This window comes from Lissotriton vulgaris, chromosome 7, assembly GCF_964263255.1.
Source record: "Lissotriton vulgaris chromosome 7, aLisVul1.2, whole genome shotgun sequence".
Lineage (NCBI taxonomy): Eukaryota > Metazoa > Chordata > Amphibia > Caudata > Salamandridae > Lissotriton > Lissotriton vulgaris.
Window position 1 is genome coordinate 411,598,191 of NC_141695.1, and position 288,358 is coordinate 411,886,548.

At 45.7% G+C, this 288,358-nt stretch overlaps 1 long non-coding RNA gene across 1 annotated transcript; it reads left to right on the plus strand.

Moving 5' to 3' along the window:
- The first annotated feature begins 14,018 nt into the window (after positions 1-14,018).
- LOC147701760 (uncharacterized) lies at positions 14,019-149,778 on the plus strand. Its single transcript, XR_015297476.1, has 3 exons — positions 14,019-14,078; positions 109,559-109,585; positions 148,838-149,778. It is a non-coding gene; the product is annotated as an uncharacterized LOC147701760 (long non-coding RNA).
- Positions 149,779-288,358: the final 138,580 nt, after the last annotated feature.

The window sequence follows — 288,358 nt, forward strand, 5'->3', positions numbered from 1 at the left end:
AGCCCAGGTCGATCTGTAGGTCGGTCGATGCTTCCGAACTATTGGAGATGACATTTACCTTTGCAGTCTTTTTTATGGACTTTGATGGTATTTTCCTGTCCCGCCCCAATCTCAAATGAGAAACTCCTACTGTGGGGAGGGGAGGGAGTGCCGTTGACAACCAATTTCTAAAAAGTTTTTTTATTTAATTGGTTAGATTATACTCCGCACTAGATGTTCCGGGAGGTCTCACTGGTTCTCGCTGATGTGCCCACTGGGTCTGCCTAGATAAAGAACAACAACAAAACCTAGTGGCTTCTGTAGTGTGATACAGAGTGTTGTCTGAGGCCTTGTTTGGTGCAGATTGGTTGATGCAGCTCAGATACTGAAGTGACTGAGATTGTTTTAGGCTGAGTGTACTCAGCATTCACGAATATCCCTTGTTAGCCCCTTGTTAGCCGCTTGTCGTCTGATAAGGGTCGTGCTCCTGAGCTAGACTGGAGCTCAAAGGGTACGTCGGCGGGCGACAAATCTCGGTATAACGGTGAGATGAAGTGACTCAAGGTTGTGGGAAAATTCTAATAGTGTTCTTAGTTCTTGATTCTTAGTTCTTGTCAGTTTTTGAGAACCATTGCGAAAAACTGTAAACTGTAAGGCTGTAGGCTAAGTCTGAAGTGCAGGTGCTCGTATAGAATTTTGGCCAGCAGTTTTTTGGCAAGCAGGGCTCGTGGGGCTACTGGAGACTGTGGTGAGACCCAGTCTAACAGGCTGACTCTGCATGTAGCCAGGGGCTCTCACTTGGTGCGGCCGCCTGCTAAAAGGCAGCCGCTCTTGCCCTCCCGGAAGATCGTGGATGTCCCCGTGACCTCTGTGGTAGGTTGTGTGATTACTGGGAGCTGGGGACCAGGAGAGGGGAGAGCAGAGGGGGGGAGAGGCGAAGAGGAGGAGGCAGAGGAGGCTGGTAGGCTAGGGTGCTGGGGAGGCCTGGGGGATAGCCGGCTCCCCGAGGTGCTGGGGCCGTAAAGTTTGAAAACCGGCCCACCAAAGCCCAGGCTCAAGAACTAGCCTGCAACCAGCCTGCTACCACTGCCACCGCTGCCGCCGATAACCTCACTGATATCCTCACCGTGGTTCCTTTTCCTACTCCTCTCCTGCTCCGTCCCTGTTGCCCTGCTATACTACCCTACCCTGCTGCTGAACTTGTTGTTCGGTCAGTCGGTAGCTGATGGATCGCACAGCACTCCGCTTTTTTTCAGGCTCTGAGGCTTCTGAGGCTCAGTGGCTCAGTGGCTCAGTGACTCCACTGGTCCGTCTGACTGGGAAGTGATGTGGCTCCTGCTGGAAAGATGTTGAAAAGACACTGGCTGTGTAAAGGGAGCAACGTACACCCACGGAGTGACTCGCAGATAGAGTGATAATATGCTTGTGTTTGTGGGTCCTTGTGGTGCTCGCGGCAGCGGGGGTAAGCAGTGGTAGACCAGGTACTAGGGAAGCAAAAACGAGGGCCAGTAAGTCAGAAGTGGGGAAGAAGGAAAGGGGCGCCTTCGCGGTTAGCTGAATGCGGGCGGCAGACGGCGGTTTGCGGTTCGCAGGTTGCGGTAGACTTTCGCCTTCGTCTTTACCCCACGGGCTTCACCACGGGCTTCACCGCGGTCCACTACCACTAACGCTCACCTGCTGCAGGTACAGCCTCGCAGCACACGCAGCCACTCTTCTCTGCCTAGTGGGACCCGGTGGGGCCCACTTTTCCCAGCACCGCCACCGCCTCTCCGCTGTTCCGTTGGTTTGGTTGCCTGCCTTTTTACCTGATCTCTTAGCCGTAGCTCCTATAGGTCCTTGTAGCCCTACGGTACGACCCCCGCGTCCACCGCTCCGTTCTCAGCTCCGCTCTCTGCTCTACACGACTGCAAGAAGGAGTGATGCAGAAGTAACTGTTTCCCACTGTACCAACCAGGACTCAGTTCCGTTTCTCTTTTCTATGGACCATTGTTTTTCTGTTATCCAATGTTAAGCCATGCAATCTTCTCCTCTTAAAATTGACACTGCTATGTATGATCATCATGTGCCAGCGTAGTAATCTAGTATAGACAATGGTGATACTATATCAGTGGTTACCTATCTTTTGTCACTGTAATTGAATAGTACTTATCAACATGTCTTTAGAAATTTCAGGCATGTGGGTCAGGTTCGCAAACTGCCATAGAGTGTATTTATGCATGATTCTGTTTCTGTGATACATAACTAAGATGTTTTATTGTTGATGCAGTGTTTTTGACTGAAACAAACTTCCAACCATATTGAAAAGTGCTTTTTCAAGTGTATCTTCACATGCAATTGATTCTTAAGGTCTTATCCTCACAAATTCTATGTGGTTGCACTTTTTCATACATCTTTTTTTCACTCGTTATCTACCTAATTTCACTTACTAATTTTTAACTCTTTTTTGATTTATTGCATTTATGTGTCCTCCTTCCCTTCTTTCGTGAATTACAGATACTTAATATCTTCAAGATGGCCGCCAATCTTTATACCGGAGAATGGGGCTTTGCGGGGGGTGGCCGACCGGAGGGAGGCTCGCCCCCCGGGGATTTTGGGGCACCGGGAGGAAGGGTGTGGGGAAGACTTAGGACGGGGACAGGAAGGGACGCAGGCTGTTTGGGCTGGATAGTGGGATTTGGGCTCTTTTTGGGCTGGGGCCAATAAGACCGGCCATTTTGGGTCACTGTGCACCATTTCGTGGGACAGTGACCCAGCAGCCGGAGGGTAGCTTTGTTCGTTGTCCCGCCCGCCCTCCCTGGGATGGGGTGTTTGGAGAAGAGAGGGGAGTCTGTCCGGGGTTTCTGACTTTCGGGTTTTTTGTAGGCGGGTTTTGTTGGGAGCAGGTGCTTTCTAGGTTAGGTTTGGTTGGCTGTGTTGTCGCTGGGAGCAGGTGCGGGGGAAATTTTGTAGGATGGCGCTTTTCCCTAGTTAAACGGGGGGTAGGATAGGAGGAATGAGTTTTACTGCTGAAGGGGAGGGAGTGTACATATGGCAGATGGTTAAACAGTGGAGGCAGGCGTTTGGATAATTAATAATGATGTTTATGTTGATGGCGGGGAACTGTTTAGGGGTGGGGGTGGGGCGGGTTGTCAGGATATGTATAGTTAGTTAGGACTAGTTTTGTACGGCAAAGGCCAAGGATATGAAATGTGTTCAGGATGCACCTGTTTTCCCAATAAAGCGGCCTTTATCACACTTTACATCTGTCTCCGGTCGGTTCTTCCCCTCCCCGTCTCCCGATGGGCCCCAATGCAGGATTCAGGTCCTATTTCGACTTTCACTCACTCTCTCTCAGCAGAACGTGTATAATGGGAGGGTAGCAAGCGGGACGTAAACTTTAAAAGTGTAGGTGAGGAACCACAGAGTAAGTGATTTGGGTCTGAGTGAACAAGTTACTGAGGTGGTATCTGATCCTTTAAATAAACAAGTGAAGTAAGTACTAGACCGGAGGGTTTGGCGTAGGCAGGTCGAGAGAGTGAAACAGGTGTTTTTGGTATATTTTTCATAGACCGAAGCGTCGCGTTCAGCTACAGCAGACTAGGAGGATTTGTAAAGCTAGGATCTATTGAACTGGAGCAGATTTCCCTTATCTACTGGTATTGTTTATAATTTAGATAGTTCAGCTTCGGTTCATGGCATATTTTATTCAATTTCAGAATGCGCAATATAATTGGATGGTCATGTTGGGCTCAAACATGATCCTGTAGAGAAAGAGTAATTGGGGGAGATGATTTCTGAGAGGGCACCGACGCACTGTGTTTGAGGCCGTGTTGGTCCTCAATAGAAACGTGGAGGTACAACTGATAGTTTTGCATTTTCATTTTCATGGCACATTGGCGCGCACAGAGGGTTAATCAGCATTGAGAGAGCAAAGCCGCAGCCTTTGGCGTCTCACGTTTCTGGTGTTTTGTGAGCTATTAGGATGGTGGTTTGGCGCTTCTTCTGTTTCCCCAAACTAGTGCTACTTTTCACCTTGGTTTGTGGTTCCTAACCAATGCTGTAACACACCAATTGCTCAACATACTCCGTGGTTTATTCTATCTTCCACCGTCATTGTTTAAACCTTTTCCGGATTGTAAGGGCCAACTTTGTTATACTCAGATGTCTAATCATTCATAGTCACTTATTGTACATATGATTTGATTGTAGATTTTCCCTGATGAAGGGTGAATGACACACCGAAAATGCATTGGGAATGACATAACCCACGTCTACCAAGAATATTTGAATTGGCCTTGAAGATGCATACAACTTTTGAAACATTCTTCATGAATAATTAAGAAGCTCATTGAAAACGCTGTGTGAAGTTATTGATTTTTTTTTTAGAAGAATTGAAAACATTCTTGTTTATGTTGAGTGTAGTTGATAACATGTTCTTAAATTGTGTAAGAGCAGATTATAAATTTATTAAAACACTCAATCTGAGTGTTTCAGGTAGTGCACAGTCTGTCTAGGACTGCAAGCCCTAGTAGTTATAACTTTCTAGAAGTGGCATGTTTTAGGAATTGAGAATTAAAAGAGGACATAACCTTTAAATAGGGTTTTAGATTACAATTCTCTAGACACCAAACTTGATATTCCTACTTGAACCCAATTAAAAGTACTCACTTATTAAATGTAATGAGTTAACCTAATTTTATCCTATGAGAGGGACGAGCCTTGTAGTAGTGAAACATTAATTTAAGAGTTGTTCACTACCAGTACATATAAAAGTACATGACCAACGTTTTAAATACACTGCACCCTGCCCTATGGGTTGTTAAGGGCGTACCCTAGAGGTAACTTATGTATATTAAAAAAAAAGTTTAGCCCTGGTAAAAGTTTTATTTTACCTGGTCGAAATGGCAGTTTAAACCTGCACATACAGGCTGAAATGGCAGCCGGAGAGATGTTTAAAGGCTTCTTATAGAAGAGTCAGACTCAGTGCTGCAGGCCCGCTCGTAAATTCAAAAAACAGGGGTGGCTGGGCCCAGTGGGAAGGAGGGTAGGCAGGGCCACAATATTGTATAAACCAGTGTTACTACATGTACTCAAGGCCTCTAAATTAAATGCTACGAGCGGGCCTGCATAAACCAAGGGATTTTTGCCTATGCCTCCAATTTTCAATTAAACACTTAATGGTTACGAATAAACAAAACTTTATTAGTTTACCCTGACATTGATTTATGTCTTTTGATTATAACTCCGTTATCAAAATATTTTTTCTTTTTTCACAAACAAACAGAAGATCGCCTTCAACTTCATGTACGGCCATATACAGTTTGAAAAACAGTTTGTGCATATATACAGTGCGAAAACACAACAGTGAACATGTGAACAAATATGCATCAACAATGAGTACGTGGTTGTGACATGGACAAATTAATCATGGACATTGTGAACAAAATAAATTATGAACAATGAGAGAATCACAATCATCAATAAACAACTTGGGAAAAAGTAGGGAATTTTTCAAAATCAAATCCCAAGACCGGAGATAGAATGAATCATTACAGTTCAGGAAAAAATGCCCATTTCTGCACCAGTAACATTAGCATAAATGTCTGAGAGGGAAAAATGCCGACGCGTTTCGAATCCCGTTACGTGGTTTACAGGATTCTCATCAGGACGGTGTGATTCGGGTCCATGGGAACTATTTGTGAAAAGGAAAAGGATTGTTTTAGAAACCAGGGTCCTCTAGCCAAATTATTACTGAAAATGTATGCATCCCTGGATGCGGCATACCTTGTGTTGTTCTTGCCCAAGGTTGCTCTTGCTTATTAGGCTCGTCTATGCCGTGGAAAATGAACTGCAACAGAGTGAGATTTGGGTAAGTACACCGTTCTAGCGGGAGCCAAAAATTGCTCACTTCATCCGACTCTTCCCCCAAATCCAGGCAGACAAATTCTAAAAGACGAGGTGCAGCAGCAGCATCCTCTCCTTTTTTATCCAGGGGCGGCCAAACAAGAGCTCACTTCAAGCAGCCATGGGAGATGCGAACTCGCAACAAATACTACAACAATTAGAAATGTCTACCATAGTGAATCTTTCTGATAAACAATTATCGAGAGATGAAGAAATGCTTTTGAACTTGGGCCTCAAATTTGTCCCTAACAAAAGAACTGATTTTACGAAACTAAAATTGGAGGCACTAGATTTTTGCCGTAAGATCAGGTTAAAAACTTTCTTTGCTGGTGCCGAAATGACGTCAACGCAGGAAACTACTGGACTTAGAGTCAAATCTAGGTTCACCCCCACAACAAACATTCCGAAACAGATCATTGCTTTCGAGCAAGCGGTACTGTCCTCTCTCACGAAACTTGAGAAGAAAAAAAGTTTTGTAAAAAACAACATCAGTAAAGGACTGAGGAAAGCAATTTGTGATCTTAAATCAGACACATCGATTGTCATAAAACAGGTGGATAAAGGCGGGGCTGTAATTCTATGGCCCCGCGCCATATACCTTGCTGAAGGTCAATCACACGTTAACAATCGAGAGTGGTACAGACCATCAAAAGAAGATCCTGTCCACGCGATCCAGGACAAAATCGCAAGAATTACAAAGTCAGGACTGGATGAAGGCTTCTTAGGGCCCAAATAGTTTGAATTTCTAAATAAGAAATCACCGAGAACGCCAGTTCTCTATTTCTTACCGAAGATACATAAAAATGAAAGGGCACCACCAGGGAGACCAATAGTGTCCGGGTGTGATTCCGCGCTTGAGCCGGTATCCAAATATATCGATTTCTTATTAAAACCTTCCATCGTACAAGTGAAATCATATCTCAGGGACACAACGGACTTCATCACCCGAATAGAGGGGCGCACATTCAATGAACAAACTGAATTGATGGTGACATTAGATGTCACCTCCCTTTATACTCAAATACCGCAAGATGAGGCACTTGAAGTTATCGAGCTTTACCTGGAACAACGAGACAGGCCCAACCGGGTGCCCACGTCATTCATTGTATCACTGGCTGAAATCACCCTACGGAGCAACTATTTTAAGTTTGAAAATGAGTTTTTCATTCAAATCAAAGGGACAGCCATGGGCTGTCCCTATGGGCCGGAACTGGTAGTGCTGTACATGGCACAATATGAGGAAAGATTCATATATAATGGCAACCCCTTCTCAGGTCATATCAACCAATGGCTGAGATACATCGACGACGTCTGGCTCCTGTGGACACGGGAGCCAGACGGAACTCGAACAATTCCATGTATGGCTAAACTCACGGCACCCTGACATCAAATTCACGCTGAATTCCAGTCAACCAAAAATGACCTTCCTTGACGTCACTGTAGGTACCAGCGAATCTAAGTTGACAACCATTTTACACAAAAAGGAAACTGACAGAAATACAATTCTCCATTATACAAGCTCACATCCACAATGCTTAAAAGAAAACTTACCTTATGGGCAACTACTAAGGATAAGACGTAATTGCATGAACTTGTCTGACTTTGAGTCACATGCAACAACATTCTGCAACGAAATGGCTAAACGGGGGTACCCCAAAAAACTATTAAAACATTCAAGGAACAGGGCCAGATTCACTCCAAGAGAGACTTTACTTCAGACAAAAGAAAAAAGTGAATTAGACAAATTGGTGTGTGTCACCACTTTTGGTCAACACACAAATCAATTCAAAAGCATCATTCTAAAGAACTGGCACTTACTGGAAACGCTTGAGTACCCCCTACCAAAACCCATCTTCGCCATGCGCAAAAACACAAGTATAGGGCAACAACTCATAAAAGCAGACAGTCACATTCCGCCACCAAAAAGTGACCTCATAGCACAGTGGAATCTGAAACCTATATGTGGGCACCACAAATGTGGCAACTGCGTGTCGTGTTCTACAACATTGGAAGGCGATATTTTCATCAATAATGGCATCAAATGGAAACACGAAGCTTTTACAAACTGTAAGACCAGAAATGTCTTCTATGCGGTGGTTTGTCCGTGCAACAGAGTGTACATTGGCAAGACAAGCCAACCCATCAATGCTAGAATAACCCAACATCGCTCACGAATAAAGAAAAAAGTCATGTCCGCGCCAATGTTTGAACATTTTGTAAATAACAACCACAGCGAAAATGACTTCAAATGGACAACATTGGTTTGGATAGATTCCAAACATCAGTCTGATGTTGATACCATGTTATTGCGCAAGGAGGCATACCTGATTCTCAAATTTGACAGTGTCAACAAGGGCTTAAACAGTCTCAGTGAAATCAATAGGGCTTAAGACCGATCAATCCCCGTTTAAACACCAAATCCCAGAAGGCATCAGAAGTATCCACAGGCTCCGATTGGTCATGAGCAAATCTCATGGGATATGTATGTCAGAACCGGCACTGCTGCGGACACCTACAACCAGAGTGTGCCGTACTGGAGTGAGACTGACGAGTGGTGCTAACTGCACAGTTCTACGGTAAGCCCCAGACTCAGGACACTGTGACTTCTTTTCACGCTAAAAGTCAACAACTAGCTGAGTGATTCCTTTTCTCTCCCTTGCCCCCCAGAATCAAAACAGAAATCATTCAAACACCGGAGCCACAATTTTCCCGCCCCGGCAGAATCGTACACAAGTAAGTCTCCACACCCCGTGTTTATACCGCTCTCACGGGTTAGCGGACTGAGACCAGAATCCATTTTTTGTAAATTTTCTTACAGAGATGTAACCAGGTCAACACACAGATAAATTCCCGGGCAACGGCACACTGGCGGCTGGACCAAGAAAAGCAAAGGTAATACTCAATTCATCCCCGGCACACCGCCTCAGGTGAGCAATTTTCGGCTCCCGCTAGAACGGTGTACTTACCCAAATCTCACTCTGTTGCAGTTCAATTTCCACGGCATAGACAAACCTAATAAGCAAGAGCAACCTTGGGCAAGAACAACACAAGGTATGCCGCATCCAGGGATGCGTACATTTTCAGTAATAATTTGGCTAGAGGACCCTGGTTTCTAAAACAATCCTTTTCCTTTTCACAAATAGTTCTCATGGACCCAAATCACATCGCCCTGATGAGAATCCTGTAAACCACGTAACGGGATTCGAAACGCGTCGGCATTTTTCCCTCTCAGACATTATGGTGCAGAAATTGGCATTTTTTCCTGAACTGTAATGATTCATTCTATCTCAGGTCTTGGGATTTGATTTTGAAAAATTCCCTACTTTTTCCCAAGTTGTTTATTGATGATTGTGATTCTCTCATTGTTCATAATTTATTTTGTTCACAATGTCCATGATTAATTTGTCCATGTCACAACCACGTACCCATTGTTGATGCATATTTGTTCACATGTTCACTGTTGTGTTTTCGCACTGTATATATGCACAAACTGTTTTTCAAACTGTATATGGCCAGACATGAAGTTGAAGGCGATCTTCTGTTTGTTTGTGAAAAAAGAAAAAATATTTTGATAACGGAGTTATAATCAAAAGACATAAATCAATGTCAGGGTAAACTAATAAAGTTTTGTTTATCCGTAACCATTCAGTGTTTAATTCAAAATTGGAGGCATAGGCAAAAATCCCTTGGTTTATGCAGGCCCGCTCGTAGCATTTAATTTAGAGGCCTTGAGTACATGTAGTATCACTTTACTAGGGTTGTACAAGTAAATTAAATATCCCAATAGGATGTAAGCTAATTTAACCATGTTTAAAGGACAGAGCATATTCATGTTAGCAGTCTTAAAGTGCAGAGTCCGAAGGCCAACAAAAAACGAGATCAGCAAAAATGGATGAGTGAAGAAAAAAAAGTTTTGGGGAAGACCAACTGAAGACTGCGAGATTTAACATGAAACTTCTAGTCCCTCCATATCTGGCTCTGGAATGTTTCTTTCTTGCCTTGCCAGGCTCACAGAGGTCAAATATGACGTACGGCTGGCATCAAGTTCCTTTGTAAGTGTGCTAGAGGCAGCCCTTTGAAATCTAACTGGGACATGGAACAGTGTTTTCCCTCCTAGCCTGGAAGGATGCTCTCTTCTAATTACATCCAGGTCCTATTGTTCACTGTCCGGACCCAATACACATCCCTGATGTGTATTGGGTCCGGACAGTGAACAAAAGTTGAGGGCAGGAAAAAGCCAATTTTCTCAAAGTGTCATTCTCAAAACTGTACTTTAAAATCCAACGTAACCATTAAAAGTAATTTTTAATTAAAACTTTTGAGATACCGAACATGAAATGCTTATCTGTCTCCAATCTAAAGTTAGCACTTAATATATGTAATAAGTCAACCTAACATTATCCTATGGGAAAGGGGCAATCTGACTTTACCATTAAAGAGGATGTTGAATTACAATTCATTTGAGTGCAAACATGACATTTCTACCTGTTCCCAATCAAAAGTTCGTACCTATGTGATGTAATAAGGTAGTCCAATCTTACTCTATGGGAGTAGTAGATCTCACAGTAGTTAAAAAAGAATTTGGGAGTTTCCACTACCAAGACATATAAAACCACATGCTCTATTTTTTAAATACAATGTGCCCTGCCTAATTGGATAGTTAGGGTTAAATACAATGGTGGTTCTGTTGGGTAAAGACAATTACTTTGGAAAAGGCTTCAAATGCTCAATAAAAAACGTTCAAACAACCTCTCTGAAACAGAAACACAATGAGAAATTTCTATTGGACAAAGGAATGATTTCAAGTGATACTTTATACTATAGAAATCATTAAGTGGATAGATGTGGCTTAATGGTTAGAGCTGCAGACCCTGATGCAGAGGTCTAGCCCAGGACCAGGGTTCAATTCCCTGCCTCGGCGGGTCTTAAGTTTAAAAATTCCACGGACCTGATAATTCTCGCCTCGGTGCCTATTCCAATCATGGAGTCCCACTCTTCAACTCTGGGCAATAGCTTGCTTAATCTCCACAACGGCCCCACAACGCTAAGGATGCCTGGCCTCCACCTTGGGGGTGCCCAGGAGTGGACACCTCACAGGGAAAGCCAGGATGGGTTCCACAGCGGTATTCATACAATCGCCTTGAGACCCTTGTGGGTGAGTAGTAAGCTATACAAGTATCAATTTACATTTACATTCACATTAAAGTTACATCTGAATTAATTCATTCAGTGATGGCATTAGATTTCAGAAAAAGATAATATGACCGTCAAGTACAAGTGTGGAGAGTGTGACAGTTAGTGAATAAAGTGCTCAGTGCATCAAATCATGTACAGTGCAATACAATAACATTGATATACAAATTATATACAGGGATTAGGTTGGCCAGAGTCTGGTTTCATCTCCAAGGAGACATAAAGTTTGTATATAGGCTCCTGGAGTATCTGGACCACAGGTGAGCATCGACGTTTCGACCCTGGTGCCCCAATTGGTGGTCGCGGCTGGTCTTTATCAAGACAGGAGGGGGGGACAGTATGTGGAATAGGAAGAAAGAATCTTAGCCTGATGGGTAGCCAATGGGTCAAACCCCCAAAGAATCGAAGCGAACCTCTAAGCGGTGATCGGGTGCAGCGAACCGCTCGTGAATGGATATCGTCCCTATTGGATAGTTAGGGCAAACCCTAAAGGTGACATACGTTTTAAAAAAGGTGGAATTGCCAGTTTCAATCTGCAAACAGACTGCAATGGCACAGCTGAGACACGTTTTAAAGGGCTACCTAACTGGGTGACACAATAAGGGCTGCAGGCCCAATAGTAGCATTGAATTGCCGTGCCCTGAGTACATGTAGTACCACTTTACTAGGAACTTATAAGGATCTTATAAGTAAACTAAATATGTCAATTGGGTGTAAGCCGATTTTTCTATGTTTGAAAGGAGACATCAGAAGAAATTTAGTTCTAGTTAGAGGTGATAAAGTGCACAGAGTTCTAATGCCAACACAAATGAATTTCAGAAAACAGGAGGGCAGAAGGCAAAAGGTTTGGGGTAAAGTTGCAGAGAGGGTCAAGTCCAACACAGTTGTTCATGCAAATAGTATGTCCTCCCATCACTGGATGACATTAGCAGAGAGTGGTACGAATCAATTTTTATGAAGTGGGATAGTGCTTCGGTGCTAAGTTGATATCATGTTTATTGAAGTTGGGCTCAGATGAGAATATAACCCTTAGCCTCAAATTATGATATGTTTACAATTTTAATGATTTAATTTGCGGGAAAAGAATATGTAAACTCATAATTTTGTGGTTGAAAGATTACTTTCTTGGGCGCGTTCTGATGCTGCTAGGGATGTTGTACTGTTCAGCTTGGACTTAGAATTTTTTTGATTCTGCTCACTATTCTGTAATACTCTGTTTGCTGAAAGTCTTCGTGACATTGGCTTTTGCATTTCTGATATCTGTACTGCACCTTTTACATTTTTGTAATTAATCTTTTAAATCGCATTCCTGATCTAGAACTCAAACATTGAGCATACCCTTTAATTAATTGACTGCATTTTTGATGTGCTAGGGGGTGGCTTTCCTCAGGACACATTGCCTCATAAATTGATGTTTAACACCATCTCGGATTCATCAACCTGTGGGCTTGCAGTTCAGATAATATTATGGGGTGTAAAATGTTAGGGGTTCCTGGACCTGCACAGGCTTTAAAGCCGATAGTGGAGCAAAAGATGACATACTAACTTTGAAGATGGAGACAGAGACCTCTTATGGAAAAAAAGACATGAAATGGAATATCCACTACTCCTGCATGCAATTTAAACATTTTATGAGAAGTCATAGGTGCAGATGGAGTTAAACGATAATTAAAACGGCTTCCACAGAAAGTTACACCAATATGGTTCTAAAACAGAGGCGCGTTTTAGCATCCCAGTTATTTAATCCCTAGGTGGCCGACAAGGGAGCAGTAATCGTAAATCGGTGATCGTATCTTCAAAGCTGGTGCCCCAACGAGTGAGCATTTGCAGTTCATTTATGACACAATATCCTGTTGGGCTCTCCCAGTGTGTCTACAGCACTCACGAACCTGCCTACAGCGATATGGCACAAACAATACATTGAGGGTTAAAACAAGCAATCTAAGAAGGATATTTTTGGTCGAATATCATAAAATAGGGACATTGTGGAGGCCTGGACAAGAGATAGAAATTGTTAACAAGGCCTTGTTTTATGAGTAAGTAAGATTTCTATTAGATTTCGTTGACTGGAGATGGCTGTCTTCTTCAAAAATAGAAAGATGTAATATACATAAAGTAAATATGTTATCTTTGAGCATAGTCCGGTGAGGAATGTTATTTTAGTTTACAGGTGGGAGACCAGGAGAAAAACGGCTGTTTAGTTTTAATTCGTTAGATAACATATTTTATATGCAGATATTTTTAATTTCGGTGTGACATGATATACTTGTGTATGATGTGACGTGTGAATGCAGGAATCATTCAAAATTTGGCTACTAAACTTGACCACCTGGGAGCAAAATGTACATATTGATCAGCCTTATAAAACTGTAATTGCTTTAAATAACTTAACAATAATGTAACACTACATGCAAAGTACATGCAAACATCAGATTTCAAAGCTATACTTCGGTAACCTGGCTTGTATAGCAGAAGTCAATCCAAACTCCTGACTCTTTGTTACAGGCACCGACCTTACCCCATGAGGCTCAGTAAGGAATCCTGACCTTAGTGACTTGTATCACTTCACTTGTACACATGACCAACAACACACAGTGCAAAATCACAAGCATTTCCCTGCTCATGGAGGGGTGGCGTGGCTAGCTACAAGGGACTGTGTAGATCCTCCAAACACACACACAGCACTGACTGACATGTGTTGCGCTCCCTTCTACCATATACGCTATGTCCTCAGTATCTGCAGTGCACAATACAAACATAATGCACATTTCTATGTTCCCTTCTGTCTTTTGGAACTCTTTTGTCGATGGTGTAAATGACGCTGTCACATGATGTGTCAGTTCTGTCCCCAGCCTCCCTGTGCACAGTGGGCCAGGGTTGAAAACTTTGCTCCAAGATTATCTGAGGAAGTGGAAGAGTTCCTCTTGTGCGGAGATTACTTTTTAGACTCGCCCACGAAACTCACAGTACGCCGGTGCAGCAGACAGACAACATGCAAAAGGCTGTGAGAAGGCGTTTCCTCGGTAAGTAGTCCCTATATTCAACCTTTTAATTGAAAACATTCAGCACGCGAGTAACTAGACTTTCGTATGCATTTGGCAGTAAAGAGAGAAAAACAGTCTTAAGTGGAAAGGCCTTAGGTACAAAGGACAACAATCTCGCGATTTAGTGAACATAGTGGAGAAGTGTGGCTCAATGGTTAGAGCGGCAGACCTTGATGCAGAGCGCTGGCCAGGGACCAGGGTTTGATTCCCGCCTCGGCGGGATCGGGCTTAAATTCCTCCGACCGGATATTCTCGCCTCAGTGCCGAATCTAAGCATGGGCCCCACGCTGCAACTCTGGGCAATAGCTTGCTTAGTCTCCACAACGGCCCCCGATACACAAGGGATGCCTGGTTTCACCATGGGATGCCCAGGAGTGGACACCTCACAAGGAAAAGCCAGGAGGGGTTCCCTTGTGGTAGGAGTACAAGCGCCGGGATGCCTCCGGGTTACTGTTCGCGCTATACAAATACAACACATTTACATTTACATAGTACAAATGTGGGAAGATCTCTTTTACTCCAACTACCTTGGTTGGTTTGACTATTAAGTGGGTTTGGGGGCATGTTATATTGAAAAATGGTGTTAATTGTGGCTCTTATAAAGAATTTAGTAGAAGGTCAAAACATTACATAGATGAAAGTTGGAATGTATCTGTAGCAAGGAGTTAGGACTTACGACCAATATTTGATGTTATAATGGAGAGAAGGTGAATAAAAAACGTATTTCTTTAGAGGAGAACCCCCAGAAGGAGCAAAAAGAGTGGAACATAAATGAAAAACAAAGCATACTCTGAAGAGCCATGTTCCACACTCCTGTCAGCATGTACGCAGCAGAACTTGTTGCAGCTTAGTTAGGTGTTCAAAAAGATCCTTGCAGACAGAGCCCTATGCACAGGTCTCTATAATGCTGGACTGGGTCTAACATGGAAAATTGTCTTCTGTGCTCATAGCACCACTGAAGAAGATGCTGCATGTCCCTCGCCCTGCAGGAAAAAAATGAAAAGAGGGATAAAAGGGAGAAAGATTCAGTCATGCACTCGTTGATGAGACAGAGTGTGAAATGAAAGTTATCATTCGGAACCAAGTCCACGGTACCTACTGCGCAGGCAGTCAGCAGCATAGCAGCCAGTGGTACGGTCACAAGGTGACTGCATGTTATCAGTATGTAGAGAGATTTATTGAGTAGGCAACATTAAATATAATAAAACATTGCAACATACAGAGCTGAGAACTTTGAGAATTGACCGCATGTGAAAGATATAATATAAATATTGCAGACATAATAAGGGTTTAAGCAAAGAGCAAAGTGAGAACAAGCAGTAAGCAATCTGAAAAAAAGGGAGAGGAGAAAAACATAGGAAAGGGAGAGAGAGAAAGAATAGAAGAGATGAAAAGACAATATATACAAAATCGCTTGTACCTTTATAAGTATGCAAAGGAAAAATCATTGAATACAACAGAAAAAAATAGCAAATATGGCATTGTAAATAATAGGTGTATACTAATTATGAGAATACATTGTAAGGTACAAATTGCACATTTGGTGAGAGGAGAGAAATCTCTGATGATGGCAGATAAGATTCGGTCACGTTAAAAAGGTAATCATATTTGTAGATTTCTAGTTTGATGTAATAACAGAAATGGCGATGGAAAGCAAAAGATCAACACATTTCCCAAGTATTCTATTAAAAATCCAGACGTCATGCAAGCTGCCCAGGAGCAAAGTCATATGAAAGGGGAATGTGGATGTGGGTGATGGCTTTAATGTGGCTCCATACCAAAAGCCAGAAAGTGGAAAGAACTGGACAAGAAAAGAACATGTGGAAATCTGTACCTGGTTCACTGTTACAGTACCAGAAAGACTTTTGGCATGCACGTTTCAGCTTAAAAAGACGAAAAGGAGTATAAAGAAGTATGTTTAAAAAAAATATATGGTTTGAGAGAGGCTGGCAGTTTGAACAGTGGGATGTATTTTGCACCCTATTCCATCCCAAAAAGAGGTCGACCAAACAACACCTAGATCAGACTCCCACAATGATTCTGTAAGCATTTGGGCCCTATCTGAATGAGATGCTCTCATGATATTGTTTATGCATGCCGCTCTAGGGTGGATGAATCATGCAATCGGAGGAGGGGATGAGCCGGGTTGGCAGTTATCATGAGAGAAGTGGTGCGTGAGTGTATTATGTATTAGATCAGTGAGTTCATAAAACTGGGAACGCATGCGAGCTGGGAGATTGGTATGGAGGATAACTTGGAAAACAGAATCAGGTGGTTTGATCATATACATTTGTATTTGCTGGAAGCCAAAAGCCCTATGGTCATTATGAAAATCAGGGAAATTAAGGCCTTCTAGAGACTTTTAGTTTTGACAGAGAGATTTAAAAAGATTTACTAAATCAAAGAAATCTGGAGAGGATATTATTGATTAAGCCAAAGAACCTTTTCAAAATCATCTTTATAGGAAGCCTCATGAGAAAGTGTTGGAAAGTGGATGTTCAGTAGTAGTAAATATGCATCTTTCACTTGCAATAAAGCCACTAACACCTTCTAGGGCTCAGTACAGGTTCCAAATTATGTCCATGCTCGTCCCTTTGTACCTTGGTTGCAAGCAGGCAGGCTTAACTTAGAAGACAGGTATGTAAAGCATTTAAAACACCAATACAATAATTAAGACAAAACACACAATAAAAATCCCACACCACGTAATAAAAATTAGAAATATTTTTTATCTTTAAAATGACACCAAATCGACAAAGATCTATTGTAGGGAACTGGAGATATGCATTTTTAAAGATTTAGCACTATATCGCACTAAGAACCTATAGTGCCACTTTGGGACATCTGGTCATGCTTGACCGGGACAAAGTTAAAGTTTCAGGCTGACCGCTATGGAGCTCTGCTCGGATCCCCCTCGTGGTAGATGTAAATGTCCAGTATTTGTAACGCGTAAACAATTATCCGAAGGTGTCAAGGCGCTGGGGCCGTCGGGAAGATTAAGCAAGCTATTGCCCAGAGTCACATAGTGCTGAGCAGACCCCTGCCACCAGAGCCGGGGCTTTGAACCATGATCCTCAGTGTCCAGCAGCAGTCGCCCTGGCCGCTGCGCCACACCTCATCCAGGCTTCAACAAGATTTTTCCTTCTGACTTAGAAACCTTTCTGGAGATTTTTCTGCTGGGGTCCCTTGTTTCCCTTCACCAGTCTGGATTCCCCGAGGGTTTTCCAGCTTGCTTTCCAGGGAGCTCCTGGTCAAACCCGGAAAGTCGGACCTCCAGAGGTTTTCAGTAGGACGTACCAGGAGGTCAGGCCAGTTCGTGGTTGAAGGTGGCTGGCTTGGCTCTTGCGGTTGAGTCAGTCCCCTTATTGAACTTTTTCCCATAGTTGGTCCAAACTTCTGGAACTTCTACTTGAAGTTCCTCTTTGGGTCCAACGTGTCCATAGCACATTCCAAGAATCTGAAATCTCCAAGATGGTCCTTGAAAGTTTGGGCCACAATTTCCACAATGCACTTTCACAAAACCCTTACAAATCCACTGGACCCACTCCAGTCAGGAGATTCTTGGTGGTGAAGGTCCAGATTAGCTATGTTAATCTGTAGCTTGCAGAGGGGTCCACTCTTTACTTCTCTGGCATCAAGGTACAATCAAAGTGCTGTAGTTCCTGATCATGCAGCAGGGGCAGTCTGTCGGAATGCAGGGTCCAAATCAAGTTTCCAGATTGGCAATCCTTCTTCTTCCTCTTTAGTCTCAAGCAGCAGATTTGAGAGGTCAAGCAGGCGATTACTCCCGCCCACTGAGGTACAGTGCAACACCCCAGAGTTTGACTACTTCCTCCAAAGTGTGCAAGAGACGCACAAATGATGGACGGAGTGCAGAACAAATCAAAACATTCACCACCAGTCAAAAGATTTTGGTTAAATCCATCACTCACCATGCCACCTCAGTTTAGTCCTGGCCATATGTAAATCAGTCTTGACCCTGTGCCTCATGGGAACAGTACAGCCCAAACTGCCAAGCCAGGTCCTCCCTGGACCAGAAACAAGCATCCTAGGTCTGGTTTCGGGGTTTTACCCCTCATCAGCCAGGATAGCTTCAGGATAAATTCAATAATAGCCTATTGTTGGATTTATCAATAACATTCTCTTAAGTCCTTGAATGCTGTTGATAGTTATACATTTGGAAACTATTACCATGTTATCCTATGGGCTAGGCATCTACAATGGGGGAACTGCAATGTGCAATGTCTCCATCTTCAGGAATATATAACATCTTTTATAAGGCCCCTGCTTATAGTACAGGCTCCCCCCCCCCACCCCCCGGGGACACCTAGGGGAGACATTCGGGGTCCTAAATATGCAAAGGTAGTGTAGATCCTCACTCCAAAATGCTCCTAGCACCAAAGTCTACTTTACTACAATGGGGGAAGTGAAATGTGCAATTTCTCTATGCCTGTGGCATATACATATATTTTATAAAGGCCCTCCTTCTAATGACAAGACTCCCCATCCCGAGACACTTAGGGCAGACCCTGGGAGGACCTAAAATGCAAAAATAGTTCATTTTATCACTTCTTAAGTACCTCTACCACCAGAGTTTTGGCACAATGGACATCTAAAAGCAGTGCTACAACACAGGGATGCTTTTAAAATGACCTCAGGCTCTCGGCAGTGCACACATGCAAGTGCAGAAAAGGCTGCTGGCCTCTAAACTGCCATGCCCTATTGCAGACTAGGGACCTATAGATAGTTTTAATCCCCATGCCTGCATATGTACTAGGGACTTACAGGGTAAGTCATGCCAATTATAGGTGTACCCTAGCATATAGTATCCCCTCATGTGTGTGTTTTTCACTGGGTATTTTCAACATGGTACTGGTCCAGGGCTTGCCCAGAGCAGCCCCCAGGAAACTCTCAGAGTCAGGAAACCATCATCTAGGGATCTCAAATGGGACAAAAGGTGGGGCGGCTCTGAAAACAGGTCCTCATTTCCAACAGAAAAAATTTGATAATGGGGAGGAGCATCATTTTACTAGTGTCAAGACAAACCCACCAGGAAAGGTACAATGGACACTATTTCTGAGAAAAAGTTAGGAGTTCATCTGATGGGGTATCTGAGCAAATGTTTCATGTTTTCTTAAGAGCAATCAATTGCCAAATGCCTAAACATTTTATTTTGTAGGAGTTCCATGGTAGGAGTGCATTAGAAAAAAATCTGTTTGGTACAATATTTGTTCAATTGCAATACGTAAGTTTTGTCTACATTTAGTTTATATCCGGACACTGTGGAAAAGAGGTTGAGTTCATGGAGGAAAGCAAGGAGAGAACGGTGTGGACATAAATAAAAGAATGTCATCTGCATAAGCTGTGGACGTTATGTGGATGTCCTTAATTTTGAACCTAGAAAATTCATCTGAAGCCCTGAGTTGATGGAGAAAAGGTTTCAAGGCTAGAGCAAATAAAAAAAGAGAAAGGGGGCATCCCTGATGAGTTCTTCTGTTGAAAGGAAAATATGGAGAGAATATACCATTAGCTAATAGAAAAAAATGTAGAAACACGTATAACAATGAGATCAATCGCAAAACATTAGGACCACATCATGCCATTGCAGAGTCTTTTTTAAAAAGCACCAATCAAGCCTATTAAAGGCTGTTTCTGTATCTAAAGATAACACTGCCGCAGCTTTATTAATGATGTTTAAAAAAGTAATAGAATCATCTTCTACAGTCCTATGCAGAATAAAATCAGATTGGTGGACATCAATGAGGCCAGACATTAGAGGAAGTACGTGAAGAGCCACGGCCCTAGGGTATTTCTTGCAATCTGTATTGATTAAAGAAATAGGTTTGAAATGTTTGCAATGAGTGAGGTTTCGATCTTTTTTTAGGAATTATACAGGTCATAGCTTCTGTAAAAGATCCAGAAGAGGATTTTAGAGCATGGAAGTGATAAATAATTTGAAAACTTTGGGATTAAGGAGTTTAGCAAAATGAAGATAAAACTCAACAGTAACACAGTCTGGACCTGGTGCTTTACCTTATGGAAGAGACTCTACAACTGTGAAGAGTTCTCTCAGTATGAAGTGATTGTGCTAAAATAGAGAGATCTGGCAAAGGTGAAAGTCTAGGTTTAAGAAGGTTAAGATTGGAGTAGCAGTTATTTAGAGACTCTCCCAATAGCGAGGTTTCAGGAGTATATAGGTCTTTATAATACGAAGCAAAGCATGCTGCGATGTCGGCATCTCCAGATATTTTGTCTCCAGAGTTACTAACAATGGATTTAGTAGACATTTTTTCCTTCCTGCACTTTAAGAATCGAGCTAGAATGGAGCCAGCTTTATTGTTACTGCCATAATATGTGGTGTTTAGTTTGAGGAGTGTACTGCATGCCCGTTCAGTTGTATACTTGTTGCATTCAATCTTGGCAGTAACTACGGCATCAAGATGCAAATGACTCTTTTTGCTTGTGTAAAAGCTCTGTTTGAGTAGCTTTATGCATTCCATACAGAATGATATGGCGTTTGACCATTAGCCTTAAGTATGAAAAAGTAAAGGCAGTATAAGAACCGAGAAGGAGGCGTCTGAGAGTAATGAATTATTAAAAATCCAAGAGGATTCAATAGGTCTGCCAATTAGAATATCTAAGTCAGTCAGCACTGGGGCATGGCCCAGATTAGAATGGAGCCAAAATCTGAATTAACACAATGCTGTAATAAGTTTTTACTAAGAATATGTACTTATTCGAGATTCGGTATGATGGGTGGGAGAATAAAAGGAGTATTCTAACAGCTTGGATTTGTATAATCTCCAAGAGTCGGAGAGTGAGTATACGGAAACCAGTGTTTACAAGGCTCTATGAGAAGCATGGGAACAAAATGTGAGGTAGATTTCTTGTCAAAGGATCAAGAGCTTGATTAAAGTCACCTCCCACCAGTAAATTATCAGTAGTTTGATCAGAGGTAGTGCCATAAAGGGATTGCCAAACATTTGGTTCTGGGTGGTTTGGACCATAGATGTTTAATAATGTGAAGGAGGTTTTATCAATATTAGGTGTGACTAGTAGCCAGGGAGAATTTTGACATCATTCCTGGTGAAAGTGGAGAGAAAAGAATATTTCACCAACCCATTATTTTTTAAGTTTAACAATTTCCAATTCATAAAGGTGCGTCTCCTTTAGTAAGGCAATTTGGCATTTCAATTGAGCTAGATTAGACAACACACACTGTTGTTTAATGGAACTCTTTAGCCCCTTGACTTCCATGTAACAATCTAAGTTGCATAACATTGAGAGAAAATAAGCATCTGCTGATTCTTAAAAAATACAAGGTCTGACCATTGTTAAAACACAGAGGAGACAATGAGAAGAAAAAGGAGTGTGGGGAGTAATGTGGAGGAAAGCAGCATCCGAAAAAATAATTTAGAAGGATTTGGCATTGCAATTACAAAGGGTCAGTGAATGCTGGGAAAGGAAAGTAGATAAGATAACACCCCGAATAGCGAAAGGACAGTGCAACACCTAAGAGAGAAAGGTGATTTGCAGCTTCGGCAAAGAGGTGTGAGTGACAAACAGGGAAGTAATACATATAGGAGCAGAATCAAATACAGCAACCAGGCAGGATGAACCTGAAATAGAACTGCAAAAATAATAGCATATAATCATAAGTCTCTAACATTAACAAAGGACCCGACTAAGGAACATGGAGATGGACAATGGAAATAATGGAGACAGAACATTTAGATAAGGAATACATGTAAGATTCTATTCCAAGATAAAATAAGAGGGGGAAAGAAAAAAAGAACAATCATTGAGCAGGATAAACTATGCAAAGATGATTTAAACTAGAAGAAAAAATAAAACATAAGACACAATTTGAAAATGACGGAATCACCAATTGCAAAAAATAAAACATGTTGGATCCTTCTGAACATTCTGGAATACCAAAAATATGAAGGTTATTACCACTATTCCTACTATCCACGTTTTCTGTTCATGTCAGGGTTGAAATCCTCAAGGCTACTCGCTGTTCCAATGTGAAAATGGGTTAATCATGAGAGGACCATTTATATTCAATTCATTTTGACAAAATATTAGTATCAGGTATGAATCATTTTAGAGCTCTAAATTCCTCCATCGTCCTCCAAAGTTAAATGAATAGGTGATTTAGAGGGGGAATCAAGATCCTTTTTTGGATGTTTAACCAAGTTTTGATATGGTTCCAGTAGCATGAGAGGAGGGAGACCTTTCCCTTCCAAAGTCAGAAACACTTTCCATGATAATTCGGGAAGCCATATTAGTGCTTTGTGGTTGAGTTCACAGAGGGCAGAGGAAGTTTGAAGGTTTGAAGGAGTGTGAAGATTTGCTGCTACTTTGCATTCTGCAAGATCTCCCCATAAAAGGCCACAAATCAAGGAAGGTGAAATAAGGAAAGCCGGTCACACTGACATTTTCCAAGATGAAGTGGCAGCAGACTCAGCCAGTGAGGTTTATACAATAGAGCTATTGCCTCAGATGAAAGAGCAATAAAGTATTGCCTGGAGATTACATATATATAAAAATATGGCAGCCAATACGAAATGACAAGTCAAGGTCAGAAAAGTATAGTTTGTGCCCCCAAGATATATGGGCTAAGGGATCATTATTTGAAGTCATTGTAAAGCCTGAAGGTGCCGCAGAAATAGGAGGTTTCAGATTGCATTGTGAATAGAATTACCTTAGGAGCAGAAGAGATGTAGGAAATGGTGGCCTCCAGAGATGGAGTCGAGAAGTCACCAAGTTAGAAAATAAAGCTATGTCATCATCATGTTGGCCTTCCAATGCCTGAGATAAAGTTCAAGTTCAAGTTCAGGAATTTGTATAGCGCACTACTCACCCAGAGGGTCTCAAGGCGCTTGAGGGAGGGTGGGTGCATTACTTTTCGAATAACCAGGTTTTTAGTTGCTTTCTGAAGGAGAGGTGGTTCTGTGTAAGTCGGAGGTGAGTGGGTAGAGAATTCCAGGTTTTGGCCGCTAAGTAGGAGAAGGATCTTCCTCCCATGGTGGATCTGTGGATACGCGGAATTGCGGCAAAGGCTTGATTGGATGATCGTAGTTGGCGGGTGGGTGTGTAGAAGGATAGTCGTGTGTTGAGGCATTCGGGTCCTAGGTCGTAGAGGGCCTTGTGTGCGTGGGTGAGAGACGGAACGTTATTCTCTTGTTGACGGGGAGCCAGTGGAGATCCCTCAGGTGACTGGAGATGTGAGCATGACGGGGAATATCCAGTATGAGTCTGGCTGAGGCGTTTTGGATGCGTTGGAGATTTTTCTGTAGTTTGGCTGTGGTCCTGGCGTATAGGGTATTTCCATAGTCCAGTCGGCTGGTGACCAGTGCGTGGCTGACTGTCTTTCTTGTTTCGGTGGGGATCCAGCGGAAGATTTTTTTAAGCATGCGTAGTATGTTGAAGCATGAAGATGAGACGGCGTTGACTTGTCTGGTCATCGAGAGGGAGGAGTCTAGGATGAAGCCCAGGTTACGTGCGTGATCTGTAGGTATGGGTGCGGTACCCAGGCCCGGTGGCCACCATGAGTCGTCCCAGGCAGAGGGGGATGATCCTAAGATGAGGACTTCCGTTTTGTCCGAGTTAAGTTTTAAACAGCTGTTCTTCATACATTCGGCTACTTCTTTCATTCCTTCGTGTGGATTGGTTTTGGCGGTGTTTGGGTCTTTGGTGAGGGAGAGGATCATCTGGGTGTCGTCTGCGTAGGAGATGATGTTGAGGTTGTGTTGGCGTGCAATGGATGCGAGGGGACTCATGTATACGTTAAAGAGGGTGAGGCTGAGTGAGGATCCTTGTGGTACACCACAAATGACTTTGGTGGCCTCTGATTTGAATGGGGGAGGCGGACTCTCTGGGTTCTTCCGGCGAGGAACGAGATGATCCAATCCAAAGCTTTTCCTTGTATTCCGACATTGTTGAGGCGTTGTATGAGTGTGCTATGACATACTGTGTCGAAGGCGGCGGAGAGGTCGAGTAGGATGAGGGCAACTGTTTCTCCGTTGTCCAGTAGCGTTCGGATGTCGTCTGTGGCTGCGATGAGGGCGGTTTCGGTGCTGTGTTTGGCTCAGAAGCCAGATTGTGAAGGGTCGAGGGAATTGTTGGATTCAAGGAAGGTGGCGAGCTGAGTATTGACGGCTTTCACGATGACTTTGGCCGGGAAGGGGAGGAGTGAGTTGGGGCGGTAGTTCTTAAGTTCAGAGGGGTCCGCTGTAGGTTTCTTCAGAAGGGTGCTGAGTTCGGCATGTTTCCAGCTTTCTGGGAAGGTGGCGGAGTTGAGGGAGCAGTTGATGACATCGCGGAGATGGGGTGCGATGATGGAGTCTGCTTTGTTGAAGATGTGGTGGGTGCATGGGTCAGTTGGTGAGCCTGAGTGGATGGAGTTCATCAGACGGATGGTGTCTTCAGTAGTGATTGGGTTCCAGATGCAAAGGTTGTGGGAGTGCTTTTTTAGTTCGGAGGTGGGTGGTGTGGATTGTTCTTCAGACAGGTTTTCAAAGCTGTTATGAATGTCGGAGATTTTGTTGTGGAAGAAAGAGGATAGAGAGTCGCAGAGGTCTTGGGGGGGAGTGATGTCGTTGGTGCCGGCGGTGGGGTTGGTAAATTCTTTGACGATGTTGAATAGTTCTTTGCTGTTTTGGGCGTTGTTGTCGAGTCGATCCTTGAAAGCTGATTTCTTGGTGGATCAGATCAATTGGTGGTGTTTGCGGGTGGCGTCCTTGAAGGTGGTCAGGTTGCTAGTGGTTGGGTTTTTTCTCCAGGTTTTCTCGAGGGTGCTAATTCGTCGGCGCTGTGGGTGATCCATTGTGTGAGTTTGGTGGCAGCTTGGTTTGGGTCCGATGATATGGCGGGGGGGTTTTGGTTAAGCGATGTGAAGAGTTGGTCAGTGGTGATTTTGTTCCAGTTTCTTCGAGGAATAGGTTGTGGTGGGATGTGGGTCGTGGTCTTTTTGTAGCTGAAGTGAACGCAGCTGTGGTCCGTCCAATGGAGAGCTGTGGTGTGATCGAAGGAGATGTGTTTGCTGGAGGTGAAGATAGGGTCGAGCGTGTGTCCGGCTAAGCGTGTGTCCGGCTAAGTGGGTTGGGGTGTCAACAAGTTGTTTGAGTGCGAGATTGGCCAGGTTGTCTAGGAGGGTGGTGGTGTTGCTGTCGTTTTTTCTTTTCCAGGTGGAAGTTGAGGTCTCCCAGTAGAATGTAGTTCTCGGAGGTGAGGGCATGTGGGCTGATGAAGTCGGTGATGTCTTCGTTGAATTGTGTGCGGGTTCCTGGTGGTCTGTAGATGAGGGTGCCTCTAAGTGTGGTCCTGGGGTCGGTGTGGATCTGGAAGTGAAGGTGTTCGGCGGTCGCGAGGTTATCGTCGGAGCTGGTCGTTATTCGGATGGTGTTCTTATGGGCGATGGCGATGCCTCCTCCTGTTTGGTTGGTGCGGTCTTTTCGGATGATCTTGTAGGTGTCCGGGATGGCTATGGCGATGTCGGGCGCTGATGAGGCGTTCATCCAGGTTTCTGTAAGGAAGGCGACGTCCGGCGATGTAGTGTCGAGTAGGTCCCAGAGTTCAGTGGCGTGTTTGTGGACCGATCGGGTGTTCAGCAGGATGCATTTCAGGTGGTTAGAGTCGGAGCTGTGTTTGGAGGAAGAGGATTTGGCGTGGGTCCTGATGCAGGCAACTTGCAGGAGTGGCAGGCGAATGGTCCGTGGGTGTATCCTGGGGTAGCTACACGGCATTGTGGGGTGCGTCCGGGGTTAAGGGCAAGGAGAGTAGCAGCGTCATACGTTAAGCGAGTGGGGTGGGTATTGCGAGGACTGCGAGGACCAGGGGGTCTGGCGCTGGGCACGGTCCAGGCACGGGCGGGCGTAGACGGGCTTACCTTTGGCGCACCTTCGGCGCGCATGGGGCGCGACCGCTGCGCGTGAACGCTGCCCGCGTAGGCATCTGTCATATGTGGATAGTGGAAAGGGAGGGGCGAGGGAGGGTCAGCTGGGAGGCGGGAGCGGGGTGGAGATCCGGTGGGTGAGGCACAACAATAACAAGAAAATGGCAGCGAGCCAAAAGCGCTACAGTCTTGGGGCACAAACAGCGAGAACGCAAAGCAAATGGTAGTGGCACCGGCACAATCAGGCAGCAATCAGTATTACAGGCAGCGCAGCAATATTTAAAATACAAATAAAGCGTACTTCGGCAATCAAAGCGCTATGATTTTAAATGGTAAAACAAATGAGCAAACTAGCAAACTAGCAGGCTAGCGCTACAGTGTACTTGCGATATTCGAGCAGTCAGAGTTAAATGTGGGAGCGAGGCGAGGTATCAGACAGCAGTCCAGGTGGCAGGCAGAGCAGGGAGCAGCGTGAGGAGCAACCGCTTTGAAACAAATGTGAGTATGAGGTATCCAATGCATGTGAAATGCATGTGAACCCAGTTGTCTTGCCAAAAGCATGTCATGAGTGATGTAATATGTGACGTCATCAGCAGTGCATTGCAGGCGCGCAAGTTATAGTGAGTCCAACTAACTATAACGTGGGAATTTCAATGGTTCTATGTCAGTAAAATTTCCAGCAAACTATAACTGTTGTCAAACCTATGGTTTTTTCAGTGAATTTAATAAGTTTTTTAAATGCTAATTCCTAACAATATATAGGGCCTCAAACCTATGATTTTTTCAGTGAATTTTAAAGGTTTTTTAATAGCAAATTTCTATAGCTATGAAATGTAATATTTTTTATAATGAATCCTATATTGTATATTTATGTAATACAATTTTTTAAATGTATATTGTTCATGGTTTTTTATTTATTTTTAATTTTTTGGCCCTGGAGCGCTCCCGGTGCGCGTACCGGTGAGCGCACCGGTAAGCGCAGTCATGCGGCGCGGCGCGGTGCGCGTTCTGTTAGCGCTATTGCCGCGAACGAAAACATCATTGTGACGTATCGCGTAGCCGCGTCCGTGTGATACGCACGGCATAAGCGCGCCCGGAAGCACTCGAGCGCATACGATCGCGCTAGGTAAGCACGTCGGGTCATGTGACCTGAAAATAACACTTTTCATTGGTTTGGGACAGTTTTGGTTTCCAAATGATAAAGCCAGTGTCATGTGACCTGAAAATAACACTTTTCATTGGTTCAGGACAGTTTTGTTTTCCAAAAGATGAAAGCCCCCACCTTTTTTCCTCATTCTCACCTTTTACATTGACTGAGGAAGACCTGTTTGCAGACCTAGTTGTACCTATTTTTTACTGAGAAATGGCTACAGTAGCAGCAGCAGCAGGAGCATCTCAACCATCACCACCACCACAAGGACCACCACAACACCACAGTGGTGGAGAAGAAGAAGAGGAGGATGAGGAGGAGGAGGAGGAGAGGCGGTACCTGCCTGAAGATACTACCACCTATAAGCCAAAGGAGCACATTGTCTGGGAGATTTTTAAAATCCCAAGGGGCCTCAAGAAAGTTAATGCGCCAAAGGTTACTTGTCTGATCTGTGGCACTGTACTTTCCGGGGGGAACCCTGCCAAAAAGTATTCTTTTGGCAACAACACCATGATTCGCCACATGCAACGCCAGCACACAAACAACTATGCTGCGGCAGAGGTCAGAAAAATGATCAGAAACCCTCCTCAATCTTCACCCAGCACCTCCCAAAGTAAGCAACCCACTCCATCGGGTCCAGAGACAAGTGAGATGGTCCAAAAAATCCAAACCCAGTTTGGAGATTTCAAAATTGTTTGCAAATTTTGTGGAAGGACAATTTGCTATGGAGAGCAAAGTATTAAACTGATTAACCACGCCCCTTTTTACACCTCTCTGCAACGCAGCCCCGTGCATGTTTGAAGAGGGGGAACTAATTCCCCTTGCATACTAGGGGCCCCTGGGGGCCAACTTGCCCACCAGGAGCCTCTAGTATGCGCCAGGGGGCTGCATTGCCGAGAGGTGTAATGAGGCCACACCCTTTTTTACACCTCTCTGCAACGCAGCCCCACATGCATGTTTGAAGAGGGGGAACTAATTCCCCTTGCATACTAGGGGTACCTGGGTCATATCTGCCCAAACACCGATATTCCGAACAATTGAAAATTACTTTTCTTGAGAAACATTCGGATTTGGATTATCAAGTCCTATACTTTGGAATTTTTGAAAGACTGACTTTGAGGATGCTATAAATTACTCAAGTCTGCCCGAATTGTGTGGGTAAAATTGATACCTAGTCACTTTGAATAAGAATGTACTTACGTCTTGTCTAACATTTGGAAGAAATATCTAGTTATATGACAACAAGATACCGACATAACTTGAAGGAAATAAGAACGCCAGAAGAAGTTCTGTTGTACAGAACGAAACGTTTTGGCTGGTGTAGTACATAAACCTAAGGAAAATAAAAGCATTTGAATATACACCAAGATTCAGCGCTTCAATAAGGACTCTAAGTGATATGATTTGATTGGACTTATTGTGCAAGTGGTGCTGTGCCAAACTTTGGAATATTCTCCACTACTCTCTACTACTTACTCTCTCCTACTCCACTACTCTCAAATACTCACTCTCTACTACTCATTCTCTACTACTCTACTACTCTCTACTACTCTCTCTCTACTACTCACTCCCTACTACTTGCTATCTACTACTCTCTACTACTCACTCTCTACTACTCCCTCTCTACTACTCACTCTTTACTACTCACTCTCCACTACTCTCTACTACTCAATCTCTACTTCTCACTCTCTACTACTCACTCTCTACTACTCTCTCTCTACTACTCACTCTCTACTACTCACTCTACTACTCACTCTCTACTACTATCTACTACTAACTCTCTACTACTCTCTCTCTACTAGTCTCTACTACTCACTCTCTACTACTCTCTACTATTCTCTCTCTCTGCTACTCACTTTCTACTACTCTCTACTACTCACTCTCTACTACTCTCTATTACTCACTCTACTACTTACTCTCTACTACTCTCTACTACTCACTCTACTATTCACTCTACTACTCACTCTTGCTACTCTCTCTACTGCTCTCTACTACTCTGTACTACTCACTCTCTAATACTCTCTACTCTCTACCTCTCTAACTCTCTCTACTTCTCTCTCTACTAGTCTCTACCTCTCTACCGCTACCTCTCTACCTCTACCTCTCTACCTCTACCTCTCTACCTCTCTCTACAGGCACACATATACACATATATATATACACATATATATGCATATGCATTTATATATATGTATGTGTATGTGTATATATATATATATATATATATATATATATATATATATATATATATATATATATATATATATATATATATATATATATATATATATATATATATATATATATATCTATATTCACTGAAAAAAACATAGGTTTCACACCAGTTATAGTTAGGAATTAGCATTTAAAAAACCAATGAAATTCACTTAAAAAACCATAAGTTTCAGACCAGTTATAGTTAGGAATTAGCATTTAAAAAACTTATTAAATTTACTAAAAAAACATAGGTTTCACATCAGTTATAGTTAGCTGGAAATTTTACTGACATAAAACCAATGAAATTCCATCTGTTATAGTTAGTTGGACTCACTATAACTTGCGCGCCTGCAATGCACTGCTGATGACGTCACATATTACATCACTCATGACATGGTCAGTGACATCACTCATGACATCACTGATGACACCATCCAGTGAATGTGTGTCTTTATAAAAAATAAATATGTTTTATATATGTATTTGTAAAGGACGATGGAAGAATAAATGGTTAAATAAGTGTGTAAATGGATGTTTTTTTTTAAAAGAATTGATTGGTTAACTGCCTTATTAAGTGTATCTTAGTGAATACATATATTAACGAGTAATTTTTTAATATTTAAATATATGTATCAGTGTTTCACTTTGTGTATAAGTGGCTGTATGGGTTGGTGACTGACTCACTGTTTGTATGTGTTTTGAAGACAGCATATGTGCAGGACTGTATGGGTGGATGAGTGTGTATATGTGTGTGTTAGTGAGTGAATGCCTGTCTCACTAGTGTCTTTATGAGTAATTACATATGTTTTAATCTTGTATATATGAGCATTGATGTATATAAGTAAGTATATGTTAGAGGGAGAGATTGAAAGAGTTCCTGTTTAAATAAGTATGTGTTTCTATAAGTGATTGTTTAAGAGAGTAAGTATGTGTAAGTTTCCTTAGAAGTAATGTGCTAATGTATGTATAGCTGTATATGCAAATAAATGGAAGTTCAATAGTTTATTTGCATGTGTGAGTATGTGTGTGAGTAACCTTTTGATGACTGTCGGTGTGTAACAGGATGTATATGTGTATCACTACATATGATGAGTGAGAATATGTATGAGTGACTATATAGAACTGTTGGTGTATGAGTGGATGTGTATATAGATGGTGGAATTACTGAATTGGTTATTGTAACTGGTATGGGTATCTCCATTTTTTTGAAAATGTTAGTTTCTATTGTTTGAATATGTGTTTCAAGGGTTACATTACACTGAAAGGAGGTCTATCAGTCTGTCACAAGGATGGTGTCATCAGTGATGTCATGAGTGATGTCACTGACCATGTCATGAGTGATGTAATATGTGACGTCATCAGCAGTGCATTGCAGGCGCGCAAGTTATAGTGAGTCCAACTAACTATAACGTGGAATTTTATTGGTTTTATGTCAGTAAAATTTCCAGCTAACTGTAACTGATGTGAAACCTATGTTTTTTTTAGTGAATTTAATAGTTTTTTTAAATGCTAACTCCTAACTATAACTGGTGTGAAACCTATAGTTTTTTAAGTGAATGTCATTGTTTTTTTAAATGCTAATTCCTAACTATAACTGGTGTGAAACCTATGGTTTTTTCAGTGAATTTCAAACGTTTTTTAAATGCTAATTCCTAACTATAAGTCTCACTTTATAAATAAGACTGTTAGCACTCTAGTTGTTCTTTAGAACACTCTGGTACATTCTGTCATTGGGCTACAGTTGGGCTACATCTAGCTGATATTTGGGCTACATTTGTATTTTTTGGTCTCTGGTGGCCATCTTTGGGCTACATTGGGCTACATTGGGCTACATTTGGGCTACATTTTGGCTCTAACATATATAAAGCCCAATGTAGCACAATACATATTTTTCAAAAGTTAATTTTTGTAAAAACCACTTCAGAATAGGGCTGCCTGTCCCTACAATTATCCCATTTTTTTTGGTGTTTTTTTGTTTTTGGAGCGCTCCCGGTGCGCGCCCCGGGGAGCGCCTGGGAAAGCGTACTTCTATAAAGCGCCCCGGGGCGCGCTCCGGGGAGCGTCCCGTGAGCGCCAATATCGGGAACGAAAACATGATCGTGACGTATCGCGTAGCCGCGTCCGCGTGATACGCACGGCGTAAGCGCACCCGGAAGTACTCGTGCGAATACGATCGCGCAACGTAAACATCCGACGCGCTTACGCTACGCGACCCGGAGCGGGCCCCCGGGCGCGCCCCGGGGCGCGTAGCGTAAGCGCGTCAGGTCATGTGACCTGAAAATAACACTTTTCATTGGTTCATAACAGTTTTGGTTTCATAATGATGAAGCCCCTGGTCTTGTGACCTGAAAATAACACTTCTCATTGGTTCAGGACAGTTTTTTTTCCAAATGATGAAAGACCCCACCTTTTTTCCTTATTCTGACTTTGTCCTTTGACTGAGGAAGACCTGTTTGTACATCTCTGTACTTTTTTGATCTTTATAATGGCTTCAGTAGCAGCAGCAGCTGGTGCATCTGCCCCACCACCACCAACAGGACCAGCTCAAGATTATATTGGTGGTCAAGAAGAGGAGGAGGAGGAAGAGGAAGAGGAGGAGGGGAGGAGAAGATGGCTGCCTGAAGAAAATACCCCATACAAGCCCAAGCCACACATTGTATTGGAGTTTTTTTCACTCCCAGAGGGCAAGAAAAAAGTGAATGCGGCCAAGGTAACTTGCCTAATCTGCAATGAAGAACTCTCAAGGGGCAACCCAAACAACAAATATTCATTTGGTAACTATACCATGATTCGTCATATGACCCGAAAGCACCCTAACAACTATTCTCGTGCAGAGCTCAGGGAACTGGCCAGTAACCTCCCCCAGTCTTCAAGGACCACCTCCCAAAGAAACGAACCCACTTCATCGGGACGAGAAACATCAGAGATGATGCCTTGTATTCAGCCAAGATTTGCTGATTTTAAAATCACTTGTTCTGCATGTGGCAAGCTTATCGCCTATGGTGAAAAAAGCATAAAGCTCATCGTCCTTGCAGGTGATAATCACAAGTGCCCCAAAAATAAGTTATTTATTTGGGTTTTTTGTTTTTTTGCTCCAGTTGAGCCAGTTTCGATTCCCTTTTTTTGTTTCTCCCCCTAAAAAAATACAAAAAAAATACAAAATAGTTCATAAAAGCCAAAAAAAGTACAAAATGTTCAAAAAACACAAAAAAATATAAAACAACAAAAAGAAGAAAAAAAAAGTTCTTTTTAGAACTACCTCCAATTTCTAAAAAAAGGCTTCATTTTTTAAAAACTCTGTCATTCTTTTTTCCTCATAGTACGCTCCCCGGTACGCGCACCGGGGAGCGCACGGAGCGCTCCCCCCGCGCAAAACGAAAAAAAATATATATTTTAAATGCCCCGCGGGGCCCTTTTATAGCCCCCACATCAAACCTAGGGGGTCAAAGGGGGTCTATCCCTGACGCCTTATGGTCATTTCCCCCTTTGTTTTAGCCACCTCTTGTGTCTTGATTTGACCGAGACACAAGATGGCGGCCGCTCCGGACTGTTTCGAATGTTTACTGACACCCGAGAGCCAATCAGCTTTCCGTGCGCACCTCGCGTGGCGCGCCCGGAGCGCTCCCCGGGGCGCGTACCGGGGCGCTGCTATAGATATATATATTTTTTTTAACCTAAATATCTCAAATTCCACTGGAGCACATATCTTGAGACATAGCAAAGGCACATCTGGCTACCAGTCCCTACAATTTTGCCAAATTTGGTTGAAATCCATTCAGCCGTTCGGGCTAAAAGTGAAATCGACCGCCCTATGGAAATTAACATGGGGAAAATGCGTTTTGGGACCCCCCTTTTATCTCTGCCCCCGCTTGACGAATCCCCCCCAAACTTTCAGGGAAGGACCGGAACGCCGCGAGGCCATTTTGAGGAAATTTTCAGTCAGATTCGTCAACCGGCGCCAAAGTTATTCCAAATAGAATTTTGAGATTTAACATTGAAAAAAATCCTAACTATAACTACCTACTGGCGACCGCCAGTAGGTAATATATATAAATATATATATATATATATATATATATATATATATATATATATATATATATATATATATATATATATATATATGAAAAAGAATTCCTCCTCAGCTCGCTCTGCGCTCGCAGACACCGCCTCCACGCCAGCAGAAATGAGGACCGGACCATCAAAGTCAGCAAAATTATATTTTTATTCAACAGAACCAGCGACGCGTTTCAAGCGAAAAGCCCTTGTTCACGCTACAACATGTTTAGAATAATAATGCTTTTTATATATATATATACATTATTATTATTATTATTATTATTGGAAATTTATTAAGCGCCTGGTTACGCCACTGGCGTGTCCCCGCGCTATGACAAGTGGAGTGACTGTCCCCCCTCCTCCCAACCAAGCTACCTACTGAAACAGATAAGTTTTGAGTTTTTTCCTAAACTGGATTTCGGAAGGTTCAAGCCGAAGTTCCAGTGGCAGATTATTCCAGCATTTGGGGGCAAGGTATCTGAAGGATCTGCCTCCCATGCGAGCTTTAGAAATTCTAGGTACTTTTAACAGCCCGGTCTGAGAGGACCGAAGGCTGCGTGCAGGCTCATAGTAGGCTATTAGACTCTGAAGCGGGAGAGGTGCCTTGCCATTCAAAATACGGTGGCAGGTGGCAAGGGCCTTAAACTGCACTCTCCTCTCAATAGGGAGCCAATGGAGCGCTCGCAGGGCTGGCTTGGCAGATGCCCTCCTAGGGAGTCTGAGAACCAGCCGCGCAGCCGCGTTTTGGAGAACCTGCAGACGACCGGTGACCCTGCCTGTGGCCCCCAGATAGAGTAGATTCCCGTAATCATAAACATATAATCTGTATATCTATATAAATACAAATATAAATGCATGCATACATATACATATATGCATACAGATGCATGGTATTTACATGAATGTTTAAAAAACACAAATAAAAGCAAAGCTAAAAAGCCACCTCATTACAAACAGAATGGCTTTACCTTAAACGAGGGCGAGATCTATTGCATTTTCAATGCTTGTTTACTTTGGTTCCATCAAGAAGGCATTCAGATGTGTCACACATTTGCCATAAATTCTGAATGTTAGCACTCTAGTTGCTCATTAGATCACTGTAGTAAAGCTACTGCTCACCAGGGAAGTCTGCTGCTGGTGCTGGTATTCAAAGTGCATGTTTCAGTCTGCATGTCAGAATTGTTTTAATGAAATTGAAGGGGATTTGAGAAGTCACCCAAAATGTGCCCTAATTTTTCTTTTCTTTCTGCAGCACTAATCACACTTTCTATGGCAAAATATACCCCCTCATTTTGTTCCTTTTTAAATTAAATGTTTTCAGACTTACCACTTCATTCCAATCAAGATGGCTTCTGGTGTGCCATACTTTTGTCATAAGTAGGACTGTTAGCGCTCTAGTTGTTCTTTAGAACACTCTGGGACATTCTGTCATTGGGCTATACTTCGGCTACATCTGGGTGATATTTGGGCTACATTTAGGCTCTTTTGTCTCTGGTGGCCATCTTGGGAGACTGCATGTCAGAATTTTTTAATGAAATAGAAAAGGATTTGAGAAATCACTCAAAATGTGCCCTAATTTTTCTTTCTGCAGCACTAAAATTACTTTCTATGGCATAATATACCCCCTCATTTTGTTCCTTTTTATATTAAATGTATTAAGAGTTACCACTTTATTCCCATCACGATGGCTTCAGGTGTGCTATACCTTTGTAATAAGTAGGACGGTTAGCGCTCTAGTTGTTCTTTAGAACACTCTAGGAGGCTGCAGTAGAACACAAAGGAATCAACTGACAGTCTCTGTCCTTGTTGGATGTACATGTTTTACTGAGAATGTCAGACTTTATTTTCACATGACTGAGAAAGATAATGTGAATTTACAGAAAATATGCTTTCAGTTTAGCTTATAGATCCCCTTCCAAACCACTGTGGGAAAATCATGAGATATTAGTTTTCTTTCAAACATGATTCATGATATCACAGCAGAAGGCTTTTTCACATGGTAAAATCACCTTAGAACACACACACCACAATTCCTAAAATGAGTATGGTACCATCAACAAATGATTTATAATGTAACTAAAGTCCTAACACCCTCTATTAACTACCATGCTTTTTAATGAGGTGCTATCATGTATATTGGTCACAAGATGGCCGCCAACACTTCTTGGATGAAGTGCTGACAGCCAATCAGATCAGATGTGTGGTTAGGCTTCGCCCAGATATATATATATTTAAACCTAAATTACTCAAAATCCACTGGAGCACATATCTTGAGACATAGCAAAGGCACATCGGGCTACCAGTCCCTACAATTTTGTCAAGTTTTGTGGAAATCCATCCAGCCGTTCGGGCTAAAAGTGAGTCCAACTGCCCTATGGAAATTAACATGGGGAAAACACGTTTTGGGACCCGCTTTTATCTCGGCCCCTGCTTGACGAATCCCTCCCAAACTTTCAGGTAAGGAGCGGAGCGCAGTGAGGCAAATGTAAAGAAAATTACAGGCAGATTCCTCAACCGGCCTCAAAGTTATTCCCAATAGAATGTTGCGGATTTCCTATAGAAAACAATCCTAACTATAACTACCTACAGGTAATATATATATGTATATATATATATATATATATATATGTATGTATATATATATACATATATATATATTCACTGAAAAAACCATAGGTTTTAGGCCATATATAGTTAGGGATTAGCATTTACAAAACCTTAATTTACTCGCACAAAACCATAGAAATTCGCATATATAGTTAGATGCAATAACTATATATCGCGCACCCGCAACCCACTGCTGATGATGTCACATATTACATCATTCATGACATGGTCAGTGACATCACTGATGACATCACTGATGACATCTCAAATGACATCACTGATGACATCTCAAATGGCAACACCCAGTGACTGTATGTTTCTGTAAAGTTAAAATATGTCTTACATATTGAAGAATGAGTGGATGTATAAGTGTTTGGATGAAGGATTTAGTAGGTGCATGACTGACTGTATGAGAGAATGATTAAATGTGTCTCACTGAGTGCATGGGTTAGTGACTAAACTGTCTTAATTTGTGCATCATTATTACTGTAGTTCTGTAAACTGCTGCATGTGTTGATCAGTAGCTATATGAGTAACTATATGGGTTATTGATTGGTTGCCCAAATATTTGTATGGGAGACTGAGTGTGTGTGTGGGGGTGGCTGGGAGGTGTGCAACTCTGTGCATAGATGTGTGAGCAGTTGATTCAGTAGATGTATGGGTTTAAAAGTGCATGTGAAAACAGCTGTAGGGGCGGTTGACTGTGTGCATGAGTGTATTGGTGAGTGAATTGATATCTCAGTGCTACATGTCAAAGTAACTACATATGTAAAACACAGTACATGTAAGAATTGACATATATAAATAACTGTGCATAAGAGCCAGTGAATGTGTGAGTGGCTGTATGGATCATTGTGAACTTGTATCAGGGATTGTATAAGAGAGTAAATATGTGTTAGTATATGTTTGATTAAGTAAGGTGTGTATAACTGTATAATAGAGGAAATGGAGGTGTGATTGATTCTTTGCATAACTGACTAGATGTGTGAGTAACTCCATGGATGAGTGACAGTCAGTGAGAGTCTGTTTACAGTGATTGTATCTAAGAATATATTAGAGTCTGAAGAGGTTGATCGTATTATCACATGAATGATATCATCAGTGATGTGATCAGTAATGACAAATGAGATGTTATCAGTGATTTTACAAGTGATGTCATTTGAAATGTCATCAGTGATGTCACTGACCATGTCATGAATGATGTCATTTGAGATGTCATCAGTGATGTCATCAGTTATGTCACTGACCATGTCATGAATGATGTAATATGTGACATCATCAGCAGTGGGTTGCGGGTGCGCGATATATAGTTATTGCATCTAACTATATATGCGAATTCCTATGGTTTTGTGCGAGTAAATTAAGGTTTTGTAAATGCTAATCCCTAACTATATATGGCCTAAAACCAATGGTTTTTTCAGTGAATTTCAATAGTTTTTTAATAGCAAATATCAAAAGCTGTCAAATGTCAAGTACGTGATAGGTCAAAAATTTTTCGTGTTTATGCACGCTGATGTGATTTGAACGCTGCCCCCCCCTCTTTTCTCTTAGTAGTACTCTCTCTTTGCAGATAGTGAAGGGTAGTTAACGCAGGCCTTTGCCCCCGTTGTAATCCGTCGTGCCTGCTTGTCTCTCCATTTGATTGATTGTTATCCAAGCATTTACTGTTTTAGAATTGATTCTCTTTGGTTCATTCTCTATTTACAAACAAGCACAAAGTCGCAATACTCTGTTTAGTCTTTGCAGATAGTGAAAAATCGTGTAAAAAAACAAAAGTAATCGAGCAAAATCAGTAGGCCACTATTGGGTTCTCTTTTTGACCTCGCTAAAATAGAAACATTAGGAACAACCCTTCATGAGAAATACAAAAATAGTGAGATGAACTGAGCTCCACACCATGAGGGCTGCAAGACAGCTCGGCTCCGCCACCCACCCCGCCCAAAATAACGATAAACTCTATGCAAATATTATAAATATATACAACACACCAGCAAAGTAACAGGGTAAAACATTTTATTAAATAACTATTTACATAACTATTTTATACTTTTTGAGGCCTGATCCGGCTAGCTCAATCGATCGAGAATGAAACTCATGCACTCTGATAGCAAGCGTTGCTGCTGATGCTATGCAGACAAAAACTGGTTTCCAGTTTGTACATTCATCAAGATTTTTCCATCCAAGGCTGGTTGAGAGTTTGTAGAACGATGGCTTCAGATTTTCAACATATGGTGTGGTGGCGCGGACTGGGAGGGGGCGCTTGGCTCCTGCCCCCTCCCCAAGTCGTGTTGCCCTGGTGTGGCCTAAGATCGCCCCCGACATAGGCGGCCGGCTCCCGGGGTCCGGCGGAACTTTTTGCCTTTTGATGACTCTTCCATTCTGGACCTTGTCCCACAATCCATTTGACCTGAAGACACGCTGTAGTGGGGCGCCCCTTTACCGTTTCAGTTGCCATTCCGCCCGCTTTTGCTACACTGTGCCTCTTCCGCCATTCAGCTGTTTACCGCCCGCTCTTGCGACTACAGCGTCTAGCTCACCATGTAGTTGAGTTGCTCCCGCTCTTGCGATGCAGCGATAGGCGGCTGCCACAGGACTCTCAAAATGGCGGCCGGCTCTTCAGATTTGGGCGTGATCCACTAAAATGGCCCTGGGACACCTTGGAACTCGGACGCTTGTCTACTAGGGCTTGGGCCCCACTCTCGAAAGCGTCCCCTGAGCCTTGAAGATTCTACAAAATTCTTGGGGGCCCCCGACTCCCACAGGCTTCTGGTGGGGAGCGGCTGCCATGATTGCTCGTGGAATGGCCACGACTGAGGTACGAGATGGTGGTGCTCTCATGCTGACGCCAGCTTCAGTCTGAAACATCCAGAAACACTGTAGACTACCAATTCGATCAGTTCCGGTAGCGCCCCAACGTGACCCGGTAGGGAAGAGCTTGCCCTCCCCTCTTTGACTGATGGTTCTTGTTGCCTGTCCCTTCTCTTGTCATTTAACAGAACTTTTTAGACTGCTGAAAGGAGTTGTGTTCCGACCGCTGGTTGGTGGAGACATTTTGACTATATTCTGGACCTACGTTGTCGCGTAATGCGTTATATGACACGCCGCGTTAGCGCACCCGGAAGTGCTCCGGTGCGCGAAGCGCAGCTTCCCGGAAGCGATCCGGGGCGCTGCGCGTAACGTAAGCATAACAGGTCATGTGACTTGTTTATAAAACTTTTCATTGGTTCATTTTACTTTTGTTATTCTAATGATGAAAGGCTTGGTCATATGACCTAAAAATTACGCTTTTTATTGCTTTTGAACATTGTTTTTTCTTAAACATATATGTTATAATGTTCCAGGCTAATGTACTTTCCCGGAAAATTTACAACTGTCCTGCAAGTAAAATATATTCCTTTTTCTAGAAAAAGGGCGTTTCTTCGTCCCATGACGGAGCCGTTGAGCAAAAGATGCTCGGCCTGCTGTCTTAGTCGCCGATACGCCTGAATATCAGATTCTTATCAATCACTTTATGTTGCAGGAGTAGAAAACACAACAGCCCTTGAACATTTATCTTAACTGCGTTCCTGCGTATTATACCTTTTATCCGTCATGTAATTGGACTGCTTTATTTCACTTGCCTTTTACTGATTCGAAAACAGTGACTAAAACTAAAAACTTTACCAATGTAAATACTACTACCATGTTTTGTTTTAAAAACCTTTATTGTGAAAATGTCAGTATACAAATACGGGCCTATAACCACGTGGGCCGGCCACAGAGCAAACTGGAATCGTATATGATGAGGAGATATTTACACTGTAGAGGAACGTAACGAGCGGGCCATTAGGTTGCAAGAACTAAGGTGTCTAACAGTTGCGGAATCGGTGGACGTACATTTTGTAATTAAAATACAACAGGGCCACTTACAATAAAATTTTCTGGATATACATTTGCGGGCAAGTACCATGGGTGACGTTAATTCCAACTTACAATAGTACAGTAATCAATAACACATCAGAACTTAATATCAATAAGGATGTCGAAATAGTCAATCAATTCTCGTCCCCGCCCGCCATGTGCTTCAAAACTGCATACGTATCTCGTGATATCAATGTTGTGCAACCAGTACACAACAAGGAGTTATGAGTCCCATTTATACCAGCGCCATTTTGGGCGAGGCCGGGCAGGTCCAGGATATAGTCAAAATGTCTCCACCAACCAGCGGTCGGACCAGAACCCCTTTCGGCAGTCAAAAAAGGTTCAGTTAAATGACAACAGAAGAGATAGGCAACAAGAACCAACAGTCAAAAGAGGGGAGGACAAGATCTAAAGCCATTGTTCTACAAACTCTCAACCAGCCTTGGATGGAAAAATCCTGAAGAATGTACAAACTGAAAACCAGTTTTTGTCTGTATAGCATCACCAGCAAGGCTTGAGTTAGCTTTGTGTGAAGCCGCCATTTTGATTCAATCAATAGCGTCCCCCTGCACACATTCAGGGACCTGGTCGTGTCTTCAGGTCAAACGGATTGTGGGACAAGATGCAGAAAGGAAAAGGAAAAAAGTTCCGCCGGACCTCGGGAGCCGGCCGCCTATGTCATGGGCGATCTTTGGCCACAACAGGGCAATAGTGAAGCTGCAGCAGGTGCAAATAAGCTTCAGACAGTGTTACAAACACTGCTCAGAACTCTCAACTATGGCACTCAACATCCAGGACTTGCCATCCGGATCTTGGCGCCTTGTGCTGGTTCTGACCTATTGACGCATCGGTCCACTACTGACACCACCTCATAAGCCAACGGGGCACCCCACGCCGACTTTCGGCGCAGCATTGTAGGATGGCCACACCAGTGCGGCAACTTGCTAGACACCACCTCGGTGCCATCCAGATCTCGGCGCGTTGTGCTGCCTTCGGCCTACTGTAGCCGCAAGTGCGGACGCAACTCAGCTGGATAGCGAGTGAAACACCAAGGGGCGCCCCACTGCAGCCGAGGAGTCTCCATCTTGGGGGCGACGCACAGCATCACATTGCTTTCCAATGCAGTCAGATCCTCAAACAGCCCCCACTGACTGACGCGACCTCACAGGCAAACGGGGCGCCCCACGCCGACTTTCGGCGCAGCATTGTAGGATGGCCACACCAGTGCGGCAACTTGCTGAACACCACCTCGGTGCCATCCGGATCTTGGCGCGTTGTGCTGCCTTCGGCCTATTCGCACATCGGTCCGCTGCTGACGCCGCCTCACATGCCAACGGATTTTCTTCGCTTTTTATAGCAGCGCGTAACGTAAGCATAACAGGTCATGTGACTTGTTTATAAAACTTTTCATTGGTTCATTTTACTTTTGGTTTCTTAATGATAGAAGGCTTGATCATATGACCTGAAAATAACACTTTTCATTGGATTAAAACATTTTTTTTTCTTCCCAAACGATGAAAGCCCCACGTTGTTTCTGGATGTTTCAGACTGAAGCTGGCGTCAGCATGAGACCACCACCATCTCGTGGCTCCGTCGTGGTCATTCCGCGAGCAATCATGGCAGCCGCTGCCCACCGGAAGCCTGCAGGAGTCGGGGGCCCCCAAGACTTTTGTAAAATCTTCAAGGCTCAGGGGACATCCGAGTTCCAAGGTGTCCCAGGGCCATTTTAGCAGACCAGGCCCAAATCCGAAGAGCCGTCCGCCATTTTAAGAGTCCTGTGGCAGCCGCCTATAGCTGCACCGCAAGAGTGGGCGCAACTCAACTACATGGTGAGCGAGACGCTGTAGCCGCAAGAGCGGGCGATAAACAGCTGAATGGAGGATGAGGCACAGTGTAGCAAAAGCGGGCGGAATGGCAACTGAAACGGTAAAGAGGCGCCCCAGTACAGCAAACGAGCCTCCACCTGGGAGGCCCGTTCACGCCGCCTTCCCCCCCCCCCCCCCCCGGCGCGCCCCACGCCGTTTTTCGGAGCAGCATTGTAGGATGCCAAAACCAGTGCGGCAACTTACTGGACATCACCTGGTTGCCATCCACATCTCAGCACATTCTGCTGCCTTGGGACTATTTGCACAACAGACCGCTACTGACGAGGCCTCCCCCCGCACCAACCGGGACGCCCCACGCCGTTTTTCGGAGCTGCATTGTAGGATACCAAAAACCAGTGCGGCACCCAGGTAACATCACCTGGGTGCCGTCCAGAACTCAGCACGTTGTGCTGCCTTGGGACTATTCGCACAAAACACAGCTACTGACCATTGTTGCTTCATTTTAAAAAAAAGTTTAAATGTATTTACTGTTTTTGTTGCGTTGTATATATTTATAAGTTATTAAAATGTTATAATCCTACTACTTTGTTGGAGTGCTATATATTTTTAATGTGACACATAATTGTAAAAACTTTGATGTACAAAGAGGCATCCCTGGAATCTTCCGCTTCAGGCTCGGACCCACACACCCTCACAGTGAGAATCCCCTCCCCAAGCACAATACAGGATGGTTATCAGATAGTAGGAACGCGTGTGGTGTGACGGATCTCATCGGGTGGGGGCCTTGATCTACTGTAACTCCTTTGAAGAGGGGTGATTCTCTACAGCTGGGGCCATAAACTACACCTGCAGGGCTACGTGATAGCCTGGGACCGGCCTGGACAATCGGACACAGAGGAAGAGCAGTGTCAGAGGGTGCGGTAGTGAATAGGGTGAAAGGGAGGTGTCGGGCGGGCACAGGGTGTGATTCTCAGAGAAGAACAGCGCAGATGGGAGGAGGTTTCTGGCCCATGCATGAGAGAGAGAGAGCGGGGGTGACCAGTGCGTGGGAGAGATGCTTGCGAGGGTGGGGAGCCATGCTGAGGATCGGCGGCGTGCCGAGAGTGGGTCTGGTCAAGGCATCTAAAATGGCTGCCGTGCTCAACAAAAGTGTGGCATTGCAAAAAAGGCAAGATGGCGCAGACAATGTTTATCAATAAGGATTAATTTATAACAATTATTTTTAACAAAATATTTAATCGCAGTGACAAAATGGCGGTCAACAGTTCCTGATTTCCATCTAATCGAACGTTAACAGACGTCACGCAGCAAAAAAAAAAAAACGCTCACGAACAGCGCAGATGGGAGGAGGTTTCTGGCCCATGCATGAGAGAGAGAGCGGGGGTGACCAGTGCGTGGGGGAGATGCTTGCGAGGGTGGGGAGCCATGCTGAGGATCGGCGGCGTGCAGAGAGTGGGTCTGGTCAAGGCATCTAAAATGGCTGCCGTGCTCAACAAAAGTGTGGCATTGCAAAAAAGGCAAGATGGCGCAGACAATGTTTATCAATAAGGATTAATTTATAACAATTATTTTTAACAAAATATTTACTCGCAGTGACAAAATGGCGGTCAATAGTTCCTGATTTCCATCGAATCGAACGTTAACAGACGTCACGCAGCAAAAAAAAACAAAAAACGCTCACGCACAGCCGCTGGAAGACATGTATCAACATATATGAGCCTCCTCAGCCACCCTCAGAAAACATAAGGGGTCAGGATACGTCTCCCGTACCCCCTTATACCTAGTAATTTAATTAAATCGAAACACAAAATGGCGAATTCACGTTTCGCTACCAGTTTGCGACCCGGTTCGCGAACCGAGAAGCGCTTCTACCGCGAAAAATCAAATTTTTATTATTTGCCCCACGGGACCCTTTAATAACCCCAACATCATACCTAGGGGGTCAAGAAGGATCTACTTGCCCCCTTTCATTAAATTCCCCCTTCGTTTTTCTCCTCCTCTTGTCTCTCGATCCTACCAAGAGACAAGATGGCGGCCGCACCAGACTGTTTAGAATGTTGACAGACACCGGAGAGCCAATGAGCTTCGCTACGCAAAGCTCCGTTACCCGAAAAGTACGCGATCTGGTGCGCTATCTGGGACGCTGTCACAGATATATCTGTTTTTTTAAACTTCCACTGGAGCACATATATTGAGACCCAGCAAAGGCACATCGGGCTAACAGTCCCTATAATTTTGCCAAGTTTCGTGTAAATCCATTCAGCCGTTCGAGCTAAAAGTGAGGCCAAAGGTCCTATGGAAAAATGAATGGGAAAAACGCGTTTTGGGACCCCCCCTTTTTTCTCGGCTCCCCCTTGACGGAACCCCATATTTTCAGGGGCTGCTCAGAAACAAAATGTGCCATTTTCCTGAAAATTTCAGCCGATTCCGTCCACAAACGCCAAAGTTATTAGACATAGAATTTTCAAAAGTTCCATAGAGAAAAAATCCTAACTATATATACCTACTGGCTATCGCCATTAGGTAATATATATATATATATATATGTGTATATATATATATATATATACAGCTGAGGTTTCCCAAAACGTTAATTACCATGACAGAGAACACCACGCAAGTCCAACGTTACCCTTGGGCACAAAGTTTATTTAGGCAAGAGTTTCCAAAATCTGGCGCGTTTCGGGCATCCGCCCTTGTTCACAGTATGCACATACGCACACATGTACACACACACACACAAACACACACACACACACACACACACACATATATATATATATATATATATTCACTGAAAAAAACATAGGTTTCAGTCACGTTATAGTTTGGAATTAGCAATTAGCATTTAAAAAACCTTAGAAATTCACTGAAAAAACATAGGTTTCACACATGTTATAGTTAGCTGGACATTTCACTCATACAAAACCATTGAAAATCCCCCGTTATAGTTAGTTCAGCTAACTATAACTCGCGCGCCTGCAATGCACTGCTGATGACGTCACATATTACATTACTCATGACATCACTGATGACATCTCAAATGACATCACTGATGACATCATCCAGTGAATGTGTGTCTTTCTGAAAAATAAATATTTTTTTATGTGTATATCTAAAGGTCAATGGAAGAATAAATGGGTAAATACCTGTCTAAATAGATGTTTTTTTTTTGTAAAATTAATTGTATAACTGACTCATTAATTGTACCTTAGTGAATACATGTATTAGCGACTAATGTTTAAATATGTAAATATCTGTACCAGTATCAGTGTCTCACTTTGTGTATAAGTGGCTGCATGGGTTGGTGAGTAGCTACATGAGTGTGTATATGGGTTATTAGTTGTTTTTTTGAGTATCAGTATGAGTGTCTGTATGGTTTGGTGACGGTATTACTTAGCGCATAGATGCATGAATGAGTGACTCGCTGTATGTGTTTTGAAGACAGCATGTGTGTTGGACTGTATGGGTGGGTAAGTGTGTGTATGGGTGTGTTAGTGAGTGACTGACTGTCTCAATAGTATCTGTATGAGTAACTACATATGTTTTAATCTAGTATATGTGAGCATTGATGTATATAAGTGATTATATGTTAGAGTGAGAGACTGGAAGAGTTCCTGTATAAATAAGTAAGTGTTTCTATAAGTGATTGTTTAAGAGAATAAGTATGTGTAGGTTTCTGTAAAAGTAAGTGTAGTGGTGTGTATAGCTGTATATGCAAATAAATGGATGTTTGATAGTTTATTTGCATGTGTGAGTATGTGTGTCAGTAACTCTATGGATGAGTGTCAGTGTGTAACTGGATGTATAGCTGTATGAGTATATATGATGAGTGAGGATATAGAACTGTTGGCGAATGAGATGTGTATGTAGACGGTGGAATTACTGACTAGGTTTTTGTAACTGGTATTGGTATCTCCATTTTTTTGAAAATGTTAGTTTCTATTTTTGAATGTGTGTATCAAAGGTTATATGGCTGAGATACCCGCCACCCCCTCTCAACACAATCCCCAAGGATGGGAAACCGGAAACAGTTCTGAACTTTTGGAAGGCGGGAGGGAGTTACCCTCCCGGCCGTATTTATTAAAATATGAAACAAAATCAAAAACATTAAAATAACGGTTTCATATCATGTACAATTTCATTTCCACATTACGATGTTTTGGCTAACCTTAACATATTTCTAATACAAAGGTTCTCCTAGCCGAAACTAACATCCTACCAATACATTTTTAACTTGAAATTGTACATCCTAACGTTAAGGGCCAACGGCAAGGTCGTAACCGGTGTCAGATCCCTAAACCAGAAATACCCCCTCACTTGCGAGGGGCGACCGCACAGAGGGCTGTACCTCATGTGCACATACCAATTTCCCTTGTCTTGACGGGGGCCCCAATTAACTCGACGCCATTTTATGGTCGTCCGAGGACTCGTGTGAGGTGTCTAGAAGGTAGCGTAGACCCCCCTCCCCACCCCACACAACTTACCACATCTGCCGTCGCAGATGTCCTGGCCCCGGGAAATTCCCAGGAGGGGCCCGTAGCCCCTCCTATCCAGGGAGGGGCCTTGACCGCCTTCCCTTTCCTTTCGGCGTCCCATCCTTAGAAGGGACCGCCTCCCCGTTGAGGGGCCAATGGCCACCTCCCCCCGGGCGCTCCCATCCGTAATGGGTGACGCCCCCCCCATAGGGATCTTCCAATTACTGCTCACTGATCATGACCTTACCGCCCGACCGAAATAAATACGACATTAAACTAGAAATACTAAAACTAAAAGACAACAGATGCTCAAAGTATGACTATTGAAACATCACTGATCAATACTGGTGCAAATACTTTATTCAATAAAATATACTGTAAGGAATTATCCACTTTATTGCATACTGAATCACTACTTTAATCACAACAACCTGTAAGAAAATAGAGTTAGCACATCAAAACTTTATTTCAAAACCGCTTGCTGTCTCCAGGGGCTGGTGGGTGGGTCAAAAATGGCTCTTCGTTCCGTCTCGAGCTCACGTGCAGCGGGGAGGTGCAGCTTCAGAGCACAGGAACAAGAGGATGCTTCTTTGGCTTGTTGCTCCTTTTATCCTTCTTCGGGCGGGCGTAAACCCGCCTCCGCCCGCCTCCGGGGGCGTGGCTGGCGGCTTCAGTGTTTAGGACAACCCACTCTAGGGCGGGAAAAAGCGCGCCCCGGCTACGCCGCTTCGGGCATACCAGCCGAGACTCGCCTCCCGCCCAAGATGGCTTCCCGGGGGGATCGGGGTACTCCACCATACGTTCGGGGGGACCGAGTGGTCGCCCCCTTCCATATGCCTGAGATACCCGCCACCCCCTCTCAACACAATCCCCAAGGATGGGAAACCGGAAACAGTTCTGAACTTTTGGAAGGCGGGAGGGAGTTACCCTCCCGGCCGTATTTATTAAAATATGAAACAAAATCAAAAACATTAAAATAACGGTTTCATATCATGTACAATTTAATTTCCACATTACGATGTTTTGGCTAACCTTAACATATTTCTAATACAAAGGTTCTCCTAGCCGAAACTAACATCCTACCAATACATTTTTAACTTGAAATTGTACATCCTAACGTTAAGGGCCAACGGCAAGGTCGTAACCGGTGTCAGATCCCTAAACCAGAAATACCCCCTCACTTGCGAGGGGCGACCGCACAGAGGGCTGTACCTCATGTGCACATACCAATTTCCCTTGTCTTGACGGGGGCCCCAATTAACTCGACGCCATTTTATGGTCGTCCGAGGACTCGTGTGAGGTGTCTAGAAGGTAGCGTAGACCCCCCTCCCCACCCCACACAACTTACCACATCTGCCGTCGCAGATGTCCTGGCCCCGGGAAATTCCCAGGAGGGGCCCGTAGCCCCTCCTATCCAGGGAGGGGCCATGACCGCCTTCCCTTTCCTTTCGGCGTCCCATCCTTAGAAGGGACCGCCTCCCCGTTGAGGGGCCAATGGCCACCTCCCCCCGGGCGCTCCCATCCGTAATGGGTGACGCCCCCCCATAGGGATCTTCCAATTACTGCTCACTGATCATGACCTTACCGCCCGACCGAAATAAATACGACATTAAACTAGAAATACTAAAACTAAAAGACAACAGATGCTCAAAGTATGACTATTGAAACATCACTGATCAATACTGGTGCAAATACTTTATTCAATAAAATATACTGTAAGGAATTATCCACTTTATTGCATACTGAATCACTACTTTAATCACAACAACCTGTAAGAAAATAGAGTTAGCACATCAAAACTTTATTTCAAAACCGTTTGCTGTCTCCAGGGGCTGGTGGGTGGGTCAAAAATGACTCTTCGTTCCGTCTCGAGCTCACGTGCAGCGGGGAGGTGCAGCTTCAGAGCACAGGAACAAGAGGATGCTTCTTTGGCTTGTTGCTCCTTTTATCCTTCTTCGGGCGGGCGTAAACCCGCCTCCGCCCGCCTCCGGGGGCGTGGCTGGCGGCTTCAGTGTTTAGGACAACCCACTCTAGGGCGGGAAAAAGCGCGCCCCGGCTACGCCGCTTCGGGCATACCAGCCGAGACTCGCCTCCCGCCCAAGATGGCTTCCCGGGGGGATCGGGGTACTCCACCATACGTTCGGGGGGACCGAGTGGTCGCCCCTTTCCATATGGCTGAGATACCCGCCACCCCCTCTCAACACAATCCCCAAGGATGGGAAACCGGAAACAGTTCTGAACTTTTGGAAGGCGGGAGGGAGTTACCCTCCCGGCCGTATTTATTAAAATATGAAACAAAATCAAAAACATTAAAATAACGGTTTCATATCATGTACAATTTCATTTCCACATTACGATGTTTTGGCTAACCTTAACATATTTCTAATACAAAGGTTCTCCTAGCCGAAACTAACATCCTACCAATACATTTTTAACTTGAAATTGTACATCCTAACGTTAAGGGCCAACGGCAAGGTCGTAACCGGTGTCAGATCCCTAAACCAGAAATACCCCCTCACTTGCGAGGGGCGACCGCACAGAGGGCTGTACCTCATGTGCACATACCAATTTCCCTTGTCTTGACGGGGGCCCCAATTAACTCGATGCCATTTTATGGTCGTCTGAGGACTCGTGTGAGGTGTCTAGAAGGTAGCGTAGACCCCCCTCCCAACCCCACACAACTTACCACATCTGCCGTCGCAGATGTCCTGGCCCCGGGAAATTCCCAGGAGGGGCCCGTAGCCCCTCCTATCCAGGGAGGGGCCTTGACCGCCTTCCCTTTCCTTTCGGCGTCCCATCCTTAGAAGGGACCGCCTCCCCGTTGAGGGGCCAATGGCCACCTCCCCCCGGGCGCTCCCATCTGTAATGGGTGACGCCCCCCCCCATAGGGATCTTCCAATTACTGCTCACCGATCATGACCTTACCGCCACAGGCCGGATAGTTGACCGGCTATCCGGACCCCCCACAAAAACTCCTACCTAAAGGTCATGCTGTAAACACTTTAGCCAGGCTACGAGGTCTCCTATTAGTAACGCATTCCCCACCCGGGACAAATGGACCCCATCCTCTAGATACATACTGTCTCCCTTGATACAACCATGAGGAATAGAATGCAATGCACTTGAACGGAACAGTCTACCCAATTTGTTATTCACTTTCTTCACCGAATGATTTATAGCAGACACCGAATTCGCCCCCCGCCACACCTTACGTGGAATCATATGGGACCATGCAATTGTGCACCCTGGAACCCTTCTCGCTAACCAACTTACTGTGGATAGTATCGCCTCGAGAAGAAGTCGTCTACCAGTGGTCACTAAATCATTGCCCCCAAGATGCACTATGATTATAGATGGCGGTGACCTTGTCCGCCCTAACAAACCCTCGAAAAAGGATTGAAACTGGTCAATACAGAGCCCGCCCCTTCCGTAGAAGGTCACCCTGTACCCGTATTCCCCAGCTATGTGAATCATGTCACCTGCTTTGAATACGTCCGCGGCACGCCTCACGTATGAGTGGCCCACGACCCACACCACTTTTTCCGCAGCCGGTGATCTTTGACCGCTGGTTCCCAGGTGTCAGGTCGACTGCACAGTCCGCCCCGCCTCGTAAGCTTGCGAAACTGTAAACCAAACAAAAACAAGAAGCGTGAGTACATGATATCGGCTTCACAACATGTGCAACCGCACATACCTTTTATAACAATTCGAGGACCAACGCCCCAATTGTTTCACTTTTTCCACACTCAGACCCCTGGCTGTAGCCTCTGTAGCAGCCCCTATCCAAAAGGAATGGGTCCCAAACTCGCCGGGGTTCAAGCCCGCGGCCGAAATTGCCATTGCAAGCACCCGCTGGAACTGAAACCTCGTCAGTGGGGTGGCATCAGCGTGTCTCAACAAGGTCCCCCCCAATGATGCCGCCCTCTGCGCTAAATAATCCTCTACGCAAACAACGGGGCACATGGGAGATCCGGGAATCCGATGTATGACTACGCAGTCCCCGATCGCACCCTGATCAGTCTTGGACCTGAGAAACGAGACACTCATCGTCTCCTCCTTTACCTGAATGTGCTCTCGGCACAGTCCCCCCACCGTATCCTGCTTGTTCTTTGCCACCAGTTCGCTTACTCGCATCGCCCCATGGAATGCTAATGCAAAAGCGGCCCGGAATAACACTGTTTCATACTGGGATGAACATGTCGCAGGGAGTACGGAAAATAACAGGGCCAACCTTTCCAGACCTATCGGGTGCCTTTCATCTACTCTGCGACCCTCAAGGCGTTGCCACCCACGTAGCGCTTTCTGCACAACGAAAGACGCTGTCGGGTCCTGGATCCCATGAGCCCTTGCCATAAAGGAAATGGCGGCCCGATGCCTCTGGGCCGTAGCTACCGATTTGCCTGTCTGATGTAAAGACAGCAAAAATTTTACGACATACTCCTCTTGACCCCAAAGCTCCCCCCTAGCAGAACCCAAAAAGGACCAATAGGAACGGAACGCCCCTTCATATGCCTTCCTTGTCCTGGGTGCTAAACTCTCTCCCACGAGGTTTTGTAGTTCGGGGCACCGAGAGACCAGAGAGCTTCGGGAAAGGGTGCCGCCACCGGGTCCGCTGTGGGCAGAAAACCCCAGAAGGCCTGCATACGGAAACGAGAAAGCGCATCAGCCGCCTGGTTCAGTACCCCCGGTACATGTCTTGCCCTAAAGAGCACGTTCAATTGCATACACAATAACACAATTTCCTTGAGCAATCTCAGAATCCATTTGCAACGTGCTGCCTGACTATTGATACACTCAACCACGGTCATGTTATCGGACCAGAACACCACAGAGTGATCCCGAAACCCCTCAGGCCATGTTTTCAGGGCCACCAGAATAGGGAAAAGTTCGAGAAAAGCAATGTTACTCGTCAGCCCGCACTCGTGCCACCATGACGGCCACTTTTGAGCCGACCATTGATTACCGAATATGGCGCCAAAACCTATACTCCCCGCCGAATCTGTCCACAGCCCCAGCTCCTCGGAGGACACCGCCGGCTTGTTCCAGACAATCCGACCATTGAAATCCGCCAGGAATGCCAACCAAATGCGCATGTCCTGGCGAATCTCTGCCGAGAGCCTCGTGCGGTGATGTCCCTCTTTAAGACCGACCATGGCTTGTGCAATAAAGCGGGAAAAGGGGCGGGCCATTGGCATTACTCTAAGGGCAAAATTCAACTGACCCACAGTTTGCTGCAATTGATGCAAGTTCACCTTAGTCTCCCGAATACATGTTTCAAGGGAGGCCCTGAATTTCACCACCTTTTCTTTGGGTAACCGGAAGCAACCTTCTTCTGAATCGAGCTCTATTCCAAGAAACTCGAGCGAAGTTGATGGCCCCACAGTCTTACCTGGCGCCAATGGCACACCAAAATGACTCATCAGACCACAAAATTCCTTTAAAGCCTGTGCACATTCTGGGTCCCCGGCTGCCCCCAGGAACAGAAAATCATCGAGATAATGCATAACATGCTGAAACCCCGTCTTTCTCGTGAATACTCATTGCAGAAAACAACTGAATTTTTCAAAATAAGCACAAGATATGGAGCATCCCATTGGCATACATTTGTCCATGTAATAGCGACCCTGAAACATAAAACCAAGGAGACGCTGATCGTCTGGGTGTACCGGGAGCAACCGGAACGCTCACTCGATGTCTGATTTGGCCATCAGCGCTCCGGGCCCCAGGCGATTCAACATGGCGACGGCCTCATCGAAAGATGCGTACCGCACCGAACACACCCCCGGGTCTATCGCATCATTCACAGAAAGACCTCGCGGGGCTGACAAGTTATGTATTAATCTAAACTCACCCGGGTCCTTCTTGGGGACCACTCCCAATGGGGAACAAACAAAGTTAGCAACTGGTGGTATGTCGAATGGTCCGGCAACCCGCCCCCGAGTCACCTCTTTCCCAATCTTTACCTGTACCACCGCCGTATTTTGCAGGACCGACAATTGGTTTCTACAATGCGTCTTACCCTGAAAATTCCCCACTGGGATGCGGAAACCATACGAAAACCCGTCTCGCAACACCCCAGCGGAGACATGATCCGGGTATTCATTGAGCCTAGGAATCATTGCCATGGTATCAACCGGGGTAGGTAAAGGCGCCCCTCGGACTATTTCAGACCTGTTTGGCGCTTCCCCTACCTCCGTTATCACCCGTTTTGGCTCTGCACATGGTCTCAGGATGCGAGGACTGTCCACACCCCCCACAGTCGTGCCGAAACTTGCATGACCCCTGGGGCCTTGTACATTTTCCCCTATTAAAATTCCAACAGATTCCCTTTTTACCTGCGTTGTCACTCGACTTCGAGTGATGCTCGTTACCTGCACCCATCCGAAAGGGCGTCCCAGATGAATGGCGGGAAAACTCACCCCCGTTACCCCCCGACAATGGTGCCTTTAACATGCCTGAATTCTCCATCTTTTGCCAAGAAATGGAGTCGTAACAATCCCAGGTCAAAGCCGGGTCGTGCTCCTTGGCCTTCCGAAAAACATTATCGTAGCAAAACCACTGATTGCCCTCATATGATTGAGAATACTCCATAATACGTGTCTGATATATAGGCAACTCGGTCAACATCTCAGGCCTTCGTTCCCCCATAATTGAAGTGAATATGGCAAACGCTCTGCCCCAGTTACCTATGTTCTCATCAACCTTAAAGGCGGCCATTTTGGCGCGCCAAACACTCGGATGCAGAAACTCTTTTTGACCCTTCACATGCTCAATCTCGTAGTGATCAGTTAGCAAAGAAAACATGTTTACATACTTATCAGCCCAAATCTTTTCCTTGACTTCAATTGGAATATGCTGAGCCACTTTCTCCCTTCGTGAGGGTACAGACCCCTCCCCCGCAATCGGCAGTAGCCGCTTACCTAAATTAGAAGCTGTAGTCGCTGCCGAACTCGTGCCCGCTGCGGTTTCACCCACCGGAGCCTGTGGGGGAACAGAAGAACATGGTGCCTTTGCAGCCTCTCTAGATTCTCGCAATTGCCTCATTACTGCCCTGGCATCATCTGCCGTGGTGCCCTCACTATCTTTCCCCAACCACGCTGCCAGTTGTGCAGCCAACTCGGGAGGCATATCCCCCCCGTTTACAGGGGTGACTACGACGGGGATTGGTTGCCCCTCCTTCGGAACCGGGATTGGCTCCTCAGTCGGTGTATCGGGAACCGGGGACTCTCCCCCAGATGCCCCCCTTTTGGACCTCTTGCCTCTCCCGCTGGGGACTACTCCCGGCAATGCTGGTCCGACGACTCGCTTAGGGCCTCCTACACCGTTTATTGCAGCCATCTGCTTCTTCATCTCGGCCATGTCTTTTACGAGCATGCGGAGCATCTGATCGGTACCGACCCGTATTCCGACCTTCTTGCCCGGCATTCTCCAACGATGATATCTGAAAGAACAAAGACAAAATTACAACGCTCAAAAATGGCTCTTCGTTCCGTCTCGAGCTCACGTGCAGCGGGGAGGTGCAGCTTCAGAGCACAGGAACAAGAGGATGCTTCTTTGGCTTGTTGCTCCTTTTATCCTTCTTCGGGCGGGCGTAAACCCGCCTCCGCCCGCCTCCGGGGGCGTGGCTGGCAGCTTCAGTGTCTAGGACAACCCACTCTAGGGCGGGAAAAAGCGCGCCCCGGCTACGCCGCTTCGGGCATACCAGCCGAGACTCGCCTCCCGCCCAAGATGGCTTCCCGGGGGGATCGGGGTACTCCACCATACGTTCGGGGGGACCGAGTGGTCGCCCCTTTCCATATTACGGTGAGAGGAGGTCTGCCACTCTTTCACAAGGATGATGTCATCAGTGATCTCATTTGAGATGCCATCAGTGATGACTATACTATAACGTGGCTGAAACCTATGTTTTTTTCAGTGAATTTCTAAGGTTTTTTAAATGCTAATTCCTAACTATAACATGGCTGAAACCTATGTTTTTTTGAGTGAATATATATATATATATATATATATATATATATATATATATATATATATATATATATATATATATATATATATATATATATGTGGGTTTGTGTTACTATCATTGTGGGGACTTGAGTATAATAACACACTCATGCTGTGGAGACTTGGTTGCACTGTGGGGACCTGAACCCAAGTCCCAACAAGGTAAAGTCTGATGATTGGAATGACTTCGGAAACATCTGTGCCAAATTTTACAACTTTTTAAAAAACTGCCTTGTGGGGTCCTGTGTTTCACCATGTGTGTTTATCTTTTTGCTCGCTCTGCCCCCATAGACAGGCGGTGGTACTGCAGTCTTAAACAAACTTAGCATATTAAACACACTTCAGTGATTGAATCACATCTAGCAACAGAGAATAGTGATTTTGAAGGAGCATACCCATCAGAAAATATAATACCTGAATGCAATGGCCTTTTTAATTTTATGGAACCTTTTTTTAGAAGCAAAACATTGATCAAATAAAGCTACTGACTTTGCATTTTTATTTTTTAGTAGCTATTTTCTTTGAAAAGCTAAGAAATTCACATTTAATTGAATACTATTGCTTTACATTTCCAACACATGACAGAGTCCCTATTTAAGAAATGGTGCACTTCATCATCTTATCAGTACTCATAGATGTGACAATACCAATATTATTTTAAAAAAAGGCATATCAATGTCCAAAAAAGTGGTAAAGTATCAATCGATCAATCAATCAAGGAATTTGTAAAGCGCTCTACTCACCCGTTAGGGACTCAAGGCGCTGGGGGGGTGGTTGCTACTGCTCGAACAGCCAGGTCTTGAGTTGCTTCCTGAAGGCGAGGTGGTCCTGCGTCAGCCGGAGGTAGGTGGGGAGGGAGTTCCATGTCTTGGCCGATAGGTAGGTAAAGGATCTTCCTCCGGCGGGGGCTTTGCGAATGCGTGGGATGTTGGCCAGGGCGAGGCTGCCGGAGCGGAGCTCCCGGGTTTGTGTGTAGAATGTGAGGCGGTTGTTAAGGTACTTGGGGCCCGCGTCATGGAGGGCCTTGTGTGTGTGGGTGAGGAGTCGGAATGCGATTACCTTGCTGACGGGGAGCCAGTGCAGATTCTTCAGATGGGCGGGGATGTGGCTGTGGCGGGCGATGTCCAGGATGAGTCTTGCCGAGGCGTTCTGTATGCGCTGTAGTCTTTTCTGGATCTTTACTGTGGTTCCGGCGTAGTGGGTGTTTCTGTAGTCTAGGCGGCTGGTGACGAGGGCCTGGGTGACCGTCTTCCTGGTAGCGATGGGGAACCATTGGTATATTTTCCGGAGCATGCGCAGGGTGTTGAAGCAGGACGATGCCACGGCGTTGAATTCCTTGGTCATCGTGAGGGAGGAGTCCAGGATGAAGCCCAGGTTGCTTGCGTGGTCGGTGGGTTTGGGGGCGGTGCCCAGGGCAGGTGGCCACCAGGAGTCGTTCCAGGCCGAAGGGGACGGTCCCAGGATGAGGACTTCCGCCTTGTCTGAGTTCAGTTTCAGACGGCTGAGCTTTATCCATTCCGCAACACCCTTCATTCCTTCCTGGAGGCTGGCTCTGGTGGTGTCCGGGTCGTTGGTGAGGGAGAGGATCAGTTGTGTGTCGTCGGCGTAGGAGATGATGTTGAGGTTATGTTTGCGTGCGATGGCCGCGAGGAGGCTCATGTAGACGTTGAAGAGGGTGGGACTGAGCGAGGATCCTTGTGGGACGCCGCAGATGACTTCGGTGGCCTCGGACCGGAATGGGGGAGGCGGACTCTCTGGGTTCTACCGGCGAGAAATGAGGTGATCCATTCCAAGGCCGCGCCTCGGTTTCCGGTGTCGCTGAGACGTTGTATTAGGGTGCGGTGGCATATCGTGTCGAAGGCTGCTGAGAGGTCCAGAAGGATGAGTGCAGTGGTTTCCCCATTGTCGAGCATAGACCTGATGTCCTCGGTGGCTGCGATGAGGGCAGTCTCGGTGCTGTGGTTTGCTCGGAAGCCGGACTGTGATGGGTCGAGGGATCCGTTGGTCTTGAGGAAGGCGGAGAGCTTCTTGTTGACCGTCATCTCGATGACTTTGGCAGGAAACGGGAGGAGTGAGATGAGTCGGAAGTTCTTGAGGTCCGTGGGGTCCGCGGTGGGTTTTTTCGGTAGGACGCTGAGTTCGGCATGCTTCCAGCTCTCCGGGAAGGTGGCAGATGCGAAGGAGCTGTTGATGACGTCGCGGAGTTGAGGTGCGATGATTGAGTTGGCTTTGTTAAAGATGTGATGTGGGCATGGGTCGGTGGGGGAGCCAGAGTGGATGGTGCTCATCGTGTGGGTGGTGTCTTCGGTGTTGACCGGTTTCTAGGTGCAGAGTGTGGTGGCTGGGGGCGCTGGTTCGGGGGTTGGGTTGTTGGTCTGTGTGCTGAAGCTGTCATGTATGTCGGCGATCTTGCGGTGAAAGATCAAGGCGAGTGCGTTGCAGAGGTCTTGCGAGGGTGTGATGTCGTTGTTGCAGGTGCTGGGGTTGGAGAGCTCTTTAACGATGGTTAAGAGTTTCTTGCTGTTGTGTGTGTTGTTGTCCAGGTGCTGTTTGTAGGTAGTTCTCTTGGTGGTACGGATCAGTTGGTGGTGCTTGCGGGTGGCGTTCTTGAGGGCTGTCATGTTCTCTGTTGTCTGGTCCCGACGCCAGGTTTTCTCCAGGGAGCGGCAGGTTTTCTTTGAGGTTATGAGGTCGTCCGTGAACCACGTGGCTTTCTTGCTGTGGGGTCTGCTGGGTGGTTTCCACATTGGTGCGAGTTCGTCGGTGCAGTCGGTGAGCCATTGTGCGAGGTTGCGGGCTGCTTCGTTGGGGTCCGTCGTGATGGTGGGAGGGTTCTGGTTGAGGGAGGTGGTGAGCTGGTCAGCGGTGATCTTGCTCCAGCTCCTGCGGGGGGTCTGTTGCGGGTGGTGGTGGGTCGTGGTTTTCGTAAAGGAGAAGTGGACACAGCTGTGGTCTGTCCAGTGGAGTCCAGTGGAGTGGCTGAAGGAGATGTGCTTGCTGGAGGAGAAGACGGGGTCAAGCGTGTGGCCGGCGTAGTGGGTGGGGGTGTCCACTAGTTGCTTGAGTCCGAGGTTAGCGAGGTTGTCCAGCAGAGTGGTGGTGTAGCTGTCATCGTTGTTCTCCTGGTGGAAGTTGAGGTCTCCTAGGAGGATGTATTCTGGGGAGGTGAGGACGTGCGGGCTTACGAAGTCTGCGATGGCTTCGCTGAATTGAGTGCGTGGTCCCGGGGGTCTGTAGATCAGGGTGCCTCTGAGGGTAATCCTGGGGTCGGTGTGTATCTGGAAGTGCAGGTGTTCGGCGGCTGTGAGGGTGTCTTCCAAGTTGGTTGTGATGCGGATGGTGTTTCTGTGAACGATGACGATGCAGTGGAAGTATGGTCATTTTCTTTAATCCTCAACCAGAATTCCCCTTTAATATATACTTTGGCTGAAACCCATGGTTTTTTCAGTGAATTTCAAAGGTTTTGTAAATTTCTAATTTTTAAATGTATTAATTGTTTTTTTTATACTGATTTACTACATTTGTATTAAAGTACTGATTTTTAGATATTTTATTTTTTTAATTACATTACATATTTTTAAAATAAATTGATTTTTTTTCATAAATGTTGAAATTGTAATATTTTTATTTTTATTTTATTTGTTTTAATTTATATACATTTTATATAGCAGGCAATGGTATCCTATGGAAGGAAATTGAAGTTACTGGTAAGTACGGTTAAAATTACTTTTTAGGGTCAGTAGTGAGCTGAAAGATGCATCACTGAGGTCTCTCCTGATAACAGGTGAGTAAATCGGAATTCGTAGTTCGACTGATTTTAGAGAAATTTTTTTAAGTTCCAAAACTCCACACTTAGAAGAATTTCCAAGTGAAACCAGTCAATGTTAGCCTATGGAAGGAAATTCAAGTTACTGTAAGCATGGTTAGAATTACCTTTCAGGATCAGTAGTGAGCTGAAAGATTCAGCACTGAGGTCGCTACTGATAACAGGTGAATGACTCGGAATTCGTAGTTCGGCTGATTTTAGAGAAATTTTGTGCTCAATAGTGAAGGAAGGGGTGGGGCCTGAGGCGATGTGTGCAAACACACCCTGAGGCGTGTTTTAGGTTGGGGAATTAATTCCTCTTCAATCCTGAGGTCCCCTGTGAGCCAACTAGCCCACCAGTTACCTCCAGTATGCGCCTGGGAGCTGCGTTGCACAGAGGTGTTCAGAGAGCATGCCCCCTTTATACAACACTCTGCAACGCAGCTCCATGGCACTTACTGGAGGTACCTGTTGAACTAGTTGACCCCTAGGGGACCTCTAGATTGAAGAGGAATTATTTCCTCAACTTAAAACGCGCCATAGGGCATGTTTGCACACATATCACCTCATGCCTGCCCCCTACCTTCACCACTGTGCAAACGCGCCCCGTAGCACGGTCTAAGTTGGGGGATTAAGTCCCCTTGCACACTGGGGGTACCTGGGGGCCAACTAGCCCACCAGGAACCTCCACTATGCACCGGGGGGCTGCGTAGCAGAGAGGTGTAATGAAGCCACGTCCCTATTTAAACCTCTATGCAACGCAGCCCCCTGGTGCATTTGCAGAGGGGGAACTAATTCCCCTTGCATACTGGGGTACCTGGGGGCCAACTAGCCCACCAGGAACCTCCAATATGCGCCAGGTGGCTGCGGTGCAGAGAGGTGTAATGAGGCCAGGCCCCTTTTTACACCTCTCTGGAACGCAGCACCCTGGCACGTTTGCAGAGGGGGAACTAATTCCCCTTGCATACTGGGGGTACCTGGGGGCCAACTAGCCCACCAGGAACCGCCAGTATGCGCCAGAGGGCTGCCTAACAGAGAGGTGTAATGAGGCTATGCCCCTTTTTGCACCTCTCTGCAACGCAGCTCCCTGGCGCATTTGCAGAGGGGGAACTAATTCCCCTTGCATACGGGGGGTCTCTGGGGGCCAACTAACCCACCAAGAGCCTCCAGTATGCACCAGGGGACTGCGTTGCAGAGAGGCGTTCTGAGGCACGGCCCTTTTTACACCTCTCTGCAACCCAGCCCCCTGGCACCTTTGCAGAGTTGGGAACTAATTCCCCTTGCATACTGGGGGTCCCTGGGGGCCAACTAGCCCACCAGGAACCTCCAGTATGCGCCAGTGGGCTGCGTTGCAGAGAGGTGTAAAAAGGGGCATGGCCTCATTACACCTCTCTGCAATACAGCACCCTGGCACATACCGGAGGTTCTTTATGGGCTACCAGGGGGCGCGTTTGCAGAGTGGTGCAATCCATAATTTTTTTATTGGCATAGTTTTTTTGGCCTTGGGGTTCTTGTGGGACCCCCTAAGCAGACCTATGGGGTCAGGGTGTGTCTACCGTGCCCCCTTTTCGCGTTTTTTAGTTTCTTTCTCTGTTCTACTGAGGCACAAGATGGCTGCCAACACTTCTTGGTTTGGAGTGTTGACAGTTTACAACCAATTAGCATGCAGCTCGTGCTCATCAATGGTACGCAAAAAGGCCTCGAACAGTACGGGTATTGTACAACTTTGCATATATATCTATGATTTTACTTTTGCTCTTCTCAGGAACTACTGAATGGATTTACACCATTTAACAAAAAGCACAATCTACGGAACAAACTCTACCTTTTTGCCAAATTTGGTGTAGTTCCGTTCAGCAGTTCGGGCTGTAGCCGTGTCTAACGGTCCCTATGGAAAATTGCATGGGGTATACACGTTTTGGGACCCCACCTTTTTTCTCGGCCCCCACTTCACGAATCACCTCGGACCTTTCAGGCATGGGGCGGAGCGGAGCGGGCCATCTTCTTGGAGAATTTCGTGAAGATTCGTCGACCGGTGTGAAAGTTATTCCAAATAGAATAATGCAGATTTCCTATGGAAACTACCTACTGGCGACCGCCAGAAGTAATACATATATATATATATTATACTAGTCCTGATTTCAAGCATGCAAAGCAGGCGCTGACACCTTGGCACGTTCTGTCAAAGAGAAATATTTATTCCATAAAGATAACCTAGACACGTTTCGGTGGACGAACCCACCTTGCTCACTACACTATACACTACGCGTTTTTTAGTTTCTTTCTCTGTTCTACTGAGGCACAAGATGGCTGCCAACACTTCTTGGTTTGGAGTGTTGACAGTTTACAACCAATTAGCATGCAGCTCGTGCTCATCAATGGTACGCAAAAAGGCCTCGAACAGTACGGGTATTTTACAACTTTGCATATATATCTATGATTTTACTTTTGCTCTTCTCAGGAACTACTGAATGGATTTACACCATTTAACAAAAAGCACAATCTACGGAACAAACTCTACCTTTTTGCCAAATTTGGTGTAGTTCCGTTCAGCAGTTCGGGCTGTAGCCGTGTCTAACGGTCCCTATGGAAAATTGCATGGGGTATACACGTTTTGGGACCCCACCTTTTTTCTCGGCCCCCACTTCACGAATCACCTCGGGCCTTTCAGGCATGGGGCGGAGCGGAGCGGGCCATCTTCTTGGAGAATTTCGTGAAGATTCGTCGACCGGTGTGAAAGTTATTCCAAATAGAATAATGCAGATTTCCTATGGAAACTACCTACTGGCGACCGCCAGAAGTAATACATATATATATATATTATACTAGTCCTGATTTCAAGCATGCAAAGCAGGCGCTGACACCTTGGCACGTTCTGTCAAAGAGAAATATTTATTCTATAAAGATAACCTAGACACGTTTTGGTGGACGAACCCACCTTGCTCACTACACTATACACTACATATATTCATATATATATATATATATATATATATATATATATATATATATATATATATATATATATATATATATATATATATACCAATAACAAAAAATAAAATAAAAAAACATTCTATTATTAATTAAAACATTCAACTATTTGAAAATATTTTAACTTAATCTTCCCAGTACAGTCAATGTAACAGTAGGGAAAGTGTCGGATAGCGGAGGGGTAAAAAATGTTATTCCCACTCTAATGAGTACAACAGTAGAAAAAGTGTTGGGTAGCGAAATGGTAACATTTACTATTCAAACTCCAATGAGTGCAACAGTAGGGAAAGTGTTTGATGGTGGAGGGATTAAATTTACTATTCCAACTCCAGTCAGTGCAACTGTAGAGAAAGGAGGGGTAAAAATGACTATTTCCACTGCAATAAGTGCAACAATAAGGAAAGTATTGGATTGCGGAGAGGTAAATATTACTATTCCCACTCCAATGAGTGCAACAGTAGAGAAAGGGTTGGTTAGCGAAAGGGTAAAATTTACTTTTCCAACTCCAATGAGTGCAACAGTAGGAAAAGTGTTGGATAGCGGAGGGATTCAATTTACTATTCCAACTCCAGTCAGGGCAACATTAGGAAAAGTGTTGGATAGAGGAGGGATACAACTTACTATTCCCATTCCAGTGAGTGTAATTGTAGGGAAAGTGTCGGATAGTGGAGGGGTAAAAATTACTATTCCCACTCCAATGAGTACAACAGTTGGGAAAGTGTTAGATAGCAGGAGAAAAAAATTACTATTGCCACTCCAGTCAGTGCAACAGTAGGGAAGGTGTTGGATAGCGGATGGATAAAATGTACTAGTCCAACTCCAGTCAGTGTAACGGTAGGGAAAGTTTTGGATAGCGGAGGGGTACAAATTACTATTTCCACTCCAATGAGTGCAACAGTAGGTAAAGTGTTGGATAGCAAAAGGGTAACATTTACTTTTCCAACTCCAATGAGTGCAACAGTAGGGAAAGTGTTGGATAGTGGAGGGGTAAAAATTACTATTCCTGCTCTGTGAGTGCAACAGTAGGGAAAGTGTTGGATAGCGGAGGGGTAAAAATTACTATTCCCACTACCGTTAGTGCAGCAGTAAGGAAAATGTTGGATAGCAGGGGGATAAAATTTACTATTCACACTCCGATCATTTTAAAACTAAAATCTTTTTTTTTAAACTAGAAAATATTACAAAAAAAGTAAATAAACATATAAATATGTATAAAAATTAAAATACAAATATAGTTAATATTAAAAATAAAAACCGAAACATATTATAATGTTAATTACATATGACAAATACCGACAAATACTATATAAAATAAAATAAAAAATAAACTTCAAACAAATAAATATTTTTGAATATAAAATAATTACAAACAAAAACAATAATGATTACATAAATGTATTTATTTTATTTCCTACCCTATAACACCACAAAAATTCCAACTCCCATCTAAATAAAAAACATGTATTTCCATAATTAACATAATTAATTACCAATTGAAGGACTATTTTTAATTAAAAAAATTAAAGTAATAAAAATTAATTAAGTTGCCATATTTTAACTCTATAATTCCCACAACACACAGCTAAATTCAAACTATTAAAAAATTATTACACAATTAAAACTTAGGTGGTCATTACGATGGTCGGCAGATCTGAGTCTCCCCGCCATCGTTGCGGTGCTTGGGACTGCCCGCAGTTAAGGGGGCGGTCCGGCTAAGCTCATTACGATGCCACTATGGCGGGTGCATCCAGGTCCCTTAACATTGCAGACCGTGCTGCTGACTGCAGCACCGTTCGCAATGCAAAAATGACAGATATTGCATTTCCCTGCACTACTTGGCTGGCACCATGCGGTGCCTGCTACCTTGTGCATGGAAATTCAGGGGGTACAATGGGGACCCCCCCCCGCCCCTCCCAGTGCACCACCACCCTCCCCCCACACAAAGGGGGCCTGCAACGGTTGCCAGTTTCGGACGTCATCCATCAGGTACAGCAGTTGCAGAACGTGGACTATTGGCTCCATGGCGGCACAGGACATTGGAGGTGAGCACAGCTCAGATGTGGTGGTTGGGCCGCCATATTCACGCCGGCTGTAAATAATTGGGCCAGCAGTAACAATGGCAATCCGCCCTTCGACAGATGCCTTGGCCTATACCGCAGAGGTTGAGATTTCCTGGCTATGGTGGTGGGGCAGCAGCAGTCTTTCATTTGTGTAACCGCATGCTTCGGTGGTCGGCCCAACAGTGATGCGACAGTTAAACTGATGCCACTGCCACAGGGGTCTTAAGACCACAAAACTCCTAATCAGGGTCTAAGTCTACCTTGCCCAATGAAGTAGAAAGGGCAATGTTACTAAAGAGGTGTTCCCATGCTTCCACGCAAGACAAAATAAATAATTGTAAGTGAAGAATAATATTTTCAATAAGACATGAATGAGATATAGTTTATTTTAAGTAATCAATTTTTACAACACTGCAATTACTGAAGGGATTGTGTTAAAATGTCAAAATACCTAAACAATAATACCAAAGAATGCAATGCATTATTCCCCTTCAGTTGTACAGAATGCCATACAATTCACCTTTCTTGTTGCTTAAAATAAACACTTGGATGCTCCAATACCTGGCAATTAGCCTAGGTAAAGACAAGAGGGCTGTAGGAGGGACATACTTTTGATTGGATTTTGGAATGATCTGCAAAATCCACCATGAATAGTAGTCATGTGACCAAAGCCACAATAAAAAAAGAAGACTACATCCATGGTAGGCATATTGGAAAAATGGTTTTATGTGATTTTCAAGAGAAATGTACCTAAGAGTATGGCTTTAACAAGATGTGGAATCCATCCTGTTGAGCGTTGGTCATTTCTGAAACATCCTGCAGGCCTTTGATCTCAATATTACACAGAGTCCTAGTTTCCTAACTGCTCATACAACTGCTTCCTCCTCTCTGCCCTTGTTTCGCCCTTTTTGTGGGAAGCACCCCTCTGTGTCCCTTCTCCTATGCCCAAATAATTCCTTGCTTGTTCCAAATCAAATGTGTTCGTTTCCATTGTCCCCTACTCCAGTGTATCCAAATGACCTCTATACTGTGCAGTAGTGTGGCTCACTGGTTAGAGCCGGCAGACCCGAGAGCAGAGGACGGCCCGGGACCAGGGTTCGATTCCCGACGCGGCAGGTTTCTGGACCAGGGTCAGCGGACTCGATAATTCTCTCGCCTCGGTGCCCACTCTGATCAGCGATCACACTCGGCAACTCTGGGCATAAGCTTGCCTCATCTGCACTAACGGCCCCACCAGACCGCCGGGGATGCCTGGTCTCACCCTGGAGATACCCATTAAGGGACCATCTCTCAGGGAAGCCAGGAAGGGTTTCGCAGCGGTCGAAGCGCGGAGATACTCCTCCGGGAGTCGATCCTAGCGCTATATAAACTTGCAATTAATTAATTAATTAATTAATTAATTAATTAATTATACTCAGCTGTACCGCTGTGATTTTAAAACTGTCTATATCCTAGCAACACCACCACACCAACACTACTTCAAATCTACCACAATTACCTCTGTCTATAACATAGTACCTTCACTCCTGTGAATACCCTCTTACCACTAACACTCCATTTACCTTTATACGTCATCCCTTCCTTTGTACGTGTAGTTCTACTGCCGATCTATACCATAGTAGCTATACCCCTGCCTCTACCCAAACACCCTTCTCTGTACATTTAACCCCAACTATACCTTAAGACCTCTACGCCTACAAACATTGTAATAGTTCTACCCCAAGCTACACCCTAATACCTGGTAAGTACTTCCACTGTGACCCAGCAGCCATGTGGTGAACCAACTGAAATGACTCGAGTTTCCGACAACAGAGCCAGTTCAGAAATGAAGACCACAAGCGAAGTTTGGCAGTATTAGAGCACCGCAAATTTATTGAGGTGCTGCATACATAAATGATGCCCCATGTCTTCATTTCAGTTAGTTCAGTCTTAGCTTAATGTAAAACCTCAATACTGACTATTGATTCATTATGTCCAACCTTGCAACAGCCTAACCATAAGCATCTCAATTGCTACATTTTTTGCACTTTTTCCTAATAAGTGGTGCTTCCTCAATTTCGGTTTACTGAATAGAAAGTTACAACCATAAGAAGGAAGTTAAACTCGAGAGGAAATAGATAGAAACTTTTAAAATAAACTAAGTCACCACTTCTTCAAAATGGTTAACACTGTAACACCAGATGGCAAGATCTGTTAAGTACAAAAAAAGTGTAATTTACATGTTTTACGAGAAAGAGCTCAAAGGGTCAAATACTTACAAGCGGAAGACCAAAAAATGAAAAATAGGAGCTCAATAGAAAAGGTTCATTGCGTACCAGAGAATGTCCATAAGATCAACACTTTCGTGCATATCTATGTTCAGCTCAAGCGTTGGTTCAGCTCCCACCACTTTGAATGATGCTCTGTGAAGTTTTAACAAAGTTGTTTGGCTCAATAATAGGCCAATACAATAATACAATGTGATATCTTTCTGCCTATTATAGAGACAAACGGGGACTTTGTCATCAGAAACTATGCCAATTGAGAGGTTCAAAAATACATCACCAAATCATTTTCATTCCATTACAAAGCCAAGTGTTGCCTCTTGTGCATGGGCTGCTTCTCTTCATTAGACTTTCTGCTTTCATGGGCTTGCCGCCCTATCAGCAACATGCCGTCTTTGTGGCTTACTTCTGTAGTCACTATCTCACCTGCTCTGTTTATGCCCTGTGTTAACTCATGAACGCAGAAGGTTTCTCCATCATTGCTTGATCACACAAGAGACACACACAATACAGGGTGCGTCTTTTCTTTTTGAGTGATGCCCACCCACAGGTAATGTCCAACTTGACAACATTCTTGTACAGAGTGGACAAAACATTAAGGAATTTAGCCACACGCTTAACCCCTCTTAGGGACCCAACCACCGTGTGCTTCTAAAGCCATGGCAATAGGTAGCACATGGCACTTTACGATTCAGCACTTTAGAATAATTCCTTGGGTCATGACTAAATTCTTCCTCTATTAACATCAATGAAATGTTTTTATGTTTAGAACCTAAAGCCTTAATTTAATATCTGCACCTCAACCACTAGTAGTAACCTGTCTCTCTCATCATCTTTTGTTCACTCTTTGTTGAATCGCATCTATCTTGCCTTTCCAGAAATATATTGTGCAGATTCTGATGTCGGAAAAATCTTTTTAGGACAGCTGCTTGTAAATTCTACATTTTTATCTTTATCACTCTGCAGTTTAGTATAAATTATGGTCCTTGCCCAATTTATCGTTTTTAGAATGCATTAACAGTAATAAAACACCACGATGCTCACTGCAGACGCTTCAAACAATCAACAGTTGCCCCATAAGCACTGTTACTAGACCAGTTTACCCCGAGGTCTTCACGTCCTTTCGTTACAGTTATTGGAATCTGTTAGGTGCTTGTTCAGTGGGGGACTCAATCAGATTTTAGTACTTGATGTAAATTCACTGCAAAACGTCTTGAGGCTCGATAGATGTTTTCTTATAATGGCAGGTTATGTATCACAGATGTTCAAACCTTTCAAGAACTGGCTGTGAAGGACAAGTTGACCCTGCTTTGAATACATTGATTTTATTCTTTTATATTACCATTTTAGGTTGCTGAAACGGTAATGAACTTGATTGTCTGAACAAAGTACTCAACTCTGTAACAAATACAATTCATTTAACATTGTTGGGGGTAGGATATTAGCATTCACCCCATTGTTGGGTATTTCCCCAAATTTTAAGATTTTTCGGTTAATGATAAAGACTGTTCCACACGTCCACCGCATTATGACGGGCTAGATTTAACAACATTTTGCGCTGTGTTTGTATCAGAAAATTGATGCAAACCAGCACAAATTGTTATTTACTTTCCACCACAAAACTTGTTTTGTGCTGGAAATTGACTAAAAGTAATGCAAAAGAGAACGAAGCACTGCTTTGCATTACTTAGGGGCCCATTATGATGGCGGGCGGATTGCCCCAGCCAGGCTGGCGGGGGCAATCCGCCTGCCATCATCTCTTTTTTTCCCCCCGCCATATTAGTATGGTGGGGGGACCACGGCGGACGGAAAGATCGTCGGCCGCTTTTCCGCCCCGGTTGCCTTGCGGCCGGGGCGGAAAAGGAATAATATGGTGGCGGTGTCTATCAGACACCGCCAGTCATATTATCATGGGCATTTTTCAATGCCTTTCCGTGGCGGCAATGCTTTGTAAATGCAAATGATGTGAAGCATTTTTAGCATTGTGGCGGGCGGTGCAGAGAGCACCGCCCGCCACAATGCAAAAAATACAGGATGTGCCCGCCACTGTGGCGGGCATATCCTAATACCACCACCGGGACCCCGCCCTTATGTCGGGCGGTCCCAATCCCCGTCCGCCTGCCATCCTAATGACACCCTAAGTGTCAAGGTGACTATATTATTCAGTGGGACTCATTCTGACATTAGCATTTGATGTAAATTTACTGCAAAACGACTTGACACTCAATTGATGTTTTCTTATAATGGCACTTTATGTCTCACAGATATCCCAACCTTTCAAGAACTGGCTGTGATGTACATGGTGACACTGCTTTTTATCCATTGATCTCATTCTTTGATATATTATTAGCGTTATGGATGATTTCATCCTAGACATAGCTGTATGTCTGTTATTTTCAGTTTTTATAGAGTACATTGTATGCCCATGATTTAATAGGCTTTCGTGGTTCATACAAGGATTTATGTAGTAGTTTGTCATTGTGGTCCATGTTAAAGTCTACCACAGTGAGCCGGGCTTGTTTCTATTTGTGTTAATAATAGTATTATTTTTTTTAGATGGCCCTTATCCTTCTGTTCTGCCATTTAGCTTCACTGTAAATAACAGGTGCTGCTGGTACTAACTTTGAGGTCGATTACGATGTAGTTAGAAAAGCATTCCGAGCGATTCGGTTCCGGAATGCTTTCAGAACAACTAGGATTGAGGGAGTCTGACCAAGCGATTTTGATGCATTCGGATGCTTCCGAATACAATTTGGTCGGACTCCCATTGACTTCAATGGGAGCCTGCATTTTGAACGAGAACGCTGTCTCCCATTGCAAAAAGGGGTGGTTGGGTTGAAAAGGGAGGTCCCATTAATACCCCCCACGGGCCAGATTTGGAATGCCCAAGGTTAAGTGGGGCCTGCTATGGGCCGAAAAAGTCAGATTCCATCAGCCGATTCGTTTTGGAACTGCCAGTGCAATGGTCACCATCAAATCAGAACAATCTGCTGAGCGTGCGCCACATTGTTTTGGTTTGCTCAGGAACGTGGAGAAGTGTGGCTCACTGGTTAGAGGAGGCAGACCTGGAAGCAGAGGTCAGCCCGGGACCAGGGTTCAATTCCCGGCTCGGCGGGGTCTTGAGTCCTAAAATGTCCATGGACTCGACAATTCTCTCTCCGGTGCCTACTCGATTCACGGGTTCAAACTCTGCGACTCTGGGCAATAGCTTGCTTAATCTCCACAACGGCCCCTCACGGCGGGATGCCTGGCTTCCACCTTGTGGATACCCTGCCGGGGTTATCTCACAGGGGAATACCAGGACGGGTTCCCTAAGCAAGCGCTTAGAAACCGCTCGGTGATTTGCGCTATATAAATTCCTGTACATTTACATTTACAAACTCCAAATTGAGAGGGTTTTTTTTTAAAGAAAAAAACAATTGCCCTGAAGTGGGAGATTTGTTTTTTTTTGTGCACATAGTGTTATTTATGGTTTGCCATTCCACTGATTTCCATGGCATCACATGGCTATCTTAGGAAGGAAATCAAGTGATGGTTGCTCGTCTTACATAAAGTGGACTGTCTCTCAGTGTCACAAGGCAGCCCAAGGGTGGTTCGATTGTCAAGGGTCTGCAAAGGTGCAGACAGCAGGGTAGACACTCTGTTGTTCTCCTGCCTTTAAGGAGATGGAAATCACAATTTTCATGGGTAGATGATGAACTGGTGAGTTATGGGGGTTCACTTGCTTTGCGAATCTCTAAATCTGCCCCATCCAGATCTTTAAAAGTTTTTTTCAAATTCCACCTGAGGCATCTTGACATCAGTCACTATGAGCCTTTAAAATAGAGGGGCAGGGTTCTTCTGATGCCAGCAGGCCATTGTCCCCAGCAGGACACTAGCCCTCAATTAGCATAGATATAGAAGAAACATTTTCTAGAAATGTCTCGAAAAGCCCTCGCAGGAGAAAAGTCAAGAACAAAAGGTTAACAGCAATTTATCAACAAGAATGAAATCCTGTAAACCGCCCATGTGCGGCAGTTAATACAGACTTTAAGTGGGATGAAAAAACTGGGGGGTCTCTCAAAGGGGCATGGCCAATGTAATTAAAGGCACAGCTTAAAACATCTCAGCTAAAAATCTGTGCTTAGCAAAGTATGCCGCCCGATTTGTACATGGTCAGCGACGGCTACCGCCCCCTCCCTGTATGCCCACAACAACCCAGAACACAACGAAATGGAAATGACGTGTCTTTGGAAGGCGGGGGGTCGCAAAACCCCCCGGCCGTATTTATTAAGGTACAAAATAATAAAATTGTTAAACAAAATATACAATTTGTATGCAAAATTATTCAGGAACATTTAGATACATTTATATCGACAATTGTGATTGGCTAGCCTTAACAAGATTCTAATACAGCTTGTTTCCTAACCGAATCTAACATCCTCATCTGAAAATTTTGCATACTAACATTGATGGCGATATGGCAAGGTCGCTAACCGGTGTCAGGTCTTACAAGCTGCCCCCTTACGCAGGTGCGCATGCGCAGCCGGGCCCGTTAATTACCCGGTCCACCCCTGCAGCCGAGCCCGTTAATTACTCGGTCCACACTTGTAGCCGAGCCCGTTAATTACTCGGTCCACCCCTGCAGCCGAGCCCGTTACTTACTCGGTCCACCCCATGCAGCCGAGCCCGTTAATTTCTCGGTCCATCCCATGAACTTCATTTAACAGGTGAAGGGGCCCTAACTTGCGTTACAAGCTGCCCCTGAAGTTCTAGGAGGGGCCAGTGACCCCTTCTCCCCCTGGGCGGGCACCTCCAAAGGATGATGCCGCCCCCTAAGACCTTAAAATAGCTGCTCACCGGTCATGACCTTACCGCCACAGGCCAGCATTGTTACACGACGATCTGGCCTCCCCCCTACCTACTCCTCAGAAAGGTCATGTCCCCTTCGCATAACCCTCTAGCCAAGCCAAAATGTTATTTGACCACAGGACGTTCCCAGCCTCAGTCAAGTGCACCCTGTCCCGGAGGTAGAAATGCTCCAGCTCCCCCCAAATTGACCCATGCGGAATCGTCTGCAACCGGGGGGCTCGAAACAATTTGTCCAACTGCGTATTGATCCTCTTTACCTAGTGATTCAACGCCTTGACCGAGTCCCCCCCTCGCCACTGCCAACGAGGAATAAGTTGAGACCAGACTACCGTGCAACCCGGACAAGTCCTAGACACCCACCCAGCAGTGGATATGATTTCCTCTATCAGGATGCGTCTCGCCAGTTTGGTCAAGTCATTCTCCCCCAGGTGAAGTATCACCACTGACGGGGGCGGGTTGCTGCGACAGTAATTCCAGAAAGTAATCCCTGAACTGCCGAATACCCAGGCCTCCCCTCCCGAAAAATGAGATGGAGAACCCCTCCTCTTTCACCGTACTCATCCTGTCACCTGAAAGAAATACAGTTTTAGCACGCCTAACATAGGAGTGGCCCACAACCCAAGTCACCAATGTCCGACGATCTTCCTGATGCTTTTGTTGCGATGATGGTGTCTTCTGCCGACTTTCAGCAAGTTCCTCTCCCGCGTAACAGGTTTGAGAAACTGCAAAACCAAGAGATACAAGCGTGAGTCATCCAGCTTTGTCACAACATGCCAACACGTACATAGCGTTTGTAACACTCAGAGGACCACCTCCCAATCTTTTTAACCTTTTTGTCTGGGAGTCCCCTTACTACTGCTTCCGTTGCTGCCCCGATTCTAAAAGAATGGGAGCCAAATTCCGCGGGATCCAAGCCTGCCTTTGCAATAGTTAAGTCCAGGACTTTCCTAAACTGGTACCTAGTTAAAGGAGTACCATCCATGTGACACAATAGTGCCCCTCCGGGCGTCCCGTTCTGCTGCCTCCTAAAAGCCTCCACATGCGAGACTGGGCAACAAGGGTTGGTCCAAGCACTGTGAAGCACTATAGTTTCCCCCTTTCCCTCCTTCTCCGTCTTTGATCTTTTAATTGTTACACACATGGTGTCGGCATGGATTCCCACGCAGGCCACTTGTAGGCCACCCTCTAAGTCCACTTTGGACGCGGCTACTAACTCGCCTAATCTCAGGGCCCTATAAAACGCTAGTGTGAACGCCGCCTTGAAAAGCAACACCTCCCAAGGGGAACTACAGACATCAGGAAGAGCTAACAACAGGGCTGTAAGCCTTACCAGCCCAATGGGCTTTTTCGAATCTGCCGAGTATCCCTGAATGCGACACCAGCCCCTCAACGCTTTGCGCACTACAAACGTATTCGTAGGGTCCCTCACGCCCCTGGCCTGAGCAAAGAATGAAACAGCAGTCCTGTGCCTGTTTACGGCTGCCACCGAGCGCCCTTCCCTGTGCATCAGCTCTAAGTATGCAACAAAACTGTCCTCACGTGCCCAGTTTTTCTCCCAACCCTGCCCAAGGAAAGTACAATAAGACAAGAACGCCCCTTCATATGCTGTTCTGGTCCGTGGGGCTAGGCTAGATGCCACGAGGTACGGTAATCTGGGGCACCAATCTGCCAGAGAGCAACCGGTAAAGGTGCCGGCGATGGGTCCGCTGCAGGGAGCTTTTCCCTGAACACCTGCATTTTGAAGCGAGAAAGGGCATCAGCTGCATTATTGAGAACACCTGGAACATGTTTGGCCCTGAAGGTCACGTTCCATTTCAAACATTGTAGCACAATCTCCTTTACCAAGCGCAGTATGAATGGACACCGCGCCGCCTGCTGGTTAATGCATTTAACCATGCTCATGTTGTCCGACCAGAACACCACTGACCGATTGCTCAGATGCGCCGGCCAGACCATCAATGCCACCCATATCGGGAACAATTCCAGGAATCCGATGTTGGTGGTCAATCCCCACGACCCCATTCCTCGGGCCCTTTTTGGGCACCCCACTTTGTGCCCAAAATGGCGACAAAGCCCACGCTACCAGCAGTGTCGGTCCATAGGCCCAACTCTGCCGATGACGTGGAGGGGGCTGGCCACACTACTCTGCCATTGAAATCCTCCAGGAATGCTACCCATATCCGCATATCCTGGTGAACCTCTGATGACAGCCTAGTGCGGTGATGTTTCTCTCTCAAACCTTTCATGGCTTGGGCAATCGACCGAGAGAAGGGGCATGCCATTGGGATAACTCGCAATGCAAAGTTCAATTGGCCCACCGTCTCCTGCAGCTGCTGCAATGTAACTTTCTCCTTCTGAAGGCATTGGCGCAATGCCGCCCTGAACTTCGATACTTTGCTTGCAGGTAATCTAAAGCACCCCTCCATTGAATCAATCTTGATACCCAAGAACTCCAAACAAGTGGTCGGGCCAACCGTCTTCCCAGGCGCTAGCGGAACCCCGAAAGCCCGCATGAGCACACAAAATTCCTGCAATGCCCAGGCACACTCCGAAGTCCCTGCCGCTCCCAAGAACAGGAAGTCGTCCAAGTAATGCATAACCTGCTTGTGGCCCGTGGCCTGTCTCATGAACCACTCAAGAAAGGAACTGAAAGTCTCAAAGTACGCACAAGAGATCGAGCAACCCATCGGCATACATTTGTCCATATAGAACTTTCCTTCAAAAGCAAACCCAAGTAGGTGGTGGTCCAAAGGATGCACCGGCAACAAACGAAAGGCGGATTCAATATCCGATTTGGCCATGAGAGTGCCTCGCCCCAATCCCCGCAATAACTCAACTGCTTGATCAAAGGAGGCATATTTCACACTGCAAATTGCTTCGTCTATCTCATCATTCACGGACACTCCTCTTGGTGCCGACAAGTTGTGGATCAACCTAAACTCGCCTTTCTCTTTCTTGGGGACTACGCCTAATGGTGAACAGACAAAATTCGTCACCGGGACTTCCTGGAATGGCCCCGCTATCCTACCCAGGGACAGTTCTTTTTGAATCTTAGCCAAAACCACCGCAGGATTCTGTTGTATGGATAACTGGTTCCTACAGTGCGCACTGCCGATGTGTCCCCGGCGGGGATTCGGAAACCTTGGGAAAAACCTTCCTGTAATAACGCAGCTGCGCCGTGGTCTGGGTATCTGTTCAACCATGGAATCATTGCCAGGACATTAACCGGGGAGGGGCTAACTGGATTCCCTGCACTATTCGGGTTTCTTACCCCCTCTCTGATTCTGATTACCATTTTTTCTGCATGTAGTCTCGGGGTGAGAGGTGTGACCACAGATTGCACATGCATGCCTGAATCTACAAGTGCCAGCGGGTCTAGTACACGAACCATTGTTGAAATCCCAACACACACCTTTCCTTACCCCGCCGCCCCCCCACCTTTCCCCGTGAACTCATTCCCTGATGCCACCCAAAAGGGCTGTTGGGTCCTTGCGGGTAAGACATTGGCTACGGTCCCGGGCTGGGTGGGGGCCAACCCCCCTCCGAACTATTTATGCCAGGACAATGAGTCCACCTTGTCCCACGACAATGATAAGTCAAACTCCTTCGACTTTTTGAAATTCACGTCATATTCTTTCCATGCGTCCCCGGCATACTGCTCGTTCCAACCGACAATCCTGCTCTGATAGCACGCCATTGCCGCCTGAACGTTTGGAGGGCGTTCAACAGTGATAGCTGTAAGAATGGAGAAGGCCCTGATCCAATTGCTCAGTGTTTCCTCCACCCTAAACTTCGCACACTGCACTCTCCATTCACTAGGGTGCATCCATTCCTTTAGCATTTTGGCATTTTCCATTTCCCTATTGTCTAATAGCAAAGAGAAAATATATATGTACTTTCCCGCCCAAATCATCTCTTTCACCGCTCGAGAAACATGTTGCCCTAAATCCTCGCTTCGAGACGGAATCGTCCCATCTCCTAAGAGAGGCAGGGCTACCTCCTTACCGTTACCAGGCGCCGGGGCTGCTCCTGCATCGCTTCCGTTCGGTCGAGCGGCATCCAAACCTGCAGAAGGGGGAGAAACAGAGGCCGGAACCGCACTTGTAACTGTTCCCGCCCTAATCTTCTCCACCATTTTTGCCGCCTCTGCGGCATGATCTAACGTTGAGGGCATCATACCCCCTTTCTGTAGCCAAGGAAGTATCGCCGCTATCTGGGCTGTTAACTCAGGGGCGATCTGAGTGTCACTATCCGGGACTGGGGGCGATGGAAGTGGGCCATCTGGGGCAGATGGCACCGGCCCGACAGGGTCGGTCCCTGCTGGCAATGTGGGAGCGGGTGTCAAGGGGCCCGAGAATACCGGCTCCCGGGTAGCGGACACGGCCACCGGAGTAGGAGCAGAAGCATTGCGCCTTGGCCATTTAGCCTTGCCCTTCTTCGGAGAGGAATCGGAATCCCCCTCCGGTAAAGGCGTGTTAATCTGCGGCTTGGGCCTACCGCGCGGGCCTTCGATATCATCCATTCTTTTCATCGCACGGGCCTCCAGGCCATCAACCAAACTCAATCTTTTATCCATGGCATTCATCTTACGCATCATGGCCTGAAACATCAACTCCATCTTTGACCCCTTAGCTTTAGCTCCTGGCATTCTTCCTATTGATCACTTCACTCACAGATCAGATTCACAACCAGTCCTCCCTATAAATTGACAAGACGGAGGATGTGCAGGGGGCTACAAGCACCACGCAACGGCGACCACAACACTGGCTTTTCCAAATGTAATGGGTGGCCAGACTCTAACGTGGAACCACCCGGCTGCCACACGAGGCGATGAAATGCAAGCCCCCCGCTTCCTCTTACTGTTGCTGACTTGCGTGTCCTGTACTCTACAGATCCACCATCCTCGATCCGTTTGTCTGCTTCCAATGTCACGCTACCACACACTCCAGTCAGCAGTCCTTGATCTGAAAAAGAAAACAGAAAATTAGGAGGCCCGAGCGTGGGGCACGACCAGTGTGGGGGAGCGTCAGGCGACAAGAAGGGTCAACTGAGCGCTCCCCCCTCCTTTATTCTCAGGGACTCGGGGAGAGGGCGGGCCACCCCCTCCCCTCACCCCTCGATGCCCGCCCCCTGACCGGGAATCTAGACCACGCCTCCGGGTCGGGGATTGGCCGTCGACTGACCGGTGGTGTGGCGCACACCTCCCGCGTTCCATTGGGTGCCGGGAGATCACGCCCCAACACCACCGGTAGGCATGGGAAGAGGGGATCGCAGCGCTGCCATGCGGGCGGGGGGGGCCAAGGGCCCCCCCTTTTCATTTTGCTGTTCCTGTCATTGAATCCAATATATGATACAGGTAATATCATACCTACAACAAGTCAGGACTATTGACTTTGTTAATGGTTGTTAACTGCATAAGATAAATAAGCAGCAACTATGGCTATTATATAATATTGAGAAAGCTTCCACTGAAAGCCATGGTGACACCACGCCAATGTTCCTGCTCCTAAGTTTCAAAAACAGAAGGGAAATATAGAGAGAAAGTTACTCTCTTTAAAGGATTTCCCTTCCCCTACATTGACTACTCCACTAGTGAGAAGTGAGCAGTGTGAGCAGCGCACATTGATGTGCCTCCTGTCACTGCAGTCCGGAACAAAACTGACCGCCTTTGCCATAGCACAAAGCAGAGCCCGACAGAGACCTGTTTTGAGGCCCTCTTTAAAAAACTGGTGGTGCTCAGCTCTTGTGAGACCCAGACCACCTAAAGCACTAACGGGCAGATTTACAAGCCCCTTGCGCCACTTTTGCATCACTTTTAACATGGAAAAATTGATGCAAAATTGTTGCAAGGGGCTTGTAAATCTGCCCCTAAGGGTATGTAGGTATCTCATGATTCAATGACACCTTTCCCTGTGGCAGACACGTTCCTCTGTGAATTATGGGTTTAGCTGCCAGATCGAGAGGATCTTTTGCACTGGTGCATATGTGTGTTCAGTTTAATTTCCACATGCAGGACGTTTGCACATATTATGAAATAGCAAGTGAGGCCAAGGTTCATTTTTCCCTATCTGTGCAGCACACCTAAAGCTGTTTTATCAAAGTATGCACACGTACGCACAGACATGGTGTAGCTAGACCTTTTGCCGCCTGTGCGGTCCATGCGCTTGCAGCCCTGCGGCGGCCGCAGGTAACGGGGGAGAGACGACATGGAGACAGACGACGACAAGGGTAAATTGTCTCCCTCACCTCCAAAACTCTTGCGCCCGGGGTGGACTGCCCCGATCCCCGGCCTTACTATGCCACTGTGCGCAGATGTAGCTATCAGATTTCCATTGTTTTTTGTTTTTTTTCAAGAAATCGATGTCTTCTTCATAGCTTTTTCTTGAAAAAAGGACTCCCGGTGACTTTCCACGCTGCAATATGGAGCTGTTATTCAAATATATTCCAATGCTAATGTCAGACTCATCATTTTAGGGAACTCTTCTAGAGGTGGATATGCCAAGTCTGTGTATGGTTACCACATGGTCAGCGACAGTTATGAGAAGCACGGTCTCTCTTCAAAAGGGTACATGATCTACTAGGACCATTGTGATTCGGTTCCTGCAGGCAGTGGTCAAGCAATGGTACTTTAGGAGATATTATTATTCACATGTGAAGTGCTCTGTCACCAGAGAGATCCAGTGGTCGAAGTGGGGAAAAAAAGTAGGGAAACTGTGGGCGGAGACTCAGGGGGCGGGAATAAGCAGAGGATTGGATTAGTGGGCGGAGTCAGAGGTGTGGCTAGAAATAGCAAAACATAACAATTTTCACTGATCAGTTACAGCTTATAACGCTATTTAATTCAAACAATCGATACACGTGTTTATTTGAGGTTTAATATACAAGTTGGTTAACAGAGCAAAAGTTACTAAACAACGTGAATTGTGTTGCTGTGAAGTGGAAGGCCGTATGCAAAGATTGACTGACCACCTTTCTCAGCACTGAATTTGCATGTTACACTGGAATTAATGAGGCGAAAGCTTTCAAGAGATTGTTAGCATGTGTAAAAATGTAAAAATAATAAAGTATCAGAAAATGTACTACATAAAACTGCATAATTTAGTCAACACAGCAACATAATGTTGTCCTCTATTGCTGCATTATTGCAGTGGCCCAAAAGCAGGCAGCACATGCTAAAAGAGCTTAGGGGCATATTTATGGGAATGGTGGCGCAGGGCAGCGCAGCAAGTTACTTTGCTGTATTGCCCTGTATCACAGGGAAAAGGGCAAGAATGCACGGTATTTATCCAATATGGTGCATTTCAGTCTTTTCCCCCTGCGCTGGTGCCATTTCGACAGCCTAGTGTCAACGCAGGCACACTTGCCCCATGGTGCAAGGCTGCCTCCGTTGCATGCAGGATTGTTTTTGTGCAGGAAGGGGCACCTTCATGTACAAAAACAATCTTGAGAGGCTTTTTCCTCTTTCTATGTATGCTGCAAAATAAAGCACACTTTGAAAGAGGAAAAGTAGAAATTAAGATATTTCTCCTAGTTATGCCTCCTGGGGCAGCACAAGATTTTGACTCATTCCCAGGATTACAAGTCCTTGTAAATCTGTGAAGGTGTCAAAAACCGTGGGAGTTGTGTTGCAGGAAAACTACTGGGTTTACAAGGAACTCTGCCGTGATTTATGCGGTTTTAAGAGTGATTCATTATGCTGCACAGTTCTGCTGGTTTTATTACGGGGGCCGATTTTGCAGCACCTACTGCAACACCTCCCTTGCACACATTAAGGCAATGCAGCAGTTTGTGCTGCATTGCACTACTCCATATCTATGAAGACGTTCAAAAACAAGCAAAGTGGCTTTACGTGGCTTTTAAAATATGACTTGGAGCTTGCATTGTGCATGTACCACATTGCAAGGTGCAAGCACGACGCAAGGCCCTTGAAAACATGCTCCTTTGTCTGGTGTGTATGCAAATCCTGCATTGCACATCCCTGGTGAGTTGCATTAGTACTACTAGAACAAGGCCAATGTAGGCACTAATGGGTGAGGTGGACTGGCATCAAGGTTCCTGTGACCTCAGTGAGAAAGTCACTGCTTCTCTAGGGTGTGCTGCTTTGTAGGCCCGCCCGCAAGACTGGAGGTGAACTTCAGTATGGATTGTGGTGGACAGGGCTTCAAGGTTAACCAACACTGGCCACCAGTAGGGTTCGCCTGCTGGTGCTAAGAGACCAGGGCTTCTAAGGTCTAGTGGGGTCTTCTAAGGTATATAATGGGAATGTGCTCCCTCTGGAGTGGTCTGATGGACTAGTCATGAAGGCTGAACCAGGTTCCCCAGTTCCAAATTCGGTAGCTCGGGCCATAGTGCCACTTCCTATCCCCACCGAACACCCTTCTGCCCCACTGAGTGAAACTCACATTGTCTTCAGCTACAACCCAATTTTGCCCCATTATAAACACCTGGATGTGACTCATTTCAAATTATGCACTGCCTGAAAAAAAGTAACAACATTCTGGAAAAAGCAAAAACTCATAGGGAATGCAGGATTATGTAAAGCACGCAAAATATAAGCAGGAATGACATGTTACCTGAACGCTTTTACTCTCATTGTTCAGAAATCAATGAGTATGTTTTGTCTCAAACATTGAGGGCATAAATATAGGGGTCCTCCTGTACATATGTGTTCAGCAGGTCTCAGAAGACAAAGGAACTCTTCAAGAGAATCTGATCTGACTCACGGAAACCCACAAGGGCTCCTTCATATTCATGTCAGCCAGCTAGCTGCTCAAACATAGTATAGCACATATGTATTCAAGTGTCCTGCAAAGAAGAATGAATGTGAGTAAGTAAATGTGGGTGCAAATGATTGAGTGCCTGAATGTAACTGAGCATGAGCATGAGTTAAAGAGTGTATGTGGATGAAAGTGAGAGAAAGTGAGTGAGAATGAGTCACGTAGAGTAAGTGAAACTGTAAGTTAGAAAGAGGTAATCAGAGTAGGAAAAAGTGATACTGAGTGAGAGTGAGAATGTGATATCAAATGTTGAAGAGTGAGTGCAAGATAGAACAAGCAGTTACAATGCAATAGGTCTCACATTTGCAAAAGTTAGAGCTTTTGGCATTGTAAATGACAAACCTTTTTTTATGTGTTGGTTTTGAATGCAGGTAAATAAATGGCTTTGTCATTTACAATGCCAAAAGCTTAAATCTCTCGCAAATGCGAGATCTATTGCATTTGGAAACCAATAGGTCTCGTACTTACGAGAGTTTGAGCTATTGACATTGCAAATAACAATGTTTTTTATTTATGTTACAAAAACCAAGACATAAATAAAAGGTATTGTCATTTATAATGCCAATAGCTCATAGCTCAAACTTGCTGCAAGGCATGTCTGTATCCTGTAGGAAGTATCTCACACAAATGTTTTACAAATAAAATGGGCTGGAGCGGATACAGTTATACTCTTATTTGAGTTTTATTTTGTTGTGTTGGGCATATTATTAAAGTAACTTGTCATGCACTGCCCATTCATTTCAATGGAAATCTCATTATATGGGACTAATTCCCTTAGCGTCCAAGTGGTTAAGCAGGGCCGCTAAATTCGAAATTATTTATGCCAAAAATCCCCACAGATGCACAGGACGACAGTTTGCCGGAATACCCCTGCCCCCCCTGTGATGCAGACTGTATTGTGGCGCATTAGGTAAAACACACCTTAAAAACATCACATCATGCAGGGTTTTAAATGGGCTGGGTCTTGCCGGTGCTCACCATCAGTAGTTGTTAGAAGCAGGAGCAGAGGCAGGTGGTTATTATGTTGTATATTTTGTCATTAGTCTGACAATAGAATGTTTTTTTTAACTGTGCAGCAGTTAACTATTTTTGGTGTTACTTTTATTTTTTGGGCAGTTTGGTGAGCCGAGACAGGTCCGTATCTGCCTTTCCATTTTTGTCCTTAGTCTGAGAATAGAAAAAAAACCTTAACTGTGCAGCAGTTCAGTATTTTTGATGTAAGTTTTAATTTTTTTGCAGTTTTGTGTTGCTAAACTGGAAGTGTTTTACATAATCAGCAAAAAGGACATTCCCATTTAATTTTTGGTAGGCACAGAGGGTTAACTAATTTGCCCAGAAACTTCATTTATTTAATTTTTAGTAGGTATGGAGGATTATGTAATTTGCCCGGAAATGCAGGATATTAAACACACGCTAAAACTGAAACCTGCTTCTTAAGCTCCAAATTTGGCAGCTGCAGTTATTACACCACAACCTGGGTGTGTGGGGTACTTTTATAAAAATCGAAAATCAGCTACACAACAGGTTTGTAGACAGACAATGTGTACAAGCATGCCTGGGTTTATGCCCCCTGCCATATAGGACAGAAGCTGGCTGTTTTATTTCTTCAAATGTTTTTCTGTACTTACTGCTCCGGGCTCAGGCAATTATTATTTATGGCAAAAATCAACCTGATGCACAGCTTCACAGTTTTCAAGAATACCCGTGTCCTCCATGCAATGCACACAATGTTAATATTAATATGTAAATGTTTTAAAATAACATAATTATGCGATATTAAAAAACAAGGTGAGCTATTTAAAAATGAACAAACTTAGGGGCCGATTATGATTGCGGTTTTTCCGCATCCTCCGGGCCGGCGGAAGCCACTGCCAGCCCGGAGAATGCGGAAAAACCGCAGCGGAGCCTCCAAAGACCCACCACCATATTAGGATGGCTGGTGGGTCTGGAATTCCGTCCGCTGCTTTTCCACCGCAGTCGCCTTACGACCGCGGCGGAAAAGCTCTAATATGGTGGTGGTGTCTCTCAGACACCGCCAGCCATATTAGGATGGCCTGGAGTACATGCTTTTCCGCTGCGGCTTTTCCGCCGTGGCAAAGCATACAGACTTTTCTTCGGGGGCCCGTTGCGGGCCCCCTGGGTGAAGGGGTGGTGGGGGGTACCTATGGTACCCCCATGCATTTGCGTGCACAAAGCAGCAGGCACTGCGCGGTGCCTGCCGCTTTGTGCATGCAAATGCAATGCATGCATTTTTAACCTTGCGGCGGGTGCAGCTTGAAGCAGCATCCTCCGCAATGTTAAAGATAGAGGATATGACCACCAGGGTGGCGGTCACATCCTAATTGCACAGGAGGGAACTCCGCAGCCCATGCAGACGTTCCCTCCTCCTCAGGGGTCGCGGACGGACGCAAGTCCGTCCGCGATCCTAATGGGCCCCTATATTTGGGAAACACCTTTTATGGCACTAGATTGCACAACTGGAGAAAAAAATATTCCTAACGTTAAAAGTATGTTATAGCATTTAAAACCAATATTAAAGTATTGGTGGACTTGTGTATGCGCTTGCGAAACTGCGTGACCTAGTATTTAACACACATGGCAAAAGGGATGGAAGGAGAGGTGAAGACGGCCTACATTAATAATTTGCCCAGAAACACAGGATGTGAAGACCATGCTAAGACTCAAATGTGCTTCTTTAGCTCCAAATTTGGTAGCTCTGACCATGACATAAGAACTTCTGGGGGGGGTCCTTTTATTAGAAACAGAAATATAAGCCACACAATACAATTTTAGAAAGCCCCTGTGTATAAACATGCCGGGGTTTATACCCTCTGTTATACAGGACAGGACAGGAGCTGGCTATTTTGTTTTTCCAACTGTTTATGTGTGCTAAGTGCTCCGGTAGCACGCGCACAATAGCATGCGTACTACCACTGTAATCCTAAAAAAATTAAAAAAATAGACTGCAGGCACAGAGAATAATTTTCAGGAGAGGCTGGTTGGGCTGGGTCAGCTTTTCAGTTCTGGCTGGCTGATTTACAGCAAGTCACAAAGTCCGCAGGGAAGCCCTTTTCTTCTTTCCCAGGTGGCGTCCATCAGTCTGCGTGACACCAAAGTATCCTGATGTGACCACTGTATTGGTCACAGTTTGGGCAGGCAGACAGAGTACTCACAAAATGAGGTGTGAATCACAGGCTCACGGCACCAGCAGGGCCATCTGAGATAGCAGTTTTTGTGCTATCCAAAGACTGATGGTCCTTTCAGTGTCATTCGGCAGGCCCCTAGACACAGAGGGGAAGGGGAGGAAGTTGGGTGCACTGAAGAGGCCTTCCTCAATGTGCACGCTGCACCACACAGGCAGAAAAAAGTTGTCATTTTAAAGTAGGGCTATTCCTTCAGTCCTGGTACGCTTTTTTAAAACCAAGAAGTAGGGGAACGGACTACCATATTATTTAAAAGTAGGGGCACGCCGTTCCCCTTTCGATCCTGTCCACTTCTAACACTGGAGAGATCTCTCTGTGCTAAGTATAAGGTAGGTAGAAGGGGTAAGTGAAATTCCTGCTAGAAAGACCCAGACCCGAAGGTAGGTCTTAAGAGAGATGTGAGGGAGTACCAGAGAGAAGTAACAAGAATGGAGACAAAGCTGCTGCACGTGGACTCGTGGAAACAGAGAGAAATTAGAGTCTAGATGATCGATTTGGGCAGCCGGAGAGAAACAGGTTAGGCATTTGGAGGTAAAGAAGGGTGAGAGCTGCAACTGGGTCAATGAACTACGCAAATAATTTTGAAAGAAATGACGGCCTGAACCAGAAGCCACTGGAGCTTGCAAAGAAGAAGGTGAGTGGCTCTAGAGAACACAGAACAGATGTTATCAAGGAAGCTTCCTGGTTCTGAGCAGGTTGAAGTTGATTATTTATGAATCTTTAATACCCTCAGTAACTGCTGTTGCAGTAATCAAGATATGATCCTATCAGGGTGCTTTTGGCAGCACATGAATGCCTCCCAGGGTGGGACGTGAAGGACTATGCAAAGCTTTTGCAAGGGTAGGAGGGCTCAGCGTCAGAGACCTCTGTTCGACCATGACCTTGAGGCTGTTAACCCTGGGACAAGGGCTAACGTTAGATTGTCAGAGAAAGGCATTCCGGAGTTGAGTGTTCTCATCGACCACTAGCAGGTCTGTCTGTCGGTCATAAGTTTAAGCCAATGTTTGTTTATTCATTTCTTGAGTTCAAGCAGACAGTTTTGTAGAGAATGGGGTGACTGGAGAGTTTAAACGAGATCTTGCTGTTATCCACATAAGAAAAGAAATTCAGGGCACATGAGGGGATACATTTAGATAAAGGAAGCACATGGAGATTTTAAAACTAAGGGGAAAGGGTGGGGCCTTGCGGAACACACTCAGGAGTTGGGGGGGGGGGGGGGGGGGGGGGGTTAGCACTTTGCATCTGATTGAAAAGAGAAGTGAAACCAAGACAGTGCAGTGTCATCAATACCTATATTCTGAAGTTCAAGTAAGAGAAAATTGTGTTTGACTGCCAGTGTCAAATGCAGCTGTGAGATCCAACAGAATGAGGGCATTGACACAGCTGAAATAGGAAGACTAGCAGAGACCAAAGAAGGGCATTGATGATTAGTTCATTGCTACGGTTTGGAGAAGATTTGGCTCAGCTGTCACTTATTACTTTATATGTTTCTCATCAGAAGAATAGTTGACAGGACAGGCATTATTGCAGGTAGGTCTTTAAAACAGGAGGGTAGCAGTGCCAGCTTTGAAGGAATTTGGCACCATACCGGAATGATGACTGTCCTAGAGGAGGGCTATGGATGGTTTTTAGCAGAAGAAGAAACCACACTTGGATAAAGTTAGAGGAAGAACCTGATTTACAGTTATTGAGGAGCATCGGATGTACGACGTTACAACGTGTACTTTTACAACGCATGCAGTTACTACCCAACTTTTACAACGCAAGTCGTTACAACGACTTGCGTTGAGGGGTGCTGGATAGTGAATATTTTAATTTACTATACCAACTCCAGTCCCCGTGGATAGTAGGGAAGGAGTTGGATAGTAAATGAAACTATTTACTCTCCTGGAGCGCCCCCCAGCGCAAGTCGTTGTAACGACTTGCATTGTAAAAGTTGTGTGGTAACAGTACCGCGTTGTAAAACCTTCGTTGTAAAGGTTGTTCCCCAGGAGAATCTCTACGTCCTCTGGAGTTAGAAGATTGGAAGGTTCCCATAAATAGGTTAAGATACAGTTAAGGATCAGGAACACAGAAGTATCTTGGAGATGGGATCTCTGATATTAACTATCTTACATCAAAAAAAGAATCAATTTAAATGCTGTAAGGATGGAAAGAGGGGCAACTGGGCTGAGATGAGACGTATTAGAAAGTTGTCTAAAATCTTGAAGATTTCCTTTATGTTTATTTTTAGAGTTTAAAACTCCAGTCAGGATTTTGCAGAGTTTAAGAGAATATGTATATCCTCAAAATAGAGTTTTAACTTAGTTTATACAAAAATTGAACTAATTCAAATTAAGGTGGGAATTTTGCATTTGGTATTTGTTTTTGGTAGATTTGGAAAAGCATAGCTGAGACTGCCAAGGGAAGCTCTTGCCTTGGCGCAGCACTTGGAAACCTTGTACAACCTTTTACTTTTCAACAGGAACTTTTTTCAATACCCATTTTCTGATGTAAAAATCAGCTGATTTTGCAAGATTTCTGAGGGCTAAAAATTAATGCAACTCTGCAAAAGACTGTAACAGCACCGGCTGTGGTACAACATAAATGTAACACACTTCATATTGCTCAGCATTGTTACGTTATGTCCAACATTTCAGTGATTTTAATGCAGAACTCACCCACACCATCCATTCCTGAGAGATATATTAGAAGGACCTGAGTGCAGCTCTTGTGTCCAATTAAAAATGTTTCAAAATTACTTCTACAACATGAAAATGAAATCTGGCAATGAAGATCATTCCCACTGCTCTTTGTTGTGTGTACTTGAAGCAACACATCGAACTATGGTGTCCTGTAGATCACAAGACTGTCTTAATGCATAACTTCCTAAGCCTTCCTTAACCCTTTCGCTGTTAGGCCTTTTCCCCGTTTGCTAAGCCTTTTTTGGCAATTTGGGGTAGTCAGCGATTTTGCCCTGTAACTTTTTGTCGGCATAAGGTATCCATGCCAAATTGGCTCCCTTTTTTTTCCAACGCCTTGAGGATTCTAAAAGTACCCAGAGTTTGTGCATTCCCATGGAAGGGATCCAGAAAGTAGAAAAATGACAGCTAAATTTTGTTTTGTTTTTTAAATGGGAAAACATTTCTGCAGAAGAAAGCATCTGTTTTTTTCCCTGAAAATGGCATCAACAGCAGGTTTGTGGTGCTGAAATCACCATTTTCTCAGCTTTCAGGGACAGGCAGACTTTTGTCAGAAAACCAAAATGTTCTACACAGTTTTGGCATTTTACTGGGACATAGCCTATTTTTCCTATTTTTTGTGCATTCAACTACCTTCCAGTTAGTGGTAGAAATGGGTGTGAAACCAATAATGGATCCCTCACAGATACACATTTCTGAAAACTAGACAAAATTCTGAATTCCGCAGGGGGTCATTTGTGTAGATCCTTCAATTTCTTTTATAGAAACTAACAGTTTAAAATAGAAAATATGACATATATTTGTAACCAATATACGTTTACATCCACTGGAACCTTCAGGTTATGGGGATATATATGTCTTGTAGGTTCACCAAAAACCTGAGGAACATAGAGCCAATAACTGAGCTGTGTCATGCAATGGTTTTTCAATGTGTACCGGGGTATATTGCAATTCATTTGGTAAAATATGAAGAGTGAAAAATAGGTACCAAGGAAAGCAATATATTTCAGAAATGGGAACAAAATGTAGAGTTTATAAGCAGTGTTTTTTGCACGTCTCCAAAATTGTGGGCACCCATACAAGCATATGAATTAGGGGTCATTTTTCAAAATTACTTATTCTTTTACAAATTTGCTTACATTTGGAAGGCTGAAATGCAAAGAACGCCAATTGGAATTAACACTTGGTCTACTATTCTGTGTTCCCCTAAAACTCCAGATAAAAATGCTACCTCACTTGTATGGGTAGGCCTTGTGTCCGTGAGAGGAAATGGCCCAAAACGCAATGTGGACACATCATGTTCTTTCAGTGAAAATAAAACCTTTTTTTGCAATGTGCCTAGCTGTGGATTTTTAATCCTAGTTCAGCCGGAACATAGGGAAACGTAGCAAACCTAGACATTTTTGAAAAATAGACACCTGGGGAAATCCAGCATGGGGTGACCTGTGTGGCTCTCCCCAGGTTCTGTTACCCACTATCCCTTGCAAACCTCAACTTAGTTCTGGGATCTGCGTGGATCCACATATTTACACATACCCCATACTGCCCAGTGTCTCCCAATAAAAATAGTTCTTCACTTGTGTGGGCAGGCTTAGTGCCCATGACAGGAAACGGGCCAAAACGCAACGTGGACACACCACATTTTTACAGTGAAAACTGAATCTTTTTTGCAAAGTGCCTAGCTTTGGATTTTGAACCCTAACTCTGCCAATACCATGGGAATGTAGTAAACCTATACAATTTTGAAAACTAGACACCCAGAAGAATCCAGGATGGGGTGACTTGTGTGGCTCTCATCCGGTTCTGTTAACCAGAATCCCTTGCAAATTTCAAACTTTGTAAAAAAAAACACATTTTCCTTACATTTCTGTGATGGAAACTTCTGGAATCTGCGTGGATCCACAAAATTCCACACACCCCTTATTTCCCGAAGTCTCCCTATAAAAACAGTACCTCACTTGTGTGGGTAGGCTTAGTGTCTGTGACAGGAAACGGCCGATAACGCAGCGTGGACACACCTCATATTTACAGTGAAAACTGCCCTCTTTTTTTTAAAGTGCCTAGTTGTGGATTTTGAACCATAGCTCTGCCGGAACCAAGGGGAACATAGCAAACCAATACATTTTTGAAACATAGACACCCAGGGGAATCCAGGATGGGGTGACTGATGCAGCTCTCACCAGATTCTGTTACCCAGACTCCCTTGCAAACCTCAAACATTGTGAAAAAACCCATCTTTTCCTCACATTTCTGTGATGGAAAGTTCTGGAACCTGTGTGTATCCACAAACCTCCATCCACCCCGAATTCTCCAAAATCTCCAAGTAAACATGATACCTCACTCGTGTGGGTGGGATGCGCGCCAGTGGCAGGAAATGGTCCGAAACGTATTGTGGAGACATCAAAATGACCTATCACAAAACAACCTGGATTTGCAATGGGGCTCATGTGGGGTTTTGGCCCCGCGCTCAGCAGCCAACTAGGGAAACCTACAAAACCCATACATTTTTTAAAACTAGAAATTCAGGGGAGTCCAGGTATGTGTGGCTTTTATTCACCCCCAACGTTTTCCTACCCAGAACCCCCTGCAAACCTCAGATTTATTTGAAAAAAATCTAGTTTTTCACAAACTTCTATGTGGGAAAGTTGTGGGATCACCGGGCTGACATAAATTTCCTACCAGCCAGCATGCCCGCAGGTCTCCCGATATAAATAGTTCCTCACTTGTATGGGTGGGCCAAGTGCCCACCACAGGCAAGGGCCAAAACGTATATTGTGGAGACCTAAAAATTACCAATTACAAAACGACCTGGTTTTGCAAGGGGGAAACCTGCCTTTTTAGCCCCGGGCTTGACAGCCATCTAGGGAAACCTACCAAACCCACACATTTCTGGAAACTAGACACCCGGGGTGTCCAGGGAGGTTTGGCTTGCATGGCTCCATCAACGTTTTCCACCTAGAATCCTCTGCAAACCCCAAATTTAGCTGAAAATAATCTAATTTTCCTCACATTTCTCTGTGGGATCACCGTGCTAGCACAAATTTCCTACCACTCAGCATTCCCCTCAGTTTCCTGATAAAAAAGATACCTTATTTGTGTGGATGGGCCAAGTGCCGTTGATATGAAAGGGCCCAAAACATGTAGAGAATAAGGGGGGCCCAAAGTGGGTCCAAAAGGGCAGTTTGTTTATACATTTTTACGCTGACACTACTTTGGGCACCGACACAAGTGAGATATTATTTTGGGGAATGCTGGGTGGTAGGAAATTTGCACCTGTGCTGGGATCCTACAACTTACCCACACAGAAATGTGAGGAAAATGTGACTTTGTAAGTAAATTTGAGGTTTGTTGGGGATGCTGAGGGATCCATGCAAGCCACACTGCCTGCCAAGAGTCAGTACAGAGCGGGGCTACTTAATGCTATGTCTTTGGTGAAGCATGCCGCTGATATCTTTGAGACCTTGGCGGAGAACCTATTTGACCTTTTTTTTTTATCACCGAGACCTGGCTTAATGATACCTGTGCCCCGGTGATGGAGTTAGTGTTAATGGAGGAGGTTTTAAGATCACGAGGATGGACCGCGCGCGGGGAAGAGGGGGCGGTGTCGCCGTGATCTATCGGGATATATGGGTCTTTTCCTGTGAACCCCAAGGTGAGCTGGGGGATGCGGAGCTGCTCCATTTTTCTCTTCTGCTCAACCCACATTTTACTTTGGGTGGCACTTTGGTGTACCGGCCTCCGGGAAATGCTGGGCCTTTCATCGAGGCCTTGGAGGAGGTCATAGTACCGTGTGCCTTGAGATTTTCGAAGTTTCTCCTCTTAGGGGACTTCAACATTCATGTTGATGTTTTGAACTCTACTGAGTCCAGGCGCCTAGGTGAGACCTTGACCATGGCTCACCTTAAACAATGGGTTCAATCTCCAACCCATGTGGGCGGCCACCTTTTAGATTTGGTCTGTACTAATTTGTATATCACAATGTCCGGCCCTGAGAGTATAACGTGGTCGGACCACAAGTTGGTCAGGTTCTCTTGGTCACTGGAAAGGTCCACTGGGGCTGGGGGCGCACTCTCAATTGCTCACTCCCAGAGGATTAACTTAGTCACCCTGGCTGAATCCCTATCCCGGGTCCGTCCTTCTTTGACCTCGGAGATTGGTGAGGCCGTCAGTAATTTTAACACATGGGTGGAACAGGGCTCAGCTACTTCTGTTAATCAGGGCTGCATCCGTAGGATGCGGTCTTCTCCCTCCAAACCATGGTTTTCCCACAACTTAAGAGAATTAAAATTAGGGTACAAAAAACTTGAACGGGTGTGGAGGCAAGCGTATTTGCCGGAGGCGAAGATTGCTCTGCGAGCTGCCCAGAAGGACTACTATGCTGCGATTCGCACAGCTAAGAGTAGCTGTTACGCAGGGAGAATTGAAAAGGCAAACAACAACAGCAAAGAAATCTTTTCCATTGTGCAGAGTTTTCTCTCACCATGTGCTGCTCAACCTCTGCTGCCTTCATCTGCTCAATGGTGCAAAGAGCTCTCCTCTTTCTTCATAGATAAAATTGTTAAGATTCAAGAGGATTTGCGTGTTGTCTGTGATTACCAACTTTACCCGTGTCCGAGCCTATTAATCAGTTTGTTGCCTTTTCCCCCTCCACTGAATCAGACATCCTTGCAGTACTCAAGGCCCTGAAGTCGAGGTCCCCCACTGACCCTTGTCCTGCCAGGATGCTTGGGGGGGTGGCGGATACAGTGTGTAGTGAGGTCACCCAGATTGTCAACCTCTCTTTTTCCTTGGCGACTGTCCCTCTTGCTGGAAGCAGGCTAAACTCCTGCCGCTACTAAAAAAGGCCGGGCTGGATCCTGCCGTTCCATCAAGCTATCGGCCTATATCTCTGCTGCCGGCACTGGCTAAGTTTGCGAAAAGATTGCATTTCATCCATTAGATCACTTTATTGAGTCATCTCTTGTACTGCACCCTGCTCAATCGGGTTTCCGGGCTGCCTATGGCACTGAAACGGCGCTGGTGGAGGTGTCTGAGGGAATTTGGGAGTGTCTGGACGGAGGTGGAAGAGCGGTTCTGATTTTACTAGACCTCTCTGCTGCCTTTGAAACGGTGCCCCATCGGCTTCTCCTCACCAGACTGGCTGCTATTGGCATTCCAGACGGGCTCTTGACTGGCTAACGTCTTTTCTGAACAATAGGACACAACAGGTCTGGATGCCTCCTCATACCTCTCTGCCTAAGAAACTCACTACGGGTCTCCCACAGGGGTCTACACTTAGCCCCTTGCTATTTAATGTTTATTTGACTCCTTTGATTTATTTGGCTGAACAGTTGGGGGCTAAAATAATGTCCTACGACGATGACACCCAACTCTTGTTCACCTGGCCAGGGGACAACTTGGAAACTTCGGCGTTACAGCGTTGTCTTTCATCTGTCTTTCGTTGGTTAGCACTTGCTCAGCTTAAGTGCAACGAAGACAAGTCCGAGGTCCTCTTTTTTGGATCCTTTCCTGATAAATTTAGAGACCTTCTCTGGCCACCAGACATGCCTTGTCCCAAATCTATGGGTGGCCCAGCTAAGAACCTGGGGGTCTGGTTTGGGAGCGACCTGAAGTTTGAGGACCCCTTTAAAAGGCTTACGGGCGTGTGTTTCGGTACTCTTAAAACCTTGCGCAGGTTTTCCCCCTCCTCCCACGAGAGGCCAAAGAGACTGTGTCGCACGCTCTTATTCTCTCCAGGCTTGATTATGCAAATGCCCTGTTTAGCGGTCTACCTTCTTACTTGATCCAACAGCTTCAGGTGATTCAAAATGCGGCTGCGAGACTCCTGTTCAATCTGCCTAGGAGATCGAGCGTCCGCCCTCACCTGCACAGCCTCCACTGGCTTCCGGTGGCACAACGGATCATGTTTAAAGGACTGGTTCTTTCTTTCCGAGCTATCCATCAGCTAGGGCCTGTATACCTCAGGAAACGGTTCTCTTTGTACGTTCCCAACCGCTGCCTTCGCATGCCACATTTCCCTTAGCGCCAGGATACTTGCTAGTAACAGAGCGCATTATAAAAATCTTTATAACATAACATAACATAACATGCACACCACCATCCACACACACCACCCGCCAAGTGCCATCCACACACACCGCCAGCCAAGCTCCATCCATGCACACCACCGGCCAAATGCTATCCATGCGCAAACTGAGCCTAGTAATATCCACGCACACCACCAGCCAAGCACCAGTTCATTTACACTGCCAGCCTACACACACCATCATCATGCATGAGTCCACCGACACCATTAGCCAAGGTCAGGTCCGCACACACCGCTAGCAAAATGGCAGCCCAACTCCAGTTTACACACACACAAACTCTTCATGGTTTCTAGTGGTTCTTTGCCCACGCTTGGGTGCAGATGAGACTAAAAATCTCACTGAAACAGCCAAAGTCTGTGCCTAAAAAAACTGAGTGACCCTTGACTATGGGGCTTCTCACTGGCATGCCCATAAAATATCCCTGGTGCCTAGTGGGCTTTCTGCCCCCCCCTCCCCCGAGAGGCAGATAAGGGGCTATTGACCCAATCTGCCTTCTGGGAGCAGAAATACTCTTTTGGAGTGAGACCATTAGCATACCCATTCTCTGCAGCCCCCAACTCTACGTATAAAAGTATAAAAAATGATAAGATATCTGGTATCTAGTGGGCTTTTTGCCCCTCTGGGGGGTAGATTAGGGACTATTTTCCCCATCTGCCTCCTAGGGGAGGCATAAAGACTCTGGCTATATCTTATAGGGGGGTGGGGGAATTGGCATGCCCATTCTGGGCATCCCTCACTCCTGCTATAATAGAAACATCATTCCTGGTGCTTAGTGGGCTTTCTGCCCTCCCACGGGGACAGATAAGGCACTATTGCTCACATCTGCCTCCCAGAAGGGGCGGAAAGACTGTGGCAATTGTTTTTAGGGTGTGGGGGCATTGGCATACCCATTCTGGGCAGCCCCCATGCCTACATTTAAAAAAAGAAAAGAATCCTGGTGTCTAATGGGATTTCTGCCCCCCCCCGCCGGGGGGACAGAAAATGGACTACTGCCTCATTTGCCTCCTGGGGGGGACAAAAAGACGCTAGCAATTTTTTTGAGGGGGTGGCGCATTTGCATGCCCATTTTAGGTAGCCCCCAACCCTACGTATAAAAAACAACATAATTCCTGGGGCCGAGTGGGCTTTCTCGTCCCGGGGGTGTCATATCAGGAGCTATTGCCCCCACCTGCCTCCCGGTGTAGGCAGAAAGACTCTGGCAATTTTGTTTGGTGGCGGGCGCATTTACATGGCCATTTTGGGCAGGTCCCACCCCTACGTATAAAAAAAATCCCTGGTGCACAGTGGGCTTTCTGCCCCCTTGGGGGCAAGCCAGGGGCTATTGCCCCATTTGCTTCATGAGGGGGAAATAAAGACTGTGGAATTATTTTGGGGGGTGGGGAATTGGCATGTACATTTTGGGCAGCCCCCACCCCTATGTACATCAAAATAATCCCTGGTGCCTAGTGTGCTTTCACAGGGGCTATTGCCCCATCTGCCTCCCGGGGAGGCAGAAAGACTGGCAATTTATTTTGGGGATGGGGGCATTTGCATGCCCATTTTAGGCAACCCCTCCCCTATGTTTAAAAAAAACAATCACTGGTGTCTAGTGAGTTTTCTGTCCCCCTTGGGGGCAATTCAGGGGCAAAACTGTGGAATTTTTTTGGGGGGTGAGGGCATTAGCATTATGTCCTCAGAGGGTTGAGATAGCCCTCTGAGCAAGCAAAAAGTGAAACTGAAATGATCCTTTTGGCTCATTTCAGATCCAGTTTCATAGAAATGAAGTCAGTGCGATGTCCACGCTGATCATCATTTCCCTGAAACCAGAAAAGCAGCCTTGGGAGCTAGAGTAGGCCTTCCCTATCTCTCGAGGCTGTTTAAGGCTCAAAGGAATCCCTATGGTGCCCGCACCAGAGGGATTTCCAGTGCCATGTGTGTGGACGGCCAGGAGCTCTCTGATGGCACATGAGCCCTGGTGCGTCGGATGGCTCCCTGCTGTCTGACGCACCAAAGGGTTAATGGTTTGTGGCCTTGGACAAGCCAAGCTGTCACAATGGCAATAGCTGCTACCCTCCTCTAACTGTGGTTGGAGAGCTCTACTCTGTCCGCGGAGTGTGTGGAGTTTTGCCTACTCTGCGTTCCGTGGACAACGCAGAGTAGGCAACACCCTGCACACTCCGCAGCGAGCGGAGTTGGCTCACCGCCTGCCTCCATCCCCATATATTATATACTTTAGCAGTAATTTAAAACAATTAAAAAACACTTACCTCTTTACAGCGGATCACTGAAATAATATCGAATTCCAAAATATCGACCTGCAAGAATATCGTGTCAAAAATATCGACTGACAAAATATTGAGTTTCTATCTACAAACAGGTAAGTACAAAAATATTGAGTTTAAAATATCGTTTACAAAAATATAGTTGTAAAAAATATCGACTTTAATAAAAACACTATTAAATTAAATTAATATTAAAAAGTAAGTACTAAAATATACTTAAGAATACTTAAATTAACTAATGATAATTAAATAATTAATGAAAGTACAAAAAAAAATATTTTATCATATTTCTTAAAACATATATATATAGTAACAAAATATATTTAAATAATAGCCAATATTATTAATATACAATAACAATAGAGTAAAAATTACTATTCCCACTCCAGTGGGTGCAACAGTAGGGAAAGCGTTGGATAGCGTAGGGGTTAAAATTACTATTCCAACTCCAGTGGGTGTAACAGTAGGGAAAGCGTTGGATAGCGTAGGGGTTAAAATTACTATTCCCACTCCAGTGGGTGCAACAGTAGGGAAAGAGTTGGATAGCATAGGGGTTAAAATTACTATTCCCACTCCAGTGGGTGCAACAGTAGGGAAAGCGTTGGATAGCGTAGGGGTTAAAATTACTATTCCCACTCCAGTGGGTGCAACAGTAGGGAAAGCGTTGGATAGCGTAGGGGTTAAAATTACTATTCCAACTCCAGTGGGTGCAACAGTAGGGAAAGCGTTGGATAGCGTAGGGGTTAAAATTACTATTCCCACTCCAGTGGGTGCAACAGTAGGGAAAGTGTTGGATAGCGTAGGGGTTAAAATTACTATTCCCACTCCAGTGGGTGCAACAGTAGGGAAAGCGTTGGATAGCGTAGGGGTTAAAATTACGAATCCAACTCCAGTGGGTGCAACAGTAGGGAAAGCGTTGGATAGGGTAGGGGTTAAAATTACTATTCCCACTCCAGTGGGTGCAACAGTAGGGAAAGTGTTGGATAGCGTAGGGGTTAAAATTACTATTCCCACTCCAGTGGGTGCAACAGTAGGGAAAGCGTTGGATAGCGTAGGGGTAAAAATTACTATTCCCACTCCAGTGGGTGCAACAGTAGGGAAAGTGTTGGATAGCGTAGGGGTTAAAATTACTATTCCCACTCCAGTGGGTGCAACAGTAGGGAAAGCGTTGGATAGCATAGGGGTTAAAATTACTATTCCAACTCCATTGGATGCACCAGTAAGGAAAGCGTTGGAAAGCGTAGTTGTAATAATTAAATTAGTAAAAATCACATATTAACCAATTAATCTATTAATATAGATTTATTACCAATTACTATTAAAATATTTAACACATATAAATTAATTATCAATTATTTACTAATTACTATCAATAAATATATTAACATATTTATTTATTATTAATTAAATTACTTCCCACCCTATTCCCCTATAATCCCACTACCCGCTTCTGTATTAAATTAGTAAAATTTACATATTTACCAATTAATCAATTATTATTAATTATTTTGCTATTACTATTAAATTAATTAACAGATATAAATTAATTAACAATTAATGTTAAATTAATATCAATTAATTAATTTTCATATTTAATTAATTATAATTAAATTACTTCCCACCCTATTCCCCTATAAACCCACAACCCGCTACTGCATTAAATTAGTAAAATTTACATATTTACCAATTAATCAATTATTATTAATTATTTTGCAATTACTATTAAATTAATTAACACATATAAATTAATTAACAATTAATTTTAAATTAATATCAATTAATTAATTTACATATTTAATTAATTATAATTAAATTACTTCCCACCCTATTCCCCTATAAACCCACAACCCGCTACAGAATTACATTACGCAATTATTATAAAAACAAAATCCATTTCATAAAATTACTTATAACATTAATACACAATTTTCACACATATTATTACATAAAAATACACTTTAAAATATGATATATTATTACAAATTCGATATTTTTGCTATCTATATTTTATACAGTCGATATTACTTCACTTACTTTAAAAACAATATTTTTGTAGTCGATATTCTGTCCAGTCGATATTTTGTCCAGTCTATATTATTTACTCGATATTGTGTCCAAACAATATTTTGGACTCGATATTATGTCTGTGCACCCTTTACCGCGGCATCCCCGGGCTTCTCTCTTCCTCTTCCTCGCCATTCAGATACTGCTTAAGAAAACTGCGCATGCGCGCATGTGCATTTCTCGTGAGAAATACGGAGGCGTGCGCTGTCTGCAATATCCCTTTTTGCCGATAGTTCTGCGGCGGTCAACCTGCACCAAACCAGAAGGTGGAAATGGATTTGGTGGCCCGTAGCGGGCCCCCCCTAATCTCCTGGGATAGGGACATAGGCCCTATGGTGCCCCCTACATATCCCTGCACCATACGGTTGGCACCGCATGATGCCTGCCACGTAGTGCAGGGATATGTGTGGGATGTCTTTTTTGTCTTTCGACGGGTGCATCAGAGACCCGTCGCAATACAAAACATGGGCAATGCGACCACCACGGTGGCGGTCGCATTCTAATATGCCCGGTGCGACCGCCACCTTGTAGGTGGGCGGTCCCAAATACCATCTGAAGTCCATCCGTCATCATATTCAGCCCCTAAGTTATAATGCTAGAGAGCAGGATGACTTGGAACCCACACATACAAAAATGTAACGCTTTTCTTCAACATAATGCTACTGCAATATACAAGATGCACCAGTCGACAATTTCCAGATCTATTTCCTCTGCAGTAGAAGTTTATAAAGAAAAAGCACAGGCAGTTGATTTATATGGTGCCAAAATCTGGTGCCAAGACAACATAAACCTATTTACATTGGGCAAGAACTCTTTCATGAGGTCGATATTACACCTTCCCAAAAGTACACTGCTTAGCCCTTTGTTTTTTGATGTAGGGCTGAAAAAAATAGGGGACTTGGTAGGGTGAGGATTTGGACTGTGCATGAGCTAGTACCATATAAAGGAATTATTGAAGATCTACAATTCTATCCAGCGCGCCAAGTCTTGGTTTGGCATTTTAGGGCTGGGCACGTTTTGGACCGATCCCTCCTCCCTGACAATGGCATCCAAACAGAAATGGACGAACATTTATTAGAAACCCTAGGTTAGGAAGACTTACTGGGCAAGTACTGGAAAAGAAATCCTCACCCTCCTTTGCAAAGTTATTGGATGATGCACAGCAAGCAAGCACTAGCCAAGACACTCTATGGAAAATTTCAGTTTGACATCCTAGAAATTAGGCCATTTAGTTTGAAATGGAGAAGCTGTGATAGTTAAACATGATATCATTGTATCTTGTGCCCTGTTCCTACTATAGAGAATGTGGTGCATGTTTTGTTCTTTTGCACGGCAAATGGTTATGTATTTATGTGTCATGTGCAATGATCAACCATAATAATAAAAGCAAGGAAGAGTTGGGCTTGTAACAAGATCATAACAACATGTTTTGGAATGGATTTTTGAGAACAAATCTCTAGTACTCTACACGTTTATGTGTTGACTACACTCTTTTGGTCAAGACTAAGAAACACAACAAAAAAACTAATTTGCAATCTAAAAGTAATTATATAAGTGTAATTTATTTATAAATGTTAGTGAATCTAGTGGGACCTTAACGTTTTGTGTAAACTAGACTTATATATGTTACTTTTTTTTTGTCCTTGTTCTTATCTTACCCTTGAGTTACTTTTTTTTGTCCTTGTTCTTATCTTACCCTTGACTTGCAAACTTCCAAGTACTGCACTTTATACTTTATTTATATGCCGAAATTCATTTACTTTGTATTTGTTACTAAAATGTGCTTTAATGGTCTGCATTGAGTTGAATAATGTTTATACTAGACCTCCTATCTAAAAAAGTTTTACATTAAAGAGCGGTTCTATGTGCCCTAATGCCAGGAATCACTGACTATGTACCAAACAGAATTGAGGCAGTTTAAATGATAGTAACTTAGGATAAGTTCTGCTACTGGTGTGCAACTACCAACCCCTGAAACAAGAGAGAAAAACACTATAGCTGGCTCCCCTCATTTCTGGGGAGTGTCCTAAGTCAGCATTCCTAGAGTGCCTGGTGAGACAATAACTGAGACGTCAAGTTTGAAAAGAGCACTATAAAACCAAGATACAACTGTCTTCTTATCTAAATGGAAAGTAATCTCCCTCAAGAAAACAAAGTTCCAACCCATATTGATTTCTACCAAATACTTGAAATACTAGAGGTATTCGAATGTAAATACAGTAGGCCCTCAGGACGAATGTCAAGGGTGTCTCTCCAGTGCAACACACTATGCCTAGACAACGTTACAACTGTCTGTGCAACACACATGCAAAGTCAGAAAAGAAAGGAGAAAAGAAAACATTTTTCCTTTTAACGCTTGGTGACGTTAATTTTGATGCAAAACTCAGTCTCAAATTTCTTTTTTTTTTTAACACATTTTATTTGTCAAGCTTCACATAAAATGCAGGACCTGCACTCCAGAGGCTACTGCACATATCAAATATACATTAAAGTGACTTTGACTTTTATGAACAATAAACAAATCACATTATAACAAACCCCCACACCACCCTCCCCCCAGATTGCGCTCATGCCACATACAGCCTTCCACTTTGCAACTGCACACCCAGAAATCGCAGTCCCTCTGGGTCCTCCTGCCCCGCCGCTATTCAAACATGGGGACTGCATACACTTCAGTTCGGCAAACGTGATTCTATCTCCTGTGACGAGTCCAGGTCTATCCCCCGGTAATCCACCCACCTGTGCCATATCTTGTAATGTTTGTGCTGGCAACCCCTGGCCAGGAAAACAGGTTGTTCGAGCCCCATACAGAAATCTAGTCAGTTTTTCCATGCGGCCACAGACAGGACCCTGGCAGCTTTCCAGGCCTTAGTATTGTCTCTTTTCGCTAGCGTGAGACCTAATAGCAGGGGGTGCCGCTTGTAACGATTACCCCCCACTCCCTCCATGATGTGTAGCAAGGCCAGATGCGGCGCAAAGGGGAGCTCCCAGTCCCAATACCTCCGATAATAATAATAATAATAAAAACACTTATAAAGCGCTTGGTTACACTTATGACAGTGTGTCCCCGCGCTAAGAAATGCTGCAGTATATCAAGAGGCCGAGATCAGGAGCCCCCGCGGGAACAGGGGAGCAAGACCATTATTACTTTGGGAAAAGGTGTGTTTTAAGTTTGAGCCTGAATCTTGTTTCAGAGGGCTCCATGCGTAGATCTAGTGGGAGATTGTTCCAGTGCTTGCTTGCAAGAAAGCGAAAGGAGCTACCTCCCATCCTGGTCTTACGTACGCGAGGGAGCTTAAACAGCATCGCTCCCGCGGATCTAAGGTTCCTGGTGGGGCGGTGAATAGTCAGCAGGTTGCGTAGGTAACTAGGTCCTTTTCCCTGGGCAATACGATGGGTAAAGCATAGAGCTTTAAACTTAACACGCTCCTCAATAGGGAGCCAGTGGAGTTTTCGTAGTGCTGTTTTACCAGAGGCTCTGCGAGGGAGGTTCAGTACCATGCGGGCCGCGGCATTTTGGACACACTGTAATTGATGTAGACATTTACAGCTTAGTCCTAAATAAAGGGCATTGCCGTAATCCAGGTGAGGAGTAATCAGGGCATGGATGAGTGTCTTCCTGGCGCTAATGGGGAGAAGGTCTAAGACTTTCCGGAGAGTTTTTAAAATACCGAAACATTTACTCGTAATTTTACTGATTTGTTGCTTAAAGGAAAGCTCCGCATCTAACCATATTCCTAAGTTTTTCACCAGGTTAGCGGGTTGGGGAAGCGCGCCCAGCTCTGATGGCCACCAAGCCTGCGACCAGACAGAAGGGGATTTGCCCACTATCAACACCTCTGTTTTCTCGCCATTAAGGCGTAGGCAATTGTTATGCATCCACCCTGCCAGAGAACGCATACAATTGGAAAAATTGATGGCATCCTCTGGTTGATTGTGGGTGAGTTTAATTATCAATTGGGTATCGTCAGCGTATGTGACGATATCCACACCAAAAGATTCCACTATATGGGCTAGTGGCTCCATATAAAGATTAAAAAGCGTGGGGCTCAAGCTTGAGCCCTGTGGTACCCCATGTTTTAATTTGTGGATAGATGATTTATATGGAGGGCAATGTACTTGGAAACTTCGGTTTTCTAGAAAGGATACCATCCATTTCAGAGCTGGCCCATCTACTCCCAGATCTGAGAGGCGAGACAGCAGCGTTGAGTGCAGCACGGTGTCAAAAGCTGCACTCAAGTCTAATAATATCAATGCTGCTGTCTGCCCCTCATCTGCAAGTTGTCTTAAACATTCTGTGGAGAATAGAACCGCCGACTCAGTAGAGTGGCCTGCTCTGAACCCTGATTGCGTGAAGTGGAGAAGCGCGTTCTCTTCCACAAACTTCATAAGTTGGCTGTTTACTATCTTCTCCACAACCTTCCCACAAAAGGGGAGGAGAGAGATAGGACGAAGATTTTGTAGCTGAGAAATGTGTATATTGGCCTTTTTTTTCAGAGGTATTACTTGTGCCATTTTCCAGGTATCAGGCACATGGCATTCCTGAAAGGATAGAGTAATCAAGTGTTCCAGTTGCTCAATCATACAGTCAATGACTGTCTTACAGCGATTGGGGGCAATCGCATCAAGGGGGGAGCCAGATTGAATGCCATTGATGATATTTAGCAAGTCTGCCCTCTCAGGAACAGTGAACTGGGTCAGAGAGGCCTTTATAGCACCAACACTTCCTACGACCGGGTCAGTGGTCAACATGCCCTCCTGTGAAGGTGGCATGTAAAGAATCCACTTTTTTTATGAAGAAGTCAGCGATGTCTTCACATATTTCATTAGTGTAGTTATCCTGGGTCTCAAGCCTAGTTGAAATAGTGAGCTCCTTATAGATCAAAAAGAGCTCTTTAGTGGGATTCTTGGCCGACTCAATGCGTCCATTGTAATGAGCGCCTTTGGCTGCTCTGACTAGTTTATAATAGGTTTTTAATTCCTTCTTATAAAGCAACTTATCTTCTGGAGTATAATTTTTCCTCCAGTGACGTTCAGTATTTTTACACTTAGCTTTGGCTTCCCTAAGTTCCGTAGAAAACCAGGGGGCACTTTTATTTTTCCTAACGGGAAGTTTGGATGACCAGGGAGCTATTGTATCCAAAGCCCTAGACACCCAGTTCTCATAGTGATCCCAAGCTTTAAGCAGGGTGTCGCTGAAGGGCGGCGGATCTTTAAGTAGGGCAGATTTAAAATTTTCTGGTGTAAACTTCTTCCAGTTTCTATGTTTCACAGGCTGAGTTTTAGTCCCACTGTCAACCTGAGGATCAACTACCACTTCAAACGATAAGCTTGAGTATACTCCTCTTCAGAATCTATGTAATGAAAGGTAATCCCAGACCGTATGTAGGCACGTGCCCTCCTCCTGTTGGCAATGGAGGCACTCAGGCGATGCAATCAATCTTGCCTTCCACAGGCACTTCCTGGTAAAATACACTCTGTGTAGATATATAAACTGCATTAACTGCAAGCATGTTGCTATTGCCGCCCCTCACGGCAATAGCAACAGTCCTCCTCCTCCAGTTCACCTACATCTGCCTCCCATGCAAGCCTGAGCCTGTGCAAATCAGGGGGCAATGGATAACCAACGTTTGGTAAATTCGGAAGATCTTGCCGTCCGGCAGCTCCCCCATAAAGATCTTCTCCTCAATGGGGCTAAAATCAGGGAGCGACTCCAGGCCTTCCAGGCTAGTGGCAAGGGCATGCCTAAACTGTAGGTAGCAGTAGAAATGGGCTAGCGGCATATCATATTCCTCCTGCAGGTTTAGAAATGATTTGAGGGTCAAATCCTTCACAACATCTCCCAGAACCAAGACGCCTATTGTGTACCTCCCCCGGAAGCCCTGCAGTGTTGCCAGCTAAGGCAGGTGTCCATTGCCCCAAAGATGGGTCTCACTGGTTAAGGTATTCCACTACCCCATCTTTCGCAGTGCCTGTCTCCAGATGGGAAATACCACCCGCGTGGCCGGTGGCAGAGGCCTCCGAAGCGGTGCAGAGTACAATAGGGTATGTAGAGAATGGCGTCCCATAAGCCGCCGCTCGAACGCATATGCCGGGTCCCTCCTGTCTCCGTACCACCACTCATTGAGGACCAGCGGTTGGGTAGCCTGATAATAGGAGAGGACATTCGATGTAGACAGCCCTCCGGAGTAGGTAGATAAGAAACGTGCGCAGTGCCACCCTTACTCTGACCCCCTCCCACAGAAACTGTCCCAGCACTGCTTTCACTTGCCCGAACCATCGGGTGGGATTTGATATGGATGGTTCTGCAGTTAATAAAGGAGGCAGGGGAGCGCCACCATCTTGAATATGGCCGAGCTACCATATATGGACAGGGGCATACGGGACCAGACCTTAATATCTTCCCGGGGACGCTCCCACACCGGGACCAGATTACGTTCCCAGGACACCGCCGGCTCCTCAGACAGGAAGACCCCCACATTTTTCAACCCTCCCACCGCCAGTTGAACCGAAGCAGCCCATGCTCCCAGCCCCTGTTGACCCCCCTGAACCCATATCGTAGATTTGCGTGGTTTCATGTATAATCCTGAGGTTTCCCCAAACATCTGTAATATACGCAGCAGCGTTGGCCCGACCTTTCTAGGGCGGTGAGAAAGAACAGGACTTTGTCTGCATAAAATGCTATCCTGTCTGAGAGCCCAGAAGCCCACTCAACACCCCTAAGCTGAGCATCTATGCGCACCCAGGCCACCAGCAGCTCCATGGTGAGCACAAAGAGATATGGGGAGTGGGGGCAGCCCTGCCACGTACCCCGCTGGATAGAGAAAGAGCGAGAAAACGCTCCTCCCACCTGCACCGATGCCGTCAGATCAGTGTACAGCAGCGTTAGATGGGCCAGAAATCTCGGGCCAAGGTTAAGTCTCCGCAGGAGGGCAAATAGATATGTCCAGCTTAGGGAGTCAAAGGCCCTGTCTATGTCAGCCAGGAGGAGCACCGCCGGGTCCCCCAACTGTCCGCTGGCCACCACGGCCACGTGTGCTCGACTGATTTTGTGGCGGGTCGCCCTTTGGGGCATAAACCCAGCCTGGTCTGGGTGAACCAGCATGGGAATGTGTGGAAGAAGTCGGTTAGCCTGTGCCTTGGCCAGATCTTTTGCCTCTACATTTAATAGTGAGATGGGATGGTATGAAGCATGTTTCTCCGGGGCCTGCCAGGTTTGAAGAACACCACCATCTACGCGTGTATCCAGTTTGGGGGAAGGGAGTCCCGCTCCGTGCCTCCTCCGCACTGGATGAAAGTGTGGGGCCAGCTGCACGAAAAACTTTTTTTTAACTCACTTGGGAATCCATTCGGTCCCAGGAATTTCCAAGGATTCAGCTCCCCCATGGCCATATCCAATCCCTGATCCATCAGCGGCCTGTCCAAGCAATCCCTCAACTCATCCGATACGGTCTTAGGTGGAAGGTCGTCTATAAATTTGGCATTAACCTCGGCAGTGAGGCACTCCTTAGGTGCGTATAGATCTTCATAGTACGCAGTAAAGCTTTCTGTAATAGCCGGGGGCTCAATGAGTGGCGCCCCGTGGACCCCAGGACCCTTGGCAGGGTCCGGTAATGAAAGGCAGCCTAGCACAATCGATGCAGCAGCTTGCTGGATTGTCCCCCCATTTGTAGACCCTACTTCTCATTGCCAGCCAGGCCTGGCGGGCCTCATCCATCAGGAGGGATGCGTAAGATTGCTGAGCTAAAATTAACTGCTGTCGCGCTGGGCCGCCATTCACTTCTCGGCTCCCGCACTCCAGTGTCTCTACAGCTGCCTCTCGTCACACCAATTCTGTCTGTCATTCCCTACGCGCTGCCACGCACCAAGAAATATCCACACTTGTAATGTGGGTTTTAATGCCTCCCACAGTACTGCTGGGGACGAGACCAAACCCACATGTCCCGCCAGATAATGATCTATTACTACTGCTAGATGCTCCCTGTATTCCTCATTCTGCAAATGCCAAACCGACATTCGCCATCTGAGTGGCTGCCGCCGGGCCAATCCGGAAAATAAGGGTTACTGGCGAGTGATCCGATAGGCCCCTGGGCGGAATGTCAGCCGACCCTTCCCTGAGTGCTATCCCCCTAGGAACCAAGAGATAATCGAGTCTCGAGAAGGAACCATGTGTTGCAGAGAAGTAGGTATAGTCTCTACTGGAGCCTTATAGGTGCCTCCAAGTGTCAACCCAATCGAGTCCCATCACCAAAGAGTTTCATTTCAATCTTTATTTCGATCTACTTGGATCATAAAAGATATACATACAATTTAAAATCAACTTACAATCGATAGCAAGTAAAACAAAAATTTTAAAATCTTACAGTAAACATTTTAAAAGAATTGCTGTGCATTGTGGTTAAAAGTCGACACTACATTTCTTTAATCACAAATCAGTGACTAACTTTATATAATGAGTGCGGGTGTGCCACATGGCTGTTAGGAATTTTGCCACCGCAAACACAATCGGGGGTGATAATTCCGTCTTTAGAATTCTGTAAGCTGGAAGATGATGTCTAAAACCTAGGTGTTTTAAAAGTGGGATACGACAATGCTTCCTAGATCTATGGTAAGCATTACAAAAGAATATGATGTGCAAATCATTTTCCTGAGTATGTGTGCATGCCGAGCACTGTTCTGTGGGCGAGGGCTGACCCCAGCGTTTGGTAAATGCCCTAAGGGGGAGTGTGCCGTATCGCCACTGCAGAAACAATTTCCTGGTCAAAACGGGACAAATGCCATCGAGGACGTGCTCTAGATAGTATGAGTCTTTGAATTTGACAAACAAATTAGTAAGGGAACCCTCCTGTGTGCTCTCTACTGATGCAAGTAAATTTTGTTCGTGGAAATCCCTTGAGAGGAGTTTACGTGGGATCCTACAGCATGCATTTCCCGGGTCTAGCCATAATTCTGGTCTTCCTAGGCTCTCACAAGTGTGTTTAATGTATCACAACAAGGGAATGTGTGTAGCATTTGGTAAGGATAGGATCTCTTGGAGCTCAGTCCTATAATTCATAAGTTCAGGCGTACTCCAAATTCGACGCCAGAAAGTAATTGGTTTCAGTCCCAACTCCTTTGTAATTGGTCTTAGACCCAGATCTAGCCTCATTGGGAGAAGCGGGGTACTAGAGGGTAGAGCTACCAGCTGCCTGATAAATTTATTTTCAGTGGACAACAGGTTTTGGGCTGGTATATGACCCCACAGTTCCCCCCATAGGTGACTGCCCCCCTTGCCTGCATTTTATAAATTTGGAGCACAGGACCAAGGGGTTTGTGGGATGACCTGCTTACCATCCTGCAAATGCCACCCGTTAACTGTACTAATTTCATGTTCGCCTTGGTCCGGTGGGTGTTCCAGGACATATTTTGGTTAATATTCACCCCAAGATATTCAATACTGGATACCCTTTCAAGTCTCAGAGTGCCTATGGTGGGATTGGGGCGTGTTGAGGAGGGGAGGTTGAGAATCATATATTTAGTTTTAAGGGCGTTGATCTCAAGCCCCCGCTCGACGCAAAAAATTGAGAACCCATCCAAGACCCATTGTATTCCCATAGGGGATTTGGACAGCAGCAGAGTATCATCCGCAAACATAATGGCGGGCACCCTGCTGCCGTTGAGCTTTGGAGCATCGATGTCACCTATCCTAGTCAAATGGGTGATTACCCCGTTGACAAAGAGGCAGAACAGGGTCGGTGCAAGCACACATCCCTGTCTCACACCCCTGTCAATGGGGAATCTTCCAGAAAGTGCCCCATTCCTACCGCACCATCGTATTGTAGGGGGACCAGTCTCCACTACACCCCCCTCCTCCATCTGTCTCGGCCCTGTTCCATTACGTCATTTCAGTCCCCGCCCACTACTGAGAGCGTGTCCGGCATATCACTCCAGAGGTTGAGGAGTCTCTACACTAAGTTCCATTGCAATGGCGGGGGAGCATGTACGCTGCCTAATGTAAGGGTGTCCTCCCCTACTTTGCCCTGAATAAAAATGTAACGCCCTTGAGTGTCTGACCAGGGTTTCTCATGAATATAGGGGACCCTGAGGTGAATCAATATCGCTACCCCCCTCAAACCCCGCATGAAGCCTAAATGGAAGACGTGCTGATACCCGTATCTTTGCAGACACAGGGTCTTTGTACCCATTAAGTGTGTTTCCTGTAGCAGAAGCACGTCGGCCACTGCTCGTTTGGCATAGTGAAGCATGGCCCCCTGCTTAAACTTGTCGAGGGCCCCATGAACGTTTCAGCTAATTATGCATAGGGCACCAGGGGTCACCCGCTTCCCAGTCGTCATGCTAGTCATCCCGATAGGCTTGTGCAATTATGGCCGGTGCGTGCGTTACCCAGCGTGTGTGTTGTGCTACTATATTTGTCATCATGGACGCGCAACCTAAAGGCCCCCCAAACAATGAATGTGTAACCTGAAAACTAAAACAATCCCTTCCCCCCCAACAAGCCCCCCACCCCATACCTCAAAAATGATTAAGTACCTGTCGCGGCGGGGTTGGCAGTCTGCTCCCAACGGGGGACCGAGGGCCTCCCCCACCAATGGATCACCAACTGACAGCCCATTACTCGTCGGGCCGCCCCCACAGGTGTCAAACTGAAGGGGAAACAGCTCACATAGCAACTCCCTCCACCACCCAGGTCAAGCAGTCCCTCAGTACCAGCAAAGGAAGTCCTCAGCACCATTCTGATAGCAAGACTCAAGGATCCATCGTCTGCTGTCCAGGAGCAGAACCCACCGGGGAGGGGCTCTGCAAGACACCGAATGCCGCCGGGGTCTAGATCATCTGTTCCCTCTCAGATGTTGCCCACGGGAACCCTTAGATGGCACCTCACTCTGAGAAGAGTCTGACTCCAGCCCTGGTGGAGTGTGCACCCGCACTCGTACAGTTTCATCCGTCCATTTAAATACCTCCTCCGGAGTATCAAAGAAGTGGGTGCACAATTGGAACACTACTCGCAGGCAAGCCGGGAATAATAGTGCATATGGCAGCTTGAGGCCTCTCAGACTGGCTTTGGCGGCCATGAACGACTGGCGTTGCTGTTGCACTAGTCGTGTGTAATCCGGGAAGATCAGGATATGATGATTATCGTACATCAGTGGTTCCTTAGCCCGGGCCTGCTGCAATATAGCGTCACGGTCGTGGTAGTTCAGGAGTTTTGCAATCACTGCCCTTGGGTTCGCTCCACGACGAAGCATCAGGACATGGCATCGGGGGGAGCCAGCTTTCCAGCCATTGCGTGAGGCAGCACCTCATATTGCCATTCTCGCAGCCCGCCGGAAAGCCAACAAAACGCAGGTTGTTCCGCCTTGCCCTCCCCTCCGCATCCTCGACCCGAAGTGCAAGGTCCTTCTGAATGTTTTCCATGTTCGCCACCTTCTGCTTCAGGGCCGTGACATCGTCCTCCATGCCAGAAATGCAGATCTCTGTCTCGGTGATGCGGGCCACTGCATTCCTCAGGACTTGTCGCAATAGCATGACGTCGAGCCCACCGTGCCAATCTTGGCATCCAGCATGTCCCTTGATTGGGTGATCACCGCCTTCAAAGCTGCGTTGTCCGACCCGGCTCCCCCAGATGAAGGCACGCAGCGTCCACAGCGTCTCACTCTCTCGGGGCGCACTCAACTCCACGCCCTGGTCCCTCCTCATGATACCAGGCCTCTCCTCATGGGGACCCCTATCTTCAGCTCCCAGCCAACGCAGGTGCCAAGTCTTTCCGGTCAGATCACAGCTGGCAATGATAGCCGCTTGAGTGTCACTTCCAAGACCTCGTGGGGCCAAGGGAGTCAGGATATTATAAGGCTATCTGGCGGGCTGAACAGAGCTCAGCTAGCACACGTCCGCCATCTAAGCTTGCTTAGCCACGCAGCCAATCTCAATTTTTTGGTAGATAAGGTTTTGTGTCATAAAGCATAGGTGGTTGCATGGAAATTCCCATATACCACGCATGTAACGCCCCCTTGATGCTAAGTAGCAATAAGCAGCACTTTGCAATGCTTCGCTTTACTTTTAGACAACTTTCCAGTGCAAAACAGGCATTGGGCTGGAAAGAAAATAATAATAAAAACATTTTGTGGTGGTTTGCGTCACTTTTATTAAGCAAACGCAGCACTAAATGCTTGTAAATCTGTCCCTAAGACCCACAGTAAAACTTCTCACCGGGTTGAACCTGGTTCCTGGTGCTCCATACCGTACTGTCTCAAATTAGGGCTCAGGTCTACTGTGGCTAGGCATAGGGCCTAGGGCTATATATACTGTGACCTGTTTACCGAGACTGGCTCATAACACTGTTGGGCACTTTTTCATTTAAAACTTTTTTTTAAATCCATATCGCCGTTTATCCTAATTGTTTTTAGGTATTTTGGTGTTAATTTATATCAGAATTTACTGTAATTTTCTTATTTGTTTTTTTTTGTGTTGAGTTTTAACTTTATTTCTATTTTTAAATAGCACTACTGCTGGCTAGTCGTGCCGCTTTACTTTTCAGACAGAACCCTCTTTTATTTATTGAACGCTATATTGTCTGCTCTTCAACAGGAAATTATACATGTGTATTAAATGCTGTATTTACTCAAGCAATCAGTTGCATTTCGACTACAACACCAGAAAACCAATTCATACAATCAAAAATAAGTTTAGGTGATAAAATCTGCGAACAAGTGCTTATTAATTATAAATTAAAAAATTATATGCGAATACATGGACTATTGTTAAGCGTATATGTGTATTTTTAACGTATCCAAGGACATCTCGTAGCATTCAGATGATAGTGCACTGAGGCTTATTTCTGGTTGTGACTGTTTTTGTTATCTTAATTCTACTATTGTTTTAGTGTCTGCAAACACTTTGCTGTGTGTGTTGGAAGTAATTCAGACATGGAGTTTGAGAGGAAGTGAGAAGGAGGCCCCTACAGGATGCAGGGGCTCTATTGAGAGTAACCCTGGTCCAGATATACATTATGCTAGCCAGTAAAAAAGCTTAACAGGTTAATAGGCTCGCTGCAGAAATCTGTCTAAAAGCCACAAAACTCAATAAAGTAAGTGCCATTTGCTCTTTTAGGTAGAACAAAGAATAGTCTGTGCCTGCAAACGTTTTTTGGCTATTATGGTTTTGCTAGTGTCTCAAAGCACTATAAAATAGTTAGAGAGTGTCACTTCGGCTGGTTGTTGTAATAATTGAACACCGTTGAGTAAGTATAGACTTCTATACCTTAATCTATATGGTAGAAGTATGCCCAGATCTGCAGTCATTATTAGGGGGGTTGAGGGTTATTTGTATTCTGCTAGCTCTCTGCATCTTCACCATCCCTTGAAACACAATAAGCATTGGCAGATCCAAGAGGTCTGTCTTTAATGAGCTATCTCATTCAAATACATGCACGAACAGCTACTGTTTATATGCATGAGCCCATCAAAGCCATAGGGCCTGATTAGGATGGTGGTTCAACCACCATTCAGCATAGCAGTCGGACTGCTGCATTAGGATGCCATCGGTCCAACCCCTGGGGTTGGAGTGAACGAATGTCGTCCCCGATAGGCTCAAGAAACCTGTTGGGCTATTGGTCGAATCATAAACCCAACAATAGGAGTGCTGCCTGCGCAGGCAGCACCATCGAGATCATGATGTCAGTTTCCGACAGCCACTCCATGGTGGTCTGACCGCCATGGAAAGGATGTCAGAAAGGGACTTTGGGGGGCTCTAGCAGGGCCCTCGTTCCATGTAGGCCCCGTCTAATAGGCTTGGTCGGCACCTGTGGTGCACCCCCAAACATCTATGCCCTGTGTGTCAGGCACCAGATGGTGCCTGGCACACGGTGTACGGATGTTTAAAAAAATCCCATTATCCGCTGTAGGTTGCGCTGGAACCCTTTTCTGGGCCGCAGCACAAACCACAATGGAAAAGAGGATCTTTACAACTGCCTACACTGCAGTCACATCTTAATTTGGCAGGTGGAATCGCCGACTACATGTTGGTTGGTTTCCAACCCGCTGCATTGTGTCCGACCGCCATTGTAATTAGGCCCATACTTACTAGCTTTGCCAATGCTTATTTGTTATATATCTTTTTTTATACATTTGAAAAAAAGAGTATATAAACACATTGATTAAAATCTTCAAAGCCTTTAAGAGAATCACATTTTATTTGGGAAAGTTCCCTTTGGCTAGATAAGAAAAAATACTCTTTTTTTGTAAGTAAACAATGTATTTTTTTCTCTCTCACAGATCCAGTCGTTGTACTTCTTCTTTCAGGTAAATATCTTTGTGAGTTTTAGAGATAATGTAATGTGATATCACAAAACACACTTATATTTAATCCAAGAAATGTATGTTCTCCAAGACACATGTATTCTTAGTTTGCATTAAATACTGATGTGAAAAGACTTATTTTGCAGACGAGTACCATTTAAAACTAAAACAGTAGGATCAGCACATACATAAGGTTGAAATATTTCTTTCTTTCATCTAGTAGATGAATAAATCAAAACTGCTCATTTACTCTTAGCGTAATGATACACAAACCAAGTGCATCGTAAAGTAACAGAGATTTACTCCTCTCAAGCTCATTGTGGCTATATGTTTCGGAAGGGTAGAGGCTAAATCTATGGTGGTTAGCTATTCTGGTATGTGAGACTTAATGAGCAGCAGTTAGGGCATGCAAATTGTAAACCACAATTACCTAGACACAAATATCTGATTGAGTTTTGACAAAGAAAAAGCAAACCAGGTTACACAATTTGAAGGTAAACTGACGTTAAATACTGAGAGGGATATAAGGAAGTTAGCCTTCTTGGCTTAACGCCTCTTTCTGCCACTTCGGAAACGCAGGGCTGCACCACATTCACAAGGATATGGTTCAGCCTTGCGTATCCCCCTGCGATGGTGCTAAGTTTCACAACTTAGTGCCAACACAGACACCCTTGCACCAGAGTGCAAGGGTGTCCGCAAGCAGGGAGGTTTGTTTATGTACAGGAAGGTGTCCCATCCTGCACATAAACAAACCTAAAATGGCAGTTTGTAACTTACATGTGCACTGTATTATGTAGCACACATGCAAGTTACAAAACGGCATTTGAAAAAAAGCTTTGTTTATGTACAGGAAGGGACACTTTCCTCTAAATACACAAACTATGGCATTTTGCTTTTTCCATGTGTGCTGCACAAGGCAGCACATATGGAAACAGAAACCCCATTAAACATTGTAGGCGCCATATTGGAATTTCTAAAAGCATATTAAGCAATCAATGTTATAGCCGTAAATTGGCACAAAGTCTCAGTTCGTTGGTAAATTAAACAAACGAAACACCGAGGTGTAAAAACTATCTCGCCGTGGATCGACTTATGTCCCTAGCTAGACCATAATGGGCATATAATATCAACAGACAGCAGACAAAATCAAGATCAAACTCAAAATCCAAATCAAGATCTAAATAGAATCATATGTGTGCTGGTATATACAGTGCATTTTTGGTGACCTCAAAAGCGTATTTTCATATACATACTAAATAGTGAAATATCAAGCTGTGATTTGCTAAAACCACAGTTTTACAAATTACAGATTACAAAAAGCAAGTCAGCAATAGCTATAAGATGGTTAACTCAGTAACTATTCTATGAACCCAGGTGGACAGCTAAATCCTCTCAGCTATTGAGGTCTTTAGGGAATTTGGTAGACAGATCAATAATATAGCTGGATTCGAGACGGAGCAAATTGTGCAATCTGTCACCCCCCCTAATTGAGAAAGGGATGAAATCCAGACCAAAATATTGTAGCTTACTCATGTCACTCTGATGGCTATCGGCAAAATGTCATGCTGCTACTCGCAACCCACTGGGGAAATACTTCGACAAAGAGTGTTCATGAACGGCGACTCACATGAGGAAAACCAGCAGCACTACATTAACCATCAGGCCACCTGTGTGGCCACGCCCATCCGGGCGGAGACACTTTTGTTGAAAAAGGGTGCTGGAGAACTGCCGTTTACATGCACCGTAAACCCGCAGCCCATGAGGAAGTGCTCACGCACGAAACGCGTCGGGCGGATCTGGAATTAAGGCGAACCAACTTGGCAGGCTGTATGCGGTTTTTCCATTAAAATTTGTGGCTATTGAACATACCTTTGTGGGCCCCTTACTGCAGGCAACATTCGTGTTTGGATATATATATATATATATATATATATATATATATATATATATATATATATATATATATATATATATATATATATATATATATATATATATATATATATATATATATATTTGTATATATGTATCAAAATATTATATTTAACATTATTCAAATGCTAACATTAATTGAATTGAAACAAATTAAATAAGCTTGCTTTTAAAAATGTAAACACACACATATATAGGAACATAGATATATATAAAAAAGAAATAAACTAATATTTTAAATAATAATATAATTAAAAGCAAATTCAATAATATTACCAACATATATGTATATATATTTAAATATAGCAAAAACATAAAATATTTAAAAAGGAAACTAACTTAACTAAAAAACAAAATTAAACAACACACATTTTTTACAATTAAGTACAAATATTATTATAAAAAAATCAAACACACAATTATATATATTAGATCAACATAAAGTTAATTATTACAAATTAAAATAAATACATATAAATTTCCCACAACATTAAATAAGCAAATTTGTATACTAAATAAATATAAAACTATGTACTCCCACATAACACAACAGTGACAATCTGTTTTACATCACACAAGAATACAATGTACTACTATAACTACAATGAATATTAAATTACATAAAACATAACATTGCAAAATACTGCAATTTACTATTCCCACAAAAATTAACAAAAAAAAAAATTAATTAGGAACAAAAAAATATATTCACATTCCACTCAGTACTGTTGGATTGTGGGGGGGGGGGGGGATTTTACTTTACCCACTCCAGTCAGTGCAACAGTAGGGAAAGTATTGAATTGCGTAAGGGTAAAATTTACTATTCCCACCCCAGTCAGTGCAACAGTAGGGAAAGTGTTGGATTGTGGAGTAGAAAAATGTTGGATTGTAAAAAAATTAATGTTTTCCTAGTTCAGTCAGTTGACATTAGAGACAAACACAATTTTTACAAAAACAAAAACTAATTTAAAAAACAAGATAAATATGTAAAAAATTAATATTTAAAATTCAATATATTTTACATTTTAAGAACTAATGAAAATTAAAACATTTCATAAAAATATTGCAAACAATATTATAAATTAAAATATTATTTTGCACATGAAACAAATCTGTAAAACTATTTATTGATAAATCTAATTAGTATAATGAGCTTAGTTATAATTTCCTCCCACCACATACCCCTGTAAACCCCACAACCCTCACCTACAATAAAACAAATTACTAACATAATTAACTTAATTAATTATCAATTACATATTTCATATTAATCAAAAAACTGTTAATTACAAATGCATTCCAACCCTGTACACCAATAAATCCAACAACCCACTCATAAACATTAAAAAAATAAACTTACACTGTTACCATAGTTAATGATCAATTAAATAATTAACATTAGTTAACAATTAATTACAATTAAATTAAGGGGCACCAACAAATAGAGCATTTACATAGATGAGACGACTTGTGATTGAGGATTGAACTAGGATTTTCCTAGAGGTAGAGGGGAGCCAAGGAAATTCTTTTTTCAATGATTGATTGGTGACAAAACAAGTTCCACAGAGGGTTGAAACATGTTCTTTCATGGCCAAAGAAGTGTGCATCTTAACACATAGATGTTTAACTACTTGTTTTGGTGATGGGACAGGTCCCAGTTCGGATGGCCACTAATCTGAATTCCACAGATGTTGAGCTTTCTCGAAAAGAAGTATTTTGGTCTTTTCTCCATTTAATTGCAGGCAGTTATTGAACATCCAGAAAACTATCCACCTCATACAGTCATAGAAGCTGGCTTTCACCCCTTCCAAATCTGGACCAAAGGAGATTACCAACTGTGTGTCATCGGAATAAGACGTTATCTAGAAACCACATGCGTTGACAATTTGTGCCAAAGGGGCAATGTAGATGTTGAATAATGGGGGGCTTAGTGTGGACCCCAGCGGAACCCCTTTTCCGACCAGCATGGTACATTATTTAAAGGACTTCAGGAAAAGGGAACCATTGGAGAGCTTCACCGTAGACCCCAATGTGGTGCAGCCTGCGAATTAAAATATCATGGTATTGACGGTATTGAAGCCTGTAAATAGGTCCAGAGAAGAAGCATCATTGGGTTATCCACATCTGACAGGATCAGAGACAGAGACAAGTGCGGTGGTTCAATCATAGGTGCACAGCAGCCCACTCCAAATTGAAAATAGCCCTGCAAAAAACGAACAGGGTCCCTCAAGAAATAGCAATTCTTAGGAGGGAATATAACGCAGTGATTAAGGACAGGAAATCCAAATTAAAACAGGCACTGCATAATAGCTGCACACAAAAAAATAGCTCTGCCTGTTGGGCAGTGGTTAAATCCCCATACCTAATTGACAACAAAGATTCATCCACCATTGACGTGGCCATAGATGAAACAGTTTGGGTGGAGTACTTTTCAAAGATGTTTGTGAAACGTCCAGTTAATACTGGTGGGCAAAAAAATACAACTTTAGCTCAACCTGCACCTCCTTATCCAATTGTTCTAGATATTACTATTGAAGAGGTACTTCAGGCCCTAAAATCTAGTAAAAACAGCAAGGCCCCTGGCCCCGATGGGGTACCAATAGATCTATTTAAATCAAACCTAGATCGGTGGGCCCCACTCGTGACTAGGGTACTTAAGGCATCTTGCGAGGTGGGGCTATTGGACTCATGGTCTAAATCAATCATGGTCCCTATTTTCAAAAAGGGTGACCGCCAGGAGGTATCCTGCTATCGCCCGATCTCACTGCTGGACTCCCTGGGCAAAGTGGCGGGCAGAGTCATTCTTGAACGCCTCCAGCAGTGGGCGGTCGAAGGCGGGATTCTCTCGGACCTCCAATTTGGGTTCCGCGAAGGCCTAGGGACTATTGAACAGGCCCTAAACCTGACAATGCTATTAGGCAAATACGTAAGTGCGAAGGCAGGCTCTATGTATATGGTATACGTAGATCTGTCAGCAGCCTTTAACTAACAACCATCCAATTCCAGCTCTTCTCTACGCCGACGACGCAGTGATACTGGCCCGTACCCTCCTAGAACTACAGAAGGCGCTAAATAGATACTCCCAATTCATGGGTAACTTGGACTTACGAATAAATATCAAAAAAACTTTTGTCATGACAGCAGGACCGGGGAAAAAAAGGATAAAGAATATTTATTTAGAAAAAGAGAAACTGGCCACCACAGATCAGTATCCATACCTGGGAATTGCGATTCTCCTATTAACATGACCAGAGAATCTGGATTTCATTAAAGACACGGAGGCTAACATTATGCTTACAACTTTTAATGCAGACCCAAGCAGCCGCATATGTCATAAAGAAAAAAGTTCTATACTGGAACATAACAGACCAATCAATAGCAGTAATCACTAGGCAATCAGCCTCTTTTAAATGTGGAGCAAAGGAAGTCCAAGGAGCATCCACGAAGTACAGCTTGAATGAAGATAGAAGAACTTGAAAAACCGAAAAACAGGAAGCAAATCAAAAGGATGTAGAACAGGAGCCATAAAATAAACTCATGAGAGGTTATCTGAAAAGAGGTAAGGTATAAATGAGTTCAGAAATATGAATAATAAAACAAAATTTTATGCAGTAAATCATAGAACAATCGAAGATAAATCCTGTAAAAAAGCAAGCATGTGAGTATAACATGAGAATGAAATACAAATGCAACAGAAAAGGAATTAAATTCAATCAAGAAATTAAACACAACCACCCAAGGGATGGGTGGGAGGGATGATGTTAGCCTCCGTGTCTTTAATGAAATCCAGATTCTCTGGTTATGTTAATAGGAGAATCGCATTTTCATTACAAGACCGGAGGCTACCATTATGCTTGTTGGTAGTCATGTAAAACAGCATCAGACATATGAGTAATACGTTTGCAATAATGATGAGCAAAGGTCTTAGAATTTGACCAGCAGATTTAAGAATGTCTTCTAACTTAGCACCACACCAGAAAGACTTACTTGCCATAGCACCTCTAATGGAATGTGGTTTAAAAAGATCCAGATTGACTCCAGCAAGGCCCATAACAATTTTAACCCATCTTGCTATAGAATTGGAAGAAATACCTTTATGAGGTTTAACAAAAGAGATAAGTAATTGAACAACACCATGAGGGCGAAGAGAATTCATTCTTAAATCATATTCTTTCATGCAGTGAACGACACAAAGTTTATTACACATGTCAAAACGTGGGTAGAAAATACTATCAGACATAGTCTTGGTTCTCCTATGTAACTCAAATTTGACCCCAAACATATCATAGCACCTATATGAAATATCAAGAGCCTTAACATCAGAAACTCTTCGACATGATATTAAACAAAGAAGAGTTGCCAATTTTAAAGAGAGATTCTTTCTACTCAAAAGAGAGTTCTCAGGCCAGGAACAGAAAAGGTCAGGGACTAATTTAACATCCCAGAGAAATTGATATCTTGGCTTGGGAGGTCTCCTGATCCTAATACTTTTAAGAAATCTACAAATAATGGGATTCTTACCTACCGTCTTATTATTGACAAGGGAATGACCAGCAGAAATGGCAGAGCTATAGCAGTTGATAGATCTGTAACTCAGACCTCTTTCAAATTGTTCTCCCAGAAAATTAACTATATCAACGATAGGTGCCTCCACGGGATCCAGGTGCCTTTCCAAGCACCAACGTAACCATATCTTCCAGATGTTGTTGTACCGGTAATGTGTGCCGGGGGCCCAAGATTCTCCGAGGAGAGCAGAAGCTGTTGACTAAAGTCTTGCGAGGTGGTTAGATCTCCTGACACCTTCCAGGCAAGAAGGTTCAAATTCCCTGTCTGAACGAGAGGGTGAATTCGACCGTCTACGTCTGTAAGGAGGTCTAAGAGTGAAGGAATCAGGAACGGAAGATCGTAAGTTAGTTCGAGAGTAGTGGGAAACCATGCCTGGGACGGCCAAAATGGAGTTATCAAAATTATTGAAGAGCGTTGTTGTCTCACCTTTTGAAGTACTCTCTGGATCATTGCAAACGGAGGGAAGGCATAACCGACGATCCCTTCCCAGGATTGGAGAAAGGCGTTCACCGCTAGAGCACCCGGATCGGGCATCCAGCTGTAATAACTCTCCAGTTGGAAAGTCAGTCTGCTGGCAAAAAGGTCTATCTGGAAAGGACCCCAGAAGTGATAGAGGGAATTGAAGACGGAAGTGTTGAGTTTCCAATCGCTGTAATCTATGAGGAACCTCGAATTCCAATCTGCACAGAGGTTGGATTTCCCTGGAAGGTATTCTGCTCTGAGAGAGATCTTGTGTTCCAGGCAGAATATCCAAAGTTTCTTGGCCAGGTTTGACAGGTCCTCCGATTTGGTGCCACCTAAGCGGTTTATGTAGGCAACGGCGGACATGTTGTCCATTTTCAGAATGACTGATCTGCCTTGAAGAGAGTGCTTGAAAATCATTAGAGCATAGAGCCCTGCAGTCAATTCCAGATAATTGATGTGTTGAGAGGATTCTTCTTGAGACCAGATCCCACCAGTGTTTTGATCTTGGAGACAGGCACCCCAGCCATGAAGGCTCGCGTCTGATTCCAAAATAAAGTCTGGAGCCGAACCAAAGATCGCCCTGCCATTCCACGCGTCCAAATTGTCTAACCACCAATTCAGTTCTGAGATGGCTTCTTGGTTCAGAGAAACACGGTCGCCGTACCAGAGACCTGATCTGAGAGCCCTGGTCTTTATTCTTTGAAGGGCTCGATAATTCAAGGGGCCCGGAAAGATAGCCTGAATGGAAGAAGAGAGAAGGTCCAAGAGTCTGGCTAGTTCTCTCAGAGAGAGATTTTGTTGTTTGAGGACATGTTTTATCTCTTTCCTTATTTTTGAGATTTTCTTTTGAGGAAGAAGAAGAAGACAATTCTCCGTGTCTACTGTGAAACCGAGGAATTCCATCGTTTTGGAGGGGGAAAGAATGGATTTTTCCTTGTTTATGATAAAACCCAAACTCTCGAGAAGGTCTACAACAGATCTGAGATCTTGAATGATCTGATCGTAATCTTGAGAAAGAATAAGGATGTCGTCTAGATAAACGATGAGACAAATACCTTTTTCCCTTAGAGATGAGGTGACCGCCCTCATCACCTTGGTGAAACACCAAGGGGCTGAGTAGAGGCCGAAAGGAAGGGCCTGGAACTGGTAAAGACGGTTCTTCCAAATGAATTGGAGGAAAGGTTGATGAACCTTGGCCATGGGGATAGTAAAGTAGGCATCCTTCAGATCCAATTTGACTAACCAGTCCCCCTTTAATAAGAGGTCCCTGAGAAGATGGATTCCTTCCTTCTTGAAGTGTCGGTAAACAAGGTATTTGTTGAGTTCCCTGAGATTTATAATGGGTCTCCAACCTTTGTCCTTCTTTTCTACGAGAAAAAGAGTGCTTACAAACCTCAGAAATTCCATAGGGACTTCTATGATGGCACCTTTTTGGAGCATTGAGGAAATTTCTTCCTCTATTATTTTTTCTTGATCCAAAGTAAGAGGGATTGCTTTCGGAATTAAATTCTGAACTGGGGTTTGAAAGAAATCCACATAGAAACCAACTACGGTATTTAGAACCCAAGGATCTCGCGTGATAAGTTTCCAGTTGTGGTAAAAAGAACTTCAGCCTGCCTCCCACTTTTGGATTCGAAGAAAGAAGAGGGGAAGGAGTACTCACTTTGAGGGTTGGTGTCGGCAGGACCTCCTCTCGCTCTGAAACCTCTGGAACGAAATCCTCTTCCTCAAGGGGGGATAGAAGGGAGGTTGGCTGGGGGGTTGGTATCCTCTTCCGCCATAACCCCTGGATCTAGAAAAGGGCCGTCGGTTGAAGCGGCCGAAAGATTGGCCCCTTTTTCCGGCCCTTCCAAAAAGGTTACTAGAATTGAACACCTTCTTCATGTTTTGATGGGCCTTATCCAAGGCGGTAAAGGTATTGACATATTTACCCAGGCTTTTAATCAAGTCCTCACCGAAGAGAAGACCTTTGGGATTAAGAGAGGGCTCTTTGTCAGCCAAATCGGTTAGTTTTGGGCTAATTTTGGTTAATACCACTCTTCTCCTCTCGGAGTTGAGCCCTGCATTAGCATTGCCCAATAAGACTAGAGCTCTTTGACTCCAACCACGGATTGAAAGTGTATCAAGAGGGGAGTCGGTGAGGTAGCTTTCCTCTGCTGCGTTAATTATTTTAGTCAAGGGACCCAGGATATCTAAAACCTTATATTGGCATATTTTTAGGGATCTTTCCAGTCCTTTACGAGGGTCCCTGCCAAGCTTAAACAGATAAGTGATTAGCTCGGGGTCGAGATTTGGGGTTTGGCAAACCTTACCCTCTATAGAGGGCCTGGAGCATTCGGCTCTCAGAAGGTTTTGAGTCTCCCTCTCCAAAAGATTTCTGATCCACTTAGTAATAAACTTACAAATGTGGTCATGGGGGGTCCATTCAGAACTTCTAGGGTGCTTAATATTAAAAGGGGAAAACATTTCTTCTCCCAAGGGGTCTAAAATACTGTCCTTAGAAGATGACGGAACGTCACCACCAAAGAGAAGTGAGTCAAAATCTTCGTCATTTTCATCTAGGTCAAGGATATATTCATCTTGGACATCTGAGGCATCATCATTGAGATCATCATTGGTATCATTCTGAGCACTTTGGTAATATGTGTCGAGAGAGACACCCAAAACCTTTGTGCCGCTAAGGACACATCTTGATTTTGTGCCGCCAGGGACACCTGAGGCAAGTGAGGTGAGATTACCTCCTGTAAAATTTGAGGTGCTAGGACCTCCTGTGCTCTCTGGGGTAAAATTAATATTGTTAGATTTTTTATGCCTCTTACCCCTTATTTCTGTGATCTCGTTTTCAAGGTCATCGTTATTAAAGTCATCCCTTCCGGGAGGGAGTGATCTCTTGGAGGACATGACCTGAGATAGAGTAGAGAACATGCAAGATCTCATTTCTTTATGTATAAGATTCCTGATAGATTCATCATTAAAATCAGATTCAGCTGCGTTGGCTTGATCTGACTCGGAATCAGACATGAGTAAAATTATAATAAAATATGTGATGCCTTGATGCCTTCAAGGATAAAAAGTTATAATATATATTTTTTTTAAATATAATGTTTAAATTTATAATTCAGTACCCCTTTTTTTTTTTTAAATATATTAATATAGTAGGTTTATTTTTGGTGGGGAGGGTCCAGTAGGACGAAGAGACTCTTAATCAAAAATTAATATACGGTAAAGGGTACAAAACAGTGTTAAAACTGTTAATATGTGAGGGTTAATCAATCGTTTTAGAGAGATTATAAGTAAAAAGGTAGATTTGTGAAGAGCGCTATCAAAAAACGGTAATCCTGCTTTAAAACAGCTGATCGCGTCGGGGAACTGCTTGTTTCCTCGAGCGCGAGCTGCCTAGAGACGCCCATGGAAAACGAGGGGATTGAGGAAGGTACCTAGGCAAGCATAACACGCAGCGCGTGTGTTGCCAACGGTCCTTCCTCGGGTCCCTGTGGGCTTGGAGACATGGCGAGAGTAACGGGAAAAGGTCCCGAAGTCCGCAGAAGGAAAGGCGAGGTAAGAAACGCCTCACATGTAAGGGCGCATAAAGCAGCCCAAGAACGGAAATCAGCAAATACGCATGAACACGTAAAAACGGCTACAAAAGGCGGTGAGAGGAGGGGGGAAGCCGATCTCCGTAAATTGGAGAACGGGTACCCGAGTCAGGGATAGAGGAAGGAGCAAGTTAGATCAAATATGCGAAACAAAACTCACCTGAAAAGTCCTGAAAAGCAATGTGCTCGTTAGACAAAGAGAAGGCAAATGTAAACATTATGTATAGATCGAAAACATTAGCTACAACAATGATAACAATAATCAGATAAAAATGAATTAAACCAGCAATGATAAGGATGATAAGAGAAACATGACTTATCTGCTTGGTGCCGCATTTAAAAGAGGCTGATTGCCTAGTGATTACTGCTATTGTTTGGTCTGTTATGTTCTAGAATAGAACTTTTACTTTATGACATATGCGGCTGCTTGGGTCTGCATTAAAAGTTGTAAGCATAATGGTAGCCTCCGGTCTTGTAATGAAATCATTATCGATCACAAACTCAACTGGAAACCAGCATTTTAGTCTAGGAAACTCCATCCTACGAGAGCCACTATGGCCCTCGTAAACCTTTCAAAAGAACTGGGAAAGAGGCCCCCGGTAGAGCTTCTACAGATATATAAAGCCAAATGTCAAACAGTTGCATTGTACGGGGCTGGTGTGTGGGGGTATGTAAATACCAACAGTTTGCAAGTGGTCGAAAATGCCTTCCTGAGGTTTCTTTTAGCAGTACCAAGGAGCACAGCTACTTTCTCATGCCATACCGAACTGGGAATTTCACATCTATCAGATATAGCCAAAATACAGCCACTCATTTTTCATTTCAAAAACTTTATTCGATTCAATGCAAAGAATCATAAAAGTAGAAATACATTTACAACACACAGTAAAAATTCATTATAAAAGGCAGTTTTACAGTTTATGGCACTATGAAAATTCATTGGCAGGTAAAGTCACATAACCATATTATTATGTTAAATTAATCATCTCTGGGTAGTACATAATTCATTGAGCAAGGGTATTTTTTGGAACAAGTAAAAAAAGAATCACGGTGCAGGAATATAAAGTGTACATATCAAGTGGTCAGATTCTTGGGGCAAAATTTTAGCCATACCGTTTCCTAATCTGAAGTGATACGCGTATAAAGTTCAACATTGCACAACAGACTGTAGGGGATGACAGAGATATTAAAAAATCATAACCCTCATTGTGATGGCGTATTTGTTTTTCCTTGAGAATCGGTTTGATAAACCTGGTTCTCGGGTCTTTATATAAGGAACAAAAAAGAACAAGATGCATTGTGTTTTGGCTATCTTTGTTATTACAGTTGCAAGGGGGGAGTTCCTCACACCAGCCCCTCTGTGTAGGGAATGCAAAAAGGAAATGCAAAGTATGTAGCCTAAATCTTGTCAAGTAAAAACGCCATTGTACATGATCTGTAAAGGTCAGATAAAACTGGTGCTGTAAGGCAGCCTTGGGGGCATAGGGGCTGTCCATGGAATTTACAATCGAAGATTTCCAGTAATTCGATTTAATTACATTTTTAATATCTCCCTGTATATTTTCAGGATTGTCAAAGGTATCACCCAAGCCTATTTTATGAAACATTTCATTTACGTAGGATAGCCAGGGGATTTGATTCATATTTGATAATTTTAAACAGTCCTGGATGATATCCTTAGTGAGCTGTAAATCCTCTGATAACCATATTTTGCCCCATAACAATAGAGGCGAAAGACGAATAATGTCACTTACGTAATTTAAACCTAGTTCATTATGGGCGAATTTGTTTGAGGAGCCTGATGGGATGGCCAAGACACGTTTTAAAAATTTGTTTTCCATAATCTGTACCGTGTCGGGGCTATCTGTCCCCCAGACCCCTGCCCCGTAGGTGGCAATCGACAGACATTTGGCTTTATACAGAGTTTTTAAATGTATAATGGGTTTTTGGCCTAATTTGCCACAGAAGCGGAACAATCCCTCTATTGAGCGACTAGCACTCTGGACACGTGTCTTCATTAACGGTGCCCAACTTAATTTGTGATTAAAAAGGTTTCCCAAGTAATTAAAATTTTCAACCTTGTCAATGACGGAGGTACTCACTACAAACTTTCTGCTCTTGGTGCCCTTCGGGCCACAGACCATGATAAAAGACTTAGCAAAATTCACTTTAAGATCTAGGTCCAACATAAATTTGTGAAAGGCATCAAGGCAGTGCTGCATACTATTTGCAGTAAGTGTCATGAGTACCGTATCATCGGCATAGGAAAGCATTGGAATGCTTCTGCCATTGACTTTTGGGAAATCATGGCAATGGTCCAACAAGTATTTTTCCAGGCCATTAGTATATACAAGGAATAAAAAAGGAGCTAATATGCATCCTTGTCGGACACCCTCGGTCGAGGGAATGGACTTGGTTTTCTCTCCCCCTGGCCCAAACCTTATGGCCACCGTAGTAGATTCATGAAGTCTGCGAAGAAGAGTGACCAGGGGTTCCTCGAAACCCATTTCCTCCATCATTTGCCACAACTTACTACGACACACAGTGTCAAATGCACTTGATAGGTCCATAAAAGCAAGATGAATTGAAGATTTTCTTGCCTTTGTGTATTTCCCAATAATTAGGGCCAGATTAAGGCACTGTTCAACAGTGCCTTTGCCTTTTCTAAATCCATATTGGGAATTTACAATGAGACCCACCGAATCCGCCCATGATTCTAATCGTGCTAAAATAACCCTGCCCAAAATCTTACATGATGCGTCAATTAAAGAGATTGGGCGATAGCATCGGGGATCTGATCTATCGCCCTTCTTAAAAATTGGCACCACCACTGCCTCCTTCCAGGATGCCGGAATATGGCTAGTGACAACTGCTTTAAAAACATTCAACAACACAGGTGCCCAGACTTTGACATTGTGCTTAAAAAAGTCCAAAGGTACTCGGTCGGGGCCAGGTGCTTTTAGTGATGTGCCTTTTAATAACGCATCCTCCACTTCTTGCAGAGTCAACGATAAACTCAGGGAAAGGGAAGATTGGGGAACCACAGATACCCTTACATCTCCTGACAATATCACGCTTGGTTGAATTTTATGAGGATTAAAAATGTTCCCAAAGTGAGTTTCCCATGAATCACAGTCAATCTCCATCACAATATTATCCATGTCATTAGTTGCAAAGAGAGGGCGATTGATGACTTCCCAGAAAAGTCTGCTATCCTTCAATTCTGTTGACTTTTCTAAGTCTTCCCAGGCTTGGTTTTTTAAACCCAACTTCCTTGATTTAATAGCTTCTTTATAAGCTAGTCTAGCTGCTCTAACCGATTCTATATCCCTAGGTTTTTGTTTTAATGCTGCTTTCAGCGATCTCTGTGTTGCTGAACATGCAGCATCAAACCATCTGGGGCCTAACTTTTTATTTCTACCAATTGGTTTTATTAGGCGCTCAGCTACATGCTCACATAGGGATTCAAAATTACCTATAACCTCTTCTGGACTGGTTGTAGGTATGAGACAGGCCTCATATTCAGCACTATATCCGTTTAGGATCTCTGCCTCAAGACCCACCGCGTCTACTTTGCCCCATTTAAGGGTGATACCTTGATTTTTGCTATACTTTACCGGTTGCTCCCAGATAGAATGTTTGGGTTTAACCGGACAAGACAAGGTTAGAATTAAAGGATTGTGGTCACTGGCAGCATTGGGTATTACTTCCAACTTATCGACATAGGAAAGGTGCCCACTAGAGACAATTACAAAGTCGATGAAACTCATAGTGCCCCTAGTTCCCTGAAACGTCGGTATAGGCACAGAGTTTGGGCCAACCCAGGGCTCCAATATACATAAATCATTTAAAATAATGATATTATTTAACGCATCCCCCTGAGGTGTGTGTTTGAAATGTGACAGCGGTTGATCATGTGAGTCTGTCAAACCACACACCTTTGAATCACCATGGGCACATAATGAGCAGTTAAAATCTCCCAACCAGATAACAAATAGTTGGGGTTGTTCTTGACGTACCCCAGCTATGGCCCTTTCTAGTTCTGAGATTACAGTTGTCTCGTTGTTGTCAAAGATATTGTAGTACCAATTGATCAACAACAATGGTTCAGGGAACAAATTAACCAGCATCAACACTTGAAACCAAGGTGAATCAACTATTATAGAGGCCGCAAGTTTACATAATTTTAAGGAGGTTGCTGACATTAAACCACCTTTTGCCCTGCCCATTTGAGAGGGTATTGCTAAGGTGTTAAAAGCTTGAAAACCCTCCATACTCTGGGCAGTTCTACTCCATGTTTCCTGCAGGCACAGGATGTCACAGTCCCCCACAAAGTCCAGCCATGCCTCGTCCTCAAGTCTTGATGCAAGTCCAGCAATATTCCACGAGATTAGGCCCATCTTTTGATCATTTTTGTGTCTCATGTCTGGTTCTGTTACTACTTCTAGATTGTTCCCAAAAAGGATTGGACTTGAATCACATTCTCTGGCAGAAGATACCTTAAGAGCTTGAGCATCGGAAGTTTGGTCATCATCGGTGGGAGCAATCTCCAGTGAGTTGTCATTGCCACTTTCCCCCTTCTCCCACAAGCTAGGTTCTCCTATTGCTGGATTATCCATAATCCTGGGAGGATCTTGTGATGGTCAATCGATCTCTTCCATACCTACAAGTGGGTTAAAGCGATTTCTCAAGGGGACATTATTTGGGGGCCATCCTACATAGTCCCCTCCCTGATACCTTGGTCTTAAGTTGTTATGCCAAGCTTGCAGGGGGTAATTGTTATTACTATGGATTGGGCCCCAGGAGAAGGCATCACTCTGTTGGGAGAGTCCCCAGTTGTTCTGGCTTGGCCATATAGCCCTATTTCTGTGTGTCCACATAGGATACATTTCATTGTTAAATACCTGCCTAGCATTCTTGTAAGGGGGGGTTTGGGATACAAAATTCAGGCTTGGGTAGAAATACTCCAGACCTATACACTGGATATCCCCAACTCTAGCAAATCTCGGTTTACTACAGATGATATCTTTTACCCAGGTGTTACTAAAATTGATCAGGATACAATCCCCCTCGAGATCCTTCTCACTCGGGCCCACCCAGGGGACTCTACGTACACTAAGTATATTTGTTTTAGAGTCAGAGGGGAGTGGTCTGTTAATGTTAAGCCAATGTGTTATTTTATTTCTTAGTTCCTGGGTAGATTCTGTTTTATTGGGAAGGAGTGGGGGTACTCCGGTAAGTATTACCATAAAAGGGGCTGAATCTGGCGGCAAGTTCAAGGGTGGTGGTTTCTTTCTATATACTGTGTCACTATCAGTACTTTTTGTATTTTTTTACGGAACCCTGTAAACCTGTTTGTTTTCGCCCTTGGGTACTTCCCTGTTTGGGGGTCGCGGCTTCCGTCGTTGATGTCACATTGCCCATTTTTTGACCAGATGTCCCTACAACATCCACCAAAACAGGTTTAGAACGGGGTTGTGGTATAGGTTTTGTTCGAACTAGAGGGACCGGTACCACCTTAGGGTTAGCAGTTATAGGTGTTTTAGCGTTTTTGTTCATATTTTTGTTCTCACTCCCCTTTTTTGGGTCACTGTTGTTGACATTACAATTTTTATTCTTATTGCTTATACCCCCCTCTTCAGGCAATTTGTTCTTACTTGCTAGAGTTTCAAGAGAATTAGTATTAAGAGAAATAATGTGTTCCAGTTGATCTAACTTCAGATTAACAATCTGAATTTTCTCTAAAACAGGTAACAAGAGCATCTGGACTAGTTTCTCAATTTCCCCCAGAAGGCGGTCATTGTTGTTGGTATTAAAGGAGAAAGTTTTCTGTCCCATGTCAGCTAATTGGGGACCCTTTTGCTTAGTAGGGATTGTTAGGGTTTTAGATGGTACTGACTTCGCTAACTTTGGTTTTGCCCCTTTCCTATGAGTGCCACCTCTCTTACGTTTATTTGGGTTATGGGGTTCCTGCTGAGATACCACTGTCTGATCTTGTGTAAGGGTAGGCCCATTATTACTTAAATTACTCGGGTTACTATCTATTACATTTACCCCCGTAATATCTGGTGAAATGGGTATGGGAGTAAGTGTAAATGCTTCAACTTGGGAATCCCCTGGGTCTGCTATCAGGACTGTCTGTGACTCAGGTGTTATCTCTAGATTTGGGCTAGCCTCCAAATTACTATCAGAACAAAGTAAACTTTGCTCAGGAGTAGGTAGTTTAGTAGGGGTAATTTTCAATGCAATATTCCCCAGGGACGAGCGTTTTCCTGTAATCAGGTCAAGTGATAGACGCTTTTCTGTGAGGGCAATTTCCTTTTCTAAAATTCCAGTTGCCCGGCTTATAAAATCATCCAATGTTCCAGTGGCTTTACCATTGTTTGTTTTAACGGTAATCTGTCTGCCCTTCCCTGAGCGTGTGGACATCATGAGTTAAAAAAAAGGCACAATTTGTAGTGCCAAGATTTATAAAAGAATAGTTAAAAATTGATGATGGAACAATCTGGGATCGATAGTAAACAAGAAAGGGAGGTAGCCCCGACCCGACCTTGTACGTCCTTGGACGGCCTTAGACGGCCCCGCCCTTGTCCCGGGCTTCTCCCGGTCGCTCCCGCTCGCTCCCGCGAAGCGGAGGTACTACACTCTTGATATACTACAGCTATGTTTCCAATTGGTGATAGGCGGGGGGGCGTGGCCAGCGGGGAGAGCAGCCCAGGTGTTACTGGTTGGGCGCGCAGGGGCTCCTGGTCACTGGAGTCCCCTGCCTTGCTCGCAGCCCCGCCGGTTCACTTGCCTGACCCCCGCGCTCCTCCTCAGCTCCCGGTGCAGCCCTCTGATGAAACGACGCGCTGCGGGACCCGCGAAGCGGGTCCGGCGAGTCGTGAGGTCAAGAAGAGGAGGGATAAATCCACAGGGCAGCTGGTCCGCCGCAATCCTCCAGCAGGCAAACAGCAGGTCGCTACAATCCGTTTAAAGTGTCCCACAGGCGTTGGTGTGGAAGCAGGTTTTGTCTCCGTTGGCGGGGGGGCGTGGCCAGCGGGGAGAGCAGCCCAGGTGTTACTGGTTGGGCGCGCAGGGGCTCCTGGTCACTGGAGTCCCCTGCCTTGCTCGCAGCCCCGCCGGTTCACTTGCCTGACCCCCGCGCTCCTCCTCAGCTCCCGGTGCAGCCCTCTGATGAAACGACGCGCTGCGGGACCCGCGAAGCGGGTCCGGCGAGTCGTGAGGTCAAGAAGAGGAGGGATAAATCCACAGGGCAGCTGGTCCGCCGCAATCCTCCAGCAGGCAAACAGCAGGTCGCTACAATCCGTTTAAAGTGTCCCACAGGGGTTGGTGTGGAAGCAGGTTTTGTCTCCGTTGGCGGGGGGGCGTGGCCAGCGGGGAGAGCAGCCCAGGTGTTACTGGTTGGGCGCGCAGGGGCTCCTGGTCACTGGAGTCCCCTGCCTTGCTCGCAGCCCCGCCGGTTCACTTGCCTGACCCCCGCGCTCCTCCTCAGCTCCCGGTGCAGCCCTCTGATGAAACGACGCGCTGCGGGACCCGCGAAGCGGGTCCGGCGAGTCGTGAGGTCAAGAAGAGGAGGGATAAATCCACAGGGCAGCTGGTCCGCCGCAATCCTCCAGCAGGCAAACAGCAGGTCGCTACAATCCGTTTAAAGTGTCCCACAGGCGTTGGTGTGGAAGCAGGTTTTGTCTCCGTTGGCGGGGGGGCGTGGCCAGCGGGGAGAGCAGCCCAGGTGTTACTGGTTGGGCGCGCAGGGGCTCCTGGTCACTGGAGTCCCCTGCCTTGCTCGCAGCCCCGCCGGTTCACTTGCCTGACCCCCGCGCTCCTCCTCAGCTCCCGGTGCAGCCCTCTGATGAAACGACGCGAAGCGGGTCCGGCGAGTCGTGAGGTCAAGAAGAGGAGGGATAAATCCACAGGGCAGCTGGTCCGCCGCAATCCTCCAGCAGGCAAACAGCAGGTCGCTACAATCCGTTTAAAGTGTCCCACAGGCGTTGGTGTGGAAGCAGGTTTTGTCTCCGTTGGCGGGGGGGCGTGGCCAGCGGGGAGAGCAGCCCAGGTGTTACTGGTTGGGCGCGCAGGGGCTCCTGGTCACTGGAGTCCCCTGCCTTGCTCGCAGCCCCGCCGGTTCACTTGCCTGACCCCCGCGCTCCTCCTCAGCTCCCGGTGCAGCCCTCTGATGAAACGACGCGCTGCGGGACCCGCGAAGCGGGTCCGGCGAGTCGTGAGGTCAAGAAGAGGAGGGATAAATCCACAGGGCAGCTGGTCCGCCGCAATCCTCCAGCAGGCAAACAGCAGGTCGCTACAATCCGTTTAAAGTGTCACTCCTTCTGTGGCATTGAATCTGGTCTTCAGATAAAAAATGTTTTTACATACGGAATCATTCTAGATTGTATGTCTCTGGACCACTCTCATAAAATCGGCTGGCTATTATATATATATAAAACGTTTTTTGAGTGACCTAAGGTTGGAAAAAAATTATCTTGTACCATCCTCAATTCGGTCACTATCAAGGAAGGCACTACAGGTGTTGTGCTTCGCACACCTAGAAGAAATAAGAATGTCTAAAGAGGCCATTAAACCATCTGTACAGCACTGTATGGCCGTTCAAACTACTTTTTCTATTCAGCCTTATTTAATTCATGATTTTTCCACGTTTGAGAGATTTCTTCTGACCAGATTTAGGTTAAATGTTTTTCACCGTTTGGTTGCCTTTCCAAAGAGTAATAACTGGGACTTAGAATTACCATCATGTCCGTGTGATAACACTTCTATTCAGGCAAACATTCACACCCTATTTTTCTGTAAATATTATATTGAACATAGAAATATCTGGATGATTCCGATACTAAAACTTATGGGCATTAGAAGATGCCGTCCAGCCTTGCTTTCTTTACAGTATGTGGTGAGGAGTGGATGTCGAAGTATATTGTCAAATTCCTGAAATGCATTTTTCGACATCGATTAAACCTGTAACAAACCTTGTATTCATTATGTATTTAACAATCCAATTATGCTAGTAAAAAGTGAGATGATGTTCCTTTCTTAAGGCTTTATGTATACAGCTAGAAATTTTAAAAGAAATGTTGCACAGATTATATTGTAAATACGTTTTTTAGAATTCCATATGTTTTATAAAAAATAATTTTTATATAGGTAGTATTTCGTTTTAATGTAAAATGCAAAAATGAAATGTACTTGTGACAATGCTTTTATGGTTTTTTTGTGATAAAAACCGAATAAAGAAATACTTGACTTGACTTGAGTCCAGTTACCTATTTGGTTGACTTGCAGTCTCCTAGGAACTCCTTGAGGGTCCTACATGTCAACCGCCTTAAGCCCCACTTAGAGAGGTCTGAAGTGGGTATGCTCTTGGCAACAGATGCTGGGATGGAGGAGGAGACTGAGCCGCTTCCTGACCTCCTGTCAGCCTCAGAGCAAGATGGGTCAGTGGATGGTGTTAACCTCTCTTCCACCCTGACCCCTGAGCAACAGAATGACTGCCGCCAGTTGCTGGGACAGTTTTCTGATCTGTTCTCCCTGGTTCCTGGTGTCACAGATTGGAGCGTCCATGATGTGGATATAGGAGACAGCTTACCTGAGAAGCACAAGTCCTACAGTGTAACTGACAGGGTAAGGGCTTGAATTAAAGAGAAGGTCTCAAAGATGCTTGCACTTAGGGTGAATGAGTCATCTAGCAGTCCTTGGGCCAGCCCAGTGGTCTTGGTCCCGAAGGCCGCAACGCTGGGTGCCACACCCGAACTCTGGTTCTGTGTGGACTACAGATGGCTCAATTCAGTCAGGAAGACTGGCGCGCACCCCATCCCCAGAGCTGATGAGCTCATAGATCGGCTAGGGGCTGCACAGTACCTCAGCACGTTTGACTTAACGTCAGGGTACTGGCAGATCGCCTTGACTGATGGGGCGAATGAGAGGTCAGCATTCTCCACACCAGATGGGCATTTCCAGTTCTGTGTTATGCCCTTTGGGATGAAGAATGCCCCTGCCACCTTTCAGAGGTTGGTCAACCAGGTGTTGGTTGGACTGGATGAGTTCTGTGCCGCCTACCTGGACGACATTGCAGTGTTCAGTGCCACTTGGGAGGAACATCAGATCCACCTATGGGAAGTGTTGATGGAGCTACGGAAAGCAGGCCTCATGATCAAGGCGAGTAAATGCCAGATCGAGCAGGCTTCTGTGGTGTACTTGGGACACCAAGTTGGGCTCGGCCAGGTGGCGCCACTACAACCCAATATTGAAACCATCCTGGCTTGGGAGCCACCCAAAACCCAGGCAGAGGTGAGAGCCTTCTTAGGTCTCACAGGGTACTACAGGAGGTTTGTCAAGGGGTATGGCAACATTGTTGCACCCTTGACGGAGCTGACTTCCAAGAAGCATCCCAAGAGGGTGATATGGACTGACACCTGTCAGAAAGCTTTTGAGGCCCTGAAAGGTGCCATATGCACGGCGCCTGTGCTCCTGGCACCGAACTTCTCAAGAGAGTTTATTGTCCAAACAGACGCTTCAGGGCATGGTGTGGGGGCTGTTCTGTCACAGTTGAATGGGGAGGGCCTAGATCAACCTGTGCCTTTGTAAGTAGTAGGTTACTTCCACGAGAACGGAGGTGGAGTGCTATTGAGCGTGAGGCATTTGCTGTGGTCTGGGCACTAAAAAAGCTGAGACCATACCTGTTTGGGACTCACTTCCGGGTTCAGACAGACCACAGGCCCCTCAGATTTTGCAGGTCCTTGTAAGAAGTCCCTTAAATCAACGCCACCTTTAAGCAAAGATAAGTGTTGTTTTACCTCTGTTATTGTGGACTTTTGTAGCCAGTCAAGGCACAGTTATCCTACACTGTATGATGTTACTCTTCCTGAATGTTGTCTCTGGACATATCTTGGATCTGGCCTAGTGAATGTGAAGCTGTTTAAAAGGGGGTGTTGATGGACGGAGCATCTGAACCAATCAAAAACTCACACCCAGTCAAGAGATCTGGGTTTAATCCATCACCGTTCTTTAGCCCACTCTGCCACCCCAGTTTAGACATGGCCATATGCAAATCAGTCTGACCCTGTGCCTCAGGGGAACAGTCCAGCCCGAACTGCCAAGCCATGCCTTCCCTGGACCGGAAACAAGTTTCAGATGACCGGTTTCTGGCATTTCAGCCGTCTTCAGCCTGGCTTGCTTGAATGTGAACCCTTGTGTCTTATTCAGGAATCTATCTTGAGAGTCAGGTGTAGGTGTAGGTATGAACGGTTTGTTTAAATCTTTTATCTTGGCTAGGCCAAGACTGGATGTCTGTTGGAGAGTATCGTTCATAAATATTATTTGTTCAGGGATGATGCAGGCTCGAAATAATGCTTTTATTCCCTGCACCTGCCAGACTTTTGTGCCCCAGACAGTTTTTGTTTCAATGTTGTCTTTCCAAAATCAAAACCTAATGTGGACAGATGAGCATAAAAGGTTGCAGAATACATTTGCTTAGTATTGGTCAACATACTTGTCATTCCTGTCTTATTAACATTTTTAAAGTAAAATGTTTCTGAATTTGAGACATTAAAACCTGAGCAGTATGGACATTTTTCATGGAATGTTTTTGAGCTACCCTTTGGTGGCGTTGGACAATGTTCCCATTGATTATAAGTATAAACATTTCTAGGGCATTTCTAGGGTCTCTTTGTTCACAATGAGATGATTTGTGTGGCTTGAGGAACAAGTTGATGTTCTTACTTGCTATGTCCTTTTTACTATATCTTCCATTTATCACCATTCACAAGGTAAATACAAGAGTCAATCAAAGGAGAAGAAAAAGTATACCCAACACATTCCAAAGTTAAATCCATGGTGAAACCAGATAAGTCTTTTCCAGTTGTTGAAAATGGTCTCTAGCATGTTCTTTAAAAGATCTTTTTGCTGGCGTCGTTTCAGGTTCAAAAGTAAGGTAAATAGTTTATTTGTACATGATTAATTAAAATCTTTACAAAAACAATAAAACATTGCTAAAAATCGTTAAAAAGTTCATTTGTGCACAATTTCCTCAGTTTGCAAGTTTGATTTATGTCAGTTCATAAAATGTTTCAATGGTCGTCAGGCGCTCTTGTGTCTTTTTTCTGCTAAATCAAAAAACTTTATGAGCCGGCAGTTTAATTTGGTGTTGCTGGGGTTAAAGCCTGCCTACATGTCCTGACTCCATGTAACTTAAAAGAGGGCAGTAATAAATTGTACCTCAAGTCCTTTAGTTTAGTACAAACATATATCACATGGACGATGTCTTCCTTGTCAGCTTTACAAAGGCGACACTGCTGCGAAAATATTTTTCTTACCCAAGGTGGTAGATGCGGGATTACCGGAATTACGCCAAGGTGTAATTTTAAGAACTTTTCTTTAATTTTTAGATTCATACCAATGTTGAGAAATGCTTGTGGCTGCATTCTTCCATAGTCACTGAGCGTGAGCCAACCATGCACTCTTTTTGTTAGTGCCTCCTTGTCCTCAATAGATGAGATGATGCGTGCTGATTTTTTCGCAACTTTTTTGAAAGACAAGAGGTCTGTAGGGGTGTCCCAGAGGTCAGACAATCCCAGGACTTGAAGTGAGTCAAATAGATAATCTCTAGCTGAGGATTTACGATGTCGGAGCAGCTCTTCCCATAAGTTGGCGTTTAGAGAGCCAACCTCAGCGCTGCAAATCTTGTGCCAGCTGGTAACACACGCACTCCACCTTTCTAGTGTTTGTTTAAGAATAACGAATTCTAGCCGGATCTGCACACGCGAGACGTATCTTGGCAGGTTAAGGATAGCCCTCTATGAGTTAGCTATAACTGTGTCCCGTAATACCGAGTCCTTTCCTTGAAGGTATTCACTCCCATATTTGAGATTCGGCTGTAACTTTGCACGCAGAATTTGGAGAAGAGGGTTGAGGGTTTGATCAGGGAGTTTGGCCTTTAAAGATTTTATGGCCAAGTAGGTTATGGTTCCCTTTCTTCGTAAGGAGTCCAATTGATGTTTGAATGAATTCTTGGAGTCCAGAATTACTCCCAGATATTATAGGTAGTCACCACGTCCAGCACTTCTCCATTTATGTGCCGATTGGTTTTCCTTTTTTTGTAATTCACTGCCATAACCTTAGATTTGTTGGAATTTATTTGCAGGGCATTCTTTACTGAAAATGAGTGGGCTACATTCATAAGATGCTGGAGACCTATTGGTGTCCGGCTTATCAGCACCAAGTTGTCCTCATACAGCAGGTTGGACAGTGGAATTTTCCCTAGTTTCGGTGCATGACTGAGGCATTTATCGAGTTCCCCTGGTAGGTCTGCAAGAAAAAGATTGAATAGAATTGGTGCTAGCACACACCCCTGTTTTAATCCTTTTGTTGTCGGAATGGGTTTAAGGAGATGTGTTCCCGCTCCTAGTTTGACTTCAATCCAGGTATTTGAATGGAGTAATATCGGCACGTCTAGGAGATGTTTAGGTATTCCCCAGCTGTCCAATTTCTCCCAAAGTCTGTTGCGGTCCACACAGTCGAATGCAGCAGTATAATCAATAAAGGAGAGGTATAGGGTTTTTTATCTCTTTTGCTGCTTCCATCAGCAAGGTCAGTGCCATGATGTTGGTTGTGGTCCCTTGACCCCTGCAGAACACTGTTTGGTTGATCGGAATTAGTTTTCAGATGCCCATAATGTTAACTCCTCCAGGATGGTTCCTGCAAAATACTTGGCCTCCACATCTATAAGTGCAATAAGCCGATAATTGTTTGGATGTTTCTTGTTCCCATGTTTAAAAATTGGGCTGATAACTGACCCGTGCCAGGATTCGTCTGGGTATTCTTTGTTGTTAAATATTGGTGTTAGCGCTGCGCTCCAGAATTCGATTAACAAAAGGGGGTGGTGATGAACAGAGTGTCTGAATTGAGCAGACCACTCTTACCCAGTCCAAAGATCAGGGCTTGATCCATCACCGTTATTTATCTCACTGCCCCATCCCAGCTCAGAACCTGGCTATATGCAAATCAGTCTGTCCCTGGCCCAGTGCATCATGGGAACAGGGCAGACTAAACTACCAAGCCAATTCTTTACCAGAAAGGAGACAAGCTACCGGGGACCGGTTTCTGGCATTTCAGCCTCTTCGGCCCGGCTTGCTTGAATCCTGATGGAGCAGTGAGAAAGGGACTCATGTCTGAGTATACCCTGCCACACCTATAGTGGCCAAAATCGATTAACAAAAGGGGGTGGTGATGAACAGAGTGTCTGAATTGAGCAGACCACTCTTACCCAGTCCAAAGATCAGGGCTTGATCCATCACCGTTATTTATCTCACTGCCCCATCCCAGCTCAGAACCTGGCTATATGCAAATCAGTCTGTCCCTGGCCCAGTGCATCATGGGAACAGGGCAGACTAAACTACCAAGCCAATTCTTTACCAGAAAGGAGACAAGCTACCGGGGACCGGTTTCTGGCATTTCAGCCTCTTCGGCCCGGCTTGCTTGAATCCTGATGGAGCAGTGAGAAAGGGACTCATGTCTGAGTATACCCTGCCACACCTATAGTGGCCAAAATCGATTTACAAAAGGGGGTGGTGATGAACAGAGTGTCTGAATTGAGCAGACCACTCTTACCCAGTCCAAAGATCAGGGCTTGATCCATCACCGTTATTTATCTCACTGCCCCATCCCAGCTCAGAACCTGGCTATATGCAAATCAGTCTGTCCCTGGCCCAGTGCATCATGGGAACAGGGCAGACTAAATTACCAAGCCAATTCTTTACCAGAAAGGAGACAAGCTACCGGGGACCGGTTTCTGGCATTTCAGCCTCTTCGGCCCGGCTTGCTTGAATCCTGATGGAGCAGTGAGAAAGGGACTCATGTCTGAGTATACCCTGCCACACCTATAGTGGCCAAAATCGATTTACAAAAGGGGGTGGTGATGAACAGAGTGTCTGAATTGAGCAGACCACTCTTACCCAGTCCAAAGATCAGGGCTTGATCCATCACCGTTATTTATCTCACTGCCCCATCCCAGCTCAGAACCTGGCTATATGCAAATCAGTCTGTCCCTGGCCCAGTGCATTATGGGAACAGGGCAGACTAAACTACCAAGCCAATTCTTTACCAGAAAGGAGACAAGCTACCGGGGACCGGTTTCTGGCATTTCAGCCTCTTCGGCCCGGCTTGCTTGAATCCTGATGGAGCAGTGAGAAAGGGACTTATGTCTGAGTATACCCTGCCACACCTATAGTGGCCAAAATCGATTAACAAAAGGGGGTGGTGATGAACAGAGTGTCTGAATTGAGCAGACCACTCTTACCCAGTCCAAAGATCAGGGCTTGATCCATCACCGTTATTTATCTCACTGCCCCATCCCAGCTCAGAACCTGGCTATATGCAAATCAGTCTGTCCCTGGCCCAGTGCATCATGGGAACAGGGCAGACTAAACTACCAAGCCAATTCTTTACCAGAAAGGAGACAAGCTACCGGGGACCGGTTTCTGGCATTTCAGCCTCTTCGGCCCGGCTTGCTTGAATCCTGATGGAGCAGTGAGAAAGGGACTCATGTCTGAGTATACCCTGCCACACCTATAGTGGCCAAAATCGATTAACAAAAGGGGGTGGTGATGAACAGAGTGTCTGAATTGAGCAGACCACTCTTACCCAGTCCAAAGATCAGGGCTTGATCCATCACCGTTATTTATCTCACTGCCCCATCCCAGCTCAGAACCTGGCTATATGCAAATCAGTCTGTCCCTGGCCCAGTGCATCATGGGAACAGGGCAGACTAAACTACCAAGCCAATTCTTTACCAGAAAGGAGACAAGCTACCGGGGACCGGTTTCTGGCATTTCAGCCTCTTCGGCCCGGCTTGCTTGAATCCTGATGGAGCAGTGAGAAAGGGACTCATGTCTGAGTATACCCTGCCACACCTATAGTGGCCAAAATCCATTTACAAAAGGGGGTGGTGATGAACAGAGTGTCTGAATTGAGCAGACCACTCTTACCCAGTCCAAAGATCAGGGCTTGATCCATCACCGTTATTTATCTCACTGCCCCATCCCAGCTCAGAACCTGGCTATATGCAAATCAGTCTGTCCCTGGCCCAGTGCATCATGGGAACAGGGCAGACTAAACTACCAAGCCAATTCTTTACCAGAAAGGAGACAAGCTACCGGGGACCGGTTTCTGGCATTTCAGCCTCTTCGGCCCGGCTTGCTTCAATCCTGATGGAGCAGTGAGAAAGGGACTCATGTCTGAGTATACCCTGCCACACCTATAGTGGCCAAAATCGATTTACAAAAGGGGGTGGTGATGAACAGAGTGTCTGAATTGAGCAGACCACTCTTACCCAGTCCAAAGATCAGGGCTTGATCCATCACCGTTATTTATCTCACTGCCCCATCCCAGCTCAGAACCTGGCTATATGCAAATCAGTCTGTCCCTGGCCCAGTGCATCATGGGAACAGGGCAGACTAAACTACCAAGCCAATTCTTTACCAGAAAGGAGACAAGCTACCGGGGACCGGTTTCTGGCATTTCAGCCTCTTCGGCCCGGCTTGCTTGAATCCTGATGGAGCAGTGAGAAAGGGACTCATGTCTGAGTATACCCTGCCACACCTATAGTGGCCAAAATCGATTTACAAAAGGGGGTGGTGATGAACAGAGTGTCTGAATTGAGCAGACCACTCTTACCCAGTCCAAAGATCAGGGCTTGATCCATCACCGTTATTTATCTCACTGCCCCATCCCAGCTCAGAACCTGGCTATATGCAAATCAGTCTGTCCCTGGCCCAGTGCATCATGGGAACAGGGCAGACTAAACTACCAAGCCAATTCTTTACCAGAAAGGAGACAAGCTACCGGGGACCGGTTTCTGGCATATCAGCCTCTTCGGCCCGGCTTGCTTGAATCCTGATGGAGCAGTGAGAAAGGGACTCATGTCTGAGTATACCCTGCCACACCTATAGTGGCCAAAATCGATTGACAAAAGGGGGTGGTGATGAACAGAGTGTCTGAATTGAGCAGACCACTCTTACCCAGTCCAAAGATCAGGGCTTGATCCATCACCGTTATTTATCTCACTGCCCCATCCCAGCTCAGAACCTGGCTATATGCAAATCAGTCTGTCCCTGGCCCAGTGCATCATGGGAACAGGGCAGACTAAACTACCAAGCCAATTCTTTACCAGAAAGGAGACAAGCTACCGGGGACCGGTTTCTGGCATTCTGGCTCATTGCACCATCAGGATTCAAGCAAACCGGGCCGAAGACGGCTGTAATGCCAGAAACCGGTCCCCGGGAGCTTGTTTCCTTCCCAGTGTAAGAATTGGCTTTTGTAGTTTGGTTTGCCCTGTTCCCATCATGCACTGGGACAGGAACAGACTAATTTGCATACAGCCGGGTTCTGAAACTGGGATGGTGCAGTGAGCTACAAAACGGTGTTGGATCTAGCCCTGATCTCTTGACTGGGTGAGAGCTTTCTGCTTAATTCAGAGACTCTGTCCCTCACCACCCCTTGTTGTAAATATGCGCTCCAGAATTCTGCGTCTGATTTATACAGCATTGGTGGAATGCCGTTTGGCCCGGGGGCTCCTGTCGGTCTACCCCTCGCTATTTGCCTTTTGACGTCGGCTGGCATGGTGGCCAGTTGTCCAAACTCGATGTGGAAAGAGGAACTTAGTTCAGGTTTTAATTTGTCCTTTCAAGGTGGTAGCATGACCTCATTTGTGCATGTTTCTTGGGTCCTAGTCGCTGTGTAGGAATTATCAGTTTTTTCCCTCTGAGCTTCTTTACTGGGCTTTTTTGTCACCACCTCTTCAAGGCTTTCCTCATTGTTAAAGTGCTTGAATAGATGTTTTGCCCATACTTCCTCCGTTATGTTTGAGTTTAGGCCAAGATGATAGGGGTTTTTAATTGTTTTGATCATTTGCCAGATCCGTGAGCTATTTTTCCGTTTTACTTCGTTTGCTTCTGTTTTTCCCATTTCTTCCATTTTAACAGTTTTTTCGCTTTCCATAGGATTGTTTGTAAGTCACGATTTGTTGGATCCTTTCGCATCTGTCTCAGTGTTCGGTTTATTAACCGTTTTTACGTTTTCATTTCTGGGGTAGATTGTAATTTGTTGGAAGTTCCCTTGCCTTGGCGTAGCCTGTTTGAAGGGCTTTTTAACAATTTCACACTGATGTTCACTGAGGTTCACTGGGATCCTCGGAAAACGTATCAAAGTTAATGAAATAACCAGAGGCAGTTCTGTCAATTGTAGGGATTGCATTAGGATTATTTGAAATTGGTGGAGCTACTTGATCACTTGTCATATTAGTATAGTCAGATGCTATTTCATTGTAGACAGGCGTTTCTTGACAAACTGTTATTTGGGTTTCAAAAGGTACAAGTTCCATGGCTTTGTTGCATAGTCCTTCTTTTCGCACTGCAGATTCTTCAAAGGTGATGAGTCTCTCAGTTTGAACCTCTTGGATAGTAGCCAAATTTGGTTGTCTGCTACATCTTTGGAGTCCACTTGGCCTACTACTTATGATTGGCCACATGATGTGGTTTTACTAGGTCGATAGATACAAACCTGGTCTCCTTTCTTCCAGCAGGGATCAGCAGTAACACTGTTCTTGATCCGTGGATTGCTAGCACAGGTACTGGTTGTCTGTACGAAGGCCCAAATTCCTTCTTATCCGCAAAATTTTCTCTGACTAGATCCCCAATCTTTGAAATCCAGGCAGGCCTTGCTGGGACAGGTGGTTCCCCTTCAGTGGTCGTTGGCTTCTGCAATGTGTTGCTTTGAACCCACGCACACAAAGCACTTTACGAACTTGGACCCGAATGCCTCAACACACGACTTTCCTTCTACAACCCCTCCCGCCAGCTACGCTCCTCCCACCAAGCCCTTGCTGTGGTACCTCGCATCAACAAAACCACCATGGGAGGAAGATCCTTCTCCTACCTGGCAGCCAAAACCTGGAACTCACTTCCCACTCACCTTCGCCTCACTCAGAACCACCTAGCATTCAGAAAGCAACTTAAAACCTGGATATTCGACAAATAATTCCCCACCCTTCTCCAAGCGCCTTGAGATCCTCTGGGTATGTAGCGCGCTATATAAATCATTTGAATTGAATTGAATTGAATCAAGATCCTGGACAATCATTCTAGTACCAAAAAGGACGTCATATTGAGTGATTCCACCCAGAGAACGTCTTGGCAGATTATTTAGACTACGTTGGACACTTATTATATGTTTGACCCACCCGTCACCTGAAGCTAATACCCTAGCTGTTATAGATTGCTTTATGTCCCGTTTTTTTCTCTCCACAACTGAATTTCCCTCAGGATGGAATGGACTAGAATACCACAATGCAACGCCGAGATTGGCCATGGCCTCTTTGTAAGCTCGAGAGAATAATGCAGGACCCTGGTCAAAATGTAGCGTGCCGACTGCGTATGTGCCGATAAAGACTCACAAATCTTTTATAATAGTTCTGGGGTCAGCCAAGCGCTGAGACCACATCCAAATGAGTCTTAAGCATGAATCCACTGTGACCATGATATATTTATAGTTGCCCTCCCTCTGTAAGGGACCACAGTGTTCCAGGTAAACACACGCTAATGGTTTGTCTGAAATTAAAAGGGACGTCTGCGCCGGGCGTTTCACTTTTGAAACCTTCATTTTTAGGCAGATTTCATATTCCAAAACATTTAATAATGGCACTGTGGCGGAAACACCTGCGTGTGCAGAGACGAGCCCTACATGTGCTGCTAAAATTAGTCCTAATCTATGTTCCATGTTTGGAATTACTCTATACCTCACTCCAGGGATTCGAGCAAAGGGAATATTATTTGCATCAGTTATATACGAGTATTTGAGTGGAAAGCCTTTTGGTAATGTTTTACCGCTGTCTTTGTTGGAAGCGGTTACAGTCTGCATTATTTTGCTGTCTATTTTTGTTTTAGAATGAGTGGTTGCAGCTATGGAAACCGTTTGCACAGCTGTCTTCGCTGCTTCATCGGCCAATTAATTACCTGCAACGGGAACACCATCACGTTGATGACTCAGTGTATGGATCACATGAGTTTTTTGTAGTTCTTTTTGTAATTGAACCACTTGTTCCAAAAGCAACTTATGCTTCATTGTGCCACCTTTTACATCTTTGAAACCATCTTAAATCCAGTTCTGCAAGTATTCATTGTAAGATTAAATGCAGTAATAGGAAACACACACTATGAGTGTGGGGAATTCTCGATCAGTATTTTCAAGCGCCATCTTGAATGCCTGTAGTTCAGCTCTCTGAGCTGTACAATCTCCGAGAGATTGAGTTTTTATGACCATAGGTCAGAATTTACCATTGCGTCAGCGACCTTTAACGATCACACACAAAGCACTATAAGCTTGTTTACCCCCAATTGCGGGCTGTTCTGATCCATCTGTATACATTATACATTTGTATTGTTCTAGAGGCAACTTCTCATTGGGCAGAGGACATTCTTGTTCGTATTGTAGAAATTCTTGTGTTTTCAAGTAGGGTTCAAAAACATATTCAACATCTATTGCAGCAATAGAGTTAACCCATGGTATCCATCTTGGATGTAAAGATTTTGCGTTTGGAATGCTTGCTTTTGTGACTGCCTCTAAGGCAGGTACAGGAGTAATGACCCAATATGCGTTTTCCCTGTGCGAGGGCTCTCTTTTGCTACTGCAGTTTGAACCGCTTTCAGAATTTTTTCTGTAGAACTGAATTTCATTTCAGCTTGTGTGTACAAGTGTGATTTATAAGCTGTTGGTACTTTTTCTCCTTCATTAAAGGTTAAGTACGGGAATCCGCATCTTTCTGGGATGTTTCGGATTACAAGGTTGCATACGTTTACGCGTGTCTGTAAATGTGTTGTTGCTAACATGTCTGTTTGCACTGAATGCAAAATTTCTGTGTGTTTTTGAGTCCAATTAGTTGTTTTGAAATCAGGTTTGATTAATTCGTAGAGAGGTTTAACCCTTTCTGCGTACTTTAGAATGTAAGCTCTACCGAAATTCAGGAAGCTTAGAATTGACTAAGTTTTTCAGCATTTTTGGAGGTTAGAGCAGCGCACACCTCTCTAAAAAGTTTGCTGCCAGGCTTTTGCCTTCACTTTATAACTCGTATCCTAGGAAAAGGAAGTTGAGGCGGGCAATTCTTGATTTTTTAAAGTTGAATTTATACCCTTCTGAGGCGAATCCAAGTATAATGGTATTCACTCTGCTCAAGTACCTGTCCAAGTCATCGTCTGTTAGATAGATGTCATCGACATAGGATAATTCCTCATCATCATACGTTTGTAGTAACTCTGTTACTCTAGCTGAAAAGAACCCCGGACTATTCTTGAAACCCTGGGGGAGACGTCAAAAATGACGCTGTGAAAGGAAGAGGAAACTCAAATTCAGTAAAAGGAATTGCAGGTCCTTGTGGAGGACGTAGTGAAGCAGCACACAAAGCTTTTTGGAAAGCAGTCCTTGCAAGTAGCAGAATCTGAAAAATACAAAATCTGGCTTGGAATCCAGTCCCAGGTGAATGCCATTGGAGTGACTCCCCGGGACATTGATGTGCTCAAGAAGTGGTGGTATGAGATCCCTATCATCACCAAGAGTAAGATGGCTGACCACAAAACACAAGCCAGCGAGACAGGAGGAGGAAGGAACAGGGCACCTGCCCTGACTGAACTTGAGAGGCTCGTGGAGTCCACAATAGAGCCAGAGAGTGTCTGTGGAATTGGGGATGCAGACAGCTCTGCCAGACAGCTCTGCCAGAGCTGCTTCCAAACAAGGTAAGAAGCATGCACAGCATTGTGCCCCCCCTTCCCTATCCCAAATCCCCAACTGGGTTATGTGAATCCCACTCCAGTACAGGTTTTAGTTCAGACCATCAATGCATTATGGGAGATGTAGTCAGTGAAACCCCTACCATGACAGAAATCGCACTGAAAAACAAGGCATGTGACACACATCAACGATAAGCAGGTAGAGGACAATGAAATAGTGTGGCAGAAATGTATTTTAATTGTTGCAATGCAGGGCTGCAGGTACACTGAGCTATTGTACAATTTCTGTCCACAGGCGAGACCTCACGCAGGACTGTGCAGGACAAGGGAGAGAGGGCACCCCGGAAGGACACAACAGAGAAGGCCAGTACAAGTGCAGGGCACACAACACCACCACAGACAGCCTCGCCACCACAGCCAGCCTCGCCACCACAGCCAGCCACACTACCACAGCCAGCCTCACCACCACAGCCAGCCTCACCACCACAGCCAGCCTCACCACCACAGCCAGCCTCACCACCACAGTCAGCCTCACTAACATCAACACCACCTGCAGTGGTGAGACCTAGAAGGCGTGCTGTTTTCAGACTGCTGGATTTTGAGTCCTCCTCTGAAGACTTGATGGGGGAGGAACTTCTACTACTGTGCCACTGAATGTTAGCAATGCTGGTTTGGTGGCCACGACTGAGGGAGCGCACACAGGTGCCAGACATCGCCACAGGGCCCGTGTGAGCAGTCCATCTCCACAGGATGAGAGACATTGTGTCTTTGGAGGGCTGGAGGCCACAATGGTAAATATGCAGCACCTACAAGGAAAGGCTATTCAGTCAGTCTAGAGACAAATGAGGCGCCTCAATGACAACATGACTAACATTGACAAGGGCATTAACTCAATGGCTGAGGGCATGAAAGAGATTGCTGCGGGCATGTGGGACATGTCCCAGTCTGTGATGCTGCTGGGCAGCAAAATGGATGAGGACAGAGTAACAAGGAGCAGGGAGAGGCAGAAAATGGGGCACCATATGAGGGCAGTGAACCGCCTGGGAACTGCCACTTCTCTACTATGCAGGCGCTTTGTGGCCATGCAGGAGGGGCTGGCGCACTGCAGCACTGGTGTGTTTAGGGGGCTGATAAAGGTGACCACTGCTCTTGAAATGCTGCTTACGAGTCACTCTGCCACTACTGGTGCTGTCGAAGTTGCGGACAGCGAAGACACAACCAGTCGGAGCAGAATTACCCCCGTAACAGACACCCGGAGGAGCAGCAGATGGCATGGGGCCGCCACTGGTTCCACAGCCATTGAGGAAAGTCAGTCAATGCCATCCAGCACTGTTGTGCATGGCCGCAGATGGTGATGCAGCCCACACTTCAGGACAGAATTAGGTGAAGTAACCCATTCCTTCCTACTATGGATATCACAAATTGGAGGTTTTTGTTGTGGCGTAGTGCCCAGAAATTAAACTACTTCATTACATTCAACAACTGGCTGTGTCTCCTTACTTACTTATAAATAGTTGCATGTGATCTCTGGCCGTATCTGTCTCCCATCTGTTTCTGGTGGCACTCCTGCTGTGTTGGGCTCTGGCTGTGCAAATTCATCATCATGGTCCTCATAAACAGTTAATTCCACTTCTGTACCTTTCTTTGTGGCAAGTTTGTGCAGCATTGCACAAGTTGCAATGATTTTGCAGCAGATGAAGTGTGTGTACTGACGTGCGCCTCTTCTTTTGTGGAGGCAGCGGAACCTGCTTTTCAATAGTCCAAACGGGCGCTCCACATCGTTCCGTGTTGATTTGTGTGCCACATTGTATCGTCTCTCACTCAGGGTTGATGGGTTTCGGTAGGGAGTGAGGATAAATGACCGCAATGCATATGCACTGTCGCCTAGGTGGAAATGAGAGTGCCAGTAGTCACATACACCAATACACATTCATCTGCCGTAAGTATAAGGGAGTGTCACAGTGATTTACCTAGCAGGTATCCTTCTCCAAATTCTCCAGCAGCCAGGCATGTTTAGATCCCACTGTTCTGGAAGATGTATGAATCGTGGGTGCTCCCTGGAAATTTGGCCACAATGTCAGTGATTATGTTGGCAGCATCGCAGATTACCTGCACATTAACCACATCCGTGCGGCGCAGATTTCCCCCCGGTGCTGGGCCCTAATAAAAACGGGCGTGGTCATGACGGAACAGTTCCGTCATGAGCACAGCTCGACCGATGCTCATGACGGAACCGTTCCGTCATGAGCATCGAAGGGGTTAATGGAGTGGGTGGATTTTCTGTTCCTGTAGATATTCTCAGTGGCTGCTGGTAGGCAGATTGGAATGTATGTGCCATCAATACAGCCTATGACATGCGGGAACTGTGCTATCTGGTAAAAGTCTGTCTTGGTTTTCAGCAGTTCTGCATGTGTGTGTGGGAAGCTGATGTAGTGATGCATTCTCAGCATCATGGCATCCAGGTACTTTCTGAAGAAACGGGACAGGCAACTCTGAGACACCCCGGCTACCGCAGCTATCACCCCCTGGTAACTGCCAGATGCGAGTAGATGTAAGCTACAGAGCACCTGCATATGTGGTGGTATAGCGTGCGCCCTTGGTGTTGGGTGCTCCAGGAGTGGGTGCAGGTCCCTTATCAAGTCCAGGATGGTGTGGGGTTGTAGCCTGTACCTTTCATGGATCTCAGCCTCAGTCTGTTGGAAGAGTGTGATGCGCTGTCTGTAAATGCGCTCCTCCCATCTCCAGATCCTCACTCCTGCGGGCCAGTAGACGTAGCCACCTTGCAATCACATAGAAAGCCACCATAGTGATCACACTGTTGCATTCTGGGATTGCTTATATACAATGTGGCTGATAACCACCTGCTTCCAGACAGTGTTTATTACCGACTCTTAAATACCGAATTTTATGAAATTCGGTATTACAGAATTTTTCTAAATCTCTTTTCTCGTTTTTACTGGTTCTTATTTACCAAATCGGTAAATAAGAATTCGGTAAATACCGATTAGGTAATTTAGATATTGGTAATGCTGAATCGGTATTTACTGATTCATAATTACTGAATCCTTATTTTTGGCCTCCTACATCTCAAATGCCTAAATACCGGTCGGTAACGGCTAATTTACCGAATTTTGGCCATTCCCGACCGGTATTTAGCTACCTACATATGGCCCTAAGTGCCTATTCGTTGCACTGTTTTATTAGTCAGTATTTCTTCTTTTGATTGAACCTTAGTGTCAGTTCATTGTTTTATTTTTCAGTTGTTCCATGTTTCTTGTTCCATTTTTGGGATTAGTTCCCTTTTCCAGCTATTTTCATTTTCTGTTCTTATTTTTCTCTTTCATACAGGAGTTTTTTAAATTAGCTGTATCAATCCAGATGTACAAATAGCTCCTCGCCATACAAAACCATGAAAGAGGTAGTGATAGGATCAGGAAACTACGGCAACCAGAATCCAGATACATAAATAGATTTAGAACTAAGACCCCTCATGGGATTAACAACGACGAGGAGCTATTTGTACATCTGGATTGTATATATATATATATATATATGTGTGTGTGTTTGTACATATATATATATACATATATATATATATATACATATATATATATATATATATATATATATATATATATATATATATATATATATATATACATATATATATATATATATATATATATATCCACGAACAGTCCACTCCAGTAGGGCTAGACAGAAGACCAGCACACCATACCTTCAGCTTCACAAAAGTTTATTAAATTAGAGCCCCTACCCCCACAACAGACGCGTTTCGCCCGGAGGCTTCGTCAGTGTTCACCAGTGTCAAAATATCAAACACCATTTAAAGCTCCCTCGTCATAAACATCAATGACGGTATGTTGTTTTCAAATGCAGTATCTAGCAGCCATCTTGTAATGTGCAAATAACGCAAAAATAAACATTTCATGGCGTAAACATCACATAAAGTGCTCAGTGCAAGTTTAAAAAACATTAGGTGATCAATGAATATATTTCTATAAAGTGCATGCATGTTTTATTTATTGGCAAACCTTAAAAATTCTGCCTAATGTACTCTAGTGCTCAATCTCACTAAAGCTGTGTTGTTATTACATATTGGCAGAGTTTTATCCCCAGAATTGAGCCCTGAATGGGCTAATGTGCCCCTTCACAATCTGTTCAGTTCATATTGCCAGTGAATTTCATAGGTTTTGTAAATGCAACTTCCTAACTATAACGTGTTTAAAACCTATGTTTTTTTCAGTGAATTTCATAGGTTTTTTGAATGCTACTTCCTAACTATAACGGGTTTAAAACCTATGGTTTTTTCAGTGAATTTCAAAAGTTTTGTAAATGCTAATTTCTAACTATACCGTGTGTTGTACAATTGTGGTCGAATGTGTGCATGGTTTCATCTCTCTTGATATACGATGAACGTCGGCTGTTTGATGTACAACAATCCTTTAACCCCTCCCACGCTTATGACGGAACCGCTCCGTCATAGCCCTCGGGTGGGCTGCGCTGGTGACGCAGTGGTTCCGTAATGGCCCGCCCGGCACGCCTGTGCGGCGCTGATTTCGCGCCTGCGCTGACGTTCTGAAGAACGGGCGGGACCAGGACGGAACCAGATGCGTCACGTTGTAAATAGCCCACACCATGGCGCATCTTTTGCACAAAAGTGACGCAACGCCGGCGCAAAACAGGTGTAAGGGACTTGTAAATCTGCCCCAAGGTGTCTAAAGGTAGGGTAGTGAGTTAAGGGAAATTAAAAATTATGGGAAGAGCAGTATGGAAAAGAAAGTAAAGGAGGAGGAGTGACAGAAGGGGAGTGAGGATGGACATAAGGAAGGAGAGTAAAGGACAAAGAGATTCGCGCCTGCGCTGATGATCTGAAGAACGGGCGGGGCCATGACGGAACCAGATGCGTCACATTGTAAATAGCCCACACCATGGCGCATCTTTTGCACTGCCGCTGCGTCACAAAAGTGATGCAACGGCAGCGCAAAACAGGTGTAAGGGGCTTGTAAATCTGCCCCAAGGTGTCGAAAGGTAGGGTAGTGAGTTAAGGGAAATTAAAAATATGGGAAGAGCAGTATGGAAAAGAAAGTAAAGGAGGAGGTGTGACAGAAGGGGAGTGAGGATGGACATATGTAAGGAGAGTAAGGAACAAAGAGAGATACATAGAGTAGGGTAAGGGGAATGAAGGTAAAAGAAATGGAAAGATGGTGAGGGAAGGGAATTTGAGGATGATAAAAGGGAGGTAAGTGACCCCTAAGGCAAAAACATTTTTTTTTTGGACAATCATGGGGTGCGCGCACGGTGCACGCACCCCGCGATTTTTAAAAAAAAAAGATTTTTTTTTTTGCCTTGGGGGTCCCTGTGGGACCCCCTGAGCAGGCCTAGGGGGTCAGGGTGCTTCTACCCTGCCCCCTTTTTGAGTTCTACACCTTGGTTTTTCTGCTTTCCTGTGCCTCAGTCTACCGAGGCACAAGATGGCTGCCAACAATTTCTGTTTTAGAGTGTTGACAGACAGTGGCAGCCAATCAGCATGAAGCTCATGCACGGCAAGGTGCTCGCACGGTGCGCGCACTTGTGCGCGCTTATAGATATATAATTGATTTTAATTTTAATTTTCTCAGCAACTACTGGAGGGATTTACACCATTTAAACAAAAGCGTGATCTGCATACCAGACCCTACCAATTTACCAAATTTGGTGTAATTCCGTTCAGCGGTTCGGGCTGTAGCCGTGTCTAAACGTCCTATGGAAATTAACATGGGGAAAACACGTTTTGGGACCCCCCTTTTTTCTCGGGCCCCGCTTGACGAATCTTCCCGAGATTTTCAGGGAAGGAGCGGAGCGTAGCGAGCCATCTTCTTTGAGAAATTCGCGGAGATTCATCAACCGGCGCCAAAGTTATTCCCAATAGAATGTTGCGGATTTCCTATGGAAACTAGGTCCCAACAGAACCTTTCGATTGTCCAAAACATGGATTGCAGTACTCTGAAAAAGACACTGTTCCACAGACGAATCACAAAATTCTGCAAGTTACTTGGATGCCTCCCATGTAACAATTAGTTCATGCAGTGAAACAATTCTACTAATCTCAGGGCCTCTTCAATGCGATTCTACCTTACTGCACAAATGTAGCCCCCTTGACCATGGGTTAGTTTGATTAGCATTTTTAAACATGAAAGATGGTATGAAATAAATCACAAATACAAATGCACAGATTATAAAAGGCTATTTATATAAATGTTGAGGGAGGGGGGCACAGTCAACAATGATAATAAATAACATATTACTCTATACAGATCTGATACCTACCCAGAGTTCTCTCCTTCTTTTTTGCATATATATATATATATATATATATATATATATATATATATATATATATATATATATATATATATATATATATATATATATATATATATATATATATATATATATATATATATATATATATATATATATATATATATAGTTTATACATGTGCATTGAAATGTTACACACAGGCAAGCAGAACACTTGGCAGTTAACCACTTAAAGTGTCATACATGTGGCACTGATATATCACACCTGAGTAGGGATCTGCAAAAATCCCATAATAATACATTTGCAATTACAGAAATGCAGATCCATCATTTAACGTTTTTCTTTAGCTTGAGTTGTGTCACAGCATCACTTTTTCACACAAGGACGCATTCCAGGTTAAAAAATTATACGAAGACCACAATTTCTGCGAAGGACAGCAGTTTGTGTTCTGGTTGCAAATACTGTTTCCATACTCCTGCACTATAATTTTGCCATGAACTGCGGCATATTTACATAACGTGGCATAATAGCCTAATTTAGGCAATTTCGCATGAGAAATCCTAATGTGAAATTCTTGTTTTTTTTATTTCAGGCTTGTTTGTCGGATGTGATCTTTCAGGCAAGTATCTTCATAAAAGGAAAAGTGAAACGTTGGCTGAGAATGTCTCATCCTTTTTTCTGCTGTTCAATTTATAGTCATCTATGTGTATGCGCGCTGAATAAGAGTGTTTGTCTGATAATACCGGGGCTAGGGGGTCATGAATCTCCATAATATATGCATGTCTGTGTAATATGAATCATCTGAAACATGCATCTTCATTTTCAAGGACAAAATTATGGAACAATGTATAAGATGTTATTAGTCAGCGACAGAAATCCCAGATGAAGCAATTTTTTGCGATTGTAAACATGCATGGCACATGTTCATTTATGTGTTAAAGAACAAAACCTAATATAATTCCTTAGATATACCACATACGGCTCTAACATTTACACTGAAACCTCTCGAACTCATCTAGTAATGGTATATTTGATATATTGAAATACAGAGATATACATTCTGCAAGTCTACATTCTACAGCAGTTTACATATGTTTCACCTCATTAGATCCAATGAATAACCTGTGGTATTCCACTTTAATATTAACTGCTAAATATTATTGTACTAGAATGTCGTATCAAAAATTGTGAGCAGGTTGAAAGGGCACATTGAACTCTAGGACCCCATCCGAAACTGGGAGAAACCCCTGGGCAAATTATTGCTAGACTCCCGGGGGCAGATTTACAAGAAAGTGATGCATCTGTGAAGATGCGTCACTTTCCCTGGGCCACTTTGAGAAACCCGTGCGCCACTATGGATGCGCCGTGTTTACAATACTACGCACCATGGCACAAGGATTGACAAATGAGTCCGAAATTCTGAAGCATCTGTTGATGCAAAAGTCACGCATTGCTAGAGTTGTGTCGCAAGCACGATGCAGGGGGAGGCCTATCCTCATTGTGCTGCGTCACTCCTTATGCCTGCTTGAAATGAAATTAAATGAAATGAAAATTGATTTGTAGAGCGCATGGCTGCCCTAGAGCGTCCCAGCGCTAAAAGAAACACAAAGCTACCAACAGCGTGCACCAAAAAGTCAAACGTCAAGAGGGAATAAGTGGGTTTTAAGGGCTTTCCGAAATTTCCCCAGACTAGGTTCCTTCCGAATCGCAACTGGGAGGGCATTCCACAGCTGACCGGCATTAACGGAAAACCGGCGGCCACCAGACCGTGCCCTCTTCGATCTCGGGATTGTCACCAGATTGCCATGGTCGGACCGAAGGGAGCACAACGACTTGTAGGGGCGGATCAAGTCCCTCAGGATAGGGGGGCCGACGCCCTGAAGTGATCTGAACACAATGCAGAGGGACTTGAACTTCACTCTTGCTCGGATCGGCAGCCAGTGAAGGGCCTTAAGGGCAGGTTTGGCAGAAGATCTTTTTGCCGATCCGGTGAGCAGCCTGGCAGCCGCGTTCTGGACTCTTTGGAGCGTATTGAGGGTTGACTCTGGGGCCGCCAGGAATAGGGCGTTGCTATAATCTAGACTAGATAGAATAAGCCCCTGCAACAGAAGTCTCCTGGAGTTGGGTGGGAGTAGCGGAAGAATTTTCCGCACTGATCGGAGCAGGCCATAACAGGTCCCCGCAACCCTTTTGGCCTGTGTTCCCATTGACAGCTCCGGCTCGAACCAGACCCCCAGGCTTTTTATTGCATCCTTGGGGGAGGGGGGGGCACCCAGACAGGGGGGCCACATGGTTTTTGGGAGAGAGGTAACCGAGTTGCCCAGGAGCATCAGCTCCGTTTTGGTGCCATTGAGTTTTAGTCGGGAGCCTGACATCCAGGACATAATGCCTGATAAACAGGAGGCAAACTTTTCACCATGACTTTCTGAGAGAGACAGCGAGACGACCAGTTGTGTGTCGTCTGCGTAGGTCACTATTTTCACCCCGAAGGGTGAAACCACCTCCTCCGGTGGGGCCATGTAAACGTTAAAAAGCGTCGGGCTCAAAGATGAGCCCTGCGGGACTCCACACTGAAGAGGGATAGGCTCAGATCTACTGTTGCCTTCGCAGACCTGATAGACCCCCCCGCTCAGATATGAGGTGAGCCACTTAAGAGCCACGTCCCTCACTCCCATCTCGGCCAGACGTTGAATCAGGATATGATGGTCCACAGTATCGAATGCAGCGCTTAGATCCAGGAGGACCACGGCCGCGGATCCTCCTGAATCTAAGATGCATCTGGCCTCCTCCACCATGGCGATTAGGGCCATGTCAGTTCCCTGCCCGGAACGAAAGCCCGTTTGAGGCCGTCGCAGCAGGTCATTAGACTCAAGGTAAAGTGATAGCTGCCGGTTGACGCATTTCTCAGCGATCTTGCTGAGGCCCGGCAGTAAAGAGATGGGACGAAATGCTTCAAGCAGGCGTAAGAATTCGATGCAGTAGCTTCCTAGAATTGATGAAGTGAAGTCTTGTAGATTTCACTGAGTCACTTCTACGAGGCTTTTTTGAGTTGGAACTCCCACCCTGCATACATTATACCGGACAGAGGTATAATGTAGGGCTTTACAATGTGACGCATCTCTCTAGATGCGTCACATTGTAAATGGAACGCATTTTTATGCTGCTGCTGCTTCACAAAAAGTGAAACAACTGCAGTGCAAAAACTACGCAACAGGCATGTAAATCTGCCCCTCTAATTTTAGAGATTGAGACACCGCATTGCTCTTGACTCGAGACAAGGGGCAGTTATACAATTAAGGCTCTACTGTTTCACTGTATCCAGACTATACTCGAAGGGTCCAGGAGGCCTGGTGCACATTTAAAGATGTCACACCTTCCCTTCAGAAACGCGGTCTGAAACATGGGATGCTTATCCTGCGCGGTACAGTGTGGAGCCGAATGGCAGCCATTACGTCTTCACTACTCCCGAGGAGGTTGTGTATTTTTCCAGACACATGCATCTGGCCGATTTCCTTCAATGTCGACCACTTTAGCACCTGCAGCTTTATCACCTGATTCACCTGGTGTATCAGTGTCTTAGGATGTTTCCTACAGATTTGATTATTCAGTTATGAGTTTCTCCATATATTTTTTTAACTGTAGTTTAAGGATGTCCTCACTTTTACTTTTCAATATTTATTAATGGTTTCTCATATTCTGCATGATGTTTACATTTTCTTAGACCATTACTAGTAACTGACCTTTGATTCCCAGGCCGTTGTCACTCACCCATGGTGTACACCACTGTGTTTGTACTTTTGTATTTCCTTGGGGTTGATTGGGTTCTTTGTGTCCCTTCAGTGTATTTGCATCCACTCCATACTCCCATAGTCCACACACAGAAAAATGCACTATTTAGAAGTATGACATTACAAAGGGAAAACATGAACAAGCAATTCGAGAGCTATAAGCGTTGTCAAAGTGGATGTCTTTTAGCTGAGGATTTTTCACTAGTTCCCGTTTTGAAAATGTTTGTTATAAAGATGGTTTTAAAAAATATTTACACTGGGTGGAGTTTATCACACCTGACAAATTCTGACTCAGTGGAGCTGTATTTTTTCTGGTGCAATACTACATATCACACCAATTACAGACCACATATAATGAGGGCCTGAGTTGTAGAGCAAAGATCATGTGATGTCACTTCCTGCAGTGTCTCTTAGCGAAAGGTTATGTAAGGTCACTGTCTGAAAGACAAATAAATGGTCACTTCATATGATGTTGCTGCGCTTAAAGATCTGTTATTGTGGCTTTTATCCTCCAAGCTGCTCTGAAATGTTGATATTTATGTTACATGCAAGGATTTGTAGGAGGTACGTTGAATATCAATTGCTAATTTGTGAACCCCATAAAGCATTTTTCAGGAATACACAGTTTCAGTTTCAGTTTGTTTATTTATTTCGAAGGTTAAAAACCATCATGAAAATACATCACAATAAAAAACATGATCACAAACTTTTTCAACAACATATCATTATTTAAAAGGAAAGAAAAAGGGGCATCACATTTTAAAAAAAGAAGAGTTTTTGTGAGAAATAGGACCAAAGTGCAGATGAAAATAGAAAAGCCCAGAGTCACATAATAGATACCACCCTTGTCTACCAATCTCAACAGCCCCTAGTATTTCTCAATTTAAAAGCAATTTTAAGAAACGTTATAATAGCACATAGGGTTCGCATTTTAGTGGCTCTTTGCAGAAACAGTAAGGCAGATTTGGCATGGATGATTTTTGAGTCTTTTAAAACCCCTACTAAAAATCTTTGACGAGGTGTTTTAAAAAAAGGACACAATAATACAAAATGAAGGGTGTCCTGCGGAGACCTATTGTCGCAGCCGCAGGCACCCTTCTGCTCAATTGTTGGAGTAAACCCTGATGGATGAGCTAAATTATGGTGCAACAAATTGAGCCTAAAACGAGTCATTAAAAACCTCTCATGCTGACTATGCAATAAAAAGAGGTAAGGTTCCATGCCAATTTGATTCGAGACTAGCGAGTGAGCAACTACCGAGGATTTAATAGAGTCAAGCTCCCTCCTCCTGCCACTAAATTTGTCCAGCAATTGCCCTTGTACCGAGTGACTGGTGTATATGTCCACCAAGGATGGGTCCAAAAATAACCTTTGTTCATCTATTTCCCCCAGGGTATCTTTAATATATTTCAACCAGGGGATTTGGAGACATTTTTCTTTCGTCAAGCAATCCTGGATGATCTGTCTGGATAGTTCCGCGTTGGGGTTTAGCCAAATTTTGATCCAGGCCAGTATGGGTCTCAGTCTAATCAAGTCCGCTATATATGTTATTCCCAGATCATTGTGTGTTACTGCAGCGGAGGTGCTCAGCGGAAGTTTTAGCAGTTTTTTTACAAATTTCTCTTCCTCACTTTGGATTAGTTGAGCATCTCTGAAACCCCAGACTTCAGATCCGTAGATGGTCTTTGAGATGCTGACTGATCTATACAAAGTCAACACCTGCTCAGGAGACCACCTTCCCATTCGACGAGCAAAGTTTAATATGGCTCCATTAGCTGAGACAAGTCTCCTCGCCCTCTCCTCTACCAACGGGGCGAACTTTAGCTTCTCATCGAATAAAAGACCCAGATATGGGAATGTTTTAACACTGTCCAAGACATGATCCCCCAGTTTGAATACGAATTTCTTCTGAGGTTTCTTCCCCACTATCATAATGAAGGATTTTGTCATGTTTACAGATAGGTCCAATTTCCTCATAAAATCTGCGAAACCCTTGATTAGGAGCTGCAGGCCGACCGCCATCCGGGCTAGGAGGACGGCGTCATCGGCGTACAAAAGTACTGGCAGGTGACGTGAACCCACCTTTGGGCAATCAGTTCCCAATGCTATTAGGTCGCTCTCCAGGCCGTTTATATAGAGGGAAAACAAAAAAGGTGCCAGGATACACCCCTGCCTGACCCCGCCCGAGCACAAGAAGGAATACACCTTGTTTTAGTGTATTATTTCAAGGATTTGATATTAACCCCTTTGATGCTGATGACGAGTTCAGCTCGTCATCAGCCACTGTGGTCGTGTGATGATGACGAGCTGAGCTCGTCATGTAACGCGGCTTTTGGAAAAAAGCCGCGTAGCGCAAAAATAACCCCCGCACGCATGTTTTTAAAGCTGTAAAGGTAGAAACAACGCATAGAGAGCATCCCATTGAAAAAAAAAGCATTGCAGCTATATAGTCAGCCACTAGAGGGTACAACAACATTAACTTGCTATTTTTAAAAGAAAGGATGCGTTCTGCTTACTTGGGTGGTGGTGGTCCCATCATCCTAGGACCAATACATGCAGAGATATGGGCCAAAAAGTATTCAAAGCAAGGCCCTCAAGGCATAATGGGCTGCTTCCAGGGCCGGACTGGGAACTGAAAGCAGCCCTGGCAAATGTTGTCAAACCAGCCCCCGTCCAGCGCATAGCAAGCGAGCGCAGCGAGCGTGCCCGACCACTCCTAAGGTGTTTGGGGGGTTTCACACCTCGAAAACTTTGGAAAAAGAAAGACCAAATGGTGCATTTTAAAGAACACCAGGTTCGAGGCCATCCACCGCCTGCAGGCTACCACCTGCGCCTCATCCCTGCTGGGCAGTGGTAGACCGTAGGTTTGTTCATCTTCCGCTTTATTGTTTTATTGTATTGCCTGTATTTCATTGTTGTGTCTGTGACTGCTGTTGTTCTAGGTCAAAAAGAGGGGGGGGACCAGGAGCCTATTATGGTCCAGTGTCCGTGCTCCAAAAATAGACGTAGATCAAGGGGGGACACTGTTCCAAGAGTAGGGTGTGAAGTATCACCCACTCATCAAGTAGGGAGAGAAGGAGTGAGAGAAAGAGATAAGAAAGCAGAAAAAGGGAGAGAGAGAGAGAGAGGCAGAAGTGCATCCCCGGTGTCAAGGAACTAGTCCCGAAGGGGAGGGTAAGGTCTTGCCTCTTATGTTAGCCCTCACACTTCCCAAAGGGAGTCATATTTCATCACTGAGCTTCTCTTCCTCGTCGGGCCGGTGCTGCAATGACAGACGGGACACCTGTTAGATTTGGGAGTCTCTGGTTGGCACAGGAAGGTACTTGTGACAAGCAGGGACTCTCTCCTCCAGTCAGGATAAGTAGGTAGTCTCCCAAAAAAAACCCTGCTTACCCTCTAGGTAGCTTGGCGCGAGCAGTCAAGGCTTATTACAGAGACGTTTGCAGGTTAAGCATTTATGACCACATGCAGTAACTAAGTGACAACACCACAAATGGACACCACACTGGAAATATATCAAAAATAGGTATCTTTCATATAAGGCTTAGCACAAGACCAAAATAACGACAAAAATGGCCCACAATACTGGTTGCAATAAAGAGTTCTGGCTAAATGTGTAGTTTTAAAGTTCTGGGAGACTCTTTCTCTAGGTTCGGCTCTTACGGCAATGCAGCAGGAGTCTAATGCGCGCAGCCGACGCTTCAGTCCGATGCGTATTAGGATGGGGGTGCGAGGCGTACCCAGTACCTTGGTGCGATGAGTCTGGCACGGACGAGGCGCTGTAAAAAGAAGGTGATGCAGAAGCATTGTCGGCCACTCACAGTGCGAGCCCCGGCTCGTTGCAGTGGTCGGTGCGAGGCGTAGAGCAGAGAGCCGTGTGGAGTGAGGCGGACGGTGATAGATGCGAGATGTTCAGCTTACGATGCGGCGTACGAGCCGTACTGCGGGAGCCGTGGCGTTCAGTCTTGGTTGCGGTGCGAGGCAGACGTATGGAGCGTACTCCCCTTTCAGGTGCGGTCGGCAGTCTTGAACTTTGCGGCAGCGTGCGGGTCGTACCAACCAGGATGACTCAATGAGGCAAAGCGTTTGTACGTGGCGGGGCCGGCCAGTCACGATGCGATCTACGGTTTGTTGGTCACGTTGATTGAGGCGGACCGGCGGGGTACGGTGCGTTGCTGGACATGATTTGGTTGTACGAGGCATACATAGCTCCTGGCCTCGGCAAATACTGAAAACAGCGTTTCCAGCGGCGGATTGTCCTGCGTCTTTGTTCAGGGGGCAAGTTCACTCACAGGCCCTTGGAGATCTTTATGCACACGTTAAAATTAAAGTCTTTTGAAGTCTTTCTCCTCTCCTTCAGCAGCAAGGCAACCACTGCAGGCCAATCCCCCAGGTCAGGGACAGTATTCCTCCTTACAGATTTCTCAGTTCCTTCTCCTCGGGCAGAGGTTTCTTCTTGTCAAAGCAAGATCTAATTTCTTGGGAGCAGGATCCCAATACTTATACCACTAATCCTTTGTTCTCTGAGGCCAGGGGGCCTTTGCCTATTCCAGCCCAGTTCTTCAGCACTTTGTTGACATGACTCTGACTTTTCTTTCAGTGTGCAGGGCAGAGACATCAGACGCTCCACAGGAAGTGGAGCCAGCATTGTGGTAGAAAGGCACAGTCCTATTCAGAGTCCAGGTGCACTCCTCCCACCCATCTGAATGTAAATCTCTCTATTCACCACTGGGCTATCCCAGCCTGTCTCCTGAATTCCCCAGCCCTGTCACTCAGATAAACCAGACAGCAGATACACATTCTAACTGATGCGGGCTGAAATGGTTAGGCAAGCAAATACCTACTTTCTAAAAGAGGTATTTGCAAACACAGAATACTAAAATAAACTTTACTAAAAAATGTATTTTATTATTCTGAGTTCAGGCATACTAAACTCGAATTTCTACCATGTTCCCTGAGTCTGTTAGGATTTTAGAATGTAATAATTCTAACAGCCCATTCTGAACTATGGAGAACAGGTAGCCTTGCAATAGTGAAAAACAAAAATGGCTGTTTTCACTATTAGGACATGCCACACACATCAGGGCTTGTCATACCTTATACTTACAATGCACCCCGCCCTTGGGCCTACAATAGGGGTGACTAACATGAAGTCAAGGGAAGGTTTAGGGACTTGCAAGTGGGTGCACTTGCCCAGCCAGCATGACAGTACCAGACTGCACGCAGATTCTGGAATGGCAGACCTTAGACACATTTTACAAGGCTGCTTCTGCAGGTGGCACAACCAGTGCTGCAAGCCCACCAGCAGCATTTGGATTTACAAGCTTGCGGCACTCCTGGTGCACTGTACTAAGGTCTGATAGTAAACTAAATAAGCCAATCATGGAATCCAATTAATATAGCAATTTACACAGGGAGCACTTTCACTGTGCACTGGTTGGCAGTGGCACAGTGCTCTGAGCAGCTAACACCAGCAAAAACACATGAGGCAACAGCAACAAAATGGAAGAGAGACCCACGCCAATGGTGCCAGTTCTAACACGTGTCCCCTCCAGCTGAAATGTGGGGAGAACTACCCTACCCCAGGGAGTTCTCATCACTAAGGCGGAAAAATCTGGACAGACCTTCAGAATTGGCGTGGTCTGTAGTGAACCAGGGTGATGTTCCACCGTGAAATCCATACCCTGCAGGGAAATGGACCACCTCAACAGTTTTGGATTCTCACCCCTCATCTGCATCAACCATCTGAGGGGCCTGTGGTCTGTCCGAACCCGGAAGTCAGTCCCAAACAGGTAGGGTTTTAGCTTCTTCAGTGCCCAGACCACAGCAAATGCCTCACGCTCAATTGCACTCCACCTCTGTTCCCGTGGAAGTAACCTACTACTAATGAAGGCTACAGGTTGATCAAAGCCCTCCTCAGCCATCTGTGAGAGAACAGCCCCTACACCATGCTCTGAAGCGTCTGTCTGCACAAGGAACTCTTTGGAGAAGTTGGGGGCCAGGAGCACGGGCGCCGTGCACATGGCAGTTTTCAGGGTTTCAAAAGCTTTCTGACAGGTGTCAGTTCAAATCACTTTCCTGGGCTGCTTCTTGGAAGTCAGCTCTGTCAAGGGTGCAACAATGTTGCCATACCACTTGACAAACCTCCTGTAGTACCCTGTGAGTCCTAAAAAGGCTCTCACCTCTGTCTGAGTTTTGTGGGTTCCCAAGCCAGGATGGTTTCAATGTTGGGCTGTAGGGGCGCCACCTGGCTGCTCCCAACTTGGTGTCCCAAGTACACCTCAGAACCCTGCCCGATCTGGCACTTACTCGCCTTGATCGTGAAGCCTGCCTTGCGCAGTGCCATCAACACTTCACAGAGGTGGCGCAGATGTTCTTCCCATGTGACACTGAACACTGAAATGTCATCCAGGTAGGCGGCACTGAACTCATCCAGTCCAACCAACACCTGGTTGACTAACCTCTGAAAGGTGGCAGGGGCATTCTTCATACCAAAGGGCATAACCCGGAACTGGAAATACCCATCTGGTGTGGAGAATGCTGACCTCTCTTTGGTCCCATCAGTCAAGGCGATCTGCCTGTACCCAGACGTCAAGTCAAACGTGCTGAGGTACCGTGCAGCCCTAGCAGATCAATGAGCTCATCAGCTCTGGGGATGGGGTGCGCGTCAGTCTTCGTGACTGAATTGAGCCCTCTGTAGTCCACACAGAACCGGAATTCGGGTATGGCACCCGGCGCTGCAGCCTTCGGGACCAAGACCACTGGGCTGACCCAAGGACTGCTGGAGGACTCAATCACCCCAAGTGAAAGCATCTTTGAGACCTCCTCTTTGATGCAAGCCCTCACCCTGTCAGTTACCATGTAAGCCTTGTGCTTCATAGGTAAGCTTTCTCCTGTATCTACATCATGGACACACCAGTCTGTGATACTAGTAACCAGGGAGAACAGATCAGAAAACTTTCCCAGCAACTGGTGGCAGTCATTCTGTTGCTCAGGGGTCGGGGTGGAAGAGAGGTTCACACCATCCACTGACCCATCATGCTCTCTGGTCGCCAGGAGGTCAGGAAGAGGCTCAGTCTCCTCTTCCATTCTAGCGTATGTTGCCAAGAGCATGCCCACTTCAGACCTCTCCAAGTGGCGCTTAAGGCGGTTGACATGCAGGACCCTCAAGGGGTTCCTGGGAGACCATAAGTCCACCAAATAGGTAACAGGACTCTTGCGCTCCACAACCTCAAAGGGGCCATTGTTGAAAAAGGTACAGGCAGAAGACCTTTTCCGAAGTTGCCCGGCATTAGTCGCCTCTATACCCACTCAAGTTTACCCAAACAAAGAGGCAGGCACTGGAGACTGGAAGGCAGGAAACAGAAGTTTTATTCCGACGGAGCAGAACACGTCAAATCAGACAACAGGGTATCTTCTCGAGGTGCTCTAACTGCATCTCCGAGGCCTGGCCTCTTATACACAGGTTTATTACTTTATTGCATAAAACACATCTCTGTCAACCCTTTGATGTACGGAAAGGCATCCTCGGAATCCCCGCTTCAGACCCGTTCCCACACACATTTACAGTTGAAGTCCCCACCCCGGTCACAACAGATGATGATTATCGCGCAGCTGGACATTCCGCCGACTCACGGAATGTGTGAGGTTGATCGGATCTCATGGGATGGGGGCTTTGATTAGCTCAAGGATCCTTTGATGGGGGGGGTGTTTCCTACTGTACAGGAGGAAGGGGGCAATGACAGTACCCACAGGGCCAGGTGGCGGCTTGGGAACGAGTGAGACAAACGGGCACAAAGGAAAGAGGGGTGTTGTCAAGGGATCCGGGACCATGAAAGGGATGGAGGGAAGTGTCGCGCTGGGAACAGGATGGGGTTCCGAGGCAGAGCTGCGTGGAAGAGGGGTTTACGATCCAAGGCATGTGAGAGCGGGGGCTGTTAGTGTGCGGGGGGGATGCTTTGCGAGGTCAGAGGAGAGAGACGCGCTGGCTATCAACGATGGGCAGAGAGGCCATAGTACTCAAAATGGCTGCCGCTTACGCGCATGAATGGGCTCGAAAAGGGGGCAAGATGGCGCCGATAATGTTGATGCTGCGACCTAAGGTTTAACAGTCCTCCCTTTTCAACATATCTAGCCAGCTTGCCTATTCGATATCAATCTTCATTAGATCTCTGACCTCGGCATCATACAATGCTCCCATGCGTTCATTTCTAAAGTCCACAGTTTTAGGGCAAATACAATTTGTGCATAGTGAACACAGAGGTGGCAGACATTGAATTCCTAAGCATAGACCACATATCACAACTACAGGGATCAGGATAATGGTAAACAGTCTCCAGCCCCAGCGCTTAACAGTACTCCAGAACCAGCCACCAAGCGACCATTCTTCCTGTTCCTGGTGGACTTCTGAAGAGAGTCTGTGGAGATGTTCGATGGCTTTGTACACTGAGGGTGAATTGTCCGGTATGAATGTACAGCAGCTGGACCCAATAATCCGGCATGCTCCACCACGGTCCGCAAGAACCACATCTAGGACAAGGCGGTTCTGGAGTGCCACCAGGCGGACCGCTTGAAGTTCGGCGGTGTTGTTAGCAAGGATACCAGCTGTGATATTCATTGTTGTCTCAACTGCCTGAGTCAGATGTCGGATGGCACGGCTGTTTGCCATCGGGCCCCAGAGCGGAACAAGTCCCTTCATAGCATCGAGGAACTGTGCTCCTGTTGAGTCGGCTTGTTCAATGTCCGTGGCTCGTTTTTGTCTATGATGGTTCGCTGGAGCCACATAGGTCGGAGGAAGGATGAAGGAGATGAAACAAGTGCCCCCCCAGCCTTTGGGGAGCCAGGTGTAAGCTTTTGTGCCGCAGACGAAATACATATTTGGGGACGACACAAAGGAAGGTGGATCAGTAGAGTCCAAAGTTCTGGTAAAACGGCAAGCACTGCGGCCTACCAGCTGTGTCCCAAGCCCTTCTATGCACATGTGGCCTGTGACGTTGATGACTGACAGGGCCACAGTCAGAGTGGCAGCCATTCGTTTCCGTAGGTAGGAGAAGGTGGGTCTGGTTGGATTGTTGAACACTTGCATTTCAATTCGTTCTTTAGCAGGGATGTCCATGTGGATTGAGTCGTTGGAGGTCTGCGGGCAGAAGTGTGTCTTTTTGTCCGGTTTCGCCAGACCCCATGATAGAAGTGTGTCATGGTTTTGCCGGAGGTAGCATTGTCTTTATAGCTTTCTTGCAGGAGGATCAGCCAAGCAAGGCAGGAGCCGTGAACTGAAAAGGGTGAAGGGATGAAAGGTATCGAGTGTCCAGTGGCATGGGGTAGCAACCCACAGATCCAACAGTTGGTGGCGTTGGTGGCAAGATTGTGCTGGTGCAGCAACTGTACAAAGGAGTTATTCCAAAATTCCTTTCGCCTCTCTCTGAGTTGAGGAGAGAGCGAAATCAGGTAATGTTCCTTCATGGTGGTAGGCTGAGCAGTGGTCAGGAATGTTTCGTGAGCAGGTGCATTTTCTTCCATAATCCAGAGCGTGGTCATGAGGAGAAAGCAGAAAAGGATCGTGATAAAAAGTGCAATTGTCTTTGAGCTGTGGAGTCTGTCTGCTTTCGGGTTTCTGTAGTGGGTATTTCCTGTTGCTTCCATCATCTTCTTATTTGGCGCTTCCATCATCTTCTTGTTTGGCGCTTCCATCATCTTCAAGGTGCTCGGTAGCGGGCAGAACCACAGACTTCGTTTAGCGTCTCTCCGGGTGACCCTTGGTGATGTTTAGGTCACCGTTCTGAGATTTAACTTAGTCCGTGGTCTGCTTAGCCGAAGCTCCCTCCTTTCGTCGCAGGAAATACCCTTCTCTGGATGGCACAGTAGGATCAGAGAAATTTGCAAGTTCAAGGGCTTCGGAATCAGGATAGCAGGCTAAAGACGGTCGGTCCTTGTTCAGGAGCTCTTCTTGGTTGTCGATGTTTTCTGTTGTGGTCAGGGTCGAGGAGACCTTCTTGCAGTGGTGCGCGTGCAGCCAGTGCCGTTTCCCCTCCACACGAAGAGCCGTCCGGGTGGTGAGCAGCACTTGCCAGGGGCCCGTCCACCTGGGTTCCAGACTTTTCTTTCGCTGAAAATTTCGGATCAGCACAAAATCTCCAGGTTGGATGGCGTGACCCGGACCCCTGGAAGCATCGGGGATGGCCTGCTGCACCTGCTGATGAATGACAGACAGAGTTTCAGTCAATTTATACAGATAATCAGACATTAGGACGTCCGGGACGTCATGAATGGAAGTTGGTTTCGGTGCAGACCAGACACTATGGGTCGACCAAAAACAACTTCGTAAGGTGTCAAGTGGTGTTTGGTGGGGGTGGAACGCATCGATAGCAATGCCAGTGGGAGGGCATCTGGCCATTTCAGACCCGTGGTAGCCACTATCTTGGCCAATTTGAGCTTTAGTGTGGCATTGTGTCGCTCAACGAGACCCGCAGACTGGGGGTGAAAAACTGCGTGGAACTTCTGCTTGATGCCCAGCCCCTTTATGATGAGCTGGATGACTTCGGCTATGAAGTGGGGGCCATTGTCGCTCCATAAAATTCGACAAAGGCCGTAGCGAGGGAAAAATTCCTTTAATAGTACTTTTGCAGTGGCCATAGCAGTGTTGTCACGGGTTGGGTATGCTTCCACCCACTTGCTAAATGCGCATACTACTACAAGTACATATTTCAGGCCTTGGCATCTGTCTAGCTGGATGTAGTCCATCTGCAGGACTTCAAACGGGTGATTTGGGACCCCAAACCCTCCCCGGGGTACTACAGTTCCTTTCCCGGGGTTGTGTTGCAGGCATATCAAGCATTGTTGGACCAGACGTTTGGCAGAGTCTGTGATTTTATCAATGTGCCAAACTCTGGAGACAAGTTCAATCATGGGGGCTGATCCTATGTGGGCAGGGGAGTGTGCCAAAGTCAGTATGGGAATCAGGTACGAGTCAGGTAGCAACCATTTGTTTGTGTCTTTTGTCCGCCAGCAGCCTTCGTCATCCTTTAACCCCACCCGTGTCCATTCAGTCAGTTCGTGTTGTGTGCTAGCCATTTGAATGTCTCTAATAGTGTCCCTAGCATCAGTCCATTTTTCTGCTTGTGTCCTGGTCACGTACATACGTGTTGTCGTCCTATTTTCGGCTGTCGTTCGGGCAGTGATGTCGGCTAGTGCATTTCCCTGTCCAATAATGTCCGTCACCTTTTTGTGTGCCTGGCATTTGATGACCGCAAGCCTCTTGGGGAGAAGGACAGCTTCGATCAAGGCGGAGACTAGATCTCCATGCAAGATGGGGGTGCCGTGTGAGGTCAAGAATCCCCTTTCTCTCCAAAGGAGCCCAAAATGGTGAACCACCCCGAAGGCGTACTGGCTGTCAGTGTAAATGTTCGCTGTGGTTCCTGCTGCTAGAATGCAGGCTCGTGTCAGGGCAATCAGTTCCGCTGCCTGGGCAGATCGTTGCGTGATGTGGGCTGTCTCGACTACAGTTCGAGCCGTGGTGACTGCATAGGCAGCTGAAGTGGTGCCATCGGGGAGTTTGATGCAAGAACCGTCCACCCACAGCTCTCCGTCAGGGTCAGGAAAAGCCGTGTCTCTGAGGTCAACCTTACTTCTAGTCTGTTCGTCCGTAAGAGTAACGCAGTCATGTACAGGGTGCACATTGGGATCGTTCTCTGGTAAGGGTAACAGAGTTGCCGGGTTCAGTGTGGTGCATCTTTTCAGGGTGATATGGGGTGCAAGCAAAGTCAGCTCGTATCCAGTCAGTCGTGCACTCGTCAGGTCAAGAGTGGCAGAGAAGTAAGCGCACGGTCGTTGCTTTGGGCCAATGGACTGGGTCAGGACAGACAAAGCGCACCCCTCCCTTTCGTGAGTGTAAAGGGAGAAGGGCTTTGTGTAATCGGGGGTACCTAGGACAGGGGCCGAACAAAGGGCATCTCGTAGTTCCGTGAAGGAGGTTTGGCATTCAGGGGTCCAAGGGAGTGGGAAGGGGACGTCTTTGGCTAGCAGAGAAAGCAGCGGTTTCACAATGAGGCTGAAGTTTGGTAACCACTGTCGGTAGAAGGAGGTGAGGCCTAGTAGGGAGCGAACCTGTTTCTGAGTCTTAGGGACAGGTGTTTCGAGAATGGTTTGGATCCGGTCGGGAGTGAGTTTCCTTCCGTCTTTGGACAAAAGGTGGCCTAGGTAAGTGACCTGGGGTTGGCAGAATTGCAACTTCTTCTTGGAGACCTTGTGGCCGTTTTCCGCAAGGAAGTGCAGGAGTTGAATGGTGGCTGCAACTGCTAATGGAGTGGTGTCGGCTGCCAAAAGGATGTCATCGACATATTGCACTAACACCACTCCATCGGGTAACTGGACTTGATCCAGTTGTCTCTTGAGGGCCTGGCTGTAGATGCTAGGGCTTTCTGTGTAGCCCTGGGGTGCTCGGCAGAACCTATATGAGCGGGCTTTTAGGGTGAAGCCGAAGAGATATCAGCTGTCTGGGTGGATGGGAATGGAAAAGAATGCGTTTTTGAGGTCAATGACAGTGAAGGTGGTGGCAGTAGAAGGAATCAAAGTCAGGATGGTGGTGATGTCTGAGACCACGGGGTACTGGGGTACCACCACTTTGTTGATCTCTCGAAGGTCAATGATAAAGCGGTATGCTTTCTCATCTCCCTCTCCCTGTTTCTTGATGATGGGCAAGATAGGGCTGTTGCAAACGTTGCTAACCACTTCCTCTACCACTCCTGCGTCTATCAGTGACTGAATAATCTTTACCAATGCCTTCTCGCCCTCGGGCGATATCCGATATTGTGGAAGTTTTGGAGTGTTGCGTCTGGTCGGACAGTAATGTGCACTGGGTCAATCATCATGCGTCCTACGTCCGAATCTGTCTTGGCCCACAGATGCGAAGGCAGAGTGTCAAGCAGGGATGTGTCAGCGTCAGTGATGGAAAACATGCGTCGGGGAGGGCAATGTCTAAGCAGAACGGGGTTGTCGTAAAGGAAAACTCGAACTTCGTCTTGAGAACATCTGATTGTCGCTCGGAAGTGTTTCAATAAGTCAAGTCCCATTATGGCGTCAGGGCTATTGGCAGAAAGCAAAAACATGGTGTCAGTAGTGTTGTTCTCTAAGTCGAAGAGGATCGGGCGGACAAAGGGTTAGTGGAGGGCGTTCCATCGAAACCTGTCGATGTTATGAGTGAGCCAGACAAGGGTGCCCTTGGAATCAGTCGTTTAGATAACGCACTACGTGTTGCGCCAGTGTCTACCAGAAATGGAGACTTTGTACCCAAGACCTTAGCAGTGACGTAAGGGCCTTGCTGGTCAACATAGAGCTCGACTGGATCCCTCCCTTGCCCTTGGCAGTCCTATGCAAAGTAGTGGGCGTCGTCATAGTCAGATTGCTGGTATTGGTTCTGTCTGGGTCGATCAAATGTATTTGGTCTGCCTGATCTGTCATTAGTCGTGTCATTTGAAGGCCCTCGCTGCTGTCCCTTATTTCTCAGTCCATTCACTATGTCCTTGGGGTCTTTGTTTCTGATTATTTCCAAAAGGATCGGGCATTGGGATTTCCAATGGCCAGTTCCTTTACAGAAAGCGCACTGGTCCTCTCTAATGTCTGTACGTCCAATGTGGGGAGTCGAAGTACGGTCCTTGGGAGGTGCAGTCTTAGGGACGTTCATCTGATAGTTTCCCCTGTATTGGTCACGTCCTATAGTCACCCCTTGCAGTTGTGCGATCATCACCCTCTCTTTCAAGTCTTTCTTCTTTTTCTCTGTTGCTCTATCGTTTTCAATTTTCTGGTGTTCGTAATATTGGGCCATTTGGAGGATAGCCGTAGGTTTGGAGGCTGCCCAACTACTCTCGCTGGCCTGCAGTTTCTGGGAGACCTCTGGTGACAAACCCTTAACATAATTCTGGACGAACAGATGGTGTCCGGTTGCAGAGGTCATGTCCTGGCCGCTGTAATCGGAGAACACCGTTTCAAACCGGGAGAAGTATTCCGAAACATCCTCCTGAGGTTTCTGGCGACAGGCCGTTACTATCGACCAGTCCACTTTCTTTTCTGGAATCAGGGTTTTTAATTTCTGTACGATCTTATCTGGGAGGTCTAAAATGGATTTCAAAGGCTTTTGTCCAGGTTCTCGTTGTTTATCAATGCCATCGAGTTGTGACCAGGTATGTCCAAACAGCTCAAGGTGGTCGACTTTCCAGATTTGCTTCCACACATCAGCTGGTAGACATAACCCGAAGAACAAGTCGATGTCAGCCAGGGTCATAATCGTTGAACCTAGGGCTGTAGCTAACTCAGTATAGAAGGCAGTGGGGTTTTTACGTAGATGAGGCAGAGATTTCCGAAACGTCAGAATCTCTTGCCGGTCCCACGGCTGGTAGACCCAGTTGTACACTATCCTTCCTTTTGCATCTTTGTTGTTTGCATCATCGTGAGTCCCTTCACCTCGTGGAGGAACCCAGTAAGGGGCAGCTTCTCGTATCGGCATCATGGCGTTAGATTGCTCAGTTTGTGGTTCAGTCACTACGGATGTCGTGGTTTTAGTTCCCGATTTTTGTTCAGTGAGGATGAGCGGAAAACCTCAAGCGTGCGCGTAAGGAGGTCCGTCACATCACACTCGCCCTCATCCCCGATATCGACCTTCCGGTACAGAGTCGTTAGGCTCTCGGGACCTTTGTCTCGATATCGGTCCTCGTATGCGTTCAAGACATAGTAACACAGTCGAATGGTAAAGTGTCGTCTGTGACTTCCTGTATACGATTTAAACATATCTGTGATATACTCTTCATCTTCCTTTCTTCCTACCAGTGTCCTTGCTATCTGGTCAATCCCTGCTCGCTCATCTTTGCTTAATCTGTTTGTTCTTCCAGAACCAGCCCTTCGGGTCTCAGAGTCACCTAGCGTTGTCGTTTGTGTAGGATCTAGTACAAGGGGTTCGGCCGGTACGGAGGCCATGGGGGCCGAGGCTGTGGCGCTACTCTTGTTTGTACCTGGGGGTGGTGGGTGCTGTGCTAAGAGTTGGGAAGGGGCATATGGAGTGGGCATGTAGATGATCGGAGGACCTAACAGCAGATCATCGTTGGCTCGTTGTTTCGAGGGTAATTCAGGATAGAGCGTAGGGGGCGTTCTAACTGGACACTGGTTTGATGTTTCTATTTCTAGTTTCTGTTTGGCTTCCTCTCTTTCTTTTATCTCTTCTTCTAGTTTCTGAGCAGCTAGGTGGGCTGCTTTTCGCAGCTCTTTTCCCAACCTACTCTCAGTTTTCTTTTTACGTTGTTCAGTTTCTTTGCGCCACATGCCGAAACTATCAAGCATAGTGGGCGTTGTCTTGTTTTTACCAAGGGCTGTTTCTAGCGCGTTCATTTTATCATCATCGAAGGATCCTATCAGTGGCCACTGACTTTCTCGATCCTTTTTCGTATATTTATGCCACAGCTTGCTATAGGCTATAGCGATCAATCCATGTTTCATGAACATGTCCTTATTAGGGGTGCCCTCCAGTGGAGCCGGATGGTTCATCTCTAATAAGCGGTCCGGGCTAAACAGGCTACCAATCAGTGGGGAGAAGACAGGCATGACGGATCACAATGGGGACAAAAGTCAGCACTACCTATCTTATCACTGCGTGCAAAGACTAGACAGAATATTTCTATTCTACGTTGTTTGCAGGCGGTGAATACCTCAAGAACCAATATCAAACAGTCAATGCTCGGTCAATCAAACGATCAGTGGGGAGAATAAATAGGCACGCAAAGGTCTGCGTTCCCTACCCTTTCACTACCTGCAAAGAGGGAACCTGTTCTTTCCTGTTTGTAGACAGAGAATCTCCAGAAAGCAATCCGCAAACAGTAGTTCGGGTTCAATCAATTAATCAGTGGGGGAGAAAGATAGGCACGACGGCTGCGTTACCTATCCTTCACTGCTTGCAAAGAGAGAGCCTGTTGTTTCTCCGTTTGCAGACAGCGAATCTCCAAATAAATCAATCAAAGAATAATACTAGTATTTTTCAAACAATCAAACAATCATTTCGCAATTCGTCGTGTTTACACGACCTTACCCGGACCGCATGGACAGTTTCTTGTCTTCCGAATCCAGCGCCCGATCGTCCTCTATTCTTCGTATTCCTCGCGGCACTCCTGATGGTTCCCAGTCAGGACCGTAGATCACTCGAGAGAGGTCTGTTCGGAACCAGTGAAGTTCAGATGATCGGCTGTCAGACGAGGGTCTATCGGACAGGTGCACTCCCGATCGTTGCAGTCGTTCACTCTGTCGTCAGGACCTCTCCCACTGGATCCACTGGTCGCTGATGGGCCCCACGTTTGGGACGCCAATTGTTGAAAAAGGTACAGGCAGAAGACCTTTTCCGAAGTTGCCCGGCGTTAGTCGCCTCTATACCCACTCAAGTTTACCCAAACAAAGAGGCAGGCGCTGGAGACTGGAAGGCAGGAAACAGAAGTTTTATTCCGACGGAGCAGAACACATCAAATCAGACAACAGGGTATCTTCTCGAGGTGCTCTAACTGCATCTCCGAGGCTTGACCTCTTATACACAGGTTTATTACTTTATTGCATAAAACACATCTCTGTCAACCCTTTGATGTACGGAAAGGCATCCTCGGAATCCCCGCTTCAGGCCCGTTCCCACACACATTTACAGTTGAAGTCCCCACCCCGGTCACAACAGATGATGATTATCGCGCAGCTGGACATTCCGCCGATTCACGGAATGTGTGAGGTTGATCGGATCTCATGGGGTGGGGGCTTTGATTAGCTCAAGGATCCTTTGATGGGGGGGGGGTGTTTCCTACTGTACAGGAGGAAGGGGGCAATGACAGTACCCGCAGGGCCAGGTGGCGGCTTGGGAACGAGTGAGACAAACGGGCACAAAGGAAAGAGGGGTGTTGTCAAGGGATACGGGACCATGAAAGGGATGGAGGGAAGTGTCTCGCTGGGAACAGGATGGGGTTCCGAGGCAGAGCTGCGTGGAAGAGGGGTTTACGATCCAAGGCATGTGAGAGCGGGGGCTGTTAGCGTGCGGGGGGGGATGCTTTGCGAGGTCAGAGGAGAGAGACGCGCTGGCTATCAACGATGGGCAGAGAGGCCATAGTACTCAAAATGGCTGCCGCTTACGCGCATGAATGGGCTCGAAAAGGGGGCAAGATGGCGCCGATAATGTTGATGCTGCGACCTAAGGTTTAACACCGGTCCACTTATCCTGGAGTGCACAAGGCTCCACGGGGGCCAAGACCCACACCTTCTGACCAGGCTGAAGCTCTACCAGAGTGGCATTCTAGTTGTACCACCACTTCATCTCCTCCTGGCTGGCTTCCAGATTTGCCTCTGCAAGTGCTCTGAAACGCCTAATCTTTGGAACTCCCTCTGTTTACCCTTGTCCTGAAGGCCAGCATGTAGCTCTATACACTCTTGGGAGGTTTCCTGGGAGATTGCTCCCAGCCTTCTTTGACCAGACTTAGAGGTTCTCTCACTGGGTGGCCATACAGGCGCTCAAAGGGGATGAACCCTAGAGACTTCTGTGGCACCTCATGGTAAGCAAAGAGAAGGCATGGTAAGAGGACGCCCCACTTAAGCCTAATGGGTTATTCAAGACCCATTATCATGACTTTGAGGATATGGTTGAATCTCTCAACCAACCCATTTCCTTTGGGGTGGTAAGGTGTGGTAAACTTGTAGGTTACACAAGACTCGTGCCAAAAGGATTTCATATACTTGGATATTAAATTGGTACCCTGGTCAGACACCACCTCTAGAGGGAATCCCACTCTGGAGACAATTCCCATCAGTGCACGTCCCACCACGGGGGCCATCACTGTCCTCAGAGGGATGGCTTACGGGTACCGGGTGGCATAGTCCACCAGGACCAGCATAAACCTGTTGCCCATGGCTGTCCTGGGGTCCAGTGGGCCCACAATGTCAATCCCCACTCGCTGGAATGGGGTACTGACCACAGGGAAGGGCTGGAAAGGAGACTTCTGCTTCCTCCCACTCTTTCCACTTGCCTGGCAAATCTGACAGGTCCTGCAGTGAGCGTCTGAGCTCATGCGCATTTGAGGCCAATAAAAGGGGGTGACAAGCCTTTCAAAGGTCTTGTCCTGTCCCAAATGCCCTGCCAATGGCACATCGTGAGCCAGCCCCAGTAGGAAGGTGTCTGAAGCTCTGGGATCCCACCAGCACACGGGCTGACCCAGGCTCAGCAACCTTAGGCTCTGAATACAGGAGGTCGTTCTCCCAGTAATTGAGATGTGATCCAGACTGATCACCGTTGGCCTGGTCTGAAACCTGCTGCCGCAGACCCATGAGAGAAGGACATTCTTTCTGCCCTCTGCAGAATTCCTCACTGGAGGGGCCGGCTTCCTGCTGCCAATGGGTCAGCTCAGGCAGGTTCCCCAGTTCAGCTATCTGTTCCCCTGTAGGCTCCAGGGGCATCCCCTCAAGGTATGCTTCCTCCTGGACCATGGGAACGCCAGGGCCCGGTTTCCCGCACCCCTGCCTCTTCTCTCTAAGGCCTGTTCCTGGGCCTCCCTCTCAGGCTCGAGGACATCTTGAGCCCCCTACTGGCTGCCATTGACCGGGTGGTCACGCACAGTCAGGCAGATCCACCATTCTCAGGTGAGTACTCTTCTCCACCTTTTCCCAAGGGGAGCTCTCCAAATCATTCCCCAACACTCTACAGGCAAGGCTGTTCTCATAGCTACTTAAAGAGTACCAGAGACCCCCCCAATCAAAGGGAACCCGAGCCATTGGACACTGATTCTCAGTGTTTTCGGCGTTCACAACTCGGCAGAATGCATGTGGGACAACCTGCTCTTGAGACACCAGGTGACACTTTACAGCTGTCACACTGGCGCCTGCATCTCTAGGAGCCCCCATCTTTTGGCCATTGATGGTCACCCACTGCCCATATTTCTTAGTATTATTGAGTAGTTGGTTCTCAGGGACCATCTTACAGTCTCCTAAAGAGACAAGGGACATTTCTGCGGAACCCCACCCACCTTGGACTTCTACCTCCTCCCCAAAGGCTACACTAGCCACCTGCCAGGGAGGAGCACCAGTGGGTGCTGGTTTACCAATCAGGCGACACTTGGGATCATTGGCAATATGACCCAGGTCACCACACTTGTAACACCTTGGGGCCCCTCTTTGAACAGGGGGACCTGTCGGGCCCCGGTTGGTTTCTGGGGTGGGGGAGGCTGAGAACCTTTCCCTTGGTTCCCTTGGGGACTACTTTGGGGCCTTCTTTGGAACTCCCTCTGTTTACCCTTGTCCCCCCCACTCTTCTGCTGGGGACCCTGCCCACCCTTGGTGGAGTCTCCCACTTGACCCTTGGTAGTGACCCAGCGGTCTGCCTCCTCAGCAAGCTTCCTAGGGTTAGTCAGCTTACTATCAATCAGGTGCTGGCGTAGCTCAGGAAAACAATTATGGACGAGAGCTCCCATGCAACTATTTTAAGAAGCCCTTGAAAATCATCAACTTAACTACCCTTCACCCAACCATACAATGCTCTGCAGAAAAAAGTTACATACTCAACATACGTACTGCTAGGAATCTTTGCGCAACCCCATAACCTTTGTCTATACAACTCAGGAGTTAACCCATATCCGTCCATCAAAGCATCCTTCATGTGTGGATAAGAATTATGAACATCTGAGGGCAAACCTAGCAGTGTGTTCTGCCCCTCACTCAGGAACTGCCCCCAAAACCCCGCTCCCCAATCTCTCTCAGGGACCCGGTGAGAAGACATGGTTACCTCATAGGCCTTGAACCACTGCTCTATGTCCTCATTTAAAAAAAAATCTTTAACCACCTCCTTTGGTATGTACACCCTTGATTCTACCTGCACTGGTGATGTGCTGCCACCAGAGGGAGTAAGCTCTAAACTTTTAGCATTTAGCTCCATTTCCCTCAACTTCATTTCATGCTCCATTTGGATTCTTCTTTCTTCAAGAGCCAGCTTTTTGCTTTCCAGTTACAATTGGCCATTCAATTTTAGTTTTGCCATCTCCATTTCATGCATCCTGGTTTCCTTCCTGTCTACCATCTCTTCTGGCGACGGGACTCAGCCCAAGCCATTGTTGCCCTCCGCCTGCTCAGTTTCCATCAAATCCTTAGTTGCCTTTCTTGACTCTACCTACGCCCTTAGCGCCTTTTGGTAGTGTGACTTGACTCTACATCCAGTCTGGGGGACTTTGAATTTTTTGCAGAAGCCCTTCACCTGGGCTTGGGTGTAGCTCTCTAGTCTCTCTTCTTCCCATTCTATTTCAATTCTATTTCAATTCCATCAGAGACTATAGATGCTGCCCTCTCCACATTGACTGAACCAGGCATGACTTTGTAAAAATGAAGATCTCTTAGTAAACAAAAATCAAAAAGTATGTGGTTGCGTTATTGGTCTGCACTCACTAAGTAGTATTCACCAATCATTGCACATGAATCACAAATGCAAGTCCAGAATCCTCACCGCTGACCACCAATGTTAGATTTGGAGGGTCTCTGGTTGGCAAAGGTAGGTACTTGTGACAAGCAGGAACCCTCTCCTCTATTCAGGATAAGTAGGTAGTCTCCCAAAATAACCCCTGCTCACCCTCTAGGTAGCTTAGCGCGAGCAGTCAAGGCTTATTTCAGAGATGTTTGCAGGTTAAGCATTTATGACCATATGCAGTAACTAAGTGACAACACCACAAATGGACCCCACACTGGAAATATATCAAAAATAGGTATCTTTTATATAAGGCTTAGCACAAGACCAAAATAACGTCAAAAATGGCCCACAATACTGGTTGCAATAAAGTGTTCTGGCTAAATGCGTAGTTTTTAAGTTCTGTGCGACTCGTTCTCTTGGTTTGGCTCTTACGGCAATGCAAATGAACACAAGGAGTCTAATGCGCGCAGCCGATGCGTATTAGGATGGGGGTTTGATGCGTACACAGTACCTTGGTGCGATGAGTCCGGCACGGACGAGGCGCTGTAAAAAGGTGATGCAGAAGCATTGTCTGCCACTCACGGTGCCAGCCCCAGCTTGTTGCAGTCGTCGGTGCGAGGCGTAGAGCGGAGAGCTGCGTGGAGTGAAGCAGATGGTGCTGGATGCAAGATGTTCAGCTAACGATGCGGCGTACGAGTCTGCGGTGCGATGCGGATGTATGGAGGTACTCCCCTTTCAGGTGCGATCGGCAGCCCTGAACTCAGCGGCAGTGTGCGAGTCGTACCACCCAGGATGACTCGATGAGGCAAAGCATTTGTACGCGGCGGGGTCGGCCAGTCACAGTGCAATCTACAGTTCGTTGATCGTGTTGATTGAGGCGTACAGGCAGGGTACGGTGCGTTGCTGGACACGATTTGGTTGTACGAGGCGTATACAGCTCCCGGCCTCGGCAAATACTGAAAACAGCGTTTCCAGCTGTGGATTGCGAGGCGGTGAAGTCCACTGGTCCAGGGACTTCGTTCATGGGCAAGCTCACTCTCAGGCCCTTGGAGATCTTTATGCACAAGTTAAAAGTCTTTCTCCTCTCCTTCAGCAGCAAGGCAACCACTGAAGGCCAATTCCTCAGGTCAGGGACAGTATTCCTCCTTACAGCTTTCCCAGGTCCTTCTCCTCGGGCAGAGGTTTCCTCTTGTCAAAGCAGGATCTAATTTCTTGGGAACAGGGGCCCAATACTTACACCCCTAATCCTTTGTTCTCCGAGGCCAGGGGGCCTTTGCCTAGTCCAGCCCAGTTCTTGAGCACTTTGTTGACATGACTCTGACTTTTCTTTCAGTGTGCAGGGCAGAGACATCAGATGCTCCACAGGAGGTGGAACCAGCATTGTGGTGGAAAGACACAGTCCTATTCTGAGTCCAGGTGCACTCCTCCCCCCCATCTGGATGTAAATCTCTCTATTCACCACTGGGCTGCCCCAGCCTGTCTCCTGGAATTCCCCAGCCCTGTCACTCACAAAAACCAGACAGCAGATACCCATTCTAGCAGAGGCAGGCTGAAATGGTTAGGCAACCAAATACCTGCTTTCTAAAAGAGGTATTTGCAAACACAGAATACTAAAATACATTTTACTAAAAGATGTATTTTATTATTCCGAGTTCAGGCATACTAAACTCGAATTTCTACCATGTTCCTTGAGTCTGTTAGGATTATAGAATGTAATAATTCTAACAGCCCATTCTGGCCTATGGAAAACAGGAAGCCTTGCAATAGTGAAAAACGAAAATGGCTGTAATTCACCATTAGGACATGCCACACACATCAGGGCTTGTCCTACCTTATACTTACAATGCACCCCGCCCTTGGGCCTACCATAGGGGTGACTAATATGAAGTCAGGGGAATGTTTAGGGACTGGCAAGTGGGTGCACTTGCCCAGTCAGCATGGCAGTACCAGACTGCACACAGGTTCTGCAATGGCAGACCTTAGACACATTTTACTAGTCTGCTTCGGTGGGTGGCACAACCAGTGCTGCAAGCCCACCAGCAGCATTTGGATTTACAAGCCCTCGGCACTCCTGGTGCACTGTACTTGGGTCTGATAGTAAACCAAATAAGCCAATCATGGAATCCAATCAATATAGCAATTTACACAGGGTGCACTTGCACTGTGCACTGGTTGGCAGTGGCACAGTGCTCTGAGCAGCTAACACCAGCAAAAACACATGAGGCAACAGCAACACAATGGAAGGGAGACCCACTCCAATGGTGCCAGGTCTAAAAACACCTAATAAAAAGGTCACTTTTACGGAGATCTTTCTAGAGAAGAGCTGACAGGTGAATTCGGGTGCACGGGCTAGGACCTGGGGTGGAGGGCGTGGAGTACTTGCTGTTAAGGTTTCCCCCCTCAAAAACTTTGGAAAAAGAAAGACCAAATGGTGCATTCTAAAGGGCACCAGGTAGGTCGCTCTCCCTCTGCAATGCACTGCCTGTGTGTCCCTGCCCCAGCTGCCACTGCTGAGGAAGGTCAAGACCGTCCACCACCCGCACACTACCACCTGCGCCTCATCCCTGGTGGCCAGTGGTAGGCCGCAGGTCTGTTCCTCTTCTACTTTATTGTTTTATTGTATTGCCTGTATTTCATTGTTGTGTCTGTGACTGCTGTTGTTCTGTCTTCAACCCGCTGCCTGTTCGTGGTCCATGCCTGTCTTCCTCCCTCTGTTCCCCTCGCAGTCCCCGTGTCTCTCAGCCCGGTTTTTCCTTCTGTAACCCTCGCTGCCCCCGTGTCTCTGCCCGTATTTTCCTTCTCTACCCCTTGCTGCCCCCGTGTCTCTTCCCCGTTTTTCCTTCTGTACCCCTCACTGTCCCCGTGTCTCTCAGCCCCGCTTTTCCTTCTGTTCCCCTCGCTGCCCCTGTGCCTCTCTGCCCGTTTTTGCCTTCTGTTTCTCAGCTGCCCCTGTATTCTTGTGCCCTTTCTGCCTTCTGTGCCACTCGTTTTTTCCCTGTATTTCTGTGCCCTCTTGCCTTCTGTGACACTTGTTTTTCCTGTATTTCTGTGCCCTTTTTGCCTTCTGTGCCACTCGTTTTTCCCTGTATTTCTGTGCCCTCTTGCATTTTGTGACACTCGTTTTTCCTGTATTTCTGTGCCCTTTTTGCCTTCTGTTATAAAAACAACAGTGGTCCCATGCAATATAGGATATAGCATACAAATAAATACAGACACAATGGATTCTGTATTTGACTGACTTATCCAGCCGGATAGAGGTCAGAGTGTATTTACTTATATCAAAAGATAGAGGGAAAATATCCTTCAACAAACTCACGTTGTGGGGCACAAGCCTGTACCTCATTTAAACACAAAAACACTTTAGTACAATCAAAGTGAAAAGAAAGGAAAAAGGGCTTTTAGGCAATAAAGCTCAAGTTGTTCTACAAATCACAATGTGAGCAAGTATTTTCATTTGTGCCTTTACAGTCAATATTAGTACAATATATACACACACTGTATAAGGCACGTCAATTGGTCGACGGCATTTCGATCCCACTATTAAATCAAAGGGATCATCATCAGGACATTTAAGTACATGCCTAATAATTGTAAGCCTCTAAAACCTAAAAGGGAGAGTAGAAAAGGAGAATATCAAGGCATTATAAACAGGGCAACTGTGAATAGGCTTCAATTTGTGTGGATAAGTGATAAATAGTGTCAAAGCAGGCAGTGACTAACAGGAGATGCAAGAGACTGTAAGATTGTCAGAGGTAGTTCGACATGTGAACATAGTGACTAACACTGGTTCCCGTGAGTGGGAATCTGATATTGCGATGGAGGTTGAATAAAAACTGTTAATTCCACTTGATCGAGTAATTACCGTGCTTTTAAGTTTAACAAGGTCAGAGAGCTGCCCATAATGGTATTGTAAATTGCGGCAGCCACGAGGCAATTTCAAGGTGATCATGCCGTGCTGGTCAATGGATCAAAAGGTGTAAAACCGACGAGTAATTGACGCGTGAAGTAACGGCGCAGTGAATTAAAAACGACGCAGTGGGAATGGAAGGCTCACTATAAAATTTCAGGGCAGGGTATTCAAGGGGATACGGTCACCTATAAAAATTAAGGAAGGTACCATGAGAATGGGGTGAAGAGAAGCGTGTGAGCCCCATTTAAGTTGGCGCAGGGAGACGCTTACCCGAATCGGGACCGGCCAGGCAGAGTCGGGGATCCATTCACATGCAGGTTGCAGGGGTACCTAGAGTGGGTACAGGAGAGGGTGTTGGGGATTAGAGCATAAGGCCAGGGGGGAAGGAGGGTTTCAGGAGTCTGCTGGGTGGGACGCGGCTTACCGGTTTAGTCGGTATCGCTTCCCGCTCGATAGTGAGTTCTGCAGTTTGCTGGTGCTAGGGTTGAAGCAGGGCATGCTTATTATTGGTGCAGACAATCGTAGTGGAAAGGGAAGAGGGCTCGACCATCAGGTTTGTGGATGGGGATTTTGGCGGCCATATTGGAACAAGGAGATGCCGGGGAATTAAAATCGAGCAGGATAGAAGAAGTCAAGAGAAGTGCCCGTGCAGTGAATAGTGGTGGTGAATAGTGATATTTAAATAATTGTGAAAAGAAGATTTCTTAAGGGACACAGCAGCAACTAAAACGTCCTCAGAGTTACTGCTCCATATATTCCTTACTCGTGCAATACAGTCAGAAATATTTTAAGGTGGAGATAAAATATTTAGCCTTTGGAAAACAAAACAGTCCTGTAGGAGCCTTGGTTAGACCAGATTGGTCCAGTCTTCCTGAAGATTGAGTCCAGTGTTCAGGCTGTCCGTTCTCAGGATCCATTTTAGTTCTTCTCTATTGAACAGTCTTGTGAGATCTCCTCTTGGTGGGAGGATGACCGGGGTGATCACTGTTCAACGGACATCGTTCTCATTGTGTCCTTTATCAACAAAATGTTCAACAAGTGGGGCATTAGCCGTTTTGCAGCGGATCCTACTGCGATGCTGTGAAATTCGTAACTTAATCTTCTGTGTAGTCTGCCCCACCTAGATCTTATTACAGGGGCACAAAATTGCATAGATCACATTGCAGCTATTACAATTGGTGAAGGTTTGTCGCTCATTCTTTACATTCTCAAAGACAAATTCTTTACCCTCAATGCATGACACACACACAATACATGAACCACATTTATGGTGACCCTTGACAGGTGGCAGAGACCAATGGTCATTCAAAGTGGTATTGAGGGTAGCAGTGATGGGGAGGGCAGCCCTGACAAGTTGGTCCTTTAGGCTTTTATTCTTCTTGAACGCAAACAAGGGTGTTTCTAGGTTCAGTGGGCCAAAATTCAGAATATGACAGTTTTTTTTAATTGACTTGCGTACTTTATTAGAGATTGTCGAGAAGGTGGTGACACACACAAGTTCTTCAGTAGATTTTTTGGGTTTAGGTTCTAGCAGTGTTGCACGGGGCAGTACCAAGCCCTCTTCATTGCATTTTTCACCAAAGGGCGAGGATAGCCCCTTTGTTGTAGTTTTTCAGACAAGGTATTTGCTTCTACAAAGTAGTCAGTTTTCTGAAAGCAATTCCTTCTAAGCCTAAGAAATTGAGAGTACGGAAGGCTGTCTCTAAGTGCCCTCGGGTGGCAGCTTTGGTAGCTAAGTAAAGTATTTCTCTCGGTCGGTTTAGGGAACAGAGAGGTATACAAAAGGCCATCTTTGTGTTGAATGCAAAGGTCAAGAAATGGTATACTGATTTTCCTATGGGAGATGGTGCCTTCTGTGCCACTCATTTTTTTCCCTGTAATTCTGTGCCTTCTTGCATTCTGTGATACTCGTTTTCCCTCGTTTTTTGTGCCCTTTTGCCTTCTGTTCCCTTCATCGCCCCCGCCGCTGCATCCTCTGCGCCCCTGCCCCCCTGACTGCCCACTAGCTGCACCCGCCTCCTGCCTCCCAGCTGCTCCTCCCTCCCACCTCCCATATATGCCGGCCGCCAATTGTGCGCCTAAGGGAATCCCGTCTGTGCCCGTCTGCGCCTGGACCACGCCCAGCGCCAGAACCCCTGGTCCCCGCACCCGCCACAACGACCGCCGCCACTACGACGCCAGCACTTTGCAAGCTCTCAATTCCAGACGGACCCACACCTGCTTCAAGGCCACCCCGAAACGCACACACGGTCCCTTCACCTGCTGGAACTGCAGCTACACCAGCCTCAGAGCCGACGAATCACCCACCAAGAAATACCTCAACCACCTCCGATGCATACTACTGAACACCTGCTCCAGATGCAAACACGCCGTCGAGCTTTGGGACCTGCTCAACACGACATCCCCCGGACGTCGCCTTCCTGACAGACCTGGTTGAATGACTCCTCCGCACCCGACATCGCCATAGCCATCCCAGACGACTACAAGATCACCCGCAGAGACCGCACTAACGGAGTTGGAGGAGGGATCGCCATCACCCACAAGAACAGCATCAGTGTCTCGACTACCACCGACGACGCGCTCCGCACCACCAAACACATGCACTTCCAGATCCACACAGACGCTAACTCCACCCTCAGAGGCACCCTCGTCTACCGACCCCCCAGGCCCTGTCCCCAGTTCAGGGACTCCATTGCCGACTTCATCAGCATGCACACCCTGACCTCCACCGATTGCATCCTCCTCAGAGACCTGAACTTTCACCTTGAGAACAACAACGACAACAACTCCACAACCCTGATTGATAAATTCGCCACCCTCGGACATAAGCAACTCGTCACAACGCCCACCCACTCCGCAGGCCACACACTCGACCCAATCTTCTCTTCAAGCCCGCACGTCTCCGTCAGCCACACCACCGAACTCCTCTGGACCAACCACCGCTGCATCCACCTTGCCTTCCAGAAACCCACCACACACCACCACACCCAACAGATCCCCCGCCACTGCTGGAGAAAAATCACCGAAGACCAACTACATGCAAACCCCGCTCTCAGCCCACCCACCGAACCCTCCAACACTGACGACGCTGCCCAGAGCCTCAGATGCTGGATCGAGGACTGCGCCAAAACCCTTGCCCCGCTGAAGAAACCCCCCCCCCCCACAGAGGCACCAGCAAGAGGGCCAGCTGGTTCACCCCAGAACTCCTTGCCTCCGAGCAAACCTGGCGGAAACTAGAGAAGGAATGGCACAGTGAACAAACTCCGGACAGCCACGCAGCACACAAGGACTCCATCCACAACCACCACCTCCTCATCAGGGTGGCCAAGAGGGCCTCCTTCAAAGATCGACTCGACAACAGCGCATACAATAGCAAGGAGCTCTTCAACATCGTGAAGGACCTCTCCAACCCCAGTTCCAACACCAAAGACATCCCTCGCCACCTTCTTCCACCGCAAGATAGCAGACATCCACGACAGCTTCAACACCCAGACAGCCCCAACAGACAAGTACACAACAGACCCTCCGCACACCATCAACCACGACCCCCTGCTAGCCTGGGTCGTCAGCGTGAGCGTTGATGACACCATCAAGACCATGAGCACAATTCACTCCGGCTCTCCGTCAGACCCATTCCCGCACCACCTCTTCAACGAAGCAAGCAGCTCCATTGCACCCTACCTGCACAACGTCATCAATCTCTACCTCAAGACCACGACCTTCCCAGAGAGCTGGAAACACGCCAAGATCAACGCCCTACTCAAAAAACCTTAGGCAGACCCATGAGACCTCAAGAACTTCCGGCCCATCTCTCTGCTCCCCTTCCTGGCCAAGGTCATCGAGAAAATCGCCAACAGACAGCTAACCCGATACCTCAAAGAAAACAGAATCCTGGACCCTTCCCAGTCAGGGTTCCGCAGCAACCACAGCACTGAGACTGCCCATCTCGCCGCCATCGACGACATCAGGACCCTGCTGGACAAAGGTGAGACCGCAGCATTCATCCTCCTAGACCTCTCTGCCGCCTTCGACACCGTTTGCCACCGCACGCTACACACACGCTTCCACGCTGCAGGGATCCGAGACAAGGCTCTGGAATGGACCACCTCCTTCCTCTCCAGCAGAACCCAAAGTGTCCGCCTCCCCCATTCCATTCCAAAGCCTCGGAAATCATCTGCGAAGTTCCACAGGGATCCTCCCTCAGCCCAACACTGTTCAACATTTACATGGCCACGCTCGCACACGTCGCCCGACAGCACGCCATCAACATATTCTCCTACGCCGACGACACTCAACTGATCCTCTCCCTCATCAAGGACCCCATCAGCGCCAGAGCCAACCTCCATGAAGGAATGAAGGCCGTCACCGGCTGGATGAAGCTGAACTTGGACAAGACGGAGGTCCTCATCCTCGGCTCCAACCCTTCAGCCTGGGATGACTCCTGGTGGCCGACGGCACTGAAGGCAGGCCCGACACCCACCGACCACGCACACAACCTGGGAATCATCCTCAACTCAACGCTCTCAATGACCAAGCAAGTCAACGCCGTGTCCTCCTCCTGCTTCAACACCCTCCGCATGCTCTGCAAGATCTACAGATGGATCCCAACAGATACAAGAAAGACAGTCACCCAGGCCCCGTCAGCAGCAGACTCGACTACGGAAACGCCCTTTACGTGGGAGCCCCGACCAAGCTCATCATATGACTACAACGCATCCAAAACGCCTCGGCACGACTGATCCTTGACTTACCACGACACGGCCACATTACCCCCCTCTTGAGAAACCTGCACTGGCTCCCAGTCAACAAGAGGATATCCTTCAAGCTCCTCATACACGCACACAAAGCACTGCACAAGACCGGCCCAGCCTACCTCAACAGACGGCTCTCCTTCTACATCCCCAACCGCCAGCTACGCTCCACCGACCTCTCACTCACCACCGTCCTATGCATCCGAAGAATAACCACCGGTGGGTGATCCTTCTCCCACCTCACGGCCAAGACAGGGAACGCCTTCCCACTGAGCCTTCGACGGACCGATGACCTGCTGACCTTCAGAAGGATACTCAAGACCTGGATGTTCGATCCGTAGCGCCCCCTCCTCCCCAGCGCCTTGAGACCTTCGCGGGTATGTAGTGCACTTTACAAATGATTGATTGATTGATCAAATATTTAACGGTATTAACAAAGCACAGTAAATAGTAGATGATGACCTTAAAGAGCACCAGGTTACCCAGTCATATATACCCATAGACATTCTTACAGAGAGCACCAAAAATAGACACAAGATCAGTGAGTCAGAGAGCACAAAGTATAAGTCAGAGCAGCCCCCATATGGTGTGTAGTGAGCAAGCGCAGCGAGCGAGCCTGACCACTACTAGGGGGAGTTTGGGGGGGTTCATCCCCAAGAAAATGTTGGAGACAGAACAGCCAAAAATGCATTTTCCAACACATCTTTCATTACATATTTAATTTTATTGACTTTTAAAGCATAGTAAATGATGACTTTATGGTGCACCAGGATACCCAGTCATAAATCACAGACATTTCTACAGAGAACACCAAAAAATGAAATGTCGAACATGAAATATGAATTTTAAAATAAACGATTTGATCTTAATTTAAAATAGTATTAATTTAAAATAGTATAAAGACATTTAAAAACACACTTAACCTTAAACAACTGTGCAAAGGTTTAGAGCAACAATGCACAAGACAATGAGCAAACATAAAATGATTTTAATATCCTGAGTTTTGTAAACAGGGCTAAAAAGTGCTGTGCTTTGTATTTTCAATAAATTGTCACTCACATTGTCACACATTAACCACTGAAATGGCACATATGAGCACCCAGGCCAGTAAGCATGGAAATGTCACACATAAGCACCAGGGCCACCACTGAGGCCTGAAACAGTGGAAATGTCACACATAAGCAACTAGGCCCCTGAGACCAGAAACGGTGGATATGTCAGAGATAACCACCTGATAACTAGCACCCAGGCCACTGAGGCCAAAAACTATGGAAACGTCACACCAGGCAATACAGCATGGAAATGTCACACATAAACAGCCAGGCCAGTAAGCATGACAATGTCACACATGAGCACACAGGTCACTGAAGCCAGAAACTGTGGAAATGACAGACATAAGCACCCAGGCCACTGTTGCCAGAAACTACGGAAATATTACATGTAAGCACCCAAGCATCCAGGCCAGTAAGCATGGACATGTTACACATGAGCACTCAGGTCACAGAGGCCAGAAACTGTGTAAATGTCACACATAAGGTCCCAGGTCACCGAGGCCAGAAACTGTGGAATTATTACACATAAGCATCAAGGACAGAAAGCATGGAAACATCACACATAAGCACCCAGGCTAGAAAGCATGGAAATGTCACACATAAGCACCCAGGCCACCGAGGCCAGAAACTGTGGAAATATTACACATTAGCACCCAGGCCAGAAAGCAAATCTCACACATACGCACCATGGCCAGTAAGCATGAAAATGTCACACATGAGCACCCAGGTCACTGAGGCCAGAAACTATGGAAATATCACAGATAAGCTCCAAGACCAGAAAGCATAGAAACATCACGCATAAGCACCCAGACAGCCAAAAAGCATGGAAATGTCATACATAAGCACCCAGACCAGAAAGCATGGAAACATCACACATAAGCACCCAGGCAAGGCCAGGTAGCATGGAACCATCACACATAAGCACCCAGGAAGCCAGAAAGCATGGAAATGTCAAACATGGTAACGAAGTCAGAAAGCATGGAAATTCCACACAAATGCAGTAGGCACTCAGGCAAGTGGCACTTTTCAGAGTGTGGGTGATGCCATTAATGTTACATCTCTAAAGTCATGGGATTGTGAAAAATTCAAGAATGGCATCAAGCACAAGAGTAGCAAATGAGCCTCGCCTATTCCGGGACATATAAAACTTAAAAGCATATGGCAAACTATTTAAATACACTGTACTCTGCATACTGCACCCTGCCTTATGGACAGTTAATCCCTTCCAGGCGTCGGATGGTAGGCATGTGCGGAGGACGACCGGGGGCCATGCAACCTGCGCACGTGTCTGATTCACCCGCACAGCGGCAGAATGTCCGCTGCGGCGAATCGGTTAAGGGCTTGCCCCAGTAGTGACAAATGTATTAAAAGGGTATATGTTTAGGCCTGGTAAAAGGTTCATTTTGCCAGGTCAAAATGGCAGTTTTACAACTGCACACGCAGACTGCAATGGCAGGCCTTGACACATGTTTAAATAGGCTACTTAAGGGGGTGCCACAATAAGTGTTGCAGTCCCCCTAGCAGCATTTAATTTACAGGCCCTGGGTACATGTAGAACCACATTTCTAGGGACTTACAATTACATTCAATTTTCCAATTGGGTGTAAGCCAATTTTACCATTCTTAAAGGAAAGAGCGCAAGCACTTTAGCACTGGTTAGCAGTGGGAAAGTGCACAGAGTCCTAAGAGTCAACAAAAATGGTTTCAGAAGACAAGAGGAGAGCAGGCAAAAAAACTTTAGGGGTGATCCCGCAAAGAGCGACAGGTCCAACGTTACTGATGTGTGTTCCAATTTTTTTTTTAACCAAAAGTGCTCGTATTTTATTTTATTTAAAAAATACCCATTTTTGTAGTCTTATAATATTACTGCTATTGGAAGTGAAGACAGGGGCACTGTCTGCCCCACTCGCCGATGCCGCCGTGACAGAGGCCATTTGGAGTTTGGATGCATCTTTTGTAACGTGACTAACTCTCTGCATGCTCCTGGGGCGGTCCCAAAGAAGCCTAAGTGTTTGCCGGCTGAGAGCCTGACAGCCCTGGAGGCTGTGATGTCATCATCTCGGCAAAGACCCTGCTGCAGGGCCCAGTCTCTACCCCCTGATGGGGTGGAGGAAGAGTTGCCCCGGGGACGTTTTAAAAACAAGCACGGGATCATTAACCCTCCACGTCAATCAGGGAGAGTGGAACATGTCACCACGCCTTTTCACAACTCATTACAGGGTGTGGTAAAACCCACCCTGTGACGAGTGGGAAAGGGGTGTGGCAGGAATCAAGTCTGCGCAGACTCAACATCAGGCTGCTTCCCGCCGTGATTCTGCACTCTCCACTGTGGTGGAACTTCCTGGAAGCCATTTTATTTACTGCGGCATCATCATTCAACTCCAGCAAGATGGACTTGCCTTCATTTAGAGCAGACTCCGACTCAAGTCCAGAGACAGACATTCCTGCAATGCACACTGCTGGCAGCAGCTAGTCTCCCACGTAGCTGTCTACAGTACGACTGGACTTGACTAAGGTAAGCTCCGGAGTCGGCAGTTCACCAGCCCACGTAAGGCCCAGGCGGGCATTTTTGAAAGTTATAGAAGCCCGTTTACTAGGGCTTTCCACTACTGCAGCTTGCTTCCCTCTGCTCATGGCTGCACAGCAACAGGCAGGGAGGCTGAAATGTCAGAATTTGAAACACCACCTTTGAAATTTGGAGTGCACACCACTACAGCTAGTAACATTATTTTTAAATGGCAACACCGAGTCTCTGAGACACCACAATGCCAGTCACATCAGTTTTTCCACATTAACTAGTCTTGCACAAATCACCTCGATTCCTTCAGGATCAATTTTCAGGCTGCCAAGTAACGTAAAATAAACGCTGCGGTTGAGTGGATGGACGCAGAGAGTAAAATGAAGGTTAGGCCCCCAGGGCCCGGGTGGCGGTGCTGTGTTGTGGTGGCCATACGAGAAACTTGAATCACTTTCAGTTCACTTACTTCCCCAGTGGCAGCATTTGTGATGAAAAAACGAAATTGAAATAAACAACATCATGCTGTTCTACTTACTTGGTTTGGTTGCTTTTGAACACATTAGTTTTGAGTTTCTCCTGAGGATTAATACATTCTGAATCTGCTTGGCCATTTCTTATCTGTTCCTGGGAGACAGATTTATGTGCAACGAGAAAAGGGGATACATTTTTTCATTATTAGCATAGGACAACCAACAGGGCTGCCTTTTCTGTAGGACCACCTTTTTTGAATGAGTTTGAAAATAAATTTCTTTATGAACATGTATTGTTTACTGTTTTGTAAAATTGTGTGTGTCGAAAGAATGCTGGTGTGGTGTAGTAAATACGTTCATCCCCTATGTAGTAAAATGCGTGCTTCCCAACTTTAACAACATACTGTTTGATCCTGGGCAAATGAATTTACCCACATGTGCCTCTTAGATTGGAAATGCTTAAAAATCTGTACTATTAAATGACATTTATGTAACATAACATTTACACTTACACAGCTTGTTGAAAGTATCACCAGGCCAACATATGAGTGGTATGGTATCTCCACCCCTCACACTCACTCCCTGAATTGGTATAAAGCACTGTGAAAACTGCACCATTTCACACTAAGGTTTAAAAATATCCAAAGCATGAGAAGCCCTCTTCAGCCCCAGTTGAAATGCCCAGCTCACTCCCTGCTCTTGCGTGCCTAATTACATTAATTGGTCATACGCTCGCCACTGTCAGACTCCACCAGCAGCCACTGTAGGTGGAGCGGGAGAGAACATAAGGCAATTGCATAACAGTTGCCTGAAGGCCAATGTTTCTTTATATTCACCAATTCTTGTCTCTGTTACTGTACATTAAATACTAAAATGTTGCCACCAATGAATCATGCAAAGGTTTTCAATGTAAGGACACTAACGTGACCGGCTCAGGAGTCAGGCCTATGCAAACTCTTCTGCCTACTTGCTGCCGCTGAGCCTTCTACTCTGTTGCGGTGTGACTGTGCCAGTCTCTGACTGACTAACATGTCGTGCATACTTCTATGTTGTGGCCCATTGCCCGACTCGTGCGTCGCTCTGCTCCCCCTCCCCAAGTTCGCCTGCCAGGCTCGCACAGCCACACCCGATTCTCGTGCTGTGATTGGCGGCTAAGGGCTCTCTGAGCAGGTCCTGGATGGAGCCATTCAGTCACTGCCTACATGAAGGCGGGTGACGGGTCACGAGTGTTGGCACCAAAAGTGAATGCGGTGCGCCCCCTGCATAGTGCGCATCGCTCAATAACTCACTGTTCACAACTTCTTGGTTAGCAAGAAAGGCCACTTTATTAAGACAGGTGCAAATTAACGTCTAATCAAACATCTTCCAATTCATTATTTAATAAATCAAAAATTCCTTCAACTCATCTTAGCATCCTTATGAACACCTGTTGTTAGCTATTTTATGACTCTGGGCACTTTACCACTGCTGATCAGTGCTATAGTGCATATGCTCTCCCTACTGTAAATTGATGTACTAATCAGTGTTTCCATGTTTGGCTATTTGGTTTACTTGTCAGACCCTAGTCCAGTGCACAGAGTGTGACCAGGGCATGTAATCCAAATACTGCTGGTGGGCCTGCAGCACTGGTTGTGCCACCCACAGAAGCAGCCTTGTAAAATGTGTCTAAGGTCTGCCATTGCAGAGCCTGCGTGCAGTCTGGTACTGTCATGCTGACTGGGCAAGTGCGCCCACTTCCCGGTCCCTAAACCTTCCCTTTTCTTCATATCAGTCACCCTTACGGTAGGCCCAAGGGCAGGGTGCATTGTAAGTATAAGGTAGGACAAGCCCTGATGTGTGTGCCATGTCCTAATAGTGAATTACAGCCATTTTCGTTTTTCACTATTGCAAGGCTACCTGTTCTCCATAGGCCAGAATGGGCTGTTAGAATTGTTACATTTTATAATCCTAACAGGCTCAGAGAACATGGAAGAAATTCAAGTTTAGTATGCCTGAACTCAGAATATTAAAATACTTTTAGTAAAGTTTATTTAAATATTCTGTGTTTGAAAATACCACTTTTATAAAGTAGGTATTTGCTTGTCTAACCATTCAAACCTGCCGCCGCTAGGTTGTGTATTCCTATGTCTAGTTTCAGTGAGTGTCAGGGCAGGGGAATTCCAGGAGACAGGCTGAGTCACCCAGTGGTGAATAGAGAGATCTGCATCTTGATGGGAGGGAGGAGTGCACCTGAACTCTGAATAGGGCTGTGCCTAACTTCCACAATGCTGGCTCCACCCCGTGGGGAGCAGCTGATGTCTCTGCCCTGCACACTGAAAGAAGAGAGGGAGTCCTGTAAACAGAGTGATCCAGGACTGTACTTGCCTTCCACAATGCTGGCTCCACCTCCTGTGGGGCGTCTGATGTGCATGCCCTGCACTGTGAAAGGAAAGGAGAAGTCTGGTAAACAGAGTGCTTCAGAACTGGTTTGAACTGTGCAAAGGCCCCTCTCCCCTCAGAGAACAAAGGATTTCTGGGTATAAATATTGGGACCCTGATCCTATGAAATTAGATCACTTTTGGACTACAAGAAGAAACCTTTACTGAGGAGACGAACCTGAAGAAATTGAGGAGAGACTATTCCCAAGCTGAAGTGCTGCTTGGGGGATTGGTCTGCAGTGGTTGTCTTACTGCCAAAGGAAGGAGAAAGGAACTTTGTGTACTTTATTTTCAGCTTGTGAAGGATCTCCAAGGGCTTGGAAAGGACCTTGCCTCCTGTTGAAGGCTCAGGGACAACAGACTTCACCCCCCAGCTCCTCAGAGTTCTTTTGGAAGTGCCTGCTGCTGTTTCCGGCCTTCTGAGGAACTGCGTGTCGCAAGGAGCTGGAAGCGCGACTCCACGAGAAAAAGCGTGTAGCTGTCGCTGTTCCTGCCGTCGCAACTCTGGAGAAAGGAGGGTGTCGCCGCTGGAACGGTCGCACTGCACCGCATCGGAGAGAAGCATGCCGCAACAAAGAAGAAGCGTGTCGCCGTCACTGCTGCTGCCGTCGCAACTCCAAAGAAGGAGGGTGTCGCTGTTGTGGTTGTCGCACTGCACCGCATCAGGAGAAGAATCTTGCAACGAGGTCGGAGCGTGTCGCCGTCGCTGTGCCTGCTGTCGCATGTCCGGAGAAAGGAGGGGGTCGCCGATGGAACTGTCGCATTGCACCGCATCGACCAAGAGCACCTTGAATCTCCGAGAAGCGCGCCGCTGTCGGAGCTGCTGCTGTCGCACCTTGGATGTCGAAGCTGTAGTTGTCGCATCGAGCGCTTCACGCATCGTGGACGTACAGCGTCGCCGCTGGAGCTACCGCCGTCGCATCTTGGATGTCGCCGCTGTAGTCAACGCATCAGACCGAGAACTTCTCACCTCCCCGAGAAGCGTGCCACATCTGGAAGATCTTAACGTCTTTATTTCTTTGCATGAGAACTTTGTCGCATTTCCCATCGCTGCGACATGGCTTGTCGTGGAAGCACAATGCAACTTAAGGTACATTGACGCAGAGTGTCGCATCTAAGAACTGAACTGAACTACGCTTAAATCTACCATCTTAAAGTAATCATAGTGTGTATTTTTGCAGTTTATGGTCTTGTGGTAACTCTATATAAAATCTACATTTTTTTTATACAAAGCCTGTGTGGTGTCCATTTGTAGTGTTGTCACTGTGTTACTGTATGTGGTCGCAACTGCTTAACTTACAACGCCTCTGAAATAAGCCGTGACTGCTCGCGCCATGTAACCTAGAGGGTGAGCAGGGGTTAGTTTAGTTGTGTAATCTCCTTTCCCTGACTAGAGGAGAGGGTCCCTGTTCGTCACAAGTATCTACCTGAGACCCCCAAATCTAACAGCTGGCTACCGCCTCCCTTCTGTCCTCTTCCTTCTTCTTGTCTCAAGTCCCGGCTGGCAGCAGGAAGCACCCAGGCACACAGCCTCCCATGAACCAATCACAACCCTTCAACGCAGCGTTGTGATTGCTCTGATCGCCATGGTTCAGCACTCAGACGGAGAGAGGGAGCCTGTGCACACTCCTCACCAGGCTGTTTGATGCGTCCTGGTGGGGAACTTGCAAAGTGCGCATGACTCTTTGCCCAGTCCAAGAGGACTGGCCAAAGAGTCATAGGAACTTAGGGAGTGCAAACCACTCCTCCTTCTGCTCTGGCCAGTCCAGACCAGCCCCGCCACGGACTGCAGTAGGAAAAACAAAATGATAATTACGTTAAGTTATTATCATTTTTGTTTTCCTGTCGAGCAACAGGGTGACACTCCTCCACCTTTGCAGAGGAGCCTCCACTGGTTATACAAATACGCTAATACAATACGCACCAAATCTCGCCTCAATTGTCCAACGTTTTGCTGATGCTTCTTTTGCATCCGTTGTCTCCTCATAATAAATCTACATGTCAAATAATTAAATTCCAAATGAGTATTTCAGAGAGAAATGCCTGATCCTATGACCAGGCAGCCTTAGGTGCATTATACCTACTCTCTACATAAAGCAACAGATGTAGACGTGGCACATGGGGTGATGAAGTGTCTCCAATCGATGACCGAGAAAAAAGAAAATAAAAAAAGGTAAAAGGGTAGCATGATATTAAATAGCATATTGCACTCTACATATCAGATCTATCTATATCTATATATCTACATATTTCTATCTATATATACATATATATATATATATATATATGTATATGTGTATATATATATATATAATCCTCACTGGCATCGCCTCACGGCTAACTTCCTGTCCGGATACGGACCGAATCTGGTACCCGCCCTGTTGGAAGGAGAAGGTGAGCAGTTGAGGTACTGTACCTCTTACGGGCTAATTGCTGACTGCATTTCAGTCCCTGCCTAATTGACTCCTGACATTTGCGGATGTGGCAGTTTATAGGGTGACCGGAGGGGTGACCGAGTTTTCCAGCATTCAGCAGCCTGTGTCATCGTGCCTGCCAGCACTGGGGTACCGGAGCACTCAATTGACTTTCCCTCCCCACGAATTTCACCTACCTGCATTGCTGTTGCTACGAGGCATTATGGGTGTTGCAGTTCTAAGATGCGAACGAACTGCAACAGGTGGACGCCATCGTCATCGAGGGAGGAGCGTACCTGTTTTGAAACATTCAAATTGCGGCAGGAAAGACTTTCACGTTGTTTCATGGGTCTGGTGTTGGGCGCTGAAGAAGGTCGTTACCGAAATGCATTCGCCGCCACTGGAGCAGAATACTGAACATTAAGTCTCCCCAAAGATTCCTCCTGGGTTCCTGCTTCTTTCTTTTTTAAGGGAGAAGGCACTTGGATATATATATATATATATATATATATATATATATATATATATATATATATAATTCACTGAAAAAAACATAGGTTCCAGGCCTTATATAGTTAGGAATTAGCATTTAAAAAACCTTTAAAATTCACTCAAAAAACTATACGTTTTTGGGGTGTTATAGTTAGCTGGACATTTCACTCATACAAAACCATTGAAATTGCTCCTATATAGTTAGTTGTACTAACTATATTTCGCGCACTGATACTAAATCCTCCATCCAAATATTTATTTTTATATATCCACTCATTCTTCAATGCAAATTGCTATATATATTGCATATTTAAATAACGAAGCAAACCACATTCACTGGATGATGTCCTCAGTGATGTCATTTGATATGTCATCAGTGATGTCACTGACCATGTCATGAATGATGTAATATGTGACATCATCAGCAGTGGATTGCGGGTGCGCGAATTATAGTTAGTACAACTAACTATATAGGAGCAATTTCAATAGTTTAGGGGCGATTGTTCAAGTGGGGGCCGAGAAAAAAGGGTGTCCCAAAACGTGTTTTCCCCATGCAATTTCCCATAGGGACCTTTAGCCAGGGCTACAGCCCGAACGACTGAACGGAATTACACGAAATTTGGCAGAGAGGTAGAGCTCAGTTCGCAGATTATGTGTTTTGTTAAATGGTGTAAATCCGTTCAGTAGTTTCTCAGAAAAATACAAGTAAAATCATAGCGATATCTAGAGACGGAGTGCAGCACGCGTACGGAAATCCGTTCAATTACGAGCGTGAGCTGCATGCTGATTGGATGTGAACTGTCTGTCAACACTCGAAACCAGGAAGTTTAGGAAGCCATCTTGTGCCTCCGTAGAACTGAGTCACAAGAAAACAGTAAAATAAAGTTGAGAAATAAATAAAGGGGGCAGGGTAGAAACATTCTGACCCTATAGTCTTGGTCAGGGGGTGGTACATGGATCTTTAGGTTCAATTTTCATTTTTTTAAAAATAAAAAATGGTGGTGTACTCTTGCAGTACTTGTACGCGGTGGAAAAAGGTGAAAAAAACTAGAAGTCCGTTTTATTCATTAGGTCCCAGGGGGCAAATTATGGGGGCAATTTTTTTGCATAATGGGGGCTTGTAACGTGTCCCGAGCACTGGGGAACAGCCCTCCTCTGGTTTTATTTTGAAGTATGCGGGGGTTACGGTCCTACTTCCCGCAGTCTCGGGGAGCGGCACCCCTCGGGTCTTTTAAAAAAAAAAAAAATGTTTTGAATATGTTTTGAGGTCTCTCTCTCTCTCTCTCTCTCTCTCCCCGTACACGTCACGGGGAACCACACCTTTATAGGGCAATAATATGTCAAATGACCTTCCAGGTCCGGGTACCTGCATTGTCTGTTTTTTTTAAATTTATGTTGGGAGTGTAGGCTTGATAATACGTCCTTGTTAATTCCCATAGAAGCCTATGTTCTGGTGTTAACATGGGCTTCTATGGGAAATAACAAGGCCGTATTATCAAGCTCATTATCGCCGTTTTATCAGCAGTTTCCTGCCAATAAAACGGCGATAATTTTAACACCGGTCCTTGATAATATGCACCTAAGTTTGCTGCTCAAAAAAAAGAGCAATGGGCCATACTATTAATAAAAGGCGATACCTTATCGCCGCTTTTATCGGCAGGAAACTGCTGATAACGCGGCGATAATGGGCTTGATAATAGGCCCTTGTAAAATTCCCATAGCAGCCCAGGTTCTGATGTTAACCTGGGCTGCTATGGTTATTTACATGGGCATATTATCAAGCCCATTATCGCTGCTTTATCGCCAGTTTCCTGCTGATAAAAGCGGCGATAATGTATCGCCTTTTGCTGATAATATGCCAATTCATTTCTATCATAGTACGTAAAAGTTTTTTTGTAGCAGTTGTACTCTCTACGCATGCGCAGACTCGTTTCGAAGCCCACGTTTTTTTCTTTTTCTTCAAGTTCAACAAGCAAGCCTTTCTTTATTTCAGGTAGTAAATTTGTCGCTTTCTTTTCCCGGGTTGTGTGTGTCATCCGCTGCTGTACTTTTGTAATATATATTGGCAATCATATTTTTTCTATATTTATTTGAAAGGTAGTGCCGAGGCGCCAAACGTTAATTACGTACTCCGTCCACCGCCATTTTAGTAGTTTTTCACCATTATTTTTATTATATCTGTTACTTAGAACTCAGTAGTTCTCTCTCTCTCTCTCTCTCTCCCCGTACACGTCGCAGGGAAGACCACCTTTCTAGGGCAGTAATATGTAAAATGACCTTCCAGCTCCGGGTACCTGCATTGTCCGGGGTTTTCCGGTCCTTGATAATATGCACCTAAGTTTACTGCTGAAAAAAAAGAGCAATGGGCCATAATATCAACAAAAGGCGATACATTATCGCCGCTTTTATCGGCAGGAAACTGCTGATAAAGCGGCGATAATGGGTTAGATAATATGCCCTTGTGAATAACTATAGCAGCCCAGGTTAACATCGGAACCTGGGCTGCTATGGGAATTTACAAGGGCCTATTATCAAGCCCATTATCGCCTTTTGTTGATAATATGCCCCTTCATTTCTATGATAGTATGTAAAACTTTCCTTTTTTTTGTGTAGCAGTTGTACTCTCTACGCATGCGCAGCCTCGTTTCGCATCCCACGTTTGTTTCTTTTTCTTCAAGTTTAACAATCAAACCTTTCTTTATTTCAGGGAGTAAATTTGGCGCTTTCTTTTCCGGGGTCGTGTGTGTCATCCGCTGCTGTACTTTTGTAATATATTAATAATCATATTTTTTCTATATTTATTTGAAAGGTAGTGCCGAGGGACCAAACGTTGATTATGTACTCCGTCCACCGCAATTTTAGTTGTTTTTCACTGTTATTTTTATTATATCTGTTAGTTAGAACTCAGTAGTTTTCAATCCTATTCTTGAATATCTTACTATAGTATTTCCACATTATATTTATTGTGGACCGTCATACCCCTTCCCCCACAAAATAAAAGAAGTATGTCGTTTTTTTAAATTAACTTTTATTAAAACAATAAATGTAAACGAAACTCAATTATAACTATAATCGAAGCAACTAGAAAAATAACTTTAACAACAAACAATATTATAAATAAATTGTTAAATGGACTCCAAAAGATGTCTGATTGGTAATCTGCAAAACAAAAAAGAAAATTAGAGTTTAAAGTTATGTAGATGTGAGTAAATGAGCTGAAGCATTACAGGTTTTGGTAACTGTACGGTTTTACGTGTGCAGTGTGCCTCGTACATTTCAGTTCTGTTATACTGCCGCGTTCAAGTGGTGTCTATATGGAAGTGCCTACTGCGTTACTGACCCCCGTTATGCCCGATTATTTCTAATGCATTGCTATGAAGGTTTTGTAGATCTAGGCCTCTGTGCTTACCATTGTATAAACAGTGTGGCCAAACGCTTCGGCCACTTGGTTTCACAACTTCAGTTGGGCTGTTCTTCTACATGTCCAAGCAGACAGGAGTGTCTATAAGTTTAAGAGAGAAAGAGAAATGATGCCACAGAGAGTGAGAGAGAGGAAGAGAGAGAAAAGAACATTAAAACTGTCTCGCAGAGTCGGAGTTGAGATTTTGTTTTGAAAAGTCAGACGTAGATTTACAAGCTCCTTGTGTCACTTTACTCATGTTAAAAGTGACAGTATAGTGGAGTAATAAGCTTGTAGATCTGATTGTCAGACTGTTGTAACCTATCTGTTGTCACTGCTCGGAGGTAATTATAGATTTTACACAGAGAAGCTGCTGAACACTAAGCACTCTCTCCTTTTACAAATAAAGGTAACACTACAGTTTCATGAGTGCAGTGTACTTGGTACATTTCATTTGTTAAAGTGCCGCGTTCAAGTGGTGTCTATATGGAAGTGCCTACTGCGTTACTGATGCCCGTTATGTGGACTTATTTCTAATGGTTTGCAGTGAGGGCTTTGTAGATCTAGGCCTCTGTGCTTACCGTTGTATAAACAGTGCGGCCAAATGCTTCGGCCAGTTGGTTTCACAACTTGAGTTGGGCTGTTCTTCTACACGTCCAAGCAGACAGCAGTGTCTATAAGTTTAAGAGAGAAAGAGAAATGATGTCACAGAGAGTCAGAGAGAGAAAGAGAGAGAAAAGAACATTAAAACTGTCTCGCAGAGTCTGGAGTTGAGATTTTTTCTTGAAAAGTCAGACGTAGATTTACAAGCTCCTTGCGTCACTTTACCCATGTTAAAAGTGACAGAAAAGTGGTGTAATAAGCTTGTAGATCTGTTTTTCACACTGTTGTAACCTATCTGTTGTCACTGCTCGGAGGTAATTATAGATTTTACAGAGGAGCTGCTGTACACTACACACTCTGGGCCATATTATCAAGCCTGGGCGACAGAATTATTGCCACTTTATCGACAGGAAAGTGCCGCTAAAGTGGCGATAATGGGTTTGATAATATGTTCTATGGAATTCCAATCAAAGTTCATGTTAGATGTCCTTCACATCTAACATGAGCTTCGACGGGAATTCCATAGAGCATATTATCAACCCGATCATCGCCACTTTAGCAGCACTTTCCTGCCGATAAAGTGGCGATAATTTTGTCGCCAAGGCTTGCTAATATGGGCGTCTCCCCTTTCACAAATAAAGGTAACACTACAGTTTTACAAGTGCACTGTACCTGTAACATTTCACTTGTTATAGTGCTGCGTTTAAGTGGTGTCTATATGGAAGTGCCTACTGCGTTACTGACGCAAAAGTGGTATAACGGCATTGTAAATATGCCGATTTATTTTTAATGCATTGCTATGAAGTCATTGTATATGTAGGCTGCTGTGCTTACCTTGTATAAACAGTGCGGCCACCGGAGTTCACCACTTGACTTGAACTCTGCTTCTATACGTCAAAGTATATTCAATATGCTGCAGACCATTCCATTGCTGTAACTCAATAGGCCGTGGTTGTTTCTGAAGGATGTTTGCTGAAGGAAACAAAAGGACATTTTGATTAGTCATCGTAAACTGAGTTGCGTGAATATATTCCGGACATTTCAGCGATTATAAAAATGTTACTGATATTGGGAAAAAAAAATATAAATGAATACATTATATAGGAGTGCGTTAGTCTAAAATATTAAGTCACATTTTTGTATGTAGTCAGCTACAACCCTTTGACTCCTTCTGATGCGTATTCAAGTGTCACTGCTCACCTTTTGTGGAAACGAGTTTCTTCATGATGTAGTCACCATCTCCAACAAAGAAGTTCTATACGTGTTGCCGAGTCTTGATACCTCTATGGTTTACGACATACTCGTGCTCCCATCATCATCATCATCATCGCAGGTTCTTCACCCGCACCGTGCTTCGGGCACAACTAACTCAGTGACCAAAGAGGCCACTCATGGGGTAGTGGGTCCTTTGTTTGGTGCTTTGGGAACAAGTCTAAAATGGCATACAACACATGCGCTTCTTCTTTTTTATAGGTAGGGTCACGTGTGCAGTGACGGATGCGCTGAATGGGTGTGGTGTGGGTGTATACCAGCCATGAGGGAGTGTATGTGTTGATCTGACAACTAGACCTGCAACTAAGAAATCACTACAATGGAAATTTGGGCCTTCTACTTTTGTTGTGTTTTCCTGGCAGGGTAAGAGTAGCCTTCTTTTCTCTATGTGATGTTATAGAGTCACCATGTATGTGCCTTATTTTGTTACGCATTTTATTGTACAATGGGTTTGAAAAACTAGTTGTGGTATGGTGTTTTTTAAATGAAATTGTGTACTATGGTTACAAGTTTGTTGAGTGTAGAAGTATATATATATTTTTTCCATTTTGTATTCTATCATTATTGTGCTGACTTTTCTGCTTTAGCGTGCAGTACTATATTATTTTATAAAATGTATAACAAAGTGTTGAAATCATGTTTGAAATTAGAATGTAAGCATGTTAGCTGCTCTCTGTGAGGAATAGCAATGTCGGCTCCCGCAGGAAGTTGGAAGCCGGCTGGGATCTTGGAGGCCTTGCGGGTGTTCCCACGGTCTGCAATGTTAGATTTGAGCCCCGGGGGATGGGGTGCTCGGGAATCCACACTGTAAGCATCTTGAAGAGAGGTCTGGATGCACTAAGAAGGTCTCTGTAAATGAAGTGGCAGTTTGAAAAGTGAGATTTTTCTAAAATGGTGGACAACATGCAGTTTTGAAAAAAGAAAAGGATTGATTAGTTGTTCGTGAATATTCTGTCCTAAGCTACGATGAATGTTTCTGTGTTTTAAAAGGCTGATTTTTATTGGTTAAGAATAAGTGTTAGCAGAGAACGTTATATAAAATAAGCTGGTATATTCTCAAGGGAAGCATACTTGCTGTTTTAGTTTGAAACAATGTATGATGAACTTTTGACCTGTGTGCTGAGTTAGGTGTTCCCTGAAGTGTTTCTATGGTAACTGGCAGATTGTGGAATGGAGGAAGGGTTGAAAGTTTTGTCAGTTGGAAAGGGTGCAAAAGTTCAAGCAATATAAATGTGTTTCGTTTTGAATTTAATGTGGGAATGAATGTGATTTTTTATTTATTTGTATATGTGTGTAGATTGAGTGTGTAGTTTGATCGGAAAAGTTTGCTATTTGGTATAGGACTTCCTGATCTCGTAGGACTGCTTAGGGGGATTTACAATGATGTGCAAGTTCAAAATCTTTGATGGCCGGATGGCCTTGGGGAGCACCGTTGTAGTGTTATAGGGTGCCTATTTGTGGGAATCTGCTGTTTGCTATGGTTGGGCGAGAGTTCTCTTTGAAGTAGGAAAGCAGATTGCTTTTCGCCTGAGAGAGCAGTATGTAAGGTCGTTTTTCTGAACGTTATATTTGAGGCTTGGTGGATGGGATGTCCGGTGATTGTAAAAAATGAGTGATGTATGCTATTTTTTTTAAGGTATATTTATTGCGCGTGTACAGTGCGTACAGTGCGAATTTTGGAAGTTGTTCCATAAGCGTACGTAAGCAAGAAAAATGAATTAAAAATACATCTTTTACAGATATTTATCAAGTGTATGTGTTTATATCTTTGTTGCTTGTAATGAGACATTTTTGCTTTATTGGTACTTATAAGTAAGTGCTTATTCATAGTCTAAATTTGTTGAGGAGCAGTGTTTTATACAGTGCTGAACTTTTGACAGTTGAGTTTTACATGATCTGTTGGGGGTAGGGTGGAAAGTTAAGTCAGTTGGAAAGGTTTGGAATGTTAAATCAATAGAAATGTGTGTTTTGTTTTGAATTAATGTGTGCAGGATTTTAATTGCTTATTGATATGTATGTATGTGTAAAATGAGAGGAGAAAATGTTCCATTTGACGGTTCTGCTGCAAACATGGAACTAGAGAGATTCTGTACAAGAATATCCACTGTGTGAGTGGTATTCTTCTTAATCTACAAATCAATTTGAATGGTGAGTTGATAAGTTGTATGGGAGTGTGTGCAGTGCATCTTTGTACATTAAGGAATTATGTGGAGAAGTGTGGCTCAATGGTTAGAGCGGGCAGACCTCGATGCAGAGCTTTGGCCAGGGACCAGGGTTCGATTCCTGCCCCAGCGGGTCTCGGGCTCATTAATTCCCCTGACTGTATATTATCGCCTCAGTTCCTATTCTGATCATGGGTCCCACGCTGCAACTCTGGGTAATAGCTTGCTTAGTCTCCACAACGGCCCCCACAACGCGAGGGATGCCTGGTCTGCACCATGGGGGAACCCAGGAGTGGACACTTCTCAGGGAAAGCCAGGAAGGGTTCCCTTGCGGTATTCGTACAAGCGCCGGGAAACCCACAGCGGGTAGCTGTGCACTATACAAGTACAAAAACATTTACATTTAACATTTACATTATATGAAGACAGGTGATAATATTATTGCCGCTTTATGGGTAGAAAACTGCAGATAAAGCGGCGATAATGTTATCGCCTGTCTTGATAATATGCCCCTATATTCGTCGGTTGTTAAACGTTTTATAGTAGTAAATGTGTATGCTATAATGCATGCTGTTATGTTTTTTTGTTTAATATCAGTTTGTGCGTCTCTGTATATTAAGGGATTATGGGCCATATTATCAATGAAGGGCGATACATTATCGCCGCTTTCATCGGCAGGAAACTGTCGATAAAACGGCGAAAATTGTCTTGATAATACGTCCTTGCTAATTCCCATAGAAGTCCATGTTCTGGTGTTAACATGGGCTTCTATGGGAAATATCAAGCCCAGATGAGGCCCGTGGAGGGAGTTGCGGTGGGACAGGCGGGGTGAGGGAGGGGCAGGGTGGGGGGTGATAAACAACGGAATCTGTATGATTGTAGGTAAGTAAATGTTAGAACTGGGGGTCTTTAGTTGGCAGGGGTAGGTACCACTGTCCAAATAGGGACCCTTAATTCTAGTCAGGGTATGGAGGAAACCCTCTGGGATAACCCCTGCTCACCCTCTAGGTAGCTTCGCACGAGCAGTCAAGGCTAATCAGAAGGCAATGTGTAAAGTATTTGTACCAACACTCACAGTAACACAGTGAAAACACCACAAACTGACTCCACAACAGTTTAGAAAAATAAAGGTATTTAATCTAAACTACACAAGACCAAAACGACAACAATCCAACGTACACAGTTCAAGAATATGGTTTCAAAAGAGTTCTTAAGGTTGTAATGTAAGTTCTTTAGGTTGCGATAAAATAATCCACAGATGCGTGAAAAGTTCACAGTTGCGTCACGTTTACTCACAGTACCCTTTAGTTGCGACAAAGTTCCAAAAGCAGAAGCTGGTGCGGTGGAAAACAAGCGATGCGTTGCTCCTGAGACCCTGGGGAGGCGATGCGACAGCCCCGCTTCAGCAGCGGGCGTGTTGCGGCGAATCCGGTCTGTATGGGGAGGAAGGTCACTTGTATGGATTCCGGTGCGTAGGTTCCGTAGGAAGTTTGTTCTCGCAAAGGCACGATGCGACAATCTTTGGAGGTGCGACGATCTCCGGGGTGACGATGCGCGGATCAGCGGTGATCTTCTCTCTCACAGCTCCTCGACGCGATGGTTTCTGCGACGACACTTGCAGCGACGTGATGCGGTCCGCAAGCAAGCAGTGCGGCGATCTCACCCAGCGACGGCAGGCTCTGCGACGACACTCGCAGCGATGTTAGACTTTCCCGCACCGGTCTGGTGGGTCCCGCAAATGAAGGATGCGACGGCTCTGGCAGCGGCGTCAGGCGCTGCGATGATCTCGGCCTTCGTATCGGCGGGAATCTTCTCGCACTGTCAGGGATGCGCTCCGCAAGCGAGCGATGCAACACTTTTCAATTGCAAAAGTCTCTCAAGCTTAGTTTCAAGCTTTCCAGCACAGGTACAACTTCCAGCGGCCCCACAACTGGATCAAGCACTCTAAGAAGGACAGAACTCTCTCAGCAGAGTTCAGGGAACTTGGGGGTGAAGTCCTTTTGTTCCTGGGACTTCAGAACAGGGAGCCAGCTCTTCTCAGGCCCTTGGAGATTACTTCAATACAGGGGAAACAGCACAACAGTCCTTCCCCTCTGCTTGGCAGCAAAGCAACAGGTCAGTCCAGCAGAGCAACAGCAGGACAGTCTTCCTTCTTCAGATTCAGCTTTCTCCTTGGCAGAGGTTCCCTCTTGATTCCAGGATAATCTAATCTGTCATTCTCAAACCAGACAGTCAATATACAAACAGGCCAAGGCGCACAGAAGGGTCAGACAAGAGAACAGCAACTTTCTATAAGTGCTGTTCTCAAACACAGGATTTAAAAACCGCCTTTCCTAAAAGATGTGTTATTAAATTCTGAGTTCAGAGACACTAGACTCTTATGTCCTATCTTGTTCCTATGAGAAGAAATGCTGGTAGCCACTGTAGCCAGCATCCCCCATGTTAATCTATGGAACAAGATAGCCTTACAATAGTGAAAAATGAAAATGGCTGCCTTTCACTACCAGAGCATGTCACCTGCACCAGTACATGCTCTACCTTTCACATACACTTCACCCTGCCCAGGGGGGTACCTTGGGCCTTCCATAGGGGTGACTAATGTGCACAAAAAGGGAAGGGTTAGGCCTGGTCAGTGGGGACACTGACCAGGAGGACACGGCAGTTCCTAGACTGCACACAGGCACTGCCGTGGCAGGCCCGAGACACCATTTTAGGGCTACTCATGTGGGTGCCACAATCAGTGCTGCAGGCCCACTAGTAGCATTTGCCATCACCAGCCCTGGCACACCCAGTGCACTTTACTAAGGACGTCGTGGTGATACAAATATGCCAATCATGTACATCCAATCACAATAACAATTTACACAGAGAGAATATGCACTTTAGCACTGATCAGCAGTGGTAAAGTTTGCAGAGTCCTATTGCCAACAGCCATGGGGCAGGAAAAATAAGGGAGGAAGAAGCAGTTCCAACAGTAAACAATTAAATTAATACAACGAATTTCGGGTCATATTATCAGCAACTAAAGACGAAACTTTATCGCCGGTTTTATCGGTAGGAAACCGCCGATAAGCGGTGATAATGGTCTTGATAATATGCCCTTGTGAATTCTCATAGCAGCCCAGGTTAACACCAGAACCTGGGCTGCTATGGGAGTTTCCTACCAATAAAAGCAGCGATTTTGTATCGCCCTATGTTGTTGATAATATGCCCCTTCGTTCCGTGCCCTGCATCGCATTTTGCGATGCAGGGCGCGCTACGAAATTCGGGGCATATTATCAAGGACCGGTGTTAAAATTATCGCCGTTTTATCGTATTCATAGCGTATGCTGAGAATGATTAGCAGTAGAAACTATGGTGCGATCGCTCTTTCACTGGCAAATCAGAGCACAGGGCGCGCTATGAGAATAGTTAGAAGTGGTCACTTATTGGAGATCCGATTCAGCTGTGTGGCTTATTGTGCGATGTTAGAAGGTATTGCTTACATGATTACGGTAACTGAGCGTTTGGAAAGGGGCGACCACTCGGTCCCCCCGAACGTATGGTAGGGGGCCCGGATCCCCCCGGGAAACCATTTTGGGCGGGGGGCGTGTCTCGGCAGGTATGCCCGAAGCGGCGTAGCTGGAGCACGCCTTTTTCCCGCCCAAGAAGGGTTGTCCTAGACACCTACACCGTTGGCCACGCCCCGGAGGCGTATCAGAGGAGGGTACACGCCCTCCCGAAGAGGAATAAAAGGAGCAGCAATCCGAAGAAGCATCCTCTTGTTCCTGTGCTTGGAAGCTGCACCCTCTCGTTGCACGTGAGCCCTCGACGGAACAAGGAGCAAATTTTGAGAACCTTGTAATTTTGTGCTTCTCTTTCAGCGACTCCGAACCTTCGGATCCAGGACCGCGTTGAGCAGCAAGGGTCGAACATCCGACAACGATGCCTGGCAAGAAGGCCGGAAAGAAGTCAGGGACTGACCAGATGCTCCGCATGCTGATAAAGGATATGGCGAGCATGAAAAAACAGATGGGGGCAATGAACAATACGGGCAGACCAAAGAAAGTCATAGGACCAGCATTGCCGGGAGTCGTCCCCGCTGGGAGAGGAAAAAGGGTCAGGAATAGGACGGCAGGGGGGGGAGGTCCCAGTCCCCGAGTCACCCCCGGCAAGCCCGGTTAGTCCAGTTGAGGCCCCGGTACCGATCCCGGGCGCGGGCCAACCAATTCCGGTTGTAGTTACGCCCACCAACGAGGAGGATATGCCTCCGGAGTTGGCCGCCCAGTTGGCCGCATGGCTCGGCAAAAATACAGGGGGTGCTACGGCACCAAGAGACACGGCCGAAGAGGCCAAGTTACTAATAAAGCAGTTGCGGCAATCGCGAGATGCCGCGAAGGCGAATCTCCCTCTTGTCCCCCCACAGGTTCCCTCGGAAGGACCAGCGGCTGGCGTTGGAAAAACAGCGGGACCAGCTATGGAGTCGGGTAAGCAGCCATTGCCAATGGCAAGGGAGGGGTCTCTACCCTCAAGAAGGGAAAAGGTGGTCCAACATATTCCGCTGGCCACGAAAGAATCGATTTGGGCTGATAAATATGTGAATATGTTTTCTCTCCTGATTGACCATCACGAGATGGAGTATGTTAAATTTCAGAAGGATTTGTGGCACCCGAGTGTGTGGCGTGCAAAAATGGCGGGGTTCAGGGTTGATGAGACGATCTCAAATTGGGCCAAGGCCTTTGCGATGTTTACTGCAATCATGGGGGAACGTAAGCCCGAGGTTTTGACCGAATTGGCCTGCTATCAGGCATGTATAATGGATTTCTATAAAACGTATGAGGGCGATGAATGGATGGGTTATGATAGTAAGTTCGTAAGGCCAAGGAGCACGATTCATCTCTGACGTGGGATTGTCTCGACTCCATTTCTTGGCAGAAGCAGCTCCTGCCGGGCGCGACGAAGTCGTCTTCGCTGGGCGGGAATGGGTCGGCGCCCTCCCGCCATCAATCGGCGGCGCCCTTTCGAGCAGGCCCCGCTGGTGACCACCAACCGAGGAGTGGTGGGAACGGGGGTAGAAAAGGGGTCTGCTGGAACTTTAACAGAGGCAAGTGCACCAGGCCACAAGGGACATGTAAGTTCAGGCATGAGTGTGCAGGGTGCGGACATTCTTCACACCCTGAGAGTTCGTGCAGAGCCAAGAATGGTGATACAGGGGGTAGAGGAGGGGCCAAACAGGTCTAATGTCGACCATGGGGTACCGCTATCTACCCCCGTAGATAGCATGGCAATGATCCCCTGGCTAAATGAATACCCTGATCATGTCTCCGCTGGGGTGTTGCGGGACGGCTTCTCGTATGGTTTCCACATCCCGGCGGGGGATTTTCAGGGGGAATCACTGTGTAAAAACCAACTGTCGGTTCAGCAGAATCCGGAGGTGGTAGAAAGAAAGATTGCAAAGGAGGTTGCCCGTGGCCGGGTCGCTGGCCCTTATAGGCACCCGCCGGTCACTAATTTCATTTGTTCCCCGTTGGGAGTTGTCCCCAAGAAGGACCCAGGTGAGTTTAGGTTGATTCATAACTTGTCGGCCCCTAGGGGTCTTTCGGTGAACGATGCGATTGACCCAGGAGTTTGTTCGGTGCGGTACGCATCCTTCGATGAGGCCGTCGCCATGTTGAATCGCCTGGGGCCCGGAGCGCTGATGGCGAAGTCAGATATCGAGTCAGCGTTCCGGTTGCTCCCGGTACACCCACGGGATCAGCGTCTGTTGGGTTTTGTGTTCCAAAGACGCTACTACATGGATAGATGTATGCCAATGGGTTGCTGCATCTCTTGTGCTTATTTTGAGAAATTCAGTTGTTTTCTGCAATGGGCGTTCACCAAAGCTGCGGGCTATACCCAGGTTATGCACTACCTAGATGATTTTTTGTTCTTGGGGGCAGCCGGTGACACGGAATGTGCGCAGGCGTTACTGGAATTTTGCACTCTCATGAAGCGGTTCGGCGTGCCATTGGCACCGGGGAAGACGGTGGGGCCATCTACTTCACTCGAGTTTCTTGGAATTGAGCTCGATTCGGTGGAGGGGTGCTTCCGTTTGCCAAGGGACAAAGTAGCGAAATTCAGGGCCTCTCTGGAACTGTGCATTAGCAAAGAGAAAGTTACTCTCCATCAGTTACAGCAAGCAGTAGGCCTGCTTAACTTTGCCCTTAGAGTGATACCAATGGCCCGCCCCTTTTCCCGCTCTATTGCACAAGCCATGGTTGGTCTCAAGGAAGGGCACCACCGCACAAGACTGTCTGCAGAGGTTCGCTAGGATATGCGCATATGGTTGGCATTTCAGGCGGATTTCAACGGTCAAGTGGTGTGGGGCAAGCCACCAGCGTCCTCGGACGAGCTGGGTTTGTGGACCGACTCGGCAGGGAGCGTAGGATTTGGCGCCATCTTCGGTAATCAATGGTCGGCGCAAACATGGCCGACGTGGTGGCACACCAGTGGGCTCACAGGTAACATTGGGTTTCTTGAGTTGTTCCCCATTTTTGTGGCTCTGAAGGCATGGCCGGATGAGTTTCGTGATCGCTCAGTGGTGTTTTGGTCCGACAACATGAGCGTAGTCGAATGCATAAATAATCAGGCAGCACGCTGCAAGTGGATACTGAGATTACTGAAGGAAATTGTACTACTTTGCATGAGATTGAACGTTCAATTTAGGGCGAAGCATGTGCCGGGTGTGCTGAACCAGGCGGCTGATGCACTCTCTCGTTCTCACATGCAGGCCTTCAGGGGTTATCTCCCTTCCGCGGACCTAGTGGCGGCGCCATTTCCCGAAACACTCTGGTTACTCGGTGCCCCGGATTACAGGACCTCGTGGGAGCAAGCCTAGCCCCCAGGACGAGGAAGGCATACGAAGGAGCGTTTCGTTCCTATTGTGCATTTTTGGGTCCAGCAGGAGGGGACAATTGGGGGCAGGAGGAATATGTCCTAAAGTTTTTAGTAGCACTACACAGGGCAGGCCGATCAGCGGCAACGGCCAATAGGCACCGGGCCGCCATTGCATTCATGGCGCAGGCGTATGGCATCAAGGACCCCACATCGTTCTTTTTGGTGAGGAATGCCCTGCGTGGTTGGCAACGCCTTGAGGGTCGTAGAGTAGACGAAAGGCGCCCGATTGGGTTAGAAAGGTTGTCCCTGCTGATGTCGGTACTCCCCGCGACATGTTCCTCCCAGTCCGAGGCAGTGCTGTTCCGGGCCGCTTTCGCATTAGCGTTCCATGGGGCTATGCGGGTGAGCGAGCTGGTTGCAAAAAAAAAGAAGGATGTGGAGGGAGGTCTGTGTCGGGAACACATTCTGATCAAGGGTGATTCAATGGTGGTCACAATAGCCAGGTCCAAGACCGATCAGGGTGCTATGGAAGACAGTATTGTTGTCCAGCGCGTGCGAGGGTCCCCCATGTGCCCGGTGAAGTGCGTTGAGGAATATTTAGCGCAAAGGGCATAAGCATGGGGGGGAAGCTTGCTGAGACACATCCACGCCACCCCACTGACAAGGTTTCAGTTTCAGCGGGTGCTAACAATGGAAATCGCAGCGGCGGGCTTGGACCCGGGCGATTTCGGGACCCATTCCTTTAGGATAGGGGCTGCTACAGAGGCTACAGCCAGGGGTCAGAGTGTTGAGGAGGTGAAACAATTGGGACGATGGTCCTCGAACTGTTATAAAAGGTATGTGCGGTTGCACATGTTGTGAAGCCAATGTCGTGCACTCACGCTTCTTGTCTTCTGTTTGGTTTACAGTTTCGCAAGCATGCTATGCGGGGCGGACTGTGCAGTCAACCCGGCACCTGGGGACCAGCGGTCAAAGACCACCGGCTGAGGAAAGAGTGGTGTGGGTCGTGGGCCACTCATACGTGAGGCGGGCCGGAGACGTATTCAAAGCAGGTGACATGATTCACGCAGCAGGGGAATACAGGTACAGGGTGACCTTCCACGCAAGGGGCGGGCTCTGTATTGACCAGTTTCAATGTTTTGTCGAGGGACTGTTAGGGCGGACAAGGTCACCGCCGTCTGTAATCATAGTACACCTGGGAGGCAATGACTTGGTGACACTCGGTCGGCGAGTACTACTCGAGCGAGTTCTATCTACTGTTAGCTGGTTGGCGAGAAGGATCCCGGGGTGCACGATAGCATGGTCCCACACGATTCCCAGGAAGGTGTGGAGGGGGGGCCTCTCTGTATCAGCACTGAACCATTCAGTAAAGAAGGTGAATAACAAGCTTGGTAGGTTGTTTCGCTCGGCGCAGTTGCACTGTATTCCGCATGGATGTATTCGGGGGGATCACATGTATCTCGAAGATGGGGTCCATTTGTCCCGGGAGGGGAATGTCTTACTCATAGGAGACTTCATAGCATGGTTAAAGGGTTTGTAAAAGCATGACCTTTAGTAGGAGTTGTGGGGGGGCCGGATAGCCGGTCAACTATCCGGCCTGTGGCGGTAAGGTCATGATCGGTGAGCAGTAATTTCAAGGTCCCTAGAGGGGGGGGCGCCACCCATTATGGATGGGAGCGCCCGGAGGGAGGCGGCCATTGGCCCCTCACAAGGGGAGGCGGCACCCACTAAGTATGGGGTTGCCTAAGGGAAGGCGGTCATAGGCCCCTTCCAGGGGAGGAGGCGGCTAGATGCCCCTCCTACGAATTTCCCGGGGCCAGGATATCCGCGACGGCGGATGTGATAAACAGTGTGGGGTGGGAGGGGGGTCCACGCTACCTTCTAGACACCTCACACGAGTCCTCGGACGACCATTAAGATGGCGTCGAGTTAAATAGGGGGCCCCCGCAAAGACAAGGGAAATTGGAGTTGGCACAGAGGTACAGTCCTCTGTGCGCCCGCCCCTCACACCGTGAGGGGGGAGTTCTGGTAGTAGGGATCTGACACCGGTTGCGACCTTGCCGTTGGCCCGTAATGCTAGGATGTACAATTTTTATTTAGAAAGTATGCATTTGCAGGATGTTTAGACTCGGCTAGGAAAACCTTTGTATTAGAGATTTGTTAAGGTTAGCCAATGAACGTGTCTGCATCGTAAATGTAATAAATGAAAAATTGTACATGATATGAAACTGTTATTTTAAAGTTTTAATTTTGTTTCATATTTTAATAAATACGGCCGGGAGGGTAACTCCCTCCCACCTTCCAAAAGTTCAGGACTGCGTCCATCTTCCCATCCTTGGGGATTGTGTTGGGAGGAGGTGACAGGCATCCCGGCCATATGGAAAGGGGCGACCACTCGGTCCCCCCGAACGTATGGTAGGGGGCCCAGGTCACCCCGGGAAACCATTTTGGGCGGGGGCGTGTCTCGGCTGGTATGCCCGAAGCGGCGTAGCCGGGGCGAGCTTTTTTCCCGCCCAAGAAGGGTTGTCCTAGACACCTACACCGTTGGCCACGCCCCAGAGGCGTATCGGAGGAGGGCACACGCCCTCCCAAAGAGGAATAAAAGGAGCAGCAATCCGAAGAAGCATCCTCTTGTTCCTGTGCTTGGAAGCTGCACCCTCTCGTTGCACGTGAGCCCTCGACGGAACAAGGAGCAAATTTTGACCCACCCACCAGCCCCTTATGGCAACATTAGTACTGCAATGAAATTGATTTGCTTTGATAGTATCTTTTCTCTCCTGGTTTAGTGGTTAATAAAAATGTCAATGTTGGTACTGCAATAAAATGATTTGCTTCATAACAATTTCTTCCTTAGTGGAGCGAAGTATAACAGTCCAGTCGAAGGATGTGTAGAATGTTTATGTAATAGGATAAATATTGCAATGTGAAGTTGATTTTCTTTTTTAAGTAGGTAAATAAAACGTCGTATTTATTTTTGGTCGGGCGGTAAGGTCATGATCGGTGAGCAGTAATCTCAAGGTCCCTAGAGGAGGGGCGCCACCCATTATGGATGGGAGCGCCCGGGGGGAGGCGGCCATTGGCCCCTCACACGGGGAGGCGGCACCCACTAAGTATGGGGTCGCCTAAGGGAAGGCGGTCATAGGCCCCTTCCAGGGGAGGAGGCGGCTAGATGCCCCTCCTACGAATTTCCCGGGGCCAGGATATCCGCGACGGCGGATGTGATAAACAGTGTGGGGTGGGAGGGGGGTCCACGCTACCTTCTAGACACCTCACACGAGTCCTCGGACGACAATTAAGATGGCGTCGAGTTAAATAGGGGGCCCCCGCAAAGACAAGGGAAATTGTAGTTGGCACAGAGGTACAGTCCTCTGTGCGCCCGCCCCTCACACCGTGAGGGGGGAGTTCTGGTAGTAGGGATCTGACACCGGTTGCGACCTTGCCGTTGGCTAGGATAGGAGGTAATGCTAGGATGTACAATTTTTATTTAGAAAGTATGCATTTGCAGGATGTTTAGACTCGGCTAGGAAAACCTTTGTATTAGAGATTTGTTAAGGTTAGCCAATGAACGTGTCTGCATCGTAAATGTAATAAATGAAAAATTGTACATGATATGAAACTGTTATTTTAAAGTTTTAATTTTGTTTCATATTTTAATAAATACAGCCGGGAGGGTAACTCCCTCCTGCCTTCCAAAAGTTCAGGACTGCGTCCGTCTTCCCATCCTTGGGGATTGTGTTGGGAGGGGGTGACAGGCATCCCGGCCATACGGTTTGCTATAAAACAGTTGTGTTTACTCTTCTGTATGGGAAGCTGGATGTTTTTATCTGTCTCTGTCGATTCCGACCTTGAAAGAAGAGTCAACCAAATGAGCCGTATAAGAGCACTATTGTCTCAAAAAGAGGTCGCTATTACATCTGCTAGAGAAACATTTGTCCTTCATGTAGCAAAAACCTGCACAGATGTGTATGCTTTATTAAATACAGACGTGCCCCGGTATTTTAGGGAGTTCATTTAGACTATCTTTAATGTGTCCTCGAGTAGGGGGTTAGCTTACTTTTTTAAAGTTATAAGCATTGGCCTTGTGACTTCTGTAGAAACTATATTTGGTGTCTTGTCGGTGTTTTTTCATTCGATTTTTTCCAGCATCTTTGGTGAATTGTGCTTAATGCTCACATTAGTTGCCGGTGTGCTTGTATTATTTTGTTTACTTAATTATGGATGCACATCTTGCAGCAGACGACAATATTTCTCGGCTGTTACTGGTCCGCAACCAAATGCTTAGTTACAATGGAGCGCTGCCTCTTACAACGTTGAGTGCAGGTTATGGATTATCGTTTCGAGTCAAAAGAAGGTGGATTGTCAATGAATTGTATTATACCAGCCCGTTGACAATCCACCTTCTTTTTTCGTTTGTGTATCAATTATTGTCTATGTACTTGGAAAATGGTTCATATGTTTCAATATCTGACTCCCTGCTCAGTTAGTTGTTGTTTAAACTTCACCCATTGACATTGTCCATTCCTAATTCTTTCTGTGATCCAATCTAATACCTGTTCGTGTATTACTACTGTGTAAATATATCGCAAATGTGCTGCATGTTTTTATCACGGACCCCCTGGTCCTTTCTCTGTTGAAAACTTTATTCACTGACAGGACCCTTCCCCCTTGCATTCAGTCCCCGCCCCCTAGCGCGCGTTCCTGGATACGCCCCGCCCTCCCCGATCGTCAGCAATCACATGACCCTTCTCTCTCTAGCACAAACACGGAAGTTCATTCACTTCCCGGCTGCCGCTGTCAACTGTCAGCTCCCGGATTGATTCCACCGCAGACTCCTTGATTTATACAGGTACGCTCTTTTGCCCTACCCCGTCTGCCCCTGCTGCCTCTCACGTCCTGAGGTCTCTATCACGCTGACACTCTGCCTCCATTTTGCCCACAGGATCTGTTTCCTTCTTTGGGTCAAGACTGCTTTCTCCCACCCTTTGCGCCTATTTCTTACCCAATCCTTTTCCCCCGTAGTGCCCCCTCGCAGACGCATTGACGTTTTCTGAAGACGGATTACCTCTACGTATCCCTTACTCCTGCACTGCTCCCCCGCGCTGGGCCACTCTATCCCCGTATTGGCTTGATTACCTTCAATCAACCTTCCCTATCCCGATTTTCGAGCCAGCCCGGCTCACTTCCAGCATCACTTGAGACACAGCCCCACCCCCCCGGTGCGCCTCCATCGCCTCTACCCGGCGCAGTGCATTCCAGCACAATCCGGGTCCATGGCCAGCCGAGTTACCGGCTCCTTAGCACTTTCCCACTTCACCCACTCCCCTGCCCACACAGTCTTGTATGCCTGTTGTGCTCCGCTGAATTCTGGCGCACGCCATGCCGAACGCCCCTGCTGGCTCATCCCCCTTTCGCTTCCTTGCTCCCGATCCCGGCCTCTCCCTGCCGCCCCCCCGTTCACTTTCGTTTCAGCGCTGATCACCGCTTCAATCACCTTGCCATGTTGTTCATTTTTTGTCCAGGTCCAATCCCGCCCTCCGCTCTTTCTTCTACTCACTCCCCAGGCTTACTTCCTCCCCTCGCCTAGTTACACGCACGCGCCCACTCCTCCTTGCTTCCCCTTAATTTGTCCTTTCCAGCCCGCAGCACTTCTCAAACCAGACAACCCTGTCCTGAAGACGATCCCAATTAAAGAGGATTGAAACGCCGTCGACTCTGCAGCGCAATATTAGGCGCACTCTCCACCGTGGCTCAATATAAATTGCTAATTACTTTATACAGTGATGTCATTTTGTCACCATTCTTGAGCCACCCACTGTATATTACTTGCACTATTGTTCACTGTGCGCCGTCCACGCTGTTCACCCTATCACTTGCGTCGCCACGTTCTTCACTTAACACAGTCGTGAGCACCAAGTTCATTATGGTTGTCACATGATTTTTCTTATACAGTGCTGCTCTAACTGTATATGCCTGACCATGAAAAAGCTTTTGAAGAAATACAAGATGAATAACAATCTAAAATCAATTGAATAGTTGCCTCCTTATTTCTGTCATTGTAATGCTACATTACCTGTTGGGATACTGTTTATTTATCTACCTTCATAACCCAGTCCCGACGTGGTTTATGGGTCACACTCCTGTAACTTTTAACTACTGGGTCGATCTGGGGCTCAGCGCCTGAATGAGGGCATATAGGAAGGAAATGCACCCCCTGGAAGTGGACCCGGACTCTGTGAATTTCCTTATCAGGAGCAGGTCTCTGGTTGTGGCCTGCCACACCAGAGGTTGCTGCACCCAATGTTTAATCTGCAAGAAGTGGAATTCTTCCTTGGCAGTCAGAGTGTATTGTATCATGCAGTCTTGAAAGGAGATTTTTTCCCCTCTACTGAACAGATAGGCGATAATATGGCAGCCCCCTGCCTGCCATGCCTCGAAGGGTCCTTCGTGAAGTGCCGGGGGGAAGGCAGCATTAAAATGTATGGGAGTGTAAGGAGATAGGAAAGTAGTCAGTTGTAGATTCTTAGTGATGTCATCCCAAAAAAGTAATGTGGTAGCTGTGGGCGTACTGAGGGAGTAATTGGGCGGTCTATCTTGTTTTGGCTTCCAGAGGAGGTCCCAAATGGTCCAGCCTGTTACCTGCCTATCCATGTGATGCCAGTGTTTCTCAGAAGCTCTCAGTGACCACTCCGTCAGTACTCGTAACTGGACAGCTCTATAATATCCCAAAAAGTCAGGCAAAGCCAAACCTCCTTCCTTGCGTGGTCGAGTGAGAAGACGATGGGACAAGCTTCCCCTGCCATATGAATTCCGCCTCAGCTCTCTGAAAATACCTTTTTCTCCCTGTACAGGTAACCCCTGGAAGAGGGAGGGAGAGTGTTTATCTTAATGGCATTGATGCCATTAAGATAAACAGAATAAATAAATAATAAACAGAATAAAGACCTATGGGGCCCTCAACATTGGCCCAGTGATATGGGTCCTCTGCCGAAGCCAGCCCCTGTTGCCCGCAACCTCGGTTTTCTCATAGATGATAGGCTCTCTATGAGACAGCAGGTAACAAAGGTCGCTGCAATCTGTTTTTCCACCTTAAGATGGTTTCAGAGGATCCTGTGGATGCTGCCGTACTCTACTCGGAGAACTGTCGTCCAGGCTCTTGTAATTTCTCGTATTGATTATGGGAATGTGCTTTACCTTGGGGCCGATAAGGCCATCATAAATAAGCTCCAAGTGGTGCAAAACTCGGCAGCCCGTCTACTGTGTAATGTACCTCGGAGATCTTCCGCAGTTCAGGCTTTGTGTGACCTTCATTGGCCCAGAGTCCCGAACCGTGTAAAATTTAAAACCTTATGCCTCCTTTTTAAAATCAGGCAGGGTTCTGCCCCCAAATACCTGCAGAACCTGGTTCAAGACTATAAGCCTGGTCGGATTTTAAGATCTTCCGCCAGCGGCGATTTCTTTGTTCCCAGAATTAAACTGGCCAAAATGGGCGGCCGCTCATTCTCTTATCTTGGCCCAAAGATGTGGAATGCTCTCCCGACGGCTTTGAAAGTTGAGACCGACCTCCTTTCCTTCCGTAAAAAACTGAAGACCTTTCTGTTTAATTAATTTCCTGGCACTCCCAGTTTCTGTTTGGGCCTTTTTGCTTGTTTCATTTCTTTTATCTATCTCTGGCGCCGGGAAACCCATTGAGGGTAGCTGCGCGCAATACAAGTTTAATAAAATAATAAAATAAAATAATGCTGTCCATCAAAGAGATATATGCGGCACTCCATTTGCCCAAGTCAGCTTTCAACTGTTGCAGTAGGGGGGGGAGTTGGTCTTATATAGGTCGAGACACAGGGAATGACTTGATCCCCTAGTAGGTGATTTCCTTGGCTGTGCAGAGAAAGGGCGACGCTCCCTTCACCTGATGCCACTCCTCTCGAGATAAAGTCAGAATAAGTAAGAAGGGCTTATCCAAATTTACCTCAAATCCTGCTACTTTCTCGAACAGTGAGAGCTCCATCGAAATAGCCGGAAAAGAGGTCAATGGCTCTATGACTGGAAGGAACACATCGTCTGCAAAGAGTGAGATTTTATGATCATTCAAGCCAAACCGCACTTCCCGTATGTCTGTATGCTCTCTAATTTTATGTGCTAGGGGCTCTATACACAGGGCGAAGAAAAGGGTGGACAATGGACACTCCTGTCTCGTTCCCCTTGCCATGCTGAAGGAGTGCAAAACAGCGCCATTGACCAGGACTCCGGACTTGGTGGCATGATAATTGGCTCAAATCATCCCTATAAAGGTCTCACTAAACCCGAAGCGCTGTAGCACCGGAAATAAAAAGGTCCATTCCACGCGGTCAAAAGCTTTCTCCAGATCTAGCGAGAGAAGAGCCGCCGCAATGCTTTCTTTCCAGACCTTTTCCATGATGTGGATGATGCGCCGCAGGTTATCATGGGTCTGATACCCCTTGATGAACCCTGATTGGTCTGGGTCAATAAGGCCTGGGAGTACATTTTCCAGGTGAGTAGCCAATATTTTAGAATAAATCTTGGCATCCAAATTTAGAAGGGCTATCGGGCGGTAAGAGGAGCAAGCTGTAATGTCCTGCCCCGGCTTATGAATCACCACTACAAGTGCCTCCCCCATGGTGGGAGTGACCAACTGCGTAGATGCGATCACATTAAACAAGTTAGTTTGCTAAGTAGGGGGCTAGTTCCGGGGCAAAGGTATGATAAAATTGCACCATTAACCCATCAGGTCCTGGAGACTTCTGTAATTTGAGCGCGTCTATCACGTTCTGAACTTTCTCCGTCGTGATAGGTTTGGCCAGATCCTTATTGGTACCTGATGGGACCTACGGGAGGCCCAAGGGGTCCAGGTAACCCGCTTGGACCTGCAATTGTCGCTCCTCCGAAGTATAGAGAGTGCAATAGAACTCCTCAAAGGTGTTGGCCTTTCCCTCCTCTGTCATTTGGGAGCTGCCCGCGTCACCCACAATTCCTTTTATGTATTTCCTTTCCTGTTTGGCCCTTAAATGGCATGCTAATAGTGAGCCCACCTTGTTCCTCCCACATATCCCCTGGCCTGCAACCGCAAGATGTTTTTTTCCGCCCTTTTGGTGTATATTGCCTGCAGCTTCCCTTTGAGGGATGTTACTTTCCTTAGGGACGGTGCCAATGGACCTTCCCTGTGAGCCGTCTCTACTGCTCGCAGTTCCTTTTCTAGCATGATATTCTCCTCTCGCTGCTGGGTTTTCAGGGTAGTAGCCAGTTCTATACATTTACCTCAGACGACCGCTTTAAAAGCGTCCCAGGTGGCAACATGGGAGGCGAGCTCAGGATCATTATTCGCATATTCAAGTTCAGCCTGACCTGAAGGGTGGGACGACTGTAATCAGTGTCCTGACCAGTTCTTCTTCCAGAGGTACCGCCCCGGTTGGGAGGGAGCAGGACTCTGGAAGGGGGTGCACAGGGAGTAGGAGAGCCCACCTCTGACCCCGGTGCAACCTGAGGGGTTGAACCCTAGGTTGGGAGAATGGAAATCTGAGGGTACCCCTCGCAGGATGAGGAGGGACCCTAAAAGAAGAGAAAAGGGGAGGAGAGCCTTCCCTGAAACTCCTGGTCCGTCTAAGGTTGTAGACCCTAGGCTGGAGAACCAGTGGCAGTCTAGCCCAGTCTTGCAGACAGAAAGGGTGGAGAATGGCTACTATGTGCCAGAAGTTACTACCCCCCACTCTGTGAGTAGGCAAGGACCAGTGGCACCTGGGTCGCCTAGGGCCTGGTCCTGGCCGAGGACAGCTGGGGAGTACCAGTAGGGTAGCCCAGTTAATCACTACAGTAGTTTTAGAAGGAACCCCAGGGGTTCACCGTGGCGTAGAACAGGAGGGTGTCCCTGCAGTTGCGGGTCCGCGTCCGTGTTTTATCGCCCCAAGCAGGGAAGCCCATCATGGTGGTGATTGGACTGCCCTGCGTTTTGGCTGGTAGGGGGTTGTGTTGGACTTAGCCCTTCTGGCAGGTTCACCCCTAATCTTTTTGCTTTTAGTATGTGATCTGTGTTAGTGTTTTTTGGTCTCTGCGCACTTTTTCCCTGTGTCCCAGAGTAAAGTGCATGCATGTAGTGAGGCTGGCCTGCCCTCCCATAGGAATGCATGGGGAATGTGTGTGTCCATGTTAATTCCTGATGTGTGGGGAGTGCAGGCTCGAGTTTGGTATGTGCGAACTTGTGAGATTGAATGCTGCGCAATGATGTATGCGGCGTGTATGTGTCTAGTGTGGAAGTGCCACTTCTAGACATTGGTGTGTGTGTGCAGTAAGGGATTGGCTGGAACTGGCTGGTGAGCCTGGCTCCAGGAGTCTGGATGGGTCTGCCCGGTGGTGAGTGCGGAGATTAGCATGCTGATGGCTGGGGAGGAGTGCACCTGGGTACTGAATAGGGCTTGGCTTTCCCCACACAATGCTGGCTCTGCCCCCTGTGGTGCGTCTAATGTCCCTAGCCCTGCCAGTGTATAGAGTGAGGGGCTGAGCACATCAAGAGTGCTCACAAACCAGCTGCGAGGATTTTACGGTATAAGAAGGGGCTGTGTCCCCTTACAATTTGTTCTCTTCCAGGATCCTATCTGAGGGGGGCTGCTGCTGCTGTTGGGTGCCAGGAGGACCGCCACTTGGACTGCCTCCCTGCCTGGAGGCCCAGTGAGCTGGCTCTGGGCCCAGCTTTGGCCCCCCTGCCTACCTGAAGAACGTTATTGCTGACTTTTGGGCCCCTAGTGCCTGGAAGCGCTTGACTTTGGCCCCTAGTGCTTGGGAGCTCTGTGATTCTCCACCCTAGCGCTTGGGAGCGCTTCATGTGCCTTGGCCGGTGCCCACCAGGCATTTGTCACCCCGTGTTGTTGCCGAGCGGCGCCGGTGCCACCCCGCTCATTAACGCCTTCATTTGCCGCTTCTTGGCCATCTTTGGTGTGGAACGCGGGTACTTACCCCGCTTTATTTGTCCCGTTTATTAGTCAACTCGAGGGAGCCTACCCAGCGGTTGAGTCATTCCCCGCCTGCAGTGCCTGAGAAGGGCCATCGCACTGCCCGCGGCGACCCGGAAGTACTGGGGCGGAAAACCGGAAGCCGACGGGAGCCCACCCCGCGCTCCGGTGTCCAGAGGAAAAGTGCCAGAGGAAGGAGTATGGTCGGCAGCGAGGCTCCCGTCTGGAAGGGAGAGCCCCGCCCGCCGCACAGAGCCCCGCAGTCAGAGAGCCGTCCAACGAGGTCCCGAGACGAAAGGAGCCCCGCGCCAGATCTGGTGAGTGGGGTCGGTGCGGTGTAGAGGAGAGCTAGTAACGGTCCGTAAACTGCGGTGTAGAGGAGAGCTAGTAACGGTCCGTAAACTGGAGCTCCAGTTTACGGACCGTTACTTGCCGAGTTGGTTGGCTGCCTTCTGAACAAGCGTAAATTGAGAACACGTTCTTCAATCTTTTGGAATCTGTCCAGAAACTGCTGTTCGGATATTGAGACCTTATTGGTTGAAATTAGCACAAAAGCTAAAAAGAGATTTTAAGACAAGGCTGCCTATTCAACCTGGGAGATTTGCTCCTCCCCCAAAAAACCCTGGGGCACTTCTTTTTGCTAAAAACAATTTTCCTTATGATGGTCTTAGAGACTACAGCTACAAAGACCGACACGTCGACCTGCACACCATCTCCTAAGGCATCCATGTCTGGAAGAGCAATAATAATCTATGTTTTCTACTTGCTCTCACTTGATTAATAGGAGTGGTTGTTATGTCATGAATTGTTTTGTTTAATTAATTTATACATTCTTTTATTACATTGCTGCATTATATTATATTTAGATTTTATGTATCCCCTTTAATCAATTTTCAATTCGGTAATTAAATACAGACTATATATTTCTTATACCTAGGTTCTTCCGTGTGTTACTTTTGCTTTCAGATATCTATAAAAGTTGTTCTGTGGACTCCTGTGAGATAGTTCATGTATGAAAATCTCATTTGATTAAGGTTTCAACAAATAATATGAATGATAGTGGTTAAACAAATCCCTTGTAGACAACTTTACTTTGTATTGAACTTTTATGTAATGTAATGTAATGTAATGTAATGTAATGTAATGGACATTTCTATCGCGCTACTTCCACTCCAAGGAGTATCTTGGCGCTTACACAACTCAGATGGAGAGTTGGACAGGAAAAAGATGTCCTAATCTCTTCACACACATTACACCAGAGTCCAGCACACGGCATCAGGCAGAGAGAAAATCCAGGTTTTATAAGTTGGCATTTCTGTTTGCAGTGTCTGCCTTCCTGATGTGAATTGCATGTCTGGCTTTTGAGTCTGCCCAGTGGTGAATAGGAAGATCTGCATGTAGATGGGAGGGAGGAGTTGCACCTGGGACCTGGATAGGGCTGTGCCTTCCCTCCACAATGCTGGCTCCACCTCCTGTGGTACATCTGATGTCCCTGGCCTGTCTTGTGAAAAGGAGAGAGGAGTGGGGCAAAAAACAGTGCTCCTGAACCAGTTGTATCAGGTTCTCCCCTTGCCTGCACCTTTAAGACAAAGGATTTAGTGGTATAAGAAGGGGCTGTGACCCCATGTACAATGTTCTTGTTTGTGAACTTGAATACACCAGCGGCGTGCTGCTGCTGGGGCTCAGGGGAAGGCTTGCCTCCCTGGGCCCTGCCTAGCCCCTGGATGCCTGGAGGACTTCTTTGGACCCTTCTGCTTTGCTTGAGCATTTCCAGGACCCTGAAGAGACTTTGGGGCTTCCCCAGCACCTTGTGAGTGCTGGCTATATTTGTATTGCCCCTGGCTCTTTCTGCACTTTATTTCCCTCTGGGAGCACTTTATTTTCGCCCTGCAGTGCTGGGCTGCAATAGTCTGTGAGGGAAACCCGACATGGGGACTCCCCTGCCTGTGCTGCCTTCATCGTGGGTGCCCACCCTGCTTATGTGATCCCTATCGGGTGGCCACCCAGCATACTAGCTTTATTTGTGTTCTCAATAGAGCCCACCCCTCATTTGCCGCTGTTCAAATCACCGCGGCGGCCGAGTCGCGGACAGGGTGAAAGTCGAGCAGCGAGGTGCCGGACGGTGGGCGGGACTTCTGGTTTTGAGAAGGAAGTCCTGCCCATGCCGCTGCCGCTGCCAGAGAAGCCACCTGAAGGATGGTGATGGCGTTTGCCGGCGCAGGGCTCCCATTGCTGAGGGAGAGTCCTACAGGTGCCAGCCAGTAGAGGTGGCAGGCAGAGGGGGTGCGAGTCACATTGCTGGTGCCTTCCCCCACCACAGGTGAAGAGGTAGCCCATGTGCAGCCACCAGGAAGCTCCGGTGAGTAGGGCCTCGTCCGTGTGGTGTCCGGGTGAGTTGGGCTGCCTGTTGCTTGGTGCCTTCGAGGCACAGTGCATTGCCCAGTCTTGAGCGACCCCGTCCTGCAGCGGATCACTCCACCGAGCGTGGGACATATTTACTTAAAGGCCATGATTGTTTTAAAAGGCCAGAGGGGCCTGTGTCCGTCCGACACTGGGCAACATTATTCTTAGCGCCAATGCTTTCCACAGTACTTGGGGGCCAGCTCCTTCTCTTTATTTGGTGCACAATAATTTCAGGAGTCAGTGTGCTCCAGGGGGCATGATTCCAGAGCCAGATGGCTCCAGCGTTGGGCACATTTGTTCTAAGGGCTAGTGAGAGCCCATGCCTTATTTTTTGCTTTTCCAGCTGCCCAGCAAGTAGTGGGCAGCTGCAACGTTTAGGTTTGCACAGTGGCGCACCCTTGACTTTCGCTGCCTTGGCAGCACGCCCTGACTTTGTGAACATAGGGCATTTGAGTCCCCTTTTTGAGATGGCCAGTTAGCCAGGGGGATTGTTAGATTTGTAGGGCACCAGTACCTCATATGATTTATGTGCCTAATGTGATGTGGTGCTAGGAAATATATTGTGTATAGTATGTTTTACGCACCCTGTGTTATACCTCTAAACTCTGTTTTATGATTATGAGGTTATTCAGCACATTGTGGTTTATGCTAGTGAGGTTATGTTTCACTCTGTGATTTACGCCCCTAATGTGAGTTATACTTGGGAGGTTAGGGTATAAGGTGTTTAGACTTGTGAGAGATTGCATAATGTGTTCATGCTGGTGAGGTTGGTGCAGAATGTAATTTGCGCCTGATGTGACTGTGCATAATGTAATTTATGTTACAGGCTGATGCTAAGTACAGTGATTACCAGTGTTTACTGGTTGTACGTTTATGATCTGTTTTACTGTTACTAAGTTCGCTTTATGATGTTTCTGACAGTAGTTCATGTGGCCCTGTCATGTGTAGATAATCCCTTGTAGATGTGACCTAGTGCCAGGTGGTACCATGTATATTATGTGTTTACTATTCTAATGTGTTTTGAGAATACAAAGGCTATTCCTTACATACCCTTGTGTGGAGTTCCTTTTGTAATGTGCCTGGGATGTTGTTGCTGTTGTGTGCATGCGCAAATGCTTTACACATGGCCTCCGGGATAAGCCTGACTGCTCGTGCCAAGCTACCAAGAGGGTGAGCAGGGGTTATCTTTGGCGTGTATCTCCCCAGTCCTGACTAGAGTGGTGGTTTCTGCCTGGCTTTGGCGCAAGCCTTAGCCAACCAGAAATTCCATTTCTAACACTAACCAATAAACGTTTTCTGCCAGGCCTATATGTTCATTTAAATACTTATTAACTAAACCCTAAAGTAGGTCCTACATACCTACTGGGCAGGGTGCATGGCATTTAAAAGTAGGACATACGTTATACCTGTCCTGGCAAATGAAAATCTCCAAAGTCATTTTTCACTGTGGCAAGGCTGGCTCTCCCATAGATAAGCAAGGGTTACCTTATACAACCTTATAATACATAATGCCAGTTTGGGAATAGCTAGGGCCATGATGATACAACTCAAATTATATGGGATTTAAATCCAAATCCAATAGTGAAGTCACATTTTACATTACTATTTTGAAATAAGCACTTTTAGAATGTTGGCAGTTTCCTGCCTAAAAACTCTGGTAGCTTTTTCAAAGTTAATCCTAAACTGTCACCTGGCCACCTGCTGGGTGGTGTGAATGGCTCCTAGCAAAGGGCATAGAATGGCCTTGGCTCGGAGGAGGTGTGACTCCTCCTGACAGGATGGTCTGTGGATGTGCCCATGATCTACTCAAGCTACAAAGATGTATCCCCTGTCACAGGTGATGTAACTTACACCTAGGCCTGATCCTGCCATTGTCCAAGTAGCCAGAATGGACCCAATTTCAGTGCAGAAAACCAGTCCTAGAACGGGTTTGTTGGTGAGTTCCTCATTCCCCTAGGCACACCTCCGGGGTATTTCCCTAGACACACCTCTGAGGTGTGTTCAAAGCTTTGACCAGGGGAAGAAAGATTATGCCATGTTTTATTTGGCACAGCTGGGCAATGTGGAACTGTTAAGGGCTAAATAGTGTGGGTAGGGTTGATGCTAGGAACCTTTTCTATTTTGGCCAGGGAGGTACCCTCACCCACAAGCTACTGCCTAGTATAGATGTGACACTACTCAGTACGTTCCCAAGTCCTGTGTGAAGACAGAAGAAGGACTGCACTTGCTTCTGAACCTGTGCAGAGAAATCTCAAGATCTAGACCTGATTCTCACTTGTACCCAGGACTGAAGAGTGGACTCCAAGGTCTAGAAGGCCAGCCTCCTCTTAAGCTCCATGAACATAAATGATGCAATAAGCCTAGGACTCTGTAGAGCCCAGCTGACCAGTTCCAACTGAATTTGCCCCAGATCCTGCTGCTGGCTTGTAGAAGATTGAGTCATAAAACTCAAATGGTGCCTCAAGTGTTGCCCAAAATGTCTTAGATCCTTGGCTGGTGTTAAAGTATACTTTTTTCCTTCCAAAATTGCAAGACTGGTCACTGGGAAACTCTTTCTGAACTTTTCACAAAAAGAACCAGAGGCTACCACTGGACTGACAATGAGCCATGGACGCCGACGTTGAACTGCCTGTCAGATTCAACCTGCTGGTTTGCTCTGCAAAAAGGATTCTGAGTTCCTGAAAAGTACCCAACATAGATCACGTCACCAGGAACACTGCAGAGCAGTACTCCACTGAGTAGGACATCTTCCTTAGCTTCGTCTTCAGACTTAACCTGCTCTGAGACTTCCGTCCGTGGATGTTGAGAGCCCACTGGGGTCCTGCACTGCAACTGGCTGATATGATGAGTCCCCCTTCAGATCCAGCAACACCCGACCTGACAACGACATCTTTGATAAGGATTTTTTACTGGAAAAAGACTAATTTAGAAGGTAAAATTTACATTGGGCTGAACTTGGTCTCTGAATCCCAGCTTTACTTTTGACTTTGACACAGTCTAGTGTGACAAGATACCTGTAGTTGGCGCTTTGTGCTTTTTGGTGTTAGAAAATATGGAACTTTGAAAAATCATATCTTCGGTTCTCTAGATCAGATTTTTAGTTAGAGCCTAGACAGCGCTTAACCTGTCTGGAAGATCTGTTCAACAGGCTCTAGTTAACATTCTTGATAGAAAACGACCATTAGAGGTCATTAAAATACCAGAATTGCTTTCTTCTTGTTCAACTGCCTCTAATAAACTGGCTTGATGGAAAACGACCAGTAGAGGTCAGCAAAATACCAGAATTGCTTTCTACTTAGGGACTTTTCTTAAAAATTTTTAGTTCAACTGCCTCTATTTAACTTTCTTAATAGAAAATGCCCAGCAGAGGTCAGTAAAATACCAGAATCACTTTAGCATTCCCTAAATTCCAGGCCATATAAACTTGTATTCAACGAGCATCCGGAGACAATACTACTTTTTTCAAATCTTGTATTTTCAGTGAAATGACCACAGAATGGGCTGATTTTATATTAAAAACAGAGCTTGGGACAATACAATTTCCCGTTAGAGGCAGTATTCCTCTCCATGTGTTCACATATCTGGCATGTTCCGCAGTTTGGTGCTTACTTTGTTGTTATAAATGGGAGTGGAATTTTTATTGTGTTGGGATGTCTACTTTTTAGTTTTATTGGTAATGATAAATGCTTTATCCATTTTTCCTAAGTAATATGTTAAGCCTGTCTGCTCTGTGCTACAGCTACCAAGAGTGGGCTAAGGTTTAAATTATTGACACCAAACATGACCTAACAAGGAATAGTGCTATTATTACTGGAAGAGAACTACCGTCCACATCAACTACAGATCCATTTCTCACAGATGACAACCATCCTTAGAAGCTGCAAGATTTCACCGTTGTGGTGATGACCAGAAATAGCTTATTAAACTTAGGGCCAAATTTAAAGTTTGATAGATAGCTACTCCATAAAAACATGACAGATATTCCATTCACGTATTACAAATGCATTCTGTCCTAGTGCATTTGTAATAAGGGTGACTGGATATCCCACATTTGGCACGGGGTACCCGTCCACTAAAATCTAAATTAGGCCCAAGATAGCAAAATAGTTCTACATAACGATGACTATTTGGCAAAGTTTGCTGTAATTTTATACTATTGTGTGTCTTTTTGTTACTTATTTAAGGTTACTCACACTCTTTTGTAATAAGATTTATTTTTATTTTGCAATAAGAACACAATGAGTGCACATTGTCCAGAGAGCGGGCAGAGAGGAACCAACAGTAGCAGTGTACACAGTAGAGAAAAAGACAACATGGCAGGCGACTTCCAATCATACATAGTTTAAGGACTAGACGACTGGGGATGATTCCCTCGGGAGATGCCCCTTTAATCCTGTACCGACTAACTGCTGGCCACCTCTGAGTCATTCTGTTTGCTCTCAACCCCTTCTGTTATTAGGAGGACCCTACAGAACTCTCTCCATGTCTTGAGACCCTCAGCCAACTTCTTGTCTCTCCTACTAGCCTTGTGTACTTCCTCAGCAATCGCCCATTCTCGCATGTCTCTCCACCAATCAGTCATCAAAGTACTTGCACTCTTGGAGGGAAAGAACCAATACCTCAGCTCCTAGCTCATTTCACGAAATTAGTGGGCTAATCCCTACAAGCTCCGTTATATTTATGGTATAAAGGTAACATTTGCGTTTTTTTAATATATCCATACCCATATTTAAAATTATTGTAATCTAAACATCATTAATAAACTGTATGTCAGATATATTGTTGTTTTATAAATGTTATGTTGTGGCACGAGGCGTTTAATAGATGTTTTAGATACTTTGACAACAGGACCTTCTTGCGATTTAAGCTTACCCAATTTAATATTGTTCCTCACTCCACATGTGCTGTATAAAATGTACCCGGATCGTCCAGCTTGTTGCATACATTTGATGCCCAGTTCCCGCATATGATATGGGAATGTTCAGAAATTAGACTGTTCCGGGGGTCGATCATGGAACGCCTGACGCAGGTCTCGGGTGGTCATTGTCTCACTCCAACAGGGAAATACTTCTGGGACTTCTTCCCAATCCCAAGGGTAAGAATCTCACCCGTAGATTCATCCAGCTGGGGCTAGTCCTGGCCAAAAGACGGATTGCGATCAGCTGGATGAGCTCATGACCGCCTATAGTAGGCAACTGGGCATAAGATTTAAAAGAGTGGGCAACAGCAGAGCTAATTCGAATGCGGCGTGTTCGAAGAGATGAAAGATTAGAGGAAGACGCAAGGTCGTGGTATCTCATGAGCTCAGAAATTCCTAGTGGATGAACCTCCAGCTCACAAGTGACTGTCAGAACGCAAGATGACATTAGTGTAACAGCTGAGGGAGAATAGGCAGGCTACACCTTTTAGTTGCAGTACGTGTTATACCCCACGGTGTACCCCTTGTTTTAGATACAGAATAAGCGGTGTTGTATAGAGCGTGTGACTCAGGGGAAGAAGGGGGTGGGGAGGGACAAGTTGAAATTGTTGGGTTAAAAGATGGATGAGCAATTGGTACATCTGACTCGTCTATGAGATGAACTCACGTTGAATTGCCAATGTGAATATATCCTTTGGAGATGTGGATGTGAAATGAAAATGAAATGAAAAAGTGATTTGTAGAGTGCGGCAGCTGCCCAGAGGCGTCCAGGCGCTAGAACACAGAAAAAGCCCTCATAAGGTTACTATTCTTTAAGCATTAAACAGGAAAGTTTATAGCTGTTTTCGGAAGCTGGTTAGGTTGGGGTTGTTTCTCATCTGCAGAGGGAGGATGTTCCAGAGTTTGGAGACATTGTACGAGAATGAGCGTCCTCCTGCTCTGGCTCTGTAAATTCTGGGGGCCTTATTTATGAAGGACTTGCGCCGCCGGTGCGTCACTTTTAACATGGGAAAAAGTGACGCATCGGCGGCGCAAGTCCTTCATAAATAAGGCCCTGGGAATTTTGGCTAGGAGTGCCGTTGAGGAACGAAGAGTCTTGTTGGGCATGTAGGGCAAAATCAGGGAGCGGTTGATGTCTGGACCCATTTCCCAGAATGTCTGGTGGGCAATGCGGAGCGCTTTAAATTTTACTCTGTCCCTAACAGGCAGCCAATGTAAGGTTTTTAGGCCGGTTTTAATTGAGGTCCTCCGAGGAATTCCCAGCAGCGCCCTAGCAGCGCAGTTCTGGGTGCGTTGAAGCTTTTGTAGGGTGTAGTCTGGTGCTCCCAGGTAGAGGACATTGTTAAAATCCAGACAAGATTGGATGAGGCCCTGTATGATTATTTGTTTGGCCTCGAATCGGAGGAGGGGAAGGACTTGTTTGATCACCCTAAGGAGGCCAAAACAGGTGGCTGATACCTTGGTGGCCTGTGTATTAAGGCTCAGAGATTTGTCGAGCCAGATGCCTAGGCTTTTGATATTGTCTCTGGGTGGTGGAGCCATTCCCATACTTGATGGCCAGATCAGCTCTAAGGTGGCGGGGGAGGCCGGGCCCAGGAGCATGAGCTCAGTTTTGTCGTCATTGAGCTTTAGGCATGAACTCATCATCCAGCTCTTCACGTCTTCCAGACAGGCCGCTTGGTCTGGTGGAGACGGGAGGCCGCTCGTCTGTGCAAGGGAGACCACCAGCTGGGTGTCGTCTGCATAGGAGATGATATTGACACCGTGCGGATGGACAATCCCAGCCAGTGGCCTCATGTATGCATTAAAGAGCGTAGGGCTTAAGGAGGAGCCCTGCGGGACTCTGCATCCCAGAGGACGACTGGATGATCGTGATGTACCGTCGAAGACCTGAAAGGTTCTATCTGATAAAAAAGATTCGAACCATATCAGGGCATCTCCGGTCACTCCTAGGTCGGCAAGGCAGGTCAGCAGGATTTTGTGATGTACCGTGTCAAACGCAGCACTTAGATCGAGGAGGATCACTGCCACTGACCCTCCTCGATCCAGGATCCGTCTTGCCTCCTCAGTTACGGCCAGTAGGGCGGTCTCTGTCCCATGTTTGGTGCGAAAGCCCGTTTGGGAGGGGTCGAGGAGGTGGTTTTCCTCCAAAAACGTTGTCAAGATGGTATTGACGTGTTTCTTCAGGATCTTGGTCGCCCATGGGAGTAGAGAGATCGGGCGATAGTTACTGGGGTTGGCTGGGTCAAGGGAGGGCTTTTTCAGTAGGGCTCGCACCATAGCGTGCTTCCAGGTCGTGGGAACTGTCTGCTTACTATGGAAGAGTTCAGTAGGTCCAGGAGGATGGGAAAAATAGTTTTGCTGGCACGGCCCAATGAGCCAGGGGGAGCAGGGTCGCATGGGGAGCCGGTTTTTATTTGTTGTGCCAGTTTCTCTAAGGTTTCCAGTGCTATCAGGGGAAAAGACTCCAGCCACTTGATTGGGTTGGAGGATGAGTGCAGGCTTTGGACAGACGAGTCGGTGGGCGGGTTAGGGAAGGAGAGGTAAATTTTATTAACTTTTTGAAAGAAAAATTCCACCAGATCGTTGCACTTGGATGGTGAGTTGTTATTATCTGTGGCAGGTGGGGGAGGTTTGATCAGGGAGTTTACTATACGGTAGATTTCTTTAGGTTTAGATTTTGCCGTAGTTATTTTAAGGTTGTAGTAGGCAGCTTGCGAGGTTTTTATAGCCAGCTTGTAATTCCTGATCATTTCCCTATAGGTGGCTTTTTCTTCGGGATTGTATGATATGCGCCACTTCCTCTCCTGTCTTTTGCAGAGGCGTTTGAGGTTTCTAAGATCTTCTGTATACCAAGGAGCTGTTTTGCTATGTCTCTTGGAATTTGATGAGTATTCTGGAAGAACCGAGTCAAGAGATGTGGTTATCCATTCATCATATTTTGTGTTGTTTAAAGTTGGGTCTTGGGAGAGAGCAGGTCTAGTGGTGCAAAGAACTTGCATCCAATTGTCAATGGGGAGTTTTGACCAATTGCGGGTTTTTCTTGTAGTAAATGAGGAAGGAGGTGGTTTGCTGGTGGTCCAGTTAAAGGCTATCAAGAAGTGGTCCGACCATGGAAGTCTGGTGATGTTGCCCACTTTGACCTGGTCGCAGTTACTAAAGATCGGGTCTAGCAGATGCCCCTTTTCGTGTGTAGCAGAGGGGACCAGTTGCTCAAGTTGAATGGCGGCTAGGCTTGACTGTGTCTCTAGTGCCGTGGGGTCTAGCAGGTTGTCAAAATGGATGTTGAAGTCTCCTAGTAAGGTGAAGTTGGAAGGAGAGACAACCACCTGGGAGGTCACCGAGAGTAGAGAGGTGATGAATTGTCCGATGGGGCCAGGAGTGCGGTAGATAAGAATACCGGTGAAGCAGGCGCTAGGAGAGAACTCGATAGAGAAGGAGAGGTTTTCACAGTCCTCAATGCCTTCCGCTGTGTGGCGGCAGGTGTAGCTTTCTTTGTAGATAATCGCGAGGCCGCCACCTCTGCCCAGTGGACGGTCAGCCCGCGCTATCTGATATCCCGGGATGATGGCCTGTGCCAGGTCTGGCTGAGAGTCTTGGTTCAGCCATGTCTCGGTCAGAAAGATTGCGTCTGGGGAATATTCCTCCAGTAGTAAGGCAATTTCTAGACAATGTTTTACTAGGGACCTGCAGTTAAGAAGGAACATAGAGTAGTTCTTTACCTCGGTTCTAGGTTTGGTGGTTGTAGTGCATAGGTTGGAGTTACAGTGCTTGCAGTGTCGAGGAATCTTCAGGGGGTGTATCGGGGTACCACACTTGGGAGAAATCGGTGGCCGTAGCTGATATAGGAGGTTCGGGCTGTATACCTGTCTATCGTCTCTGGTGGGACCAGGGGACTTGGCCCTTGGGCCCGGCCGGGCGCGGACGAGCGCAGACGGGCTTGCCTTAAGCGCGCCTTCGGCGCGCAATCGGCGCGCCCGCTGCGCTCGTCCGCTGCACGTCCTACGAATGATCATAGTTATGAGGGTGGGGTGGGAGGGGGAGAACAAGGGGGTGTGGCCTGTCGAGTGGGCGTGTCTCCTCGTCCAGAGAATGGCGCCTGGATTTTGTATCAACACTCTCCGCGACAGCTTTCAATTAGCTGTGCGGGGTGCTAGCTGATCAAGTAGCGACTGCTCAGGGGGGGAGTGAATTTAAAAACACACACGTGAACACAATTTTACAGTTTTAAAAAGTAACAAGGCGGCTCCCGGCTTTTCGCTTCAGGAGGGGTTTGTCTAAGTGAAGCGCCGCTCTCAGTCAGCGCGCGCTTATGTAGCAAGGGGGCGTGGCCTATCGAGTGGGCGTGTCTCCTCGTCCAGAGAATGGCGCCTGGATTTTGTATCAACACTCTCCGCGACAGCTTTCAATCAGCTGTGCGGGGTGCTGGCTGATCAAGTAGTGAGTGCTCAGGGGGGGAGTGAGTTTAAAAACACACACGTGAACACAATTTTACAGTTTTAAAAAGTAACAAGGCGGCTCCCGGCTTTTCGCCTCAGGAGGGGTTTGTCTAAGTGAAGCGCCGCTCTCAGTCAGCGCGCGCTTATGTAGCAAGGGGGCGAGGCCTGTCGAGTGGGCGTGTCTCCTCGTCCAGAGAATGGCGCCTGTATGTACTATATCTTCTCTCTGTACGCTATTTGTAATTCTAAGTTTGTACCTTAAGATGTCATAATTGTATTACTATGCTGGTCGGATGACATTTAATATCAATAAAAATATTATTTTTAAAATAAGAAAAAATATCAGGACCTCCTTGCTCACTCTTATTGCTCGTGCCCACCCTATTCAACATATTTATGGCAGATCTACATCTGGAACTCAATATCATCAACTCCCAGGCACCCAGGCTAGGGGGCAAAACTCTGTCCAACCTCCTGCACGCCGACAATGTAAAACTGCTCAGCCACACAGCAGTCGGCATGCAACATCTTCTTAACAAAATGTAGGATTTTGCCATAGAAATAACTTGACAATCAAACTCAGGAAAATAAGGCCTATGTCCATCAATAACAAGAGGAAACGGCCAAGATCCTGGCACCTGGACAGCACACAAATAGAACCAGCGGTGGATTACAAATATATAGGTGTCAACATAGATAAAGAAAGATCCTTCACACAACAAGAGGAAATCATAAGGAAATGGTGGGTGCTAGCAAGAACTTTGAAAAATATTACAACTAAACTAACCTGGCCGACACTAAGTCCCCTTTTGACTGTAGCACAGGTCAAAATTCTACCTACTATATCAGCGAATTAATGCGAGGCAGAGACGCCAAACTATTGGACAGAATTCATTCAAAGCATACAAAATTATGTTCTGCCTCTCTAGCTACACTTACTCTGCGCAGATAAGGCTGGAGTTTGGCCTATTGAAGCAATCCTTGGCCAGGCATGGTGCTTACATCATCTGGTGGAACAAGCTCAGTTCATGTGCCCCAAACAGTCTACACCAACTCTCATGGAAGACGTCCAGCAGAGGGACACATCCCCTTCAAGAAGCTATCTACAGAAATCTCTGACAACCACTGGGTTCTCTGACCTCTGGGAACACAAAGATCCATCATTCACCCTTTAAGAATCTGATCTGGAAATCTTTAACACAACTTTCTTTGGTGGAGGACAAAGTCGCCTTCTCGGCCAGATCTCACGTCTGGATGACTTTGAACAACTGTAAAATATTAACCCCTTCAAAAACACTTTAGCCTGGCATACCCGAAATCACGACAAATAAAATTCTTAAGGCTTCACCTTGGCCTGCTCCCTTGCACTCAGAACATCCCACCATAGCTGCAGGCATCAACCATAACTTCTTGCAGCTTGTGCAAAAGTGACCAGGGAGATATCATGAACCTACTCTGTACCTGCAAGGAGATGCAACAGGAAAGTAGACAGCTGCTAAAGATGCCCTTCAATCAGAGGGTAATGCACTCAAGGAAGCAAGCAGTCCTGGCATGCTTCGACCAAGAAGCTCCACAATTAAATTGCAGACTAGTAAGATTTCTGGCACTAGCTGAACAAAAAATGCTACCAGCCTCCGCTAACACACACAGCCAGTTCACCGGATGAAGTCCTACTAGGAATTCACAGCTGGCCCACCAGAAATCGCTTCATGCAGGTCCGGACTCTGAGGATCGCCAGCAGCTTCACACACTGGTGAGCCATGCATAGCCTATTTAGGGTACACAGTCAATATATCGAGTATTTAATATCGACTTACAAAAATATTGTGTTAGAAATTTCGAAGGTGCAGAATATCGATGTCAAGAATATTGTTGGACAGAATATCGACCCTAAGGTAAGTAATATCGAAATACTTGATATCGATGTAAGTAATATCGAAGTTGGAAATATCGATAGCATATATATCGATGTCACTAATTTCGATGACTCTAATATCGATATTTGTATTATTTTATTGTTTTTTATTATGTATGTGTTATATGTTTTACTTAAGTATTTTAAATAATTAATATTATATGTGTATTCATTTTATATATTATTAAATTCATGTATAAGCTAATTATATGTTTTAGTACCGGAGCAGGTTGTGGGTTTATAGGGGAATAGGGTGGGAAGTAATTTAATTATGTTAAAATAATTAATAATTAGTATGAATTATAAATTAATTTTAATTAATTGGTAATTAATATTAATTAATTGGTAATTCATTTTAATTAATTGATTAATTGATAAATATGTTCTGTAGCGGGTTGTGGGTTTATAGGGGAATAGGGTGGGAAGTAATTTATTATGTTAAAATAATTATTAATTAGTATGAATTATAAGTAAATTTTAAATAATTGGTAAATAATTTTAATTAATTTATTAATTGATAAATATGTTCAGTAGTGGGTTGTGGGTTTATAGGGGAATAGGGTGGGAAGTAATTTCATTATGTTAAAATAATTATTAATTAGTAGTTATTATTAAATAATTTTAAATAATTGGTAAATACATTTAATTAATTGGTTTTTTCATTTTAATTTATTTATTTATTGATATATATGTTTTGTAGCGGGTTGTGGGTGTATAGGGGAATAGGGTGGGAAGTAAATACATTATGTTTAATTATTTGTTAATTAGTAGGAATTATTAATTAATATTAATTAATAGGTAATTAATTTTAATAAATTGGTAATTATTTTTAATTATTTGGTAATTACTTTTAATTAAATGGTAATTAATTTTAATTAACTGGTAAATACTTTTAATTAATTTATTATTAGATAAATGTGTTTTGTTGCGGGTAGTGGGTTAATAGGGGAATATGGTGGGAAGTAATTTAAATGTAATTAAGAAATAATGTTTTTAAAAAATAGGTTTGTTAATAATATCATAGTTAATTAATTATAAATTGGTAATAAAATATAATAAAATGTTATTTTGGAAGATTTAATTTTGGTTAAATATATTTTGCTAATCATGTTTTTTATAATTATGTATAGGTATTGTATAGGGTTTATATTTATATAGTAGTTTATATTTTTATTATTACAAAAGTTATTATTTATAAGTATGTTATTTTAACCCCTACGCTATCCAACACTTTCCCTACTGTTGCACTCTCTGGAGTGGGAATAGTAATTTTGACCCCTACGCTATCCAACGCTTTCTCTACTGTTGCACTCTCCAGAGTGGGAATAGTAATTTTGACCCCTACGCTATCCAACACTTTCCCTACTGTTGCACTCTCTGGAGTGGGAATAGTAATTTTTACTCCTACGCTATCCAACGCTTTCCCTACTGTTGCACTCTCTGGAGTGGGAATAGTAATTTTTACCCCTACGCTATCCAACGCTTTCCCTACTGTTGCACTCTCTGGAGTGGGAATAGTAATTTTGACCCCTACGCTATCCAACGCTTTCTCTACTGTTGCACTCTCTGGAGTGGGAATAGTAATTTTTACTCCTACGCTATCCAACGCTTTCCCTACTGTTGCACTCTCTGGAGTGGAAATAGTAATTTTGACCCCTACGCTATCCAACGCTTTCCCTACTGTTGCACTCTCTGGAGTGGGAATAGTAATTTTTACCCCTACGCTATCCAACGCTTTCCCTACTGTTGCACTCTCTGGAGTGGGAATCGCAATTTTTACCCCTACGCTATCCAACGCTTTCCCTACTGTTGCTCTCTGTGGAGTGGGAATAGTAATTTTTACTCCTACGCTATCCAACGCTTTCCCTACTGTTGCACTCTCTGGAGTGGGAATAGTAATTTTTACTCCTACGCTATCCAACGCTTTCCCTACTGTTGCACTCTCTGGAGTGGGAATAGTAATTTTGACCCCTACGCTATCCAACGCTTTCCCTACTGTTGCACTCTCTGGAGTGGGAATAGTAATTTTGTACCCCTACGCTATCCAACGATTTCCCTACTGTTGCACTCTCTGGAGTGGGAATAGTAATGTTTACCCCTACGCTATCCAACGCTTTCCCTACTGTTGCACTCTGTGGAGTGGGAATAGTAATTTTTACTCCTACGCTATCCAACGCTTTCCCTACTGTTGCACTCTCTTGAGTGGGAATAGTAATTTTGACCCCTACGCTATCCAACGCTTTCCCTACTGTTGCACTCTCTGAAGTGGGAATAGTAATTTTGACCCCTACGCTATCCAACGCTTTCCCTACTGTTGCACTCTCTGGAGTGGGAATAGTAATTTTTACTCCTACGCTATCCAACGCTTTCCGTACTGTTGCACTCTCTGGAGTGGGAATAGTAATTTTTCTCTACGCTATCCAACACTTTCCCTACTGTTGCACTCTCTGGAGTGGGAATAGTAATTTTTACCCCTACGCTATCCAACGCTTTCCCTACTGTTGCACTCTCTGGAGTGGGAATAGTAATTTTTAGTCCTACGCTATCCAACGATTTCCCTACTGTTGCACTCTCTGGAGTGGGAATAGTAATTTTGACCCCTACGCTATCCAACGCTTTCCCTACTGTTGCAATCTCTGGAGTGGGAATAGTAATTTTGACCCCGACGCTATCCAACGCTTTCCCTACTGTTGCACTCTCTGGAGTGGGAATAGTAATTTTTACCCCTACGCTATCCAACGCTTTCCCTACTGTTGCACTCCATGGAGTGGGAATAGTAATTTTTACTCCTACGCTGTCCAACGCTTTCCCTACTGTTGCTCTCTCTGGAGTGGGAATAGTAATTTATACTCCTACGCTATCCAACCCTTTCCCTACTGTTGCACTCTCTGGAGACCAAGAATCTGTAGTTTCAAAGTGAGACCATCGTCGATCTGCACTCCCAGATTCTTGGCCTTGGAAGATGCAGCCGCAGGAGGGAACATGGCAGAGGGCCACCACAACAGCCACCTAGGATCGGTTGGACAGCCGAAAAATAGCAGCTCCGATTTATCGGAGTTGCATTTGAGGCTATTGAGTTCAAACCACTTGAACACTGCCCCCAGGCAGCCTCTTATCTGCAACCCATCGAAGTCAGAGCCCTTCTTGCAGGTGAAGAGGAGCTGGGTGTCAGCAGCATAGGAAACGATCTGGGCACCAAAAGACTCCGTCAGTGCCGCCAGAGGTGCCATATAGATGTTGAAAAGAGTAGGGCTCAAAATAGAGCCCTGAGGCACCCCTACCTCCAATGGCGGCACTTCAGCAGAGAAAGGAGGGGCCCAAATCGTTTGACGGCGGCCCGACAAGAAGGATTTAAACCAACTGAACACCGCTCCCCGTAGCCCGATCTCTCTGAGTCTTGCAAGGAGACCGCCATGGGGAACGGTGTCAAAGGCCGCCGACAGGTGTAACATTACCAGCATAGCTTTACCACCCGCATGGCATCGGTGACTTCTAACAGTGCAATCTCCGTGCTCATATTGGCACGGAAACCCGATTGAGTGTCGTGTAGGATGTTATTATTTTCAAGGAATGTGGAGAAAGAGACAAGGACATGCTTCTCCACCACCTTAGCCAATGCCGGACAGAGGGAGATGGGCCTATAGTTGGCATGCACTAAAGGGTCCAGGTTCGGCTTCTTCAGAAGCGGCATGATCAGGGCGTGCTTCCAGGCCCAGGGGACTACTCCCGTGCTAAGAGAGAGGTTGAGCACCGGGTTAATCAAGGAGTTGATCGCTGGGGCCATTCTTCCAAGACATTTAGCTGGACAAGGGTCCTGTGGGGAGCCAGATTTTAGTTTAGTGAGAAGGTCAAGTGAAGAAGAAAGAGAGAGAAGAGGAAAAGTAGAAAAAATAGGATCATCACAGGGCTGGGACAAGGACAGAGGGACACGCGTGTCCGACCGTGTCGGGCTGGTAGTGGGGAAAGAGCCTTTAACAGACTTGATTTTAGTAGCAAAGAAATTTGCGAGTTGAAGAACCCAAGGCTTAGAGTGAGAATGTGTGGGCATAACTGCACTCAGTGAGGTAAATTCCTTGACAATAAGGAAAATGTATTTGCTGGTATTTACGGCAGCCTCTATTCTTTTCGCAAAGTAAGCTTTTTTCTCTGACAAGATGTAATGTAATGTAATGTAATGTAATGTAATGTAATGGACACTTGTATAGCGCTCCTACCACTCCAAGGAGTATCTTGGCGCTCAACCAACCTAGATGGAAATAGATTGGAGGGAAGAAAGCCGTTCGGTGAAACATACCCTATACTAGTGCTCTGCAAGCAGCATCTGTGAGGGAGAACACCCAAGTTTTTAAGGATTTCCTAAAATGATTTCCATGGGACAGTGACCGAAGATGCGGGGGAAGCTTGTTCCAGGCCTTAGCGCCCAGGACAAACAGAGATTTCCCTCCTTTAGTTGCCAGCCTAAATCTGGGAATTGTTAGCAGATTCTGACTAGCAGACCTCAAGCAGCGGGTAGGATGATACAGTTTAAAGCCACTGGACAGATATTTGGGCCCTTGCTGTTGAAAGGCTCTGAAAGTGATCAAGAGGATCTTAAATAGGATCCTTTTAACAATTGGTAGCCAATGAAGCGCATTGAGTGCGGCCGAGGCAGATGACTTGCGCGGCCACCGCAGCACCAGCTGGGCGGTTGCGTGCTGGACCATCTGTAGCCTATGAAGTATGGACTTATTGATTCCAGCATATAGGCTGTTACAGTAGTTCAGCCTCAAAGTTATTAAAGTGACTGCAACCGTTTTCCTGGCTGGCAGAGGAAGAAGATCAAAAAACTTCCTCAAAGATTTAATTATGTGAAAACACATACCAGCTACGGCCACCGCTTGCTGTTTAAAGGACAATTGGTCATCGAGTTTCGGGGAAAACAAATTTTGATTTCAGAACGGCAAGATTTCCGTCTTACCGGAATTACATTTGAGATGATTGTTGGTCATCCAGTCAAAAGTAGCCGTCAGGCAATTTTTCAAGTTTTCCTCGGCACCAGGCAGTTCCTTATCCAACACCAGAATAAGCTGCGTGTCATCAGCATACGATATTGTGCTAATATGGAATGACTCAATTAGCTCAATCAGGGGTACCATGTACAGGTTGAAAAGTACAGGGCTTAAACTAGAGCCCTGAGGGACCCCAGAGCTGATGACTTTAGCTTCAGATTGAAATGGGCCCAAAACTGTGACTTGGCGTCTGTTGTTAAGAAAGTTTCTGAGCCAAGCCAGAGCCACCCCTCCTATTCCTGCAGTAACCAATCGGTCCACTAAGATGGTGTGTGAGACCGTGTCGAAGGCTGCCGACAGGTCGAGTAAAATCAAGACAGCCTTCTTTCTCTGGTCCATGGCCATTCGTAGGGTCTCTGCTGTGAACAGCAGGGCAGACTCGGTGGAATGTTTCGACCGAAACCCTGACTGGTTTGGATGCAGGATGTTATTCTCCTCCAGAAAGTTCGTGAGTTGGCTATTCACAAACTTTTCCGCCAGTTTAAATACCAGTGGGAGCAGGGAAATGGGACGCAGATGTTACTATGATAAAGTTTAATGGATTCCCTATAAACATTTTTGTCTGATAGGTCATAGTGACGGCGCCAGGCCCTTTCAGCTTTCTTACTCATTCTCCGCATCTCGGATAGGGAGGCAGAGAACCATGGGGCAGAGGTCCGGTTACTGGCTTTACGGGGGACAGTCTGTGGGGCTAACACATCGAATCTTTCAACCAACCAAGTATTCAGGAGGTCAAGATTGGTCTCTAGATTGCCTGACAATTGACAAGGGTGGGAAAAAAGCGCAAGCACCAGCATGTCAGGGGACACTAGATGGAAAGCTCGTGAAGCCTGTTCAAAAGGCCTGGGAGATATTTTATCCGTCAGAGGAATCTGAAAGTTTACTAAGTAATGGTCTGACCATAAAACCGTTTCCGGGGGGGACATTCCGATCGGAATGGTCGAAAACACTTGGTCGAGGGTATGTCCTTTATTATGCTTGGGAACAGTGATAAAAGGAGACAGACCCAGAGGAGCTGTAATATCAAGAATCTTAATGGCGTCAGCATCTGTACATGAATCCATATGAATGTTAAAGTCCCCCAACAACAGACAGTGTTCCGTTTTCAGACATAGTGCAGAGACCACCGCCTGGAGCTCTTCGTAAAAAGAGCCTGTGGGTCCAGGGGGTCTGTATATTAAAAGCCCTGTACATGCTTGGTGAGGAGACAAGGATAGTGTGAACCCGAGGGACTCACAGCCCAAAATGTCATCAGTTGGAATATTGGCACAGGGAAAATGCTTGTCCACTACCATGGCTATGCCACCGCCCCTTCCCGATGTTCTGTCCTTCCTGAGTATGACATAGTTGGAGGGGATGGCTGTCGCTATGTCAGGACCCGAGCTCTCACCAACCAGATCTCCGTAAGAAAAAGACACAGAGGATGTACCTCTGACAGGAAATTATAGATGTCCAATGAATTCCGGCTTAAGGATCTTGTATTAAGGAGCAAGCAAGAGCTATGGATTGGCCGGTTACAGGGAGGTGCAACAGGAAAACGGCCCAAGCACCAGCCACAACCAGGACAGCGCCTTTTCAGGGCATGCCTCCCTAGAAAGCAGTTGCCCATCTTACCCCTTAATGAAAAAAGCTTGGAGGTGGTATAAGTGCGCATACTGTCTGACAGCCTAAAATAAAGGTAAAAGCCCCGCCCGCACCCGTCCGCCTCCGGGACGCTGACGGGCGCAGACGGGCTTACCTTTGGTGCTCCTTTGGCGCGAAAGAGGCGCGTCCGCTCAGCTTATTATGTTTTTATTGTATGATTTTAATTAATCATTAATAAACTAAAGTTCTGACACAATGTAAATACAGCAAATATATAAGTATGATAGCTTAACGCAGAATATCAGTTAGAATATTGGATAACATAAATATCATGCTTCAAATATTGTTTACAAACAATCACCACATTGGAGGTAATAATAGAATAGCCTGATTTATATTGCATAACTCTCTTTTTTGACTCAACGAGTGATGGTTCTCCGTGACAAACATATTGTAGTAAAATAAAAACATACAACCATGGTCAGGCTACTATGCAGTCATGGTGGCCACTGTGCTCTTTCAAATGGAGAAAACAAAGTTTGCCTGGTTAAGAGTACTCAAGTGCCCAGGTGTACAACAAAAGGTAGGTCTCAAATAAGAATACTTGTCTCAGGGGTGAACATGAGCAAGCATTCTAGATTTATCTAAATTGTGAGGAGTTAGTCTAGGTACAGTCAATCAATCAATCAAATACATTTGTGTAGCCATCAGCAGTTTCCCCAGAAGCACGCTGGCGCTCAAAGCAAGGACTGAAAACATACCGGATCAACAGGCCTAATCTTGGTCATAGAGTCAAATTTTTAGCTCTTTTTTAATTATAAGGCAATGTACTAACTGGGCCATGTGAATTTTAAGTTGTAAGGAATTACAAAGCTTCACTGTCAGTGCCGTGAATTACCTGCCTCCATGTCAAACTTTAGTAAATCTAGGAACATGCATAAACTGGAGGTTATTGGATCTCAAAGATCTCTCTTGTTGGTACAGGCCAAGACTGTTTCTCAAAAAGAGAGGATCTTTGCTTTTAAGGCTCTGAAAGCCAGTGTGAGTGCATTACATTTGATCATTTTAACCACCAGGAGCCATTGAAGTGGCTTTAAGTGAGGTGAAATTTATTGGCAAAAAGTGACACACCGAAGAGTCCTGGGAGCTGCATTCTGAACAATATGGAGTCGGCGGGTCAGAAAGGTGGGCAGACCCAGGTAGAAGCCATTGACATAGTCAAGATGTGAAGTCACCAATGCTTGGTCCAGAATATTGCAGGGCTCCTCTGGGATCAGGTGTAGCAGCTTCCTGACAGATTTAGGTTTCATGAAGCAGATCGAGGAGATCTGTTTGATTTGGGTCATGAAGGAGAGGTCGGATTGAAACAGGATACCCAAATTCCTTGTCAATGAAGAAGGTGACAGGGGCAGGTTAAGTTCTGCAGGCCACCAGAGGTTTGCGGTGTTCCTTCTGTCTGCAACACAATTAGAATATCTGAAATAAGTATGAATGTTCAGACACAGTTGAGGGTTACTCAATTCTTGTAATATAATCTCATATGTGGATGGTCAAAAGGTTTCTGTTACATAAATATTGTGTCTTGAATAAAGTTTACAAAAATAATGTTCGATGGGTATCAGATTGTGGAATTTTAGTTTGCGATCTGAACATCATCTGCGCCAGCTTGTCACCCACGTACGACGTGCACGGCAGCCATTTTAGGTATCATGGTCTCCCTGTCCACGATCGATCGCCAGCGCGCCCCTCTGACCCAGCAAGCATCCTCCGCGCACCCTGGCTCCCCCTCCCTCCCCCTTATGAGCATAACCCTTCTGCATGACCCTGTCCTTGGGAGTCACGCCAGCGCCTGACCAGCACCTCCTCTCCTCCCATGAATGCCCCTCTGTTGATAAACCTTCCCTCCGCGCTCAATTGTCCACGCGGCATGAATACCACTCCTCTGATGACCCCTTACCCCATGTCCGACTGTCCACACAGGCCCGAGGCCATTGCCTAAGCCGGGAGATACCATTTACTGCCCCTCATTGTATGCAATCGCCCCTCTTCAAAGGACACACTATTGATCAGGGCCTCCCCACCCCCCTGGGATATGATCAGGCGCACACATCCTAAGACTTGGCGAAACATTCAGCTGCGTGATGACCCCTCCTCTTATCAGCAGGTTGAGGACCTCTATTGTGAAGGTATATGGGGGTGGGATTGACACGAGGATTATGGGGACGCCTTTTTTTCTTACTTCACAATGTTATGATTGTAATAAAGAAAGGTCACATGCCATAAACCGGTGTATAAGAGGCCAGGCCTCAGAGAGGCTGTTAGAGCACCTCGAGACGATACCTTGTTGTCTGATCTGATGTGTTCTGCTCCGTCGGAATAAAGCTTCTGTTTCCTGCCTTCTGGTCTCCGGCGCCTGCCTCATTGCTTGGCAAATTTGAATGGTACAAGGGCGGTTAGCGCCGGGCAAATCTTGAGAAAGGTCCTAGCCCTACCTTTTTCTACAATTGGCGTCCCAAAGCGTGGGGCCCATCAGCGACACGTGGATCCAGTGGGAGAGGTCCCGACGACAGAGTGAACGACTGCAACGATCGGGAAGAGCTCGTGTCCGATAGACCCTCGTCTGACAGCCGATCATCCGACCTTCACTAGTTCTGAACAGACCTCTCTCGAGTGATCTACGGTCCTGACTGGGAACCATCAGGAGTGCCACGAACGTCACGAAGGAGAGAGGACGATCGGGCGCTGGATCCAGAGGACAGGAAACCGTCCATGCGGTCCGGGTAAGGTCGTGTAAACGCGACGAATTGAGAAAAGATTGTTTTGTTTGGATAATACTAGTATTACGCTTTGTTGAAACCTCTGGAGATTCGCTGTCTGCAAACGGAGAAAACAACAGGCTCTCTCTTTGCAAACAGTGAAGGATAGGTAACGCAGACTTTTGTCCCCGTTGTAATCCGTCGTGCCTATCTTCCTCCCCCACTGTTTCCCGAACTGTCGTTCGTGGATTATTGTCTGGAGATTCTTTGTCTGCAAACAGGGAAGAACAAGGTCTCTCTTTGCAGGTAGAGAAAGAGTGGGTAACGATAACTTTTCGTGCCCACTTATTCTCCCCACTGATTGTTTGATTGACCGATTGTTCGGTATTGGTTCGTTTGAGGTATTCACCGCCGGCAAACAACGGAGAATAGAAATATTCTGTCTAGTCTTTGCCCGCCGTGATAAGATAGGTAGTGCAGACTTTTGTCCCCGTTGTAACCCGTCATGCCTATCTTCTCCCCACTGGTTGGTAGCCTGTTTAGCCCGGACCGCTTATTAGAGATGAACCATCCGGCTCCACTGGAAGGCACCCCTAATAAGGACATGTTCACTAAGTATGGACTAGTCGCTATAGCTTACACTAAACTATGGCATAAATATACAAAAAAGAACCCTGAAAGTCAGTGGCCACTGATAGGTTCCTTTGATGATCATAAAATAAAAGCATTAGAAATAGCGCTCCAGAAAAATAAAACTACGCCCACTATGCTCGACAGTATCGGCATGTGGCGCAAAGAAACGGAACAACGAAAGAAAAGAGAAGAAGCAAAAATAGGGAAAGAATTACGAAAGGCAGCCCACCTGGCCGCAAAGCAACTAGAAGAAGAAATAAAAGAAAGAAAGGAAGCTACACAAAACCAAGAATCAGGGTCGACGGGCCAATGTCCTGTTAGGACCCCCTCAGCGCTCTACCCTGAATTACCCTCCAAACAGCGGGCGAACGATGAGTTACTACTAGGTCCCCCAATCATCTACATGCCCCCTCCGTATGCCCCCTGTCAACAACACCCGCAGGCCCTAAGTGCAAGCGAGAGTGACCTTAGCGCTAGTGCACCAGCCCTCACGGCCTCTGCACCAACCACATTAACTACATCATCAGACGACCCCGAGGCTAGCAAACAACCACCAGCCAGACCAAATAGGTTGAGCAAAAATGAGCGGAATGGGATCGATAAAATAGCAAAGACATTAGTAGAACGAAGGGAGAGCGAAGATTACACAATGAGCGTATATAATTCACATGCCGACAGCCACAGACGGCATTTCATCTTGCGATTCAGCTACCACACCCTGAACGCATATGAAGATAGGTATCAAAGTAAGGGTCCCGCTAAACTAACAACGCTGTATAGGAAGATTGATGTTGGAGATGGGACTGAATGTGAGGCGACGGAACTCTTCATGCAGATACTTGAGGTCCTCCGCCATCTCACGGAACAGAAACCAGAAGCCAAGGTTACAGTCCCTGAAACGACCTCAGTAGAAGTAGCTAATACTATGATGCCTATCAGAGAAGCGGCCCCTTGCTGGATCCCGCCACGTGGCAAGGGAACGAGCGATGATATTAATGATACAGATGCAAAAGGGAGGGTTGTGTACAATTGGGTTTACCAACCATGGGACCGACAAGATATCCTAACCTTCAAACAAACCCTGCCCGATTTAAGAAAGAATCCGACAGCATTTTATACCGAATTAGGCACAGCCTTGGGTTCGACAATAATGACTTTAGCGGACATCGACTTGTTCTTTGGGTTATGCCTGCCAGCTGACGTGTGGAAGCAAATCCGGAAGGCTGACCACACGGATCTGTTTGTACATACCTGGGACCAACTCGGTAAACTAGATAGACAACGAGAGCCTGGAAGGAAACCAGTAAAAGACATACTGGAACTCCCAGACAAACTAGTCCAGAAATTAAAGACACTGATCCCAGAAAGAAAGGTAGATTGGTCGATAGTCACGGCCTGTCGACAGAAACCGCAGGAAGATGTGTCAGAATACTTCTCCCGATTCGAGACAGTGTTCTCCGACTACAGTGGCCAAGACATGACCACCGCAACCGGACAGCACCTGTTTGTACAAAATTACGTAAAAGGCCTAACACAAGAAGTCTCCCAAAAGCTGCAGACGAGCGAGAGTAGTTGGGGGGCCTCCAAACCCGCAGCTATCCTTCAGATGGCTCAGTATTACGAGCACCAAAAGAATGAGAATGATAGGGCGTCCGAGAAAAAGAAGAAAGATTTAAAAGAAAGGGTAATGATAGCCCAGATACAAGGTATAACGGTAGGACGAGAACACCAAAGGGGGAACTACCAATCAACCACCCCCAGAGATCTACCTTCTAAAGATCACACCCCAACACCCCACACTGGACGTAGAGACATTAGCAATGACCAATGCGCCTTCTGCAAAGGGTTCGGCCATTGGAAATCCCAGTGTCCGGTTCTACTAGAGATGAATAGAAATAGGGACTCCAGGGATGTGGCAGGAGGGCCGAGAAATAGAGTACAAGGACGAGGGCACACTAACGACACCAACAATGACAGATCAGGGAGATTGAACACATTTGACCGTCCTCGGCAGAACCAATATCAGCTGTCCGAAGGTGAAAATACCCCCGACTTTGCATAGGACTGCCAGGGGCAAGGGAGGGATCCAGTCGAGCTCTGTGTTGACCAGCAAGGTCCTTATGTCACCGCTAAGGTCCTGGGTACAGAGTCTCCATTCTTGGTAGACACTGGGGCGACACGTAGTGTGTTATCAAAACGACTGATTCCAAGGGCACCCTTGTCTGGCTCACACATAACGTCGATAGGTTTCGATGGAACGCCCTCCACTAACCTCCTGTCCGTACCTATTACCTTTGACCTAGAAAACAACACCACTGACGCGACATTTCTGCTCTCCTCCAACTCCCCTGACGCCATTATGGGCATTGACTTACTGAAACATTTTCGAGCTACCATTAGGTGTTCCCCAGATGGAATACGAGTCATCCTGTACGACAACCCAGACATGCCCAGATCCCACCCCCCACGACACATGTGCTCCATAACTGACGCTGACCTGTCCCTGCTTGACACCCTGCCTCCGTACCTATGGGCCAAAAATGACTCTGATGTGGGGCGAATGATGATTGATCCTATTCACATAACTGTACGACAAGACGCCATGCTCCCGAAACTCCCGCAATATCGGATATCGCCAGAGGGTGAGAAGGCACTGGTAGCGATCATTCAGTCTCTGGTAGATGCAGGAGTGGTTGAAGAGGTGGTTAGCAACGTCTGCAACAGCCCAATCTTACCTATTGTTAAGAAGCAAGGTGAAGGAGATGAGAAAGCGTATCGCTTCATCATCGACTTGCGAGAGATTAACAAAGTGGTTGTACCCCAATATCCTGTAGTCTCCGATATCACCACCATTCTGACCCTCATCCCGTCCACTGCCACCACCTTCACTGTTATCGACCTTAAGAACGCGTTTTTCTCTATCCCCATCCATCCAGACAGCCGTTATCTCTTCGGCTTCACTCTAAAATCCCGCTCGTACCGATTTTGTAGAGCTCCCCAGGGGTACACTGAAAGTCCCAGCATTTACAGCCAGGCCCTCAAAAGGCAGCTGGATGCCTTTCAGCTACCAGATGGAGTGGTGTTGATCCAATACGTTGACGATATCCTTTTAGCGGCCGACACCACCCCACTTGCCACGACAGCCACTGTCCAACTCCTACACTTTCTTGCAGAAAATGGCCATAAGGTCTCCAAAAAGAAGTTGCAGTTCTGCCAGCCACAAGTGACTTACCTAGGCCATCTCCTGTCCAAAGAAGGAAGGAAACTTACACCCGACCGAATCCAAACCATCCTAGACACCCCCATCCCAAAAACACAAAAGCAAGTCCGCTCTTTGGCTGGCCTAACCTCTTTCTGTAGACAGTGGTTACCTAACTTCAGTCTCATTATAAAACCTCTACTTGCCCTATTAACAAAAGATGCCTCCTTCCCGCTCCCTTGGACCCCTGAGTGTCAAGCATCCTTTAAGGAATTACGAGATGCCCTCTGTTCAGCGCCTGTCCTAGGAACCCCGGATTACTCCAAACCCTTCTCCCTCTTCACCCACGAAAGGGAGGGGTGTGCATTGTCTGTCCTAACTCAATCAATTGGTCCTAAGCAGCGCCCTTGTGCCTACTTCTCCGCCACTCTTGATCCTGTAGCCAGAGCTTTGCCTGCCTGCCTTCGAGCAGTAGCTGCCGCTGCTGTCTCTATCCGCCAGAGCGAAGGAATTGTACTTTCAAACTCCCTCACTGTGTTAGTACCCCATGCAGTCGACACCCTTTTGAACCAGACAAAGACCCAACACCTGACTAGCGCACGACTGACAGGGTACGAGTTGACTCTACTTGCACCCCACATCACACTAAAGAGATGCACGACTTTGAATCCTGCCACATTGTTGCCCTTGCCTGAAAATGACCCCGACGTTCCTCCCATCCACGACTGTGTGACCCTCACGGACGAACAGACTAGGAGTAGGGTTGACCTCCGAGACACTGCTTTTATTGACCCCGATGGAGAGCTATGGGTAGACGGCTCATGCATCAAACTCCCAGATGGCACCACTTCAGCTGCCTATGCAGTAACGACAGCCCGAACAGTAGTTGAGACAGCCTGCATCACACAACGATCTGCCTAGGCAGCAGAGCTGATAGCCCTCACACGAGCATGCATCATAGCCACAGGGACCACCGCGAACGTATATACAGACAGCCAGTATGCCTTCGGGGTGGTTCACCATTTTGGACTCCTGTGGAGGGAGAGGGGATTCCTGACGTCCCACGGCACCCCGATCCTCCACGGAGATCTAGTCTCCGCTCTGATTGAAGCAGTTCTCCTCCCCAAACGACTAGCGGTGATCAAATGTCAGGCACACAAAAGGGTGACAGACTTAGTCGGACAAGGGAATGCATTGGCCGACATCACTGCACGAACCACAGCTGAGAATAGGACGGTGACACGCATGTATGTGACCAGGTCACAAGCAGAAACATGGAGTGACACAAGGGTAATGATCAGAGACATACAGTCGGCCAGCACCCCTCACGAGCTGACCAAGTGGGCAAGGGTGGGTTTGAAGGATGAAGAGGGCTGCTGGCGAACGAAGGATGCAAACAAGTGGTTGCTGCCCGACTCATATCTGATCCCCATACTGACGATGGCACACTCCCCCGCACACATAGGATCTGCACCCATGATCAAACTTATTTCCAAAGTCTGGCACAACGACAAAATCCCTGACTCAGCCAGACGCCTAGTTCAGCAGTGCCTTATCTGTCTGCAACACAACCCCGGGAAAGGAACTGTGGTACCCCGGGGAGGGTTTGGGACCCCCAATCACCCCTTTGAGGTCCTTCAGATGGACTACATCCAACTAGAGAGATGCCAAAGCTTGAAGTATGTACTAGTCATCGTATGTGCCTTCAGCAAATGGGTAGAGGCCTATCCAACCCGTGACAACACTGCCATGACTACTGCCAAAGTACTACTGAAGGAATTCTTCCCTCGCTATGGCCTTTGTCGAATTTTATGGAGCGACAATGGCCCCCACTTCATAGCTGAGGTTATCCAACTAATCCTAAAGGGGTTGGGGGTGAAGCAAAGGTTTCATGCGATCTTCCACCCCCAATCCGCCGGTCTAGTGGAACGCCATAATGCCACACTGAAGCTGAAATTGTCAAAAATAGTGGCCACCACTGGACTTAACTGGCCGGATGCCCTCCCACTGGCCTTGTTATCGATGCGCTCCACTCCCACCAAGCACCATTTGACCCCCTACGAGGTCGTGTTTGGGCGACCGATGAATCTCTGGACTGCTCCCAAACCGACCTCCATTCATGACGTCCCAGACGTCCTACTATCTGATTATTTGTGCAAGTTAACTAAAACGTTGTCTGTCATTCATCAACAGGTGCAGCAGGCCATCCCCGATGCTTCCAGGGGCCCCGGCCACGACATCCAACCGGGAGATTTCGTCCTAATACGAAATTTCCAGCGGACCAAGAGTCTGGAACCCCGGTGGACGGGCCCCTGGCAGGTACTGATTACCACCCGAACGGCGCTTCGAGTGGAGGGGAAGAAGCACTGGCTGCACGCGCATCATTGCCGGAAGGTCTCTGCGAACCTGGCCACGACAGAAAACGTCAACACTCAAGAAGAGCTCCTGAACAAGGACCGACCGACATTGAACTGTTATCCCGATACTGGGGCACTTGAACTTGCAAAATTCTCTGATCCCACTGTGCCATCTAGAGAAGGGTATTTCCTGCGTCGAAAGGAGGGAGCTTCGGCTAAGTAGACCTCGGACTAAGTTGAATCTCAGAACGGTGACCTAAGCACAACCAAGGGTTGCCGGGAGAGAAGCTAAACGAAGTCTGTGGTTCTGCCCGCTACCGAGCCCCTTGAAGTTGATGGAAGCGCCAGATAAGAAGATGATGGAAGCGCCAGATAAGAAGATGATGGAAGCAACAGGAAATACCCACTACAGAAACCCAAAGACTGACAATTTGCACAAATCAAAGACAATCGCCCTCTTTATTGTCCTCCTCTTCTGCCTCCTTCTCATGACCTCCTTCTGGATTTTGGAGGAAAGCACTCCGGCTCACGAGGCATTGCTACCTACTGCACAACCAACACCCCTGAAAGAACATCACCTAATCTCTCTGTCGCCTCAGCATCGAGAAAGGCGCAGGGAATTCTGAAACAATTCCTTCGTGCAACTGCTGCACCAACACAACCTCGCTGCAAATGCTACGTACTGTTGGATCTGCGGGTTGCTCCCGCATGCCACTGGACACTCCATCCCCTTCATCCCTTCTCCTTTCTCAGTTCACGGCTCCTGCCTCGCCTGGTTGATCCTCATGCAAGAGAGCCACAAGGACAACGCCACCTCCAGCCGGACAGTGTCGCACTTCTACTCTGGGTTCTGGCTGAACAAAACCGAAAAGACCTCTGCTGCCCTGTGTCCTGCGCTCACGGGCGCCACCTTCCTCAAAGACATTCCTGCCAAAGAACGAGTCGAAGTACAGGTGCTCCACAATCCAGCCAGGACCACCTTCTCTCATCTGCAAAAACAAACCACCGCCACTCTGACTGTGGCTCTGTCTGTTATCAATGTCACCGGTCTTGTGTGCCTAGAAGGCCAGGGAACACAACTGGTGGGTCACAGCTCCTGCCGAATCACCAGAACCTTGGACTCAGCTGACCCCCCTTCCTTTGTTGCTTCTCCGAATATGTACTTTGTGTGTGGCACCAAAGCTTACACCTGGCTCCCGAAAGGCTGGAAGGGTACCTGCTACATTGCCTTCGTTCTTCCACCCACATATGTAGCCCCTGCCAACCATCACCGGCAGAGGCGTGCAGGTGACATTGGACAAGCCGACTCCACTGGAGCATAGTTCCTAGATGCAGCAAAGGGACTTGTTCCTCTGTGGGGCCCAATGGCAAACAGCCGCGCTATCCGGCACCTGACCCAAGCAGTGGAAACAACGATCAACATCACCGCTGGCATCCTCGCCAACAACACGGCAGAGCTTCAGGCGGTCCGTCTTGTGACCCTTCAAAACCGCCTTGTCCTAGACGTGGTCCTAGCTGACCGAGGAGGAGCATGCCGCATCATCGGATCTAGCTGCTGCACCTACGTGCCTGACAACTCGCCTTCCGTCTACAAGGCAATTGAACACCTCCACAGACTTTCCTCGGAGGTTCACCAAGAACAAGAAGGATGGTCGCTTGGAAGCTGGTTTTGGGACACTTTGAGGAACTGGGGTTGGAGGTTGTTTTCCTTCGTGCTGATACCTGTTGTGATATTATGTGGGTGTTGCTTGGGTATTCAATGTCTACCCTCCTTGTGCAGCTTCATTTCTAACTGTATGTGCCCAAAGACTTTGGACTTCCGAAATGAGCACATGAGTCCCCTCTATGAAGTAGAGATACGTGGCCTTATGGGGATAAATCCAAACTGACAAGTTGGCGAGACATGTTAAAAGGGAGGACTGTGGAATTTTAGTTTGCGATCTGAACATCATCTGCGCCAGCTTGTCACCCACGTACGACGTGCACGGCAGCCATTTTAGGTATCATGGTCTCCCTGTCCACGATCGATCGCCAGCGCGCCCCTCTGACCCAGCAAGCATCCTCCGCGCACCCTGGCTCCCCCTCCCTCCCCCTTATGAGCATAACCCTTCTGCATGACCCTGTCCTTGGGAGTCACGCCAGCGCCTGACCAGCACCTCCTCTCCTCCCATGAATGCCCCTCTGTTGATAAACCTTCCCTCCGCGCTCAATTGTCCACGCGGCATGAATACCACTCCTCTGATGACCCCTTACCCCATGTCCGACTGTCCACACAGGCCCGAGGCCATTGCCTAAGCCGGGAGATACCATTTACTGCCCCTCATTGTATGCAATCGCCCCTCTTCAAAGGACACACTATTGATCAGGGCCTCCCCACCCCCCTGGGATATGATCAGGCGCACACATCCTAAGACTTGGCGAAACATTCAGCTGCGTGATGACCCCTCCTCTTATCAGCAGGTTGAGGACCTCTATTGTGAAGGTATATGGGGGTGGGATTGACACGAGGATTATGGGGACGCCTTTTTTTCTTACTTCACAATGTTATGATTGTAATAAAGAAAGGTCACATGCCATAAACCGGTGTATAAGAGGCCAGGCCTCAGAGAGGCTGTTAGAGCACCTCGAGACGATACCTTGTTGTCTGATCTGATGTGTTCTGCTCCGTCGGAATAAAGCTTCTGTTTCCTGCCTTCTGGTCTCCGGCGCCTGCCTCATTGCTTGGTAAATTTGAATGGTACAAGGGCGGTTAGCGCCGGGCAAATCTTGAGAAAGGTCCTAGCCCTACCTTTTTCTACAAGATTTAAAATCTTATTGGCTACTAAAAATATAATGAAAGGCATTTTGATGGCCTGCAGTAGGTCAACTGTGTCTGAGTTGACTTTGCTGACCTCGAGATGGCTAAATACTTTTAATGTCTTAGTACAGGGTAAGGTTGAGAGCTCCATTGAAGACAATGGCGTTTCTCTGGGCTTACAGTGACTGGTATAAGCCCGGAGCTCCAACATTACAATGTTTGTCTGACTTCTAGAAAGCAAAATCCTTTTTATGTATTAGAACATTGGAATGTTGAGAGCTCCATTGAAGGCAATAGAGTTGCTCTGGGCTCATAATGGCTGAAATAGGACCAGAGCTCCAAAATTTAAATGCTTGTCTTCATGTTTCTCCTTTTTTCAAATATAGAACATGCTAGCATAGTGGATGTGTGGTAATTAAAAGTCTTTGAGCCATGTGTATATAACATGCTGGATTTAATGACGCTTAGTTCCAAGTTAAGTTTCAAGTAGATATGTAAAAGATAACAAAGCCCCATCAGGAGCAGCCTCCCTGCTGCTCAGCCAGCATCCACCAATTACCACTCCACACATCTCCAGACCCCAAGCATTCCATGGCATCACACACATCCAACATTCCAAACATCATAAAGCACACCAGCACTCATTCTGGCTGAGCAGTAGGGAAGAGACAACTAGGTTAGAGGAATGGCGAATGTTCTTATACCCTTATAGCTCTTCTGCCTCAGGCTATACCTGTTGTTAAAGGCCCTCTCCCTCATCATTGGCCCTCTGGTGTGGCTCAAGCCTATAACTTGGGTTCAGGGTCTATAACCTCACAGTGGTCTATACGTTCATATTAAACTTTACATAAATCTTAAAAGATCCAACAATTCAGCGTATTTCCACACTTGGACTAATTGACACTTTCATCCGCATCCGCTTATAGAGTTTCAGCTTCATTTTTTTTGTTAATTGCTTGTAAAGCACTCTGCTAGCTATGAAGCTAGGTTAGGTTTATTAAGGTAGGTTAAGTTTATAAAAAGACTATCTAATGTGTCTCTAGCTATGAAAGAAGAAAGAGTTGCAGTGTTAGCATTTTCTTTATACCTCATGTGAGTTTATGAACAAGGATTGGATTCATGTCACATTTTGCGGGAATTATAAGTACAGAACCTCACAACAGTTCGTTTGGTACAAATATGAGAGACAGTTCATTAATCGAGCACAATCACATAATCAATCCATCGTATTCAAGCCTAGGGAGGGAACATATCTAGAGTTTGAAAAAACTCAACTATTTTGCTCTGTTTCAAGTCCATTTGAAATTAATATTTTCAACTTCATTGACCATGGAATTGATAACTCGAATGTTGAGCACCACTTGCTGAGGTGAACTAAATTTTGTTTCCATCATTGTAAGGGACTTAACTTGCTTGATTTGTAATTATCAGTACTACATTTAGAAACTAGCACTGCTAAATGATTGCACATATGACGTTGGCCTCAGAACATAAGCTGTGCAGGGGTAATTTTATACCAAATTTTTGAATAATTGAATGACTTTGTGTTGTTTTTCCGATACCTGAAACAAACATATGCCTGTGGGATCAATTCCATACAGATGGAAGAATGAGACACATCCATTTCTATTACGAATATTCGTAATCTTGTCTGGTTGGACTCTAACTCTCTATGTCATGACAATTAACATAATAAAGTAAGCATTTGTTTTCAGACCAAAAAGAAAATAAATCTATAGTTCACAGTAGCATCTCATATATCATTTTAAAACTAGGTCCTACTGTTGAACTGTATTCCTAAAATACACAGAATTGTAATACTCAAATTCTGTAAAAAAAAATCTACTGTGCTACATTGATTTGCATATGATTGGTGTCTAAAGGACCAGCAAGCAAAAATAACCAAATAAAACTGATGGAATGGAATCTTCTGCAGAGTAGGTACCAGCAGCCACCCAGCTAAGCTCGATGTAAACAGTCCACACATCACTTTTAAATGTTTCTCTTGATGTGACAATGGAGAATTAAAATGGGTGTTCGACTTGTCAGCCTGATACTCGTCTTCCCATTGACAGCACTGCAAGGCACAACCCACTCCAGGGCCAGTGACAGATGTGCGTTTGAATGGGGCGGTACACCTGTCAAACGATAATGCAGATGTAATAAGGCAAGCTCAGGGTGGACAAAAACCTCCAGCAGAGCAGAAGGGCAAAAGCTTTCTTGACCTTGATTTTTAGTATGAATACAGACCGTGAAAGTGGAGTCTTAGGATCCTTCAGACTTTTTGGGTTTCAAGCAGGAGATATCAGGAAAGTTACCACAGGGATAACTGGCTTGTGACGATCAAGCATTCATAGTGAGATTGCTTTTTGATCCTTCGATGTCTTCTCTTTCTATCAGGGTGAAGCAGAATTCACCAAACGTTGGATTGTTCACCCACGTGAGCTGAGTTTATACCGGCATGAGACAGGTTCGTTTTACCCTACTGATAATATTAATCCACATTTGTAAAGCGCAAGCAATCACCCATAATGGCCTCTAGGCACTGGGGGCCGTCGGGAAGATTAAGCAAGCTATTGCCCAGAGTCACATAGTGCTGGGCTAATCTGCCACCGGTGCCGGGGATTGAACCGGGATCCCCAGATTACAGTGTTAGTCGCCCTGGCCGCGGCGCCACACCTCTCCCTGATGATGTGTTGTTGCAATAGTAATCCTCCTCAGTATGAGAGGAACCACAGTTTCCAGCATTTGGTGTATGTGCTTGGTGGAGGAGCCAACGGCACAAAACTACCATCTGTGGGTTTATGTCTAAATGCCTCTAAGTCAGAATCCACCCTAAACAGGTAAAGATACAGCAGTGCAGTGGAGCCTTGGTTGGCATGGGATAGCTGGCCTCTTGGGGCTGGTGTGTAGAGCCACTCGCTTGTGGACCGGAACAAGGACAGAAGGGAGCCGCCTCCATCGCCCTTAGTGCACTGCATGTTTGTGTGGCACCCAGTGCTAAATCATTCGTAGACGACCTGAATCTGGGTCAGAGTTTCGTAAGTAGCAGAGCAGCTACGTCGCTGCAATCTATTGAAAAACATCCTTTGAGCCACACTTATATCTCCATCAGTGCGTGCCTGCAGAGCCTCCTACACCACATCTGGGGGTGGGTCCCACTGCTGCCAGACCAGTGTGAGGGACGTGGAGGAGGAAATACAGGCCCAGCTGTTCCTCTCCCTCACCAACGACCCTTCCACTGCCTAAGATATTCATGTGTGTCTTAGGTGTGCAAATAAGACTTAAAGACACAATACCTATTGTTTTTATCGTCTTACGCCCCCTTACTAAGTTGTTCAGTTTACAGGTCAGCACTGTACTATTTAATTTGATACCGGAAACATAAATCCAAACGCCTAATATGTTTATGCAAGACCACAAACATTTCTACAAGCCCTGCCCCAACAGTGTCATGACATTGTTAGTACTCCAAGTCAGTGCTTAGTTTGAAAAATAAATGATCAGGGCTCTCGACAGGAGGCCACTGAGATTGCACCAAACATCGCACCTGCCGTGCTGCCAATGACAGTAACAACATAACTACTAACCATCACACTCCCTCAAGTGAGGAAATTCAGACAATTTCATTACACACCCCTGTTTCTAGGCATATAAAAGTGCATTATTACCTCCTGAAAAATTGATACAAAATAATCAAATAAGCGATACCAGGGGCGTGGTCTGTCCACAAACAAAGATAGCTGCTTGAACTGAGAGCTTCGAGTGCGGACAGCAGCCTCCCAGAGCTGGTTGGGGGCCAACTCTATGCCACCCTCATGTTGGCTGACCCCCCGGATGATACCGGGTCCTGGTCTGTTGGTGGCACATACCCTATCGGAGGGAATAAATCCTGGGGACGTGGTGAGAGGGCAGGGCCTTGAGGCATGCCTGAAGCCTCTGCCCTTGCATCGCGGCTTGACCCCACCCTGCTTAGCCTACCCTCCACACCCAGTTGATGCTTGCTGGAAACCCACGACTGGCCGGCGAACACGAGGGAGGCCGCCCCCCCCCCCCAAGGACCAATGCAGGAACTCCTGGAGCCCTCCTCAACTCTGCTCTCACACTGACATGGGACTGCAGAGATACTTCACTCTAATGTTCCACCCTAAGCTGGCAGACCCAAGTCCAAGGAACAGAAGATCCCCCTGCTGCTGTCCTAGAGCAGCGACATGGACTTGGAGGGAGCAGTGCCCACCTGATCGGCGAAGTGTCCCCGCCCATCCCTTCCTTCCCTCACAGCAGCGACACACCCATGAACCGCACTCTTGGCAGATCAAAAGCCTGCCTGCTGCTGTGGAGAGGCAAGACACCCCCAGGGACGCTAACTGGACATCCACACGCACCAGGACCCATGGGGCACATCAGACAGTGGGAACTACCCAATGGGCAACAAAGTGCAAGGTGCTCTGCCCCCCATCCTCCTTCTCCCTGACTAGAGCTGGCATGCATGGGGATGCATCTAGGAAGCGGGCCTTAGGGGGATCGAGTCATTTGCAGCCCTCCCAGACCACAGGGTTGCCTCATGCACCAAGTTTAAGTGAGCGCTGACCAGCCATCCCCTCCTTTTCTCCTGGTGCTCCTCCCCACCAAGGGCGAGGTGGACTCCTGCATCTCTCCCAGATGGCCTCACTGTGTCCTTCTTGGGACTGGCACAGGCTGACCTATGTGTGATGCTGAACCTATGGGGGTGCACAGTGTTAACCCCCTCCTCCTCCTTAGCATCCCAGACAGGAGCCTACCACGACGGACAATGCAGCGGGTTGAAGACCAGCCAGAGGGACCCGTCACCTGTCGTCCCCGGGGCTCACCTCAACTTCCACAGCATAGGCAGCAAATTCAACAAGGCGGATCTTCTGGGAACACCCAGGGGTGTAATAAGGGACACCTTACAGCGACGCCACTGGGGGCTGGTGCCCACTTTTACCTTTTAACCACGGAATCCAGAGGAGCAACCACCCTAGATACTCCGCTCGCTAGCCCTTCATTGGAATGCCATCGGTCTCGCTCTTCAGCCGTCAGGCAGTCTGGCATGACAGTACCAAGCCTCACCCTGTGAACAGGTGCTAATGTCCACCACTAAGCACAGGAGTAAGTCCTCCAGGCAGCTCCTAATTACAGAGGTGCTCAAACAACCATGCACCATGGCCACGAATAGGGACGCCCCTCCCATGAGCAGTTCCACTACACCTCCAACAGCCTCTGCAAGAGGCAAGACCATGGACCGCATCTTTGCTTGGAATCTCCACAGTCAGCTAATAACTGAAAGGAATAGATTCCAATATCTCTAAGCTAACGGATATGGTGAAAATAATATATGAGGACATCGTGGGTTTCCACACACGAGCAGAAGGGCTGAACCAGAGATTAATGGTTGTGGAGGGCCATCTCGACACCATGAAGGATAGGTATCACAATGTTCTCTTCCTCTGCAGCGAACTGATTGACTTGGAAGACCGCAGTCGAAGGGACAATGTATGTTTTTTTGGCTGCCCAGAGACAATTGGAGGCCCATTTGGAACCTTTTGGAAAGAGGCCCTTCCGAAATGTGTAGGTGCTACCTTTGATCCTCCATTGGAGATACAACACACTCATTGTTTTGGTCCCCCCAATGCAAGGACTCTAACACCAGACCCCATCCGCTCATTGCCTGTTTCCTACACCATGAGCAGACGAGGCAGATACTGACCATGGTGCATGCCCAAGGGTCGGTTACCTAAGAAGGTCATAGTATCCGGGTGGCCGCTGATTTCTCCAGAGAGACCAATGAGAACCGCAAGACTTTTCTCTCCCCGAGGCCTAGGCTACGCCAAATGAACATCAAATATGGCCTTTTTGTAATCCTGCACAGTTCTGAATAACTATAGATGGTGACTCCAGGGATTTCGATGACCCGTAAGGCCTATGCCGGTTCCTGGATACCATAGGAACGCAGGACATGGACACCCAACATGAAGCTCTTGAATAGCCCCATAATAGTAGCCCCACAAGCATCAGTCAGCAGATTGCGGATTACTAAGGGATCACAGAATTGTGGAAGAGAACATAGCAGGACAACCCACACACATGAGGACAAGGCCTCTGCCCTACAAATCATGGCTGCCTTCATACATGACCAACAGAGAGAAAAATCCCGCTCCCCTTTAAAACCCACATCAGATACTGACTAAGAAAGGAGGAGCCCTGGAGAAGACAACCTGGCGAGAGACAATCTAATGAATATGCACCTGTATGGACAAGGAATCGGCTGCCAGTCATCGGACAGCTGAGTATTGTTTATACTGTATTGGATATTTGAGTGCTTCATAAGACATAAGTTGTACGTGTTGTATAAGTTACTTATCGATGATACTATCACTGTTCTCGCTGTTCTCTTTTGTAACTATAACCAGCATCTGTCTCTCCTCAGCTGTACGATCACATTCTCCCCCCCTACACCATCCTTGACTCTGATTCGATACTGTTCTCCCTGGGACTGCACCAAGCACCACCATGTTCACAATGTTAATGTTAATGTTAATTGCATTTGTAGAGCGCAGCTGTTACCCGAAGGTGTACTGGCGCTAAGGTGAAGCTCCCCAGGGGAATCAAATGATTGGTGTATTGCTCAACCTAATTTGTGAAAAGCCAAGTTTCTAAGCCCTGCTGAAGGCATTCAGATTGGTCAAGGGTTTCAGATGTATTGGGATGGTATTCCAAGCCTTGGCAGCATTGGCAATGAAACTTCTACCACCCCAGTTAGCTTTTCTCATCAGGGCATCATCAGCAATTTAGCATCAGAGGACCAGAGTGCTCTTTTAGGTGGGTACCAGCGGAAGTGTTATTTTAAGAAGCCTGGCCCCGTTCCCTGGAGGGCCTTGAAGACCAGACATAGAGCCTTGAACTGGATGCGCTTCCTAACTGGCAGCAAGCGTAGTTTTTTGATCTCTGCTTTGACCGATACATACTTAAGAGTGCCCGTAAGGAGTGTGGCTGCTGTGTTGAGCAGCATTTGTAGTTTATTCATTGAGCCTTCCTGTAGCTTGAGGTAGAGACTGTTACAATAGTCTAATCTTTACTAATCTATTACTAATGCAGTGACCACCGTTTGTTGTGCTTTTTTAGGTAGTGGAGGCATTATTTTTTTACACAATCTGAGAATGTATGAAATAGTAGATGCTATGGTGTTCACCTGGTCCTTGAAACTGAGTGTATCATCAATCCATACTCCCAGGTTCTTCACCTTCCTAGTCGGGGAGGGCAGTGGTCCTAAGGAGTTAGGCCAATAGCCTGGGGTACAGAAAATAGGATTGTTGCCAAAAAGCACAATCTCCTTTTTGCTGGAGTTTAGCTTTAAAGAATTCTGTGCCATCCAAGTTCCCACCGCGTTCATACAGTCCTGTAGTCTGGATGTGTTATCCTGTAGTAGCTCAGGTTGTATTGCCACCACAATTTGGGTGTCATCTGCAAAGGATGTCTAACTAAAACCAAAGGATTCAATAAGGGGGGCCAGAGAGGACACATACATGTCAAAAAGCGTCAGACTTAATGAAGGAACCCTGCAGGACTCCACAGGGTAAGGAGAATGCTTCTGTCTCAAACTTGTCCAAATTGACCATTTGGTTTCTTTCTGAGAGAAAGGATTCAAGGAGTTTTTGGGCCATGCCCTTAACTCCCATCTCCTCTAGTCGGTCCACCAGCAGAGCATGATGGACAATATCAAATGCAACCAAAAGGTCCAGCATGATAAGGGCGGCCCTACCTCCTTGATCGAGAATGGTCCTAATCTCTTCCATGGACTTGATGAGAGCCGTTTCCGTGCTGTGGCCCTCTCTAAATCCATATTGGGTCGGGTTCAGAGCCTGAGATAATTTTAGAAACTGATTGAGTTGGACGTTCATATTTCTTTCTATCATTTTTGCTGGAAGGGGTAGTCTGGAAATGGGTCTAAAATTGTTTGGATCTGGCGTCAAAATTGGGCTGCATCAATAAGGGCAAAATAGAAGCCTGTTTCCAGTCTCTCAGAAAGTATCCTTCTATGCAAATTAAGTTGAAGGTAGATGTTAGTTTACCTGCCACTATCTTTGCTGCTAGTTTTGATATCTCTATCTGGTATGGGTCAAGCGGGGAGCCTGACTTCACTTTAGCAAGGAGATTGTTGGTATCCACTTCTGTGAGGGGGCTGAACCTGTTAAGTTCAATGTTATCATTTATTTCTTTCATTGGGCAAGTGGATGAGTCGGGTGGATTTCTAATTGAGGAGTCCGAGAATATCGGAAAAATGGCATTAACTTTATCGAAGAAGAATTTGACTATATTATTGCATAATTCTTGACTTGCTGGGATAGAAGGGGAACTAGGGTGGGCTAGAGTATTAACTGTTTTAAACAGCACTTTGGGTGAGTTTTTGGCCTCATGATTTTTTTGAGTGAAATACTTTTGTTTAGTGCTTTGGAGCAACTGTTTGTATTTAGCCAAGCTCGATTTGTATTCCTTTTTATCTTCGTCTTTGGAATCTTTCCTCCAGCTTCTTTTCCCAGTGTTTACAAACTAGTTTTTGGTCCCTAAGCTCCTGTGAGAACCAAGGTGAGGAAGGCTGTTGCCTGTGGAGGTGTACCCATGTTTTGGGGGCTAGCTTATTCCCTGCCTCTTCTAACCAATTCATGTAGGATTTGGTTGCTTGGTCCAGATCTGTAGGAACCGGGTTATTAGTCGAGGTAAGCAGTTTGTGTAGATCCTCCACTTCTATGCTTTACCAGGCTCTTGTTTCAAGGTATTTTTTGGAGGGTTTTATACCTGAGTGGTTATGCGTGGTGAGCTTAAAGAGTTCTGCTATATGATTGGACCATGTTAGAGGGCAAAGATTCATAAATGATAGCTGAGGATTATTTGAAAAGATACCATCAAGAGTGTGACCTGCTTGATGGGTGGGTCCAGTTACCAGTTGTTCTAGATTACCATCCTTCACCATATCCAGCAGATTGGTGGTGTCAGGGTCAGCGACTAATTCCAGGTGGAAATCAAAGTCGCCTACAATTATGTACGAGGTAGTGTTTAACCCTATTTCTAATATATTACCTACTTGAGTTGCGAAACGTCATCTGGGGCCTGGGGGCTTAAAGGTGAGGGTGCCTCTAAAAGAATCATGGTGTGTAAGGTAGAGACAAAACTCTAGGGCTTCACAATCCTCCTTAACTAGTGGATTAATGTCAAAGCAATCCACGTCGTCCCTTACCTTGCCTTGACTGAAGCTCTCTTGGATGACGTGGATGATTTCGCAGAGACGCAAGGGACCAACTTCCCTAATCACTAACTAAAACTTACTGATTCAGAAGTATACAGCAAGGTTTAAACTAGGAATTAGGGAGGAGGGCCGGTACTAGACGTTGAAGTGAAGACTTTAGTACTTGCTGTCGACCTGCGAAGCAACAAGCACCAAAGACTTTAGTATTCAGGCCAGAAAGTTATGACTCCTAACTATTCTATGGCCTATTTACTAAAACTCTATCTAGTTAGAACACCTAAATCAGCGTGGCAAGCTTTTGAAGTTCCCCTACCTGCGATCAGTAAGTTGTTGGCCTTCGTCCAGTATGTCTTTGTTCGATAGTGATGATGAAGTCATCAGACGTCCTCTAGGATTAGTGGTCAGCTGGTGGGATGTCAGTCTGTTTGTCTAGAAGTTGACGCAAAAGAAGGGAAGGATTACTTTACATTCTTTAAAAGACCCTTTGCAATCTTCCTATCTACTCCTATAACTTACTTGACATTAACTTCTTGATTCTTGGTCTTGGGGTTCGTGTCTTTTCAACTAGTTACAACAAAAAGATAAGAATAGACCAAGAGAACACCAAATCCTATATATCTTTCTTCTATCACCTTGTTTCAAGCAAAAATCTAAAACCACATTGTTAAAACTTTTCACAGCTTAACACAAAAATGAACTGGCAAATGTTCTTCCATTTACTAAGATGCATATAAATGTCCCAAGTCTCTTTCTTTGCATATTCTTCTGCAAATAAAAGTTCCAAAATTCTGTTGACCTTTCTTGCGAAGGGCGCCTTAAATCAAGTAAAGTACTTAGCTTTCCAATTTAGTCTTTCAGGATACTTGTTCCAGGAAATGAGAAGAACCGCCGTAGAGTTCTGCCAGGATCGAATTCACCTTCAGGTAAGTTCCTCCATCAGACGCGACCTTCTCCAAAAGAAAACAGAAGGCAAAGCGCCTTCCAGAAGGCTGGGTGCGGTTTAAATACAGGACCGCACCCAGCCGCTCCCAGTCACGCACTCAAAACGTGCGCGAAGACGTTGCCTGCAATCCCCTTCAGACGCGCACCAAAAAGGAGCGTGCAGGGATGCGGGGAGAGAATCATGAGACCTTCACTGGGGCATTGTCTTTTACAGAGCCATACGCGAAGGCCAAAACTCTGCCACTCTGCGCCCCCAAACCCCAAAATCCACGCAAGGCACCTCAGAAAATACACAAGTGAAAAACCACAAGTCAAAGCCAGTTGAATATAAACCTATATGGTGAAAGGCATGTACAAAGGTATAAACACACCCAATCACACTGACTTTGATGCGTGCGGGGAACACGGGACAAGGGTGGGTTTTAAATAATAAGGGAAAACTCTGCACATGTCTTCAGGATATGTGTGTTATGGGTATGCAGAACCATGACAGTACTCCCTCCTCAAGATCCCCCCAAGAACAGTGGAAATGGGTCTTGGTTTCTCAGGGTGTCTTAAATGGAAGAGTCGGATCAATCTAGGAGAGTTTTTTAGATGTTCTAAGGGTTCCCATGATCTTTCCTCTGGGCCATAACCTTTCCAATCAATGAGGTAAAAAAGTTTTCCTCGAACTCTTTTGGAATCTAAGATTGTTTTAACCTCAAACTCAGGGTGATCGTCAATCATGATGGAAGGTGGAGATTTAGAAATACGAGTTTGGGGATGGAATGGTTTAACCAGAGAGACATGGAAAACCGGGTGTATCAAGTACTTGTGAGGAAGATTCAGTCTTACACAAACCGGGTTAATTACCTTCTCAATAGGAAAGGGGCCAATAAACTTTGGATTGAACTTCCTGTTTCCCCTCAGTTTCAAATTCTTTGTACTTAACCACACTTTATCACCAACTTTATACTGAGGTTGTTCAGATCGATGTTTATCCTTGGCTTCTTTCTGAGATTCCTTTGCCAAATTAAATTTAGCTTCTTCCTGGATGGTGAATACCTTGGATACATAGTCAGAAATTGCAGGTACAGAATCACAGTTGTTAGAACTTTCGGGAATACTTTTGGGATGAAATCCAAAATTACAAAAGAACGGAGACATTTTGATAGATGAATGTTCAGAGTTATTATAGGCGAACTCTAAGGGGCTTAAAAGATCAGACCATTCTTCAGGAACATTAGGCAACATACAACGGAGATATTGTTCGATAGTTTGATTAGTTCGTTCTGTTAAACCATCTGTTTGGGGATGATAACTAGAAGATAAACGAACATCCATATGTAACAATGAACCCAGCTTTTGCCAAACCTTTGAAATAAATTGGGAACCCCTGTCTGAAATAACTACTGAAGGAATACCGTGTAATCTTATCACGTGTGACATGATCAAATGAGCAAGTTCCAAAGCAGGGGGAAGCTTTTTTAAAGGAATAAAATGGGCCATTCGCGTGAATTGATCTACAACTGTTAGAATTGTATTGAATCCCTTCTTGGTTTCAGGTATTTCGACTATAAAATCTAACGATATTGTATGCCAGGGTTGAGGTGGAATTGGCAGAGGCATTAACAACCCACTAGGAGATTGATGAGAAGTCTTGTGTTGAATGCAAATACTGCAAGTTTCTACAAATAGCTGAATGTCTCTGAACATTAATGGCCACCAAAAAGTTCGTTTTATAAGTTCCATAGTTTTCAAAATGCTAGGGTGAGCGAATAACATAGTATCGTGGTGAAGATGGATTATGGATTTTTGAATCTTTTCATTAGGAACGAAAATCAAATCATGTACCATCAACAAAGCATCTTTCTCATATAGATAAGGATGATCTTTTTTCCACATCTCAACATCCTTTTCTTTCAAAGCCTCCTTGATGTCATTAACAATATCACTCATGGATATACTTCCCTGAAAACAAGAAGTTGGGATTACAGGATGGACAATTTCAGGTTGTTCTGGGCCTTTATCTCCAATTCTAGACAAATTATCCGCTTTCAAGTTCTCTTTTCCTGGACGATAAGTTATTACAAAATTGTAGTCATTGAAGAACATAGACCAACGTAACTGTCTAGCAGTCAGAGCCTTTACAGATCTTAGAGCTTGAAGGTTTCTGTGGTCCGTATAAATAGTTACTGGATGACGAGCCCCTAACAGGTAGTGGCGCCATTCTTCAAACACAGCCTTTATTGCCAATAACTCCTTATCGGCGATTGCATAATTCTGTTCCGCTTCTGATAACTTTCTAGAAAAGTAAGCTATCGGGTGCATTTGGCCTGTATCAGAATTTCATTGTGAAAGAATTCCTCCCAATGCATATTGCGATGCATCTGCTTCTACAATAAACGGTTGGTTGGGGTCTGGATGACATAAGATTGGGGCCATGGTAAACCTCTTCTTTAGGATTTGAAATGCTTCATCAGCATCTGAGGTCCATAAAAATGTTACTCCTTTTCTCAACAACTTGGTTATGGGTGTGATTATTTGAGAAAAGGTCTGAATAAATCTGCGGTAAAAGTTTGCAAAGCCTAGGAAACTTTGAATTTGCTTCACAGAAGTGGGGCTTGGCCAAGTAGTTACTGCTTCTACCTTTTTAGGGTCCATTTCTATTCCTTCTGGACTAATAATGTAACCCAAAAAGTCCACCTTGGAAACATGAAATAGACTTTTTTCCAACTTCACATAAAGTGAGTTTGAGAGCAGTTTTTGAAGAATGGCGCGAACCTGTTGTACATGTTCTTCCTCTGAATCAGAATAGATGAGAATATCATCTATGTAGACTACGCAACAGATGTCAATGAATTCATGTAAAACTTCGTTTATAAAAAACTGGAAGGCGGCAGGAGCGTTAAACAGACCAAAAGGCATAACTTGGTATTCAAAGAGACCAAACTTAGTGCAGAAGGCCGTCTTCCATTCGTCTCCTTTTCTTACCCTAACTAAATGGTAAGCTCCTCCCAAGTCCAGTTTAGTATAAATCTTAGCCTTCTTTATTTGGTCCAAAAGTGTTGGAATCAAAGGTAAGGGGTACCTGTTCTTAATTGTGACATTGTTTAAAGCCCTATAATCAATGCACGTGCGCAATTCCCCTCCTTTCTTTGGAATAAAAAAAAGAGCTGAAGAAACTGGAGATTTTGAGTGTCTAATGAAGCCGTTTGCAAGGTACTCATCTAGGTATTCTCTCAGATGAGTGTTCTCAGCTTCAGTAAGAGCGTAAATGCGACTGCAGGGCAAGGTTGCTCCAGGCATCAGATCAATTCTACAGTCAAAATCTCTATGTGGAGGAAGAGTATTGGCTCTTTTCTTGTCAAACACATCAGATAAGTCGTTATACTCCGATGGAACCCCATCCAAAAGCAGTACATTGGGTGATTCTATTCCAAAATCAAAACCTTGAACCACATCCTTAGATCTATCAATGAGGAAGCACTGTTCAGTACAAGTGGATGACTTAAAAGTAATTAACCTGGTTACCCAATCTATGCTTGGGTTATGTTTTATTAACCAAGGTACACCCAGAATCATTTTAAATTGAGGGGCATCAATTATGTCAAATTGTATCCTTTCTCGATGTATAGGAGAACAATCCATTTCTAAAGGTTCGGTCTGTCTATTTACAAGCCCTGAAGTCAACTCTTTGCCATCAACAGCTCTAACAGTTTCTGGGTGATCCTTAAACACAGACTTAAAACCTAACTGTAGAAAGAATTGGGAATCTATGAAATTTCCTGTAGCCCCGGAATCAATAATGGCTTCTATTTTTCTTGTGTGGGATTCAGGAAGCAGATCTCGGAGTTCAACTAGGATAGAAAAGTGTCTAAAACCAATGGGAGGAAGAGTTGAGGCCAAACTACTGAGTGATGGCTAAATCAGAAGATTTGGTCTTAAACTTATTTGGTCGTGTGGGGCATTCCTTTACAAAGTGTCCTGTCTTTCCACAATATAAGCACCGATTTAACCGTCGCCTCTTTTCCTTCTCCTCCTTTGATATAGGACCACGGATTGAACCTATTTGCATGGGTTCAACCGAATCAGTTTTTGAACCGGTTTCTCGATTTGAGGCAGACCTTTCCTTAAAGAAAACTACCTTGTGCTCCGACTTCCCTCTTTCTCCTTTTCTCTCTGAAATGCGATGATTAAGCTTAACCACTAAGTCGATGAAATCACTTATGTCTTCTGGAGGCTCTAGGATCTGAGATATCATGTCCTTTAATTCATCCCTTAATCCTCTGTACAAGATAGAGACTCTTTTGTCGTACGGCCAATCAGCCTCTAAAACCAAACGGTTAAAGGTAGATATATAATGCAACAGATCAGAAGATCCTTGCTTTAAACCTAAAAGCTCATTGTCCGCCGACTGAACAAAAAGATGTTTTGCAAACATCTTCTTTAAAGCCCTCTCAAAGTCTTTAAAGTTATACAAAATTCGATCATCATTTTCCACTAAAGGAACAGACCAAAGAGCTGCATCTCCACCCATATAGGATAACATAAATGCTACTCTGGAGGAATCATCTGGAAAAGCTGTAGTCTTAGCTATAAAATGTAAGTGGCATTGTTGTAAAAACATCGAGAATTTATTACAATCCCCATAAAACCTCTCAGGTAGGGCTAAGGGGGTGGGGAACGGAGTTACCACTTGGATTTGTGTCTTGGAATCAGAACTGGACGATGAACTCTGAAAAGTGGAAGGTTTCAAGACTGACTTCTGCTGAATCGAGTCTTGGAGAGAGGACAAATCCCTACGTAAAGCTGCGTTATCCTGTCCTATTGCTTCTAAAACTGCGGCCAAATCCTGCATATTAATTTGATCCATTGCGTCCGGGCGAAATTATCTACGTGGGCTTTGCCTTCTGTCAAAGCAATCCACGTCGTCCCTTACCTTGCCTTGACTGAAGCTCTCTTGGATGACGTGGATGATTTCGCAGAGACGCAAGGGACCAACTTCCCTAATCACTAGCTAAAACTTACTGATTCAGAAGTATACAGCAAGGTTTAAACTAGGAATTAGGGAGGAGGGCCGGTACTGGACGTTGAAGTGAAGACTTTAGTACTTGCTGTCGACCTGCGAAGCAACAAGCACCAAAGACTTTAGTATTCAGGTCAAAAAGTTATGACTCCTAACTATTCTATGGCCTATTTACTAAAACTCTATCTAGTTAGAACACCTAAATCAGCGTGGCAAGCTTTTGAAGTTCCCCTACCTGCGATCAGTAAGTTGTTGGCCTTCGTCCAGTATGTCTTTGTTCGATAGTGATGATGAAGTCATCAGACGTCCTCTAGGATTAGTGGTTAGCTGGTGGGATGTCAGTCTGTTTGTCTAGAAGTTGACGCAAAAGAAAGGAAGGATTACTTTACATTCTTTAAAAGACCCTTTGCAATCTTCCTATCTACTCCTATAACTTACTTGACATTAACTTCTTGATTCTTGGTCTTGGGGTTCGTGTCTTTTCAACTAGTTACAACAAAAAGATAAGAATAGACCAAGAGAACACCAAATCCTATATATCTTTCTTCTATCACCTTGTTTCAAGCAAAAATCTAAAACCACATTGTTAAAACTTTTCACAGCTTAACACAAAAATGAACTGGCAAATGTTCTTCCATTTACTAAGATGCATATAAATGTCCCAAGTCTCTTTCTTTGCATATTCTTCTGCAAATAAAAGTTCCAAAATTCTGTTGACCTTTCTTGCGAAGGGCGCCTTAAATCAAGTAAAGTACTTAGCTTTCCAATTTAGTCTTTCAGGATACTTGTTCCAGGAAATGAGAAGAACCGCCGTAGAGTTCTGCCAGGATCGAATTCACCTTCAGGTAAGTTCCTCCATCAGACGCGACCTTCTCCAAAAGAAAACAGAAGGCAAAGCGCCTTCCAGAAGGCTGGGTGCGGTTTAAATAGAGGACCGCACCCAGCCGCTCCCAGTCACGCACTCAAAACGTGCGCGAAGACGTTGCCTGCAATCCCCTTCAGACGCGCACCAAAAGGGAGCGTGCAGGGATGCGGGGAGAGAATCATGAGACCTTCACTGGGGCATTGTCTTTTACAGAGCCATACGCGAAGGCCAAAACTCTGCCACTCTGCGCCCCCAAACCCCAAAATCCACGCAAGGCACCTCAGAAAATACACAAGTGAAAAACCACAAGTCAAAGCCAGTTGAATATAAACCTATATGGTGAAAGGCATGTACAAAGGTATAAACACACCCAATCACACTGACTTTGATGCGTGCGGGGAGCACGGGACAGGAGTGGGTTTTAATAAGGGAAAACTCTGCACATGTCTTCAGGATATGTGTGTTATGGGTATGCAGAACCATGACAATTAAAAGATGATGTGATTGTGTTGTGGTGTATAACTGCTAGTCAAACCCCTTTCCTCTGTGCTCTATTTAGTGAGTAGCAGAGATAGTCAGCTGGTGTAGCTTTCACTAGGTCAGGACCGGACGAGTCGTCTGTCCAGGTTTCTGTAACAAAAGCAATCATAATCCCCTGTCCTCCAAAAAGGAGGTACATTCATCACTATGCTTGACCAGGGACCTCGCATTGACGAGGAGACATTTCCAGGCAGTGCCTGAGGCTACTTCACCTGTCCTTTCCTGTTCATCCTTTAGTGCGGCCACCGGTAGAGACGTTATTTGCGGTAATTTGTTGTTATAGGCAGGGCAAATCTTCAGGGTTTGAGTGGGCCTGTGCTCTCGGTGAAAAATATGACATTTATGGTCTGCCTTGTTTTCGATTAAGATACTTCAGGTAATTACTGGAGTAAAAAGAGTTTTTTCATTATCTGGAGTCATTTGGGTATGGGGCTGGCGCTGAGCACGGAACGAGCGCGGACGGGCGCAGACGGGCTTGCCTTTGGGGCGTCCGCTGCACGAGTCGCTGGACGCTCGCACCAGTGTCTGCTTAAGTACTGGCAGGGGCAAGAAATACTAGCCCGCTGACCGGATCACTCCCACAATGGTGGCGGACCCGCGCTGTTACTGTGGGGGACTTCGTGCTATGGACTCTACTGCTGAGTGTGCAGAATTAAAACTTCAAAGACACAGTATTTAAAAAAGTGGCAAGTGCAGTGCTTTAAAAATCAGATAGCGCTTGTGCCAGCATCTGCTTAAGACAAAAGGGGTGTCCTCTGGACCTCTCCCTTGCCTGCTACCATCATCCCACAGCCTCCTTCACTTCTTCATCTTTGTGCGCCACCATGTGCAGCACTCTGCCCCTCTTGGAAAACTAGACTCTCAGAGCGGTGCACCGGTGAGCTTAGACCCACAATAGAAAGTCTAGTGTCCCCTGCACTACCTAGTACTCAGTAACTCACTCCCCCATTAGTCTTATTTTTCCCTGCCTCTTCCCCCACTCTCTCCTGTTTGATTACAGCACACCTCCTGCTGCGCTGACCCAGCCTCCCCTTATTCCTCCCCTACTCCTCAATTCTGATTGTACAGCACATCCACCAAGACAAGATCCCCTTGACCACAGGCGTTGCCTGCCCCACGGGCCCTACGCCGACCGTTTTGTGCCAGGGTGTTACCCGGCACCCATTCCCTTCCCTCCCTTATGCCTTATCCCTCCCCGCGCCTGAGCCTTTTTTCTCTACATAGCCTTCTTGCCCTTCAACTTTCTCTCTCTCCTCCTCTAAATCAGTCTTTCACCTTCTACCCCTTCCGATATCTGTAGATCATCGCACCTTTGCATCCAGACATTTTGCCCCCCACCCTCTAACTTCCCCAACACACCACTCCCTGCTAGTCCCCTGGGAATGGGGACTATCTCAGTGATATCCTGTCATACTTCTCTTTTTGCAGGAATTCTTGACATACACTAGCAGAATCCTTCTACTCCCTGCCCGGTATGACTAATCATCATGGGCCCAACTCTCCCCTAACCTGGAACGTGCATGGCCTTACTCGTTATATCAAACAAAAACAATACTCGCTTACTTACAAACCAAAGAAGTGGACATAGCACCACTGCAGGAGATGCATCTTGACGCTCTGGAATACGACAAGCTATGCAGAGATTTGGTGGGGAAAGTGATCCTCAGCAATGTACAGGGTGAGCTCCTGGACGTTGCGCCCACAGGAAAATGTGGCGTGGCAATTTTCCACCGGAAATCTCTCCAGGTCACGGTGAATAAAAATTAACAGAAAATGATGAGTGATATGTGTTTGCAAAGCTAATATTGGGTGACCACCATATATGGGTCAGATCAGTTTATGCTCCGATTGGGGTGAAAAAAACTTTTCTCCTACAGCTAAATCGTGTTTTGGTGGAAATAGGTGCCTCACAATGTTATGTATTATTTTAGGACCCTATTGTAAGTTTCCCGATTCATGCCCTAATATAGGTATAAACCACCATATCCTTATATAGGCATAGAAATCATAACCATATTTAGGCATAGCTCATGCAGTCCAAATACGGCAGGGCTACTTCCACTCGTTCCGAAAAACCACAACGATTTCTTGGAAAAACCGCCTTCAGCAGTCAGGGACTTCCCCTTGCTTGAATATTGATTTATCCAAGAACTCAGGGAGTTTTCAAAGAACTGAGACTCTTTGATGACATTATTATGTCCAACCATAATTCAAACCCGGCACCTTCAAGGTATAAATAGGCCCACATTTGCCCAAGCAAACACATGGTGGTTTGGAGCAGTTCGACTATCTACTTGCCCGACGCGCCCTGCTACAGCCGAAGGAAGCTTCCCCTCCAGCAGACACACTGAGAGAGACTCTGTTTTTTCTCCTGCCGAGAAATCAAGCTCCAGTGTTTCCAAACTACCCTTGCAGGTTGTTAGGAAATCGAGCCTCGAGACCAGCCTTCTTAATTCTAAACTAAGGTACGGAGCTGATTAGACCCTTAAAGAGATTCTTGGCAAAAAGAATACTACATTTATGCTACACCTCACTTACTTCTTCCCTCGTACTAAGCTTTGGTTAGGTACATTGGGGTAGGCGTATTTTAGATCAATCAATCATATCATTTGTAAAGCGCACTACTCACCCGTGAGGGTCTCAAGGCGCTGGGGTGGGGAATGCTGCTACTGGTCGAAAAGCCAGGTCTTGATGAGTTTTCTGAAGGTCATCAGGTCTTGGGTCTGCCGTAGGTGGATGGAGAGGGTGTTCCAGGTCTTTGCGGCGAGGTGGGAGAACGATCTGCCGCCTATGGTCACTCTTCGGAAGCGGGGTACTGTAGCGAGGGCGATGGGGGGGAGCGGTGCTGGTGGGTGGGGGTGTAGAAGCTGAGTCGTCTGTTGAGGTACGTTGGTCCGGTGTTGTGGAGTGCCTTGTGTGCGTGTGTGAGGAGCTTGAAGGTTATCCTCTTGTTGACCAGGAGCCAGTGCAGGTCTCTCAGGTGGGGGGTGATGTGGCTGCGGCGATGGATGTCGAGGATCAGGAGTGCAGAGGTGTTCTGGATGCGTTGGAGCCGTCTCATGAGTTTGGCCGAGGCTCCTGCATAGAGGACGTTTCCATAGTCCAACCTACTGCTGACAAGGGCCTGGGTGACTGTTCTTCTCGTTTCAGTGGGGATCCACTTGTAGATCCTACGGAGCATGCGGAGGATGTTGAAGCAGGAGGAGGAGACGGCGTTGACCTGTTTAGTCATAGAGAGGGTGGAGTCGAGGATGACCCCTAGGTTGTGTGCGTGGTCGGTCGGTGTTGGAGCGGTTCCCAGTGCGGTAAGCCACCAGGAGTCGTCCCAGGCCAAAGGGTTGGATCCGAGGATGAGAACCTCCGTCTTGTCAGAGTTCAGCTTCAGTCGGCTGTTCCTCATCCATTCAGCAACGGCCTTCATTCCTTCGTGAAGGTTGGTTTTGGTGGTGTGGGGGTCCTTGGTGAGGGAGAGCATCAGCTGAGTGTCATCGGCGTAGGAGAGGATGTTGAGGTCGTGCCGATGGGCGACGTGGGCGAGCAGTGCCATGTAGATGTTAAACAGAGTTGGGCTGAGGGATGAGCCCTGGGGTATGCCGCAGATGATCTCTGTGGCTTCGGAGCGGATGGGGGAAGGCGGACGCTCTGTGTTCTGCCAGAGAGGAAGGAGGTGGTCCAGTCCAGGGCCTTCTCTTGGATCCCAGTGTTGTGCGGGCGTGTTCGTAGTGTGTGGTGACAGACCGTGTCAAAAGCGGCTGACAGGTCCAGGAGGATGAGGGCTGCAGTTTCTCTGTTGTCCAGCAGGGACTTGATGTCATCGGTGGCGGCAATGAGGGCAGTCTCGGTGCTGTGGTTGCTGCGGAACCCGGACTGAGAAGGGTCCAGGATGTTGTTCTCCTCGAGGTAGCGGGTCAGTTGTTCGTTGACGGTCTTCTCTAGATGCACCATTTGAGTACTTTTAGCCTCTGTTATTTATGTATGTATTTATCTATGGTTTAGGAACCATACAATGCTCTTACAGTATTATTTTATTCTACTATTTATACTGTTTGCATTATATTTTACAACCAGTGTTACGATTGTAGCAGTTCATTTCTTATGCTTGAGAAAGAAGACTGTTCAATAAAACCTTTTTATTGAAAACGCCAGTCTATCTATTTCTCTGCACCTCTGGTGAAACGAAGCATGCATGATTGACTGAGTGAAATATCTATCTATTGTTTCCACAACTCTGAAGATACGTTTTATCTTGGGGACACAAAGTTGTCATGTTTATGCGGTTGTCAGAGACTAATCCCTTCTTGTGAATTCGAAAAAGTTTCTAGTGACCTCTGAGCTAACTGGCACACATAATTAAGTTGAGTATATTCGGTAGAGACCTAGTCGACCTCAGTCCTACGTCTAATCTACAGGATATATTATTCCAATGCACAGAGCCTATTGGGAATATAGGAACTACACTGCATGGCGCCCAACGTTTGGTAAGGCACTAGTTTCACGCTAGATACTAGAGTAACTCAGTCGTGCTTTTCACAGAGACCCCTTTTTCCCGTAGAATACTCCAATAGATGTCTGGAGTGGGTTAAAGGATAAAATATTCGCCTTAAACTGAGTGGGACGAAAAATCCTATGTATTAGTTTTTGGTTTTGTTCAACGTTGAAGGATACAGTGTTCCAAAATACTGTGCACCTTATCTTTATTTCCTTGAAACTTGCTCTGCAAAACTTCATAAAAATGACGGCGCGTGACGATGAGTTGGCTAGAGCTGCAGCAGCAGCACTTGCACAAAACCTTGATAATACAGATTGTAATGAAAATGACCCGGATGTTATACACATCAGTGCCATGTGCCATGTAGATGTTAAACAGAGTTGGGCTGAGGGATGAGCCCCGGGGTACGCCGCAGATGATCTCTGTGGCTTCGGAGCGGATGGGGGAAGGCGGACGCTCTGTGTTCTGCCAGAGAGGAAGGAGGTGGTCCAGTCCAGGGCCTTCTCTTGGATCCCAGTGTTGTGCGGGCGTGTTCGTAGTGTGTGGTGACAGACCGTGTCAAAGGCGGCTGACAGGCCCAGGAGGATGAGGGCTGCATTTTCTCCGTTGTCCAGTAGGGACTTGATGTCATCGGTGGCGGCAATGAGGGCAGTCTCGGTGCTGTGGTTGCTGCAGAACGCGGACTGGGAAGGGTCCAGGATGTTGTTCTCCTCGAGGTAGTGGGTCAGTTGTTCGTTGACGGTCTTCTCTAGATGCACCATTTGAGTACTTTTAGCCTCTGTTATTTATGTATGTATTTATCTATGGTTTAGGAAGCATACAATGCTCTTACAGTATTATTTTATTCTACTATTTATACTGTTTGCATTATATTTTACAACCAGTGTTACAATTGTAGCAGTTCATTTCTTATGCTTGAGAAAGAAGACTGTTCAATAAAACCTTTTTATTGAAAACGCCAGTCTATCTATTTCTCTGCACCTCTGGTGAAACGAAGTATGCATGATTGTCTGAGTGAAATATCTATCTATTGTTTCCACAACTCTGAAGATACGTTTTATCTTGGGGACACAAAATTGTCATGTTTATGCGGTTGTCAGAGACTAATCCCTTCTTGTGAATTCGAAAAAGTTTCTAGTGACCTCTGAGCTAACTGGCACACACAATTAAGTTGAGTATATTTGGTAGAGACCTAGTCGACCTCAGTCCTACGTCTAATCTACAGGATATATTATTCCAATGCGCAGAGCCTATTGGGAATATAGGAACTACACTGCATGGCGTCCAACGTTTGGTAAGGCACTAATTTCACGCTAGATACTAGAGTAACTCAGTCGTGCTTTTCACAGAGACCCCTTTTTCCCGTAGAATACTCCAATAGATGTCTGGAGTGGGTTAAAGGATAAAATATTCGCCTTAAACTGAGTGGGACGAAAAATCCTATGTATATGATTTATGGTTTTGTTCAACGTTGAAGGATACAGTGTTCCAAAATACTGTGCACCTTATCTTTATTTCCTTGAAACTTGCTCTGCAAAACTTCATAAAAAATGACGGCGCATGACGATGAGTTGGCTAGAGCTGCAGCAGCAGCACTTGCACAAAACCTTGATAATACAGATTGTAATGAAAATGACCCGGATGTTATACACATCCTGGCAAATGTAAGAAAGATTATAACTTACAAACTCATAAATAATGGAGTATCATCGAGTGGTGGTAAAGTAATATTTGTGATAGAGGCACATGAATATCGGCAGACAGAGGTATTGTCTTTCCACATGCAAATCCAGTAACACATGAGTTCCACTACTATAAAATGGAGGAACCTCCAGCGGAATACGTTCCTTTGGAAGGCGTTGAAATTCCACTAACTTACCAAGAGCATCAGCTCTGGTTTAATGGTGCCCTACAACATCAAAATCACATTACCAGGCTTGGTCCACTAGGTAGACCAGGAGCTACATGGCCGGTATTAGCCAGCTATACACCACATCCTGACATTGAAAGAATGACATGTCCAGAATTGTTAGCTCAGCTAAAACAATTAATTAAAATACATAGACAATTGGTACACTATGTCATGCGGACTTTAACAGTTCAACCTGCTGTTAGAATTCGACTGCACACCCCTAATCAGGGGAACACAAATAAAATCACACCACAGACTATACAGTCAGTTTTCGGTAAGTTGCCCGCAAAATGGGAACTCATTCCGTTCTGGTTAGCTCAAATAATTACTCAAATAGAGGCAGTATTTCCCGATAGTACACCTCATGAGAAACAGAGGATTCTAACAATCTGTTTACCAATGGGGATTGCACCACACGTAGAGGACTGCGACACTTGGGGTACAGTCTTTGCTTCAATCTACACAAAAACACATGGTGTTCCATCTAAAGAGGTAATACCAGACGTCTGAGACAGATTAAAAATGAATATGGTCCAGAACCGGCCTTAAATCTTGGTATAAAATTACTAAAAGATTTCAAACAGGTCTCAGCTATACTTTTAGCCAACATTAAAGGTGAAGCGGCATCTGTGGCAATCCGCCAAAAGCTAAAAGAAATAGATGTAACTGAGCAACCATATGAACTTGCGGGAATTATTGAAAAATCCTATGAAGAACTAAGTAGCGATAGTTTGGGAGGGAAACCTGTAAAGCCCGAACTACCAGAAAATCCTGAAAACGTTTTTATCAAAAATAATCTCACTACTCCTAAAAAGAAGTGGGAAAACACTAAACAGACGCTTCCTAAAAGGAAGTGTTCTCAATCAAGAGGAAGGACTCCTTAAAAGGAACCTTCTGAAAAGAGGTATAACCTAAGAAATAGGGATAATATAAGAAAACCTTATAGATATCACAATACTGCTACACATTCCTCTCGTATCTTTCAGACTTCCTCGCAGAAATCAGAAAGAAGAGGACATTTAGACCAAAAGGAAGAACGCGTGAAGTCCAAAGACGATCATCGCGTTCCGAAAAATAAGAAAACCCAAATCACCCAAAAAAGGTAGCGAGTCTAAAAATTCCACATGCCGAGGATCTTGAGGGCACAACTCAATAACGGTGAGTGGGACCACACAATGATGGACAGCGCAGCAGAGGTCACCGTAGCTTGCAGGATCCTGAAGGATCATCTGGAGACAGTGGATCTGAATGAATACATTCAGGTTGAAACTGCCGACACCAGGGTTAGTGTACCCCATAAGTTATATGAAGTAACACTCCGAATAGAGGGGGATTTAACAAGGAAAATAAAAGCACTCTTTTGGGAAAAACTATTTAAGGGTTATGACATCCTTCTAGCTGAAAAAGACTGGCCACCTGAATTTGTCAGGGAGTGCCCACATGGCAAAGAGATCATTATGCCAGCCTTCTCTAATCATATTCCTATTCATAAAAATTACACCATGCCAGAAAATGGGCTGTAGCCCAGGCTCCAGCATTATATAAACATAAAGTGGGATGGGATGAGGATTCTCCTCTCCATAAAATCCAGTTAAAAAACCAACCTACTGCTTAGAGGCAGTATCCAGTAAAGCAGGACTCTGAAAAGCAAGTCAGGAAGATATTAGATCAACTTGAATACCAAGGGGTGATTGAAACATGCACCTCGTCCATGAACAATCCTTTGTTTCACGTCTCCAAACCAGACAATACATATCATCTAATTTTGGATTACAGACATTTAAACTCTAGTTGCAAATCTTTTGCAGTACAAAATTCACACAGTGCAGCACTGATGAATAACATCGTTCGCAAGAAATATAAAACAAACTTAGATATTTCAAACGGTTTCTTCTGTCAAAACATTGCACTAGAAAGCAGGAACTTGACCGCTTTCTCAATAATGGGGATACAACTACACTTATGTCGTCTCCCCCAGGGATTCAAGAACAGTCTTGTTTTTTTTTTCAGCCAAAGTAACAGAGTTACTACAAACATATGATAATGTGGCATTATCTTATGTCGATGACATCTATATTACAGATGATGATTTGGACAGACACTTGAACAGGGTGAACACCATAATACTTGGGTTCGCCTCAGAAGGGTATGAATTCAACTTTAAAAAATCAAGAATTGTCCACCTCAACGTCCTATTCTTAGGATACGAACTTTCAAGTGAAGGCAAAAGCCTGGCAGCAAACTTTTTAGAAAAATGTGCGCTGCTCGAAACTCCAAAAACACTGAAAAACCTATAGTCAATTCTAGGATTCCTAAACTTCGGAAGAACTTACATTCTGAATTACGCAGAAAGGGTTAAACCTCTCTACGAATTAATCAAACCTGCTTTCAAACCAACTAATTGGACTCAAAAACACACAGAAATTTTGAGTTCAGTGCAAACAAACATGTTAGCAACAAAACACTTACAAACATGCGACAATGTACTCGACCTTGTAATCCGAATCATCCCAGGGAGATGCGGATTCACGTACCTAACCTTTAACGAAGGTGAAAAGGTACCAACAGCTTACAAATCACACTTGTGCACACAAGCTGAAATGAAATTCACTTCAACAGAAAAAATTCTGACAGCGGTTCAGACTTCTGTAGCAAAGGAGAGAGCCCTCGCACAGGGTAAACGCATTAAAATCGTTTAGCCTGTATCTGCCTTAGAGGCAGTGACAAAGGCAATCGTTCCGAATGCAAAAGCTCTACATCCTAGATGGATACAATGGGTTAATTTTCTTACTGCAACCGACGTTGAATAGGTGTTTGACCCTAACTTGAAGACACAAGATCTTCTCCAATATGAACAAGAATGTCCTCTGCCTACTGAAATTCTACCTCTAGAACATTACAGCTGTATAATATATACAGACGGATCAGCACAGCCCGCAATTGGGGGTAAACAAGCTTATAGTGCTGCGTGCGCGATTGTTAAAGGTCGCTGGCACAATGGTAAATTCTGACCAATGGTCACAAAAACTCAATCTCTCGGAGACTGTACAGCTCAGTGAGCTGAACTACAGGCTTTCAAGATGGCGCTGGAAAATCCAGAACGCGAATTCCCCACACTCATAGTATGCGATTCGTATAACTGCGTCAGGAATTACAATGAATATCTGCAGACCTGGGTTCAAAATGGTTTTAAAATACAAAGGGTGGCACAATCAAGCATAAAAAGCTTTGGGAACAAGCAGTTCTTTTGCAGAAAGAACTAAAAAAGACTCACGTGATTCATACACTGAGTCATCAGCGTGACTGCGTTCACGTTGAAGGGAATTCGTTGGCTGATGAAGCCGCGAAGGCAGCTGTGCAAACGACTTCCGTAGCTACAATAAATCGTTCAAAAACAATGATAGACGGTGAAACCAAGCTCGCTGTAAATGTTTGAATTCAGAATTAATTGCGATGACTCTTACAAATACCACAGCTTTCAACAACACCAGATTCCTGACTACAGTGTAGCCAGCCCAGTACAGACACCACTGTTAGACAGCATAAGGCTATCTACATGCGGACGTCTGAATGGACTGATGCAGTACCACAAATATTAAGACCAGATACATTTTTGATGTGGCCCCAGCGCTCAGCTGACGCTCAAACTATTATAAAAGATATGCGAGTCTTTATCTGCATATACGCAATCGGCATGCTACATTCTGACCAGATTCCTGCTTTTAGCTCTAGGGCTTACAAGGAGGCCATGGCCAGCTTGGGCGTTGCTTTGCGATTTTTGAGTCCATTCCATCCTGAGGGAAATTTGGTTGTGGAGCGAAAAAAACGTGACATAAAGCAATCTATAACAGCTAGGGTATTAGGTTTTGGTGGTGGGTCAAACATCTAATAAATGTCCAACGTAGTCTTAATAACCTGCCAAGAAATTCTCTGGGTGGAATCACTCCATATGAAATCCTTTTTGGTACTATAATGTTGGTTGAAGACCTCGATCATCACACTTCAGTGGTGGAACAAAAACCCTTTGATATCAAAGATCGTTTGGCTGTTTTACTGGACTTAAATGAAACAAGAAGTAGTCTAAGCAATACCAGAGAAAAGCAAACGACCACTGAAGAAAAACCACCTGTCCCAGCAAGACCTGTCTGGATTCCAAAGATTGGGGATCTGGTCAGGGAGAAAATAGTGGACAAGAAGGAATTTGGGCCTTCTTACAGAAACCATTACCTGTACTAGCAATCCACGGATCAAGAATAGTACTACTGCCGCCCCTTGCTGGAAAAAAGGAGAACCGATCTGTGCCAATTGACCTGGTAAAACCACATCATGTGGCCGATAATAAGTAGTAGGCCCAGTGGACTCCCAAGATGTAGCAGAGAACCAAATCTTTCTACTATCCAAGAGGTTCAAACTGAAAGACTCATCACCTTTGAAGATTCTAAAGTGAGAAAAGAAGGACTATGCAACAAAGCCATGGAACTTGTGCCTCTTGAAACCCAAATAACAGTTCGTCAAGAAACTCCTGTCTACAATAATGTAGCATCTGACTATACAAACATGTCAAGGGAAAAATCAACTGCAGCGATTTCAAGTAATCTGGATGCAAGACCAACTATTGACAGAACTGCCTTTGGCTATTTTATCAACTTTGATAACTTTTCTGAGGATCCCAGTGAACCTGAAACTACACCAGCATCAAATCATTCAAGGAAAAAATAAAGTAACTTGGTCAAGAGCTTACAAATACATATCTGGTTTCACCATGGGTTGAACTTTGTATTGTGTTAGGTGTACTTTATCTCCTGCTATGGCTTATTCTTGTTTTAAGTTTGGGAAAGCTGATAGATGGAAAGCACATTAAAATTAACAGAGCAAGTAAGAACATCAACTTGCTCCTGAAGCCACACAAATCATCTCATTGTGAACAACGAGACCTGTCATGAGTGAACATCACAGCGGTCCCACTACCTGCTGGAATAGCTTGGGATACAACTGATTATGACATTCATGGCCCTGTTCAGCTGCTAAAGATTCCCCACCAATTTAAGGTTTCCTTGAGTGATTTTGTCTCACCTAGCATATTTTCTGATGATTGGGACTTTGTTAATAACATAATGGCAGACTTAGAAATGTCAGCAAAATTTACAAAACATGAACACTTAGAAGGTTCATCAAATTATGAAGAAATGTATTGTTTTAATCATTTTGACCAACATTACTTGCATAAATCTGCAAACTCTAAAATGTTTTCAGTTATAATCAATGCTAACATTGTCCAACACCTCCAAAAGGTAGTTCTAAAACGTTTCTTAGAACATTTCCATATTTTAAAGGTTTTAATGTTACAGACCCAGAAAGTTTCTACTTTAAAAATGTGAATAAGACAGGCATGAAAAGTATGTTGACAAATACTAAACAAATTTATTCTGCTGCCTTTTATGCTCAATTATCCACCTTAAGCTTTGAATTTTGAAAAGACAACATTGAGATAAAAACTGTTTGGGGAACAAAAGACTGGCAGGTACAAGGTTTAGAAGCATTTTTCAGAGCCTACATTATCCCAGAACAAATGATGTTCTTAAACGACACTGTTCAACAGACATCTTGTCTTGGCCTGGCTAAGATAAAAGATTTAAATAAACCGTCCATACCTAAACTCACACCTGATAATAATTTAACTTCAGATGAGGAGGTAGACGTAAATTATATTTTACAACAGAACAGAACACATCCTGAATGGAAAAAATGGTTAATCTGGCCCACAGACAAGATAGATTCCTGAACAAGACACAAGGGTTCAAAGTAACTCGGCCAGATCCAAGATATATCCAAAGACAACATCCAGGGATAATAACAACTTATAGTGTAGGAAAACTATGCCTTGAATGGCTGCAGAAATCAACACTTCCAGAAATAAAACAACACTTATCTTTGCTTAAAGATGGTGTTGATTTACGAGAATTCTTACTAGGATCTCGTAATCCACGTCATAAACGTTTCATATACGCCGGTATATACGCTGCTTACAATGAAGCTTGGAAAGTCATGCAAATGGAAACAGCTGAAAGAATACGAGAAATTGATTGTATTCATTTAAAAGAAATCACTCTCTGTAGTTGACAATGGGTTAACAACTCTGTTGCCCAAAATGTATTCTTTGGACAGCATTGTATCATCTGCCATAGACATAATGGAACAGGACTTGCTAATGTTACAGCATGGCCAGTCTCAATTACGTTCTATAAGGCTGTTAGGCTGGACGTTGCAAAACCGTTGTTCCAACACTACGTCACTGTTTACTGTATTTAACCTTACAGATAAAAAATCTAATTGGCACAGAGGGGGGCAGACTATACAATGCTGAGCATTAAAAAACTGGAGAGATTACCATTGACCGTTTCTGAGAAACCATCAGTTGAATGGATAATACATGGAACCATCACAATACCAGTAACGACTTTCCAGTTTCAGTATTGCTTAAAACATATACCAGCAGGCCTGTATGAAAAGTTGGGAATAATACATTAAGTCGACCTGGGATTTACCCTACACACACAAATGTTGGAGTGGGGAAAGGAAGTATTTCTTGGTGGTAAAAATTGTGAAAACTCACTATGGTGTCAAGGTATTAATTTACACGGAGCCTGCGAGGGTTCTTCCAATAACATTTCTTGCCACCTGCAGGGTTCGCCCACAGCGATGATAGATCCAATTTTCAGGCAGCTTTCCAATGGTATCTACATTATGCTCAATGATCACAGCTGTTGTGGAATGATGCCAGGAATAAGATATCTTCTTACTGTGTCAGCCAGGGTCACTTGTTGTATGCAAGTATTGTTTCCTAAAACTAAGGCAGACAGGGAGTCACAACTATGGCCTTCACTGAACATCTCTTCTATACGTATTGATACTTTAAGCAAAATGAAAGCCATTCTTTTGCAAAAAACTGTGCCACTGACCTCGTTCAGAGAGACGTATGATCTGCAAGTGGCAAGTGGCAAGGTCCTCTGCAAAGATACATGCATTATTATCAACAAACTGCCCAGTATATTTTGCAGAAATGTTAGGTCGTATCTTTAACATGTCTGATACCAGCCGTATTGCACATGTATTTAAGACGATTTTTTCGGGACTGTTAGCACCGTTTGAAGCAGTCCTGGGCATTATTCCTAAATTCCTTATTCCTAACTTCGTCCACTCTGTGTTCAGCTGCCTGCCTCTCATTTTGGGACTCATAACAGGGATCCTATTTTTGTTTCTCCTGCTCTGTTATGGCAAATTCGACCACCAGCGATACCCAAGCCAGCATGGAAAATGCACTGCAGGCTATGAGGTACCGTGACAGATTAACACAGATCATTGGCTTGGCTCGTTTGAGAGATCTGAATACCACAGGGTTCTTGTCATTCAGACCAATCTGGCAAGATTGCATCTTACCTGTTCTACGATGCCTGCTTAGTGGAGAAGAATGCGTGTTAGATGCCTGTCTAACACTACCATCAGTTTCTCCAACGGATGCTGACGCATTACTGGGTCCAGTAACGGCTCATGTGTTGTGTTGCCCCCAATGGCTACCAATCCTGATGATGGCATTCATTGAGATCTCACCGGCAAATCAAACTGGAAGTGAGATACGCGGATCAACAAATCTAGTGACTAGTTTTCTCTTAACGATCCTTAAATATTACTCAGTAGACAAGTCTATCAGGCAGCTATATTGGCTCTCTGTAAGGCTGAGGATCACTTTCAAGTCACTCTGTACTGTTTACAAGGACCCACCTTTCTGCAGCATAACTTCATCTGGTACACCCGGAGCAGGATTATATGCTCATCTAATGCCAAACTCCATATTGTCCCTAAATGTAAGTGGGCATTTGGGGGAGGCAGTAGTTTTCAGGAAGCTTCTAAATCCTGGGATGCTTTCATTTGTACATTAAAAATACCCCTAATCTACTGACCTTCTGCAAATTGTTGAAAATCCCCGCTCTTTAACTCACCATAGCTTCTCTGTAACCCCCTTTTAGTCAATACTGCCTTTTTAGCCTAGCTCCAAGACACATTTGAGTATTTGTTGCACTTTAGAAATCCTAATAACATAAAATAACATCAACAGGCATCTGTGACAAGCTTTATTTCAGTGGGACACTGTTTTCCCAAATTCCTCAGGCATTCTGCTTCCTCTAAACACCTCCTATCTGGTGGGGAAACCTCAGCCATGCCTGTTAGAGGCCTTTAACTGACGAGTGTGCCCAGATGACTTGTATATGTGTTCGATTGGTCTGTCAGTAGCCGACTTCAACCCAGCATGAGCCGTCCCAGGAAAGGTAGGAGCATGCAGACTATGCAACTTCAAATGTGAACCCTGGTGGCACCTCCTGTGTTGCTGCCCAACCCTCAACGCTATCAGGAGCACCCTCCTGAAACTAATTTATCTAATGAAGAGGACTCACAATGTTCAGGAGGCTGCTTCTTTGTCTTTTCCCAACTCAATGTAAGAACTCTGTTGAGATGCATTAAAAACGTTAAAGAACTTAGTGCTAACTTTCTACACTGAACCCTCCAGTTACCTTTGCTCAAAAGCTTATAGTGAACTACAGCACTCAGAAACCCTGAAATGGGAAAACAGCATGGCTCGGGACTCACAGTCCACTTACTGCACAAAGCACTTTTTGACTGTGTTAGAAATTGCCTTTTTTGTCCTCCGAATTGAGATCTGGGTGTGTATGTATTATCAACAACAAGATCCCAATCGGAGTCAGTACAGGGGGCGAATATATATATATATATATATATATATATATATATATATATATATATATATATATATTACCTACTGGCTATCGCCAGTAGGTATATATAGTTAGGATTTATTCCCTATGGGATTTTTGAAAATTCTATGTCTAATAACTTTGGCGTTTGTGGACGGAATCGGCTGAAATTTTCAGGAAAATGGCACATTTTGTTTCTGAGCAGCCCTTTAAAATTTGGGGGGGTTTTGTCGAGGGGGGCCGAGAAAAAAGGGGGGTCCCAAAACGCGTTTTTCCCATGTTAATTTCCATAGGGCGGTTGGACTCACTTTTAGCTCGAACGGCTGAATGGATTTGCACGAAACTTGGCAGAATTGTAGGGACTGTTAGCCCGATGTGCCTTTGCTAGGTCTCAATATATGTGCTCCCGTAGTTTTTGAGAAATTAACGTTTAAAACAAGATATATATCTGTAACAGCGCTCCAGGCTGCGCTCCGGTTCGCTTACTTTTCGTGAAACGGAACTTTGAGCGCAGAAAGCTGATTGGCTCTCCGGTGTCTGTCAACATTCTAAACAGTCCGGAGCGGCCGCCATCTTATCTCTCGGTAGGATCGAGAGAGAAGAAGAGGTGAAAAACGAAGGGGGAATTTAATGAAAGGGGGCAAGGTAGACCCCTCTTGACCCCCTAGGAATGATGTTGGGGTTATTAAAGGGTCCCGTGGGGAAAATAAAAAAAAAATGATTTTTCACGGTAGAAGCGCTTCACGGGCCGCGAACTGGGCCGCAAACTGGTAGCGAAACGAGAATTCGCCATTTTGTGCTTCGTTTTAATTAAATTACTAGGTATAAGGGGGTGCGGGAGACGTATCCTAATCCCCTATGTTTCATGAGGGTGGCTGAGGAGGCTCATATATGTTGATACATCTCTTCCAGCGGCTGTGCGTGAGCTTTTTATTTTTTTTGCTGCGTGACGTCTGTTAACGTTCGATTCGATGGAAATCAGGAAGTGTTGACCGCCAATTTGTCACTGCGATAAAATATTTTGTTATAAATGAATCCTTATTGATAAACATTGTCTGCGCCATCTTGCCTTTTTTCCAATGCCACAATTTTGTCGTGCACGGCAGCCATTTTAGATGCCAGGCTGGTCCCAGGCTATCACCTACCCCTGCGGATGTAGTTTATGGCCCCAGCTGTAGAGAATCCAGACATGCCAACCCTCCCGATTCAGGCGTGAGACTACTGATTTCAGTGCTAGTCTCCCGCCTCCCGATTTCTGCAAGCAAAAACCCGGGGGCATATTACCAACAACTAGCGATAATTTTTGTCTCTAACTTGTTTAGAGACAAAAATTATCGCCGCACATCGGCGATTTTTATCGCAGATAAACCTTGCTATTAGCAAGGTTTATCGCAAATGCGATAAAAAACGGCCGCAATGCATGAATATCGCAGAAAAGTCAGCGATATTCATGTATTATCGAGCAAATGCTCTTAGCCATGTTATCCACCTCCCATTGGATAACATGGCTAAGAACTGCTCAGGGCACTATCACTGACATGCAAAGCGGGGCCCACGATGGTCGCTATCTCCTTTTAGCTGTCACTAACTGGTGTTAGCGACAGCTTGGTAATAGGGAGATAATTTTATCTCCGCTTTCTTGGCTTTTAAAGCCAAAAAAGCGGAAATAAACCCCCTTGATAATATGCCCCATGATTCCTCGGGGGTTTCAGCTGACAGGGCTTGGTATTGTGTTACGTGGTAATTCTTCCAGGAAACGTCAGAGGGTCGATGCAGGGGTTCTAGAAGGGGTGATAAACCATTTAAGCCTCATAAACAAGCGCATGGTCTTTTAAAGATCTGTGAAGTACTCGGGGTGGCGGTGTGTGTGTGTCCTCTTTCAGGAGCGGGCGGGGGGAGGGGAGGGGGGGAATGCCAGCAACTTCCAGGCTAGGCAGTGTTCAACACTTGCATCACCCTTTCTCTGCCTGCTATTGCGCTCCATGCTTCGGAAAGGTAAGAAAAAGAATGTGCATTTGAGTTTGAAATGTCCGATCCTGTAGCAGTACACTTGCAAAGCCCACACATGACAATAACCCGATTCAAGGCCCCATTCACCCGTTTAAAAAAAAATATATAACACTCCAACAAAGTAAGATTATAAAACTTTATTAACTTTTAAATATAATGAACGGAAAAAAACCTGTAAAAACATTTAAACATTTTTCACCAAAAAAAGCAACAATTGTCAGAAGCTGTCTTTTGTGCGAATAGTCCCAAGGCAGCACAACGTGCTGAGTTCTGGACGGCACCCAGGTGATGTCACCTGGGTGCCGCACTGGTTTTGGTATCCTACAATGCTGCTCTGAAAATTGGCGTGGGGCGTCCCGGGTGGTGCGGGGGGAGGCCTCGTCAGTAGCGGTCTGTTGTGCGAATAGTCCCAAGGCAGCAGAACGCGCTGAGATGTTGATGGCACCCAGGTGATGTCCAGTAAACTGCCGCACTGGTTTTGGTATCCTACAAATCTGCACCGAAAATTGGCGTGGGGCGGCCCGGGGGGGGGGGGGCGTGGGGGAGGCGGCGTGAACGGGCCCCCCCAGGTGGCAGCCATCCAGCTGAGTTGCGCCCGCTCTTGCGGCTAAAGCGTCTCGCTCACCATGTTGTTGAGTTGCTCCCACTCTTGCAGTGCAGCGATAGGCGGCTGCCACATGACTCTTAAAATGGCGGACGGCTCTTCGGTTTTGGGCCTGGTCCACTGAAATGGCCCTGGGACACCTTGGAACTCGGACGCTTGCCTGCTAGGGCTTGGGCTCCATTCTTGAAAAGCGTCCCCTCAGCCGTGAAGATTCTACAAAAGTCTTGGGGGCCCCCGACTCCCGCAGGCTTCCGGTGGGGAGCGGCTGCCATGATTGCTCGCGGAATGACCACGACGGAGCTACGAGATGGTGGTGCTCTCATGCTGACGCCAGCTTTAGTCTGAAACATCCAGAAACAAGGTGGGGCTTTCATCGTTTGGGAAAAAAAAATGTTCTAAACCAATGAAAAGTGTTATTTTTAGGTCATATGACCAAGCCTTCCATCTTTAGGAAACCAAAAGTAAAATGAACCAATGAAAAGTTTTATAAACAAGTCACATGACCTGTTATGCGGCATAGGGCTACAAAAAGCGTAGAAAATCCGTTGGCACGTGAGGCGGCGTCAGTAGCGGACCGATGTGCGAATAGGCCGAAGGCAGCACAACGCGCTGAGATCCGGATGGCACCGAGGTGGTGTCCAGCAAATTGCCGCACTGGTGTGGCCATCCTACAATGCTGCGCCGAAAGTCGGCGTGGGGCGCCCCATTGGCCTGTGAGGTCGCGTCAGTCAGTGGGGGCTGTGCGTCTCCCCCAAGATGGAGGCTCCTCGGCTGCAGTGCGGCGCCCCTTAGCGTTTCACTCGCCGTCCAACTGAGTTGCGTCCGCACTTGCGGCTACAGTAGGCCGAAGGCAGCACAACGCACCGAGATCCGGATTGCACCGAGGTGGTGTCCAGCAAATTGCCGCACTGGTGTGGCCATCCTACAATGCTGCGCCGAAAGACGGCGTGTTCAGCTGAGTTCCGGTCACTCTTCCGGCACAGTGACTCGAACGCGCCGAGATCCGGATGGCACCGAGGTGGTGTCCAGCAAGTTGCCGCACTGGTGTGGCCATCCTACAATGCTGCGCCGAAAGTCGGCGTGGGGTGTCCCGTTGGCTTATGAGGTGATGTCAGTAGTGGACCGATGTGTGAATAGGTCGGAACCAGCACAAGGCGCCAAGATCCGAATGGCAAGTCCTGGATGTTGAGTGCCATAGTTGAGAGTTCTGAGCAGTGCTTGGAAGACTGTCTGAAGCTTATTTGCACCTGCTGCAGCTTCACTATTGCCCTGGTGTGGCCAAAGGTCGCACATGACATAGGCGGCCGGCTCCCGAGGTCCGGCGGAACTTTTTTCCTTTTCTTTTCTGCTTCTTGTCCTATAATCCGTTTCATCTGAAAACACGACCAGGTCCCTGAATGTGTGCAGGGGGACGCTATTGAGTGAATGAAAATGGCGGCTTGACACAAAGCTGACTCAAGCATTGCTGTTGATGCTATACAGACAAAAATTGGTTTTCAGTTTGTACATTCTTCAGGATTTTTTTTCCATCCAAGGCTGATTGAGAGTTTGTAGAAAAATGGCTTCAGATTTTCCACATACTACTCTTCAACATTCTTCCTAAATGTAACAATGTGAAACTCACTAGGAGAACGGCTGTTTATTTTTCCTTTCAAAATGCTGCCAATAATATTTTCTGAATGGAAGACACCATCTTGTAGCATAAAGGGTCGAAAGGGGTTCTGGTCTGGCCGATGGTTGGTGGAGACATTTTGACTATATCTTGGACCTGCCCGGCCTCGCCCAAAATGGCGCCGGTATAAATGGGACTCGTAACTCATTGTTGTGTACTAGTTGAACAACCTTGATATCACGAGATATGAATGCAGTTTTGATGCTCATGGCGGGCGGGGACGAGAATTGATTGAATATTTCGACATCCCTATTGATATTAAGTTCTGATGTGTTATTGATTACTGTACTATTGAAAGTTCGAATTAACGTCACCCATGGTACTTGCACGCAAATGTATATCTAGATAACTTTTTTGTAAGTGGCCCTGTCGTATTTTAATTACAAAATGTACGTCCACCGATTCCGCAATTGTTAGACACCTTAGTTCTTGCAACCTAATGGCTCGTTTGTTACGTTCCTCCATAATGTAAATGTCTCCTCATCATATACGATTCCAGTTTGCTCCGTGGCCGGCCCACGTGGTTATAGGCCCGTATTTGTATACTGACATTTTCACAATAAAGCTTTTTAAAACAAAACATGATAGTAGTATTTACATTGGTAACTTTTAGTCACTGTTTTCGAATCAGTAAAAGGCAAGTGAAATAAAGTAGTCCAATTACATGACGGATAAAAGGTATAATATGTAGGAACGCAGTAAAGATAAATGGTCAAGGGCAGTTGTGTTTTTCATTTCTGCAACATAAAGTGATCGATAAGAATCTGATAATCAGGCGTATCGGCGACTAAGACAGCAGGCCGAGTTTCTTTTACTCAACGGCTCCGTCATGGAACGAAGAAACGCCCTTTTTCTCGAAAAAGGAATATATTTTACTTGCAGGACAGTTGTAAATTTTCCGGGAAAGTACATTAGCCTGGAATATTATAACATATGTTTAAAAAAAAATAATGTTCGAAAACAATAAAAAGCGTAATTTTTAGGTCATATGACCAAGCTTTACATCATTAAAATAACAAAAGTAAAATGAACCAATGAAAAGTTTTATTAACAAGTCACATGACCTGTTATGCTTACGTTACGCGCTGCGCGCCGCGCCTCGGATCACTTCCGGGTGCGCTAACGCGGCGTGTCATATAACGCATTACGCGACAACGTAGGTCAAGAATATAGTCAAAATGTCTCCACCAACCAGCGTTCGGAACACAACCCCTTTCAGCAGTCCAAAAAGTTCTGTTAAATGACAACAGAGGGGACAGGCAACAAGAACCATCAGTCAAAGAGGGGAGGGCAAGTTCTTCTCTTCCGGGTCATGTTGGGGTGCTACCGGAACTGATCGAATTGGTAGTCTACAGTGTTTCTGGATGTTTCAGACTAAAGCTGGGGTCAGCATGAGAGCACTACCATCTCGTAGCTCCGTCGTGGCCATTCCGCGAGCAGACATGGCAGCCGCTCCCCACCGGAAGCCTGCGGGAGTCGGGGGCCCCCAAGACTTTTGTAGAATATTCACGGCTGAGGGGACGCTTTCGAGAATGGGACCAAAGCCCTATCAGGGAAGCGTCCGAGTTCAAAGGTGTCCCAGGGCCATTTTAGTGGACCAGGCCCAAAACCGAAGAGCCGGCCGCCATTTTGAGAGTCCTGTGGCAGCCGCCTATCGCTGCACCGCAAGAGCGGGAGCAACTCAACTACATGGTGAGCGAGACGCTGTAGTCGCAAGAGCGGGCGGTGAACAGCTGAATGGCAGAAGAGGCACAGTGTAGCAAAAGCGGGCGGAATGGCAACTGAAACGGTAAAGGGGCGCCCCACTACAGCGTGTCTTCAGGTCAAACGGATTGTGGGACAAGGTCCAGAATAGAAGAGTCATCAAAAGGCAAAAAGTTCCGCCGGACCCCGGGAGCCGGCCGCCTATGTCGGGGGCGATCTCAGGCTACACCAGTGCTATAAGACTTGGGGAGGGGGTCGGAGCCAAGCGTCTTCTCCGAGTCCATGGCCATCACACCGCCCCTCGGGGGCCTCCGTCAAGCTGTTTAGGAAGGTAACATATCACATTGTTTTCAAATGCAGTCAGGTCCACAAACAACACTCACTTACTTTGAGAATAGTGAAGCTGCAGTAGGTGGAAATAAGCTTCAGACAGTGTTACAAGCGCTGCTCAGAACTCTGAACTATGGCACCCAACATCCAGAACTTATGCCATTTGAGAATGGCAGTGACATTGAAGCAACTCAGGGACCAAAACCATTAACGTACTTTCACGTATGAAAATCTTACTTGGGGAGGGGGCAGGAGCGAAGCGCCCCCTCCCAGTCCGCGCCACCACACCGTATGTTGAAAATCTGAAGCCATCGTTCTACAAAGTCAACCAACCTTGGATTGAAAAATCTAGAAAAATGTACAAACTGAAAACCAGTTTTGGTCTGCATAGCATCAGTAGCAACGCTTGCTATCAGAGTGCATGAGTTTCATGCTCGATCGATTGAGCTAGCCGGATCGGGCAATAAAAAGTATAAAATAGTTATGTAAATAGTTATTTAATAAAATGTTTTACCCTGTTTCTTTGCTGGTGTGTTGTCTATATTTTTAATATTTGCATAGGGTTTGTCGTTATTTTGGGCGGGGTGGGTGACGGAGTCGAGCTGTCTTGCAGCCCTCATGGTGTGGAGCTCAGTTCATCTCACTATTTTCGTATTTCTCATGAAGGGTTGTTCCTAATATTTCTATTTTAGCGAGGTCAAAAAGAGATCCAATTAGTGGCCTACTGATTTTGCTCGATTACTTTTATTTTTTTACACGATTTTTCACTATCTGCAAAGACTAAACAGAGTATTGCGACTTTGTGCTTGTTTGTAAATAGAGAATGATCCAAAGAGAACCAATTCTAAAACAGTAAATGCTTGGATAACAATCAATCAAATGGAGAGACAAGCAGGCACGACGGATTACAACGGGGACAAAGGCCTGCGTTAACTACCTTTCACTATCTGCAAAGAGAGAGTTCTACTAAGAGAAAAGAGGGGAGGGGGGGGGGTGCAGCGTTCAAAGCACATCAGCGTGCATAAATACGAAAATGTTTTTATCTATCACGTATTTGACATTTTAAAGCTTTTCATATTTGCTATTAAAAAACCATTGAAATTCACTGAAAAAACCATAGGTTATAGTCGATATATAGTTAGGAATTTGCATTTACAAAACCCTGAAAATTCAATGAAAAAACCATTGGTTTTAGGCCATATATAGTTAGGGATTTGCATTTACAAAACCTTATTTTACTCGCATAAAACCATTGAAATTCCATATATAGTTAGATGCGCTAACTATATATCGCGCACCCGCAATCCACTGCTGATGATGTCACATATTACATCATTCATGACATGGTCAGTGACATCACTGATGACATCACTGATGACAACTCAAATGACATCACTGATGACATCTCAAATGACATCACTGATGACAACTCAAATGACAACTCAAATGACATCACTGACAACATCACAGATGACATCATTCATGTGTTAATACGATGAACCTCTACAGACTCTGATATATCCTTAGATACACTCAGTGAAAACAGACACTCACAGACTGTCACTCATCCATGGAGTTACTCATACACCTAGACAGTCATGCAAAGAATCAAACACACCTCCAATTCCTCAACTATACAGTTATACACACCTTACTTATTGAAACATATTCTAACACATATTTACTCTCTTATACAATCCTTGATACATGTTCACAATGATCCATACAGCCACTCACACATTCACTGGCTCTTATGCACAGTTATTTATATATGTTAACTCTCACATGTACTGTGTTTTACATATGTACTTACTTTGACATGTAGCACTGAGATATCCATTCACTCACCAATACACTCATGCACACAGTCAACCGCCCATATAGCTGTTTCCACATGCACTCTTGAACTCATACACCTAGTGAATCAACTGCTTACACATCTATGCACAGAGTCACACACCTCCCAGCCACCCACACACATACTCAGTCTCCCATACAAATACTTGAGCAACCAATCAATAACCCATATAGTTATTCATATAGCTACTGATCAACACATGCAGCAGTTTACAGAACAACAGATATAATGATGCACAAATTAATACAGTTTAATCACTAACCCATGCACTCAGTGAGACACATTTAATCACTCCCTCATACAATCAGTCATGCACCTACTAAATCCTTCATCCAGACACTTATACATCCACTCATTCTTCAATATGTAAGACATATTTTAACTTTACAGAAACATACAGTCACTGGATGATGTCATCAGTGATGTCATCAGTGATGTCACTGACCATGTCATGAATGATGTAATATGTGACATCATCAGCAGTGGATAGCGGGTGCGCGATATATAGTTAGCGCATCTAACTATATATGGAATTTCAATGGTTTTATGCGACTAAAATAAGGTTTTGTAAATGCAAATCCCTAACTATAT